Source organism: Amblyomma americanum, chromosome 1 (assembly GCF_052857255.1).
Source record: "Amblyomma americanum isolate KBUSLIRL-KWMA chromosome 1, ASM5285725v1, whole genome shotgun sequence".
NCBI classification, from domain to species: domain Eukaryota; kingdom Metazoa; phylum Arthropoda; class Arachnida; order Ixodida; family Ixodidae; genus Amblyomma; species Amblyomma americanum.
Window position 1 is genome coordinate 194628146 of NC_135497.1, and position 288358 is coordinate 194916503.

The following is a 288358-nucleotide window of genomic DNA, read 5'->3' on the forward strand; positions in this document are numbered from 1 at the left end:
AGCGTTGGCACTCACGGCTGAAAGAGCTCACCCGTCGCTGGTGCATGGGCGGTACATGTCGACGCCCACTCGGCGCAGCTTTTGCTCGGTCCGGCTCAGACGGCCGAGCACGGAGTTAGACGGGTAGAAATGGGCACTCGTGGCCAGGTGTCGTGCAAAGTCCTCGCAAGTCCATTCATGAGAGTTCGCAGGCTGTGAATGCAGAAGAAAAGGGAGAAGACACGTCGTAATTGTAGCTAATTCATTGGTGTATTGATCGCGTTTATTGGCTGAACTTTGTGTAAGGCAAAACGCGCCATGCACATACGCGAAATTAGCCCGAGATTATACACATAGTTGCTGGTTTGGATTGGTTTATGGCGGTATAGCGTCCCACAGCGACGCAGGCTATGAAGGACGCCGTAGTGGAGGACCCCAATTAATTTCGACAACCTGGGGTTCTTTAACGTGCACTGACATCGCACAATACACGGGTCTAGAATTTCGCCTCCGTCAAAATTCGACCGCCGCGTCCAGGATCGAACCCGCGTCGCAGGCACTGTAGGGCCACGTATTTTTTTTTTACTTTGACTGCCACGCTAGAGTTATTCTGCTTTACCAAACAATCTTAAAAAGTAAACCTTGTATAGTTCGCACCCATAGATATTCTGCACAACGCGAAATTACAGCTTTTAAACATCTATACATCGCCCGGAGAATACGGCTATATATATGTATTTTTTGATGGAGCAGGCAAATACATCCATGTGCGTTGTCCGCCTGCTACACGATGTTTATACTAATTTTAATGCACACGTAGTAGCAGTCTTGAGAAATAAGCATTAATCATCCAATGAATTTTGAAGCGCTCAATACATACCCGACAACCTGCGCTATTTAAGTCAGCAGAGAGTCCTGACGCAGCATTGCTCTAGTTTATGCAGTTTGCGGTGCTGAAAGTACGACAGAGTCGAAAAGGGAACTGTTTTTTGAAGACCTAAAGACCTGAAATAAAATTGGCAGCCGATTACCACAGTCGGTAAAGCGAAATTCGAGCGCAGCTCTTCACACGCCACCTGCCACCGCTGGCAGGTGGCGTGTTACTTGGCCGGCCACCCTCCGGGATATTCCCGTGGCAGCCGCCTCCCAAGTGACGTTGGACAACCGGTTACGCCGACAACGACTACGACGGGGAACGCAGGAAAGGGCGCCTAAGAGCTGCGCTGTCAAAAAGAACAATAGCAACTTAGCAGCGGTTAAAGACACAGGCCGAGTGAGAAATCAATCCTCATAAACGGAACATGTGCGACCTGTACCGGTTTCCAATTGTGTTGTCGTCGTGCTATATGGCAGTTTTAAAACTGGTGATAGATACGACGACATTGTGCGCGTAACGCGAGACCCATGGAAACAGCTTCTAGTCATCCGTTAGTGATAACTCGGCCTTGCGCCGTATCTCTTCAGATGCGTCGTGATAGCGTGTATTATAGCTTTGTCGTAGGAACCACGATGCGTTATCAGCGCTTTAGAAGCCAGTTTTCCCGTTGCGCCTGACCAAACGTGCGTGAACAAAAGTGCGCGTGAGCGCAGGAAACGGTTGGATAGGAAACATGTCACCCCTTATTCTTATTGTCCCCCGTTTATAGCAACTTGCGCAATCGTCGACTTTTATGCGTTCGCGAAATTGTGATCTGACCTTTTCGATATGGGTTGCAGAACTGTTAGAGGACGGCTATACTGGGCAGAACTTTCTTCGATTTTACGGATTATCCCGTTATTCGAGTAGAAACCGGGCGCTGGGGCCGCGAATCTATATACAATGTCGCTGGTCTGTGCATGCAGGCTCCACGTGTAATGTTCTCATACGCACCTTTCTCTTCCTTGAACGCTATCACTCTGGTGATTCGGCACTTAAAGAGCTAAAGAAGGAAAGTTAATTCGGCATCTCGTAAGTAAAATGCTGCTGTGAGGTGAGAGTAAACTAAATCCTTTTGAAATGAATACTTCTTTTCGCCAGGTGAACAATACCGCTACTTCTATCGCTGTGAACCATGCAGGATCAGTTTCTTGTTACGAGTGTGAAGAGCGATGGCGCGTTTTAATCTCGTGACATAAAATGTGCTTCCGCATATTGTCACGTGCTTGCCCAACGCCGTATTACCGAGTTCGAATGAGGACAGGCAAGCAAGTCCCGAGAGAAGTTCAGAGAATTTACTTGATAACGTTTAATGTTAGTCTCTGCACATCACTGTTCTGAGGAAAGGTTCGTACTGCACAGTCAGCTCACGTTGATCTGCAGTGATCCACGCACTGCCACGTTACTAAACTGGCAGCCACCTGCCAGTTGTTGGTGCAATAAATTGGTAAAGGAGCGCAAGTTTATGACTTGTACATGAGCGACAGAGACTGCACTTGAGGAGTTTAGTGATTATTCACAATGTAACCATATTTTGCACTATCTGCGGCTAAAAATAAACTCAAAACACTATCACTGAAAACGTGTGCGACTTTGCGACGAAGTGCAGTCGCTATATACTAGATTTGGCTTCCAGCAGCAATGTAAGCTGGGATAGTCCCAAGAAGTTCATGAAAACTTCTTTCAGGGCTAAGAAAAACGCTAAACAAACACTGAAGAACATCTATACTGGCGCTGCTATATGTGCGAGTTTTATATGTGGACCTTGGTGCTTTTTCGCGCTGAACGAAGTTTTCATCACGAAATGAATTCCAACTTTTTCGGACTAACCTTGCAAGGTGACAGAAAAAGGAACAATTCTGTTTTCCTGTGTAGGTATTGCTGCATCCCCGAACTTCCAGTGCTGAATTCAACGCATTTAATGCGTGTCGAGGAAAAGCAAAACAAAAAAGGCTGCGGCTAGAGGTCCTCCAATTTGCGCTAGAGTTCCGTCCAGACGAAACTCCAATTTGCGCAAGGAATTAGTTTGTTTGGCATGGTTAGCATGTTAAAAAAAAACAAGCAATAACTTTCACTAGTCTTAAATGGTTGAGCTATAGTTTACAACTTTACATCTCACTTTGCTGATTGCTGCTTTTTGAACTTTTTTAATAGTTTCAACTACGTAACAGCGCCTTAATTATTCCTCTCATTCGGCTTCGCTGGATTGTTTGCTGGCTTCGCTGACAACGACTTCGACATCGGGACATCGGCTTGAACGTAACATAAAGGACACCGGCACATCGGGACGCCGGCTTGAACGTAGCGTAAAGGAACATAGCATAAAGGAACATAAAGGAGTAACATAAAGGAACTCTAGCTGCAGTAAATATTTCCGTCTGGACGGAAATGCAGCAGCAGCAAATGTTCCGTCTTCACGGAACACTAGACACTGCCCCCCCCCCCCCCCAAAAAAAAAGTCTTACTATGGGCGGGCTTGTCGGGTGAACCTCGTCGACGGCCTCTTCCGACGCGCTCGTGTCCTCCTCCGGGGCGTTAGTTGTGCTCGGTAGAAGAGCGCACCAGCAATTTAAGTCCCTCTTGTCGTCCTGCACAAAGACCGCTCTCTCACACGCACAGCAGCCAGTCGGGTCGTACGGAGGGCTTGCGGTTGTTGGGTTGCGGCTTGTCCCCTCCGTGACACGGCATACGGGAGCGATCCGCTGAGACGGCTGGATTCGACCATTCCCTGACGTGGTCCTGCTCTCCTCGGCTGTCGCACTGCTGGAAGGGCCACTAATGGCCTGTGTAGAGACGTGATACGACACTGCTTCTTGCCGGGCCAGCCTTATGCGCGTCCTGGTCACGGCGCTCTTTCTGCTGGTGGTCCGGCGGCTGCACTCGGCTCCCATGCTCCCGGGCGGCGACAGCTGCGCAAGCGGACGAAAAGTCTTCACGATGCAAAGCGCTACTTGTATCTCTTTCTCTCTCTTCTTTGACGCGGACGCACTTCAGGCGGTTCTCACTTTGCGGGATGCGAGTAGTCAGTCCAGCACAGCGGTTGAGTGCGGCACCTTGTCCCGCTTACAGTGCTGGGTGTTCCGCGCTGTCCGATCCAGTCCTTCGGTGGCCTCCTAAACTGCCGCAGAGCAAGCGATCGGCCGAATGGGGTGTCGAGGTTCCATTAACTGGTTCCTTTACATGAGCCAAAAATCATGGTTTAGCCACTGTGGCTATGCGGCACGCATTGCTGCCATCATTCATTTGAAGAAAGGCGTGCTTAACGTCCTCTTGCAGCAAAGCCGTTGAAGGGAACGAAGAGAAGGACAGATATGTCACTTGGGCTCATGTAAACACTGATACAGGCGTCGCTGGCGACATGTAGTGATAACAGGCGGAACGAAGCAGGGATGATTCCGCTGCTGTTTGCAAATACCCGGGGAAAACTCTGCAGCCTTTCGTAAACCATTTTTTTTACAGTAAGGTCACGTGCCAAACGCTTCCGTCTATGCGTAATTAATTCAAGTTCTTTCATTACTGCAGGCGCTTTGGAAAGTGTGCAGCGTCCTTGAGTCAAACAGCTAAGAAAACTTCGATAAATTATTTGTTTTCTTTCTTTTCACGATAATTTTCTTCAGTATAAATTGTAGTAGCTAGAAAATGAAGTTCTAAGCTGCTTCGACGACCTACCCCCAAAACTTGCGTTGTGTTAACGCCCATTGTTAACGCTGGGAGTCCTCATGCCCCTCCTGGAGCAGTGGTGCAGCGGTTAAGCGATGCGCCACTGCGCTGCTATGGCAGGTGCTGCCACCGGGAGGGCCTTGTGCGACCCAGGTTGCTCTTCCCGAGCAACCTCTCACGACCAATCGTTAATTTAAGTGCCACCTGCCACGGTGGCCAGTCTGCTCACAATCCGGTGGGCAAGTTGTGATGACGCCACTAGGTCACGTGATCTAGGAGCACACCTGTCTCCTAGGCTGCTTCTTTGGGGACTTTAGTGGATTTTTTGCTCACGGTCAATGACGCCGGATTTTTTGCGACACGAGCTCCTTAACGCTATCGCGTTAACATGATCCACGCGCGCGCCAAACTAAGATGCGGGCCAACATTTAGTTTTGCGACAAAAATTAGTCTCCCCCAAACTTTATCAGCAAACAAGATAGTGCACGTATGCAATCGTATCTAATCGAAACAATCGTGGGGCTCAACCGCCTGTCTATCCCTTAGTGTGTATTGGCTAGAGGGGCGTTTTCGACAAGCCGAGTTTATGCCCGGATAAGCCTTTGCAAGCACTTACACTTCTTGCATGGTCGCTGGCTTAAAGACCTTTCCAAATTTATTCTTGGGGGCACAGCCATATTTCTGCTGGGCTGTGGCAGTAGCGTTTAAATGGCGCATTCCATACAGGCACCTTATGGCACAAGCGCGGAACAGTCCAAAGCGCACGTGCGCTCAGCCAAGCTGTAAACAGTGAGAGAGATATACATAAAACTTTATAGGCTTTTATAATCTTGGGCGAGTCAGGTGGACCGACTTGGTGGTTCAGGACTCCTGTGGCTTGCGCTGATGTCTGCAACACACACACACACACACACACACACACACACACACACACACACACACACACACACACACACACACACACACACACACACACACACACACACACACACACACACACACACACACACACACACACACACACACACACACACACACACACACACACACGCGCACGCACGCACGCACGCATATATATATATATATATATATTGTGACATTTAATAGGGAGTTTTGAATAGAAGTATGAACGAAAGAGGTTTGAAGAAGACGACGAGGATGGCAATAAGAATTGACGTGTATTAACCGAAGAAGAGAGAAGAAGTATTTGGTGAGGGGAAGAGATGAGTGGTGGAGAAGAGAAGAAGAGGATGACGACACGGATGACGTGTACCGACGCCAAGGTTTAAAAGCGCGACGGAGAGCGTGGCACGGGGGGGGGGGGGGGCAGAGAAGCGGAGGTTCCGGCGGTTCAGGAACACCTCGGATGGAAGAGAGCAACGCCGGCTACTGCTCCGGTGATCTGAGGTTCTACGGCGTCGCACCGTGGACTTCCTGCCGTTCCTGAGCCTGTTCCGGGGAGTCAACGGATGACGCAACCACCTGCTACGGCCAGGGGTGCCTCCAGCGCTGTTGTCACCCATCCGGGTGGGGCCCCCGACGCCAAGATCACCAGCATCACCTCCACGGGCACTTAGACCGGGAGCTCGTACGACGTTGCAAACGACGCTGCCAGCGACGCCAGCCTGAGCACTTCGATCGCCACCTCGCCGCCGGCTCCTGGACCCATGCAACGCTGCATCATGCACCGAACCATGAGCACGAACGCTAGTAGTAGACACTGGTATTAGTGTTCCCGGGTGGTGTGTATTGGTAGCCTTTGTGTTTCGTGTTAGTTTTGTTAGTTAGATTTGTGTGCTATTGTTTGTGTCACGTAGGGTGTATAAATGTGCGTGTGTGTGGGTACATCTGTCGCCTAGTTCATTTTAAAGCGAAAGCTTTATTGGCCGCAAACCCGTGATTTCGCCGTTGCGGTACTCCATCAAGGCACGTAACGTCACAACGTGCGCCTTGCCGCGGAAGGTTACTGTGCTTCACGCGCTCGCCGCGCCATCTGGAATGACGTCACACCGCGCCGCTCGCCGCCGTCGCCGTTTGGTAGGACGTGACACCGCGTTCCTCGTCATTGCGCTCGCCTCCGCTCGCTTCGACAGCTGCGTCGCATGCGTGATGTCAGAGGATTGAAAAGGAGAGATGGCGTGCGCCGCAACCACAGTTGAGACGACAGTATGGACGGCGACAATTCTGTTAAGGTGGAGGAGGCCTGGAATCGACAGCGGAACGAGATGAAGAGGAAACGAATCGCCCAGGAAACAGACGAACAGCGCGCCGAACGACTGGCTAAACGCCGCCGTGAAAAATGGCAGTGGCTTAGCTCGGCTTTGCCAGGATATATGTAGCGAAAGCAAGTGTGAAACTCCCCGGTTGGCCTTGTTCACATATTCCACAACGTATGAAGCACAGGCATGAACGTCCAGTATGACCTGTAGGTCCATGTTTGATTTCAACACCGAGGCTATCCAAGGATGGAAGGGGTCGTGTCACTCTTACGCCTATTCTCTAGGCTAACGGCACGTTGTTCTTCGGTTTCTTGAGCCCGCCGCTGAAGTCTCTTGGTTGCATTCCATCGTTCATCACGGGCCGTCTTCAGTGAAGCAGGACTCAGGTGGCTCCTCCGGCTGCTGCTAGCGGTCGAGACACTGGACGTTAAAAGGGCTGTGAAGGGGGCTTTAATAAAGTTGCGGCATGCATGGGATATTGAAGAACGCCGCTTCACGAATATTGTCCAGCAAGGATTTTTTAAATGCGCTTTGTAGAAGCTGGGTTATCTGTAGGTAAAATTTGAATTTCAGCGTCTTTGCGCCTTTCTCTCTCCTCTCGTCACTTTTTGCACGCTGGAAGGTAGGCGCTCCTTCGCCGACCCCCCTCAGTGAGCGGAGCTTCCCGACCCGCCGGAGCTACGCCGCTTATTGGCCGCGGCCACGGTAGCTGCCTGACGTCTGAAAGAATCTAACCAATGGCCACCTTGTCTACGCAGATGCGGGGGACGGAGGAGGGTGCGAGCATGAAAAAGTGGCCGGGAAGGGCTCGCCAACTTTGACGCGTGATTGTGGGCCGTCTGCTGCGTGTCGAAGAGTATTACTTGGCTCTGGTTTTCATGGCAACACAGTGCAGTGATTAAGTCAGTTAATGTGCTCTCCTCGGAAGGCGTTTCAGAGCCCCTTTAAACGTGCCTGTCTCGCGGCTGCATATTCACGGCGGCGTTTAGCCAGTCGTTCGGCGCGCTGTTCGTCTGTTTCTTGGGCGATTCGTTTCCTCTTCATCTCGTTTCGCTGTCGAATCCAGGCCTCCTCCAGCTGATCAAGATTGTTGGCGTCCATACTGTCGTCTCAACTGTGGTTGCGGCGCACGTCAGCTCTCCTTTTCAATCCTGCGACATCTTATCACGCATGCGACGCAGCTGTCGAAGCGAGCGAAGGCGAGCGCAACGACGAGGAACGCGGTGTCACCGTCCAATCATACGGCGGCGGCGCGGTGTGACGTCATGCGAGATGGCTCGGTGAGCGCGGGAAGCGCAGGAACCTTCCGCGGTGAGGCGCGCGTTGTGACGTCACGTGCCTCGATGGAGTACCGCCACGGCGAAATCGTGAGTTTACGGTCAATAAGCTTTCCCTTTAAAACTCTTGAGAGAGGGGGCCCCTTGTCGCATTCAATAGGGAGTTTGGAATAGAAGTATGAACGAAAGAGGTTTGAAGAAGACGACGAGGATGGCGATAAGAATTGACATGTATTAACCGAAGAATAGAGAAGAAGTATTTGGTGAGGTGGGAGGAGTTGATTGGTGGAGAAGAGAACAAGATGATGACGACAAGGATGACGGGTACCGACGCCAAGGTTATAAAAGCGCGAGGGAGAGCATGGCACGGGGAAGAAGAACAGAGAAGCGGAGGTTCCGGCGGTTCAGGAACCCCTCGGATGGAAGAGAGCAACGCCGGCTACTGCTCCGGTGATCTCAGGTGTATACGGCGTCGCACCGTGGACTTCCTGCCATTCCTGAGCCTGTTCCGGGAAGTTAACTGAGGACGCTACCACCTGCTACGACCAGGGGTGTCTCCAGCGCTGTTGCACCCATCCGGGTGGTGCCCCCGACGCCAACGTCACCAGCATCACCTCCACGGGCACTGAAACCGGGAGCTCGTACGACGCCGTCAGCGACGCTAGCCTGAGCACTTCGATCGCCACCTCGACGCCGGCTGCTGGACTCATGCAACGCTCCATCAGCACCGAACCGTGAACACGAACGCCGAACGCTAGTAGTAGAACGTTAGTAGTAAACGCTGGTAGTAGTGTTCGCGGGTCGTGTGTATTGCTAGTCTTTGTTTCGTGTTAGTTTTGCTGGTTAGTTTTGTGTGCTAGTGTTTGTGTCACGTAGGGTGTATTAAATGTGCGTCTGTGTGGGTACACCTGTCGCCGAGTTCATTCTTTCGCCCCGAGTGTTCTCTGGGGATTCGTGACATATATATATATATATATATATATATATATATATATATATATATATATATATATATATATATATATATATATATATATTGTTACAGGTTCTATTTACAAATAATATTTACAAGGCAGGTCGAGAGGAGCCTGGTGCGCCGGCGGCAGGGTACTTGACTTTCTCTTCTACTTCCAGCCGCCGCACGTCTTCTTTATTCCTCAGAGCCCATGCGCAGCACGTGACATTTCCCCGTTCGCAGACGAAGCCCTCTGGGCCAGTCAATCAATCGGGGTCCCGAGAGTGGAATGGCTTCAGCCGTGCGACATGCACGACCTGGGTTGTCCTTGAGCGGCGTCCTTGCGTTGATTGGGGAGAGATGACATAGTTGAGGTCATTGAGGCGAGCAACAACGATGAACGGGCCTGTGTAGTGGGATAGCAGCTTTTCTGATAAGCCACGCTTGCGTAGGGGCGTCCACAACCATACAACGTCACCGGGCAGGTAGGAGACATCCTTGCGCCGGCGGTCATAACGCGTCTTAGAACGATGCTGTGATGCCAAGGTGCGTATCCGGGCAATCCGACGGGCTTCTTCAGCGCGACATAGAGTGTTGGCAATAGAAGGCTCGGTGTCGAGAGAGAAAGGTAAGATGCTGTCGAGGGAGCTTCGAGGCGGACGGGCATAAAGAAGGAAGAATGGGCTGTAACCAGTTATTTCATGCCTCGACGTATTATAGGCGTATGTAATGAAGGGAAGCACGTCGTCCCAGTTCTTATGGCGGGAATCGACATACATGGCCAGCATGGTCGTGAGTGTCCGATTGGTACGTTCAACCACTCCATTAGTCTGGGGGTGGTACGGCGTCGAGTGGCGAAAATGGCATGAACTAAGACGCAGAAGCTCTTCCACAACGTCTGCCGTAAACTGGCGACCGCGGTCACTGATAACAACTCGAGGAGGTCCATGCCGGAGGATGACAGCACGAAGAAGGAAGAGCGAGACCTCAGCAGCGGTGGCGCAAGGTAGGGCGGCGGTCTCACAGTAACGGGTGTGGTGATCAACGCACACTATAATCCAGCGGTTACCGTTGGACGAGCGGGGAAACGGGCCGAGCAGATCGAGTCCAACTTGTTCATATGGCGTGCTTGGAGGTGGCAAAGGATGCAGGCGTCCAGGCCGAGAAGTCGTGGGAAGCTTGAACCGCTGACACTGCACGCAGGTGGCCACGTATAGCGCTGAACCATGTGACGCATTTTTGGCCAGTAAAAACGTTCTTTGATGCGGTTAAGGGTCCTGGCAAACCCCAAGTGCCCAGCCGTGACGTCATCGTGCATTGCCTGCAGAACAGAGGAGTACAGAGTAGCCGGAACGACGAGGAGAAAGCGCGCACCTCCAGGCGAGTAATTCGTTCTGTAGAGTAAACCGTCGCGAACGCAGAAAGGGCTTGCGGATGTCGGGTCACGGGCTTCGGCAAAAAGCGGCGCCAAGTGCTGATCCTTGCGCTGTTCCACCTGGAAAGTGCCAAGATCTGGAAACTCTTGGGAAACGGCAGCGAGATAGTCATCGAAGTTTTCATCATCGGAAGTAGTAACCGTGAGCGGCAGCCGCGAGAGGCAATCTGCGTCGGCGTGTTGGCGGCCACTTTTGTAGGACACTTTGAAGTTAAACTCTTGGAGGCGTAACGCCCAGCGGGCCAACCAACCGCAGGGGTCGCGTAGATTGACCAGCCAGCACAGAGAGTGATGGTCTGTGACGACTGTAAAAGCACGTCCATAAAGGTACGAACGAAACCGTTGTACGCCGAAAACAACGGCGAGACACTCTTGCTCTGTTACAGTGTAATTGCGTTCCGACTTGCTGAGGGTGCGACTTGCATAAGCGACAACGTGTTGATTGCCCTCATGGCGTTGGATAAGCACAGCACCCACGCCGATGCCGCTGGCGTCAGTGGGAGTTCAGTCGGTGCTGTCGGGCAGAAATGACGCAATATTGGCCGCGAGGTGAGGAGAAACTTGAGCTGCCGAAACGCGGAGTCGCATTCGGGAGTCCAGTGGAAAGGGGTGTCTTTCTGCAGGAGACTTGTAAGCGGGTAGGCTAAATCAGAAAACTTGGGAACGAAACGCCGAAAATATGAGCAAAGTCCTAGGAAACTCCTGAGCTCTTTCACTGATTTGGGTTCTTTGACACTGCTTACAGCTTCAACCTTCTGCGGGTCGGGTCTGAGGCCATCCTTGTCAACGAGATGACCAAGCACAGTAATTTGGCGTTCACCGAAGCGACACTTCTTCGAGTTCAGCACGAGGCCCGCTCTCTCTATGCAGTCTAGGACAATGGCTAAGCGGCTGTTATGTTCGGCGAAGGTCCTACCAAAAATAACAACATCGTCCAGATAACACATGCAAACTTGCCACTTCAGGCCACGTAAAAGCGTATCCATAAATCGTTCAAAAGTGGCAGGAGCGTTGCAAAGGCCGAAAGGCATAACAATAAATTCATACAACCCGTCAGGTGTCACGAATGCTGTCTTCTCTTTGTCTTGCGGGTGCATCGGGATCTGCCAGTACCCGGACCGTAGATCCACCGAGGAAAAGTAGGAGGCTGAGTGGAGGCAGTCAATGGCATCATCAACGCGCGGGAGCGGGTAAACATCCTTCTTTGTGACAGTGTTAAGCCGGCGGTAGTCGACACAAAATCGCCAAGTGCCATCTTTCTTTTTGACAAGGATCACTGGAGCAGCCCACGGGCTTGAAGATTCCTGAATGATGCCGCGATGCAACATGTCACGGACTTGTTCATCGATTATCTGACGTTCGGAAGGCGAAACGCGCCCTGATACATACAGGGCACTATCATTCAATATCTGTTTGTTTTTTTTCGCTCCTATACAGGCTCCAGCTAGCGCTGCCTTACGATATATACTGCTGGTGGCATTTGGTATGACATAAATTATTTAATAATCCGTCTTTTATTTCGCAAAACATTTGTTAACGAATTGCAACGAGCGCAGCTATGAAAACCGAGTGGAATTAATGCGCCCCGTGTAGAACCAGTGACAAAATGAGCACGGAGCAGACATCCCACGTGCGCTGAGCCTGCTGTGCACTATCCATCTCAGCAAACATGTGCTCCCGCCTTTGAGTTTTCACATGGTCTTCTGACGTGAATTCAACTGCTTTTTTGTTCGGACACTGCTGGCACTGCTTTATGCTTTAATATAAGAGTTAAGTGAGGCCCAAAACGAGTATTCAAGTCAATGTCTAGCGCAAAAGCTGCAAATGCAACAGTAGCTTAAATCCATTGGCTGTTTTCTTGCAGGAAGACATTCGCAAGGCCGCTTGCAGGAAGTAAACGGCGCATCTATAGTGAGTACGTAATAATAGAGGGAGTTTTTTTTTAGCATATGGTCTGTGCAGGTCCAAAAGACCAGTGTGACTACGGCTGTAGACCACAGCACCGAGAAAACGATGAACGTCGACATTTTTTGCGAGCTCTTGAGCGCCATATCTTCTGAACGAGGAGAGAAGCACAACTTCCGGGCTTCCACACGAGGCGACACAACACAGACCGCATATACGGTAGCAGAGGTCAGTCGGCACTTCGTAAACGCTGCAGGCCACCGTAATTATGGACATGATTTGCGGTGATCAAGATTACTTGTTCTGCGACTCTTAGCGAGGCCGTTGTGTCCATCGGCGATGCATTTTGCAGGCCCTTCGTTCAATATCGGGGCGGTTGCCTCCGGTGAGTGCAAAAACTTCGCATGCGAATTTTCTCAAACAACGTGCTGTTAGAAGTGCGCGAGACGATGAGGTAAGCTTCAGCAATGCAGCGAGCATTGCTAGAAACTGCTCATCTGCATGCCTGCTCTTTGTGCGATAATGCGGGAATACCGGCATTGATAGCTGTTCTGATATGGTTTCTTCAAGCTACGATCTCAAAGGTTCCGAGGCTGGCACTTGTTGCGAGCCACGAAGCCTTGGCGGATCGCCCCATTCGATCAAATTCATTGGCTTCTATTGGTCATACTTCAAGCCACCGCGCTTTTCAGCACGACCACATAGAACGATGCCTCTAACGTGTAAACAGTAAATACAGCAAACCAGCTCTGTTGCTGCCGGCGGCACTTGTCTTTCTAGTAAAGCTGAGAAGCAGCATCGGTGCAGGGTTTCGCTAGGAAAGTGTTACGGTTGCTACGGTGTGCACAGGCCACCAGCCACCGTGGGTTCGAGCTTCGCGCGAGCCGGAGGCTTCGACCAGCCTTCACCATACGCACACTGGGGCGCCACTGTGGCGCACCCAACCTGCGCAGAGAGGAGAGCGGCACGCCGCAAGGCCTCCAAGACAACAAAGGCGAAATTAGCTCACGCCGTTTCCCAGCAACACGCACTCTCAGGCACCATGTCCCGAATGCTGTGAGCATACCTGCATGATCCCATAACACGGAAACCGAATGCTTAACGTATTGCGATGGCCGCGCAGTTAGGCCGACCGTTTCAAACACGGTACTGTTGGTACTTGGCGCCTAATGCTTTCTGTGCATCGCAGCAATTCGTTTTTGCCGTATGTCTGCATTTTTAACGCCTGATGGGGAAAATATGCAGGCTGAACACTCCGCAGCAGCAGAGCTCTCGACCCACGTCATGCACGTTGCGCGCAACTGCTTCTTTTCCTGTGGTGGCTAATGCGTCCGTAGAGAACGCAGTGGTGCCCAGACGACTTCTTGTACTTGCAGGAGGATGACACAGGCATGTTTAGGCATTCACAGAAGTTACAGATCTCGCTTGTTATGCACGGCGCAAAGGCACTTCGCAGCGTTTCGGCAGCCCGGGTAAAGATGACACCTGCTGTCTTGGGTTTTAGAGCACACCTGAGCCGGTCTCACTGTAAGAATATCGCATTCTTGTCTATACATGTTCAGTCTCGTATCATTGCCTACTTTATATTAAATCCACGACTGTATCCTTTCGATGTGTTTCAGTCCAGCGTACAGTCCCATAGCCGGAACACAGCAGCATATAAATATCAAGCGTGCTGCCTGAAGATCTGAAGTAGAACGAGCCAGATGTAAGCAGATAAAAAAAAGTTAAACAAACTGCGTACTCTGCATGATGCTACGAAGGCACCATAAAAGCCCGCACTTTCCACACAGAAAAGACAAGTACAAACAAAAAATCACCTGCGTTTCGCCTAATTCAGCGTTATTCGCCTAAGATATTCCTTATTTTAGTAGAAACAATGAGTCCACTCAAATTTTATGGAACGTAAAACCAAGTTAACTACTTAGTACGAACCTGGGAAGTTTAAATCTTGCTCTTGGGTCCAAACCGTGTTTTTTTTTATTTCAGACTGCGCCGCACATCTCCTCTAGGCGCCAGTAGTTTGGTACAGCGCCCGAAGTTCGTATGCATACCGCGCTCAGTATGAGCTACACCACGCGAGAGCGTGGCCGAGTGCTCTGCAAGGTTGTACACAGTGGTGCCGAACGTGCCGTGTTTTCGAGTTATCTGGAGAGAGTGTAGCTGTTCTTGCATGTGCGCATCACCGCCACTTGCTTGCTTTCGCCAGTCTTCTTGTGATATCCGTTTCGCAAATGATAACGGTAACCGTCGATTGACGCCCGAACTTCGTGCTCGGGCCCATCTCGATTCACACAACCGGTGATATTTAGTACGCTACTTTGCGCTTTATCATTTTACTGAACGGGGAATGCTGGACTGAAGCGCCGCAAATTGATATGCGTGAAAGTGACTGCTTTTAGTGACCAGAATAAAGAGCAATACGTTCGTCAGTTTGCAGCATGTCCCGGTTGCCCAATAGTGAGCGAATGCGGATAATTGAACTGTCTTGAAAGCAATACACCCAACGCCAAATAGCTGATATGAATGGGAGGTCAAATAAGACTGTCAACCGCATCATCCAGACTTATAGGGATGAAGGCCGCATCTGTGACGCTCCTCATAAACGGCGCTCTCGAGCAACGACTGGAGCTCAGGACAAGATATTTGACGCCACGCGGTCGAGCCGCTTCAGCGCTGCCAAGGAAATGGGTGCTGCCGCTGGTGTGTCTGCGAACGTGTCAACAATAAAACTACGGCTGGCGGAAGTAAACCTCAAAATCCACGTGGAGGCGTAGAAGCCGCTCCTGTCAGACGAAAACTAGACGGCCCAACTTAAATTCGCCAATGAGCACGATGACTGGACCACGGACGACTGTAAAAGTGTAATAATTTTCGACGAGTCCACCTTCACAACACGCTGAGATCAAAAGCAACGAGTGTGGCGCTCTGTCAACACCCGCCACGACCCCTTCTACGTGCAGGAAGTGGCATCGAATGACCGCACTGCTGTCAATGTGTGGGGAGCTGTGTCCCGAGATGGACTTTGTGTCTTTCACCGTATTAGAGGACACCTGACATCGGTAAGGTATTATGACATTCTAGATTATGTCATGATTCCTTACGCTTTGGACAGCCCTTTTTCTGACGGAGATTTCCTTTTCCTATACGGCCTGTCACCCGTCCAGACAGCAGAGGTTGTTGAGGAGCTCCTAAACGAACGAGGGGTGGGGTGCCTCCACTGGGTGCCCAATGGAGCGCACCTCAACATCACTGAGAATGTGTGGGGAAGAATAAAAATCAGGCTTTGCAAAAGAGGATTGCACAGTTCACCCGATTATGAGCTGTGAAGCATGCTAGAAGAAGTATGGATGCGCCTCCAAAATGAAGCAGGTTTCATAGAAAATCTGTACGCGTCACTTCTGTCGGGGATGCAGAACGTCCCCGCCGTCCAAGGAGCCATGACCCGCTACTAAGGACTGGCGACCGCTCTTTTTTTTCTCAGTTTTGGGTTATCGTGTTTTTGTCCTTTTTGATTTCCTGTCATTTTGCAAATGCAGCTATCGAAGTCAATATCTTGTATTATATTTCCTTCTCTGCTTTCTAGACGTGTTGCACTTCCAATTGATTTGCTTCCAATCTTATGTATTTACTTACAGATAGTTACCTTTTATTTTCACGCACAATTTGTGCGTTCCTTGATGCCTTTCATGTTGATTTAATGAAAGTATCATGCATTATTCCCACGGTGTTCTATATTTACTTTGGCGAGGGCTTGTATCCTAGTTTGATTTGTATATCAATGAGGAAATATTACAGTTGTCGTTGTTGTCTTTCTTAATTTTGTTTGACGGCGAAAGAGAGGCTTCTCTTCGCCATCTCTCACTACACTTGAAAAATTCTATCGCGCAAAGCATAAAAGTAAAAGAGTGACGCAACTTTTACCTTCAATGAAATATCGAAAATCAATTTTGACGTGAAAGTTTTATATGCTCCATTAGCAAAGGCAGCCGTCGGCGGCGGCGGGGGTGTCCAGGGAAAAGTGCTCCCGATAAGTTTGCGCGACGTCATCGGGAGTCACGTGGTCGCAGTGGGCCTGTTGATAGTCATTGCAGTATATACATGTGAACACTACTTATCCACCTTAATCCACCTCTCATTCCAAATTAATCCACTCCCTGTTTCATCTCAGGCTTTCGCATTCACAGCACGCAAGCTGTCTTAGTGCCATGAATAACTTTTTTTCGTTCGAGCTGAGTTCGTCTCTCAAAGATCACACGACTTTTAGGAAAGCCTGTTAAGTACCATAATCAAGAGTATCCTGCATATGCGCTTGCTTGACGTATCCAAGAAAAGTATTTTTTGGTGGTCCTATGAATGAGCCGGCTGGGGACTGCGTTTTGGTAATACAGGCAAAGATCGACGAAATCCGGGTTTGGGGACTTTAGTGGTAGTGCACTACAAAATTTTGGGACCACTTAACGCATCTTAAAAAGGCATTTTGGTAGCGGCGTGTTCTGGCGCAAATGCTCACGGGGGGGAAGTTGATGAAGACGACGACATGCACTGTCAGAGGTGTTGCTGTAAATGAGCAAAGTAGGCTGCTACGGCCATATGCGAAACGCTGCGACCGAGCCCGGCTGCGGTAGCCGTGGGACGTGTTGCTGCATTAGCAGTGTGGCTGTGCTAACACCCTGTTGAAAACACTGCATGGCCCACGTCGTGGCTGTGTCTGCCTCCGAGCTGGAGGTGAACGCACTCCGTCAGTGCTGAAATCATGTCTAGAGCAATCGCATAACCGTTTTGCACGACCCGCTCATTCCTTGGATAAGTTTCGCACGCCATGTCTGGTCGGTGGTAAAAATGCTGTGTCATCTTGCAGTTTCTTCTTCAGCGAAAACAAAATGAGCAAGAAAAGAATGACAGCAATATCCTTCAGATAAACGGGGCCAAGGGGTTCCAGCGCGCTTTCTGGAACAGCCAAACTCTCTCCCGATAACTCGGAAGCACGTCATTATCCGAGCGCCCCTGTACAACTTTGCAGAGCGCTTGGCCACGCGCTCGCAGGGTGTAGCTCATACTGAGCGCGATAGTACACATGGGATGCAACGTTCTAGCGCGCTTGGGCGAAGCCGATTCTGTCGGCCTCTCTGTCAAAGACTGTGCAGTATTTGCGCATGAAGACTTGGCCCAGAATCCACAATGGCTTCTTGGTACCGTAGTCGTCAGTGGTTCCGAACCCAGTGTAGCAGCGCCACAAATTGTCGGATCCCAGCAGCTGCATCGAGGCAACAAATGACGCTGAGACGATTGACGAATGACGATGCATGCAATGTGGATAAAAACAGTATTTCTTCGGTCCTGTGCTGCTGGGCCCTTATATATGCACAGTGTAGTTAATGAACCATCCGCTCTCAGCGAGGCTAAGTATTTTGTGAAAAATTCCCGTAAAGAAATGAAAGAATATGAGCACAAGAGTACATTGCTGCTATAGGTACAGCGGCAGTATTGTAAATAAATATAAAAACAGTTGTGAAAGAAGTAAGCTGATTGCACGTACTGTGAGGCAACCTCGGGAACTGAGTTTGGTCAATGCAATTATCTGCAGCAACAGTAGCGAAACAAAGCAAAAAAGAAAACTTGTTAAAATCATTTAAATTTAAATATGACCGTTAGACCTCATTGCCACAGGAGCATATATTCTTCTGTTATCCACGTTAATTCTGTTTCATTAACGCGTATGTCTTCTCTGTCATTGCCTGTCTTAGGCGACAGAGTCGACATATCGAGGAACTGTTTATTTCACGGAGGGGAGAAGCGAAATGACCCATTTGCGCTGACGTTTCGGTACGGGTCGAGGACTGGGCTGATGAAATAACGGCTACCGAGTCTAGGCCGAGGGCTTACCTTGACTATGTAGACCGCTCCTCGAAGCGCGTACTTTTGGCCACCGGTAACAAAGATGGGCTTCGGCAACTGGCTTACTTCCTCGCAGTCCACACGGTACTGCATATTTTCTGATCATTTTGTAGAGTCTGCCGGTCGCTATCCCTCCTACGAAGGAGATAGCAAAAATAAGGCAGCACACGCTGTCAATTTTCACAAGAACATCACCCGCAGAAAACTCGCGTGCACCCGACGGGCAAGGGCAACACGTATGGCGAGGCGATCGATCGCTTAGATGAAGCCCCTGGGTTAGAAGAACGAAATGCAGAAGCTGCGCTATATGCTAATATATCAGTGTACTCAGCAAAGAGCTTGAATAAGGCGTATTTAATACGAGGTGTTCCCTTGTGGCAAACATTTTTGGTCATGTGTTTCCTGGGGACATCAGGCGCGACAGTCCGAATTTTGGTTTTCGTTAGGCTGCAATATTAGAGGTTCGCAAATCGGGAAAAATCTTGGTTGGAAGTCGCTGTCCTCACGCAATATATTTAGGCTAAAGTTTTTACATAACATTAAAAGTGATACCATAGGAAGTGACAAAAACATATTTAAAACCCCCTCACTATCGGTAAAAGAGACGAGACAATTGCAAAAAAAATCAAGCCATACCAAACTCGTATAAATGCATTTAAAGTTTCATTATTTCCACGAACTGAGTTTTTGCAGCCACTAGGCTTCACTTTTGTTCGACTTGTCGAGAATTCAACACGCGACGGTAATATTTTAGACCTTATTATAACGTCTTGGCAGGTCACGTTTATTTCCCAAGTAGGATTCCACGCGGTTACACGTCCGGTCACAAAGTTGTCAACCTCGACATACACACACCGCGCACACCCAACACGTCCCGCTTACCGCCTTCAACTCCTCTGCGCACACACCATGCCTCCTTGCGGCGGTCCCCTCCAACCCTTGTCCCAAGACCTGTGCCAGTCCCTTACGGTCTTGTCCGAAAAGCGTCAGCGGCATATCTTATAATAAAACGTTCAGCGCTCGTCATCTTCAGTTATCTATTACTGCCCCTTTTTTATTGACGCCGTGGTCAACCAAAACAAATTCTAGATTGTATATTGGCGGACTTTAACGTTATTAATCGTGGTCGCGAGCGTTTACGTGAATGGTGTGTATGTGATTTCTCGTCTCGGGCTGTTAACAAAAACTGGACTTAAAAAAAAAAGATGATGCAAATTGCGTGAACATACACTTCTTAAATACCTTTTCGTGTTAACATGTCTAAGCCTTGCATTATAAGTCCCTTCGAGCGCTAAAAAATCATTTTCAGAGCTGTGAAGCGATTGCGTGCAAATCAATGTAAGCGCAAAATAAAGTGTGTGAAAAATTGCATTGCCATTCCATCCGAAAGGCCAGACATAAATTCCTATCGCAAGACTTACAATCGCTCATAAAAAATAACCCCACAATATTTTGAAACACAATCTCCCTTTCATGCACGTCCGAAAATGTTTCATTGTTTGATAATAAGGGGTGTGAGCTATTGCTCAGGAGAGCTGTCTTGCCATGTTTAACGATTACTTCACATCTGTATTCACTGAAGAAGACTATTTCAACTACGTACGTCAACCACAAGAACTAAATTACCCATTCAAGAGTGCAAAAGATATCGCAGTAGAAGGCATTGCATCACTAATTAAAACTCTCAGATTATCAACTTCCTCAAGTGTACACTGAATAAATACCAACATTTTCAAACACACTGTACTTATCTGCCATATTTTCAAGCAATCATTAGCAGCTGGCGAAATTCCGTATGATTAGAAAATTGGTAAAGGAACTCCTCTCTATAAATCTGGTGATAAAAACGCAGTTAGTAACTACCGCCCCATCACTAACAAGTATACCATGTAAGTTACTAGAATATATAAATGCATCTAACAACGCCTGCCATCTGGACAACAACGGTTTTTTTCCCGACGCCAACATGAGTTCAGAAAAGGGTTCTCCTGTGGCATAAAACTAATTACCTTTACTACTGATCTATTCAAGAACATGGACGAAAACTACCAGACTGGCTGCATATTTGTTCATTTTTCCAGAGCATTTGATGGCGTCACCCTTTGTCGCCTCATAGCTAAATAGTCGTTAGGGAACAAACGCAGGTTAATGACATCCTAGTCGAAATAAAGAGGAAGAAATGAGCTTGGGCAGGGCATGTAATGATAAGGCAAGATAACAGCTGGTCCTTAAGTGTAACGGAGTGGATTCCAAGAAAAAGCAAGCGTAGCCGGGGGCGGCAGAAGGTTAGGTGGGCGGACGAGATTAAGATTTTTGCGGGGATACAGTGGGCGCAGCTGGCAAAGGACCGGGTTAATTGGAGAGGCATGGGAGAGGCCTCTGCCCTGCAGTGGGCGCAGTCAGTCGCATAATGAGGATGATCGTGATGGTGAATTTAGACTCCCTCGTTATCTCCTGGATCCGGAATTTTATATCATTTCCGGAGTAGTCCACGGTTCTCAACTTTTCACAACCCCTTAGTGACGTCACATCTGGCGTTGCTCATGGAAGTGTTCGCTGTCCTTTATTATTTTCAATATACGTTAATGACTTGCCATCTGTAATTAGTCGATCAGCCAAACTGTTCACTGATGACTGCATAATTTATCGTCTAATTTGTTCAATCCCTGTGCATGTTTAACATCTCTGTGCATGTTCAGTCCCTGGTTGTTTAACATGCATTGACATTGTACAGTACACGGGCACCTAACATTTCGCCTCCGTCGAAATGTGACCGCCGCTGCCGAGATTGAACCCGCGTCTTTCGGGGCAGCAGCCGAGCACCATAAGCACCATAAGTGTTGGAAAAGTCTTCTGGGGTGCATTGCTAACACACCTGACCCGTTAAGTTTTAAAAATGAATTCAGCATCTCCTTTCAGTCATAATATCTCATTGCATAATGCGTTCACCATGTGCAAGCTGACTCTGTGCATTGCTGCTAAGTATTGTATACGGTAATTATTTCTTGGTATGCCAATGTAATACGTTTTTATTCCTTGCTTTATTAATTGCTTGCAGTCCAAAATGTACAGTCAGGGCAAAAGTCTCTGGACCATCTACTCCACAAACGAAGCCCATAGCTATATTATTAGCCGCTAATAACAGAGCTATGGGCTTAGTTAGCGGAGCACGTGGTCCTGAGACTTTTGTCTCCGACTGTACATTATTGTTTATTTTTGTATTTTTACACCATGTACCATTTCTTGTCTCCAAATTACTGTAACCCTTCACCCTCACGCAATGCTTCAAGCTTGGAACCTGTGAAGTACTTGAATAAATAAAATTGCAGAATGGAATTTACTCCAGGATGAGATTTCCATCTGCCATAAAAAGCACCGGATGGATCTGTTTTAGACCATACTTCCACTGTACTGTTTTAGACATTGTGTAACAATTTTTGTGATTGGATGCTTTATGCTTGCTATTCAATGGGCTGTCTTCCACTTTAGGTACGGTAAGAGTTGTTTGTATCGTTTCGTATTATAGCTGGTTTGATGCTTTTGTTTGCATCTTTCTACATTTATGCTTGCAAATACCTCCCTCGCCCTTACGATAATGCCCAAAAGACGCTGAACGAATTAGAAATAAATAAAAATAAACAAAATACGAGAGTGCTTGGATGCTGCCGAGTCCTTTTAACAGGGACGCACTTACACCAGTCAATATAGACTGGCGCGAACATGCTCCAACTGTGCGCTTTGGTGATGAAAAGGTGGCACATTTTGAGGCAATACCGTCATTTTTGAGCCCGTAAGCTCGAATAACAGCATACTTTGACTGTAGCTTGTTGCCGGTGACTGTTGCCTTCCTTCATATGTATGTCATAACGAACCCCTCTTTTCCGTACCCTTGTCTGCCCAGTGGCTTAGGAGAGGGACTCAGTTCTGGCAATATTGATGCCATAGGTACCATAAGAAGGTTCTCACACAGCTTCCGCCCTCACTGTTCGACCACATTCCATGTGTCACTTACGGTAATACAGGACGTTGTACGTATGCTGCAATGGACGAGGGTGGCGCTGGTGAACACTCTGAAGATTAGGTTACACGGAACGTAAATACGTAAAAAGGCCGTCTAAATTGATGCGCAGCCCTCCACTACAGCGTCCCCGCCGCCCCCATGCGTCGTTTCGGGACGTTAAAGCCTACGTACAAATACAGAGCTATTGCAGGCACCTCGTGGGATTGGTACAACAGTACAGCACGTACGCGGCCTAGTTGCGTCTTCTGAGCGCCAATAATGGTGTGGATCGTATCTCCTCGCTAGGTCCTTCGATTAACGACGAACCCGTATCGACGACCGTCCAGCAGCCACCCACGCAGAAACGCTTGTCACTTGCAGCTTGAACCCCGGAAGGAAAAAATTGTATTGAGTTTCAAGGCGCATAGGCAATTAAGGCCATCATGCGCCAAACGCAAGGTTTAATGAGTTTGTTTAGTGGGTAGGAAATTTACAGTTTTTAAGGAATTTTAGTTTGGTTAGGATCCTTGCTTCTTTAAGGAAGCCAAGAACAGATGAAATTTAAACAGGTGCAGTCTCTCCTAGACGCAAGCTTTAGTGGAAAGAGATGTGTCCATTGTTGAATAGTGTAAAATAATTTTGTCTCAGCTGTTCGAGTTTTGTGCATGAGAATAAAGTGTGGTTTACTTTGAGCTCATGTCGACATTTCTCACATAAATGTTTGTCTTATTTTGTTAGTAATAAATTGTAGAGTCAACTGTGTGTCCAAAAGCGAAGACGGCTCAAAATCACTTCAATGAAACGTTGTTGTGCGTGCATGACTTACATTCTCCTATCATATGGGTTTACCAGTTGCAGCTTAATTATCACAGCGTAGCTCTTGAGCGCCCGTTCGTGGTTTGAGCCACGTCGCCGCCGTCGGTGTAAGCGAGCCAAGTCATTAATAAATAAATGAAAGTAAGCATTTCCTCATCTGGGATTCGAAGCCGCGGCGCCGCAAACAGATCAGCTTCGCTGGCCGCTGCACGAGACGTTGTCACCGCAGCCGATCATACCTCGTGTTAAACTGCAACACACTCTCGCGCTGTGCGTTGCATGTCGTCTTCTTTAACTAATACTGCTATTTGACTAATAAACACATTCTCGCGCGCTGTGCATTGCACATTGTCGTCTTCATCATTTGATACTACTACTGAACTGATATCTACAGACATACCGACGACCCAGAAAAGCCAAACATTGAGCCTACAGAGTCTGAGACACCTACTGAGCTGCGCTGAAATTTCGCACTAGGAAGTATCGTAATCGTCCTGATAATTTTTTGGGGAAAAATGATCGCCTTCTACGCAGCATTTAGGGATCCACCACCGATGTGCTCGCTTTGAAAGCACTGCGATATGGCGCCGGTGCTAAACATAATATCTAAGAGCACTTAGCGAAGCTGCTATAGCGTTTGTTTTCATCTGATTACCGCGCTAGCAATAAGACATAATATATATAAAAAACATCGCAATCAGACGTAACTTTTAAAATATCCAGTGGTAACTTTTCGAACTCGAACCTTCTGCTATACAGGTAATATTTTCGGTGTAATGTATGCTGTAACCTTTGTCACTCGGGCTCCTTGGTTGAAAACCAAAACAAAATGCTAGTAATTAAAAAAAATTTAACAAATTTAAGAAAATGCTACGTTGAGACCTCGCTCGCTTTCGTTATACATTTAGTGACTGACATTATTTCTGAGGGGCTAACAAACCTGCAAAAATTACCCACCTTGGTGGCTTTGGCGTTTCACCACCGATATCGCCACATTAAACAGAAAGGGTGACAAAACGGAGCCCTGCGGCATGCCCATTTCAACAGCACGAGACGCGGAGAGAGCCCCTGAAACGCGAACATGCACTGTGCGCCCGCTCCAAAAGCACTGGCTATAGCGCAACAGGCGCCCGATCCCCTGTGGCTACTAAGCCCAAAGCCGTGGGATCAAATGCTGACCGCGGTGACCTCATTTTGACGGAAGCGGAATGCCAAAGCATTCCCGCGGTGTTCAATGTCAGTTCACGTGAAAGAACCTCGGATGACCCGGATAATCCGGATCCCTTCGCTACGCCATCCTTCACAGTCCATGCGCGGTTTCGGGATGTTACACCTCAAATATATGTCGACCATTTTTCCTGTGCTAAAGAATATTGGACAATTAACACATAGAAAAAAAGAACAAAACGAAATCACTATACTTCCGGAGTATTATTAATCATCTGCAACCAAAACTACTGCAAGCAAGTAGGTATACTATGAAGTTTCATGCTTCAGTAAATTTACTTTTCGAGCTGGGGAGCAGCGTCAGGTACCATTCGCAGAATCATGCACAGGTGTCGTAGTGAAGCCTATGTTAGTAAAATCGCAAGGAGATCCGCACGTTGTAAAGATAATGTAGCTGTCTAATAGAGCGCACAGGAATGAGCCAGAAGCTCAACATGCCACGACACAGTACAAGACAGAGATACTACATAGGCAGCTTAAAACGCAGACATCCCGTAGCAACCAATGAAGCTTGCCATACCAGTGAAGGTTTAGGAGTTCTCAACAATGCTTAACAGCGTAACGCTGTTCATGCATGAAAGAAACCCGGGGCAGTGATAGACTAAAATTGTTTACCTCCATACAACAGTCTCTTTCGTGATATTTAGCCATGGGTCGGTTGCGAGTCCCGTCGTAAACAAGACAGCGCGCCAGAATTGCGCATGAAATAAAATCTTGAATTCCAAAGCTTAACCTGACTCTGATAATAGCATGCTTGTCCGATTATCACTTGAATCCTAAAGCCTGCGTATGGTGGCACATATAGTTTCTGAGAGCGACGGGCAAGCAAATGGCCAGCGAACAGCAGCAACAAGCCAGCGGGAGCAGCCCCGTCACTGCTTCGCAAGAGCGACGACAGGCTGCGCAGCCAGCGCTGGGCTCAAAGTAAATAAAAAGGATAGAAAAGCAGCTCAAAAATTCTGGAAACATCTAAATGCAATGAGTAATAAGACTAGGCTAGAGCAAAGGTTTATTGTTACATATCATGGTATTCGACTAGAAGGGGATGAAACAATGAAACACATAGGAACAAGGATGACAGAAAAATTTAAAGAAAGAAATGTTGCACATAATTTATCGAAGGAGGATAGACCGGTTACTGCAATTTCTTCACTTGAGCAAAGAGAGTGGGAAAGGGCAGAGAAGAAGGTTCCTAGTGGCACGTCAACAGCACCAGATGGTATTCCGATTATGTTAATAAAGAAGCTAGGACCAAAATCTAAGCAAACATTAATACAGGTAGTGAATAAAATGATAGTGGACGGCAAAGTCTCCGATGATTGGCGATTAAGTAGAATGAACATGATATATAAGGGAAAGGGGGACAAGGCTGACGTAAGCAACTACCGTCCCATAACAGTGACATCTGTGGTTTACAGAGTGGTGATGCAGATTATAAAGGACAGGCTGCAGGCTTGGGGGGAGAACGAGGGGGTGCTACAAAATGGGCTCCGGAAACAAAGGTGGTTGGAGGACAATTTGTTTTCATTGACGCAGTGTATAGAGATTGCTGAAAAGAAACACAGGCCCCTATGGCTAGCATTTCTGGATATTAGGGGAGCCTACGACAACGTTATTCAAGAGTATCTGTGGGACATACTGGGCACATTGGATGTGGACGATTGAGTAAATAATCTATTAAAAGATTTATATAAAGGTAGCAGGGTGCTTATAAAATGAAAAAAAAAATGTCTCAGGGCCTATAGAGATACAGCGGGGTCTTAGGCAAGGATGTCCTCTGTCTCCTTTGTTGTTCATGTTGTACCTGCAAGGGTTAGAGACCAAGCTAGAGAGGAGCGGACTAGGCTTCAACCTCTCTTTTTTCAAGCAAGGGGAATGGATTAAACAGTCATTATCGGGACTAATATACGCGGATGATATAGTGCTCATGGCTGACAACAATGAAGATTTGCAGAAGTTGATAGACATATGTGGTAGAAAGATAGATAGATTAGGTTTCAAGTTTAGTAAGGAAAAATCTGCAGTCCTGATATTTAATGATGAGGGCTGCGAACATAGAATACACGAGTTCACACTAGAAGTAGTGGATCAGTACAAGTATCTTGGGGTGTGGATAAATAACGGTTCTGAGTATCTGACAGAGCATGAAGAATATGTAATGAATAAAGCTAGTATGATTGAAGCTGAAGTGAAAAAATACACACTAAACAAATTCTCACCCTTAAGGGTGTAAATCAGCTGTCCCCAGACGAACACCCCTTTGAGTGCTAAAAAGGGTACAAAGATCAGCACCCTTCAGGAAGGGTGCAAAACATGAAAGTTTCGATGGCGCGCACCAATCCAAGGCTTTTGCTTCATGGGTGAGTCAATGTGGAGCACCCTTCAAACATGCATTCGTAGAGGTGTTATGGAAAAATAGTACCCTTTAATGAGGGTGCAACTATTACATCCTCTAAAGCATCATTAAGTACACCCTTCATTAAGGGAGCTGATCTCTGCACCCTTTTTTAGCACCGAACAATTGGAAAAGGGTGTTCGTCTGGGGACAGCTGATTTACACCCTAAAGGGTGAGAAATTGTTTAGTGTGTAGGGCACTGTGGAATTACAATAGGTATGAAGTGGTAAGAGGTATCTGGAAAGGGGTGATGGTTCCTAGCCTGACTTTCCTGTGCATGAGACCAGATGTTCAAGCAAGGTTAGAAATCAAACAACGCGATGCAGGGAGGCTAGCTTTGGGAGCACATGGCAGTACACCAAATCAAGGGGTACAGTGTGATATGGGATGGGCGTCGTTCGAGAGCAGAGAAGCTAGCAGTAGCATAGCATTTGAGGAGCGATTGATAAAAATGGGGAAAAGCAGTGGGCTAGGAAAGTTTTCAGATACCTGTTCATAAGGAATGTTGACACGAAATGGAGAAAGAGAACCAGAAAATTGACAATCTGGACAACAGTCGGGGGCAAATCAGCAATTATCGGTTTAAAAAAAGGTTAAAGAAACAGAGAGAGCTCTGTGGAAAACAGGGATGCTGACGAAATCGGCACTGGGAACATGCAGGATCTTTAAGCAGGAAATTGCCAAAGAAAATATCTATGATAATTTTAGGGGAAGCTCTGTTTTTTGAGACCAGGACGGGAGTTTTGCGTACTAAGACATATAGCGTCAGGTACCACGAGATAGACACGTTGTGCGTTGCGTGCGGAGAGGAGGAGGAAACGGCTGAACACTTGATACTTTTCTGTAAAGGGTTTCACCCTACAGTGGAAAGCAGCGGGGCTGATTTATCCAAGGCATTGGGGTTTAAGGACAGTGAAGGGAAAGTAGATTTAAAGTGGGTAGAAGTAACCAATCGAAGGTTATCTGATTGGTGGCTAAAATCAAGACGAGTAAAATTTCATAAGTCATGGCTAGGTGGCTTGAGCCACCGCCCGATCTTTACGGTTCAGCCTTATCCATCCATCATGGCGTATACTTGTGTGAATGCTAGGGGTTGCCAAGAGGGATTCTGAATGGGAGTAGATGCCATTTAGCTTATGAACCTGCTCCCGCATTTTTTTTTCATGTGTTTGAGCTCTTTATTGATGATGCATAATTTTGCCAGGATGTATTTACACCACTGTGAAAGACATACCGTACTTTTGCTGAAGCTTTATTTTAACTTTAAAAGGTTCTCCACAGTAGGGTATCTGCGAAAGACACCTGACTTTTTGTTTTTTCTTTGCCTCCTTACATTCGTTCGTCCGCCACACTTCGTGGTTCTGTTGCACTTTTTCTGACGATTGAGGGATAGCTAGGCGGGCAGCAGCCAGCATACAAGTTGTGAATAGTTCGTCTAGTTCATCGACGCTGATATTTTCTTAAAATATTTCGTGCAGACTGGCTTTCTCTCTAGACAATACCCAGTCGGCTGAATGCAGCTTCTACTGCTGCGGTTTGGTGGGGATGACTGCAGGTGAGGATAGTAAGCTGATAAAAACTGGCAGCGGTACACTTCCATGGGGGTTGTCTAAAACATGCCGGTGCTAAAGGAGGGCTCCGGGCGGACGGACGGAAACTGGACGGACAAAATCTTCGCACAAAGAGAGGCCAGCACTTAGGCCGTCGTCCCCCAGAAGTACGCGGAGCTACCGCACCCAGACAGGACCTCGGGTCCAGACCGTCCTCGGTGGTCCTGCTGTTGTTCCTGAGTCCCGGCGCCGCGCGTCCAGCCGTGGTGTCCAGGGCAACCGGGCCACTGATCTTCCGCCTCCTGTTCAGCGACCAACGAAAGCTCAAAGCTTTCAGTTTACTTTTCCGGAGCCTGTTCCGGCGGACGACTTTACCGATTCCCTTGAGGCGGTCGTTGGTAACGGGGGGAGGGAGGGGGGCGGGTCTACATTAACTGCAGCACTTCGGCGGAACTAAGTTCCTCGCAGCCTTCTCGTCGATGACGCAAGCAATAAAAATGGTAGCAGCGGGCACGATTTTAGTCGCGGTAAAGCAAGTGCCACTGGTGCGAATTGGTGCCTCAGCGGATTTTGTGACAGTTTTCCGTCTCCCGCCCCGTGTGAGCGACGACTCCTTCGTCGCCACTTTGAGCCTGCACACAAGGTCCGCAGTGACCGAGCACGTTGCCACCGTTGCGCTGCGTACGGGCACGACGTGTAGTCGTGCCAGGCAGCGTGGAAGCGGTGCGGCTGTGACCACGTGATCTCGGACTCCGTGCTGCGTTCATACGCGGCCGCTGCTGGCGCGTTGTCCCGCAAGTTGAGCGACGGCGTCGGGGAGACTAGCGACGATCCCTTTGCACTCCCCAGTGAGCCCAAAGCTCCCAACAAGGAAGACTAAGAGGAGAAGGCGTCCACCACGACCCTGGCGGCGGAGTGACCTCGTCTTCGACGACGATGCGTCCCGCGCTTCTACATCAACAGAGGACTCGGACGCGCTGCTGCCCCAAATGGCTTTAGTGCTGGAGCCCCCAAACTTGGAGGCTTCGCTTTTCGAGGCGCCGCCCACTGCGGCGCGACGCACGCATGCCTAGTCACATTCCCAGACGCCCGTATCTCCTTTCCCGCACGCTGCTCTGTACACGCTGGTGAAGGGCGTCAGCCAGGGTAACGCACAAGTGGGAACGACAGGCCTTCTTCTTGGGAACCTCCCGGCTGCCTTGCCCTCAGGCACCGCGCGCGTCGTCGCTGCGACCAGGAGTGCACAAGGCGCTGCAACTTGATGGCGCCTACGAAACAAAACGGTAGCATTCATCCTCATAGAGCAGCGCAGCGTCATCCGCGCCTCCGGCTCCGAACAAGAAACCGAAGACTGGGGTACGACGACGAGGCCGCGGTGGGCGTCTACCACAAGGGCTCCCAGTTTCAAGGCGCTCTGGCTTATGGCCTCCTCTCCCTCCTTCCCCTTCTCCCTTGCACTGCGGCGGCCGGGGCGCCGCTTGCTCGGCACTCGCTGCCAGCCATCGCTATCGCTTCGCGCTTACTGGCGGAACGGTTCCACCGGCACGGCGGGCGAACGGTGAATTATGCAGCGTGCCGGTGTGCGTGTGTGACTGCGGTTTTAACTGGGCAGCCGCTCACATCGCTCGAACTTTTGCACAGCCCGATCATCGCAACGCACCGTCGCCTTCCCGCCACAGTGCGGCTGTCAGTTCGAGCGCAAACGCGGGCCTTGGACGCCCCTTCAAGCACCTTGCCATCGCCGGAGTGCGCCTTCACCCACAGGCTTTGCCAGCAGAACTCTGCCGTGAGTCCGTCGCAGTTAAATTTGTTTACTTGTTTCCTGGTTTCGTTTTGTTTTCTATTGGATTCCTTTTTGTTCTGGCTGAATTTCGTTCGCTTTTAACGTTCAAGGATTCCGTAATCCCGACTAGCAGCGAGAACTGCTACACCTCGCACGTTCGTCTCGTGCTGATAGTTTGTTTTTACAGCAGTGCAACTTACGCACTCCTAGCGATACTATTTCTTTCCGTTCCTGTTTAAATGTCGATGCTTTTTTTTTTCCTTGACGGACTGGCGGTCTGGCTGTTGCTATCTTGACGCTGGAGTTTCGCCCGGGTGCGCATTGAGCTTTTGGGCATGGTGGTCGGATGACAGTGGTGGCCCTCTTCCTCGACGGGCGGAGGACTCGTTTGCCGGCATGTACCGTCTTTGCCAAAAGTAACCAGACAGGCACGAACGGCCCAGGAGCGGGAGAGCGGTCGGGAGGTGGCATTGAATTCGCCGGCGCTTGCTGGCGAGAGCTTGCTCCGATATTGCCCTTCACCCGCCGCGGTGGCTCAGTGGTTGCGCCCTGTCGTTGCTTTGCGCCCTCACTGTCGCTGCGTGGAGGGTAAAAAGTTGTAGAGTAATATGTGCGGCCGCCACTTTCGTGCGATAAAAAAATGAATGAATGAGGTTGGACTCGGACCACCCGCATGCGTTGCGTAGAATGGTTGTCAACGAAATGCCGAGGCCCTTAATCTGCCAGTGGCACTGAGCGAAGAATTGGGTGGTCAAATGCAAAAGTGTATCTTGGTTCGGACACCATGAGCTCAGTTCATTTTCTTTGGGTATGAATGCGAGACCGCGTTGTCGAGATATAAAATGTGGTTGTTAATCAGCAAGTAGTTTGGCGTGTTTTAATTGCTGAGCGCGAGCACCTTGATTTTTAAACAAAAACTTAACCTCCAAGCTAACGCAAGAAAACATTACAATGAAGCATTTACAAACTTTAAAAGCCGTAGTCTAGGAGCAAGCAGCTGCATCACACACACACAAAAAAAACAGCAAGAAGGTTGAAAGGTGTTCAAACAATCCGCATGTTTTCGTACTCGAAGAGCATAACGCTGGATGGGACGTAAGGCACTGCGAAAAAAAAGGTTCTTTGAATTCTAGATTCGCGGACCTGTTACGATGCGCTGACTCTTGAAACGCGAAGGAAAGCGCTGTTTTGTGTACCTATTTCGCGAGTGGGGTATCAAACCAAAGCGCTCGTTATGATTATGAAGCGAAAAAATTGCCGACGATTACGTTACTTCCTCATGCGAAATTTCAGAGCAGCTCATCAGCTGTTTCAGCTTTTCGATAGAGGCAAATAATTCGAGCACACACTTCCAAACGGATTATCTCTAAATTGCCACCGGAAAGTCTTTGTTGCACCCTCTTTCTTTGCAAGCATTTCTTTGCGTTTGGCCTCGGCCGCGCGAACAGTAGTCTTCTCGGCGTTCGGCGGCGCGAATGGCAGGGTCCTTTCGGAGGCGACGTCTAGCTTCTGCTAGGTAGCGTTTGCTAGGGGGGTACACGCAGTGGCGAACGGCGGCGGCTATGCGTTTCGGCTTGGGCGTGCGGGAGAAATGGCACCAGGAGCGCGCGCAGCTGCGGAGCTGGTTACGAGGGACGACGGCGTCGCCGCGATACGCAGGAACGGGCGCCAAAGAGCCGCGCTCTAAAATCTGTGCGAGCTTCACGAGGCTTGTCCGAAAGGAGCCAAGATCACCTTTGCTGCGCTCAGCGTCCTCGCCTAGTTCTACCGCGCCCCGACCGCACAAAAGCGCCGGCCGCACATATTACGCGCCAAGTTTTTATCATCCACGCAGCGAGCGTGAGGACGCAAAGCAACGTCATCAGCGGTAATCTCGAAGCTAGCGCCTGCGAACGCAATGCCACTTCACGACCGCGCTCCCGATCCCGGGCCGTTCGCGCCTGCCTGTTTACTTTTGACAGAGACGGTACACGCCGGTACAGTGGTACGCTGGTACCACGGCGCGTGGTACCAGCAGGGCAGGGCGCATCTGATAGCCATGCTCAGAAACTCGGCGGATCGGTTCGGCAGATGCAGCACTAGGAAGCTTGAGTTTAGATGCGCGGTGATCTTTTCACGGCAACTCGCGCAACGGGCTGGATTGCGAATAAAATACACCGCGTCTACCTCCCATCCGATTTTGGCTCAAGCTCGGTGTCGTCTGACATGATCCCGTTTCCGACAGGTGTCCATGACCCTGACGACCACCTCTTCGTTTTGGTCACAGGGGGAGCGCGCGAAGCTATATTTACACACCCGAGGCTTGGTGCATGGATGTGCCTTTGTTACACGATGTGTGCAGTGTTCTCGATATTCTTAGTGCCGGCCGAGTGCGTTGCTGTTGTTGACATTTTTACTCCCGACTTGCGGGACGCCCTTACGGTTCATCCTCATGCGCGTCGGTAGAGAGAAGCGTCCGGCACACCACCGTGCTTTATGAAGTTTTGCGCAGAATGCGCATTGTCGAAAAAGGTGGGAACCTTACCTTTCCCATGCGGAAATACCTATACTCGGGGAGGAGGAGGAGGAGGAGGAGGAGGAGGAGGAGGAGGAAAGGCAGGGAGGTTAACCGGAAGAATCATATACTCGGGGACAGCTTTCTGTGGCTCTACTGTGAAAGCTGCGAGGCACGAGGCTTCCACAAGGACGCTCTTATCACGCGCTCAAGAGGGAGAGAAGCGTTTAAGCTGGCGGCGCGCTCTTAGCTTTCCCTGCGTAGCTGCAGAAAACTATCCCCGAGTAGAGAAACTCTTTGCGTCTGTTATAACCGCATTCCTGAGCGGGTGTCACATTCTTCACAGGTAATCAGTGCCCGTGTGCACGAGCTAACATACTACACTCTCTATCGCGGACAATTGCAGAACGCCAGGGAAAACACGAAATATTGTAGCGTGAGCTACACTGGCCGAGGTTGAGCAGATTCGTGTGGCTCCTGGAGAGCCGTGCTGCGCATGCGCGAGGAGCAGTGACGTCACACGGTGCACAGCTGGCGCGCCGGAGCCGCCGCCGCCGCTCACGCCTCGTCGGTCTGCGCATTCCAGAGGAGTGACGTGATAGCTGCGGCAGACGCACTGGCGCCGGCGCGTGCCTAGCTGTGCGCCTCCGTTGCGCAGTAGCCAAGTCTGACGCTGCGCCGGAGCCGCTTGATAGCGCCTCTCATTTTGGGCGCATGCGTAGAGGTATCAGTGGGGGTATACAAATAGCGGGGGGTTTGCCAGTGTGGTATAGCCATAGAGAAGGAGAGCGAAATTGCTGCTCACGCTACGTATATCCTGGCATAGCCGAGCTAAGCCACTGTTAATTTTTTGTAGCTTCCCACGATGAAATAAAGAAACCATTTTGAACACAACTGATCTGTCACAAACTGCATTGGAACAGGCGTATCGCTGAACAATCTTCGGACACTTAATAGTTGCTCAGGCCGACGGGAGAGTTCACACACGCAGGCTACTTCCCTCTCTGGTTTCCGCCTCGCGATACCACTATAGACCACCAGCAGTTATTTGTTCTCTACTATCAGTACTATCAGTAATAGCAGTACTATCCGGTGTATTTATGAAATTATGGATGATATACTACACTCATATCTTGAATAGTTCCGTGCTTACATAGTCTCCCTCAGCGTAATTCTGTCATGTCGGGAAATTGGGCGAGATTCACAGGACGGTTACGGGCGTCTAACGCGAATGTTTGCTTTTGCACCATAGCTAACGCTCAAAGAACTTTCCAGAAGTATGCAGGCCGTGCCGCTGGTGGCTCTTTGGCGTCTTGGCGCCCTGCCAAATTCGGCGGGCAAGCCGTCGTTGCCGGAGCTCCCGTCAAAACAAACACGCTGCGTCACTACTCGCATCGCAGGAACTTAGCGCGCTGCCAAGGTCTGTGCCGTGGACAGCGCCGACACCGACGCAAAACTGAGGAACGAGCAAAGGAGAGCCAATGCTCCAAAACATGTTGAAGTTGTCACAATTTTCTGCACTAACACCGTTCTGAGTTGAAATTGATGATGATTATGGATTTTTATCGCGCAAGGGCATCTATGACATCTGAGTTGAAACTAATGCCCTGTACAGAAAGATTAATTTTGAGATCAAGATTAGCTGTTTTTCTAACACCTTTATAATGGAAGTTCACATTAAGACATGCAAGCGGGTATAGATCCTGCACTAAATGAGATGCTACCAGATAAACGGTATTCAGTATCATGAGCAACAGTTTATCATATTTCATTTGCGGAACTTCGTGCGATATACCTGCCATTTGAAATACATTTTCGCGTCCACTCACCTCGGTCGCATGCCTGCCCATAAGAGCACCGGCACTTATGGAGTTGGTTGGACTGAAAAAGCAAATCGAGGCTTTTTTTTTTTTGCCGCGGGCACGTTCATCAGAAACAATCAGTGTAGGTTCTTCTCAGTCATCAAATAATTTGTGAAAAATTTCGTAGCTGGGCTAATTTAATTTGGGAGCCAATTGACCTCAAAAATTCTTGCTTCATGACCTCAGTCGGGGCGCTTTCTGCGGGCAACATTGCATGTGTGACGTCACGAGTTGCACCGGTTGCACACCCATTGATATTCGCGCCTAGTTTGCTGAAGAAAAAAATTCCAGCTTGCTTTCAATCGTTTCAGACAAATAATGGCTGAAGCTATGGTTTGCATTCGCCAGTTTAACTTCGCGATTCGCGGTATCCATGGCGTCCTTTGTTTTTGGTCTCAAGTGACATTTATTGGTCGAAAGGCACTTTCAGTTTTGTCGGTTTCGGTTTTGGCTTGTGTCTTTTTCTGTTTTATCGTTGTTTTGCTGATTATTCTGAAAATCTTTTAATCAGAAATAAGAGAGGCAGGTCCAGGAAATATAACGACCGTTAACTCAGCGTGTTCGAAACTCTTCTGAAGTTGCCCTTTAAGGCAGAATAAACATGCTGAAGAAACACGTTCAAGTGGAGGAGCATGCGGAGCATTCGTGGGAAAAAAAAAAGCATGCCTTATCGCCAGTAGCGGAAGCAGTATCCGTTCCCTGCAGTGCGCCTTCCATGTCGCCCATGCGCTCTGTGCACGATAACACAAAACGCATTTCTGCTCTTCTTCCACTCTAACCTCGCAAGCCAGCGCCGAAAAGGGTGACACGAGGGCGCTTCGAAGCAAGAACTCCGAAAGCACGCTTGCGAAGTAGTAGCAAGTGGTCATGCGATAATGAAGAGGAAAGAGCTCTGTCATAGACACGAAACTGATAAATTTCCAGCAGAAATGAGACGTATATGCCTTGTGACTGTATTCAGCAATTGCGTGGCCTAGACAGGCGAAAATGCATTTGTAGGGTTCGGCGCGCTGTCGCATCTTTTTGTACATGCGTTGCGAATATTCCGCGAGAGGGCAGTGACCTAGGCTGCGCGTCCGGTTTTGTTTCATTTTGTTTTGCTTTGGTGCACGCCGTTAGAAGAGGACTCATGCCTTTTTGGTTAGTCTCCCCATTCGTCCTTGCGGTTTCCTTCGCCGCTCCGGACGGCGGGGCTATCTGCCGGCCTCGACCCTGGACCCCTGTCCCCTTGGCGGATTGCGAGACCACCTGGGAGCAACTCGTGGGTAAGGGAAAAACGCTGACATCAGTTCTGAGCTTTCCTATTCGTCAAAACTGATGAGCCGCAATTAGCAGTTAATTTTTACGTGTGGAAAGGGGCGCGGGCATCTTCGGGGTGGACCCGTGAAGGGGGCCGCGCCCGTGTGCTTGGGTCTCTAGCGACTCCTAGCTGGCAGGCGCTCGGTCTGGCCGAGTGCGGAGGGAGTGACCGTTGAGAGCTGGTGCGAGGCGCGCCAGTGTGACTGTTGGGACGCGGTGTCCCTCGCCTCTGTGCAGGCGGTCGGCTAGGCCGGCCGCGGATAGCTGTGGCCGTATACTGACTTTTGTTTGTACCCATCTGTAAATAGCCTGTATAAAAGTTCGTTTCTCACTAAATCGCTTCGCCTGCAAGTCATATAATCGAGAAGCCTTCAAGCAGTGCATCCAGTTTCTGGAAATCACCGGACCAACACCACCGGCAAACCTTTTACTGCATTCTTTCGGAATAAGGCTGTGACGTCGCAAAATTGTCTTTGGCCATTATAGTTCATTTATCGTCACTCTAGACGGTGAAGCTTAGCATCGAGGCACCCAACTTCCAAGGTGGATTTAAATTGAAGGGGCCGCGGTGGCTCAGTGGCCTTGACCTTCGGCTGTTGATCCCAAGGCGGCGGCCCTATTTCAATGGAGACGGAAAACAAAACACCCGTGTGCTGTGCAATGTCAAAGCGCGTTAAAAAAATACGGTCTAGTCTGTGCTACGCCTAGACTACCCCACTGCAGGAAGGCGTGTTCACTGCGCTATGTTATGTTGTCGTCATGCCTGTACAGCGGGAGTTATGCTTAAACGAGCCTCTCTGCACCCGTTCTGTTGCGCTTGTGTTTGGCGCCGTTGCCCAGAACGGCGACCAAGTGGTCATCATAATCTTCTACAACCGAAACTTCGTTCACCGATAATGCTTCCTCCGCCGCTAAGTGGCCAAGGGCTTCGTTAACGTCTCCGTGCAGTCCATGCTAAAGACGCCGCTGTATATAAAATAATGGCCTCTTTGTAGCAGCAGAAGGGCCCTTACGCTTTCCTTTTTTTCGTGCTACCCCATTCTTACGGTTATGTGATATGCCCTGCGTATTTCCGATTGCGTGTGTTCTTCCCACCATGCCGGAAAGATTCGGTGAAGTTACTGTGACCGGCTTGCGGTAACGGTTAGGATTACGTCTCATAGCAATACATGAATAAGAAGTTTTCAAAGCAGTTTTCTGATTTAAAATTCCACATATGAGGTCGTGCTTTATTAAACGAAATCATAGTACATCCTAGAACCGAATATGAAAGTATGAAACGTCATTTCAAAGGCGATACTTTATTTTTTAAAACATCGCGGTACATGCGTGAGGTAGTCACCCCTGGCAGGGAGTACTGGGCAGGAGCGGAACCTACAGAAACACATGTGAACGAAACTGTTCGGATTATTTTTCTCATTTCGCAGGGTGCCCATGAAGGTGAGCGTTCTTCAAAACTCAACCGACTGCAGCGCCGCATGGAATATCTCAGATGCTAGGCTCTATGGCGCAATGACATTAACACATTGTTAATTAATGTCTGGTGGAAACGCCGAATCGGTGTTCGCTATTATCCATGATGCTGCTATAGGCGCAATCTTTTAATCGGTCTGTAATGTTGTATGCGTGCTTAGCGAGACATTCGTCTCTTTACAGCGTAAACGTTCTGAGTGTCATTGGGCGAAATTTCGGGCGTGTCCCTCGGCGTGGTCGCTGAATGAAGACTCCGGTGATTGCGAGAACCGCCCACGACTAGTAACGAAAAACGCAGAAGGCGAACGCGTGTCATCGTCTGATCCAACTAGGCACGCCAAGTAAGGCGAAATATGTGCAGCGCAACGAATGTAAGCGCATAAACTAATCTTTAGCGCGCTATAAGATCGAGCTAAAGTAAAGCGAAATTAACTGGTGCAACTTTCAGACAACCAGCTTTCGGCAAAGAAAAAGCACCAAATGGAGAAGCACCAAATAGAAAGGCTACAAATAGAACAACATCCTTAATGCGCGTTTTACTTAAGCAGTTCATCGTATCAGACCTTCTGAGTGTCCATTTTTTTCTTTGTCGTTAGCGACGTGTTCGGCTGGCTTTTCGCGTTCTCGTCAAGCCGCGTGAAGCAGCCGTTACTGTTCATTCGAGCTCTTCTGTGCTCCGGCGTACAGATTTTGGAGTCGCTATAACTGGCTTTCGAATCGCCATGTCCCATCAACCAGGGCAGCAGTACTGTCGCCGAGCATGAGTTATTTGTACCAGGCATACTGGTAACGATGATAGTGACCTAATCCCTTCCCCTTCCTATCAGTGCGGCGCGTGTCGCCACCTGTACTTCGTGCACGCAGTCACTGTCAATGCCCTTAAGCCACTCCCCCGTGTTAGCAGTGCGACAACTTACTCTTCTTCGAGGGGTTCGAGCTATGCAGCGCAATCTATTCCGGCCATTTAAACTCTAACAAGTGCGAGTCATGAATGAAAACACCTGTTAGAAACAGATGCGTTGATCCTTGCGGCTACAGCTGAGTAGCGTAAGGCGTAATTTGAGCCAGCTATGGGTTCGCTTTAGCAGGGGTTTCGATCCAGCTAGGTTGCTTAGCGCTAATTTTTTTTTTGCCCCTCGCCTTTCATAGAGAAATTGGTCAGTTTTGGCTTCAGTTTCGTCGCGATTTTTTTAGGTTGGTTGACTAGACTGCCGACCATGGGAGCTGTAAGCATATCATGGCTAAAAAAACGGTAGAGTTCCCGAAAGTAATTCTGCTAGTGTAACGTAAATTCGTTATTTTATTGTCCCTTATTGTTTCCATCTAGCGTCCCTTCAGAAAAGTCATTACTGTCTACTGTACTCGATTAACCGACATTTAATTGTCCCGATTCTACTGTTTTTTTATCACGTTCTCTTATCTCCAACTGGCCCAACTACGCACTCTTGTCGCAACCTTGCTTGTCCCCGTGCAAGCCACCGCCAAGTTTAGATGTATTAATGCCATAAAATCCAACTGCGGCGTATCGCCGATAGCTAAGTGTAGGCACGCTGGCATTTAACATGTTTTCCTTCCTCAGTTTACTTGAACAAAGACACAGTGTCCCGGAGTGAAACACTACCGTAGCCGCAACATGTCTCACCGGTCATCTGGAACTACCAGTGCCTCTTCCTCGTGAGCGGCACGTAGTGCAGGCAGCCCTTGAAGCGCTCGTCGTTGATGCCTCCGAGAACGAGCTCTCCTGCTGGCCGCGTTTGCGACTGGGGACCCAGGTAGAAGGAGAACACGGACCTGGGCAGGAGTTTCTGCTCATGATGGTGTCGAAGGTAGGCGTCACCTTCAGGGCCGAAATCTTAGGCTAGGCCAGCCCGATGATGCCGTCGAACGGCACGTCCCGCGTGGCCCACCCGTCGAAGGGCTCGGGCCGGAAGATGCCCGAAGGACGCGTACGTGATCTCGGCGAACGGCTGGGAACGCACGGTGCCCTCGCCCAGATGCAGCGCTTTGGAGGCGAGCACTCCGCGCACTTCGCCGCTGCCGTACTTGATCGACACCTGCTTGTTGCCCGGGGCGTGGGAGCGGGACCGCGAGGCGTCGTACTTTTTACGGTCCTCTGCGCGCGAAGAACCGCCGCGTGGGACGCGTGAAATAACTACTCAATAAGCACGAAAACGACGTTCACAACTAGCAAACCTCGTGGTACTTGATAACAAAACCGTTGCAAAGTTGCTCATGAGCAGCAGGTTTTTCCTTCTTTATATTTACCGGCAAGGCAGTTCATAGCACATACAGTTCTGATATAGTAGTAACTCTCGAGACCCATTTCAGACCGCTTCTACTGAGAGTGAATAGGCTGTTCTTTGTTTTCATTCTTTCTTTTTCCATGCCAACCGTGCCAGATGCTGAAAGAATAAGCTAAAGCGATGTGACTTTAATGTTGCGCTTTATTATTTATACATAAACCGAAGAACCATGATCATTCTTAACAGGCGGTTAGTATACTTCGCACAGAAATAAAACGTTTTGCCGTGGTCGTCGAGTGACCGCATGCATAATACAGGTGACGATTGCGGTGCCAGTTACCTCACCGGTTTTCGCGGTTTTCGTGGATTTCGAATCATCGATGTTAATTTAGTAACGCGGTAGTTTCAAGCTCATGTGCTGTGCAGTTTGGTTGTAGCCTAGCTAGTTAGAAATTCCGTAATCTCCTCATGCGATGAGGCCGAGAAAGTAAAAAAAAGATTGTCTCCAACGAAAAAACGAACTACTCTCGAGCCTCTGAAAGCACGCTTAACACCTTCTATAGCGTAGCCAGTTAGCGCACGGCGCTAATAGCAATCACGAAGATGCTGCGCCCGTTGTATTTCTCCGCTGTCTGCAACATTTAAGGTGCGGGCTAGTTGGTTACCGCTCCTGTGGCCTGAGCCGCGCCCATGATCGATGTTTCGATATAATCTGTGCTGTACTCGCAAAACTTGTCCTGCACGTAAGAGCTGTCAACGACTCGCCCGCACCTTCATCGCTGGCTATTGTAACTGTCCAGAATGTTACGCAGCTCTCTTGCCAGATCCTCGTCGCAAGCAATGCCAGTTATCCAAAGGTCATGATATCTGTGCCATACACTTGAACTCCCGCGACAACCGCGGAGATAGCCGAAAAGTGCCAGATGCCGCTTACGTACTTGGGGCTCGAATGCCAGCCCAGCCATTCTGTTCTGGACAACCGTTGGCTGTGACGGTCCCTACCACTCCAAGCAAGTTTTTTTTTGTTTTCGGACAAAAGTTCCCCACTTGCTTTGGATTTCACTGCGACTTAACTATGCGCATTAACTATCCTTGCGTGACTGCGTAAAGCTGAGAAGAAGCAAGATGCTTTTCCAAAACACTCGGCGGGCTATAGATAGCAATTTCCACCTAGGGATGCACCACTTCGCTATATTTTCTTCCTGGTCTCTGGATCAAAAACTGCAAAGGATAACGTAATTCTATTTTACACAAAGTCGTGCATCTCGAAAGTACCCACACTCGTGTTGCAGGGCCGCTACTAACTTTTGTTTCACTGTTTTATTTGCAGTGTGAACTCACTTTTACGTATGCATGCTGGATGGAGGCACGACATTTTGAAGAGCTTGGGATTAGTGCTGACCGCTTCAGACTTAATGGGAGGCCTTCCTGTCGTTCACCAGCGTTAGAGAAATTCTCTATACCAGATTTTACGGGAGTGAATGCGCAAGTCGGTACGTATTGATATGAGTTGTTAGAGGGAAACCTACCGATATATGTCACTTGCTGAAACTGCCATCTCCCACAAGAAAGCAAATGACGGAGGCTGCAACGTGTTTGGACCGAAACCAATATTTGTGCAATGCTTGACCCTTACCAGAGCTTATTTCTCAGTGCGTCACGCTGACAGGATTCAGTAGCGATTCGTGCAAGCGGCATCAAGAGTGAACGGAACTTGGTTCCGGCACAAAAATGTGCCGTGAGTGTGACTTTGTATTACTTGGGAAGCGTAATATGCGTGAGCACTTCGGTTCCGCATTTGCGCGCGAGCACCTCGCGCTCAGCGGCTTAGTTGCCAACGGAGGTCAACGTAGTTAGTAAACAGAACGGTATTCCAGTTACTTCTAACGCGAGGAGTGCACACTCATACGGTTATAGCAGTCTACAGCGCTCTTTCCCTACCCCCCCCCCCCTTTTAAAATTTTGCCCGATGTTTTCGGAGGCTCGTGCTCTTTTAGGTACGGATAACGACACTTACTAAAAATTTAAGAATACCTGCGAAGTACTGTTTTATTTATTCAGATTTTCAAATGGGGCTTTAATCACTGTGCCAAGCTACTCACCGCAACCCTCCGAGCAACGAGCGAACGGTACCCAGAAGTCTGCAGAGCAGGTGTCAAAGATTATGCGGAATGCCTGGCCCGGCGTCCCCAGCTTCATTTCCCCGATGTAGTCCATCTGCAGCCAAAATGACGAAATGATGTATTGTGCACAGAAAGGGAATGTTTCTTCTAGTGCCACTAAAGAGACGTTGCGAAAGTTAAAATCACCTTAGCTTCAAGAGCTGGATTATATGATGTGGGCTAGAAAGCGCCGCACGTGTGGGGAACTATTGGATCGTGCTCCCAATAGTCCCCTTTCCCATTGCTTGTCACTATGCACGCTGCAGTACATCTCTGCTGTTCGGTATACCAGTCCACATTCTGATTTGTTCATCATAAAAGAATGCTGTGCTTGGAGAAGTGAGTGCCAGTTTCTTTTCTTTGTTGTTTCACAGATTTTGCGATAACACATACTCGATCCCACTGCTCAACACCGGCGGCGAACGACAACTCGTTGTTCACATTCGATAGCCCGCCATGTTGGTTTTTCGTTTGGACTCGTAACAGCTTTTGCTAGTTTCAGTTGTTGATTCTTTTCAATCTCATTTTAAAACTATAACTGTTTAATGTGAGCTTTACGCCGAGTTTTGGAATGTGATAGCGTTTACAATAAGGCATTCGCTTATTATCATGCACAGACGTTTCTCAAGTAGCACGGTTTTCATCGTCAGCGCGATCATTCGCGAGTGAAGCGGTTAAAGTGACTGCGCTGGAGTGATGGGAAACTGGAGGCGACAAAGCGGCGCCTCAAACAATTGTGGCGTTATGAAGCGGTGCACCGGATTTGAAAAAAATTGACAGGACACAAGGCTAAGACAAATTTTTGTGCTGCCATCAGAACATTTTAGTTTTTTTTTTTGTTTTTGGCTCGGCCTCGCAGTTAATTCAGTGGCGACCCAATCCAAATGTACCAGGTGTTTCACGGAAGGTGATCACTAATTTGAAAAGAAGTATGAGTTTTGAGGTAAAGCGAAACTTTTTGCGCCACAATAATGCCAGTGTTGGCGGACGTCAGAAAACAGGCTTATCATGTTAACTAGTAAGGTGAATAACTAAATTCTAATAGTTAACTTTTGAACTATTACGGATAGTCACCTCACTGCCGTTGGAGATTTGTAGCCAGCCTTTAGTAATAGCCATACCAGTAAATAGTATTCCGAAAACGCGATTATCTTCGGCGCTGTGGCTTGACAAAATTTGGCTCACTTTCACTCGCTCTGACTCGTTCTCACTCTTACTCACTCGCTATTGCTCTTACACTCACTCTCACTCACTCTTACACTCGCTCTCACTCACTCACTCACTCACTCTGATATATAAGGCCCTTCCGTAGGCTAGCGGAGGGGGACATTTTGTTGGAGTGCACGCACCTCTCCTGTTCCCCTTTTTTGATCACCCAGCCGCTGCTAATGCCCTTTCGCTTCGGACTTCCCCTCTCCTCCAAGCACAAGCCTTTGTCCAAGGTGCATGCTCCGCAGAATTAGGTGCGCAGATCCGTTTGTAGTCGACTCTAGGAAGTATGTGTGAAATTATACTCCCGTCCATGTAATTATCTAGGTGTTCATATATCGCCGCTCTACCAAACGAGGAAGAACGGTTCGTCTGGACAAGGAACAGTGGTACGCTGGAAAACGGCGTGAAAATGATTATTTCGCGTCGGCAGCTTATGAAAACGGTGCTTTGTTTGTATTTTTTGTCCTGCAATACAATAACACTTATCCCCCCACCCAGATAGTAGCACTTCCGAACAGTATAACGAATGTTCGGAAAAAGGCAATGAAATTTTACGCACTACGCTATGAAACGCACCGCAGTAGAGTGCGCCAGATTGGTTTCGAGCACCAGGGGTTCTTTAACGTGCGGTGGCACCACATAGCACACAGGCAGCTTTGCATTTTGCCTCCTCCAAAATGCAGCCGCCGGTTCCAGGATTAGATATCGCATCATCGGACTAAGCAGGCGAACGCCATAACCACCGAACCAATTTCAGTGGGATCGACTGGTTTATTATGAAGGAGGAACGAGTAATCCATTTATTGTAGCGTTAATAGAATTTAGCGTTCAGCACGAGCTTAACATTTCGCCCTCGATTTCACGCGATAGGCACCGCGCTGATCACTTGAAACCATGATCATACACGAGAGGTTAGAATTCGAGCCCACTGGAAATTTACCTGAACTGGCACGAGACAATGCCGATGACGCATAACGGTGCAATCAGTGCGAGCTGGGTGCTCGTCATCATGCAAGTCTTCAGCACCAGGCCTTTTGGAAAGAGCTTTGAGCTTCTGTACCGTTTTGTGTGGAGCCACTGCGTTATATGGCCACGTGCCTTGCTATGTTTGCGACATCTTACCTCCGAGCTCCGTCAGCCTGCTCAAACACGAAGACATAGTGAAAAAACCTTGCCATTTGCATTCTCCCGCCACTCGGCCTTTGTGCTTGCCGAAAGCACTTGGGAGTTGCAAGCCCTTAATTGCTCTCGATAACGGGCCAAAAGGGCTGCCTCGTGCCGTGCTCCAAGTGCTTATCGTGGCAGTCTACGTGAAATGATCCTGTTCGCCACAAAACGACAACGTTGGACTGCTTTAACAGCGGTTGCTCTGGTAAACCAACAACGTCTGCCGCGAGCCTTGGCACGAGTACTGCGAATTAATAACCCAGCGCAGAAGTAAACAACACTGCGTGAAAGCCGTGGAATCTATCCACAAAGGGATTATCGAGCGAAATTTGTTGATTTGGTGGCGCACTGTTTTCACATGTTTTGTCTACTTCTGGTTTTTATGTAGGAGTGCATATAACGACTTCATTGACGGTTTTCCAAGTCGATGACAGCTGCGGTTATCAGTGCGAGCACAAGTTTTCCGAGGCCCTGATTGCCTGCCGTAAAGAGCACCTAGACTGAATTGCGAGCAGTCTCTTTATACGGCTACACTGTGGATCACTTGTGCACTTTATTCTTCCCTGTATCTATGTTGATTTTTTTTGTTTTTTTAGATTATTCACCATTGTACTCTCAAGTTCTGTCACTCAGCGTTTTCGAGAACAACAATCACCCCAATTTTTTTTTCTAGCAGAAAATATCAATGATAAGTGGTGTGGTATGATGACACCCAAGCCCACAAAAAGGTAATAAATATGAAATAAACAACTCGTAGTTGCAAAAATTGGCCTGAACATGCTCAATAAAGAGAAAGAATGTGCCTTGGTGGCTCAGTCGCTACAGCATTATGCTCGCGGCGGTCGCATTTCAATGGAGGCGAAATGCTACAGGCCCGCGTACTGTGCGATATCAGTGCACGTTAAAGAATCCCACGTGGTCGAAATTTCTAGAGCTGTTCACTACGGCGTCCCTCATAGCCTGAGCCGCTTTGGGACATTAAACCCCCATAAGCCAAACCAAACCGAGGTTGCAGGTTCGATCTCATTAGCAGCATGTGCATTTGTGGAGCCGAAATGCATAAGCGCTGAAATGTACTGAGATTTTGGTGCGTGTTGAAAACCCCCAGGCACTGCTGCTTTGTCACATAAAAGTCAATCAATATTCAATAGTCAAGCAATCACAAAAAAAAAACATTTGCGATGACCAGCGATGTGACTCTACATAGCAAAGAGCAAATTTTATTGATGAAGACAGGGAATAGCGACACTTCGGTAAAATACGCTACCAGCGTGCTTTACAAGGGAAGGCGAACATAGCAGGGAGTGGGACAAGGCCATGTGGGCGGATGAGATTGGGCAACTTGCAGGCATAGGTTGGCCGCGGCTTGCGCAGGGAAGGGCGAATCGGAGATCAGTGGTGAAAACGTAGTTGGCCTCATGATGGTGGCGATGACGATGCGTTAAAACGCTTAAGCGGTTCTTGATCAGTCCTGCAGGCGCGGGTTTGCCAGCGTAAGTGCCTGAACTAGCAGCAGTGTCGGAGAAAATGCATTTAGACGTTCTAGATGTTTGGCTGGTTCTTATAGCAAACTAGCTTGTATTTCGCGTCACCTCCGGCCATCTAATCCCCCAGTTCTGTAACCACAGAAATTGTTTATCTGTAGCTCAAAATATGCAACTAAAATATAGCGTAAACTAACAAATATTAGATAATCTCTGTAAATAAATGTAGACATAAGCAATAGCATGAGTAACATTTAAAAAGAAGTATAGATTTAAAAGATTCTTGCCAAACAAGCCATATACACAGGTGATGGGTTAGTAGGAAGTTAAAGCAGAAAAGTTACCTGCGCAGGAGACTAAATACCTCCTTTACGCACTGTAATGTGCAAAAATGCCGGTGTCTTCTGTGTGAAGTCTCAGCGAGTGAATCCTCACCCAAGATATTTAAAAGCGTTGAGCTCACCCTCCAGAAGATCCACCCACCACCAATCCACTTACTAGAAACACACGCAGCAGTGGAACGAAAAAAAAGCGACGGCGAAAATGAATTGAAAGAGGCCGCGGAGCAACCACGCCGCCACCGTAGATCCACCTCTCCACCCTCCAAGAGCGCCACCACCCGCCCACCTTCACCCTCCAGAAAAATCCAAAGCCTCGGCTTAGAATAAAACCATCCGTTAGAACAAAATCATCAACGCAATAATCAAGAGTAAATCCAACTACTATCGCCGCTTTCTCGCATTAAGTTTCATGATCGTCCTGTCAATTTCTTGAAGAGCTCGTAGTCACTAGTTTACCACCCCTGCGGTTCTTACGACCTGCGCTGGAACACAAGATGTATTAAAGGAATTAGGCATAACGACTGAAAGGCAAGTTTCTTGCAAAATCACACCTTAGTTATGTCTAGAAAGATCGCTACGTGACTTTCCCTGGTTAGTTACTTTAACTAACAAGGGAGGGCGCCACGGACGGCATGATTGCTGCGCGCGCGCGGGACACAGCCATTACCCTCTGAACAGCTTTCAGGCCTGCGCGTCACGTGACACGACGTCAACGACGTCACTGCGCGCCGGCTGAGAGCCGCGAGCGATTGCCGCGCGCGCGCCTCGCGGGAACTGAGGCCACAGACAGGCTCGTCGACCGCCAGGTCAGCGCGATTTATCAGGGCAAAGACAAATAATTAAGATTACGGACAGAATTATACATATTTATTTATCACAGCAGACTCTGTCTCTATGCATATTTACAGATATTTACGACTACACATCGGTCGCGGCCAAAATGCACGACAGACAGAAAACTATTTTGCGCTGTAATGTAGACGGATGTTGCCTTTTATACTGCGTGCTATAAAATCATAAACAACTGACAGCCGAAACAAGTTGTTGCACCGATAAGAGATACACGCAGTTACAATACCGATCTGTATAGTATATTAAAGTAGGCCCTGTGGCACGGTACGAGTTTCAGATGAATGAGAGGAAGCAGAACATAACACATTGCAATGCCAAGAGGTAGAAAACGAAAACCATACTCGCATCTTAACTGCAGGTTAGAAGAAAATATTATTTCATCCATTTTACAGAGTAGGTGGCCGCCCTTCAATGGCGTAAAACACAACATATTACTTTGTGGAGTCGAAGACATGCAAAGAAACCACAATACATTAAACACACTTGTGACTAAACTGTGGACTAGGCTATAATAAATAAGTGACACAAAGGACCACTTATTTGACTGCTGCAGGTACAGGAATGCACAAGGAATCCACTGCACAAACTGCATTGCACAATAATATAAACTAATACAATAATACATAATAGACACTACAACAATAGTACAATAATAGACCCTGCACAAGAAGAGCACATACAGACAAAAGGTGTGACAAATAAGTCCTTCACCTACCACAGCAGGCACTGTCTGAGGTTCAGCTCAGTAAAAGAAAAACAACATTGCACTTATTTGCCAAAATACTTTAAAATTTCAGATTAAAAACAAAACTGTCATTAAAATCTGGGCTAGAAAGCATGCATGACGCAAACAAAAGAGCCCCGCAGGGGGGCGCCTGCAGTTTGCAGGCGTCGCGACGGTGAGTGGCGACACCGCGGGTTCCCGAGCATCCGCAGGGACATATCCGCAAGGGGATGATGGTGAACTGTGCATCACCACGGACCCGAGCACCCGCGCCTCGCCGTGCGTGGCATCGCCGTGTCCGGGGAAAAGGGGATCCTGGTGGTTGAGCCGATGCCGAGCGTTTGGACCCTTAAGGCCCCTTGGCGGAAGCAACACACCACTTTGGCCCCAGCTTCCTGCAGACGGCACCTCCGGCCTGACCCGACCGGGGGGAATCGGCAGTCGCCTTTTCCTATCCTCCTCTTCATCTTTAACTTTCCTATCTCTGTCTCACAACTCTCCTGTATCCTACTCACTTCTTGGTTATTCCTTTTTTCCTGGCGGCGAGGGTTAACCTTGTGTGACCAACTACCCTGAGTTGCGTCATATTTGGTTATAGTTGAGGTGTACAGCTGGCGTGGGCAGGACTTGCTATCAAGTTCCTGTCCCGTCCCCTTGTTGGACTCCGTGGTGGGTGGCTGGCACCATGACCGAAAAACAGTTTTTTTATGGCTCCCCAACTTTCAAAACCCGATCGCACTCTCAAAAGAGGGCGGAACGAGGCAGACAACTTCTTTCAAAAAAGAAAAGTAACTTTCCCCAAATATCATGTGATCCACAGTGAACAACAAGATAAACAGGCAAGAATAATATCCCCCTTCCTTGTGTCAAAGTGCTTGACTGAAACCCTAGGCATTGGCTATAAGCTGTCAAAGATGGCCAGCGGCGACTTATTGCTCGAACTGTGTGACAATGTCCAACATTCTAAGCTCTCCAACCTAACGTCCATAGGGGGAAATCCCGGTCTCCGTGACTCCTCATCGCTCACTAAACACTGTCCGAGGCGTAATATCGGAAAATAATTTTCTTCACATAACTGAAAAAGAAATGCTCGAAGGGCTCATCGACCAAGACGTCATAGATGTCCACCGAATCAAAATCCGGAAGGACAACAAGGAAATAGACACAAAACACATGATCCTGACGTTCAACACCAGCACCCTGCCCGACACAATCGACGTGGGATATTTGAAAATCAATGTACGACCATACATACCAAACCCCCGCAGGTGTTTTAACTGCCAAAGGTTCGGCCACGGCTCACAGAGCTGCCGCGGTCGTAAAACTTGCGCAAAATGTGCCTCTAAGGATCACCAGTCTGATGTATGTGACGCAGCCCTGTGCTGTCCAAACTGTGAAGGAGAACATGCTGCATACTCCAGGGCGTGTCCGTCCTGGAAGAAAGAAAAAGAAATTATCACCATAAAGACCAAAGAAAACATTTCTTTTAAAGAAGCGAGAAGGCGTTTTGCGCTTACAAACACATTCTCCTTCACAGCAAAACAAAACTTCGCTGATGTGGTGCGCAGGGGCGTAGCACCGCACAGCACTCCGGCACCTGCCAAGGCCGCTCCCACCGAGCCTATGGCAGGGCCATCCACGCCCCAGGCAGGGTCAGCGAAAGCTGCCCTGTCACTGCCAAAGCAGGGACCGCCGGTCCATGGGTCGGCATCCCGCAGGACCTCCCCCCGTCGGGAGAGGCCTGAAACTAACACAACCGCGGCTGCGCGGTCCTCCAGCACCTCTGTTGAGGTGATGGATACAACACCCACTCCGCCTCCATTACAGCGGCGGAACAGCTCTCTTGAGCGAAAAAAAGACAGGCCCCTCATAACGGGCCCACCTCATAAGTAAATCTCCTTTCATTTTCTTTTAAAAACACAAGCATGTCTTTTTTAATTCAATGGAATTGTAGAGGACTTATGCGGAATTATAGTGACATAACACATATTTTAGGGTCAATGTTACCCATAGTTTTATGTCTTCAGGAGACCAATCTTGGTCCACAACATGTGCATATCCTGAAACATTATCAAACTTTTAGACGCGATCGCGAGCAGGCAAATCGACTCTCAGGAGGTGTCGCAATTGTCGTCCAAAGCGGCGTCCCTGCTCGAGAAATAAAGCTCAATACAAAACTAGAGGCGGTTGCAGTCAGCATCGTCAGCTATAAAACACTAACAATCTGTTCCGTATACATTCCTCCACATTTTACATTAACAGTCCATGATCTAGAAGAATTGATAGATGAACTTCCAGAGCCATATCTGGTAGTTGGGGATTTTAACGCTCACTCCCCTTTTTGGGGAAGCGAGCGCTGCGACTCTAGGGGGCAAACAATCGAAGATTTTATCCTCTCAAATAACATCTGTCTTTTAAATACAGGAAAAGCAACTTATTGTTGCCCAAGCTCGGCAAAAATGAGCTTTCTCGATTTAGCTTTCGCATCACCATCGCTTTTTACAGATTTTAAATGGGATGTTCTAAATGACCCTCTGGGAAGTGATCACCTACCTATTATCATCAGCCTCTCATCGTCTACTGCAGTCATCCCCACAAGACCACGGCGCTGGAAACTTCACCTCGCCGACTGGTCACTTTTTACAGCAAGTGCCACACTAGAAAAAGAATTTTGTGAAGATCTCAGCATAGACGAAATTAATGGAAAATTTACTACATGCATAATATCGGCCGCTACACTAGCCATACCACAAACAACCGGACTCTTACACAAAAAACATAAAGTATGGTGGACACAAGAATGCACATTGGCAAAAAAAAAACAAAATAAAGCTTGGGGCTCTCTGCGTCGGTATCCCACAGCGGAGAACTTGATTGCCTTTAAGAGGGCCAAGGCCAGAGCGCGATTCGTTCGGAGAAATGCCGAGAAATCCTCGTGGCAGAAATATGTGTCCTCTATAAACAGCACAATAACCTCAAAAAAAATGTGGGAAAAAGTTCGAAGATTCAGTAGTGACCATACCCCTTTCACACTTCCTCTGTTGACTACACCCGGGACACAAACATCATTAGAAGAACAGGCCAACATACTAGGTGAGCATTTTGCTGAAGTTTCCAGTTCGTCCAATTACACAAACACGTTCCAGAAGTACAAAGCAATAGCAGAAAAACAAAAACTTCCATTTGCAGCAGGTATGCACGAGGACTACAATCAACCCATCACACTCCAGGAATTGATCAGGGCATTATCTTGTGGTAAAAAGACAGCAACAGGCCCAGATAATGTGCATTACGCTATGCTCGCCCATCTCTCTGAGGCTGCCGTGCAGGCATTGTTGAACTTCTTTAACAAAATATGGACAACTGGGAATATACCTGAGGAGTGGAAGAAAGCAATAATAGTACCTTTTCTGAAACCCGGAAAACAACCAACAAGTCCTAACAATTACAGACCGATAGCCCTCACCAGCTGCATCGCTAAATCTTTCGAAAGCATAGTAAACATTAGACTGACCTTCACACTTGAATCTCGTCGACTCTTAGATTTACATCAATGTGGATTTAAGAAAGCATGCTCGACCACTGATCACCTTGTCCGCCTAGAAAACACCATCCGAGAGGCGTTCATCCACAAACAGCACTGTATCGGTGTCTTCTTCGATTTGGAGAAGGCATATGATACCGCGTGGAAGTTCGGCATCCTCCATGACCTAGCAGATCTAGGGATCCGCGGCAGGATGCTGAACTGCTTGAACGACTTCCTGACTAACCGCACATTCAGAGTCCGTCTGGGAGCAACTCTATCAACGACATTCGCCCAAGAGAATGGCGTACCCCAGGGATGCATTTTAAGTACGACACTCTATAGTAAAAATGAATTCCTTGGCCAAAGTAATACCTAAGTCCGTAATGTATTCAGTTTATGTAGATGACATACAGATAGCATACACTTCTTCCAACATACTGTCCTGCGAGAGACAAATACAAATCACACTAAATAAACTGGCTGTTTGGGCAGAGAAAAATGGATTCAAGTTCTCCCCTCAAAAAAACAGTAGCTGTTTTATTCTCATTACGACGAGGCCTACAGGTCGATCCCAATCTGTGCTTGAATCAAACCACACTGCCAGTCAAACAGGAACATAAATTTTTAGGCGTCACTTTTGACAAGAAACTTACATTTCTGTCACACATTAACAACCTGAAAAAGAAAGCATCCCAAGCCCTCAATGTATTAAAGGTACTCTCGCGAAAACGGTGGGGGTCCGATAGAGCATGCCTATTGCAAATATATCGCTCTTTGGTGCGCTCCAAGCTGGACTACGGGTGTGTGGTATATGGTTCGGCAAGAACATCCTACTTGAAACGACTGGACCCTGTTCATAATCTTGGTTTGCGCCTATCAACTGGAGCTTATAGAACATCCCCGGTAAAGAGTCTTTACGTTGAAACTAATGAGCCCACACTAGAGGATAGAAGAGTCACACTAACATGCACGTACATCCTAAAAACCCGTTCTCTCCCTAAACATCTCTGCTATCCCATTGTTACCAAGTGCCCATCTAGGAGATTATTCAATAATAAACCACATTTTATCAGGCCACTAATAATGCGCTTTGAAGATAAATGTGAAGACTTAGCAGTGCTGGACGCCCTACCTAATATTGCACAAAGACATGAATATCTACCACCATGGTACAGCCTTCCTTCAGTGTGTGACTTCACATTGACACACTTAAACAAAGAGAAAATACCACACGAGCACATACTGCAAGAGTTCTTTGCACTACAAGAAAAATATGACACTTACACCGAATTTTACACTGATGGCTCAAAAACAGAAAGTCATGTCGGAAGTGCAGTAATTCAAGGAACAAATGAAAAAATGATACGATTGCCACAGTATGCATCGGTATTTACTGCGGAGTGTTATGCCATCTTTGTAGCTGTAGAACAAATAGTAAAACAAAACATAAAAAATAGCATCATTTACACCGATTCACTCAGTATGCTAAAAGCGCTGCATTCTACAAACGCTGCTGAACCCATAATAGGAAAAATCATACATAATATAGTTAAAATTACAAAGCAAAAACATAACATTATATTCTGCTGGGTCCCTAGCCATGTTGGAATTTTAGGTAATGAGAGAGCAGATGCTTGCGCAGCACAAGCTAGAATTGGCCATATAAAACAAGTTAACATACCACAGAGGGATTTTTCTAAATTACTGCACAGTAAACTCAGGAATAAGTGGCAGATTGCATGGGATGAACAAACAAACAACAAACTACATTCTATAAAACCTGTTTTGGGAGAATGGAGATCATGTACACATCAGGAGCGTTTCATAGAAGTTATTTTGTGTCGACTACGCATTGGACACACACACCTTACTCACAACTTCTTACTGACAAAAAAAGGCAAACCTCTCTGCGAAATGTGTGGCGATGAACTCACGGTAAACCACATTTTAATTGTATGCAAAAAACTGGAACAACTGAGGAAAAAATATTTCACAACATTGTACAATGAATACATCCCACTACACCCCAGGTTACTTTTAGGAGATCAAGCACTGGTTGATTTTTCTAGCATTTTTAAATTTCTCAGAGAAGCCAATGTTTTATACAAACTTTAGATATAAAAAGCGTAACCTTTAACAAAAGCTCTAACCGTGTGTTTGGCGCATCATAGCCTAAGTTGCTTTTGCGCCATTAAAATCAATATAACTACAACAACTAGCAAACAAAAGAAGGCTCATTGCACTACAACAGGCAGAAGTTCGCCAAAGAAATCACATGAGGAAACTGCAATAAAATACCTGCAGTGCAATTTAAAGTAATTAAATGGGCGCTGTACAAGTTATGAAAAATTACACTTCAAGAAAGATTTGGGCTTTTGTTTTTTGCCTTCTGTTCTTTTATAATATGAAGTTGATCATTCCTTTGTTTACATTAGTTGTTAAGCATTGTTTGCTGCACAGTTTGCAACAAGTGTGACAGGGAGCTCGTAAGCATGCCCATTTTCACATGTATATATGTCCTCAAGCCTCGGTAGAGAGTTGAGCGTCAGTTGCCGAACGACATTCCTTTGGTTGGGCCCATGGAGAAATTGTGTGCAGGCACTTTGTGTCACAAGCTTTTTAACTACAACCTCCGTGTACATGACTATTGTAATCACAAGGGCAGAGGGAAACTTGAGTCCACCTCGGTTCAGTTGTGCGATTAAGGAATGGGTGTATTCTTCCATTTCCGTCTCACTTCCGGTAACAACCAAGTGTCCTCGGCAACTTTCGCACTTTAAAACTTTCATTGTAGCATGCGCACAATACCCGCCAACATAACCAATAACTGGCATTCGTTCTCTGAGTGCATCAAGGTCAGCGTCTACAACTTGAACACTAAAGGAGGTTTCTACATCTCTGACACTGTTTGTCTCTTCGATGTTTCTGAAGTAATCAGTGCTCATCTTTGGCAGGGCATTTTGAAGGCGAATCGTGCCCTCTGTCTCACAAAGCTGTCGAACAGATATGTGGTACTGCCCACCAGCGATTTGCCGGTACTGTCCAAAACAACTCTCGAGAGGATCCGTTGGAACTTTCCCTAGTAGGACGTACTTAAAATGAAGTTCACTTATGCAGTACTTTGCCAATGCCAGTAAGGATTGAGCAGATAGCCTTAGGGCACTCAATGTGCCCTGGGTAAGGACCCCAGTGTCATGCCCATAAAATTCCCAGACATCAAGCCAGGTAATGAAACCATTCAGAAAAGCTACTTTTGGGTCATCTGTACTGCAAGATAGGGTTATTCGTAAACACTACGATGATGGAAGCCTTTATTTGGCGTTTTTACGTTGACAATACTCCACCAGCAAAGAATGATTTTGATGAAATTTGCTGTTGCTGCCGCATGTTGAAAATCAGCTTCACCACTGCGAGCTGCCAGGGCTGTGGCTACGTGCGGATTGTGTGCGGCGGTATTGTGTGGAGAATGCATGAAAACACCATTACCTGTGTGCTGTACTGAATACGCTCTGCAGAGAGCAGCGTTAGCTGTTCCTTTAAAAATTTCACAGCCCCTTTCTTGTTTTCATTAATGCTTGCTTCCAATTTGTCTAGAAGGGAATTTACTGCAAGCGACAGGTGGCGAGAACTACAACACTCGCCAGACTCGTCAGACAGCATGCACAAGTTGTTCAAAATTTCCAACAAGAAGCTTACTTTGCAAACCGAGTCTGGTACAACAGCGCTACCAGGATTCTTGATCGCGGATCCTTGGTAGCAGGCTGAGACTTGGAGGTTTTCGAACACTGTCAATGACGCCTTCAACCAAGGTTCACGATCGTTGGTGATGTTCAAAAACATCGTACACTTTTCTTTATGAATCACAGTCCACTGCACTGACACTGAGGCCACTTGCAGGCGCGCCTTTAGTTCTTCGAGTGGCGAAAATTGGTCTCTCTCCTGCTCCGCTTCATATGACGCCAGTGATCCTTTGACCGCACGGGCGAGTTGGGAAGCTTCTAGTCGGCTCCTCTTAGCACCAGGTGCTTCTCTCTTGCTGTTGTCTGGTGCTGAAAGGTACGAAGGGCAGTTGGGAAATACGGTAGCACCGATCCACGGCGCAACCGCGGTACTTGCCATCGAACTGTAAGAACATTTCCTGTTCTTTGCTCCGTGTACGATGCCGTCGTCTAGATGCATGAAGCGCCGAAATGATCGGCGCAAACCTGCACAAACGTACAAATGTTTCCTAAACATCAGAATCCACTTATTAAAATAGCGTAATGCTAGCCCCTTTGTCTATAAGCTTGTTTTCAGCAAAGAAACGTGGGCACAATCAATCTATCTGGGCTTCGGAAGTATTACAATAAACGTGCTGATTAAGTAAAATCAACCAGGAGCACATAACGGTACCATAAACATTACTTACTTTAGTGTACGAAGTCGGCACGAAGTCCTTCCTTGGTATGGCGCATAACCACTTCTTGAAAGTGTCGTCGCCTTTTGGGAAAGAAAACACTTGTATCTTCCTGCCCGTATCGTAATTATCGGTGCACCCCGGCACACAACACTCGCTCGGCATTTTAGTATCCACTGCACATCGCGCACGGAAACAAAATTGCCGCAAAACAACGACGAGAGACGACAAACGCGACCACGCCGCTGCAACCAACCGGCACGCGCGGCGCAGGGAGCGTGAAAGAAAGGACAGCAGGGACTAAAATCATGTCGCTGGCGATGTGGCTTCTGCACGTGTCAGCCTGCCGGATGTGACGTCAAAATTTTGGGCGCAGGCCTGAAAGCTGTTCAGGAGGTAATGACACAGCCCACTGCATCTCTATTCGGCTGGGATCGCGGACGTGTCGCCCGCGGCTCCGCTCTTCGCCAGCGGGGCGAGGGAGTGGCGGGGAGACTTGCTCCTGTATCTCGTCCCGCCCGGCTTCGTAGTATCCCCTGCCCTAGCGTGGGCGAACATGCGCTCGTAACCTTGCTGGTGAGTCGGACGATCTCGTTTCCTTAACTTGTTTTTTTTTTGCTAGCTGGCGTTATTGTTGCTGTAGCAATAAATGCCTGTCTGTGTCAGCCAATGTGTAGTTCCTTAGCTCCCTCAGAGCAAGGCCCGCCGTGGTCGGCGTGCGCTCGGTAGCGTACGCGATCACGCGGTGGGGTCAGGCGGTTTCGAACCGTGTCAGCCGCGGTTAAAGGGGGAAAAACGTGTTTATCTCCCTAATTAAAACCCCCACAAAATCTATAAGTGTAGATATTGCGGAGCGATAACTCCAATGAAATTTTTTAAACCCTCCGTGAATAATGTCGCAATACAGAGGTAGCAACAGTTTTTTTTTTTAGCACATCTGACTGGGAAGATACTTTGAGCCCTTTTTTTGGTTTTGACCAATCGTATGACGCACTTTGAGGGCGAGGAAGAAGCCCGACGCTTCTGGGTTTAGAGCACACCATTTCGACATCCGTATTACAAGCATCGCCGCGAGCGACACTGCCAGGAACGTTGACGGCAGGCTGCACCTGAGCCGCATCAAAAGACAAGCTCCAACAACGCCTGAGAAAGGCCGCTAAGCGTGTGCTCGACCACCATTTAATTTCTCTTGCCATTGTTGCCACCATCGAGGTTGTCAAAACGCCCTCATAAGCAACAGAAGTGCGCACGAGGCCGGCGTAATAGCATTTTTGCGGTTATGTAGCACATGCGCGTCTGCTCCGGAGCAACGGTTCTGTTGGATGATGCCTAACAAGCTTTGCTGTTCGTCTCGTTTCAAACAACTGGCGTCATCTTCGGAGTGGTCGCTTTTGCAAAGGTAAACAGCTGGTAGGGTTATCCGAGGCGTAGCTGTTCAAAGAATGGCCCTCGCCATGAACACTGCAGCGTGTCGCCGACTTGCACGCTCTGCAACTATACCCGAACCGCCAGCAGTTATTACACTGTAGGGGCCGAGATATAGGGGGTACATCCGTTATGCAGCTCTGAAGGGCCGGATGATCCAGAAAAAGTTATCACTGACTCCACAACGCGCAGGACACCCGCCTCCCTGCTGCAGTGGTGCACTGAAAGTACCCCAGCTCCCGCGTCTTGAATTTCCTCCAACACTTCTTGAGGAGAAGATGACAATTCAGGCCCCAACTGGCAGTGATGAAAATTGTTTGCGTTTTAACAAGTAAGACACACAATCTAAGTCTGAGGACTTACAAGCGAATCTTGTACTCGCGAAATGTCGCACCTCAGGGGTCTAAAATAGTGGTTGCTAAAAATCTGTGAGTTGCTGTTGTATTCTCTCGGGGTTTTTAGTTTTGGTTGCTCATCTCCAATCGGAACGAGCGCCGCGGGAATGATGTCTATTCTGTTTTACCGCAAATATTCAAGAGGTAAGCTTTAGACCGGAATTCTAGCGAACAAAGCTGCCCATTCCTACGTCCGGGGTGGTCCAAGATCAGCCTCGGGAAACGCCGAACCCAAATTCACATCAACCGTGCCTGAAAAACTAGCCGGAAACATTGTCGAATCGCTTGACCGTGCAACGGCCTCACCATGGACCAACAAGCAGGCACCACTAGGAAGTAGCAAGAAGAGCAGGTCAGAGGAAAGCCAAGGCAGCTGCACTGTAAAGTTACTGTAATTTTCGCGCAAAATTAGTAATAAGTAATACAGTCATTGGTAATCCAGGACTTGGGGTGTGCGGTTCTTGTTACCTTAGTGGCATGGCACATACCCACGACGGGGGACAGGCCAGGGTTCAGTGAGGAAAGGTGTGTGGTGGTTGTTTCCTCTTGGTGTGTCAACCCTAGAGGGCACCAAGCAACAATTCAGGGGACGTTGGAGGACCTGAATGCGCCACTTAGCAAATTCTGCGAATGTGGTCGAATAACCATGATGCTGTGGGCGTGGAGCCTTGTGATTGGTGGTCGTTCGCTGTCTCAATAAAAGTGTGGGAAACAGGCGCGAGCCCGACTTTTTCCCGCTAGGAACGCAGAAGTGTCGTTCCTTAGTGGCCCTGTCCGGTGAAAAGGGCTTCGTCTGGCCGACTTGGAAGGTGTACACCACACCATACTTATGAAGCGATGGCACATACGGTGGGGATTGACCATGGTTTGTTCTGTTTTTTTTTTATTCGAGAAGTGTGTCATGAGGCATAAGTTGAAAAAAAGTAAGGGGGGGGGGGAATGCAGGGGATTGAAAGTTAAAAAAAGGACTGAAGATCCGTTGCGCTGAGGCAGTCGCCGAGGTTGCTGATGAAACGCTTGTTCATAGTCCACTTCACGTAGTCAGTTTCGCGGTTCCACCGCAGGCCTACCTCCCTGAGGAGCCGTTTTCTTATAGCAGCCGTCGCTGGGCACGTCCACAAGTGCCGCACATCACAAATGTCCGGTGCAGCGCTACAGTGAGGGCACATGTCAGGTGCTGGCAGATCTTTGGCACGCCACCGATGACGGACAGATGGTGTCAGACACCCCTGCCCGAATCTGGTGCACGGATACCTCCTCTTGCCGAGTAAGACTACGGGGGAGAGGGTGCGAACACGGAGGAATTAGAGCGCGTGTTCGCTGGCGCAGAACTTCGGAATCGGAAACAGGAACGGATCTGGGGGAAGAGGGGAAGGTGGCGGATCGTCTGATGTATGAAGATGAGTCATAGCATCCTCTTGAATGTTATGTGGATCCTGAGCATGGCCGTGAATCCAGTGTATGCGCACAGGACATGGATACTTTGCGCAGAGCACATGAATTGATTGTGAAATCTGGAATGTCCGTCGAACAGCCTTAAGCTGTTTAAGGGTGGCGCGGGAGTCGGTGTAAATATTAACTGTATTGAATGTTGGAACGAGCGGAAGGGAAACAATGGCATTATAAATGGCTTGAAGTTCCAGTGCCAGGTGAGTGAACGTATCCGCAGTATACGTCGCGCGAGAGTTCAGATGCGGATGAGATGGACTATACACAGCAGTAACTCCCCTCTCTGCAGAATGTGATGCATCCGTGTATAATATGCACCCTTCAGGCAGATACGCTGCTGAAACCGACGGGGAAACAGTGATGCGATTATCAGTGAGCTGACAATATGACCAAGGAGGAAGTGTCTTTAAACGATGAAGTTGAAGAGACTGTTTTTGAGCTCTATTTTCCACCCGTTGGTCGATGAGTTCACTGAGTTTATTAAGTTTGGCGAACTCCTGTAGCACAGGTATGGGTGTTAAACGAGGCAGATATGTTATGACGCGCATAGCCTCACGATTGATAGTTTCAAAGGAGTCCCACTGTCCGCGGGTGAGACGTTGAAATTGTGCCTGATATACTATCCGTGGCTGAAGGATAGAGCGCACAAGCTGGCGGGCCGTATGAGCACGTGTGCCACCAGAGCGCATAGCTATGCGACGAATCAGACCTAGAGTAGCGTGAGCCGATTTACGAGTGGCTGTCAGCCACGGGTGCTAGTCCCAGATGTATGAAGGAGAAGACCAAAAATACGAGCAGTTTCTACCTGAGGAATCGGAGAATTATGTACCGTAAAATTTAAAGGGGGAGCTTTCCGTAAGCCGGCTTTATTTTCAATGCGAATGAAACATGATTTAGTAGGATAGAATGTTAGACCCAGAGGTGGGAGGCGAGATGCCAATACATCCAGCGCGTGCTGAAGGAGCAACTGATGAATAGACGCATCTGGATGACAGCACCACAAGGTTATATCATCGGCATACGCAAGCACGCGGATAGAAGGGATGGTCTGTAGGGCTCGAACAAGAGGAATTAAAGCCACATTAAATAATGTGGGGGCGAGAACGGAGCCCTGGGACACTCCTCTATTGGAAGTGAAGTTACCAAAGGGCTTTTCGTGGACACGCACGCTGAAGGTTCGATTTGCTAAAAAGGCGTGAATGGAGAGGAGGAACCGGTGAGGGTGACCAAGAGTTTGAATGGAGGTAAGAATGGCAGAGTGAAGTTATCATATGCCTTTGTTACGTCTGTAGCGATTACGGTTCGTACAAGGTGACTCTGTGGAGAGTGGTCAAGCACGTCAGCAACCAAAGTAGCAAAGCCGTCCTCCGTTCCAATTTGTGGGCGGAAAACAATTTGGGAATCTGGGTAACAATCATGGGATTCCAGCCACCACGACAAGCGTGCGGCTAGAATGCTTTCATAAAGCTTGCAGATGGCAGGCGTAAGGGAAATTGGACGAAGGGCCGAGAGAGATACTGGAGGCTGACCTGACTTGGGTATTGGAACCCCAATAGAATGCTTCCAGTCTCCCGGCATGACGCCAGAAAGCCACACTTCGTTTAAAGTATCAGCTAGGGTTTGCAAAGCCCTCCCTTCCAAGTTACGGAATAGGGTGTTAGGTATGCCGTCGTGCCCGGGAGTAGTAGTAGTTTTTAAACGTTCAATGGAGGCCAGCAGCCCTGCCATGGTGAGGTCAGAAGGAATCCCATCGGAGGGCTCTGTAACCGATAAGTCAGGTGGAGACGTAGCGGTGCAGTCATGGTTTGGAAAAAATTGACGGGCCGCTTGTTGTGCAAATGTGTCCTCATCCACATATAGCGCGGGGCGAATGCTCTCTGTGTAATCTGCAACCTGAGAAGGGCGCTCCATGGCGTGAAACAGTCTCCAAAGATGTCGATTGCCCTGCGTAGAGGACAGGCGGGCACACCATGCACCCCAGCGTTGCCTGCCTAGCCGCTTCGCATAGCGCCGCGCCCGTGGGGTAGCGCGGTGAAGAGTAGGAAGAGCCGATGGGTCATCGGGGTGACGAGTAGCGTAAAGATCCGCCTGGCGACGAAGAGCCCACAGATTCAAGAGATATATGTCCGGGTTTAGGTCGTCTTCATTTACACTAGAGGTAGTAGTGTGAATAGCGAGAACAGCAGAGAGAGTAGACAGTGCTGAAGAGGGGTTGAATGTAGATAAATGATTGTCTGCGCGTACAGAGTCCCATGATGTTATTCGTACAGTGCGGCGTATTTTCCGTAGACGCGTAGGCGTGAGGGAGATAAAAATAGGGCTGTTATCGCTGCTCCAAGTATCGGAATCAACAGCCCAACGAGAGTTACCAGGGCCTAACCACCAAGTCAAATAAGGTGAATACGGGCCACCTCGTGGGCGGGTAGAAGTATTCGGGTGGTTTAAAAGTTGAAAGGAATGATCCGAAAAGCTCCCTTGGATGTGTGCGCCCTTTGAAGAATCAGATAGATAACCCCACGCAGTGTGTGCGCCGTTGAAGTCACCACCAACTAGAATAGGGATACCCGAGTTTGTAGAACGTAGAAAACGAACCCATCCCAGATTGGGAGATCCGGAGCCAGGACGACTATAAAAAGAAACTAGGACAACGGGTGTGCGTGCAGGTTTTACGAGAAGGGCGACAACCTCTTGACTTGTGTTGCACCACCGTGAAAGGTCGAGCGGTGTGTGCGGAACTGAACTGTGAATATAAATTGCAGATTTACCTGGGCTCAGGTAGGAGGCGTTACAACGGCGATCAGGGATAGAGGGTGAGTGGTATGCGCAGAAACCTGAAAGGCGTGGAAGTGAATTATGCTCTTGCAGTAGGAAACGCCCATGCCTTCAGCTTTCCGTAGTGAAGGCGGATGTTCACTTCAGAGGCCTTATTAGCGAATCCTCGACAGTTCCACTGCACCACCACCGATGATGATGCGCTATCCATGACGAGGCCGAAGAGCTTCCACGATGAGGGTTGTCACCTGCTTCATCAGCGCTAATATCTTATCCACTGTCGGGGTAGTCACGGCGGCTAACAGGTGGTCGGAACCTGATTGTGGCCCAGTTCTTACTCGAGGTGATTCCTCTGATGATTGCTCCCGAGTTATGAGAATTCTTCGAGAGGATTGAGAACGACGCTGTTCCCGTAGCTGGGTGAGTTCGTCTAGTCGGCGGCGAACCTCCGCGATTGCATTATCTAAAGCTGTCTTCATCTGTGGTATCCACATGTGATAGATGCACTGGACGTTTTGGCGTACCATTTGGTCCGGGAAGGTGAGCCACTTGTGCATATGTACGCTGGTGAGGAGACGGATGGTGAGCAGCGGGCTCAGATAAAGGAAGTTCAGGGAAGTCGTTGTCGTCACATGGGAGAGCTGCAAAGCGATTACTTGTAGGAACATCCATTTTTGCCGGCGACTTGTGAAACTTCTTCGCTTGCTTCTTCTTTGGACAAGCGGGGGAGCGAATGTCATGGTCCGGCGATTTGCACAGGGCACAAGGAACTGTTGGTTCATTCATGTCGGCCGCAGCTGCTGGATTAGGACAGGTATTTTGCATATGTCCTTCTTTGTGGCAGTGATAAGAAAAAATATGACGAGGTCAGAAGGTCTGATGATCGCACCGTAGTAGGTAAGGTACTTCGGGAGAGTCAACGGGCTTTGCAGGATGAGCAGGTATGAGCCCCGGCGCCCCATAGGCCGTGCTTGCAGTACTACGTGAGTTGAGCAGCGAATATTTGCGCGCACCTCCTCGGGAGGGCTCGTGCTGTCGACATGATAAACCATGCAGCGGAGGGTGTCAGGACCAGACGCAAAATATATTTGCACCGGGACATGCTTGCTATCATCCAGGGGGATCCGCGTAACTGCGCAAAGTTTCTGGGCGTCCATCAAGGATGACAAGTTTACCGTGATGGTGTTCGATGGGCGATGGACGACAAGCCCGCAGTAGTTCGAAGAGCCAAGAGCGTGCTCAATTGTGGCTTGAACATTCCGGGCAGGGATGGCAGTCATATCAAAGCGCAATGTAGGCTTGATGACAACGCGGAACGAGTTCGCAGCAGGCGGAAGAGAGCCTTGACTCACGGGAGGCATCTGTGGAGGTGGCAGGCGCTCAGACGTTGGTGACGGCCCTTGGTGGGAATACTGAACTGGCGCGACGGGCACAGTTTCTTGAGGGAGTGTCACGGGCACGGAGGCGGTGGAGCAGTCCATGTCACAGGCCAGAGTCGTAGCATCGGAAGACGTCGCAGGCTGGAGGCCCAGAGGCGCTGACGATTGCGTGGACGTGGAGGCTGCGTCAGGTGGCAACACAGCGGGCATCCGCGTAGCTGTCGTCGACAACGCATAATCCATGCAGACGCGTAGCGCGGCCTCGCTCGGCAGCGCCGAGCTAAGTCTAGCTTGCCACTGAGGGTTCCGGTTGGGTTTTCTCACTTGAGAATGCGCCCACCGTGCCGGGAATTTCTCCGCAGGGGCGTCGTCAGCATTCGGTCTCACGGAGGGCACTGTCCGACCCACGCCACACGCGAGAAGACAGCGAAAAGCGAAAACACAAAGCTAGAAGCAGACACGTATCCACCCACTAGGTCTTCGTCTTCTTCTTCGTGGTTATTCTGAATGTTGTTTTGATCTTCTTTTTCCCTTCAGATGAAAATTCGAACAGCCCCTTTATCATAGGAAGCGCCATGGTTAGAAGAGTATCATCATTATTACCACTAGCAACACAGCCATCGCCGATACGCAGCAACGTATACCCGTTACCTTCAATGTGCCGCGGTCCTCCTCAGCTCTGCGATATGCGCTGATTGTGTACTCTGCTGAGCTTAATCGCAGTGAGGTCTGCGGTTGCACCGACGTCCTATAGTACTCGCTAACAGCAGCCTATGAAGCCATGGATGATTATTGTTAGTGCTTTTCTCTTTAACCAGTGCATGCACACCAAAAAGTGCCCGCTTCTTGCCGCTGGCAGCAGGGGCTCCAGTTCAGGTACATACCACCTTTCTCTGCTTTTCAGATGCTATGTTCGCGATTTCGCTGGGGTCCGGGGAAAATTACATTACAAGCCTAAATGGTATTTTGGCCTGCACAGAATTGGTGAGTACCGTCACGAACCGCATCTTGCATGTCGGCGACATGGGTGCGTAGCTGGGCTATTGTACTGCTCTCTCTCGCACGGATGGCCAAGTGAGGAGCACTCTATCACAATGTTAGTTTTTGTCACCCGCCTTTGGGGTTCTGCTCCCAATCCCAGAGTCGCCGGATCAAATCCCGGGCCATGGCTGCCGAATTTAGATGGAAGCGGAATGTGCCCGTGTGCTCTGCGATCCCAGTGCATGTTAAAGAACACTAGGTAGCGTAAATTAAACCGGAGCCCTCATTTTTGACGTCCCTCGTAGCCTTTGTGTCGCTTCGGGACGTTAAACCCCACAATTTACAATTCCACTGCCGCAGCCTGTGCGATTACAGTGGGTCGGAAATTTTTGTGCAGAAGCTGAATGTTCTGCGACAAACATAACACGCCGCACTGATATGCACGCAGCCATCGCTCCTATTTCCGTTGGAAATCTCAACACAAGATGGTCCAATCTAGTCAGACCTCGGAAGCAAAATTAACAGTCGCTAACAGTAAGGGGTGAGTGCGATATCTTCAGGGTATGGCAGCTGCATGTAGACATCACTACTACATACGGGGTTGTAGTTTCCGCCTCTTTGACCACATGATTGTGGACTCTAACAGTGCGCACTAAGCAACCTAAAGTGCGTTGAAAAAGGCAGAAGGTACAAGGTAAATATCCCATACCAAGCTACTATCCTGTGACTAATCCTGGAACACATGAAACTAAATCTGTATGAAACAGCTTGACTGTTGTTCAAGCGAATTTACTTCCCCCTCCCTTTTTCTAATACTACTCGTATTAGCGGTATGTGGTTCTGTAAAGTTCCACCCTAGCATAAAAGCATTGGGCCCCACTAGCAGAACCTGCGAGAGCACTAGGGGATGTGTGTGCCATTGCTTATACGACGCATCGGAGAATGTGCTTACATGTCATCTCTGAAAAGGCGGGTACACGACGGTAAACCTTCGTGCTACGACTCACACTTTTATCCTTTCGTTGCTGCAGGTATTGGCTATCTTCGTCTTCTTCGGCATGTTCGCAAGGCGAAAACTAAATTTTCCTCAAAAGTTTCTACTCGCCACGGGCCTCTCTTACGGCCTCAACGATCTGAACGTTGTGTTCTCGTCATGGTTCTCCAGCAACACAGCGGACCTTTTGCCCAGCGTTTTTTATGTAAGATGCCCGAGTCTCCCACCACCGCCTTGCTGACGCTGCATGGAATCATCGTTTTTGCCCCTTCTTCAACATGGGGGACATCCCTTTCCACTTCTGAGAGTTATTCGTGCTTGTGGCCAGCAAACCGCGTCTTCTTCGCCAGTGCGAAGTTTTTAAGCTGGGGATTGTACGCAGTAGAGGAAGTGATGTTGGCCACAACCAATTTACTTCTTATGCGCTCCAAAATGCATCATAAAAGAAACATTTGTAGGGGGGGGGGGGGGACAGATCGGGAGCACTAATATTTTTGTCACTTAACGGTAATGCTACTGTATGTCCTACTCGACGGTATCCCCGATTTTCCTCGTCTAATTTTCTGTACAAACTGGAGGGGACATTGTGTTAATGCGTCAGCACTTACTACAAAGGCGAAAGCTGTTCTGGGTGCCACCTTCTGGAATATGGACCGTCGAGTTCACTCGTGTTAGACGCATTGGGAATCCAGTGTTTCAGCGTACACGTTGTGATTTCCCTCATTTCCCCCAACACATAGATCAAGCTAATTTGTTTCACTTCGGCCAGTCTTCCTGCTTTGATCAGACACTTTTCGGGCCTGCCTTTGAGTTGGACAACCCGTATATCTCGCGGGATGTCGAATATTTCTATATTATAAATAACATTCCACGTGAAACGAAATCACGGAAATTCTGATGTGTACGTTTATGGCAATGCATGTATTTTTCATCGCTCCTATGTTCGCTAGACATCGTAAACCCCAAAAAAGTGTTGTAGGCGGACTTATTCTTTTGAAATTCCATGAGCCATGGCTTGTCATAGTTGCTGTTTATTGATCCTTGAGGTTGAATGATAACATCTTCTAGTTTGAGAGTTTTAGAAAGTTCAGTGAACTCGTTGAAAAGGAAGCTGAAACCGACGTTTGAACTGTAGCTGGGTGCCGCTTTGCGTTTGAATGAGAAGCCAGACGAGCATATGCACTACGTCATTGCTTAAGTTACTTTTTTTGGCAAAAGGTTATAAGCGATAAAAATTTTTGTTGATGGAAGCCCTGCAATGACGAAGAGAAATTTGTCCTGCTTAAACACTAATACCTTATTGCATGTACAACTGAGTTTTTTCCGCTCTGTGATATCGTGAATTTCAGCATTAAAGGAGTAGGAAAGTATATGAAGGAACGAGAAACTGTGATTCCCTTTTACTTTTAAACTGTGATTCCCTTTTACTTTTATTCACTGTTTAAATCAAATACGAAAGGCACTTACTGTTCAAAATGCGTTCTTATTTTCTTGTTTGTTCACGAGTAAGGACCCTTGCACTTTACATGTCAAGGTCGTTCGACGGGCATTCTTTTTTCTTTCTCTTTTTCGATCTTGAGTTAAAAATTCAGGTTTCCGAAACTGGAATTCATTGCCATGGAGTACATCCGCTACTCAGGGCACAATAAAAGAAGCAGTAGTTTTTCTGACGTCACAATCAGTGGCGGGATATGGCATCAATGCTAGTAATGACGGAAACATGCTGCTGACATTAATCTTTTTTTTTTTGGAAGGTTTTAATTTCACTCGTGTTCCTACCACTGGAGTCGCTCTCAGATGTTTTCTGATTAAAAAAAGTAAATCTATAAAGATAAAGGCTAAACCCCCTGAAGGCATTATATTCAACCCTAGTCTAGAACTAAAGGCTGTAGCGTGCGTGTGTGGTCAGATACATTGCCTTGAAAAAACTCTTTACTACTGCAGGCTTACGATAGAAACAGGACCTGAATAGTTGAATGTTTCCCTCGGAGGGGCTACAAAGTGACCGTACCAGTTTTCATGTTTGAGGATTTCGTGGTCTTAGTAGCATTTTGAAAAACACAGCAATTGTAGATTTTTTTTATTGCCATAGCCCTCACGGGACCCAAGAAGGTACTGTTGTCTTCATGAGTGACTAGATAGAGTCCTGAGAGACCATCGCGAACAACATGAGAGGGAAAGAGCGATATCGTATGTGACAGCACACAAGTAGCGAGAAGGCTACATGGAGGTATTTGCGCAGAGCCGCAGCGGTGACTCGGTGGTAATGGTGCTCGACTGCTGACCCGAAGGACGCGGGTTCGATCCCGGCCGCGGCGGTTGAATTTCGATGGAGGCGAAGTTCTAGAGGCCCGCGTACTGTGCGATGTCAGTGCACGTTAAAGAACCCTAGGTGGCCGAAATTAATTGGAGTCCTCCACTACGGCATCCTTAATAGCCTGAGTCGCTTTGGGTTGTTAAACCCTCATAAAAGCGAAGGTCTTTGCACAGACAGGCTGGCATGACAGCTGGGCGCGCACGAGGCGGCACAACAACGTGCATCGCACGCACGATTTAGAACTGTCTGTTCGGGAAGATGGTTTAGCCAGCCGATGCATGTTAAGGAAAAGACTGGTGCAAAGATGCGTCGTACGCACGCTCTGCACAGAAAACTTTCCGAGATTTCTTTACGGAGTGCGTGCCCACATTTGCGCCAGAACCTTTTTCTTCAGCTGGCTCTACTCGGAGTCGTCAGAGTATCTAGCGAGGACAAAAAAAAAAAAGGCCGCCCATTACTCACGGTTTACCTGACGTAGTCAATATTCCCGTGCTATTTCTCTAACAATTACAAAAATGATTCAGCTCACCAGATGACTTAAAAAAATGTTTCTGAATAGTGCGTCGAGAAAAAAAGAAAATAAAACCGAAAGATTGTGTGCGCCGCCACATGCGGTTTTCAATAGGAAACTGAAATGGCGTCAGGTGTTATGTTGCCGATCTTTGAGGCTAGAACGAACTGGCATCCATTTCAAGGCAGTTGTCACGGAGTCCTTAATGAGGTCTGCGTGATCATTAAAGTCACCAGTTTTAATCGATTAATTGGAAGAACTTTTTCATTTATAACTCCAATTTTCTCGGGAGTAAATATGTTTTGCTGGCCAACGTCAACACAGCCGCAAATAGTCATGGAATCGAATTTCGCTCAGAACAAAGATTGCACGGAGTGCCCCTTCAAGTAGCTGAAAGATTACAATTATGCTTTGTTTGTGTACTTATGCCAACAAGAAATCGTGTTTTTGTTTGTCGGCGTATTTAGTTCGAAATAATTTCAACATACGCTATGTAGCAGAAGAATCGGTGCTCTCGAGGAATTTGAATTCGAGCGATTCTATGCTATACCCGGTTCTCGGTTGACGTAGAATGCAGAGCTTAAGGGGCTTTATGGCACGGTAATCTTTGTCCCGCTGAACTCCCTCGCATAAACTTCTGCTTGCAGCAGTACCTGATGTACCAGTTCACAGCGATGATCTCCTTCACTCTTGGCAGCATGCTAGCGTTTGTTGTTCCCGGATACAGCCGGCCAACCCTACAGGCGGTAAGTTGAGCCTCGTCAAGGAGAGGCGCTCTTAATAAGCAGCAAAGGCTTGCGAAGTACATCTTAACGTATCAGTATTTATTTTTATTTTTGCTCCAAACAACTTGTACCGACTGCACTCTTTGAAACCTCGACGTAATCCCATGTTAGTGCAAACTGCCCCTGAAATTTCGTTCACCTAAGCTGCGCGCTTTGTTTCTGCAGCTTCCATTTGATTTACCTCTCTAAGCATCCCTAGTACACCGCAAGGCTTAGACAAGTCCCATGCACTTTGTGCAGCGCTCCCTATGCTCTAAAGGCTGGGAAATCTCAAGACATGAAAGAAGAGAAGGAACAATGAGGACAGCTTGAATTCTGCCCATATCCATACATGTTCTAGTCATAGACTACTCTCACTACTGGCAAACGGAGCTGTTACAAGCTAGAAAAGGTCAGAAATCGAATACAGTATCTCGACCCCCGCCCCCCCCCCCCCCTTTTTTTTTATACTAGGATGAGGACGCCACTAAACCCAGCATAACCCGACATAAGAGATCTCATGGAAAATGCACTACCCGAAGAAAAATGCACCAGAATAAAAGGTGTCGGTGAAAACTGCCGGGAAGTGTCGTACAAAGTGATAGTAGTTGTATTTGCTGAGAGGGAGCAGTTCACCAACATCAGACTATTTCGGCGACAAGCACTCACAACGGGTAATTCATGCACACTGCTTGTTCTATTGGGTTTCCTTGCGATCGACGTGCGTGCGCGTTCGTCACGTCAGTTATTTTTTTAAAGCTGTATACCATGGCCTTCGAGAATACCTTTTTGTTTTTGTTTTCTATTGAGAACAAACGCCAAAAGCGTGTCCGACAACGTCGGCTTTGTGGAGGACAGCCGCAAGCTTTTCTCGTTAGATTGTTGAGCTTCACTCGAGCACTAATTGCCAAATGCTCCGCGTTTTCCGTAAAAGTCGCATCGTTTATGTAGTTTAATCAAACTCAAATGTCACCAGCATGCCAGAATGCATGATAGAATTTTTTTCGCTCTTGAACTGAACTGGTTACGATCATTTTGCTTCCGCATTTCAGGCTTTGGGTCTGCTGTGCGGAGTGGTCCACATCGGTCATTTTACATACCTACTCGTGAGCTGACACCCACGCTGTGGAGAACAAGCGCGAATAAATCGTGGCGGACACTTGATGAAATTACTTGCTATCAACTATGTAGCTGCCTTCATTAAGAAGTTCACTAGTCTCTGGGGTCGCGGCTGAAGGCTGCGAGCTCACGTGGCTAGCACTGAAAGCAGGTTCGTACTCCATAGGTAGGTCAGCAAAACGCATCACATGAATGCAGGATGATTGTGGTTGTGCGAATAGTGCTTTTTTTGAAACCGAGTCGAGTAAGAATAGTGTAGTTTATTTATTTTTTATTGATACTGTCAGCCGTAGGCCGTTACAGGGTGAAAACAGATACATATGTAAGTTATGTAAGTTAAAATTCTAATTGAATAAGAATCGAATATATGTGCTATTATTCGCAACTTATGCGATATATTCGTTCAAAGCGAATATTGATGCGAAACAGCGAAGCGCTAGCGGCGTTATGAGTCGTGGGTATGCAGCTGTACCTGTCTTAAGAAGCAAGACTCATCTTTACAAGTGTACACGCACACGAAGTCAGTATAATACACAGGAAAACTACATTTTGCTACAGATCACAAAAGCGAACAAGCTAGCGAAAAATCTCAATTGATGAGAGTGACGAGAGTTGGAGCCATGGCCTCAGATATCGAGCATGAAGGCAGGGTTTGCTATACCTGGCTGAACCCTGTCCCGTTGCGCAATGTTGTAGGCCATATGCACGAGCATCAGGAACGCCGCCACCTAAAGAGACCGCGTCTCGGCGTTGAGCCCTCTTTCCCCGCACAGACAGATCCCGGTCGCATGCTGTGCGGCTTCTGAGTAGGCCCCGTTTTTGAAATAATCGTCAAAGAAAACTGCGGCGTGCCCTAATTGATCTTGGTGCCATTTATTCGAAAACTATTGAAAACTTGACAACGCATTCAATTTGTTGCGACTAATTTTGTACATGCACTATTTGATTCGTTCAGTGAATCTAATAAACGAATATTTGATTCGGCATTTGAATATTTTGAGTACTCGCACGCCCCTATCGGCATGATACATGAAACATGTAAACAAAGAACACACAGCCTAGCTCAAACCATCATTGTATATTCAGAATTTGTGGCTGTAATGCTAGACTGGCAAGGAACTTGACTACTCAAATTGAACATCGTCGAATTGAACATCACAACATAGTCACGGACAGAAGAATATGGACCACGCCTCGGCGGTCAGTCTTCTGAAGAGCTGCCTATCGAAAAGTAATGGACGTTTGATGCATTTGCAATATTTATTTTCGCCTTTGCACATAAATGCAGCAAACATATTTCCGTTACGCAACGCGAAAGAAGAGTTTGAACGCGGAAGCGTAGTCCGTATTTGAGGCCTTTAGAATACCGGAGACGTATTAGCATAGACTTATACCGATTTACCGAACTCTCGCAGCTGGCGTCTGGCGTATACGGTAAACGGGTGTACGTCTACGTTAATACGCCCGCAGTATCCTAAATGTCTGTTATTCTGTCCACGACTGCACGTCTTAGAGGCGAAGTCTTTGTCAAAAATATACAACCAAGAGGTTTGCTTTCAAGCCGTGTAGCGGTGCCCTTTAGTATATTTGACAGTTCCAGGCTTGGATGTGTTGAGGACTTAAGTTCCTCCTGCCTTCGTATAAGATTAGGGTCCCTGAGTCAGCGAGAGTAGCCGGGCTGCAGGGCTCGGAAGCAGACCCCATGGTTTGTATACTTTTGACAAAGATTGTACATAAAAAAAAAGAAGCCGCACATACAGGGAAAAGTCGAAGCCAAACAAAAATAAGAACTCTCTACTGTAAGAAGTCGGAATGCATGCTATTATTAAGGGTTGGGCTATTCCGTTTTTACTTTTGAAAATTCGGCGGTCTTTTTCGCTTTTTATTTCAGAATACAATATTCAGTATTTTCTGGAAAATTTTCTTTTCGACGAATCAAATAGTGGCTCTCCTGGTCATTTAATGTAGCAGTTCTGTGTGGTCAAAAGTCTTCTAAAGTCTATATCAGTGTTTTTGATATCCTGAGCTATTTATTTACGAGTAATTAACTTCCAAATGGTACTACTTAGAGCTGTGCTTGTAGAAGAAATTAATATCGCCATTAAAAGAATAACTCAGGTTAAATGAGCTAGCCGGCCGCCAAAAACGACAGTAGAAGTTTACTCTAAAAACTAGGTTGACATGTTATTGTTGGGTTGTCGCGCTGGGTCACAAATGGCGGCAGCGGTGGGATTGCTGTGACGGTTCTGCCTACCGGGAACTGTAAAGGAATTGCCCATACCTACCGCAAGAAAAGATAGCTGAAGAGTCCAGCTTGAGAAAAAGGACACTTGAGGTGTCCAGGATATCAATTACACGTCAGATGTAAAGTGGAAATAAAATAAAGATAAATAAAAGGCAAACTTTGGAGCATGCTGTGCATTACTGATATGTGTTGAAACGAGGAACTATCATAAAATGAATGGCTTCATAAACTTCGATATACTTCATAACCTATACCCAGCATATATTGAAAAGAACACCAGCAATTGAGATTTCATAAAAAAACATTTTGTGAACTAACAAGCTGCGTAAATATTCTTTACCTGCGGCGACTCACCGTACACTTTTTTGCACTCTGGATGTGGTCAACACTGCGCCGAATAAGTTGACGGGTAAGCTTCTTTAGTTGTTAGTACGAAAGAAAATTGATCACAGCATGATAGAACAAGATGTAATACGGCTTCCGGCAGTTTAATTGGTCTGTGGTTAGAATTACATGTGGAACACTGAGTCCAAGAAGCATGGAGCTACATCAATAAAGCTCCTCAGCATCGCCACAGCACACTTTTCTCGATCCTTGGCTGACCTCCAATGCGAGTTCGTGGCATTCGCCATCTGGACAAGAACAAAAGCGTTGATTGGCTCCTATCTAGCGGTCTGCACTTAGCGTTACATTAAGTCAGAACCCGGGCATTCGCGATGAGGTGCAACCTGGAAGCTTTTGCGCGCATACGTCACCGTGCCCTGCTCCCCGCCGTACATGGCCCTTAAGGTATAGATTGTCGACCTGCATCGCATGACGGCTCTTTTTGGCACTGCCCATTCAACAGCCCATTTTCTTTTCGAGCCCGCTATGTAAGGTTAATCCTATTCTAGTACAGGTTTTCTCCCTTCAACTGGCGCAGGTTGTCCATTGCCTTCGCTGTGGCTTTTACCGCAGTCGTAACAGTAGAAGTCTCGTATAGGTTTATTTTTCAACAGGGAAAGTCCTTAAGGCGCATATGCGCAGAGGGTACAGTAATTCAGTGGTCTTACGTGTAAACCAAAACAACGAATCAGTTGCATGAATGATCCGGGCGTCCACACTTGCGGCACATAAGTTAGGGCGAAGTGCGAGATGCGGACTGGATGCGGCCAAAGAAGAGTTGCGTAGTTCCCCACAAATGATCAGTCGCCGTCCATGCCGCCGGCGAGTAGAGCGCGAGAATCGTACGCGCCGTAAATATGAGTGTCGTTGGGTCTCCGTAAGATGGCGATGGCTTGGCCGTACCATTCGAAGTATTCAACCTTGTGCCCACGAGCTAGCAGTCCGTGGAGGATGTCCTGCACGGCAGACGCAAGCGTAGGCGAGATGCAGTTTCTTTGTAGGGGGCTACACCCCTAAGAGAACGCGGAGCATGACCCTGAATGTTAATCCTGCTTCACCTGAATGTCGCGTGCCACTCTAACGGGGGAACTGTCAGTTTTGAAAACAGAATGCGTAAACGCGTAGTCAGTGTGCTTTTTTGACAAAACATGCACCTGTGCGGCACTAGCTAACGTGTTTAGCGTTTTGTCCTCGTCTTACTGAAGGCCAGTGACGCTATTTTTGGAGCAAAGCGCAACGAGGCGAAGCGTACTTAACGAATCATGGTTTTATGGTCTTTATTCGAAGCGCTGCAGAGGCAGGCTGAATATTTGAGCTTAAAAATTGCTTGTAGGCCGAAGCTGTTCGATCTTTTATGCGCTCCCCCTTTATTTCGCGTCAGTGATATCCCTAATACCTGTAAGCATCGGCGGGATTTTGACGGTTTTGAAAAAGCTTCTCATTCGTCTTTTTTTTTATTGTAGTCGCGACCACATTTCGACTACTGCGAGATCATCGATCACTTCTTCCCCCCTGTGAAAGGTAGGGCGGAGGAAGGGAGGGGGGGATTAAACTTTAATTCCGCGTAAGGTACCTCTTCCGTGCGTCTTGCGGAATGTTTACGGTTCTCCCAGCTATTCCTTGGCATGCCCGGCTCATTAATAGTTGCCTGCTGAGCAACGACATGGCACAGCAGAAGCGAATTCTCTTCTCTTCCTCTCTCCCACCCCCAACGCTCATCTGAGATGCAGCTTTCTCATGCACTTAACGTCCTGCACTGGCTTGTCACTAGCCGCGCTGCCTAGCTACCTGTACCGCACACTCAGCAGGCTTTCCCATCGTGCACACATACCATTCCTCTTATCTTGAGACCTCTACCCTTCCTGTCTTCTTTTCGGCGACAATATTGTTTCCCTTCACTGAACTTAAAGTATGTCTTTTGCTAGCCTGCTATACATAGTGGCGCGGACTGAGGCAACTTTCTTTTCGTTCTGTTTAGGGCCTCACCATATACTTGTCCTTTTGTTGGTGTGGGCCGGGCGATTTTAATCATTTGTTTGCTTGAGGGCACCTACTTAACACATTTCTTGGGTCCCAGTATATTATGCGGATATTTTACCTCCCTTTCTCGTGCCTAGGATGCAGGACAGCTTAGGTTCCCGCCGTATATAGTCATGAGCTTACGGTTCTCGTTACCTTTTCACCTTTCTAGTTAGCTGTAATCTTTTTTCCTCTTTTTGCACAGTCATGCACACATGTGCACATTTGCTATGTTTGTTTTGCCGTAGGCCGTATGCCAGCTTGCAGCATGCTCTGAGCATGCGTTTCTTTGGAGGCGATTCTTTTGTAATTGGGAAAGTAAGAGTTGACAATCGATCTGATTTCCTATCTTAACCATGCTGCGCTTACGAAGTCTCGTTCAGGATAGAGCATCGAGATGCCATCCTAGGAAAAAAAAAAAGATAATACCGCTGTCAGGTGGCAACTTCGATCCGACCCCGATCGAGACCGATCCCGGTTGAAGTTCTGCGCGCATTCGGTATGCAGCGCTGCTACACCAGCTACACGTTCTCATTCGTTCCCATCCAACGAGTTGGCCTTCTAAATACCAGATAGCACTCCATGCGCACGTAGTTATAAAAATGATGTCAAGCTACGGTATATGTAAAAAATAGATGATAAAATACTTACAGCAGTTTTAAACACAAAAGCACGCAAAACACCTTACTGCCGGCCATTGCGCGTGAGTGCTGCATTTTTTTGCACTACTTTTCAAGCAGGTGCGTAGTGTTGAGCGTTAACGTAATTAGAGCCGCACTGAGTAAATAACGTGTTAGTATTAAAAGGATCAGTGCAAGCCGAAATGGCGAGCGCCGTCTGTGAGAAGCCAGTGGCAAGTGGTAACCTACCCATCGGGCTGCGGACAAACTTAGTATGCTACCTATGCGAACTCAGCATACCACTTCCGAAACAACGACATTTTGTAAGTCTACCTCGGACATAACGAGCCATAGTTTTCCAACTGGATATGAGGAAATTTAGTGTACTGATCTTGGATATACCGAACCCAAATATGCCACCTCTGACATAACGAACTTTCGCGTGCGAACGTCGGATGTAACGAACGTTTGGCAGCTAACGGGTTTAAACAATCCACTGAGGATCACCTAAAAGTTATTTTAATGTTATGAATTTTATAGAATCGTTTTCAGTACGTTTTATTTTTTTTTGTGCACTTCACTGCATCCTGACGACGAGGATAGCAGCCCTTAACCACGGTTTAAGAATGGCTTTAGGTCGAGCCGGATCGGGCTCGAACGCGATTAATTTAAACTGGCCGTGTAGCACCGCCGGATCCGCAATAAATTCTATCAGTGCGCGTATATACGCGGACTTTTCATTGGGACTAAGGTTGGGTGGCTTAGTGCGTCTATTTACGTGAGCATAGCTCGGGTAACTCGGATGGGCCGCTTTGCGCCTGTCAACGCAAAAGGAACGTTTTTATGCCCTCCACCGCAATGGCAATGCCCTTTCTCACATGAGCATGATTCCGAAAACAAAAGCCAACAGCGCAGCGGCCCGACTGGATGGAAATTGCACTACCTGTGGCCAGTGGACGCAGTCGCTCGGACGCCTTCGCAGGAATAAACCTCAACAAGGCGCTCTTCTTTAATCATTATCAAACATCGGGATAAAGAGGAATGAATCTCACGTGTTCGAGAGTTCGACACTGCGTTCTGTTAATAAAAATTCCACAGTTATGCGCAGAAAAAAACAAACAAACTGAAGCTTAAATTTTGGTACTGGTATACCTCTCTTACCTCGCCGCAAATGGACGGCTGCCTGCACTAGCTCGAGCCGCGTTGGAAGCCACGGGAACTATCCGACGCTCCGAGGGCCCGCATTTGGTTCTTGCGTTGCACGGTACACTAGAGGGCGATTACTACAGGCGTGACGGTTTACAGGCGCGATCCATCGCCAAACCATCCAAACTATGGATCCATCGCGATCCATCGCGGAAGTTGTGCGAAGGGACACTGCAGCGCCCTTCCGTGAGTCCTCGCATGCATGAGCTCGGTCTCCTAAAAGAAGTACTTCTTTTTTTTTAAGCGTACCCATTTGCATGAAGTCTACTATAGTCGCATACAACTCAAGAACAGAGCAGCAGATGCCCCTCAAAGGTGATTATCAAACCTGTGCCGTCGACGCATTGTCATGACGTCGAGGTGAATCGTGCTTCTGCTAGCCACCTGCAAAGCCATGCTAGCGAGCGAAAGACGCGTGACCGCGACGTCATGAGAACAGGTTCGTGTCATTGGTTTGAAAAGGTTTTGGGAGGCATTTACCTCTTCGTCCTTGAGTTGTACCGGCCACAATGGTTCAGAGGCTGTGGCATTCGGCTGCTGATCCCATTGTAGTGGGATCGAATCCCGGCCGCAGTGGCTGCATTTCGATGGACGCGAAATGTAAAAACACCCGTGTGTTGTGCGATCTGAGCTTACGTTAAAGAACTCCAGGGGGTCTAAATTAATGCGCAGCCCTCCACTACGGCATACCTGTTCGGGACGTCAGAGCCGACGTATGCCACATTCTTCAGTTGTATTGTACTGTAAGCCTGAAGGATTCGCTAATCGTCGGTAAAACAATGCGCTTATCTGACGGTAATAGAAGTTAGCTTTAAGCCGCGCTAAGTTAGCATGATTTTGTGAACGTGTTGCCAAAACACTTACATGGTCGACTGACTTCTCGGCTTGCACTGCGGAAGGGTACATCTGATGGTGCACCCGTGGTGCATCAATGGCCTCTTTAATAGTGTGGTTCATCCATAACGCTCGCATTACCACCTGCACAAAGCAGTCACCAGCACTGTCCACTCGTTTCTGCGTTGGGTTCCACAGCAGTTGTGAATCAGCCATTTTCGCCATTTTTACTATAGCTGGCGCTGCCATAATGGCAGAAGCGTGCTATTAGGGGGAAAGCAACTCCACAGTATTCGTTCCGGAAGCCCGTTTCTGTTCGTTGCTCGCAAGCAGTCACTTGAGGCTCAAAAATCGTGCTCATTAAAGAAAGAGCGTTTTGCTCAAAAGCTCAGACAAAGGCGGCGCCAAAAACATGGATAGATAAAAGAACTTGCACAGCCAAGATGCACAGGAACATTTGTGCATCAGCCGGTACACCTGGAAGTAATCAATGGGGTCTCTTGTGCTGTGGAATTTATAATTTTAGAACTTGAGCCTAACGCATAAAACCGGTGGGATATTAGAGAAAACAGTTCTTCCTATCCATTAAAATAACACATGTTGTCGCAGCAATCCGTCTTTAACTTTGCCGATATACGACAAACCAAATACGCTCGACTGTTATAACGGGCATGTTACCTAAATGCATCCCATAGCAGACGAACATGTAGCTGAAAGGGTGAAGGTGATAAAAGGTGAATGACGTTAACACAACACCCTAGGAGCATAGCCATAATCGGCATTATCACCACCAACAGCACGGTTACATCCACCGCCGAAAAAAAGCCCCTTTCATTGGTCTTGTATATTAACCTGCCATATGGCAGTCATGGCCACCCACGTTTGCTAAACGCATCTCCCCACGTCTTACGCTGCGCCGCTTCCTTCTATATGTTTGCCTTCCCAAGGAATCTACCCAGTTACCACCTCTTCGCATTACGTGCCCCGCCCAAGACAATTCCCTCTTCTTGGTTACAGCTGCAGTATTAACCCGCGCTTTTCTCTTCATGTCTCTCGAAATAGCCCTTATCATTATTGCCTGAGTCGCTTTGAGACGTTAAACACCCATAAACCATAAACCTTATCATTATCTTTTTGTGATGTCCTCATTTTCCTTTCAAGGCTTTACGTCACACAAGTTCTTGTCTCAAATGAGCTCTGGCAGGATACAACAACCTCACGCTTTTCTCTTGAAGGGTGCTGGTAAGCCGCTGCTCATAACTTGAGACGGCCTACCAAATGCACACCAGCCCATTATTATTCTCCTAGCTATTTTTTCTTCACGGTTAGTCTGCAGTCACTATACCGCGGCCTAGATAGATGCATTCGGTAACTACTAATACTTCACAGCCTATCTTAAACTCGTGTTCCTAACCCAGAGTGTTGAACATTACTATATTGATTTCGTAATAATTCTAAGCCCAGTGTTGTACTTTGCATGTTTAGGTCTTCAATCATGCGCTGCAATCATTTGACTAAGGTATTTTCGCAGCCGGACAGTTCGTCAGCAAAAGAGTAATTTGAGATTGGCGGGTTCTCCGTTAACTCTGGTGTGTATATATATATATATATATATATATATATATATATATATATATATATATATATATATATATATATATATATATAATTTCTGTTCCAGCCCCGCTGAATACCTTTATTAAATACGTGTATTTGCAGTGCTGCAGATTCCAGCGCCGAGATTGTCACTTTGCGTGCTACCTTTTCTGAATGCAAGCCGCCGCGGTGGCTCAGTGGTTATGGCGCTCGGCTGCTGGCCCGAAAGACGCGGGTTAGATCCTGGCCGCGGCGGTCGAATTTCGATGGAGGCAAAATTCTAGAGGCCCGTGTGCTGTGCGATGTCAGTGCACGTTAAAGAACCCGAGGTGGTCGAAATTTCCGGAGCTCTTCAGTACGGCGTCTCTCATAGCCTGAGTCGCTTTGGGACGTTAAACCCCCATAAACCAACCAAACCAAACCTTTTCTGAATGCCGTCCTTGTAGAAGTGTAGCGAATTGGGTTTGTTGGTAAATATTCATACTTAAATCATTGCGAAGGATTGAGACACGAAGATGCAGGCAGTACAAGCACTGCAGATATTTGCATCCTTGTCAGTATTTTCTGGCACGTTTTAAATGTTTCCTCCACGTCCTGATTACGCAGCGCCTACAGCAAGACTGCTCATTTTTCAACTCAACCAAATGGTTTTTTTTCATCATATATAACGGCGAGACACCGACGTTCGTTTTATTGTGGACATTTATCTATAACCTCAACGGAAATATGAATAATATTTTGTGCTGTCTAGTGTGGTTCAGGAAACAAAAAGAAATGAAGGTAGTAAACTGCGGAAAGAAAAAACAAGATGCCTTTGAAATTTTGGATGATTATATCACGCCCGTACTCGCAAGCTGTATGCGCCATTCACCCCGACGTCTCATTTTCCGAGCCGGAAATAAGCGGGCATCAGGCTGATCACTTGAGTAGCAACTGGAACTGCTTACCGAAGCATACCATCTATGTCATATTTCATCAATACGTTCGTAAGCATGCTTGAAAAGCAGCGGAACGCATCCGCGGAATTCAGCGGAACGCATCAGCAACACGGCCCAACCGCGGTCACCATGCCGTACTGTGCAAGGCATATATGGATATGCATCAGCAGTTTCCCTCGGCGCGCCCATTGTGAAGAGGCTGCGCTCTCGATTTCCGAACGATGCAGCCACAAGATCGAGGTAGCGACTCACAACGGTAGCTGCGCCCACCGCAATGGCGGCGCCTGCAGTGTCCGAGTCAGAGCTGAAGGGGAATGACTGGAGAAGTCAAGCGGAATGGTAAAGTGCACCTGTGGTGCACTAGCTGGCACTTAAATATGGGCCTTGACCGGCGCACTGTGCATATGATTCCTTATTGCCGCGCGCAGCAAGGAAAGAACATCGCACCTGGGCCAAGCCAGTGCAGATGCTGAAGGCGCCGCTGGCGGACGCGACCATCATGGCATTCCCGTCGGAGTGGGCTACGATGAGCGGTGACATGGATGACGTGGGCCTCTTTCTGGGACGGATGTAGTTGGTGGGGCTGGGCAGCATGCCGTACGAATTGCGAGTGCCAGGAGTCGCGAAGTCGTCCATCTGGTTGTTCAACAATACGCCCGTCGACTGGGACATGGCCAGAGCACCGAACCTGAAAAAAACGGCCGCGTGAACGGTTTCATTGTGCCACCTGTTGTTTGTGGTTGCAGAGGCTTCTGCTGCGCGTCACTTTGAGCAGGGCCGCGACAGTGCAAACGTGCTGGCGCACGCCATTTATTATCTGAAAGGTTTTAGCATATACCGTTTAGCGAATTACGGTTAACTTTGCCATTTACTGGCGACCCAAATACGCATACACGCCGCTGCACACGGTGAAAACCTGGCGCAGCAATGTTTTAGCATACCACGAAATCAGGGCCATTCATTTCATTTTACTGTTTTCCGTTTTTCCAAGTTCGGGGTTAAAATAGGGCGTCATTCTTTCGTTACAGTAGCATAGAAATCTTGGCACTTGGTATCCTCAGCTGCCTAGTGCCGCAAAACCCAACACAACACAGCAGCATAGAAGGCAGTTTTTTCTTGAAACTTTTCAGCGGTAGTGTTTTAATTAGTTTTGCGATGAAGGGTATTAATTACGAACAGTCGCTTTGTTGTAGTACAAAGATCTTGCTTTCCGAGAAAACAACATATAAAAGCTAGGCTTTAACAAAAATATTATTACGAAATCACAGGGTGCTGTTTTTTTTCGAGAACTTTTTCCGCCTTCATTTTGATCCAGATTTGTTTCCTTTTTGCGCACTTCCTAAACCTTCGGGTCTCTGTAGGCAACCTAACTACAAAAAAAAAAATTCTGTGTTCTGTGCCAATTTGCGAACGCACAACAGCTTTACAGGAGAGCAGGCAAGTGGGGGTAGCATTTCATTCAAGATGCCAGCCTGCATTTTTTGTTCTAGCTTTTACCGGGCGCTCTTCGAACTCTTCTGCAGAAAGACCTTTCGTTTATTGACCAAGTCTGAAAGAGGATTACAGGAGAGTTGCCAATAAGGGTTATAACATCAACAGTTAATGATGGAGTCCTTTATAAAATTGGTCCCTGGTTGCTCCTTCTTTACGGTATTTTAGTTCCGGCTTCGAGAAGCAAAAAAAATCATATCAGAAGCACAGTTTGAGGCAGAAAATTTCCTAATATTCTCTCGGGGTGTGGCAATTAGGAAATATTGGGTTTTAGCCGAAGACGTGTATCCCTACCTAAATACAGGAAAATGCGGTATACGGACTTAAACGTGCTTGCTACTGTTGGAAGCTGGAAACAGAAATAATATACAATGCAGCGTCTCATAACGCAAAATACCAGGTGCTTCAGGGATGACTTTCAAAAATTTTCAAAAATAGGCTTGTTGGGGAATAATATGACTTTTCAGGAGTAGTATTACCAGTCTTGGCGGACATCGGAAAGCCGTTGAATTGCTTGAGCAGTAAGCTGGTTAACTAAGTTCTGAAAGCTAACCTTTTAACTATCACAGATAGGCAACTGGTTGCCATAAGAGTTTTGTAGCAAGTCGTTAGAAATAGCCATATCAGTTTCAAGTGTTTAGAATTTTGAAAACGCGATTACCCTCGCCTCTGTGCCTCGACAAAATTTCGCTTTTTCGACTAGTTACGTGCACTGGAGGGGTTGCTTTGCCTGCATGCTTTCGAAAGCGCATGTATTTTCGCACGATGCAGCCAACTTTTCGCGTTTTTGAAATTCTAAAAAAACTGATATGACTATTACTAACGACCGGGTACAAACCTCTAATTGCAACTATGCGCCTAATTCAAGTAGTTACAGTTAATTCTTAAAAATTAGTTAACCAGCTAACAACCTTAACTACAAGCAATATATATATATATATATATATATATATATATATATATATATATATATATATATATATATATATATCCTTCATTGATTACGAGAGAGCATTTATTTCAGTGGAAACCTCAGCAGTCATGCAGGCAATGCGGATTCAGGGTGTAGACGAGCGTTATGTGAAAATACTAGATGCCTATATCAGCTGCGCAGCCACGATAGTCCTTCATGAAGTCAGCAATAAAATTCCAATAAGGAAGGGTGTCAGGCAGAGAGACACAATCTCGCCAATGCTATTCACCGCCTGTTTACAGGAGGTGTTCGGAGGCCTGGATTGGGAACAGTTGGGGATAAGAGTTAATGGAGAATATCTAAATAATCTGCAATTCGCTGATGACATTGCAGCTCATCTACTGAGTGACATAGTAAGGCAAAGCATGAACAATGAGTTACAGGCAGAGCAGAAATGTAGGTCTTAAAATGAACATGCAGAAAACCAAAGTAATACTCAACAGTATCGCAAGGGGACAGCAGTTCCCAATTGGTAGCGAGGTTTTTTTTTTTTTTTTGGCTTCCGCCAGCGCTGGTAGTACTATGCCGCAAAAGCCAGATTTTTAGCCCGAAAAGCCTATTTCGAAAATTTGACTGTTCGCTGAAACAGCTTTTGTAATATCTACTCAAACTCGGTTGTTCGTGACAAATTACTTGATATCTCGGATCTATAGGCCCGTAAACAGACCAAACAGCCACGAAGGTGCGACAACTCGCCATCAGAAGATTCACTCTGACGGGGGTTTCCGTTTGGTGTGTTTCCAGCAGCCATGGGACGCTGAAGTCCACTTTTGGCTTCAATGCGCACGGCCTCTGCGCGTTCGTGGTCACACATGGCTTCTCTTTGGCCGTAAAGGCCGCTGTACGGTCACTTTTTTTCCGCATGCGCACGCGTCGTTGCGACAGTGCGCAAGTGCTGCGCAAGGGCAGAACAATGGAGCGCATGAACGCATCCGCCTGTGCGCACAACTTCAAGTTTTTTTCCGCACGAGCGGATGGTCGCATCACGCTATTGGCTGCTGTCCCGTGACGTAGCAGCGCAGTGGTGCCAGGCCGCGCCTCCTCAGCAAGATGGCCGCCCGCGAAGCGGAGTGAAAAACCAGGCTTAGTAGGTGGTAGCTGTGCCGAGAAACACATAATATTGGCCGCATGTGACTATTACGAGTGTTGACAGCGACTACGAGCTTCACTGTGTGCAACTGCGGCAAGCGGCAGTTTCCCCCAAGTTGTTTTGTCGTCGTCTACACTGAGTTCACCGAGCGGCTACGCTACACGTAACAGTGCCGATGTCGCGATGTGTTTATTTGGAGCCGTTTGTGATGGCTTCAAGTGCTGTTTTTTATTCGCGCGACGATCTTCACGAACAGCAGCGGGAAGGAGCTCCCCAGGGTGAATTTCCTGTGCATACAGCAAGCTTCACAGCGCAGTGACAAGCGTCCGTGTAGCGAAAGTGATTGCAGTCGGAACGAGTGCTTTTGCGTCAGCCAGTGATATCGCCTGCAAGTATAATTACGTTCGAAAAGCTTACTACGCACGCCTCGTTTTACGAATGCTGAAATGAACTTAACAGCAGATCCTGGTTCGGGTTCACGCGTGTGTACTGAGTGAGAACTGCCGTGAGTGCGACGTGACGAAATGAACTTCGAGCTCTGCAGCGAGTCGCATTCGTTGCAGCGGTTGCAGTGATCGCGAGCAGAAGTCGTTGCGCTGCGGCGTAGCCATCACCGATATCGATCGTAGTTCGTGTGTACTGTGTTGGACAACCGCCGTGAGTGCGACGAGACCATTCTGAAAGTTGTGTTTTGCGTATGCGAAACGACCTCGGCTGCACGGCCGTTGAGCTATTTTCTGTCCGGACTACTGCAGCGTCGCCGGAATTCTGTGGCATTGTGCTCCATAAAGTGCAATTTGCGACTATGAGTGGCCGTATTACGATGGTATGTGGGCGGCACTGTGAAATCTGTGTGAAAACATCGGTGTGCATGGCAGCTCTCACATCTGGAGTATCTTTTTTTATTTCCTGATTCCTGCCGGTCTATGGGGGTCTATATCTGCAATAAAATTTGCACGACAAATTGAATGAATCCAATCTTCGCTGCATGTGATCATGGTCTGAACCAAAGCATTAGTGTTAAGTTTGGGTTGTAATTTCGTTATGACCAGATCACGAAGACTTATGTACGAACAAAAACCATTGTCGCAAGTCGTTCACCGGTGTTTCACAATGCAGAAGCCTCTAATATGGGCCCAGTAGTGCGGCTGTTGTTCATGAGCATTTCAGTTTATCTGATGCAAAAAAAAAGACCACAGCAGGTGCTTATGCTTCTCAAATCAAGCAACCCATATACAATTCTGCTGTGTTAATATGAACACTTTGGTTCCAGATCAGAACTGTACATACAGAGTTTTCCATGATAGCGAATCGTGATTAAAAATAGAAAACCTTTTTCTGTAAACTGCTGTGATTATAATTTATTTTTTGCTTAGCAGCGTGGAGTGAAGTTGGATTTTAGACAAATACTTGCAATATTAAGTGCATTATCATGGCTGCCCTGCCTACTGGGAAAATGCAGCGATCTCGAAGTGCTCCGTGAGCCATGACAATCGGGATAGAAACAGTACTCTTTGAATCAGCACCTGATCTCATATTTATTGTTGCTTTCACTACACTTTTGTTGCGGAGGTGCTCAACAGCTTGGCTTTATTGGTGTCGAGCAGTTGTTAACTAGAGCTTCCCAAGTAAGCTGTACCAGCTTGTGTGAGACATTCTCGAAGCCTTTAGAAGCATATGCCATCAATGCACATGCACACATGCATATGCTGCGTTCATTTACCTGTGTCTGTCTGCAATGAACATTATTTGCCTGCTGGATGAAGGTGATAGTGGGCCTATGAGAATGTATTTTTCAGAAATGTAGAATGCCTCCTAGATTTCCTTCAACTTCTTTGCATTTGCTGCATTTCTAAATTTGTTTGCTTGAATGTAGATGCTTGTTTGCACCTTCCACCGCGCTCAGCTATAGGTTTCTGGGAACATGCATCTGTTCACATCTGTCGCATGGTCGTGGCAAAGCCATATTTGTGCACATTGCCAAAACTACGTTAACAAGGTTTATTTTGATTTCTCAAAATGTGCTTTGCGCTAATGTGCTGTGGTTGGTCCTGCAATGCCGACGTTGTTCCGTTCCTGAAAGTCCTGCAGTGCCGGTGCAGCCATCAACGCGTCGAGGCTGAAACCACATTAAATTTAAACCCATTTTCTTACTGCTTGAATTGTATTTGCAGATTCCCTACTTTGCACCTGTGCTCAGTTCTCCTCGTGCCCGTGCCGTGTGCTCTGTTTAAAAAAAAAACATTAAATTAGTATTGCAAGTAAACATCTGTTAGATTATAACAAAAATGTTGTACAGTCAGCGAGTGGCTTAATTAATTAATAAAGTGCGGCAGTAAATGAGTCGCCGAGCCTTTCAGTGCCAATGGTTTTGACACCAGAAAGAGAAGTGCTTTGTCAGTCAGAAACTGCAAGCGGAGAGAGTCGGCCTGCCTGGCAGTTCAAGGTTTAACAAAAACTGCACGCTATGCTCCGAGTGGTATTAGGGCAATTCCAGGGTGCAACAGCCATATTATTCAGTCTTTATTTGTCGCCAAACACTTCTAACAGTCCTTGCACTATGTTATAGTATCTGGTTACCACAGTCCATACGTTCGCATTGAAGTCCGTATTACACGACAAAAATATGCGGGTCCCAATTGGCTTTGTGCATTTAAACCCTGTCACTTGTGCAAACAGCAAGTTTCCATGTTAAGGCATGCATGCTTTGATAAAGTTCCATCCCCAGAAAAACTGTCCATAATTCAAATCATATTATTACAGGGTGGATATTAACGAGGCATTGCTGCATACAGCAGAATGTGGTAAAGTTCTTAGTTATGATAATATCACGAGCACCAAATCATTACACCATTTCTAGAACTAGCATGGGCTCCTAAGAGTGAAAAACAGTACGAACTCTCACGCTGATAAGTTGTTCTGACCCATTAAATTGTTCCTTCCAAATCGGTGCGCTTTTTGAAAAGCATTCCTATGATAGCCAACTTTTCGTTCTTCGTGACATACACTTGCACCTTAGTCTCTTTGAGAAAGCCTGCGATAAAATCGTTTATAGAATATTGCCTTGCATCATACAGCTCTGAGCGGGATTTAAGTGATCCTAGCCAGCTAACAGCAGTTCGCCCATGCTAACTCTTGCTCATCCTGCCTTTCTTTTTTGGAATCTCGGGCAACCCCAAAGGTATCGTACTTGGCCCTTCCATTTTTTACTCATTAATGACCTTCCTTTCACTGCTTCATTTAAATAGTCTTCATTGATTGCTATATGGTACGCATCCCACTATCAATGTCAACATTCCTACCCTCCAGAACAACCGTCTGCATGCTTGAGAATGGCCTATTTGCCAATGTTAATAGTTTTCACTGTCAGCCATACCCGCCTCCATTACGAGCTGATATGTGTCAGCATTTCCTTTGTGCTTGTATCCTACCCTGTTTCAAGCGAAGCAACACTGAGAGTTCCATTATGCGATGTGGTTAAAATGCTAGGTTCGTATGTTTACGCATGTGACTTTTAAGTGCATGTGTCATTTTATCCTTTATCCTCATCTGAAATGGCCAGCCAGGTATGTTATGGGGCCAGCATTTACAGTATTTATAAAAGGGTGCCTCCTTCTCCTCTATAATAAAGCTAAATTTCACATACAGTTCTGTCGTCATCAATGGAGTCAGATTACATCTGCTGCCAATTTTGTGTGTGAATGTGATTTTCTTACATTGACGGCAGTGGAACACATGGAAAAGCACGAACCTGAACTCAATATTAATTTATTCATAGAGTTGCTGTTTTCCTTAAATTAGTAACACGAGTTTTTGTATAAGGCCCTGAGGAGGATTACCATTTTGGTGCGTTCAAAAGGAGGCCACAAAGCAAGACATTTGTTTGCTTAACACGTGCAGCCCTTCTAGGACTGCTTAAATTCACATACACTTCCTGTATGAAGCCGAAAAATAGGCATAGCCTAAGCAAAGATTTTCAAGCAGTTAAGTTAACTAAGTCATTTTAACATAAGGTATGCCTAAAGGGAACTTTGGCAGCTTGAAAACCAAACCGGCAATGAAATAAGCTTTACTTTGCAGAAGATGTTGCTAATAACAACAGCTAGCACATGCCAAAATTTTATACATAACAAGTGGTGCAGACAATGCTCACTTTTATCTGCTGTCTTGGGAACCAGAATCACTGTTACGATCCCTCATTTCTTTTCTGGCCAGAAAAAATCCTTAAATGTTACTGCAAAGCATATGAGATGATATACGCATGTATACCCTACACACACTTCCATGCTTATTGTTTATTTCATTGTATTTTGTAACAACACAGCTTTCACCTTGTAAACATATTTCTACAAATTCTGCTTGAGATAACCACTATGCATGGTCAGTGCATTCTGTTTCCCTGAATATATGAAGTATTCTTTCCCAGCCTCAACCAGGAGCCGTCCAGATGTAAGCCAGTTTACCAACTCTCTCATCATGTTATGTTTACACTGAAGGTAAAAGGCATGTATGGCCTTTTACTAAGTACTAAGCAACCACTTTGTTTTCATTCACATGGACACTTTCAGAATTTTTTTGAGTTCTACAGACAACATGCCAGCTTGTTTCTGCATGTGTCACCATTGACTGGCTCTGAGCGCTCCTCCAGGCTTGTTTACACTGCTCCATTCCAGCTTGTACAATTCTCATTGCTATATGACCTAAGGAGTGACTGCTAAAATAAAACTTGTCGCCTGCTGTCACTGTGAGATAGGGGGCTTGGCCCCTTTGTCACCACAATGTGTTATTTCTATTTTGGCTTTTCTAACGGACCGAATAACATTACAGAAAGAAATCAGTACTGTTGCACGGTCACTCTTCTGTGAAATGCACAACTGCTGCACAACGGATTTTACATATTCCAAATTACTGGGAATGTCATAATTTTGTAGTGCATTTTGGTTCGAATTCGACAGCAGTGTGCTAAAATATGGAATATTTAATACATGCACAATTCAGCACACACTTTTTATATCGATGAATAAATACGTCTTTTGCAATAACGGTTAAGTGGGCAGACAGCAAGGAGTCCTCTTTACTTGACAATGGCAACCAACGTTTATAGATGACAACTAAAGTGTGCATGAAATAATGAAAAAGCTACATAATAAAGGCAATTATGATACATGTAAAGAGACTGCAGTGTACTAGTTTGAGTAACTGATGATTTAACCAGTGCCTGTTCTCAGCTTTGTGAATTTCCCTGTTATAACTACAAACGATAGAACATTTACTGCTAACCTATAGCTTAATTGTTCTAGTCCCGTATCCTTGGGTCCGAGAATTCGCAACACGAATCACGCCGTCGTTCTGAAATCGTTATTGCATGTTAGGGTATAGCGTAACTTTCAATGGGGGCACTCTTCAAATACTCGGGGAAAAAATCTTGGACCGTAGTGAACGGTTGCATGGTAGGCCGCATATATGGGTGGTCTTCAGCGGAGTCTAGCCGACTAGCGGTCGAACGAGTTGTGCCATGATCGCGGTGTGATGCCTTTTTTAACTTTCTGACGTAGAAATAGCGCAAACGTTAATCGTTTCCCGCGACGCTGTTTCAGATCCTCGCCTGCGGTGTTGCAAAGTTTGTTGCGACTTCGTTCACGGACGTCAGAATCGGCCGCGCCGAGATCCATGGCTATCACAGCCGATCGCGTTTTTACCTGCTACGAAAAATCTTACAGCTAAACATGTATCGGGTGGTGAGCCACACTATCAATGTGTGTGTATTCGCACATCAAGATATCTTCGTGTTTTGCTACGGCATATGCCTGGGCTGCCGCACGGGCGGCACTCACGAGCGCGCCAAGCAGAACGCCGGAGTCGTCCGCTCGGTCGCATGCAGCAAACGTGATTGTACAGCACCTCATCCGCAACGCGCCCTCACGCGCCCGTGCGCATGGTCGCAAGGACGCGTGCGCATGCGAAAAATGAAACGATCGTATAGCGGCCTTAAACGCTCCGAGGCGTGTAGCCAGCGCAGCGGACGCCTAGTGGTACCGCATCAGCCTAATAATCTTGAGGTGCTGTGTTCATGCTCCGGTGGGGACCCCCAGGTTCTTTGCAACGGGTGCAACCTTCTCCTGACCCGGTGCTCAATTTTTAAAAGAGAAGCGCTTGAAAAGGTCCTTCATAGACGCCCTTCATCATTACTTGGTCCTTTCCTCTTTTCCCTTCGCAGCCTTCTTTTCCTTCCACAGGGCCAATATATGGCCAATCGGAATTCTCTTCCAGTTAACCTCCCAGCGTTGTGTGCAATGCGTTGCCTGTCGGCGTTGTCGGGTATGGTAAGGCCGTGGACGTCATCCTCGTCAATACATTGAATATGAACGATGCCGCAATCAAACTCTCCAGCCACTGAAAGCGGTGGTGTATATATTCGCAAGAGGAGTGGCGAGTTAATCTGAAACAGGCGCTGCGTGCTTGTAGTCTACTCACTCCTTGTTGAGCGTGCTCATCAAAGCAAGCGCGTCGCCGTTCGGCATGAGCACGACGAACTGGCTCGAGCCCTTGCTCTCTCTGCCCTGGTAGCGCAGGCCGTAGTAGCTGTGACTCGAGTACGGTGAGCCCTTTATCTTGGACCGCACTTCGGACAGGAACGACGAGGAAGACAGGTTGCGCAACGCCTGACGAGAGCACGGGGAAATGAAGGCACGGTCAGGCTATGAGCAAGAAAATTTAAGAGCTGCTCACGTGTGTAGGCAGAGTACTCATATTCGCAAGAACTTTTTTTTTCATCCGTGAGGGAAAAAATAGCTCTACAATGAGGCTTGACGTCGTGTGCACCCTTGTTTGAAAATTGAGTTCGTACCTTCATAATTGCATGCAATCTAGCTCAGTATGACTTGCAAGATGCCAGATGTGATTGGACCTTCCATCACAAAGCAATGAGATCTTGGTTGTGCACACAATTTGCGCATCTGTCTAGCAGTAAAGTAGGCAGATATTTCAGGCGTTGAGTGTCACGGCGCATTATGTGTGTGAGAAACAAGTCGCTCTACAGTCGGCGCGGGTGCTTTGTAGGTTTCACTGAGCGGCAGTGTTTATCGAATGGTGGTTACCTGCGCGGCTTAGGCTTCGCGGTAACATTGACAATGCAGCACATTTTATGTGCTAGTGATAGCTGCATAATGAACTTTCTCTCGCGTTAAGAGCGTCGGCGTAAGATTTCGCAACCAAAACTTCTCTGTGCCTTATGTCCGATGATTGATATCCGGGAGGCAATGAGCCAAAGATGTGGACACAGGAGGCGGGGGCTTTCGACAATGCGCCATCTATAATCGTGTGTTATAGGTAGGCCTAGGTGTCGATGCACTCAGGTAGAAAATGAGGGGGGGGGGGGGGGGCGGAGTACGACGACTTTGTCACTGGGAAAAGCAATAAGTTCGGTGCAGCAAGAATTTCACGTTTCAGTCACGTTTTCACGTTTCACGTTTCATCTGAATGGGATGAAATAAGGCTAACTGGTATCCTTAGTCATCGCTAAGAACTGCGGCTGACGTCTGTTTGCAGTTAATATCATAACGAAGCAATGATTGCCTTCTGAGGGACTAGTGGTTGTAGCAGCGCAGTTAGCCCCCATGGACCACTACCCGTGCCACGTGCGCATAAGAAGTGACAGTAACTGTTTACTACCTAAATCTTGTTAATCCTATAATTTTCGGGGTTGGCACTACACGTTCAATATTACTGTCGTTATACGTACAGTCATGAACAGAAGTTTGCGGGGTGCAGATTTACGGGAAAAAAAATTCTGCGTTGCCTCGATGGCCAGTCAGCAGGTACTCTTATACCAGATAGAACACGCACGTCTCCTAACGCATTTGTTTTTCATTGACCTGGTGTGCCTAACTGCTCCGCAATATTTTTTTCCGCGAATCTGCATGCCGCAAATTTGTGTCCATGACTGTAGGTCACGATAACATCTGCACGTCAGTCGAAAATTTTACCTGATTATAAACGGTGCTCATAAGCATAAAATCTTGCTGGCGTCTAAGTGCGTTATTAAAATAACCTTCTAACCAATTGCAGCCGTAACAACTCGTAACAAGCCGTAAGCTTAACAAGCCGTAAACTCGCTTGCCAGCCCACCGTCACCGTCAGCACACCGCGTGTCATCCGAGAATCAGTCGTAAGCGCCGGCGAGAATGGTGCCGTTCGCAATGAAAATGTAGTATGGTGCTTCATCTGACTAAAGGTTTTGCCACTTGATGGTACTTTAATTCTAACGAACTTGCATACTCTTCGTCGTGAGGAATAGGAAAGATAATAGGCACTTCTCGGGGCGAATGAGTTGCTGCAAAGTATAGATTGCGAATGGCAGCAAAGGTTATGCCCTTAAATTCGTGCGTGTGGCAGCGCGCGGATGGCGTGAAAACTAGAAGCATTAACCACTTAATAGAATGAAAATTGTCCGTGTGGCACGGGTATTAATCCTGCAGCACTTAGTTATTTCTAACGTAGAGTGCGGGCTTACGGCGGTGATGTCGATGTGGTTCGGGTCTCCCATTTCCATACGCATGGCGAAAGCAAATTTGGAAAGTTCTATAAGCCGGTGGATTGTGGTGTCGTCGTCCACCAGACTGTTCTCGGCTGGCGCAGAGGGGTCGCGGTAGCTGTCCATGACGGCGATCATGAATTCTGTCAGGATGCCGCCTGCGGGTGGCGGTGGGGCCAGCACTGAGACATTGTCGCGTAGCACGCGCCGTAAAGCGGGCTCCACCGCCACGCTGTAAGTGGTGAGGTCCGGGAGGGAAATCATGCCACCTGGGAAGAACAATGCTTGTGAACTCCAAGAGACAACACATCGAGCTGGCGGGCACTTTCTCTGGTTAAATACCAAAGCTGATGGCTTCGAATCAACATCTCGGATGTACGCGGCGTACGCCCTTGCATATGCGAAGCATATGAAAGCATACACGCCTGACTATACGTACAGGGTGGGTCAAAAGCTCCCAGACCACAGGGTATGCTTTCGAGCGCTATAGTCGGCTAGTTACGACACTACCGAAGCCCAAAATATCTATAGTGGATAGGAGAAGTATCATTCTCACATCTGTGAACCTTGATAGCTCCACTGCTGTCATAAGTGGCAGAATATGCCGCTGAAAATCAGACGCTATGGCCTGGAACTTTTGACCAACTCTGTACATATGGGGAAATGCTTATGTTGGGCCTTGATATGAGAAACATATAAAAGTCAAGAATGTCTCGCCACAGGCTGGATGTAAGGATACGATGAGACACTCATCGTTATAAAACAAGGACGTTTTCAGACTTCTTTTGTGAGCGAGAAAGGCTCTGACAACCTACAGGTTGTCAATACAATACGAACGTGACAAGCTGGACTTGCTTTCTCACTCCAGAATATTCCCATGCACAGGGCACACTATTTTCTGATAACCAACCCTACATCACACTACACCACGTAACACGTCATCTCTCCATCAAGGCCTTGCCTCAGAAATACCTTACATGGTTGTGGCCGGTAGACATGGCGGCATCTTATTGTGGGCAGAATATACGACGCTGTTGGCATTTGTCCGAGCCCGCATTCTGGCCGATCACGAGAGCCGACGATAGGAAAACGGTCTCGCCCGTGAACATTCCCGGGAATTCAGTTCCCGGGCAGCTGGCGCCACATCTCACAACGCAGTTTTTTTTCTAGGGGGGGGGGGGGGGGGAGGAAGTGGGGCGCCAGAGTGCAACCGATCTGGCGCCCGAAGGGTCACATCACGGCGCTCTTAATTAGGTATTTTATAAGGAACAACGAGGCATAATAGGGCACAAGAATACGGACTTGCTATGATGCTACCGGAATAAAAAAACTCCCCAGAGTTCTTCCGAGAGGAGTAGCTGCATTGCCGGTCAGCCTCCCGCAGGCACCTCACATGCGACCGACAATTTCTGGCCTATTTTAGAGAGCACTCCTGTCCACGCGTCCTTTTTTAACTCGTGGCTCATCTGGGCACATTGTCCCGGGCCACCAGATGACAGCCAGAGTTTTCGGTGACGGCATATACGACTCTGACGCCGCTTTCTCTGGAGGGACTTCCCTCAACAGCTGTCACAGTAAAACTGCCCCAGCGTGTTGAAGACGGCGTGCCTGTTGGGACAGTACACTTGAAGGTCTTGCTGTCAATGCTCATTTTCTACACTAGTGCAAGGCATTTTTCGTTGCTCCCCCACAGTCAGAAAGTTAGGCCGCGTCTTTTCTTGTCTTGTTTTCTGTTCGGGCCAGCGTCATGGGAACGTTTCCCGGCATTCTTAGTATAATTGTTATTTAAACAACTGTAATCCAAGCAACTAGGAACTGATTCATGCAGAGATCGAGCGGTACAAGATAGGAACAAGCCGCGGCAGTTACCAGCGGTTCGGGCGTGCGTTCCCGTGACTCACATCCGGGGCTTGGGAAGGAGGGGGCTGTACAGAGGAAATAGAGAAGAAACAGGCGCTGCGACGACGACAGTGAGCAGGCGGGGAGAACCCAAGGCACGGACAAGGAAAACTTAAGAAGCAGACATACTAAAGGCATGCGGAAAACATTGCCGCGGCGACAGCGAAGAGCCGGGGTGAGGACGGCGCGCCGTGATAGGCAGGTCGCCGCTGCGTTCGTTTACGTTCCTTTTCACCGTGCACTAGCCAGGGCTGGGCACGATACTTGAAAAAAGTATCTTCGATACCGATACCCAATACCTTCAAAAATTGTATTTCCGATACGGATACAAGATAGCGAACCAAAGTTGATTTCTTATACAGATATTCGATACTTTATAGCCTTGTATACATGAGCCTGACGTTGCGGGTCGAATGGGGGTCGAGTTGAGCAAGGTCAACCGAACTCATGACTCTGTTTACATGAACTCGATACTAGCGAGTGGACTCTCGCGGCACGCCCTGCGAGGCGCGACCGCACGAGTAGTCAGCCGGCCCCCGCTTCTGTTCTCCCCTGCAGAAAATGTTTTCCCCAAGCGTGAAAGAGGATTAAGTGTAATTTGCTGAGGGGGGCTGCAGTCAACCCACCCTCTGCCGTCGGGTTGACCTAGCCCGACTCGACGGTCGCTTAGCTCGACCCCCTAGAGTACACATGAGCCCGACAGCCTACTCAACCCGACTTTCTGTCGAGCTCATGTAAACGCCCAGTGTATGCATGATCGATACTTGGATACCCCACTGAAATCGCCAATATCAATAAAGCTGGTAGTATGGTTTGCTAAGCTAATAAATTTCTGCGTGATTTTTTAACGAATCCGGCCGTACGGATTTCTTCAATTTAAGCTTCATGGTCGGCGAAGCTGATTTTGTTACAACTTCGGCATTGCAATGAAGCCCTGGTGATGTTGAAACGATCACTTCCAAAAGCAGGCTAGCAAAATCTTTTTGAAAGCTGATGTTCCTCATGCGAACCGACCTCTGAGCGCTTGACGACATACGAATGCATTTTAAACTGTTTCTCTTGTTCTTCGTTTGTTACTGCAGTATTTACCGGTTGCCTTTGCTCTGTGCTGAAAGGTGCAAATTTCGCGCGCTTGGGAAAGCCGAACAGTTATTTCCTCAACACTATGTTTAACACACATTTGAAGTTTGAACGTTTGAAGATTCTTCGCTAAAGGCTAAAATGAAAAGAACAAAAGCTAGAAGTTTTTATTATGCAAACCATATTTTGCTTACGCAATACTAGTCAGGTGATTATTTACAACACTGCAGCACTCTTAGCTGGCAGTGAATATTCCGACTTTTTTCAGTTGTTACGTTTCGAAACAGCAATACAATTTCATCCTCGCAGTCTCTATCCTTCAGCACAAGATGGATTTTTAAACGTTTGTTCGACTTCGTAAAAGGGAGGCATTGTGAAAAATAAAAATAAATAAAAAATAATAAAGTAAACACATAACAAAATAAACAAATGTGTCGGTGTCCGTGTCTACCAAGTCATATGCAAAGAAGACCCCAGGCCGCTGAAGGGACCCATTGATGCTACTGCGTCATACTGTTAAGGCGGAGCTCAAGTGCCTCCAGAATTTTTATCCACGGATGAGAGTGAAGCATAGCTATGTCGACTCGAGGACCCAGGAGACATAGTTTAGGAAGGAAGTTTCACTAGCGCGTCTTGAGAACTACGGCTTGTTGTAGCGCTGCTCCTCCCATTGAAAGGAATGCGTCAGCTGTTGCATTTGACGTCGCCGCTGATAACCTCATTGACCCGCGTGTGGAAGAGTGCGTGACGTTTATCGCGCTTACGAAGTAAACAACAAATGTTTTGACTTATTATGAAGGCGAAAGTATTCCATTTCTGCCGTCGCGGTGGTTCACTGGTTATGGCGCTCGGCTGCTGACCCGAAGGACGCGGATTCGATCCCGGCCACGGCGGTCGCATCTCGACGGAGGCGAAATGGTAGAGGCCCGTGTACTGTGTGATGTCAGTGTACGTTAAAAACGCTAGGTGGTCGAAATTTCCGGAGCCTTTCACTACGGCGTCTCTCATAGCCTGAGTCGCTTTGGGACGTTAAACCCCCATGAACTAAACTAAACTTCCATTTCTATTGGCAACCACCGCAACTTGTATTAGACGTGTTGTTTCTACCATGGCGATGAGCCCGTCTCCTTGTCTCTTCTGTCACTGAGTGTGCAGATAGATGGCTGACAGTTCCAACAGAATTGAAACTGTCTGTTCTTAATCCTTCTCATTTTTTCAGTGCGCTACCTGCTGAGCGAGCGCCACCAGCCCAAAGTCTGACTCGCACCAGCCTCAGAATCGCGGCACACTTCTGAATCTGAGTATTGAGTATAGTTAATATACGATGCACTGAATTTTTTTTCAATACTTATACTCCGATACTTCCATTTTTGGCAAGCGATACATAAAATCTATCGAAAGATACATGTCTTCGATACTGCTCATTCCTGGCACTGGATTTCTCCAGACCGGTGATATAAAGTTGGTCCGGTTGACTCACCGATTACACTTAGAGAGAGGCATAACAATTGTATTTTTTGTTTTTTACCTTTACGCTGTATGTCATCGACGAGCATCTGGCCAACAGAGCCACCATAGAAAGACTCCGATCCTTCTCGAGCAATGATGGCAAGAGTGTGGGCGAGCACTGGATTGCGGAGGGTTTCGTTGACGGTCATAGTTGATCTGTTCTCTCCGCGTTTGTGACTGCAGAACACGTTGCTGGTGCAGAGAAGAACACACGAGGTTAGAATGAATTATTTTTATATGTTGACTAACCAGCGCATGAATTCTGGATCCGGCTCTGATAAAGAACCGCGATTGAATTCGCGTTGGATCGCTCGCTTTGGCGGCATGTGCAAAGCGTGCTGTGCGGCTTGCTTGTGCACGATGCTGCCGAGATTTCAAGGGCAACTAAGAGAAACGCGAGACACAAAAGAAGACAGTTGGACAACGAGCTGATAGAATCGTGTTTTTTTAATATTTTTGTCCTTTTTCCGATTTGTGCTTGAAATTTTGAAAGCGAAATCGGAAACTTTACGTTATGACTAGTTTCGTAACTTTCTGCTGGCCAGCACCTTTTCTGTTGCTACTGCCAGGCGGACCAGCGGATAAAGCGTAGTTGTGTTCTGCTATGCTGTAGCGCACATTTTCTTTCTTGGATTACCACTTTGTTCTGGTGGCATAATGCAACACTTTTTTTTCATTTTACTCTACTCTATTTTTATCCTCCATGCTGCCGACTTGCTGTTCGAGCCGATGGCGACCGGTGCAGCAGTGTTCACGCCAAAGAAGAATGGCAGAAGGTGCCAAATAGCAAACTAGGCCTTAACTGTATTCTGACCTTTATTTCGCTGCATTATAGGGACGGAGATTACCGGACGAATACACTAAAGGTACCCGTCTTGCGGGCGAGGGCACTGGATAATACAACCTGCGTTTCTTATCCTTGGTACTATGCAAAATTCAATTCGAGCATGTCAGCAGTTTGCGAGGCCAGCTTTTTTATATAAAAGGGGAGACAAAAGGAAGGCGCCTTCTAGAAACCGCTGGGGCGGTGTTCTCCTGGCGATGTGACGACGCGTCGTCGGGCGAAAAAGCGCCTCTCAAACTTTTTTGGTGATAGACGGGACGACCCGGCATGACTGGCGATTTAAAGAAAGTATGAACACGCAAAATAGAATAGCATGTCGCAGGGCAACGGTAAAAAGGCGGCAAGACAGACAAAAAATCGGCGTCACCATGAACGCGACCACTAGGAAGTGGCGTAAGCCTTACCCATAAAGCTCGAGGTTTCGCAGTGACACTGTCTCCGCCGTTCCTTAAAGATGGGAAAACTATTTTAGCGTGATTTTCTGTAAAGCAGGGGATTACAGAAAGCGAGAGAGAGACAATGCGAGGAGAGGAATACAGCCGGCTGTGGTAACGCTGGCTTGAGGCGCTTCCTCGTGAGACATTTAGTTCTTCGCTTTTTGTTAAGGGGAACAAACAGACTGAACAAAAAAATTATGTATATCTTTTCTTTCGTTAGCCTGCCGAAGTGTACCTGAAGACCAGCTGTCCTCGCACTTTGTCTTTTTCCTCTCCCTTTCGGGGAAGCAGCTTCATTCGAAGCGCGCGCCGATATTTTTTTTTTACGCCAGCGGTAAGCTCTTTTGGAGTTGAAATATCGTGAAGCAATGCACATAGCAAGAAGCTTCGCACGTTAGTACTACTTCAATAAATCCGAGCAGTTGTTTGAGTTAGAGAGCTGACCTCTGCTGATCGGACGCAGATTACATTAGGCTGTTTGCATGTAAGAGCTCGCTATAAATAAATGGCGCCTTTTTGGCAATCTTTTCTGTGCACCTCATGAAGGACGCGCGGGAACACTGACTATTCTGATTTGCTCAAGATCCTAATTTGCAAGATTCTAATTTGCTCAAGAGAAGCTGACGCCAGCTTCCGTTTCCACCAAGCTGTTAGTTTTCTGTAGGGGCAGAACGTATACAGTACACGTCACGAGACAAAGCACTGACGCTCAAACTCACCAAGTCAACAAAAATAGCAAAAAAAGGATTGACTCGGCCCGAGCCATCCCGTATTCTAGTGACAGGAGTTCGTCATTATGCGCATATCTTCAATCTAATAAATGAGCCAGCGAGCAGAGTTCTCTCGTTCTGCATCGTTTCAATGGCAGATATCAAGTAAAGCAATATGTAATAAACGAATTTTTACAGTGGCAAGAAAACTGAAAACTAGATGGCACTACTTAGTAAACGTGTAGCAAATGTGCACAGCCAAATCTTGCGCGTTTTCAAATGTCTAGCTAAACTGCCACTTCGGCAGCACCCATCACGGGCGAAGTAATCTCTCCTTTAGGACTTGAGCGCCTCTTACAAAGTGCCTTATTTTTTTATTAGCTTAGGCTTGTTTTAGTCCTATGCAGGTAATGAGAAAGGTCTTAGTTTAAAATGTTTCAGTGAGTATCATTCTTGACAGTGTCTAAGTTCAGTTTCTTCTTTCGCTATAATGCATTTGAATAAAGCAAAATACTCTGTTCTTAAAACATGTATGTTTAACGACTGCAGTTCAGAAAGAGTTGCTTTAGTGTTCCTAGTTGTCCAGTGGCACTGCTGTACCGCCGTCACGCTTAACACGAACGCTCGAGCGCGTGTATTCCAGACATTAGCGCAGCTGGGCGTCGGCCGCTGGGTCTGAGACAATACTAGGGTGGAAGCAGGGTACGAGCTGGGTCGGACTCAGCGTCCAGCGTTGAGGGACTGCAATATCGGTGCAGGACACGCAATCGGGTGTTCGTATTAAGCGTGCTGACGGCGGCATTCCTTGTCCCGATGACGTTACGCTCCCGCCTGGCGCAGCGACCTTAGGGCATTGCACGCCGACTATTAGTACTTAACGTTATTTGATTGCTTCATGCGTAATTCCTAACAGTCACAAACACGAAACATTCATGGGCACTAGTTCAGCGCTTGAAATAAATCACTAGGAACAGGCAAACCAAACGGAAAGTAGCACAGGGAGGAAGCTTTGACTACGACGCAGACGTTACCAGAGCACATCGTCCGAGATGATTTGAGGTTCGTTTTTCTTGAGCATTTTTTCGAGCTCTGGAGAGACGGGAAAGCCGTCACGAGCCAGTCTTTCAGCGTCCTTGAACAGTTCCGCCCAAGGCACGTTCGTGCCAATGTGGTCCAGCATGCGACGGTAGCCCATCAGTTCGCCGGGCACCCCGCACGCTAGAAAGCCTGCATCCACAGCAGCACGGCGACGCAGCGCCGAGATGACCATTCGTAAGAACAACGAAATACGAGGAAGAAGCCATTTTCTTCTATAGACACCACTTGCAGTCGGGCCTTATTAAACATGACCGCAGCTGTCATTCGGTGCTGTCATAATAGCAAGTGTCAAAGGTGACATCAAGCCGAGGCCTGAACGCCATGAAGAACACGCAGTGTGAAGGATTGCTATGTTCCGTTGTGCAGGATTCGCGAACTTTTTTAACGGGAATTTACAAAGTTTGCCCAGATTGTCTCGTCCAGTGCGGAGACGCTGATATTCATGTGTTTTGGGATCTTTTTGAGGGGGAGCGATAAAAGAACCGTTGGATCGAGACCTAAACTGACGCATCACCCCCTAGACCTATAGTCTGTTCTCCACACTCAGTCTCATCTCAGCGCTGCACTAAAGTACGGAGCTCACCGGAGGACGAGAGCGTGCGGTTGGCAATGTACATGTTGGTCCACGCGGCCTGCGGCGCCCATTCGCGGGCGTTGAAGGCGACCGCCGACTGGTTGGCGCGGTTGTAGTAGACAGCGAACGAGCCCCCACCGAGGCCGCATTTTTGGGGCATCGTCACACACTGGCACAGCATAGTGGCCACCGTCACGTCGGCGATTGTGCCGTTCATCTCCAATATGCGCCTGCGCGCCAGCAATGAAAAATGCGATGCTTATTGCACTATAGGAAAAAGGGAATGACTGCTTTAATCTAAGCTAGCTAGTTCACTCTTGGCTTACATGACGACAAAAGTAATCCATCAGGATGACTCTGTTAACAGCGTGCTTAAGTCTGGTACCGAGCGTTCAGTGGCATTTAACCATCTCTAAAGCACGTTGTACGGAGGCATAATCGGCTGCCAGTCGGCAGTTAACCCTACGAACTAAGCATTGTGCTGTGGCGAACGCTGTTCGCACTGTCGCAAGTTGTTCTATGTGGCGTATATAACTTGGGTACCAAAATGTGCAGACAGCTTTGGAAAACTGTACCGAAGTTTGCATAACTTGCCTTTTGTTGGGGTATTTGGTGTTAGTCAACCTTACTGTCACTCCTTGTCCTTGTGCGAACAATTACACGATGCCAGTACTGCCCGTAGCCTCGCTCACAAAATCGGCTACTTCGGTAATACGGCTTCGTATTTAGCCGGTGCCTTGGCTAACATTTTATTGACCTGCCTAGATTGATGAACGCGCGGGCCAGTCACATTACCTCTCTTGGTTACCATCGAACCAGGTTCTCCTAATTGGCCAGCCATGGATGGCGGCCAATCACAATCCGCTCTAATGTATACGGAGGATTGCCACCAGCTTCGCGAACGCGCCCACTGACCCGAGAGTCGCATTTCCCTGTATACCGCACCAGACACAGGCGCACGGAGATGTGCCAAAACCTGGGTGTGTTGGTGCAGTGCTCGGCGCCGGAGATGGCCACCCACGAGGTGAAGACGCCCATGGGCGACGGCGAAATGGAACGTGGTTGCCGCTTGACCTTCGAGTTTTCGACGTAGGAAAAGAACCACAAGCCGACCGCCAACGCCACCGCCAGTGAAGCCAGGAGCAGCCAAACCAGGATCATGCGCCTGCGGAGGGCAATGTGGGGGCGCACAGAGAGCGTAAGGCTTGCAGGCTCACGTGGCCGGCATTGTTAGTCAAGGGAGAGAGAGTCGGCTGACGCAATGTATCGCACATTTAGTTCTACGTTCTGGTCCCCTGTATTTTTTTGCCGTTAAAAAGGAGCGCTTCCAATACGGCTACAGTAGCAGCATCTCGATGTCGTGATGAAATCACATTACCAGAAGAATCTTCGTTTCAAGCCTATCTGATTATGGTAGTAGAAGCACGCGACCGAGCTTGTGAACTTGTGTACAGTTACAGCACGCGTCAAACACTTACACTGAGATATGAGTTGCTGGTAGTTTGTCGAAACGGCGTACAAGAGCGCCTGCATCAGCTAGTGAAGCTGCGAACAGCTGACGCAGGTCGCCGTCCCGCGAATACTGAGACGCAGAAACAACATTGCACGTCGCCCTTCGCTGTCACCAGCGCGCGCACAGTGCGCTGCGCTGGCCTTGTGGGAGTGCGAGCACGTCTTTCCGCTAAGTCGTAATTTGCTGGAAGCATCTCATCGGCGTCTCTCTAAATCGGCTGTTCCTGGCCAGAGAAGGATTGATTCGACTGTCAAAAGGAAGCATCTCATGCAGCCTTGAGCTCGATCATTTCCTTTTTTTTTTAGAAAACCTTCCAACGCAGCAGTTAAAGTATAATAAAGCGCACTGGCAAGACTTGTCCCACGTGCTTCATCCATCTCGGTGTTTGTCTTGTCAGTGCGCTTTACTAAACTTTCCGAAACCATCAGCCAAGCAGCCCGTCGACAAGTTTTGTTGAGGCAGGAGTTAAGGTTAAGTCATTCTGACGCTGTGATCTTCCTCGGTCACGAGGATATGTGTCTCGACTGAGCAAATAGGGAAACAGGCGGTGCATATATAGCCGACGTGTCCCGCAGAGCATAAAAATGGCTTGAAGCCTTTGCGCTGGCTTTCAAAGCTACTTTTTCGGCGTGGCCCGTGACCATTTGATGTCCAACGCACCATTGCGACTTGCGCGCTCACTAGCTGGCCCGACGCATCGCCTCAACTACCATAAAAACGTGCGGACAAAACCACAAACGCATTTGCACGAAGTACACTTTCTCGGTACCCTTATCTCATAGGGGCCCTTCCGACGGCAAGCTGAAGTGCCAAAGTACTAGCATCAACGGGCTTTTTTCGTTCTGGGCCCATGACGTTGAAATGACACCTCGTCTATCGTGTAAAATCGATCGAGCGTCAGATGCTTGGCGTCTGTCTGGCATTGGCAGCGCGCTTGCTAAATCTGATTTTTGCTTCGTTTACGGGAGCAAACTGCATCGCTAGGCTCATTATGCAAGCATGCTTGTAACCTAGATGACCTCAGAATTAAGGCGAAGCTTTTGCCGACCAACTTAGAGGTATACACATTTTATTGCGCACAGTGGTGTCACAAGACAGGTTTGCGAATGTACTGACAAGTGCACTCGCCAGACTAGAGAAGAAGGGTTGAGGCAGAAGCACTGACGATCTACGAATCTGCGAGGGCCGAGCAACCTCCTTACCGCCAGAAATGCTTCATTTACAACGTAGTCGCTGTGATCCAGGGACACGGTTTGTCGACAGCAGCAGAGATGCGCCAGCTACTGACGGTTGGTTATGCTGATGTTGTTATTCAGGCGTCCAATGGCTCGCACCCACACCAGAGGATAGACCGAGAATCAGGATGCGTTTGACGACTAATCAGCAGGATGTGATGTTGCCAGGAACTGAAAGAAGGATGAAGACAAACGCTGCTGAGAATGGCCAGTTGCTGTGAATCTGGTAACAAGACAATGGAAAGGAATAAAGGTTTTAGCATGGGAGAAAATGCGATTCTGGTGAGAAAAATATTTTGTAGTTGACGAGAGACCAGTTGGACCTTTTTGCACGCTAGTGAGAAAATAAGCATTCACTAATATAAAAATAACGTTCAGGGGCAATAAAATCAGGGGCCAACAGCTCACATTCAGGTGCTATTAAAGGAGTGTAAACGCTACATTTATCCATGTATTTTGTTCTTTCGAATCGTGCATGAGAATGGTGCATACCAGCCGTGATGTGAAATTCGCCTAAGCCAGCTGAATAATAATTGAATAATTTTCTCGTGTTTCGGTTTCACCAGCTTTGGGGTGGTTATGACGTAAGAACTGTTGTCACCTGGGGCATGAAAGAACTGATGGCGATCAGATAGGTACGATCGTATCCATGTTAATATCTGTTTATTATTTATAACAATACTGAGTTTATGAAGTAGTTTCTTGTGCGAAACCTTATCGAAAGCTTTTCGAAAGTTCATGAAGATAACGTCTGTTTGTTTTCCTTTGTTGATTGCTGCCGCAAAATCGTGGATTGTTTCGACCAGCTGAGTGGATGTTGAGTACCCTCGTCTGAACCCATGTTGAACAACTGCCAGTACATTATGCTCGTCGAGAAAATTAGTTAGCTGCATATGAATGATGTGTTCTAATAATTTGCACGTTGTCGAAGTTAATGAAATAGGGCAATAATTTTTAATACACGTCCTCTCTTCACTTTTATACAAAGGCTTAATTCTAGCAGTTTTTCAATCACACGGTAGAATATCATCATCATTAGCCTTACTACACCCACTGCAGGGCAAGGGCCTCTCCCGTGTCTCTCCAATTAACTCTGTCCTTTGCCAGCTGCATCCACCCTTTGCCTGCAAACTTCTTAATCTCATCCGCCCACCTAACCTTCTGCCGCCCCCTGCTACGCTTACTTTCTCTTGGAATCCACTCCGATACCCTTCAGGACCAGCGGTTATCTTGCCTTCGCATTACATGCCCTGCCCAAGCCCATTTCTTTCTCTTGATTTCGACTAGGATGTCGTTAACCCGTGTTTGTTCCCTCACCCACTCTGCCCGCTTCCGATCTTAACCTTGACCGACGCGTATTCGACAAAACATATTCACTTGAAACCTTTGTAAAACAACTGGAACTGTGTTGTATTGACTGATTATCCCATTCCCACCTTGCAACAGCCCGCAAGGGCTAACAATATTTGGAAATAAAAAAATATTAAATAAATTAACTTTAGTGGATGTTGGAGCAAGTCTCACTAACCATTCTTCAGGCTAAGGTGGAGCAAGACCGGAAGGCTGCGAGAGAAGAGGGGCTTGGACGATGAAGGAGGCGTAGTAGGGGCCTGCATAATCTGAGCTAACTGAGCCTCACTGGCATGAGAAATTCATTATGCGACGCTTGTTACTGACTCTCGACAACATTAGACATAGATGCTTGTACTGAAGCCGCAATAGGTTGAGAAAAGGCCGAATCGAGAGTAACACCTTGACTAACTGTCACCCTGGTGAAGCCATAATTTCTTCCTTTAACTTGCACAACGGTCTGCTGACGGGAACAACGCCGTTCGTCGATAATTTCAAAAATTAGAGATTACTCAGCCCTCGCAGGGCACTTGAAATAAACCTTTGCGTGGGTCCTCCCGCAAAGGCAGTAGCTCTTCTTGTGAGCCGTCACTTGGTTGGCGACCTTCTTTACAGATGAAGCGATGTAAGATGTACTTGCAGCTCCCCGTGATGCGGACAAAATGCCAACTGTTAGTAGATATCAGAAGTGTTCATGCTTTTATCACCGAATGACATGCGCCAGCAAAGGATACTCAGTTGGTATCCTCCCGCTGTCAACCACGCGGCTACAACAATAGACTGCGATAGCACAATCTGCAAAAACTTCTTCCAGAGTCTCGGGAGGAGCTGGCGGGAGTCAACGCGGCGATGAGGGACGTTAGGGCAGTCAAGATGGGGCGGAATGAGGAAGGAGCGCTATGGTAGTGCAGCTAAGCAGTTATGTAAGACAGAACTGGTCCGGAGATCTAGACACATCGGATACCATCGCGTCGAGCCTGATGAAACTCCCTGATGCTTTTGGAATGGGGAGTAGCCACATGGAGCCTCGGTTTGAAGAGGACCGAAAATGTTCCTCCTTACAAAGCCTCCATAATTGTGATGTTGCTAACCCGGTTACCAGAAAATAATAGCGGCAGCTATTCAAGGAAGGAGCTCGCGGGGCCAGAAGACTTCGCAGGCATAAACCCAGTTTGACCAACATAGCCCAGAGCATTAATCAAGTAATGTCAGGACAGCGCAAGTAACTATTAATAAAAATAGCAACAAAGATCACTAGCTGAAATCGTAGCGCATCGCATGGCTCAATAAGCCATTCGATATGGTGGTGGTGGTGTTAAAATGGCACATACCCACGATGACAGCCTGAGCCCACCTCCTTCATCTTCATCTTCGTCGAGAAACAGAGAGCATGAGAGGACTAAGCACAGATGGTTTCGCTTTCCTTTTTTATCAAGAGCGGCCAGGATACAAGCTTGGACGACAGGACCTGAAAGAATTTAGCAAATGCTGATACGAAAGAATTCTTTGCACGCATAGCTTTCAAGAAGAATAAACGCTAGGCTAAAAGATAGATCCGGTTGATAGAGGGCGTTGTGCTCTCAGCATACGTTCGAGCACCAACGTGTAAAATTAAACGTCAACGCATTCGATACGTTGTCCTTCTGTTCATGGTATGATATCGTCTGATAGCTAGCTGCTTAGCTGCCAGCTGCTTATCACATGGTAGGCATGGTTTAACTCTCCACAGCACGAATCATGCCAGCTTGCGCGACAGTCAAGCTTGAAAAAGCTTAAGAGTGCAAGCTTTTGTTCTTGTATAATGCACCCTGGCCAATTCCTCGCCATGGGTATGTGCCATTACGTCAAAGGATATCATCGTCATCATCGTCACATCCTTGTAAGAAATGTTCCCTGCGCGCCGCTATTTTTGGCTTGCTGGACTGTTATGCGCACGAGACGGCTTGCAAAAAAGAAATTTTAGCGCGAACGTTGTGCGGTTTCTCCAGAGAGACCGGAGAATACGCGATTTGACTCCTCACTGTGATAAATTGAATGGTCAGCGTGCTACTAGGCAGAGATGAAAGTAAAGCGTAGCGGAAGTGTCTAGAAGTGAGCTACCTTTAAGTACACGGAACTTTGCCACAGCGCGTATACCTTATGTTGTAAGGGCAAGTAAGCATTCCTGAAACTAAAACTCACTCACAAGCGCCTGAAAGAGAAAATTTAGTAAGCAGATGGCGGTCTGCATACCTGCCTGAAAATACGCCAAACGCATTCAATAATGTCACTGAAACTAGTCCGTCAGTTTTTTAAAGTTAATAGAGAAATGCACTTCAATACAGTATATCGCACTCTTGGTGCTTTGATGAAGTTTACAGCTCGAACGCAATGGATAACAAAAGACAGAGAAGAAGGCATTCATAAGAGCCTAGAGATGCTTTTACACTAAGCGTACTAGAGCCAACTGGTTGACATGAGCCGCCGATGCCAGCAACACCTGTCAGTGGGTTTAAACGGTAAAGGTTGCTGGGAACGAGAAGGGCTGTGGGGGAAGCAAACAGGATATGTTCTCCGCGTTTGCGCATTGCACGAGGCAACTCGGACAAGAGCGGTCAAAGGGGGAACGAAACCCGAAAAAAAAACAGGTATCGCATCAAAAACAGTTGGTCCGATCACTGATGAGCAGTGTGTCAGCACATGTGGCCCTACACGGGGTGTTTCGCCGAAAACTTTATGCAATTTTTAAAAATAAGCTTTTTGACTTAGAAGAGCTCTTTCTTCGGCACATCACTGCCAACGGTGTAATGCGTCAGAGTACAAATAAGACATGCTAATTAGCAGGCTGGTCAACTAATATTGAGTAGTTATCTTAACTGACTATCAGGCTCTTCAATTACTGAGAGGCGTGTAGCCCAACGTAAGTAATATCAATACCAGTTTTTAGAATTTTAAAACGCGGTTATCCTTAGCGCTGAGGCCCAACAAATTTTGGCTACATTGCCTTAAGATGCGTGCGCTTTCGAAAAGCTTGCAGGCAAAGCGACCTGTTCAGTGCGCGCAACTCGTCGAAATAGCCAAAATTTGTTGGGCCACAGCAGCGAGTGTAACCGCGTTTTCGCAATTCTAAAAACTGATATGGATATTACTTACGGTGAGCTAGACACCTCACAGTCATTAAGGACCCTAACAGTAATAGTTAGCTTTCAATGTTAGTTAACCAGCCTGCAAGTAAACACGACTTAGCTGTATTCTGATGTACGAAAAGCGCTGACATTAGCTATGCCGGAAAGAGCGCTCTTCTAACTCAAAAATGGCTACTTTTAAAAATCGCAGAAAGTCTTAAGTGAAGCACCCTGTATATGTGACACGTACATCATCTTTGGTTCTTTGCGATAAATGCGCGGGAGTTTCTAATAACATACAGTCGTGTTTCAACGAAAAAGCCGTGGTATGTGTATCTGCGCGGAGCCTCCACCTTCTGCACCCCTAGCGCATCGGGGCAGCTTCTGGGCACTTTCCTTTTTTAAAGCACCCTGGCATACCTGCCCTCCTCCACTTTCCAGAAGTCACCCCTCATCCGATGTTCACGCAACAGGGGAACGAAGAAGAGACGGCGAAATCAAATCCAAAGACGCAGTTGGTAGGCGATCAGTGGAAAAGCGAAATATATAGCGTCAGTATGGCTAACGAGATTTGTCACATATTGTATAATCCCCAGTGCATTTTTGTCCCTTCGTTCTTTCACTGTTGCAGTATTGTAAATAATGCACCAACCAGCTTCACCCTAATGGTGAGCGTACGTGTTAAGCTTTACGACTAAACTTGTGAGTCTTAAGTGGCAAGCTGGAAGAGTGGTGAGAGTAGCGTCTGTATCGAGTGTCGGAAATGTGTGCAGTGTTGCTTCATGGTGCTCTTGCAAAAAGAGTGCTCGTCCGCCATCTGTGGGGAATGCCAGGGGACCGTAAAGACCTACACATACTCGGGGCTTACGTGATCATAACTGGTACTTGTGCGATAGCCACAGGTTGCTCACAATCACTTGTTCATCTGCCCTCCCTGCACCTTTCGCTCATCCTTTGTCATCAGTTTAAGGCAACGCATCTCTTATTGCAGGAAATTAGCGCTATTGTTTCCATTTTTTTGTTGCTATGGTTGGCGTTGAATGGCGTTTCTTGAGATGCGTTAAAACAAGCGCTTTCAGTTTACCCGTCTAACCGAGAGGGCGGGGAGGATAGGCGATAAATTTATCAGCCTTGCTTGGTGGTATGGCCCAGCCTCATGCTAGCTAGAGGTTCCATAGACGATGTGCAGTGGAAGATGATGTCGTGTAACGTTCATCATCGAAACGCTGACGGAACGCCCGGAACATAGCCGCGATGGTGAAGTAGCGAACCAAGACAGCGATTTCGAGCACACACGCAAAGCCTGCAGCCACTTGATTCTTCGCTGGAGCGAATAATCATCGCTGCACTGCTTGCCCGCACTCCTCGCACCATGAGTGCCCGCTGCAAGGATGGGTCCACTCCGTATCTCATGTGACAGTGATTGTCACTATCCACAGAGGGGTAATTCTTGAGTTTTTGGCTACGTAATACTACGGTGTTCAGATGCCAACGCCGTTTACTGCGCAAGGAGTCACTTGTAATGATACCACTGCGAATTTCAACGAATTACTGCATTTCGTCTTGCTGTCCTGTTTAGTCTTTGTGCTTGGCCTACAACTTCTTGCACTCGTGGAAACCATCAGCTCACGTGATTCACATGTCCGCCAAACTAGGAATCCTACTACATAAAATAAAAAAGAAAGAATCGCTGTTTTTCATGGCTACAGAAGAAATATCTATAGAATATTGGCATATTTTAGCCTGAAACTTCTTTCACAGCGCGTCTAAAGTAAAAGGAACAGAAGCGTTGCCCACAGCGCATCATGCGAGTAGGTGAGACTGCGTCTAGAACACGGACCGGTGGCATGAATTAGGCGCTCAAATTTGTCGTTCCAATGTAGTTGAGTTGAGCTGAGTGGTTGCAAACTACCGGTGGGATTAGCCTTGCAGTTGCTGCCGGCAATTGCTCCACCGTAGCGACACTTAAATAGAAATCGCAGAAACACTGTCCGCAAAAACCCAAATAGACACTCCTGAGGTTACCATGTGGAGGCCAAATCCGTGTCCTGCAGGCGAAGTAGAAGGCGAGAAGCATCCCTTCTGCTCGACTGGCTCCCGCGCGGGAAAACAATGTCCTGAAGAGAACTGTGAGGAACTCCTGCCTTCTTGAGGGATCCGAATAACACAGCCCGTTCCCCGTTGTACAAAGTACAGCACAAGAGGTAATGTTCTATGTCACCACACACACCATACGTTGAACACAATGGTGACAACGCTAGGCCAGTCTTATACATCCACGCCGGCGTACGAGCAGAATCCGTGCGAACGCGGTGTAGCAAACTGGCTTGGTACCTTTTGAGACCCTTGGTCACACATGGCTGATGAGGAGAGCTCCACAAAGAACTGAAGTGGCACAACACCACATCTCTGAACATTTGCTTGACTTCATGAGGGACTCCATGTGCTGGAATCCCTGAGAGAGCTGTATGGGCGAGGTTGTCTGCTATCTCGTTGCCTGAGACACCTATGTGCGAGGGCACCCATTGAAAACGTATAGAGAAGCCTTTGCTATGTAGATTCTGCACCAAACGTTGGGATCTAAGACTCAAGGCATTAGTGGGGAACCCGTACTCTAACTTTTGAAGGGCAGATTTTGAATCCGTAATTATGACAGTAGGTTGAAGTGTACAACACCGTAGCTTCTTTAGAGCTGCCTCAATGGCAACACTTTCGGCCATTGTGGAGGACACGACTTTAGTAAAACGAACAGACCAATCATACTTCAAAGACGGAATATGCAAAGCAGCTGCACTAGATCCTCTGACCTTGTCCACAGAGCCGTCTGTAAAAATTTGAAGATGGCTGGCATATTCGGTCTCAAGATGTTCTAGTACGAGCGAACGCATTGCCGCTAAAGGAGAATTCCGCTTAGCGCGAACGTGGGGAATTGTCAAGGAACAATCGAGGCTCGGAAAGGACCAAGGTGGCTTCAACTTCTTAGGTCGATCTCGAAGGTCGAGACCCAGAGAACGAAGAGTATTTAAAGCCAAGTACGCCAGGGACTCAGATCTCTTTCGAAGGCGCTGTAGAAGCGCTCTCCCGGCAACAGTCTCTCTGAGGCGGCCAATTTGCAGCAAAAGTCTTTGTGAAGCGGCTAGCCGAAGAGGTTTCGATTGAGACTCATGGAGTACTGCATTGTTTGGAGCAGCCTGCGGAACGCCGAGAGCCCTCCTTAGTCCCATTCTGTGCAAAACCTCAAGGCGTTCCAGCTGCGATACCGAGGGGGAAATTAAAGGGAGCTGGCACATTATGCGACTTGTCACCAGGGCATCGTGAAGCCTGATCATTGAAGCAGGATGGTTTCCCCATTGCTCACTAGCAACTCTACGAAGCACATTGAGACGCGAACATAGTGAAGCCACAATCGAGTCCACAGCTCGTCGCCACTGTAGACGTGAGTCAATAGTGACGCCCAAAAACCGTATGTGGTTAACCTGACGAAGGCAAGACTGATCACGGTCTATGCTCAGCCGCGCATACCGTCGTCCCCTACCTGGAAACAGGACGAAGCCAGATTTTTCCACCGAGAGAGTCAACCCAACACCTTGAAGGTAACTTTCAACTGAAAGCACGGCCTGTCGCGCTAATAGAGCTAAGCGTTTCTGTTGATATCCGGTTAACCAAAGACAAATGTCGTCTGCATATATCGACATATGGACATGCCTACAATGTTTTTGCACTTTTTCGGGAAGACCAGCCATGACAACATAAAAGAGCGTTGGGGACAGGGCACTACCCTGAGGTACCCCTCGCGATACCGCCCTTTCGGAGCTCATTGTGCTGCCTAACGGCACTCGAAATTTGCGATCACTGAGAAATGAGTGAATGAATCGCAGAAGATAGCCCTGTACGCCTATGACCTGCAGGCTATTCAGTATTGAGCTCTGGAGGACGCTATCATAAGCCTTTGATACGTCTAGGAAAATAGCTAGTGTTGAAAGTCCAAAAGCACTCTGATGTTCAATGTGGCTTATCAAGTCCAGGACGCTATCTTGCGCGCATAAACCTGTGCGGAATCCAGTCATGCATGTTGGTAGTGCCCTTCTATCCTCAAGCCACCAAGACAAACGCTTACTTGCCATCTTCTCCATGAGCTTAGCCACACACGACGTCAGCGATACAGGACGATACGAGGCCGCGTCTGTCATCTCTTTGCTGGCCTTCAGCAGTGGCACTACACAAGCCACCTTCCATGAAGGGGGAACGTCACCAGACTCCCACACTCGATTGAGATAGGTTAGGAGCATCTTCCGGTGTTCCAGAGGCAGGTTCTGCAACATTTGATTGGTAATGCCATCAGGACCTGGTGCACAGCGACGCCGCAGGCTGCGGAGCGCTGTCTGTAGTTCTCGAAGTGTGAACGGGGCGTCCATAACAGACGGAGACGTACCAGGCAGAGCGCAGGGATGAATGCCTGGTCTGTAATTTACAAATGCATCCGCAAATTCCTCTGCCACTTTCTGCGTGCGCAATGCAAGCGCCTCGAAAGGTTTACTCGGACGAGAGCCACCAGCAAGACTGCCAACGACACGCCAAGTTCTCGTTATCGGTGAGAAAACAGTCAAACTAGCGCAAAAGGATGCCCACTGGAACCTACAGAGCTTGTTCGCATGCCGTCTAATGGCAGAGTTGAGCCTGTTGAAAGTTGTCTTCAAGGCTCTGTCGTCGTTCTTCCGCAACAGTTGTCGCTCCGCCCTTCTGCGCGCTGCGCAGAGGTTCCTGAGTTTTAAATCCGGAGTCGGAAAATGATCAGGTAGCTTGAGCGCCGTGGTAGCAGCCATCTTAGAATAAATCATTTTTTCTGTCACATCACCGGAAACACAGGCTAAGTGCTCCCTGTATTTGTCCCAATTAACAACATGGCAAATTTTAGGACCACGCAGATGGAAGTCGGCAGTAAACACAAATATCGGGTAGTGATCACTTCCCATTAGGTCAGCTCTAGTTGACCACTGCACACGGACGTCAGGACTAGAATGGAACGAACATCTATAGACCTAACCTTACATTCGTTCCATTGTAGTCCCCACTTGCGCCTGCTGTGCTACCTTTATGAGCTGTTGCTTTCGTGACGACTCTCGCCGCCTCTGCCTGTCAATTCGTGTCGGTTACTACGAACTGTTCTATTATGCAGCTCTCTTCCTGCCGCATGGTATATGTTGCAGCAGGTACCGGAAACTCGCGGCAGCATAGCATATGGCGGGAACGGCTGTGACGAGTCGCGGCATGTGCACCGTTCCTGGCACATTTTTTTTTTGTAAAACCTGACGGCGTGTCCTGCACAGGAAGTGGAAACCCCGGTGCTCCAGTGCTGTGCTAGCCGCCGAACCAACACAGGCTCTGAGACTGGACGGGAAACACGGATAGAAGCAATGCAACGAAAGTCGACTAAAGCAGCCTCTGAAAGAGTTTAACCTGAACCATGAAACAATCCGTCCCTTCCCCCCCCCCCCTCCACAAAAAATTAAAACCTTCATATTGTCACGAAGTGGTGACTGCACTCCGGAGAGCAGAAAGGCTGCGAAAATGGTGTCTAAACAAAAATTTTTATTTGGGCTGACTTGCGCTCGCAATGGACTGAATCACTCGGCGGCGGCGTAGCACCAAGCGTGCTCGGCGGTCGTCGAAGAGAATGCCCGCCGCTGTCGGCCGTGCTCAATTTAAAGCTGATAGCGAACTTTCGAGATAAAGCGTGCAAAGTTACTAGAACATTCCGGAACAACGTAGAATCAGCCGTGCCTGGCTGCGATCAATCGAGATAAATCTAGTCGCGTCTTGCGTCGCAAACAAAGCGACAAAATTAAATGGCGGCTGATTTGAAGAAGAAACAAACACTGCAAAGATTTGCGGCAATATTTAGCACGTTCTGCATCTTCTCAGAAACACCACATCAGAGATCTACGCTCACATAAACGTGAGCGGTTTATTTTGGGAATCACAGTCTGTCCTATTTGCTGAATGCACACTTGAGATCAATAAAATGCACATTTCTGTAAAAATCAAGCCTTTAGGAAAAAATGCAACGACATGGAATCATTTTATAACTCGGCCTTTGTGCTGTTTCAAAGGATTAACCTATGCATTTTACGTGCCTGGGCTCTGAAGGAAGACGTTCGTAATAATGACTCGAGGTTAGTCTAGACTACATGAAGTTTTGAGTTGCTGCAAGATTTCAATACGGAGATGTTCTCGTTTTTCGCCTTCATTGAAATGCGGCTGCCGGGGCCGGGAGTGGAGCCCGTGAACTCTGCCTGCAGCAAAACCTCTCACCTGTCTGAGCCACCACGGTGGGTCTATGTGGTCTTCCCCTCCACCCACTTGAAGAAAAGAAAGGCTGGATAAACTGGAGGATCCACCGTGGTAACATTTAGTGTTTCTGTTAATCACTACATTTTGTCCTTTTAGTCATGACCTTCTTCTGCTACTGTCCATGCCAAAACTACTCGCAGATAGTAATTGTGTCGTAATTTCCGAAGAATAACTTGCTATGTCAGGCTATGCGCCGACTCTTTTCAAAGTGGATGAACTATAGCGTCCAGTATACTAGACCAACACCGATCTGTGGCGTAAGCGCCCCCCCCCCCCACACACACATGGTACGAGGCCGCCCCTACAGTGCAAAGGACAGCCCTTGGAGGGCTATCCGCTTCAAGGCGTCGGTGATGATGCGGCGCTGGTCTGTAGCAGCGGAGCTGGCCAGGAAAGTCTCCCAGTATGACTTCCGTCGTAGTTGTGGATGGAGGGTGTGGGAAGGTAGGGCATGTGAGGAGGACGTGAAGTCTCCCGGTTTCCCGCAGAGCTTACGAAAGGAGAGGGATCCGGGTAGCTTGCATGAAGGCGAATAGGGTAGGGAGCTGTAGAGGTCTATAGTCAGCCCCAGTGGGTGACCTGGATTAGGGTTCGGGAGGGAGCCTGCGGTGCGTAAACATGCCGGATAGTTCGGTTTTGGTGCTCCGGTACCACTGACGATGTAAAAGTGCCTCTTAGAAGAGGTATAAAGCAAGGGTATCCGCTGTCCTCTTTTCTTTTTAATCTGGTCTTAAATTCGTTGTTGGACAAGCTTATCTCTTCGGGTGCAGGTGTTCATCTCACCAATTCATCTCTTTCTGCTTTAGCCTTCGCTGACGATCTCCTCCTCATCTCCGATACTTATGAGGGCTTAAAATCCCTCATCGACAGCACTTCAGATTATTTAGGCAATGTTAATCTAGAAATAAACCCACCAAAAACTCAGTATTTCGGCTGGCGCCCGGATCACCAGTCCAAGTGGTTTAAGTATGGCCTTCTCTGAAAGTTCAGAATGTTCCAATTCACAGTAACAAGGCAAATGAGCCAATCAAGTATCTTGGCCTTTGCCTATTTGTAAATAAACCTCCCAAAGTAGTTTCAGAGAGAGATGCTGCGCTGCTTGGGTGGTGGCCCGGGCTTCGCTGAAACCTTTCCAAAAACTTCACTGTTGGCGGCAACTTGTCTTGCCGGCTTTCTTATACGGTTGTTCAAACAGTCTTGCCGCTTGGACCGTATGGTTAGATTAAAGGTAAAAAAAGTTCTCTATCTTCCATCTGGTTTTCCCAACTACCACATTTGGATGCCTTCCAGGTGTGGGAGGTTGGGGTTCCTGCATCTCGAACGTGTGGCGCAAGTTGTGCATTTTAAGTTTTTAACCCGACTGCTCCGACTTAACGAGCCCATCATCTTTGAACTTTTTGACTCGGTTTTAATGCCCCACCATCGGCGCCTCGCTGAGCGATTTGAAGTACCGGAAGGGGTCACCGACTCCAAGAATGTTAGCGCTACATCGAAGCGGGGCTCTGAGAAGTGGTGGCAACAATATTTAACACGCTATACCAATCTTGACTTGTTTGCGCACAGGCGCCAGCCTTACGCAAACACTTGGTTGCGCACAAATTCAAAGCTGCTACGTGATGGGGATCGAATCAGGGCTCTTCGTTTAAGAACTAACCTCTACCCAACACGAGTCCTTACAGAGTACTGACCCAAATTCTCAGCTTTGTCGGTGGTGTGGTCTCCGTCGCGAGACCACCTTTCATATCTTACATGAATGTGAAGCTATTGACCTGCCGCGTACTGAAAGACATAACTTCATTGTGAAGCAAGTCGCTCGACTTGCTCGGGAGAACCTCCCCGGGGTTGAGGTCTCTGAGAAGCCCATCTTCACTACAACCCGTGGGACGCGTTTAAAACCTGATATTGTCATCTAGTCAAGCTCTCAGGTCTTGGTTGTCGACATCGCGATAGTTTGGGATGCTAATGAAGGTACCCTAACCAGTAAAAATGCCGAGAAGGCCAGGAACTACAGCGTGCTCCGGGCGAACTTCCCGCCTGGGAAGAAATTCCAAGTCTTTGGAATGGCCTTCGGTGCCCTGAGCATGCTGTTCCCATCGACCATCAAGGTGGGCATACTTCTTGGTCTGACCTACTCAGACTTATCCTTTCTTGCTTCCAAAGTTTTAATTGGAAGCCTAATCTGTCTAAGTCGTTTCACCAGGAAGGTGATTTTGTAGTTTTTTAATTTTGCTGGGTTGCATTTGAAGGTCCTCGCGTTGGGTTTTTAGATTAAGGGGCTTTGGGGCTGGCTGCTGCTTTTTTCAACTTTTAGGGCGTTGTACACTTTTTTGGTTTTCCATTCTTTCTCCCAGTCAAACATGAACTTGGGAGGCCAAGATGGGCAAGCAGCCAAATGCGGTGGGCTACGGCTCGCTCATTTTGGGCCCGCAACCATGTTTTCCCCTAGCAGCGGCCACGTTCACCCTGGGTAGCGTATTGCTACCCTGGAAAATGCAGGTTTTTAAGCAGACCCTCCTGGGCTGGCGGCGGGGGTCCGACATCGGCCCGGAAAGTGAGGCCTTGGGCGAGGGAGTGGACCTTCTCGTTACCCGGGAAGCCTGCGTGTGCGGGGGTTCAGATGAGGGTTACAGGTTGGGTAGGGTGCCAGAAGCGTAGAAGCCGGGCCGCGGGGCAGGATACCAGGCCTTTGGCGAAACCGGATAGGAAAGATTTCGAGTCGGATGCAAGTTTGGGGACAGAGGTGGAGATGAGAGCGAGCGCAATGGCCGCCTCCTCTGCAATTTCGGATGAGTCTGAGGTGATAGAGCATGATGCGAGTAATTGGGTTTGATAGCGACGGCGAGGACCATGCGGGAACCCGACGAGTACGCTTCCACGTCCAAATAGTCTACCACGGAACTGTCGTCGTATTGCTTGTGCAAGGCTTTGGCGCGGTCTTCCCTGCGTTACACGTCGTGCTCGGGGTGGATGTTCTTGGGGATGGGAAGGATGGTGAGTTGGAAGCGTAGGTCTGGAAGTAGTGACTCCCTCCGTAGGATGGCCGATCGGGGCGATGCCTAGCTGAGAGAGTAGAGTGCGGCCTGCCGCAGTATCCGACAGGTGAGTCAGTTCTGTTAGGGTGGCTTCTGTCAGCTTCTCGAACATGTTGTTGGTATCGAGTTTCAGGAGCCAAGAAATGGAGGTGCTGGGGGGTAGGCGGAGGGCAACCTTCGTACAGCTCCTGAGGAGCGCGTTGATGCGGTCCCGCTCCTTGTGCTTCACGGTGAGGTAGGGGAATACGTGCGCCATGCGGCTCGTTATGTAGACTTGGGTGAGGCGGAGAGTGTTCCGCTCTCGCAGACCCACGCGCCGGTTTCGCCACGCGCCGAATGAGACGGGTGGCTTGCTGGGTTTGAGCCTGGAGAGCTTGGGTGGTGTCGCCGTGCGTGCCGTGAGAATGAAGGACGAAGCCCAGGATGGGAATCTCGGAGACTAGAAGAAGGGGATGGTTCTCTAGCGTGAGTGGGATGGAAGGGTTGGCGGGGGTCGTGCTGCCTGGGGCGGTAGAGGAAGAGTTGTGGTTTGGAAGGGGAGCAGGCTAAGCCACGCACGCGAACCTACGAGTCTATGATCCATTCTTGTTGACAGCGCGTTAAAGCACAGGGACAGAAGAAACACAGAGGACGACGTCCTCTGTGTCCTATTCGAGTCTATGATGTTGAGGGCCGACTGTATGTTGTTTCATGTCGGCATCACCGCCTCGGCTGGCGCAGACAGTGATGTAGCCAGCATAGAAGCTGAACTGGATGTCGGGGACTTAGGCGAATTCGTGGAGGAGTTGGAGAAAGGCTATGTTGAAGAGTATAGGAGAGAGGACGGCACACTGAGGCGTCCCCCGCGCTACCAGTGAGACACTGAGGAGCCGGTGGTCGCCTAGGATGAGTGTGGCTGCGCGTTGAGAGAGGAAGTCGCGGACGTAATTGTACATCCGCGGGCCTACGCCTAGGGAGTGGAGGCCTTCCAGGAAGGCTGCATGGCTTGTGAAGACAAAAGCTTCGGTTAGGTAGACTCAGACACCGGTTGAGCCGGGTCTGGAGAACGTGCTTCGTGAGCTTGCCCACACAGGGCGTAAAGGAGATGGCCCGATGGTTAGCGGAGAGAAGTGGTTCGCCGGATTTGGGAATGAAGACTACCTTGGTGTCCTTCCACTGAGGAGAGAGGGCGCCGCGCGGCCAGCATTCAACTAGTCAATTAGGGCTGTAATGGAGGGGGAATCGAGGTTTCGGAGTGCCTTGTGGACTCCGTCGGGGCTGCAAGCTGAGGACTTGTTCAGGCGCTGAAACTCAGTCCTCACTTCCGCCTGGGTTGGTTGAGGAGGTCGTTGGGTGAGCCTGTATAGTCGGGGCGGTCTGCGGGAGGATAAGCGGGGAAGTAGAGATCATAAAAGTCCTCTAGGAGAACCTGCGGGGAGAACCTGCTGTGTGTTTGAGCTTGGTAAGGTTGTGTCTGTGGTGTCTTGGACTGAGTCGAATCAATGAGATGGCGGGATAGGTTCCAGGTCTGGGGCAGGCTCATGCTGCCGTCCAGTCTGTTAGAGAGGGATTTCCAATATTGGCGAAGGAGAGTCGCAGCATGCGTCTCAATCTCATTGTTGAGCAGGGCCAGCCGGCGTCTAAGTGTTGTATTCCAGCGCTGGCGCCACCACCTCCGTTCGAGACCAGCCTTGGTCTCTCAGATGTGCAGGAGATGGGAATCCGTCGCGTCTGCAGGGCAGTCCTCTGCGCTTCAGTTGGTCGGACCAAGCTATATCTGAGATCGTGTCTAGCAAGATGCGGTGGCGCTGCTGTCTCCGGGTGGGGTTGACGACTAGTAGTACGACCCATAGGAATGCTTGTCAAGAAAAGTTTTCGAAATATATTTCTGATTTCACGGTGAGGTCGCACCTTCGTTAACAAAAGCAGGGTATATCCTAGAAGTAAATGCGAAAGTATGGAAGGTCATTTCAAAGCCGATCTATTTTGAAGACACCACGATATGTTCGTGTAGGAGTTACCCCGGAATGGGTTACTGGACTGTATAGCGCGGCCAACAGAAACAGATGTAAACTAGACATTCCAAATTAAATTTCCTCATTTTACAGTGCACCTGAGAAGGCGGCCGTTCGGTGACAGCTGGTAAGAACATTTAAGAAGAACGTGAAAAAGTATGATTTCGAAGCTTATATCTTTTTAAAACGTCACAATAAATGTATCTTGTGACGCCGGCGATATCCCCGAGAACGTCTGGGCGCTGAGTCAGTTGCGCGTTTCTCCTAATGAGACAAGCTCCTCATGTAGTCCTAGATGCTGCCGCGAGAGCTGTATTTGCTCACCAATAAAGTCGTCCGGAGCCTCCGGGCGACACCCTAGACAGCTCTACTCAAGAGGCGGTTCTCAAACAGCACCACAAGCGAGCCGTGAACCCTAGCAGACGATGGTGCCGCTGATAGCCCCGGCTGCATTCGGCGTACGCGAACGTCCCTTACGTTTGTAAGCTCAGGGTTGTTCTGTAGGCTATAGACTAAAGGCTATGTTTATAGCTTCCACCATATCCGACGATATCTTCATAACTACTTCCGATGGGTACGTCGGAAAACAGGGAAAAGGCATGTCTGAACGAATCGGCGCCAAAATTAGATATCAAACAATCAATCAGTATGGAAATTTGTCCCGGTTGGTGAGTGGCAAGAAAGTACCCTGCGTGGTTTCGTACTTTTTTCAATAATTCAATTAATAAACCAATCAAACAAGCCATGATTTTGTTTTTCTATGTAAAGTTAGGAACAGGAGAGTTCGAAAGAAAAGTGGAAGTAGCCACGTGACAAGCTTTGATCATTTTTACCGTAACTTACAGCGAGTGTATGCAGTACTGTATCTTGTCACTGTTTTGTAGAATAGAAGAAGCGCTATTATGTAATGGTTCCCGATGCCGCGATGACATAAAAGCGAACACGGCAATCACCTGCGACAAAAAAAGTATGCAGTTGTTAGTGTTCTGTATGTGAATTAATTGAAGACGAAGATATTTAGTAAGACCAGAAGTGGCATAATGGGGAATTGGTTCGTTTAACCTGGTGGTATCAAAAATTTCTGCGCCACTAACCTGGGGGGCAAAACATATTTTTAGAAGAAATCTTGTCCACTATAATTTAGTAAAGCGTTGCGGTGAACAAGTCACTGCAACATACTAATTTTGAAGCGGCTGCGCTGTGACTCTACGCGAAAACGGGCACAAGGACGTGGGGCGACGGGAATACGGGAGATACAAGACAGAAACGGACTTGCACCTGAATTTAAAGGAAAAAGCTAAACTAAATAAATAGTGGAGATACGGTCGCAAGGAAGGATTTATCGCTGCAGAACAGCCACACACGATACCTCTTTTCTTTCTTTGTTTCTTTTCTCCTTCTTTCGTTTCTTTGTTTCTTTCTTTCTCGATAAGGGCTGCCGGTGGATCGCTGGCGAACATGGTGTGGTATCCTGCCACCCATGTGGAAGGCTACGATGTTTCGTTCCTGGGGCAAGGAGTGCCAAGAGAGGACGAATTGTCGAACCTGGGAAATCGGCCGGTCACAGCACGTTGTCTTGCCAGCCACAGTGTGTAGAAATTTATTGATTACCAACGGTCACCGCCGCCACGGTAGCTGAGTGGTTACGGCGCTCGGCTGCTGGCCCGAAAGACGCAGGTTCGATCCCGGCCGCGGCGGCCGAATTTCGATGGAGGCAAAATTCTAGAGTGCACGTTAAAGAACGCCAGGTGGTCGAAATTTCCGGAGCCCTTCACTACGGCGTCCCTCATAGCCCGAGTCGCTTTGGGACGTTAAACCCCCATAAACCAACCATAAACCAAACCAAACGGTCACCGACCGCATAAAGAGGAAGCAGTGCTAACTGTTTTAAGGCTGATGTATGGGCAAGGTGGCATACATCTAAAAAAGAAGTGGACGTTGTGTCGTCCACTTCTTTCTAGTCTTGTGATTTGCGTTGTTTTCTATTCGTAAACGGCTTACTGTGTGGCGCAAATTCTTCAGAATACGTTAATTTGAGATCGGGCAGGACGCTGCGGAGTTATTAGGGGGAAGAGCTGACAAGTACAGCAATGATACAGAGGACGCATTTTGGGAGCGTTTTTTCTCGTTTTCTTGGTTACATTTCCGCAGTGAAAATGCGAATGCTTGACACGGTGTCATGAACGCCCGAATACGCAGCTTCGATTCTGAGGAGTGTGCGCGGCAGTGCCTGTCGAAACAACTAGTAAATAAAATTCCAACCGAGCAGGGTTCTATTGAAATTCCGCAACTACAACTTTCAACGCGCTATAGCATCTTTGTTGTTGTTTTTTGTATTTGGGCCACTGGAGGTATATTCTGCGGTGTTGCGAAGACAGCCGCGGAAGGTACCTTATGCTGGCTGGCTTGCTAACTCTATTAGAACAATGGCCAGATGCTGTCTCTGGTCCTCTATGAAAACAGTCGCCGCATGAAGAAAGGGAAGGAAAACTTTCCTGTACGTGCTAGACAGGGCAACCCATCGCTTAGAAGTTCATAAACGGGTAGGATACTGTCAGTATATTTCTGTCTCCTAAATGCGTTCGTGCTAATGATAATAAAGATATGGAATAGCAGACTTCTATTTGGTGCGGGTTGAAAGGCTTTCTCCACATGTGACATATTTGGAAGCCGCTTACTATTTGAAGGCATTTGATGGGTTTCGCTGCTTTCCGAAAAACGTGTTTTATTTCTTGATATATTTCCATGAATTTTATTAGCAAATTGGAAATAACTTTATAACTTTTCTTACAAAATTCAACTGTTTTATATTCACAAAATTTTCTAATATATATTTTCCCTCTGAATCTTGTGAAAAGGCTGCAGAGTTTGTCAAAAAAAAAATGCGGCAGAAGGCTGGTTGAACATTCATTGCGTCCCTACTGGCGCGCTACAGGTCAATAAATTCTTAGAATTTTTTTTTACAAAGCACAAAATCTGGTTTTGAATTTTAGCGATGTCCGAATGCAGAGTGAGAAGAAAATTTCATGCAGGAAATTTAACATCCTTAAAATAAAATTAAAATATCAAAATTAAAATCTCTTCTGCAAGGCAGAAAAACCATACCTGAGAAAAAAGCCCATTGTCAGAGCGTTTCCTCGCAATGTTCACGGAAAATTTTTTTAGAGAACTTCCCAGTCAATTTTAGCAGTGAAACGCAGGAACAGCGTAGATACCTGGCATACTAGCGGATACAACAATATTCGAAGGATAATTTTTTTGCCATTTTTCTTTTGCGATTTCAAAGCTGCTTTCCCCCCCCCCCCCTCCCTCCCCCGTAAATGCAGCCGCTCTTTAATACACGAAAAAGCATTAGAAAAGGTTCGCCTATTTGCCGAGTTTGTAATTCACCAGTGCCAGACTTTACTGCTTCATAAAATTAAGATAGTGATTATCAGGCCGCTATACCGCGCTGACAACACGCAAATGCTTGGATAGCAGATGATCGACGCACTCGCCGCGTTGGTCCAAAAGGAAAAAAAAAACGAAGAGGTAGAAGAGAATCGATGACAAGTTGAAAACGCGAGCCCCTGAACGTGGAGGCAAGTGTACCTACACAAGGAGCGAACAAGGGAAAAAAAAATATAACAAGGGAAGGACAAAGAAACTAGAGGGATGGGTAGGAGCCGAGTTTTGAAGCCTTTCAACAGGCGGCCATGGTGTCGGAAAATTCCTTTCCCCAACACTTCAGGGCTTTCTTAGAAAAAGCAGGGTAGTGACCTTCGACGTGTCGCTCATTACAGCGTTTTGGTGAAAAGTCACCAGAGCGTGAAAAGCTTGTCACCTTTATATATAATACTCCCAGAGGAGGTCAGTTTGCTCCTGTAAAGGTGCTGCTGTGCGAATAGAGCCCACATCGTCGGATTGCAGCGCACGTTGGAAGCGTACCGGTTTTCGCGGGTGCTGGAGTCTCTGCTGCTTCGGAGCATAAAGACGTCCTCAACGGTGCACTGAGGGCCACATAAACGAGGCACCTACCCTTATCGCGTATACGCTCGAAAACAACCGCTACTTAAACTTTCTCGCGGCCACAAAAACAGCTCAAGAATACCGTGCATAAAACGACCCGTTTTGCGGCCTTCAGAACCGGTTGTCCGGTGTCTCATTATCCCGCGGCATCTGCCGCTTCCCTTCGCTTGCCTCCTCGTTACGGCCGGAGGGAAGGGCGCAAAGCCGCGCGAAAGTGACTCGGCTGCGGCAGCCTTTCCTCGCGTAGGGCGGCCGGAGGCAACGCCTTTGTTTTGGTGCGGGAAGCACGGAGTCATCTGGGACGACCGCGCTGGCGCGACGCTCCGCGCTTCGACAACGGGACTTTTGTGTACTTCTCGGAAGCACTATACTGCCAAGAGAACCGGTGAAAGAAGGCTGCCTGCGCACCAGGTGAGTGATGGGGGAATATAAGAAAGTGTGGTCATCAATTGTAGCTCAGCTGTTTACAGTGAACCGTGCCAGTTAAGCATATATTAACTGTACTGAGCCGCCTGTGAAATTACTAAATCCTAAACAGGGACTGAAGCTGAACCTGATGCCAAAGTTTTTGTGACACATAAAAAAAAAGAAATGCCGAAGCGTCATCGAAGCGTTGGCATCCGGCTGAATTTGCACCCTTGTTCGACTTCAGGCAGCATGGAATTGGTGCAATTTCTGCTACCTCCGACTGGTGCACAATAACGTTACGCTGCTTAAAATAATTTTCAATGACTCGTTCACGACGCGATGCAGCAAAGGTTCAGAGAGTTACAATTGTTTTACAGTGCACCTCGTCGGCAAAGACGCGTAATCAAAAATTAGATTCAAGATTGCAGCAAATATAGATAGTCTGGTTGAGAAGGAAGGACTTCAAGGCGAATATTCGCGATTTTGATTTCCTCACTGGCGCTTTTGAATGTCTCTCGCGAGTAACTCAACCTATACTCGCCATTGCTGTCATTATGAGTGTCGCTTGGAAGCTGAGTGGCAGAGCCGTATGCGATTTGCCTTCTGATATAGTTTGTTTTTCTTCGGGCTCTAAGGTAGGTAACAGGGTACTAAGAACAATAACGTGTCTTTTTTGAACGTAACACGAATGCCTCCTTACGTTTCGATCAAATTTGAACACACGGTAGTTGAATTAGGTCCAGACAGGTGCAGTCATCATCATCATCAGCCTGACCACACCCACTGCGGGACAAAGGCCTGTCCCACATGTCTCCAATTCACCCTGTCCAATGCCAGCCGCGGCCCCCTTATCCCCGCAAACTTAAGGTCTCCTCGATTTGGCTGCACTTTCTGCACCAGTTCAGGAAGTGCGGCACTCTCGCCCTCGATTTGACAGTGCAGCTAGTGCCACCTGCACTTCGGCACTCCATTTGGCCTCGTGCTGCACGAGTTCTTCTGCACTGCTGCACTAGCCTCCCGGCGAGTTCTCTTCTCGTGCAAGTAGTGCAAGGTGCTTGGCGCGCTCCTAGCAGACGGCTCCGCGGCCATGCTTGTTTTGTGAGCGGCGTTGAGACCATGCTTGAGAGGGCCGCGTACCCGTGAAAGACGCGGCATCTGCGCCGGGCCCTCAACAAACTGCTGAAATGACAGTGCGCGTATACGTGTGTGTATGCGCGCGCGTGTGCGCGTGTCTGTTTACGCGCGTAAGCGACTGGCTGGCATGGCGCACGTACGGAAGTACGTAGTGCGTATGGGTCCGCATCTTTCTGTCCAGCCTCGCACGTCGTTGCTTACACCATTTCTCTTTTTGTGTGCAGTTATTATTATAGACGCAGCACGATGGAGCGCTTCCATAAGAGGCAGATTGTGAGATGTTTTATAATACGTGGGCGATCGCAACGTTTGTGGCTCGCTGCGACATCAGTACCTCCGCTTACGACAGCGACTGGGCTTGAGGTCGCCGTCAGCCCACACCTTCGCCTGCCACTTAGCCTCTGACAGTCACGTCGCCGTCACCGTCCGCCGAAAGTGAACGCGATTGAGTTCAAATATAGATCAGGCAACTCTTGGCGGAAAACCCCGGTCACTTTTCGATAGGACGGAAGCAGCCTGAATCACGCGTATGGACTGTAAAAGGTCTTATCGAGCGGTAGTCTGAATAACCAGTCTAATTAATTGTTGCCTCTTCCAAGTACCCGTTGAATCAGTGACGGTCGACCGGCCTGCGCCCCTTTAAACAACGCAACGGAATGAACGGTGTCAAATTCTTCACCACTTTTGGAATTAACAAAGTTCATAGCCGCTCCACGAGATGTGCCACTTGGAGCAAATACACAGCGTGCAATGCAGCTAGCACAATCTCGCGCATATGTGAAAACACGCGACAATCACCAACACGTACATGGCCGCAGCAGGCGAAAGTTTCTGCCCTTTTGCACTCGATTTGGCCGCTGCACCGACAGCACTAGTGTCGGGCTACACTCGCGCCGGAAGAACTGTCACTGCACTGACACGGCACTTTTGTGAACTAGTGCGGAAAGTGCAGCCAAATCGAGGAGACCTTTAATTTCATCCGCCCACATAACTATCTGGCGCCCCCTGCTACGCTTGTATAATGCAGCGGCACAAAAGAAGGGAGGCAAGTAGGAAGGAAACAAGCAGGAGAGAGCTCTGGCCTGTTCCTTTCCTTCCTGCGTCCCTCGAATCGTTTGGGCGGGGTCATTACAGATTCAGATTCCGCCCTTCCTTGTTAAATATGCTACGTTTTCCTTCTCTAGGAATCCAGTCTGTTGCCGTTAACGATCATCGGTTATCCTGTCATCGCATTACATACCCTGCTCAAGCCTATTTCTCCTTGACTTCGACTAGGATGTCATTAACTCGCGTTTGTTCCCTCACCCACTCTGCTATCTCACCATCCAAACCTATTTTGAACAGAGGCCCTGGATCTACAAGGTGCTTTATTTGAAAATGTAGAAAAAAAACTTGAAATGATAACACTCTACTATGGCTGTAACTGCAATGAATATGTGAAAAGGGGCTTTTTCTGCTCCTCTTCGGCCTGTGCGCTTGACGCAACAACACCATCTCGAAGACCGTGAAGTGAATCCCGGATGTCATCCCATAGCAGCAGCAGACGTCAGACAGCCGTAAACAAGAAAAGAAGTTCGCTGTCAGAAATTGTGACGGCACCATCGGTAACTTTGCAGCCTAATTCTTTCCCGGTGCGCTGTTTGTTGCCAATTACACCTGGCACAGCGCAACCTCTCGCACGCACTGAGTCTGACGGGGTGGGACGGCGCAGTGTTATTAGAGTTTTTGAATAGGGGAACCAAACTGAGGGGCCCCGTGTTAAATCTGCACACGGCGGCCTTGGGGTGTGTCCTCGCGAGAGCTTTAGAATAGATGGCCAGCCGCATCTGGATCCCTTAAGCGCTGGCAGCATACTTTCGGCTGAAAATTCAAATGGCTATTTGTACATTTCGCAAATAATTTCTATTTGCACTTCTGTTTGCATCAGGACAAGCAAGGAGTAGTAATAAATAATAAAAACAGTGTATTGCGTGAAATTACATTGCTTGTAAAGCGTTTCGTTAATGAAAAACGCCAACCTGTCCGAACATCAACGCACTCTCTGACGTCATGCACCATTCATTTTGCGCGAGCGGCAGACACACTGAAGCGGCGATGATGAATTGGTGTTATAAGGCGAGCGGCACCCGCCCAACACCCTCTGGATAATTTGAGAAGGCTTGAGTACTCCCGTGAAGTCACTATAAGCGGCCCAGAGTAGCCACCACTTACGGCGGAGTTGCTGGAATCGCGGCTGGGACCACCTAGCAGCAATGTGCTTCCTTTGACCAATCCACACTTTTCTTCAGCTAGACACTAGAATAAAGAGCAGTCACATAACGGGGCATTTATTTAGAGGCAATAGCCATTAACCAGCTTTGTAAATGTTGTATGTAGGTACTAATGGCAGCAACTCTGTCGCGTTGCGCGTTCTCGTCTTTCTCAGTAAACGTTTATATTTGTACATTACTTTAAACAAGGTTACCTATGTTTTAAACCTTTACCTTCCTTATTTATGTACAATACCTACAATTTTGTGGAGCGCAGCTATGACGAGAAATGAAACACACTCGATTAGCTTCACAGATGCGTATGTACAGTTTTATTGGGGACACATGTATTTGTCATAATTTTGCTCTCTAGACAAATATACACACTTCTGCCGTCCGCCTAATTACAGCGTAGCAAGCAGATGTCTTCGTTTGCGGATATGGGACTTCGACTGAGGTCGACGCAGCTGTTCTCAATGCTCACAAGTAGCTTCACCCCCGATTTCTTGCTGTTTTGCTATGTATTGAATGGAGGAATTGCTGCCGATTTTTGTTATCGGCGTCTTCACAAAGAAAACTGTCATGATGAAGTCAGCTTTTACTGCAACTGGATACTTGGTGCCTGGTGCTTGGTCTTCAATATGTGCAGTAAATAAAGCGTTGATTTCCTTAGACATTATGCCGGAATGTAGACTTCTTGCTGATGTCTATTCCGTCAAGTCAGGTTTAGAATCTTATCCACTTCCTGCTCTTTACGGAATTCTTCGGCAGACTCTTCAAGCGCTCTCTTCAAAACAGCCGACTGAAGACCCGCTCGCTTCCAGTCTGAGACATACCTTGAAGTGCATGACTTAGAAAGATCAGACGGGCATTCTGGAAACATTGATGGGATTGCGCCTGTGCGAAAGCGGTGCAATTGGGCTGCTCTCTGTAAGCGTCGATGTGGGAAGCCTTTCGCATGATGTCGGCCTCAATAAAGTGAAGTTCGCAAACCTAGAAGGCAATTGAATTTTTTTTTAGTAGCAGCTGTAACTTGGCAAGAGAGCTATCTCTTGAAATCGTGCATTCGCTGCTTACAATTGTAGCAGGCTTCCTGGTTTAAAGACACCTTTTATATTATGCAGTGCCAAGTCTATCCTATTTTTCAGAAATGACTTTTGTTGAAGACTTTCTAGATATCTTACCTTGGAGTGCGGTGATACAACGAAATTCACTCGTGGTATAGCCCCAATCCAGGCGTTCTGTTCTTCACCCCGGGGAAACTTGAAAACTTGGTTTTTGGGCCCCGATTTTTAATTAGCCCGGCAAGTGAGCACGCAGCACTTGTTAGGCATATCCTGGCAGAAGCGTAATTCACAATCCGCTCCAGTGAAGGCACTAGCGCATCACCTCGACGGACACACAACCGCAAGCGCAGCACAAGGCGTAGACTCTGCGTGCACGTCAACGTAAAGAAAAAAAGAGTGCGTTCAGAAGCATGTCGCGACGTGCCACTCCTTTGCTTGCCCCAAGGCAATCAAAGGAGTGTCACGTGTTTGCGGAACCCATCGCAATGTGGTCGCCGTCATTCGCCACTCCGACTTCTCTGAATAGGTGGGGTTAACCGTGCATCGCTCGTAGCTTCGAAACGTTCTGCACGCAACTTCTATGTAGTCCTCTTTTGGGTGACGTAGCTCAGGGGGAAAAAGCACAGCCAGCATGCCTTAAGTTCTTTACAGGGTGTTTCCCCGCCCCGGCGGACGCCGTCATGTTGCCTGAGCCTACCCGGCGTTAGGGGGCCGAGTTATTTCGCCGGTTTTGAGTTAGCGTCGCCCGCGCTAACCCAAGAGACTTTTGCGTTTTGCGCGTGCGCACTGGCGCCCAGTTATTTCATTTATTTCCCTAACCGATAGGATCACCCTATTGTGAAGCTCTGTATTGCGCCGAAGGCAAAACCGTGCTTCTTGTACGCAGCTCGCGGGATCCTGCACTGGAAATTACTCGGAACATAAGGAACAGAAAGGATTACGTAAAGCCAGTTGAAATAAGGTGAAAAATGTAGAGTTAGAAAAGTGAGACGACCGAGAGACAGCAGGGAATAGATTTAGTGCAGCCGAACTGCCATGCACAGGCGCTTGGTGCGTGAGCGTTAATGCTGCACTCGCTGGTTTAATAGGGTTTTAGAGGCTGGGAAGCGAACATGGAGAGCGGCACGACCTCGCTTTCTCACGTCCTCACACACTTCAGCCTCGTTTCCGTTGGAGGCCATGTGGGGAGAGAACAAGACAGATGGGACATGTGGGCAGAAACATAAATAGCAAGAAGTCGGATGCAACATGTGGGACTTAAATCCCAGCCGTTTAAAAACAAAATACAAAGAAGCAAGGACATCAGAAATGAGAACATTGCTTGCCAGCCCGTGCGCATCAAGCTACAGGCAGAGTGCCAGCAGCTTTCAGACGCAGCATATTACAGTGTCGAATTAAGAACCAGTGTTTAATTGAAGCAGCCGTACAAGAGGCCAGTAAAGGTAAGACAATATTTCATTCGAGAAGCATGCACAATGCGGTTTTCAAAGGCTGTTGAATGTATCTATCCACCGACTTGCACGTATCTGTGACGATAAAGAATGCGTAGAAGTACTGAAAAGTTTCTACAAATTTGTTGGCTTCAGATTGATAGTTTCTCTTCCACTCTGTCCACCGTTGTGCACAGATTAGACGCGAAAGCTTCTCCCGCTGATTTTCCGAACACAAGGAGTTACGGCATTATACTTCACCGCGATGATACAATGACTGATACTGCGCACCACCTGTCCTGTATACATTAGTTTGTCATGTTTTTTTTCTTTTTTATTACTTGCTTCTAACTTCATTTTCCACTTGCAATATAGTACAGCAGTCGTCTGCTGACTAAACATATTTTTCCGCTATTTTGTAGATTCGTCAAGCAGCTAGTCATTGTGATGACCTTATTTCCAGCAAATTCCTCTTTTTCCGCCAGTATTCCTGAAATGTTTGATTTAGACGGCGCGAGTTCGTCAACGTGATATAGGTTAAATGCTTAAATTATATATCTGATAGGTGATTTCGGTGCTTTGAAGCCTGATTGACGGTTTTCAAACATACGTCGCTGAATGGTGCTTAGGTAATGCGCTATAGTTACGGGCCTGAACGCATTCTCTGCCCCTGTCGCGAAACTGCTGTTCAAAGCAAATTCGTGTACGCATGAGCGGGCTTCCTTTCGAACGTCTCTCCCGCAAAGGATCCTCGCGAGCTTAAAGCACGACCGCGCTCCGCGAACACAAGCTTTACTCCGATATGCATGAAAGCTGACACAGCAAGTGCGCAGGCCCGTGGTGGCGGGTCGCGGTTTGCACGAGTATGAACACAGACAGGCGAGTCCTCATTCACGGGAGGAGCTGGAAGGGCATCGGGGGTGCGTGGCTCGCGGGTTCTTCGAAACGTCGGGTCACCGTTGTTGCAGCATTAACGCTTAATACGGCTGGCCTCTCTCGCTGAATGAATGCTGCATATTGCAGAAGGCGGCCGGTCAATATGAGCCTTTTACTATGCCGTTTCCGCAGTACTGCTCTTACCGCAATCGCGTCAGACATTTCAACCAGACATGGCCTTTAGCTCTTGAGATATACGTCGGAAAGGGCACATCTAAAGCGCCGTTAACCTGAAAAGCCTCCTATAACCACCATCATCATTTATTATACGCTTAAAATCCCAGAGGGCATTGCAAAAGGTTGACGATGTAAAACACGGGCGATGATACACGAACGTCACCCATACTCACACAGTTGTTAGCACGCAAATATGAGAAATGTAGGGAGAAAAACGACAATCACAAAGGTTCAAGAAGATATTTCACCGCAGACAGTATGGCAGTAACAACAGACCACAAACATGGTAATTAAGACTTAAATAATTTAGTGGCCACAGAGAGAAATTTTTCATTATTAATTATGGGAACAGCTGAGTCAGGGAGCTTGTTCCATGATGTATTAACTCCAAGCAACAGTAATAAAGGAAAACTTTGCAAGAATTATCGGTTCTAGCATAAATGTGGGTCAACAGCAAATACGTAATGGCTGGCTTGTTAGTTGTTCATACTTAAGACTACGGCGCAGTGAAACACGGACTAGACAAGGGCGCAAACACAGGCGCTTTTGGTGAGACATAAAATATTTAGTGAAAAAGTATTACACATTGAGTATTACGTTTCTCAGCAGGATCGTAAAGAGATAAGGTTCTCTTGATGTCAGACACGCTAGATGTTCGGTTGTACTCGGATAGAATATAACGGACTGCTTTATTATGTAGCGACTAGAGACGATTAGTCACAGCTTGAGAACGAAGGCTCGAAATTAGAGGCATGTTCTAGTTTAGGCCAATCGAGGGCTGTGTAGGCAGTGAGCTTAGAGTTTGTGCTTGAAGGACGTAAAGACCGGCGGAGAAAATTCAAGGTACGGCTAGCTGTCGATACCTGTCGATGTGCACGTCCCATAATAGAGTGTAAGTTACGTGCACCCCCAAAGACTTAATTGAGACACTGTCCTTAGGCGCTCACCGGCGACAGTATAGTTGCATGCAACAGGAATTGCACCAGTCGAAAAGATCAAGTGTATACTCTTAAGTATTAATATTCATCAACCATTCACAACACTATAGAGAAACTTATCGAGACGTTTTGGCTACCCTTGCAATCTCATGAACTTTTCATTCTTATATAAGACACGATCATCAGCAAGAAGGCGTACTGTTGGGGGAAGCTAGGAGGGCAAGTCAATAGTTTAAGTAAGGAATAGTAGGGACCCAAGTGCGCTTCACTGAAGGACGCCTGAACGAAATAAAACAACGAACTGCGCCCGCCGCCATGGACGAGGGTGGCGCTGGTGAATTCTCTCAAGGTTCGCTTCCACGCAAAACATGAATACCCACGAGAGCAGCAGATTGGACTGCCGTCGCCGTAGCTGAGTTGGTAGAGCACCGGACGCGAAATTTGGAGGTCACGGGTTCGCTCTAAAACAGTTGAGGATTAGCAGTCGTCTATTTTAACGTGCCAATATCTGGTCGAAAACAAAATTTCTGTCAAGATGATATTTAAGACTTGTATTGAGTGCTCTGAGTCTAAGGAGCAAGCGGCAGTGAGGTACCTTATCGGATACTTTCTTAAAATCAAGACGGCATGGGTCTCTTCAAATGAGTACAGATTAGAGTGAATGTCAGTAATAAATTATAATAATTGAGTCTCACAAGATCAATTCCTGTTGAATCCATGCTGGTTTAGAAACATAGCATCATTATAATCAATGTGATTAATAACGTTTGAATAAATAATGTATTCCATAACCCTACTAATTATACTTTTTAGAGCGATAGGACGGTAGTCGGGTACTGAATCAGGGTACGCATTTTTAAACATATGAACCACTGTGGCGATTTGCTAGTTTTCTGGAAGACTCGTGAATAAGTGATTGATTAAACTGTTTTGTCAGAATAAGTCCTAACGAGTGCACAGCTATCTTCAGTAAGTGCACAGGGATTCGGTAATGCCGAGGGGCTGATGAGCAGGACAGCTTCTCAATCACTGAGGGAACACCTTCAGGCGAGTCTTCAGTTGGATTCATGACATGTATGGGGTTATGAAGAGTCTGGAAGGGGGGGGGGGGGGGGGGGGGGGGCAATTTTCATTGGGAAGAGTAGTGCCGAAAAATAAATTGAATCGGTTTGCAAGAATAGCATGCCCTAAGGGCTAGCCGGATCGTCCACAAAGCAGGAAAATGTACTTTTAAGGGAGGGGCTATTGAACCTCAGAATTTCTTAGGATTTTTCTTTATGAGGTTGATATATGTTTCTCAGAGTAACATGGTTTAGCTAGCCTAATATGTTTTTTGGTTGGTATCTTTAGCACAGGCATAATCTCTACCCGATGCTTTAACCCGATTTATTGAAACTGTGGTAGAGTTGCTTCCTCTTATTAATTAATCTTTTCGTATTAGAGCCCAACCACGTATGGCTCACGTGTTTTTATTTTAATCTTCGGCACAAAAGCCTCAGTCAGTTCGTGAATCTTTTCCTTGAGAACTTCCTAGTTTTGTTCAACTGAGCGGTCGTGGAAATTTTCAAGGCATGAAGGCAAAAATGCTTCTCTGGACGTGTTTATCTGATCGCAGTTTGCCCTTCAGAAACCAGAAATGCGTTTAGATGTGAGAGGAACACGTTGAATTCTGAGAGAACGCTATTTAATAACCATCTTATGATTGTTTTTGGTTCTAAGAAATTAACAGAAGAAAGTCTTGGGGACATTTGCGAAGCAGATGTCAAGAATTGAGTTACCTCGGGTGGGTTTTTGGATATATTCAGAGAGGGGCGGCACACTAACTGCTTCGTAGAAACGGGAAGGTTCAGATGGCTATTTGCTTACAGTTTGCTTACAGAACATAGGAAACAGTTTGCTTACAGAACATAGGCAAATAAAGTCGCCGCCGAGAAACACATGAGAATCAGGAAATTTCGTCTGGACATGTTCCACACAAAATAGAACAAGCGATCGCACAAATCAGCACTACAGTCCGCAGGCCTGTAATAACATCCCACAATAACTAATGTATGTGTGTAATTTATATTCGCCCACAGTTTTTCCAGCTCATCTTGGATGGAACATTCTGCAGAGGCCATTGTTTTGTTTATAGCTACAAGTGTGCTGCCACCCTTCCTGTTGTTTGTCTTTCCGATAAATGGCGTAGTCTTTTAAACGGCTATTTCATTGATTGGGATATTTGAAGACGGCCACGTCTCAGTAATTGGAACAATGTCTGCTTGTATTGCGCGAGATGTAGTCAAGAGGTAATCTTGCTTCGGGATCGGGCTTTGTGAATTGCGTAATAGTAAACAAAAACAGGGCAATGCGGCCTAGCGATCGGCATTGCCTTTGAACGATGCTTGGCGGGTCAGTGGGCTGGATGATTTTCTGTCATGTTCAACAATACGATATCATAATGCGCGCTATCAAACACATTGGTTTCGTTGATTTTTAGCGTATCTTATGAAAGCTAAGTCTGAACTCCCTCCTCTCTAAAGCGTTTTACGAAATTACAAAGGCGCCTTCTGCACGTCTCGACTCTAGGCGAGACATCTTCCTCTAGCCAGAAGTTTGTTTAATTATTCGATTTAAGTTTGTAGGCAGATTTTCGGACATTTGATTTTTCCTGATGACTGAAAAACGTCACGGTGGTAGTCTTGTGTGAGTCGGGACGGAAGGGACCAGGTAGCCTTTGCGTCCTTGCATTTGCACCAAGATCGACCCCAGACCCCAAGCTTGCTGCGCATAAAGTCCTGCCTCCGTTTTCTTTCTTGTGATTTTATTTTATTGCGCGTCCCTATGTTGTGCCCTTCCCCTGCTATTACGCTTCGGAGCTGCATGGTGCACTGTAAATAAATAAGCCAGAAATAACGGCTGCTATATCATCCCAGTTCTCAATGGGTTGTTCTGGTAGTCCTTTGAGCAGTAAATTACTGCTTCGCAATCTGTTGCTCAGGTCGATCATTTCGCGAGACAATGAGGAAATATCGGTCTGCGTAGAAAGAATATGCTGGCGAAGACGATCATTATGCGATAAACGATTTGTTGCTGCTTCTCCGAGGCTGGCTACGCGAGTTCTTAGGGTTTCGCTTCCTTCCGGAGTGTTACCCAGCGACGATGTGGTTGCGCTTTGAAAGGCGGTACTTTGAGCAATAAGAGTCGAGACATGATTGCGGTTTATCAACTGTGTTGGGTTCCACGTTCATCTCTATGTAGCCAGCCAAGAGGAGAAGGTTAACAGCGAAGAGAACATTGAAATGCCGGTATTTGCTGCTCCGCGTTTCCTTGGCCCATGTTGGGAAAAGCAGCCAGTTCTCGCCCAATACACGTTTGTGCAGCCAGTTCGGCATACAGTGACTAGATATGCTCCATTACATAACAGGACGAATCTAGCGCAAATTACGCGATCTGCTGTCATGCGGAGTGAATTGGTGCCGTGAATACCTACCGGTATTTGTCTGGGCTAGTCGGTACGTGGTTCAAACTGAAGGCACAGCGCGCGAAGGACGGGACTAAGAAATAGACAAACACAGCGCTGTGTTTGTCTCTTTCTTAGTCCCGTCCTTCGTGCGCTGTGCCTTCAGTGAATACCGACGATTAACCTGCAATCTGTGCACGCTGTGTGCAAAGCACCGCAGATCAAACGATCTCTCGATGCACTTGCATATAGTTTCCGCATTATAGTTCACAGCCTGTAACTTGACCGTGCGCGAGACTAATAGTGGCATTTTGTTAACGACAATACCGATAAAATCATTAAACCAGCGAGCGTGGGTTGTACAACCGACGCCGCTTCCTGCCTATTGCAGCAATTCTAATGCAAAAAAAAAAACAAAAAACACGCGAAACATATAATTCGCTTTCCCATCGTCCTTGCCAGAATTTATAGTGGACATTGTCGGACCGTATGCCCACATTGGCGCGGTCACATTTCCTCCCAGTATATAGAAGTAAGGCTTTCGTGTGGATTCAGCGTGCCGAAACAGACACTCATGAAAATTCGCGGTTTTGTCAGGTGGATTCATTCGCTTTCTCCTTGTGTGCTTTTTGTGCGTTGTTTTGGTGTCTGGCCCAAGCGTATAGAGTTACCTCCACTGCATGCCGGATAGAAATAAGCGGGAAATCGGCGTTTGAGGCTGTCCGCTTTTTGCTTCGTCTCCGCTTTGTTCGCGCGCAGCATCTCCATTAAAGTTGGCCGTCATGTATGGATGCAAAGCAGCTGAATGTTGTTCGCAGCCTAATCTTGTAAAAACGCCGCCACTTCATCACCAATCCATGTTTCTCGTCTAGGCTCGAAGGCGACGGCGTAATTCACCTACCGTTGCCTCTAGTCGCCGAACGCCATGCGGCAGCTGTAATGATGCGTGAGCAGCGGATGTGATAGGGCGTCATGTAGCACGTGGGCTCGTGGCGCTAATTGCCCCTAGAAGCAGCCAAATCACCGTTTTCAAATGAACTTTGTCAACCCTCGTTGTATCTTAAGTGCACAGGTCGCTAGGTTGAAGTATAGTGAAGGGAGAGCGTGTTACACGCCTCTCAACGACATTGGAGAGAGTTTTATTTCTATGTCGAAGCGAATTCGAACCCGTGGAAGCCGCCAAGAGAAACTAGCAGTGGAAAAGCGCTGAGTGGTCGATCGGAGACCGTTTGACAACGATGACAGCCAGAACAAGTCGGTGACGAGCCTTTTTGGCTCTTCCTACGTAAACCTACAACCGGCATGAGGTGTATATATACCGGACGCCGACAGAGATAGGCAGCCGGCGGAGACGGAGGTGGAAAACCAACGTCACAGCACGCACTACCAGCCACGAAAAGGGGCTTCTGTAAAACTCGCCGAATCGTCATTCGGCAGACTGCCGGCAGCAGTAAAGGCTGCATGAGCAACTTCGCGGACGTTGTTTTATGTTGCGGCTCTGAGCGTCTTCAGACTCCCACCGGCCTGCCCCGAAAGGAAGCGCCGAGAAAGGTAATTGCTCCTGCACGAATTCGTCACAGCGCGTACACGCAAGGTTTCATCGCTTCCTTGGCGCGAACAATGCGCTTTATTTTAAAATCTCACAAAGCACAGTCATTATGCTAGTGTGGTGAGCCTCAGGGGGAGCTTCTCGTTGTTTTTTTTTTTTTCCTTGGAAAGCACTGAAAGCGTCCACTATCTGCGGCCATACAGCTGCGCGCCCTCAGTTTCGGTGTTCATTTTAAATCGCTCCCCTCGCATGTTGATATTTAAGATAATGAAGCTGCAGATAGACTTCCTCGTAACGCGCTCACGCTGCGGTCAACGTTGAAAGCGCCGCATAATGCTGCTGCTTTTAAAATAAGCGGTCGTGCACCACTTTCAGTATTTCGGTACCCCAAGGCGTCAGCCGTACGTCACCTAAGGTCTCATCCGAATTGAAACCACCTTGCGCTATTGTATCTGCCTGGGATCGCCACGAACTGCGGTGTGCGCTGCGGAGAGTCTGTTTTTTTGATACAGGCGGCTTCTTGTAAGAGTAACAACGCGTCGAACTGCCAAGCGACTGCCGGAAGAACATGCCTCCAACCTCCTACAGACACTGAGCAGAGGAAATAGGAGAGAATGATGACATCACCTGACATATGCGTGCCTTTTTAGCTGGGGTCATATATTTAATGAGCTTTACACGCGGTACCCAATACATAATACACACGTGCTCTTATACATCAAAAAGCAAACTCGCACATAACTTTCATAAGGGCTCCAAAGAAGGGCATCGGTCTCGCACGCTGTCTCCAACGCATGATACATGTGATCACGCTGACATCACACACTCGCTATTTACACAGCTGTGTGCACAGCGAACTCGTGCCTTTTTCTGAAAGTTGTACTACACCTAGCATTGATCTCTTTGTTTCAGGAGAAAATAGCGTCCTTCATGTCACAAATACGATGTTTCTACCGCGTCATCCGCAGTCATCCGCAATATTCATGCAAATTTTGCCAGCAGTAGCATTATCATTTTCTTGCTAAATTTCAAGCGTGATGTTCATTTTCGAAGCAGAGATTTCAAGGTCCTTCGTGTGTTTATATGGCCAAATTTCCATTTAAGTGTGGCAATTTCCGACCACTGAGACACATCTGCGGAAAGTTTTTGCACATTCCTGTAAAAAGTACCTTTTGTTTTTTTTTGTGTTAAAAACTAACAAAGTGGCTTTCTTGACACCCGTGTATATTATATTTTACTTAGGCGGAAAAATATTTGTTTTGAGTCGAAGTAATAAATGGCTCCTGAAAAGGTTACACTTGGCATAACGAAGGGCGTCAAAGCCTGTCACAAGGACACGGGAGTGGTGTAGTCCCTACGCACCAGGCTTGGTCGACTTACGCCCATGTAGACGCACAGAAGTCCCGTCCCCTAGGACTGGGATCAATTTTTTCTTGTTATTGTAGTCGTTGCTACCAGATAGAACTTACACCACCTATCTTTAAACAACGCAATCAAGCTCTTGATCTCTTTTAATAAAGAGCGTTAAAGCGGAAACCTCCTTCGACAGATTATTAGTTTCTCTTTTTTGATTCTCCTATCGAAGTGTAGCCACAACACTTCTGTTTCGACGCCCTGCTATCACTTTGTTAATCGCGCCAACTGCATTTGCGTTGTGGCATTTATTCGTGACTTTTCATCTTAACGAATGGAATCAAAATTAGCCGCGCGCCAAAAGAAATTCATTTGCATGTCGTTAGAAAAGCATTTAGGCCTGCGCCAAGGCGTGCGAACAGTTATGCACGGTGGTGCGTCTCACTGGAAGGACGCCACACATTACATGACCACGTATGTGTGCTCTCTCTCTGTCTCCGAGCCGCCGCGGTGGCTGAGTGGTTACGGCGCTCGGCTGCCGGCCCGAAATACGCGGGTTCGATCCCGGCCGCGGCGGTCGAATTTCGATGGAGGCGAAATTCTAGAGGCCCGTGTACTGTGCGATGTCAGTGCACGTTAAAGAACCCCAGGTGGTCGAAATTTCCGGAGCCCTTCACTGCGGCGTCTCTCATAGCCTGAGTCACTTTGGGACGTTAAACCCCCATAAACCATTCCAAACTAATCTCTCTCCCCCCCCCCCTCTCTCTCTCTCTAACTTTACGGCTTCGTTTCAAAATAACGTGAAACTGAACGGAGAAAATGCATAAGGAAGCAAGCGCTGCCTCTCGCTTCGCCGATCTACATTTCATTTCCGAGTGAGTGAGCACATCTGCGCCCTTTTAATTAAGTGAACCCATGTTTGGTCCTTGCCTAAGAAAGCACGTATAGCCGAGATATGGGTTTACAAAAAGGAAGTTGAGAAGACTGTGTCAGAACACCGGCGTCGTGACGGAAGCTGCTGACTGAGGAAGCACATGATCTGGGGCGGAAGACGAAACTCATCCGAGCTCCTACGGGTGCACCGGAAGGGTGAAAGTGAAGACAGATGGAGCGAGAAAGACAAGAAGCAGGCACGCGCTCCATATCTTTCTCCAGACCCCACGTCTACTGCCTGCTATTTCAAGATCGCGGCGTCGCTTACCGGAGACGCCGGGAAAGTGCGGCTGGCGTTTTTTTTTCTTTGGAGCAAAGTTCCGCGCCCTCAGAAGCCACCACCGGTTCGTACGCCAGGCCGCTGGCCACCGGTCACCACTCGGCGTCAATGTGTGCTTTAGGACTTCACCTGAAGTTGCTCCCGTCTGCGGATGCCTTGCAGCTAACAGAGTAAGCTTCTGTCTTCATGAGGCATGGGTGTAGCTTCTAGGCGGGTGCATGAAATGCGTGCATCACCTTACGGAATTGGGTATCTTGCACCTGTACTCGATCTCGCGATTCGCTGGCGCTCAAGCGGGTCACAGCTACCGCCAGCAAATCGGACAGCTATGAAAGAATGTCGTACGCAAAAACGCTGGCGACTTGCTCGCGCTCGGCACTTAGGCTACGTGTTAGTCCGGTGTGTTAGTACGTGTAAGTACGATGGCAGAAGTGTCGAACAACCGCACATCGTCGGAACGTACGAAATCCTCTCGTGATTCGGCGCTTGATTATCTGGATTAAGCTGTATAGCTTGCACATCAGGGACGATAAATCACGAGAGAGAGATAATAGAGGGGGGGGGGGGGGGGGTTATTTTAAACATGAAATAATATCAGCAACCATTCTCAGCAAATTAAGGCTGAAGTTGTCCGGAAACCGCGGAGAACGTGAAAAATCGAGCATGAGGGCGAACCTGAAGTCGAACTTATCGGAGATACTAGAAATGATGAAGATTAATTACTCAGTAGCATCCACCTGAGCGTAGCCGCACGGTTACGAAGGGGAGCAGTTGCCTGTCTCCGTGCCAACTGAAAGCTGCCCCGGTCGCAGTGTCTGCTCAGTTCTCTGCATTCGACCCGTCTTAGATGCGCCGTCTTTTTCGCGTTCGCACGTTTACCCACTAGCTCAACAACGTACTCTGTTGCAGTAACCAACATTTGGTATCGTACAAAAAATACAGGCGCTGACTAATGTATTCCAAACCACACGTGCTTCCCAAATGTGGGATAAAAAGGCTGAGCAAATTTCTATAACCTGCTCCGAGCTACCACTGGCACGGGTGGGTGATTTTATGGCTGATGGCTCGTGTGTTATCCTTCGTCCAGACAGCGATGCGACTTGCGTGTGACATCAAGGTCGCGTGATGAGGCGCCATTCTCCGTGCCTGTGGTGTGGGTGAGGCCTAACGCAGCTTTCTAAATAATTCTCGCCGCAAATTGTTCAACAATTACGCATGCATAAACTAGGCACACAAAGTATACCACTTAGTCTATGATTGGGTACACCCGAAAACGCCTCTTCTGTCGCTGAATTCCACGGAATTCCAGGCTGCCCTACACTCTAGCAGGTTCGCGTCGCTGACTTCCACTGGCAATTACCCTGTGTGAAGAGCGAGGCAAAGGCCATGATGCTATGCCGGAAAAGTATACCTCGCCATAATGCAAGAGAACGATGAGAGCGAAAGGAAATCGACACCATTGTGACGCAGGTTGGCCCGAGACGTAACGTTGCGTGCACGGGGCAGAACGAATTAGCTTTTAATCATTGGTCCTGCGCTAGCGATGTGAGGCATTGTTCTTCGTCATCCATAGTGCCGGCCCACTTCCAGTTCGGTGTCACGCGTGCAGCGCTTCTCGGTGACTTTCCCCATGCGCTTGCCATCGCTTCGCACGCGGTAAGTGTTGCCGCAGCGATGTCAATTACGCGAGTTTTGCAGGGCCTTATCTTTGCTCTTGCGATGATCAAACTCCGGTCGCGGCCCACGCGATGTCTTCCACGCCGGCGCAGGTGGGTTGCCCTGCGCCAGGCCGAACGTCGCGCGCGACCGTTGTCTGCGTGTGGGAGCACCGACTCTCGCACACACGTTCCTTTGGCCGTCGCGTGCCGGCCGCTCAAAGTATATATTTATATGCCGCGCTCTTGCCGTGTCCTAAAACCGCGTAGCTTCAACAGGGATTTCGGTTAATTCAGATTTTCCTTAACGTCTAAGTATAGAATGCTCATAAGCGCAGTCAAACTGGTTTCAATCAAACTCTCGCAGGATAGCTGTGTGACCGTCTCTCAATTAATAAAGCGAAGAAACAAATACTCTTGAGGTCGGGGCAGGAATCGAACCTAAACTCCTGGATACCAAACCAGCCCGCTGTTTACTGAGCCACGAGCCGATCAGTGTCGGTAAGGGCTGGGAGGGGGTAACGTGGAGAGGGGGGGGGGGGGGCGTAACGTGTTATTCGTTAAGAAAAAGGATAATGCTATACGAAATAATTGACCTGAAGCATTGAAACATTGGTGCGAAGAGGAAAAAGAAACGTTCCAGGCAAAAGTTTATTGCCAAGCGTTGATTTCAGTAATTGAATTGTACTTTTTTTTTGCTGTTCGTGAATTGAGGATAAACTTCAACTAATATAACTTTACTGTTAAACCTCTTGCTTTGTTCCATTCACTGATTATATCAGTGTTACTGAAATACTTTTCGAAATCTGTGGTTCTTAACGCTCACCACTAATACTGATGGCACACCCTTACACCTTTCGTAGCGATTATAACAGCATGAGCACGTAGATTTGAGGCAGGTGAATGTATTGGAGTAGCATGTTTATGCTGTCTGGTTATGCTGTCTTCGCGAACCTGTTACTAGCTGAGCACTTCCAGAGTGCTGGCAAGGAGCGGAAGTTGTGCATACTTTGATGATTTCAGGGAAGCTTAAAAGCGTATCGTTGGAGGGTATGTTTCAATAAGGTTAGAATATTTGGCGCACAAGTTGTTTTATTACTTTTTGGCCAAAGAAATAATTTTATGACGTTTTGGTACTCGATAGAACGTCGAGTGCGCTCAGCTGAGTCTCAATCGCCACTCTGCATTGTGTTTCAGTTTACACGCGGTGACCAATTTGTCATGGTAACTCAATAGAAAATGTCAATACCGAGCCAATTTATTATCCAAAGGTTTTATTGAACACGTACAGAAAGATGGCTTCGGCAGTTGTCCTTACTCTCCAAAGCTGCGGAGCTCCGCAAACGCGACTCCACGTGGTCGAAATTAATCCGGAGCCTTCCACTAAGGCTCCTCTTCCGCCTCTTCCCTCTTTCACTTCCTTCTTCAACCGTTCTTTCAATGCGTGCTTCAAGCGCCCACTAAAAGTGATAGTTACTGCAACTTCCCATTCCTCATAACCTATCTCATAAGGCATCCATAACACGGAGAGAAGCCAAAGTTGGGAGCGCGCAGTGGACCGCATATTTTTTAAAATTATTATTTAAGAAAGCGCGCGCCGGACCATGCTTTGGGGGCGGGGGGCGGGGGGGGAGAGAAAAAAGGGGGAAAAAATGAGATTCTTTCGCAATCCCAAAGGAAGCGTTGTACTTTCAGTTGAAAGTTCATGCAACTAATGCGTTGTGAAAACTTGAATCCTCATGCACCGCATGAGTTTTCCTTTTTTTCTGGTTGTTGCTCTAAAATTCGCACGCAGGTCTGCACTTTCTCGCTGCAATGTTGGCTATGCTCGTGGCTAGTGCACAAACAGTTGTCATAAGCGATGAGTTAAAAGGCATGACGTAATTGATCCTTTAGTGCTACACTTTATGGTTTATTTTCGTAGTGCAAAGTTGTAGCCAATAATTATTGAATACGCCTGTTTTCCAAACTCTCTTAACTATTACGTGGGTCGGGACATCTTTCACCGGATTCAGCTTGGGGTCTGCATTACGCCAGCCAGAAGCGCGAAGCGTGCCGCAGAAGACCTCTTAAATTGGACGAGCCGGCGGGCCTGAGAGGTGCTTTCTTTCTCTTTCGATTTATTTTGCTCCCAGATAAACAGCTCGAGGCTCTGCCCCCCACCTCACGAGCGTCGCCTGAAAGTACAAGCATTTTGCTTACAAATTCGTGGCGTGCCGCTTGTAGCAGATAACTACTTTGAATTTGAAGTTGAAGTTTATTTCTCGCTCTTATTGGTACAGGTATCACTGGGATAGAGAGAGGACGCAGGGAAAAAAGCTGCTTGAAAGCAGCTTGAGAGGCACCCCACGCCCACATTTCCGAGGCAGCGTATTGCCTCAGTTTTTCACAAGACAGCTACAAGTGAGGCAGTCGAAAGAAAAACTAAAGTATCAACATGAATTAAATACAACTTTTCAACATTTAGCATCCCAATCAAAACAAAACGCAATGTAAATACTACAAAACAAAAACACTATATCATCCAAGTGTACAACATAAGCAGAATTTACCAGCGTTATAATCTTATTTTCAGTTCAGAGCAAGTTCAAGCTAAATGTCTTCAAAAAGGTACGAAATGGTTTTTAGACTCTTCACTGTGATGTCTCTTAGCGATATGTTGTTATTTTCTATAATGTTCAGGTATTTTGAAAGAATAAAAGACAATGATTGCATACCGTATTTGGTGCGACAAAGAGGCAATGACCAAGGAGAATGAGAGCTGGTATCATACACCGTTGAAAAGCGAGATATTTTTAGAAGGGGGAGAGTGGTTTCATTGTTAGCAATAACCGCAGTTTTGTACATTGATAGCAATCTGAAAGGAAGCAAAGTGATCTTTAGAATGCCAAATTTAATGAAGTATGGATGTGTGTGGGTATTGATATGCTTGGGTATCGGGACCGAGGTCTTCACCGCATGACGATGAACTCTGCAGACGACGGAAGGAAGCCTTCAGGAGGGTTGGTAAACTTGAAGGTTTATTTACATATTTACAACAGAAGCAGGGAGACCAAAAGTCAGAGATGAAGTGCCGTGAAACCAGCCAAATTGCGGCTTAAATACAGTGGATATTCCCTAGGCACCTAGCTAGGGAAACCGGTGGCTGATCAAGCGTCCAATGGGCAGACACGCTCTTCATAGTCTCCGCCCTCACAAACACGTGCACAGGCGATAAGGAATCCTGGCGCCTTGAGGTCCTGGAATGCTGTTTCCGACGGGTTGACCAGGTGCATAAGGTCGTTGGCTTTGCAGGCGGTGATCCCCTCCGTGGGAAAGATGCGTCCTGACGGCCCCGTGAATTCCAGAGTGTAAGATGAATCAGCCGTGTCCGCCCCAGCTTTGTCTGGCCGCGCAGGTGCAAGCGAGCGGGTTGGTTCCGGCGCCTTTGTTCGGGTCTTTCTGCCGATCCACGTGAGGGCGCAGTTCGGGAGAAACGCCGCATTTCATACTCCGGACGAAGGGATTAGAGGCCTTTCGTCACAGCTCGCCGTCGCCAGGCGCCGTTCCTAATCCTCTTCTCAGGACGACAGCACCTTTGGTCAAACATAGTTCGATGGCGCCTGCTGGGCTCGTCTGTTCCCGCCGTCGGGGCCTCCGATCACAACAGTATGCCACGATACGTTTGCTATTAGTCTAATTGCCCGCTTTTGTGCTGTTATTGCTGTTATTTTGTGTTGTGCTGTTATTGCTGTTATTTTGTGCTTGCTTTAAGCAAGCATGTAGAAAGATATGCTTACCTTGAAATTATTTCGCTCTTTTGTTTTTGTTTTCATTTTCGCGTACTACTGGAAAGACGCAAAAACTGTGAAGCAGGAAAGCACCGCCGCAGCGCGAAGAACGACTGGCCAATAGCATGCGCCTTCAGGAGCTGCATGTTCTAAAGAGGAAGCCACGCGACGCATTTTTTAGTTTTCGCAGATGTGCTTCAGCGCTAGGGATGCGGAAACTATTAAGAAGACCCTCCAAGCGAAGTTATTTTCCGTGGAAGAAGCGTTATTCAGAACACATCTTACAATTTTACAACTGCACTTTTCTCGTGTCTCCAGTTGGTGTCAAGATGGCTGAGTTGACGAATATTTTGTGAACACAAATAGAAATAGAAATGTACCCCATTTAGCAGTGCAAGACTGGTCTCCTGTGACTGCAGATAATTTCCCCCTTCGGCCTCTAATGCCGTTGTTGCGCGCCATTCGCAGGGCCCCACCGAGAGCATGTGATGAGCGTGCCCAGGAGGCATCGAGCGGCAGTCGTAACTCTGCTCTCCCTGTCCGCCTTCTCGCTGCTGTCCTACAGCTTCCTGCCCGTCACCCACGACTACCTCTTCTCGTACCTCCGGGGCTCCGACTACATCAGCGTTGCTGGCGGACTGCATCAGTGCGTTCGTTTCTTGTGGGCGTTCGTTTCTTGTGGGTCTTGCGTTGCTTCTGCCGGGAAAGCGCGTCACCTCTGGTTGCTGTGGATTTTAATCCACTGTCTACAGGCGGCGAACGCACTTCGCCGCGCGTTGACGGAGTATGCAACTCAGTAACGAGACACATACACTCGCTTGAGAGTAAGTGGAAGCTCGCAAAGACAGTGCCACTTCTTTGTCGCGATTATCTTGCTAGTAGTTGAGTTGACGCAGTAAAATGCTTGCTTAGTTTATTTATTAATCTATTTTTGTTTCATTTATTTAACTAAGGGTTGATAGGATGCGTTAGCAATGCGTTCCCACTGAAGTTTTCTTACACTTTCAGACGCGCATTATGTTTCACTATCGCGAAAAATGTGCAGATTTGTGCGTGCACATTTGGAACCCCATATTTTCCAAAGATAACATGAATGGCTCAAGAATTTTAGGAATTCATGCGCGCCGCACGTTTTCGCGGTCAAGTAATTCCACAACGAAAACTCGTCCTGTAGTAAAGCATTCCACCGCGTGAGAGAAGAAAAAAGTCGCAGCCCGAGACACCACATCCTAGACACACTGTAAAACTTCGCGACATCCATTTTAATTTATCGTTTTTAAAAGTAATCCTCTTTTGTAGGCACAGAATTGCCCTTCCGTTCTGTCTACCAGTGTTTTCAAATGTACTCGGCATCACTGAGTTTGTGGCAAGCACCTCTAGACGCTTCGAAAAAAAAGTTTGAAAAGTCCCAGAATCGTAGGCGTCATGCCACAAATGGTTGATGCTAAAACTAAGGAAGGAGACACATACTATTCATATTTTAGCAGCCCGCCAAAATATAGAGCCCAAAAGTAACGAGGTATAAAAAAAGAAAAGTCCCGCATAATCATCATGGTTGCCCTGCCCTTGGGGAGGGAAATAAATGAAATAGGGTATAGTAATAAAGTCTAAGCAAATGTCGGGCAGGCAATGATAAAAACAATAAGGCAAAGCAAATCTATCGGGATCCTCTCAAGTTCTATTTCTCATACAGCGAAAAAGTGCTTCCTTCGCCTTGTAGGCCGATGAGAGGTGGAACTAAAATCTCTGGATCATGGCTTGTTTGAGGGCACGAAAGTCCACGAATTTACTCTGGGAGCTAGTACCCGCGTAAAGTGTCTCCGATTTTGTTGTGTATTTAACGCTGCCTTGTGTGGACCGCCCTTGCCAATAACTGAAGTTAGAGACGCTATCGCACCGCTGAGAATGGAAGTGCATGGAATAGCAATGCTAATTTTCTATCTTGCAACGTCACCCACACGCATACATGTATACACTCAAGTGCGCATGTTCTCCCGCACATACACAGACTGCACAAAATTAAAGCTGTTGTACTAGCATCGCTGAGAAAATAAACTAGTGCGCATTTCCGAAACACCTGTGAGCGAGCATATATGACTACACTCCGCGTCGGTCGAAATGTGTCCTGCACAGAGAAGGGTTCACACTGGAGGCGGCAGGGCGCGTTGCATACTGCCCTGGCAATTGTAACTTTCTTGATAACTAACAAGATGTCTCACCTGCCGCACAAGGCTCATCGTATTCTGTCCCTGAAACGGTTAGGTGGCACCAGTTTCGCCCTTCATGTTCCTGGTGGCTGATCGCATTTACCCTAGTGCTTTTAGCAGAACAGAATTTCACTGTTTTGCTTACCCTCATTCTTCATTTGTTTTTGTATCCAGAAACCGCAGTTGGGCGCCGTTCTACACACGGACGGACATCTTTGGGCGGCCCGACAAGCCCCGGATTCTGTTCTGGACGACAGTGTTCGGCGACTGGTACTCGGGCCTAAGCAAGCACGGAACCGCGGAGGTGCGCTACTGGCAGCCAGTCGGAGGTTGCGCCGACCGTTGTTACATCGCCAATGACAGGCGCACCTTGTCCGTTAGTGACGCCGTCGTCTTCTACGCCTGCGACCTGAACGCCTCCGACTTGCCGAGCCAGAGGGCACAGGGCCAGAAGTGGGTGCTCTGGTCCCTCGAGGCGCCAACCAGCTGCGACCTGTCACCTCTGGTCCCCATGCAGAGCGCCATCAACTGGACCATGACCTACAGACGCGACTCGGACGTACTAGACGGATACGCCGAAGTGACGCGGCTCGAGAGACCAGCGTCCTACTCCATGCAGGACCTCAAATGGACCTGGAAGCGCAAGAAGATAATGGCGGTCTGGGCCGTGAGCCACTGCGAAACGTTCGGCAAACGCGAAGATTTCGTCGATGATCTGCGCCGGCATGTCCAAGTAGACGTGTACGGAAAGTGCGGCAACCTCTCGTGTTCCCGTCAAGTGCGCTTTTCGTGCTACCGAAAGTTCGCGCGCGAGTACTTCTTCCTCCTGTCATTCGAAAACACAGTCTGCAGGGACTACGTCACGGAGAAGCTGTACATGGCTCTGCTTTATGACATCATTCCAGTGACGTTTGGCGGCGCTGAGTACGAAACTATGGCGCCCCCAGGCTCTTACATCGACGCCTTGAAATTCAGGACGCCCAAAGACCTCGCTGACTACCTCAAGAAAGTCGCAGGCGACTTTGAGTTGTACAAAAGCTACTTTAGGTGGAAAGGCAAGTACAACGTGGAGCCGTGGGCATATTACACATTCTGCAAACTCTGCGCAAAACTCCACAGTAACAGTTTTCGTGAAAGATCTGTGTACCCGAATATTCTGCGGTGGTGGAATGAGACTTCTTATTGTCGTGCGTGGAATCGAGAGACAAAACAACTTTATAAGTAGTTAGGTTCAGTGAAGGGAAGACGCATGCATTATTTATGGACCAGACATGAAGACGCATCATCAGTCGATGATGAGAAAGGACATTTTATTGATATTATCGAAAGTTTTTACATCGCGTGTTTTATCGTGTAATTTCCGGCCATGAGTGGATGTAGAAGACATACTACACGGCTTTCTTTTCATTGCGAACTCGCAGAATATGCACCAAATGCACTGCTGCTCCGTTCAAGCAGAAGCACACAATGTTTCTCATCAACGCACGAATCGCGTTTTTTTTTCTGGTCGCACTTTTTGCTACTATTTTTTCCCTCTCTTGTCGGCCATGATTACGTCACAGCGCCCCCAATACACTTCTTTTTCCGAAAGTGCTTTACATCAAGTGCCTTGCGAACTTAAGCCACAGCGTATAACGTTTCTTTAGGATAATATACGTCACGCTAATGGCTTAGGGAAAAACGTTTACCCAATGCACCTGACTGACTCACTGTATTCAACCAAACGGTGAACGAACACTCACAGGAATAGTAAATTTTGGTATGGAGCAAATATTAAGTGGTGCACGAAGAGTTACCGGTTAGTTATTGTAAATTGTAAACTATAGGGTTTGATGACTCAAAGGGACACGTGGGTTATGAGGGACGCCGTACTAGAGCGCTCCAGATTAATTTAGACCATCTGGGGTTCTTTAACGTGCGCTAACATTACGCAGCACCTAGGCGCCTTTTGCGTTCCGCCTCCATCAAAAAGCAGCAGCCGCGGTCGGGTTTGAACCCGGGTCCTTCGGCTCTGTAGCCGAGCACCCTGACCACTGAGTGAACGCGGCGGCTTAAAAGCCTAGTTATTACGACAGACGGAGCGAGTAGCTGGTACAGACTGCGACATTTAAGACTACCTACTAGAATGAAGGATTCGTTGCTAGTCACAAGTTCAGGGAGAAAAATTCGTGCATAACTGGCTTCAGGCTGCGTAACCCTTTACACTACCCAGTTTTGCTGCCTTCTTTACAAAGCGCAAGAGACGCTTCTACGGATTGCACGTAGGCAAGCCGAATCGCTTGTTCCGCAATGCTTTGTGTAAGCGTGGGAATGAACTTAGCACGATGGTATAAGAACTCACAAGGTCGCATGAAGTAAAGTGAACTTAAAGCGTGCCTTCGTGAGAAAGTGAATGTTTTGAACGTTAGGCCATTTAACCGCACACTTTGCAAGGTAAGCTGGTGGTGTGCACAGAGCCGTTTTAGAGGATCTGGTCAGCCGTCAATTAGAGTTTCTTTGCACACGAAAGAAAGATTGAGGCCCCATTTAGAGTGCGCTGGAACGCGCAGAAATGCCATCAAAACCAGCATTCATCCCTCAGGAAGTCCTTAGTAGCGCAGCTGCGAATTTTAGGCATTCTAAATACGGGTGCAATCGTTTTATTTTCCGGGTCGTATTTTATTAGAGATGTGATAGTGCGGAACTTCCGGCTGTACGTCTATTCTCGATTCACATGAAAATGTAGTTTGCCTGCTATTCAAAGCGGCGTGTCATAGGAATGCTATTTACTTTGCAGATTTTCGATCACATACAAATTATGTTAAAATAAGAAGCATTCCTTTATTAGGCCAGTTCTGGTCAAGCGAGGTATGGCGTTCCACTCAATCCGATGTTGCTACAGTTAGTAACGTGAAACGCTCGAAAATTCGTTCTCCTAATTTCTGAACACTTGTCCAGAATAGTTTCACAGCAGATAGTTTGTCAAATAGGTAGGCCTCCTCTAGCAGTACCAGTTATAACTAGCACAAAATAGCAACGTAAGTTCTGTAATTTAGAGTAAATTTGCCTGGTTTCTGACGTCAAGACCACAACCTATTCACACCAGGCTTAATTCATTTTCTTGAAAAGAATTCCCCCCCCCCCCCCAGAGTGCAAATGTTTGTATTTTTTTTCGCTGACATTTTAGTGCCCCCTAGTCATTTGCAGTTTTTTTTCCAGCTTGTTTTAAGGCATGCCGTACACTGACTTACTACCGGAACAATGTGCATACCGTGTTTCAAACATTGCTGTACTGTTTTCGATCTGACGACTTTTTGTGCTTTGTGACATTGATCAGCCTTGCACTTATACTTTATTTCTTATGTTTGGAGCTGAACAAGTATTCACTCATGATTTTATTCCTCCATTCATCAGTGCAAGAATTATTACTCATGTACAGTAACGAAAAGTTTCCTGGGAGCACCAGGTCACGAAAAAATGCAAAAGCTACATTATTCTCAGATTACACGTCCTGAGGCTGAAGGATGACAACGTGGCTGGTGTTTTTGCTTCACAGAACAGCCGAGCTCACGTGGGCACACAGATTACCGGTGGTGCGAGGCGACGGTTCAGAAAATGTAATAGGTTGCTAGGCATGAAGGGCTTACAGACGACGACAGCAACGTTTCGCACGTGCTCCCGCTGAATTGTGGTATCATGTGCTCAAATTCAACCATGTCGTGCCTACAGTCGTACTTCTAGCAATTTGAAAGTAAAATATTTTATATGGTGATGCTCTAATGTCCCAGTTGTTTCTGTCTCGGTTTTTATGCGTGTGTTTGTGTGCGTGTAATTGATCTACTGGCAGTCGCCAGAAAGTAAGTAAAATTAAAATCTGGGCGTGCGCCGCACTCAGTGTCGCTGTCGGTATAATCCGCCCACGAGAAGTAAAGCCGGTGACTTCAATTTTTACTGCTTCTTGTTGTGTCCAGCAGTCTGACATGGTTGCGAGACATAATTACGTATTTTCTGCAGAAACGGTCCGAAAAGAATGACTGCATATGACGTTAACAAAAATTATAAATCGATGGGTAACCGTTCATACTTCCCTGGCAGGGTACCGTTAATAGATAGAATCGTCAGCTGACGTTCTTTCCTTGCTGTTCGATGTCGGTGAACCATGCAGGGGCTGACTGAAAAAAAAAGATAGGAACCGGTTGCCGCCTACTCCACCGAGACACTCCGAGGACCAGCGAGGCTATGCTAGTCTTGCTGCAACCAGACTAGAAAAGATCATTGAATGAACGAAAAAAAGCACCGTCTTACCAGAATACGGTTTTGGACAACCTGGTGTAGCAGTTGGTGGCCCCCTGCGTATGACTAGTGCTCAGTCCCCATCGGCCGTGAAGCAGCCGACCTGCAACTCTATCAATGGATGCATTATACAGCGAATAACTGAAGGCATATAGACACGCAAAGTGCAACAGGAGGCGTGAAATTAATATGGATTAAGCGAAACCACTATTGCGCAAATTGGGAAATGAACAATTGGCGCTGCTAACAAGGTGATGGAAGCCTTTGAGGAGTATATCTAATCCAAATAATCACGGCAGATGCATACCACGTGAAATAGATTATCAGATGAACAAGAATGCAGCGAAACACACTGTGCTCTCATTCCCAAATAAGAACAAACACAGCCCCGAAAAGGCAGAAATGTAGCCGATTTATGTTGCCAGTGCTCCCATAGGGTGCCGAAACATGGAGGATAACTGCAATCTGGTTCAGGATTTTGGCTTTTTTCCCCCAACAAGACGCCGGCAGTCACTGCTCAGCTTAACCGTCCGCTTCACTGGAAGCGTTACAGTTCCTGAAGAATTAGTGCACGCACATTGGAGCTGGGGCCAAAATTTTGTACGCACCCTCAGCTTGAAAAAGCTCAGCTCTTGTAACTTGCGAGGAAAACCGCTTCAAAGGCCGGCTCCGACAAAGTCAACAGGTATATCATGGAAAGCATTGATGCCCTTCCTGCTACGGAAGAAGGCCCCACCAGCCTTGACACATGCATGGTGCCAAGGCCGGTGTGAAGGCTCGAACAGGCGAACCTGGGACTTCAGCTGTCAGACAGGAAGGATGGGTTCGCTCTCTTCTCTGCGAAAGACTACAACCTAAAGTTGCAAGAAACAGTTTTTGAGTTTCCGGATCGCGGAAGGTGCAAGACCAACGAAGTTAAAAAGAATGCTATCAAGTTGTGCGATTCTAAAGGTTAGACAAAATTGTTCTCAGCCGTAAAGGACAGCCATGACCTGTGCCTACAAGGCTTTCTTGCAGCGAAGACTTGCAATACGGCTGCCCGTTTAGGACAATCGTCTTGAAACAAAGCGCATGACAGCACCAACTCGGCAGATTCCTGGAGATTTTTTTCCTCTGCAAGTGGATGATCCCTTCCTTGTCAGAAGTCCACAGGTTGTTCCAGAGTTTCTAAAAGAAATCGAGAGTCCCGGAAGGATTCACACCTCTTATGTGGATACCAAGGAGCTGTACTACTCGCTGCCACTACACCTGATCTGTGATATAGTCAGCGATTGCATGGAAGTTCCAGAATTGCTGTTGCATCAGCGTGAGCAGCGTCCTATAAGAACTTGACTTTCTACGTGGGTTCACGCTCTTTAGATTCCACGGAGATGTCTATGTGCAGAGAGGGGGCGTTTGCATTTGATCATGTTTGGTCTCCGTCTTGAGCGATCTCTTCCTGGTCCACTTCGGCCTGATGCTTCAAGTTGCCCTCCAAGATCATCCCATCATCAGAATATTGCATGCGCTTTGTCGGCGGCTTCCTGATTATTCTGAAGCCCTGAAAGCCTGATGTCGCTGCAGAAACCAGGCCTATCCTCGACATTACGGGCCCACGCTCATTGTATTAAGCCTGACTAGCGAGCTTCTCGAAAACAACTTCATTTTTAGTGCGACAGCGCTATTGTGATGGGCAAACCCTCAGAAAGATCTTGCTATGTTCAAGGGTTTGTGCCAAGTGAAATCAATAAAAAATAAATCAATTAAATTTCCGCGACTGGGATTCGAATCCGCGGCTGCACGAGCAGATCAGCTTGGCTGGCCACTGCGCGAGAGCACTAGGCTAAAGTTGCCACAAAACACGCTGTGTGTTAAACTGCAACACACTGTCGCGCTGTGCATCGCACATCTTCTTCTTCATCAACTAATACTACTATCAAACTAATATTCGCGCTTTGAGCTATGTGGCTGTAGTGACAGAGATGTGCGCTGCATGCGTTGATGTGGACAACGTTGTGGCGAAACAAGGCAGTAGAGCAATATGGGTTTGCGTTGACAACACTGCTGCAGAAACACGGCACTGGTGCATAGGCCGCCGGCGTACATTTTGGTAAATTCGCATTTACGATGGTAAATTTTAAGGCGAGACAGTAGACACCTCAATCGCACTTTCGGGTACGTGGCTGTGGCATACAGCAGCAAAAAAAACTGATTTCGCAAAATGTTTGGTTCTTCGCAATGCTAAACCGTCAGCTGTTTATTGACCTAGTCCTGACGATCAAGAAGTCCCATATTTGTTGGATGTACACAGTCTATGTCAAAAGTATACAGCCCAAGGGGTCTGCTTCTGAGCCCTGCAGCACGGTTCCTCTTGCATACTCAAGGACCCTAACCTCACGAAGGCGGGAGGAACTTAAGTCCTAAACCCTTCCAAGCTTGGTACAGTCAAATATGCTTAAGAGCCCCGCTACACGGTTTGGAAGCAGACCCCTTGGGCTGTATATATTTGACAAAGACTGTACATGCCTCGCTTCCCAAAAAATGCTTCCTGCTTTATAACTGTGCCCACTTCAAGTTGGTGAAGCCTGGCTTTGCAACCACTTCTCTAAGAAACGTCCACCGCAGATCCGGCCATCACGAAGTAGCAGCCAGCTTTGAGCCACAGGTACTGCGTCTACGGACGGTGGGATTCCCCGATCACCTTCGGCGCAGCCCATCTGCGACGCTAGTGCTCAAGATGCGCTGCAGTGTGGCAACAAAATATAGAAAGGAGAGAGGCATACACGGAATTTGAGCGCAAGCTCAATGAGATCGGCGGAAGGGCTGCAGTCCTAGGGGTATTTCCGCGCCCAACAAGCTTGCTAGATTACGCAAACAATCAACACTTCCCGCCACAAGAAGACAGGCCGACTCGTGAAGCATGATTCATTTTGTGCAATGCCAAGAGAGCGTATACTGCCGACATTCCGCTCTCATGCGGCGGACGTTCGTATACTCGTCAATACGGCCGGCGTGGTAATGGTCGTCTGAGGGAGCGCGCTGCCTCGTTGAGGTCATCAGCGCTCAAAATCAACCTCATGCTTTTCTGCCATGAGTGCCAAGACAAAGTACAAGCTAAGCCTTTATGAGCGCAATATCTTGAGGCATCGGGAACAGCTCACGTGCGAAAAATATTGTGGCCTTTGCATGTCAGCAAAAAGAGCGCTGTGTTTTTGCTCGCGACGGATACTGCTTACCTAGACAGCTAAAGATAGCTAACCATGACCTTTAATTGATTTTGATTCCGCTGTCTGATATCTTCACCTTCGTTGTTTTTTTGTGTTCTCAACGCTGCCTATTTATTGTTCCGCTTGCTATAAGCCTTTGATTGTTAGTAGCGCTCGTGTTGTAACTTCTGTCGTCCCGTTTCTTGCGCTAACTTCTGTGAGTCAAAGTGTGTGAATGCTAAGTGAAGAAAAATCAAATGGCCCAGTACCGCATGCAGGGATGAGATCAGGAATTTGCCTGAATATCGTAACGTCGACTGGAATAAGAGGAATAATTGGGCGTGATTGGGAGAACTCTTTCTCCTGCACTAGGCTCAGCTTGGGTGCTGCTGATACTGAGATGTAATAATAAGCAAAATCCGCTGCTCGAGGGGTCCTGGGGATGTCCAACACTAAAGCAGTGAGGATAAAATGATGCGGCCCCTAAAAATGAACGCCACATTACTCCACAGCTGACAAGAACACGGACTACGTTCGAGGCGCCTACAGTACAAGTTTCCGATCCAAGCAACGCGCTCCTTTCAGCGGTATGCCGGTGCGTGCAGAGTTGCGGTGGCTATGAATTAGCGTGAACCAGCTGCGGGAAGCTCGCTCCTGGCGCACGCGGCACGCGCAGTACGGAGAAAGTGCGCGAGATAGCGGCACTGCTTCGCAAAACTGCCCGCAAGCGCTAAGATCTTATTTCGACGGTGTGCATTGGTGCAACTAAACATTTTTCAGTATTCCTCGTCGCTTACTTTCCCAGATTGTTAGCGACGATGACGGACTAGTTTATCTATTTAAAGAAGTACATAGAGCGTGACGAAGAAAACCGTCATTATTCATGCCATCTTTTTTCCGTACAAGTGAAAACACCGATGCTTGACCTTATAGCGTCAAGCGCAAGCGTAAATCTTCCTGCTAGTTTTATGGACGGAGATATGCCCGACACCGATTTTCACTCTTCTAAAGTGGCGGTCGAAAACAAAAGTGACCTGATAATGAAGTTACATTTCCATTGCGAACAAGAACCGAAGACATAACTGAACAAATGTGAACTTGCGCGAAAACACGAAGACGAACACACCGAGACAGGACTGGCGCCAGTCCTGTCTTTGTGTTTGTCCTCATGTCGTCGCGCCAGTTCACATTTGTGCAATAATGTCTCGTTACAACCACCCGCTCAAACTAAGGTATTGCAAGTATCAAACGGGCCGCTTTATTGTTTCCACTTATAAAGCTATCGTGATCAAAGAATTGAAGCAATGACTTGCCTAATGCCCCGAAGGCTGTATTGAGGCCCTTGTATTGGAAAACTCGTAAAATTTATATGCATAGAAAGATCGGCTTTAAGCGTGCTCAAGCGGTGGACAGCGCAAAAAGGAGCTGAACAATGCTTGCTGCTTGGAGCGCATTCGTTGCTGCGCTAGCAATTCTTTTTTTTTTTTCCGAGTACGAACAACGAAGAGAGGGCGGAAGTCAATGTCGAGGTGGGGCTCCATATGGATTACAGGCACGTAATCAGGGCGCAAGAGGCGCACATTCTGATATCCAACAGTCGCGCGACGCATCGCCGCCCCAACTTAGGCGGCATAGAGTTCACTCTATTCTCTTCCATATGTGACGTTCCTCGTGACTTGAGCTCTGCTGCAAGACACATGTCGCGTTTCATCAGGTCTGTTAAAATGGTATGGGCGTGTCGCGCCTTCGCTGTCGGCACGATTTACTGTAGGACCTGTTAGTGGTTCCATTTGTCTGGTGCCAACAGCCCAAAATAACTAATTCAATATAGGGGAGTCATTTTCGCGAATGGTCGATCAGCAATCGTTTATCAGAGCGTGCTTTGAACAGATATAGAGATACAAAAAACGGTATCAGTTTCAAAAATGCCGCCCACGAATTCAATTATGCAAAAACGGCCAAGTTTACATGCGCTCTTTGGATGCCTGCTCGGGCTGCTCCTAACAGGTGCCGCAGGTGAAATCACCGCTGACCCAGACACGCATCGCCGATGGAGCGCATTGGCGCGTGAAAAATGGCACACTTGAGTGTGCGTCGTAACACTTTGTGTCATACGCACGGCTCAGCGAGTCGTTGCTAAGTCGCGCGCGCGCACCAGAATCCCGTGCTTGGCCCGTTCCTGTCAATGAAGACGTTTGTAGGAACAACGGGAACATACACGCCGACGCATGTGGTTCTGCACTGTTTTCAGTTCACCCTCATTAGCGAATCTTGATGACCCGCCATGGTGTTCGACTGCGATCCCAATGTCGCTGGATCGAATCCAGGTCACGGTGGCCGCAGTTCGATAGAGGGCGCCCGTGGGCTGTGCGATGTATCAAAGCATAGGTATGAAGTGGTAAGAGGGATCTGGAAAGGGGTGATGGTTCCTAGTCTGATTTTCGGTAATGCGGTTCTGTGCATAAGACCAGATTTTAAAGCAAGGTTAGAAATCAAACAACACGGCGTAGAAAGGCTACCTTTGGGAGCACAAGGCAATACACCAAATCAGGGGGTCCAGGGTGATATGGGATGGGCGTCGTTCGAGAACATAGAAGCTAGCAGTAAGATAGCATTTGAGCAGCGATTGAGAAGAATGGAAGAAAAGCAGTGGGCTAGGACAGTTTTCAGATACCTGTACATAAGGAATGTTGACACGAAATGGTTGATGATTATGGATTTTTATGGCGCAAGGGCAGCTATGGCCAAAGAGCGCCATGTCACAAGGTATTTTTTATTTTTCTCAAGGTGGGGTCAGAGACCCATTTCCCAAGCATTTCACCCTAAATAAGCCGAGCACCAGACCAGGGGAAAGCTTGTACCCATTGTATCACCGGTGGGTACCCGGCGGCACTGGGGATCGAACCCCGCACCTCCCGCATACGAGGCGGATGCTCAACCACTGACACGAAATGGAGAAAGTGAACTAGAAAATTGACAAGCAAATATCTCGAAAGCAGTAGGGGGGCAAATCAGCAATTATTGGTTAAGAAAAAGGTTAAAGAAACAGAGAACTCTGTGGAAAACGGCGATGCTGACAAAATCGGCACTGGTAACATACAGGATTTTTAAGCAGGAAATTGCCAAAGAAAATATCTGCGATAATTGTAGGGGAAGCTCTTTGTTGTTTGAGGCCAGGACGGGAGTTTTGCGGACTAAGACATATAGAGTCAGGTTGCGCATTCTTGCGCTCTCACCATACTCTCCTCTTTCCACGATAATCACCTTCCGGTTACGTCGCTAGCATGCGTGGTGTTTGGCAGCTGGGCTACGCTCCCAGAAACTGCGTTAAATTATTTGTGCGAGTGTGCTGCCTTCGGCGAAGAAAGTCTAAGTGTAGGCCCTGTTGTGTGGTCTGGCGCGAAGATACCCACGGTATTCTCAGGCAGCGTATACAAGCCCCTGTGAGCAGGCATCACGGGTGCGATAGACGCCACACGACGCAAGCGTAGCTGGTCTTGTATGCAAAACATTCGGCTTCTGACGGCACGGAACGCCAGGTGCGACACGTACCGAGTCTGCTCTAATCGCACCACTAATGGGGGGGGAGGGGGGGGACAACACTCGACAAGTGTGCGGATAGCAGACACGCACACCAAGAAAATTTTCAACTCGCGGACTCCCTTCAACATTTCAAGATGTCGCAGTGTGCATTCAGGCACATAGTACAAGTATGCCGAGCTCACCTACAGTGTGACCCCGTTTAGCCACTAATTTTTCTGCGCCACAAATGGTGATAGGTGCCCGTACCGGCTGCGGATGTCACTCCACGTCTCCGTGAAGTCATGTGCACGCTCCAAATTTAGCGTGCATCCCGCCGCTATTAATTGCAAGCATCGCGCACATTTAATCGTGCCAGAAACAGCTGGTTTGAATTTCTCAAAAAGTGCCAGTACCTTGAAATGGTGTCTGCTCAAATATGTTTTCCTCAAGGGTGGTTCACAATTTACGTCAGTCAGATAATTTAACACGGCAGAAATGCGCACTGCAAACAGTCATAGTCTTGGTCATAGGCGGATCTTGCTATCTTGGATTACGAAGAATATTTAAAGCGGCGCGAAAAAATTAGAGCGATTACGAAACACAGAGACAACAGGACAGCAACAGCGCTAGTGGTCGTTTGTTTGTTTCTTCGTCGTATTCGTTTTATCGCGCTGCTTTATCTTTTCATGGTGGCTAAACCTTGATTATCCACTCCTTCCTGAGCTTACAATCTAGAGATAGCATGTGCAGGTTTACCTCGCCCTTCACTGCACAGTTCGAACACAGTGCTAAATAGAACGTGCGACTGCTTTTATGTTTTCTGCCCCTACCTTTTGTTAAGGCTGCTTGAAAAAACGCAAGCGAAACCTAAGTTACAAACTAGAGTACTACTAGGCTGAACCGACTGAACTCAATGCGTAGAAGTTGGGCGGGAGGCACCGCATCAAGCCGGGCGACGTTCGCCGGTATCATCTCAAGGACGGTACCGGAGGAGGCCGCGTGGCGACGGCACCATACGCGAGGCCCAGGGAGCAGGCCCTTAACAACTGTCGCAGTAAAAGCATGCGCCGTATGCACTCTACGGGAATATTGCGCCCAATGGCGTCCACACTAGCACTACGGGAGCAGGTTCTTCTTAGTATTTTGGGTAGTCGACGCGTCAGAAGCCCAGTACAGACTAAATGCAATGAATCCCACTTATAAGCTGTCTGCGGACGAATCCCATGGTCCCAGGCATGGGTTTCAAGATTCGTTCAAGGGTGCTGGAGGGGAAGGAAGGGGGTGGGGCAGTTTTCTCGGCCGATTCGTGTGCCTCCATCTTGCGGAAACCGCTTGCTCTGCGTGTTTCGTCCGCAGCATCAGCTCGCGCCAGGTGGCGGTACAGACACAACGAATTCAAAAATGAGAGATTTAGTAGTTGGCTGCCAGGGGCACTCTGACCCACTTTTATTTCAGGCTTTCTGCCCAGTCATACCCGGTCATGCACTCTTTCGTCAAGTTCGGCGATACAGGAAAGAGGGAGAATAAGCGTTTTGAGAAGAATATTTCAGCAAGTCGGAACAGTAGAGCTGCGGTCGTACACACCGTATTATTCCTATTTTTGGAGCAACGGTGACGCGAATGCGCATGCGTGACTAGTCCAACGAGCGTGTCCATGAAACCGCTGAAAGAGCAATCATAAATGTCATATGCCTGCAGCTGTGGGCGGTAGCTCTGAATGATGAATTATTTGCGTGCCGCTGTCCTGAACAACAAATCAGCACGTGTTTCTGTCGTCACGTGCTGCAGGATTATATGGGGAGTCACATTTCCCGCAGGGCGTCAAGAACGAAGCGAATTGCGTACCCGTGCTCCTTTTTTTTCGCGCGAAGCCCGTCCCAAAACTGCGCAATATCTAGTCATTAACTGAGAGATGCATTACACGTTTTTCACATCAATGAAACTGTTGAAAAGCAATTTGGAACCTAGTAAGATAAACGACGCCCTCGTTCGGTGCTAAAAGACTAAACTGAACAACACTGAACTTTGTATCTCACAACGCGGCTCGATTAGCGAATTTCAATACAGTGATATCATGAAATATCGGGCACCGGTGATTTGTGCTGGGCCACCACAAATAACCTGGGGATGGAGCAGCGAGTATTATTATTATCACTCACCATGTGTATATTTCAAGCAAAGTCCATGAACTTCATCATTTGCACCTTTGCTGAGAACTCCCCATCTTTGCATGGGGCAAGAAAGCCCGCTCTGGTGGTTCTGAGCTTCAAAAGTGGTGGAGGTGCGCATCCTTCATCAAGTCAATACTAAGCCACACTGCAGGAATGACCGTTCTTCCGGAGAGCAGTGGAGCAGCCCGCGCAACGATGAAAGAATGTTGGGAAGTCCGACGCGAAACCCAGAAAGCTTCGAAGTTCTTTGTCTCAATTAGGTGTTGCGTAGGCTTCAAGAGCGCGTTTTTTTCTGGGTCGGGTCGAATGCTATCCTTCCTAAAAAGCTGTCCTAAGTCACTTCCTTGCTGAAGCCGAAACAACAATTGCTGGGTTTCAGCTCGAAGGTGGCGTCTGATAAGGCACTAAGAACACTGCCAAGGCGGCGGATATGCCCATTGATATCATGGCTGTAGGCGACGATGTTGTATAGGTAAGCGAGAGTTACTGGTGACTTCACATGCCCGGATACTGGGTGCTTGAGGCGTTGGAACGGGGATGGCGCGTTGCACAAACCAAATTGGAGGTGGGTGGTAAGGAAGAGGCCTTCTGGTGTGGCGAAGGCAATTTTTTTGGCGCAGCATTGTCTAATGAAACTTGCTGCAGTATACAGCTCTCAAGTCCAACGCATTAAAGATTGGCATCCCTGCATCTTGTCTAGGGCATCGCCTAGTCTTGGTAAAGGATAAACGTCGCTCTTCGTGACGTTGTTCAGCTTCCTATAGTCGACTCAAAAATAGATTGTGACGTCTTTGTTGGCCGCTGACACATAAACAGGAGAAGACCATGGACTTGCCGAACGGACAACAGTGCCTTGCTCCAGCAACGATGAAAGTATGGAGACGGGTCGGCAGTTAGTTTCAAGCTCTTTTCTCCTTTGTTAAACACAGGAATGTTTTTTTTTTCTTTTTGAGATATCTGTAAAAATTCGAGAGCTGAAAATAAGGTTCCAGTAATGCAAGTATATACCTGAGCTTGAATCTGTCGCCTTTGGGGAGGCGATATAAATTAAAGGAGTATGTAGCTCGGTCTGTGGTCACCGCGGTGTTAATTCGGTGATGGACCAAAGGCCCTTCTTTAAACTCAACAGGCGTGAATGGAATACGAGAGCGGTATCGACACACTAGGTGTTCATAGAAGATAGTTGTTCTTGACTGCGTTCTAGGCCAAACCTGAATCGCGACCAGTCGAGAATCTCGGGCTCTTCAGGGGGTAAACAAGGAAAAACAAAGCAGAAACAAGGGACAAGAAGGTACACGAAGACAACTTGCAGACTAGAGACTAGTTTTTATTCCGCCAGAAGCGAAATACATAGCCGGAAAAACATCTCAACAACAAAAACAAAAACCATTATAGATAACCTCGGAACAGACGGTGCAATCATTAGAGGTGCTTTGCACAAGAGAAAAGGAGAGAACTTATTTATTTGTGAAACAGTCTGACGGATGGCTTGCTGACGCAACTCTGACCTCTCCGCTGAATGACTAGCTTTTCGAATATTTCTCTAGTTCTTTTAGTTTTGCATTTCTTTAGGACATGCGTGCCGCCCAGGAAAGGGGTGCATTTTTTGAAATGCAATTCTTTCACTGTACGGCTAGATTCTGTCACATAAAAAAGGGAGTTTGAAAAAGAAGTATGAACGAAAGAGGTTTGGAGATGACGAGGATGGCGATAAGGATGACGTGTATTAACCGAAGAATAAAGAAGATGAAGAAGAAGTATTCAGTGAGGTGGGAAGAGATGATTAGTGGAGAAGAGAAGAAGAGGACGACGACAACGATGACGTGTACCAACGCCAAGGTTATAAAAGCACGAGGGAGAGCGAGGCACGGGGGGGAAGAACAGAGAAGCGGAGGTTCCGGCGGGTCGGGAACTCCTCGGATGGAAGAGAGCAACACCGGCTACTGTTCCGGTGATCTCGATTTCTACGGCGGCGCACCGTGGACTTCCTGTCGTTCCTGAGCCCGTTCCGGAGAGTCAACGGATGACGCAACCACCTGCTACGGCCAGGGGTGCCTCCAGCGCTGTTGCCAGCCATCCGGGTGGTGCCCCCACCGCCAACATTCCCAACATTACCTCCACGGGCACTTCGACCGGGAGCTCGTACGACGCCGCCCACGACGCTGCCAGCGACGCCAGCCTGAACACTTCGACCACCACATCGACACCGGCTACTGGAGCCATGCAACGCTGCATGAGCACCGAACCGTGAGCACGAACACCGAACGCTAGTAGTAGAACGAGAGTAGCAGATGCTGGTAGTAGTGTTCCCGGGTCGTGTGTATTGGTATTCTTTGTGTTTTGTGTTAGGTTTGTTAGTTAGTTTTGTGTGCTGGTGTTTGTGCCACGTAAGGTGTATTAAATGTGCGTCTGTGTGGGTACATCTGTCGCCTAGTCCATTCTTTCGGCCCGAGTGTTTTCCGGGGATCCGTGACAAAGTTAAGTGGCGAGCCCGTGCCAGGATTCATTTCCTTGTTTCTTTTTGCTTTGTCTCGGATCTTTCCGATCTCTCGACGGCAGAAGGTATGGATTTGGCAAAAACGTTAGACCTGGCGCTCAATCTAGGGTTAAGCAAGGAAAAGGCGATGTGTCTCTATGACGAGGAGGCAAAGAGGAAGAGAGAGGAGCAGATAGGCAGAGAGAGAGGAAAGGGCGCAAGCACGCGCAGACGCTCGCGAGGCAGAAGAGCGGGAGGATAAAAGAGCTCGCGAGGCAGAAGAGTGGAAGGCTAGAAGAGCTCGCGAGGCAGAAGAACAGGAGAAAAGAAGGATAGAACGGGAGAAAGAGTTTCTTTTGTGGAAACAGGCGCATATCGCGGGAGGATAGGAGGAGATCACGGACAGTAATCAGCATTGATTAGCGGGTACAGAACCTCCTAGACCGGCCAGAGTTTCTCCAAGTAAGCTGATGGCTCCTTTTGATGACAAAGGAGAAGGTTTGGACGCATATCTGCACCGATTCGTGCGGATGGCTTTGGGGCAAGGCTGGGAGCGCAGTGAATGGGCCACGGCATTGAGCATGTGTTTAGTCGGGGAGGCGCTGAATGTGTTTGGCTGCCCATGAAACACATAACTTCTATAAAACGTCTTCAAACAACTCTAAACATCTAGCAACGTCCAACGCTATATTGAAACGCTTAAAAACCATCTCAGCAATGAAGGCTATGCACAAATGTTTTAAAAACATACTGAGAAAAGGGGTTTATTCACAAACGTTTTATAAACATCCTGATAAAAGAGGTTTATCCAGAAACGTTTTAAAAACCTACTGACAAAAGAGGTGTATTCACAAACGTTTTAAAAACATACTGATAAAAGTGGCTTATTCACAAACGTTTTAAAAACATACTGACAAAGAGGTTTATTCACAAACGATTTAAAAACATAGTAATAAAAGAGGTTTATTCACAAACGTTTTAAAAGCATACTGATAAAAGAGGTTTATTCACAGACGTTTTAAAAACATACTGATAAAAGAGATTTATTCACAAACGTTTCGAAAACTTTTCTAAATATACGTTTTTCACGCAACGTTTCAAAAATTTCTCTGACAAGAAGTCTACTCGAGAACGTATGCAGGTATGCAACTTCTCAGTGTAAGAGAAATATGGAAGGTCGCCCCTGCAAAGCAAGAGTAATTTTTTTGATGGTCCGTTGGTTTCTTCGCAAGGGCGCAGACCCTTCAAAACGTTGTTATTCGGCGGTGATGAAGGGAGATGTGCAGATGACGGTAAAAGCGAGAATATATTTACAGGATGTACAAGGGCAAACTGCGCTAGAAGTTGAGTAACACAGTCGGTCAAGCTGTAACTGACAAAGACAATTCTCAAACAGAGAAACACTCTCTACAAGCCCTTACTCATCGACGCGAGGTTAGAGTCTAGGGTTGTAGAATTACATGCCACTGCACGGAGCGTCTAGCTCAACTAGACAGGAGTGCCCTCCAATGATCTTACATGCAATTTTAAAGCTTTCGCAAACAAAGAAGTTAGGGCGGGCATATTTCGAGGCCCGCCCTAAACTTTGATAACCAATGGAGGTAGTAGCCACAGCCCCTGAAGGTTGGACCCAGCTTCGAGCCCGGGGCTTGGCTAAAAAGAAAAAGAAACACATACAGAAAACATTCTGAAAACACTCTCCCGGGGCGGGGGGGGGGGGGGGGGGAGTTCTCGCCCTTATTGCTTGATGCCTTCCCTTTCCCTGCCGCACCAGCGCGTCGCCTCTCGAATGATGAAAAGTTGTTTTTCAGCTAATTGGCTGGACCACTGATCCACTGGCTCGCCGCAGGAATGTCAGACGGCGGAGAACCGGGACGCTGCGGTGCCATCGAGAATGCAAAAAAACAGGAAGAAAAAAAAGGGGCCCATTGCGGAATGCGAGGTGGTCCGCATTCTGCCGCGGTGGTAATGCTGCCTAAGACCAAGCGGCACCACGTGCTCGTTGTGTGCGCCTCGCATGCTTTCCTGGTGAGCTTAACAAAGCCAGGTGTCTTCGGCCGTCACAGCAATGCTGTCAAGCAGCCAGTGCCTCCTGCGCCTTTGCCACTGCTTGCGGGGGTAGGGGAAGGGGGTAGGCACGCGGGTAGCGGTGGAGCGTAGACCGGAGGCCCGCTGTGACCGCAAGATAAGGGAATAAAAAAAATGTACGCGTTGATGAAGCGCGGTCTTACACGCCCCCCCCCCTCCCCCCCTTAGGGCTTGGAGTCCGCTCATTTACGCAAAACCAAATAAATGCCGCAATAACCCAAGCCTGCAAGCTTGGATTCTCATGCGACAACTTCTTGCCACAGCAGGACACAAATCCGCTGGTGTGGGGATTATAGCCACATACACTAGCAAAAAAAAAGGAATACACAACACTGGAAAATGACGGCATACAATTCCGTACATGGCGCAGAAAGGTCACATCCGAATAACTGACACGTAACACACACACATAAAGAATAACACAATTTGGTAGCGGTGCACAAGTCCGTTAGCAATCGCACAGCACAGTTACACGCAAACCCCCACGCACACGAAGCACACCAAAGTCCACTGTCGTGCAAATGTCTCTACACCAATTTTGGTGGCGCTGAACAGTTCCGCGCACGTCCCCCGTTGGGTGAGCGGGAACATTCACGCCGGCCCAGGCTGGCCTGGCTTTGCTTCGCGATCTGTCCCAAATACGGGTCGCAAGGCTTCCGGTCCTGCGGTACGGCGTGCGCGGCCTACGCGGCAGCTCGCGAGTCGATGCTGCCTGGTAAAGCTGTTTATCATAGTACCCGACAGGGGTTACGTTCTGGCTTTCCCGTGCAAAGCGGCTGCCCGCCGACTTTGCGCACTCACCACGTTTTTCGCGCTGCTGCACAATTGGGTGCTCTGGTGCATGTGGTATCCCGCTGCCGCATTCTTGCCTGATCTGGTTCTGCTCTGATGGAGACGCAGTTGGTAAGATTAGTTCGCCCTCCAACCTTCCCCCTCGCGGCAGCGGGTTGCTAAAGCTGCCCCTTGCGGGCCTACTATCGTAACTGATCAGGGAACTCGCCGCAAATAACTCCCCTTTCCTGGGCTGTAGCCCTGTTCGGCCATAATCCTGCACCGGGTTGTTCGAGTAGGAGCCAATTAAAAGAGCATCGCCTGCGCCTTCTCTGTTACTCCCTTTCTCCCACAGCTGCTCTCCTGGGGTTCTCGCGCGGATCTCAAATAATGGCGCGTCGCACATTCCCTCTGTCTTATCAGCTCGCTGTGCAGGGACATAACCGCCGACAGCGGAGTCTGCGTCGCTGCCGCCAACCTCCGACGGCTGCCCTTCATTGCCAGGTTCTGAGCGACACGCCTGGTGTAAGAGGCTCTCTTCCCCGAGTGCCCGTTTTCGCTCCTGTTTTGTGCTCTTCCGCGCTCACTGCGGTTAGATCAGCGTCGACTGTCGTTGTAAAAGACGACGGCAAATAATAGGTTGGCATCGCTGAAAATAGTTCCGAAACCTCTTTCGGTTCTTCGCGATTTGCCATTTGCGCCACTGTGCTGATTGCGCATTTCAGCTCGTTCTCTAGTGACGCTGGCTGCTCGAGCTGAGCCTGGGGAGCTACGCTGTCAGTCTCTGTGTATCGCTGCAAAGAGCTGGCCGTACTCCGCTCGTCCCGACTTTGTGCATTCGTCGAATTCCGGGAGGGGTCGCTCTCTACCGTACTATAGTGGGATATGCCCTGGGGCCTAGGTCTGACCGCCGCTGCTCCTTAGTTACGGATGCACCGTCGGACTGCCCGCCACCTGCATGCAGTGTCTCGAGTGGTGTCACGGCCTCTATATGTGCTGCACCCCTTGCCACTAACCTCTCCAAATGCGCCTGCAGCCTTGCGCCGCGAGCCGCTGCTCTTCTCTGGGATGAGCTGGTAATGTTCTGTCGACGCTCGTTCTGATCCTCCGTCTGGGAGCAAGACAAATTGCCACCTACGTTAGAGCGCACGGCAACGGGGCCTATAGGTATGGCCTGCGCTGCGCCTTTGAATCGGGCGCAGCGGAAGCCTGCCTGCCGTCCTCCAGCTTCCGCCTGGTTTCCTTCATTATTCTCTCTTCCTCCCGCAAGATCTCGCGTTTCTTCCGCTCGAATTCGAATTCGAGCCGCTGCATTTCAATTTCTTCTAATTCGAGCCGCCGCATTTCAATTTCGAGTGTATCTGCAACAGCATACTGGAAACTCGATCTCGCTGCGGCACGCATCTCGAGATCTTAAACGCGTACACCCTCAAATACCTAACACAAGCCAAGCCTACCTCGACCAGACGCGAGAAATCCCACTCACCCGGCACCAGCGTTGCTGCAGGTTGTAGTTCGGAGCCCGGATGTCACGCCTTGGCTGGTCGTCCTCGAAGGTGGCTCGCACAGCCGTCCTCTGGTTGCTGCTGCCGCCCGAGGTCTTCTTGCTTGCTTTTGGAAGGGTGCCGAATTCTGTCGACTGCGCCAGTAATTTTTTTGATGGTCCGTTGGGTTCTTCGGAAGGGTGCAGACCCTTCCAAATGTTGTTGCTCGGCGGTGATGAAGGGAGACGTGCAGATGAAGCTCAAAGAGAGAATATATTTACAGTATTTACAAGGGCAAACTGCATTACAAGTTGAGTCACACAGACGGTCAAGCTGTAACTGACAAAGACAATTCTCACACAGTGAAACACTCTCTCCAAGCCCTTACTCATCGACGCGAGGTTAGAGTCTAGGGTTGTAGAATTACGTGCCACTGCACGGAGCCTCTAGCTCAACTAGACAGGACTGCCCTCCAATGATTTTACATGCAATTTTAAAGCTTTCGCTAACAAAGAAGTTAGGGCGGGCATATTTCGAGGCCCGCCCTAAGCTTCGATAACCAATGGAGGTAGTAGCCACAGCCCTTGAAGGTTGGACCCAACTTCGAGCCCGGGGCTTGGCTAAAAAGAAAAAGAAACACATACAGAAAACATTTTGAAAACCCTCTCCCCGGGGGGGAGGGAAGGTCTCGCCCTTATTGCTTGATGCCTTCCCCTTCCCTGCCGCACCCGCGCGTCGCCTCTCGAAGGATGAAAAGTTGTTTTTCAGCTAATTGGCTGGACCACTGACCCACTGGCTCGCCGCAGGAATGTCAGACGGCGGAGAACCGGGACGCTTCGGTGCCATCGAGAATGCAAAAAAAGGAAGAAAAAAAAGGGGCCCATCGCGGGATGCGATGTGGTCCGCATTTTGCCGCGGTGGGAATGCTGCTAAGACCAAGCGGCACCATGTGCTTATTGTGTGCGCCTCGCATGCTTTCCTGGTGCGCTTAACAAAGCCAGGTGTCTTCGGCCGTCACAGCGGTGCTGTCAAGCAGCCAGTGCCTCCTGCGCCTTTGCCACTGCTTGCGGGGGTAGGGGAAGGGGGGAGGCACGTGGGTAGGGGGGGGGGGGGAGCGTAGACCGGAGACTCGCAGTGACCGCAAGCGAAGGGAATAAAAAAAAATGTACGGGTTGATGCGCGGCCTTACAGCAAGCATCCTGATACTTCCAGCTTTAATGCCATGCAATTTAGCTATTTTTATTGCACACTTATATAATAAACTATGGCAGAGACTGATGAAGCGGATTTTCTTGCTTCATTTGCATGTGAATTTATGGCGCAAAGAGCAGCTGCCTGCCCTTTGCAGTTTGAGCTATACTGCACATATCTGAGTAAACAAAATCTGCAGCTCTAAAGAAAGCATGAGCACTAAACCTAATGGAATAGCCCCGTAAAAAAACCAGTGGGTCCAGTTGGGCATGCCATTTGGTTCCAATTGGAACCAGTTGGACCCAATTGTTCAGCCAGTTGGGCCCATTAATCCAACCGGGTAGTCCATTTGGTTTCCCTAGTTCCAGTTGGGCATTCCAATTGGTTCTGCGTTTCCAACTGGATTACTCAACTGGTTTGTGAGGTTCCAATTGATTTCGGCACTCCCAGTTGGGTCGCCCAACTGTAACCATTTGAAACCAATTGGGGCTTCCAGTTGGAACCAAGAAAACCAATTGGAAGCTGATCTCCCAACTGGAAGCTCCAGTTGGTTCCAACTGGGCGATCCAGTTGGAAAATCGGTGTGTGAGTGACGTCCTTCATTCTGCATATATATTTAGCTGGCTATAAAACAGAAATTAGGCTCTTGTAAAAGAGATATTACTATTATCTCTTGAATTATTTTTATCACTTCCACCATCACCTCGGGCATTCTTAAATCAGATAACTTCGCTTAATGTTCACTCGCCACTGGCTCGAGCTAGACAGTCTCATCAGTGGGGTAAATAAGTGACTGCAAAAGTGCGCTCTTTGGATATACGTTGGGAACTTGTGTTCGTATAGAGTGTTTGACTGTGTAATGCATGCTTGTTGGTCTCTCTTGGTTTTCCTAATGGCATGTATTTATAATCTCAGTTCCCTTGTAGAACTGTTGGCAACAGTCTCACAGCAGTCATAGAAGAAAGGCCAATTGGTTCCAATGGAATTCTTTTTTTTTTGCTTACCAGTTCAAACTATTTGAGTCAAATACGTATGCCAATTGTGTTCAATTGGTGGGCCATTCAGTCTGGTTGGGTGACCAGTTATTGGTTGGGTGACCAGTCTGGTTGGGTGACCAGTTGGTGGAGCCCAATGGGTGGCGAAAACACAACTGGTTTTCGGGCCATTGGTTTCAACTGGACCTTTCTTTTTTACTGGGATCCCACTGGTTGATTCTAGAGGATTCTAAACATATAGCCTACTGATCTTGAGCCTACAGGCTTCATAAAAGCAGCCATTTTCAAAAAACTAAAAATTTCTAAATATGCTCTTAGCGAGTTTTTACGAAGTTTTCTAGATCTTTTCTGGCGGAGCATTAGCAGGCATATAACACCTCTTTTTGCCTCATTGTCTAGAGAACATCTGAAACTAAATTTCTTCTACACATTACCGTATACTTTTGTAGACGTTTTTTACACGTTGCGTAGCACTTCTTGTGTTTCGAGGGTGCTGTAGGATCCATGGACGACGAGAAATTCAAGAAGGCACTCCTCCAAAGATTCAGGCTTACGGCAGAGGGTTTTCGCGAGAGATTTCGCACCATGAAGCCTGAGCATTCTGAAACCGCTAAGCAGTTTTCCTGCAGGCTGACCAACTATTTCTACAGGCGCACCCACACAGACGCACATTTAATACACCCTACGTGACACAAATACTAGCACACAAAACTAACAAACCAAACACAAAAAGCAAAGACTACCAATACACACGACCCGGGAACACTACTACCAGCGTCTACTACTATCGTTCTACTACTAGCGTTCGGCGTTCGTGCTCACGGTGCGGTGCTGATGGAGCGTTGCATGGGTCCAGTAGCCGGCGTCGAAGTGGCTTTCGAAGTGCTCAGGCTGGCGTCGTTGGCGGCGTCGTACGAGCTCCCGGTTTAAGGGCCCGTTGAGGTGATGCTGGGGATGTTGGCGTTGGGGGCTGTTGGGTCTCAGGTAGCAGCATCCCACCGCTGCCACCAGTTGTGATTCAGGTAGCGTGACTGGGCCGGAGAAGAGACGAGGGCGATCGGAGGAAGAAAACTGGGAAAACTTTATACAAGGACTATTTACATTATGTACAAGCACGGGCAACTGAGAGTGCTTCTCAGTAAAGAGAGCTTCTTAGGAGTCGGGAGTCTCTGGTACGTCTCAAGAAGGGGGCTCCTTCTGGCATCAAACCAGCAGCTCCTTAAATACTCTTCGTATTCCCCAGATCCCTAGCTGGGGAATACAGTTCGAAGAATGATGTCCAATCACACGATGGCACTGATGGTACCACCCACGGCAGGGCGGTCCTGATGTTTCTTCGCAGCTCGGTCGAGGGAAAGGGAACAGGACCCGGTCACGTTGTCATCCCCGCGGCTTCCAGGCGGCCGCGCACGTGCGTCCGGAGGGCACCTGCATGACACAGGAATGCAGGTTGTCTCCCCGCAGGTGTCGAAAGAGCTTGACTGGTGACCGGAACGCGGAGGCTCTGTCGCAGGTGCGGCACTCGGGCAATTGTTCAAATCCAGCGTGACTGAAGGGGACCACACTGATACCGCACTTCGTCCTGGCGAGTACCGGAACGAATACGCTTATGGTCGTCGCTGGCATTCCTGTTGAACGCTATCGTCGCTATGGGGACGCTATCGTCGCTGCTTCCGGCATTCCTGTTCGAACACGTGGGGACGCTATTTCGTCGTCCCCTCTGGCAGCCCAGTAGTCACGTCCACTTCGCCGAATTCTACAGCAGGAAGGAATCGCGAGCACAACAGCACCCCCACCGCCAGATATTGCGCCCGGAAGATGAACTGCTCGCACGTATCTCGGCTGACTGGGCGTGCCAGGAAACAGATGCTCTTTGGGAGTCTTCTGATGACCTTCAGTGCCGAAGCTCGGCATCGCTTCCCCTCGTCAGATGGCCGTCTTGGGAAATTTTCTGCAATGCTAGCCAAAAGGGATCACAGACGCCAAACCACACCTGACAAAAGCAAGCGCCCTCAGAACTCACTCATCCCGCCAGACCAAAACTCAGGGCCAAAACTGCACTTAGCAAAAAAAAAAGACTTCAACTAAAACTTGAAGAGATCAAGTGTTTTGCTTGAATGAACACATGGTGTCTCCCGACGAGTAGTATTGACAGGGCACCTGTCCAAGGCGTATGCTCCCGCTCGAGGCGCACTTGGATAGGAAAAAAAATTCGCTACATGAAATCAGGTTGGTGCTGGGAGGGCACGCGGTACAGGAATAGGTGACTGGATTTGGCTGACGTGGCGTTCAATTTTGCCCGCCCCAATTCCTCAGAGTCAAGGTACGTTACACCCCTCGCTCTTACTTATCCTTTGCCGAAATGAGGAAACGTACTCCTAGGTATGTTACCTGATTATGTACAGCATTACTTCGAAGTGGGAGATATGCGCTCTTTATTAGGAACAGAATATAAAATAAACCTCCAAAACTACAAATTTGGGGGACATCCCCTTTTGTAAAATCTTTACAAGCTAAAAGGCTCGGCTTAGCCCGTCGGCAAGCTTGCCTTTCTTGTAGCGAACCTCGAAGCTGTGGTGCTGGAGTGCCAGGCTCCACCTCAGTAGACGACCACTCTTGGGCGACATATTGTGCAGCCAAGTCAAGGGGCAATGGTCCGTTTCTACTGTGAAACGGGACCCGGAGACGTAGCATGCCAGTTTGTCTATCGCCCAAACGAGGCGTGCGCATTCTCTTTCAGACGTGCTATACGCCTCTTCCCGCGTGCTGAGCTTGCGGCTCAAGTAAAGGACAGGCCGTGTGTGCCTGCCATCGCTTTCCTGGCAAAGAATAGCGCCTAACCCGCGGTCGCTGGCATCACATTGTATGATAAACGTTTTCGAGAAATCTGGCGCAGCCAGTATTGGGCGCTCGCTTAGAGCCGTTTTCAGACTCTGAAATGCCTTCGCTTTCTTTTGGTCCCAAGAAAGATTGGCAGGCTCACTTTTTCTCAGCGCGTCGGTCAGGGGGCTGGCTAGATCAGGGTAGCCCTTTACGTAATGCTGATAATAGCCTGCTGGGCCAAGAAACGCCCTTAGTTCCGATTTTGTGGTTGGGCGGCGGTACTCCACCACGGCAGCCACTTTAAGTTCTGCAAGTCTGCGTTGGCCTCGTCCAACCACGTGCCCAAGATAGTTCACTTCTGCGCACCCCAGTTGGCATTTTCCCGCCCTTACCGTTAAACTAGCCTCAAGCAGTCGGCTCAACACAATACGCAGGTGTTCAGTGTTCTCCTCCAAGTTTTGTGAGAAAACGGCCACGTCGTCAAGGTAGGGAAGAGCGAAATCTGCAAGTCTCCGCAGCACTTGGTCCATTAACTTTGAAAAACAGTACGGAGCATTTTTCAAGCCGAAGCTCAACATTACAGGGCGAAACGTGCCCGCGGGGGACACGAATGCTGCGTACCTGCTGGCGTGCTCAGTGAGTGGCACCTGCCAGTGACCACGAACTAAATCCAGTGTGGATATATATTCTGATTTAGCGACTGTTTCAACCCTCTCTTCGATTTTCGGAATGGGGTAGGTCTGGTCTACTGTGATTGAATTCAGTCTCCGGTAGTCCACGCAAGGTCTGGGATCCTTGCCTGGAACCTCTACAATAATGATTGGTGACGTATTGTCACTTTCACAGGGCACTATGACGTCAAGTTCGCACATACGGCGGATCTCCGTCTCAACGATTTCTTTTTGTCTTGGAGAGACACGGTGCGGTTTGCTCCTGATTGGCTGTTCGCTAGACAGCTGAATGTCGTGTTCGGCGAGGGTTGTTTTTCCTGGCTTGTTTGAAAACACCGCCTCAAAGTCGCGGACGACGTTTTTGATGTCTCCTCGTTGATTTTCTTACAAACGTGGCTCTTTGTCGATTGAATTTAGCAGCTCATTCACTGCCTGCTCGTCCTCATGTATGACATAAGGTATGCCTGAGATCTCTTCCCCTGGCATGTTCAGCGCCATGTTAACCCTAGCCTGACGCTGCACATAGGGCTTCATCAAATTTCTGTGGATTATCCGATTCTTTTTGTTCTTAAATTTGACCTCATAGTTGGCGTCCGAAAGCTTGGACACCACCCTAGCTGGCCCTTCCCATTGCACCTCAAGCATGTTCCTTTTTGACGGACGCAGCAACATCACCTGGTCGCCAGATTGAAAGGTGCGCTTGTGTGCAGATTTGTCAAAGTACACTTTAGACATGACTGCGCTGCTCTGACATTATTGCTTAGAGCTCTTAACGATGGGTCGCTTTTCTGCTCTGCAATGCGTACTTTCCTATCAACCTTAGTCAACTCCTCCCAACAAGTCGAAGCAGGTGTTAATGTAGAGCCCTTCGCGTTGGTTCCTGTTGCCCCATTCTCTACGGAGTCGGCAATTCCTTGGATTTCATGAGCTACCGCTGGTTCGGGAACACCTTCATGGTCATGCTCATGCGGTTCAGATGGATCAGTTTTCTTACAAGAATCCCCCGGCTGGTCGGGAGAATGGTTCGGTGCCTGCTCATTTATCAGAGCGGAGTCGAGTTTCTTTGCGAGCTCTTGCGCTCGAGAATGTGTTAGCGTCATGCAAGCCAAGCCCGAGGTGAAAGAGAGACCTTTCTCTTTCAGCAGCTGCTCGGATTTGTTCGAAAACAGGTAGGGCAAGTGTGTCGGCAAGTTTGCGCTAACTGCCGCTTCTGTGTCTAGCCTGCCAAAATTCCCCTCTATGGTCACCTTCGCTATAGGCAAGCATGCACTCTGTTCTTCGGCGACCTGCTTAATCCAGGCGCATTCGCCGGTGTAGTCCGTGGAGGAAACACAGGGTGGGTGAGCAACATCCATGGTAGTCACTGAATCCCGCAGTGCCCTGAATTTCTTGCCATTTATAATCACGTCCCGCATGTATGGCTCCAGCAATTTAAGGTTTTCCTCCGTGTCTCGCATGCACGCGAACGCCATCTTTTGCTGTTTGCAGGTCACTGAGATGTGACCCTCCTTGTTGCAATTATAGCAGACAATGGGCTTTCGCGCTTCAAACGCGCGAGCTCCAGGTGCCTGCTGTTTCGGCGAATCGGCAGATTTGGGTGACTCCATCTTGTTTTCGCTACCTCCTCCTTTTGATCCCGGTTCCTCTGTTCGGCGATCTCGGCGTGCTGGTGACACCCTTTGGTCGGGGATCCTCTTTAAATAGGTTTCTCCCTTTCCTAACCAGTTAGCGTACCCTGCCTTGCTTTGGAGGTTTCGGCGAACGTAATACTCGTCTGCGAGCTGTGCTGCTTTCTCTAGGTCTATATCTGTTAGCCTATCTTGCAGCCATATCCTCAGATCTTCTGGAATTGCGCTATAGTACTGCTCTAGTGTGATGCACTCCAGAACCTTGTCATGACTTCCGTGCACCTCAGCGGTCTTAAGCCATTCGTTTAGGTTGACTTTAAGCCGGTACGCGAAGTCAGTATGCGACTCTCCGCCTTTCTTTGCCTGCCTGAATCGCTGCCTAAAGGCTTCAGCAGAAAGCCGGTACTTTCTAAGCAGTGCGCTCTTTACCTTCTCGTAGTCATCACACTCTTCCCGTGAGAGGCGAGCCACCACTTAGGCCGCCTGGCACGGAAGGAGAGGAAGTAACTTCTCAGACCAAGCGCTCTTGTCGATGTGCACCTTCCCGCATGCACGTTCGAAATTTACCAAAAAAGAGTGCAATATCGCCTCCTACGTGGTATGGTGAGACGAGATCCTGCAATCTCTGCCTCCCTTGCTCCTCTACCGAAGCTACAGGGCTAAGACGCGCCATATTCCCTCTGTTCGACGCGATTTCGAGCTCCTTCAGTTTTCGAGCATGTTCTCTCGCTTTTTCCTCTGCCTCACGGACCTCCCGTCTCTCTTGAGCCAGCCGAAGCTCTTTTTTTTCTTTCTTGCGTCCAACAATCGTTTCCAAAGCCTGGTCGACATCCTCACTAGTCACCTCCTCCTGCCGCATAACCTAGAGAATTTCTTTTTTTCTTTTCGCAGAACGTAGCGAAATCCCCAGCTCCTGGCAAATTTCGAGCAGCTCCTGCACGTTTAACTTCTCCATCGTGAGTTCCACCATGCGTTAGCAAGCCCACTAAAACAAAAGCCCTAGCTTGAAGTGGACAAAGCAGTTTCCCTAAATCAATTTTCCAGACAACAGGAATCCGCACCTAGCATCTGCCTGTGCTAGTACGGTCTGGCGAAATGAACGGAAAACATTTGGCACTCACCCTGCCAAGGTATAGCTGACGCTTGTCAGTCCCGTAGCTGCCGAGGTCCGTTGTAGCCGGTAACTTCACGTGGACGTCCCACCGCTGCCACCAGTTGTTTGGATTCAGGTAGCGTGACTGGGCCGGAGAAGAGACGAGGACGATCGGAGGAAGGGAACTTGAAAAACTTTATACAAGGACTATTTACATTATGTACAAGCACGGGCAACTGAGAGTGCTTCTCTGTAAGGAGAGCTTCTTAGGAGTCGGGAGTCTCTGATACCTCTCAAGAAGGGGGCTCCTTCTGGCATAGGTCTGTTGCTGCCAGGAAGAAAGAAAAGGAAAGTGAACAGGCCTGCTCACTGGCTCAAGCCGAGCCACAATCGCTACCACGCGCAGATAGTAGGAGAGTTGAAAGATGGGATACAAAGACATGATAGTAAAGACGCGCTAATGACAAGGCCGTTCCCGGAGGTAGTGCAATACCGGGCCAAACGGTGGCGGGAGTGAAGCATCCTTCAAACTCTCCGCCACATTTCCAAAAATAAGTCCAATACCGGACATTCGCGCCTCCTATGGCATCAAACCAGCAGCTCCTTAAATACTCTTCGTATTCCCCAGATCCCTAGCTGGGGAATACAGTTCGAAGAATGATGTCCAATCACACGATGGCACTGATGGTACCACCCACGGCAGGGCGGTCCTGATGTTTCTTCGCAGCTCGGTCGAGGGAAAGGGAACAGGACCCGGTCACGTTGTCGTCCCCGCGGCTTCCAGGCGGCCGCGCACGTGCGTCCGGAGGGCACCTGCATGACACAGGAATGCAGGCTGTCTCCCCGCAGGTGTCGAAAGAGCTTGACTGGTGACCGGAACGCGGAGGCTCTGTCGCAGGTGCGGCACTCGGGCAATTGTTCAAATCCAGCGTGACTGAAGGGGACCACACTGATACCGCACTTCGTCCTGGCGAGTACCGGAACGAATACGCTTATGGTCGTCGCTGGCATTCCTGTTGGACGCTATCGTCGCTATGGGGACGCTATCGTCGCTGCTTCCGGCATTCCTGTTCGAACACGTGGGGACGCTATTGTCGTCGTCCCCTCTGACAGGCCTGCAGTCACGTCCACTTCGCCGAATTTCACAGCAGGAAGGAAGCGCGAGCACAAAAGGGCACCACCCGGATGGGTGGCAACAGCGCTAGAAGTAGCCCTGGTCGTAGCAGGTGGTTCCGTTGACTCCCCGGAACGGGCTCAGGAACGGTAGGAAGTCCACGGTGCAGCGCCGTAGAACTTGAGATCACTGGAGCAGTAGCCGGCGTTGCTCTCTTCCATCCGAGGCGTTCCTGACCCGTCAGAACCTCCGCTTCTCCCCCCCCCCCCCCCGTGCCTCGCTCTCCCTCGCGCTTTTAGAACCTTGGCGTTGGTAAACGTCATCCTTGTCGACGTCCTCTTCTTCTCTTCTCCACCAATCTTCTCTTCCCACCTCACCGAATACTTCTTCATCTTCTTTTTTCTTCGGTTAATCCACGTCATCCTTATCGCATCCTTGTCGTCTTCTTCCAACCTCTTTCGCTCATACTTCTATTTCAAACTCTCTATTATATGTGACAGATTGCTGCCTATGTCTGTTTTTAGCAATCTGGCGTGCTCGATTCGGGAGGTGCAGGGTTCGATCCTTAGTGCCGCCGGGTACCCACCGATTTTCTAATGGGTACAAGGTTTAATTCCCCCGGCATGGTGCTTGGCTCTTCTGGGGTGAGATGCTTGGAAAAAAGGGTCTTTCACACACAATAGTGGCATATCGTACACCACACCGCACTGGTAGTCTGTATAGCGTTCTTGGTGGTCCGTGTCACATGGGCCGCGTAGTGGTTCGTAACTGTTGACACGCCAGCACAAAGCACTGAGCAATTCATCGGAGGGCGGAGTTTCCTGATCCGCTGTAACAATGCGGCTGAGTGGCCGCGGCCATGGTAGCTGCGTGACGTCTGAAAGAACCTAGCAGCCAGATCTCTTAACCAACATACACAGGAGCGTGAAACGCAGGAGGGCGCGCATATCAAAAAGTCGCCGACTAGGAATCACCAACTTTCCCGCGCGATAATGAGTGCTGTGCTGCGTTTGGCTCAGGTATATAATAATAGCAACCTGGGTCGCACAAGCCCCACCAGTGGCAGCACTTTCTATCGCAGGGCATTGGCGCATCGCATGACCGCTTCACCGCAGGCCCCCAGTTACCTATAAATGTAAAATAGAGAATGACTAATTCTGCATATACGGTCTTGAAACCATTACAGTATCGCGTCATGCCCTTAAAGCTTAGCTTTTGCCTGTTTTGCCGCCGTTTTTCCTTTTTAAGAAGCAGGATGTGAAACGAGCTGTTGCAGACAGTTTGGCCTCAGCTTGAGCAGCCCCATCTTGTCTTTTGGCGTCACCATACCTGGGTACAGCCCCAGCACTGCTTTTTTTTCCGCCACGTGAAATTTCCCATTCGAATCACAGTGGCTGCCATGATAATTCTTATAGTATTTCTATTTCTGTCTCTGTTGAATTAATATCACCCCCTATCTCCAACAGCCTCGTCTATACCTCCCATTTCATGGCCAATCCCCCAGTGTGGGTCGGCGTCATTTGTTGTTTGGATCATCGTCAACGTCATCGCCTGCCACCCTCACATTCATGCCATTCTTCCTTTTGCCTAAAACGCAGTCAAGCAAAAAAGGAACTGCGTCGCTGTAATCTTTTACAGTTATCCAGCTGTGGCTTGTCTTCAGTGGAATACGGATTTGAATATCAAAATTTCAAGATCATGCAACGCTGCGCCTTTGGAAAATAGGCGCTATGATTTTAATTATATGCGCAACTCTTTAATAAAAATTGATGCAATCCTGCATCTCACGGCCCCGTTTGTCCGAGAGCCCTTGGCAGGCATGCCTCGCCAGTGACTCTGGCAGCGCCGACAAAGAAGTTTGCAGAGATCGAGAGCACGCGCACCGCCGATCCACGGAGCGCTGACACCGCACTGGAAGCCAGACCGGCGGAGGTGGGGGCGACACCACCTCCGCCGCTGGCGTTCGGTGCGGCGCCACGGTGCGCCTCGGCTGGCCGCCATCGCCAGAGAGAGCAGCGTGGAGTCCGCGGCGCGGGTGCAGGTGAACGTCAACGGCTACCTGAGCCGGCAGTGGATCATCGCGGGGCTCGGCTGTTCACCTACGCTTGCGTGAGCCCGTCCACGCCCGATCGTGCGCCAGCAGCAGCACCCTGATGGAGAACGCCGAGGGAAAGGCAGCTGCATCGCGTCCTGGGGGCAAAGACAGCGCTCACACTCGAAGCATCGACGGCGCCTTCCCCCCTGCGCTGGCCAACGCCCACTCGACTACTATGGAGGCCCTGCTGTCACTGCCCCCGGTCGCGGAGTGGACTCATTGGTGAGCCATGAATTAATACTGGAGCGCGTAACAGATGCGTCGTTTTCGTCACCTTCGCCTCCACTGACCCGTTCTCCGCGTTGTCCAGAGAATAACTGCCACACCAGGAGAGAACAACTACACCCGCACAGCAGCTGGACGCTGGTCAGGGAAGCGGCCGGCAGCGATGGACCAGCCGCTGTGGCCGCACCTTCTGCCAGGTGTGCTGGGATGTTCCAGCGAAAATGTGAGAGGTAAAACGCTTCACAGCACGGCTCCTACGAAGCTGCATGCACGGCGACGTGACTTTGCAACAACGACGAAGCGATGCGCCTTGACTTCTGGATCCAGTTCAACATGCTTTCAGAGCACCTGTGTGTTGAACTGCACTTTGTGCGGTTCGCATGGACCAAAAACTTTTTTCTCCCTCCTCGGACATTGCTGGGGAAGCATGCCGAGGTGGGATTATGTGAAACAATGATCAGGCAGAGTCATATGCACTGTTGTGATAAGCGCGACCTTTTTGCTCAAGACAGCTGGAGGTTGGTGTCAGCAAAGACAATGCCGTGACCGTCAGAATGCAGCCTGTAAGCAAGGCGAAGGGTACAGAGTGTCTCGCCGCACGTTTATTGATCTTTCTCTTGCTTGCCTTTTCCTTCCAGGTGCATTTGTGGCTTCGTTCGCGGTTTTCGGTGACAGCTGCACCACTTCCACGTTCGGTCGCATGAGCTTTTCGTCGCACTTAATGATTTTTGTGGACTTCCACTTGCATCACTTCTATAATACTTTGTGGACATTTTTTTTTCGCTGCACTTCTCTAGTCACGCCTGAGGCATGCAGGCGCAGCTATACAAGCTCTTCCCACATTTTTTTGTCACTGCTTATTGGGGCTGCACGGTGCAGCCACTAGTGTTGTAACAAGCGGACTTTGTGTTTTGGTATTTCTTCCGTGTTTTCTATGATGTATTTTCCTATTTCTGCCAATAAAAGAAGTAGAAACTATGTTGTCTTCCAAGCAGCTTCAGCCCATCAGCCAGTCACCCTCGCATGCACGTAACATTGGTGAGGTGCCAAACGCGTGTTAGAAGAAGCTTCAGCATTAAGAGAGGATCTCAGTCACGGTACAACATCATTTCATTGTTGCTGTCTAAACAAAAAAGTTCACCCAGTCTTGTGTTTTTTTTTGCTTCTCACACTCAATGATTTGTGCTACAAATTTGCAACTGGACGGAACTGTCCTCAGTGTCACTTTAAGAGCAGTTTCTCACCGCGAGTGAAGTAGCGAAGACAGCCCCAAAACAATGTCTTTCCCACTATAGATGTGAAAATTAAAAAGAAAAATAGTTCAGGCATTGTTTTTATTCTTTCTGTTCTTTGGTTCGTAGTGCAAATTTACCTGCTAATATTCTATGCTCCAGGCTCGCATCTGATCTGTCGTCTTCATCACTATCAGCAGCTGAGTTAGGTTGCTGCGCTAGCCGCGGCCGTCTTGGCGCAGCAAAGTTCCTGACCTCATCTCTGCAGCGGACTTTCGCCTGCCCCTGCTACTTCCTCCTCTCCTTGAAATCCCCTCTCTTAACCTAACGGGCCGCCGTTAGTCTCTTCTTATTACATCAGCCGTCCAAGTAGATCTGTGTGACAGTGCGCTGCGCGTCTCCGCAGTGCCGCTATCTCTGGCGGCATCTTCCCATAGCGGGACCCCGGAGGCGCTTGAGCAAGATGCTGTATGGCGCCAGGAATCCTCGGCTGTCGGGAGCCAATGCTAATTAGGGGACCGGAGGCCGACAGCCTGGCCTTCAGCTTTATTCGCACGCCGTCAAGCATTCAACTGGTGAAGCACATCCTGCAAGAGGAACAGGGGAGCCGGCCGGAGGAGAAAAGACCGAAGTCGACGGGAGGTCCGGCGGAAGACGGGGAATCCCGCAGGCGCTGGCACTGAGAGGAGGGCGACTGAGATGCTCCATACTGGAAAATTAACGGGAAAAAGCTAGTTTAGTTAGTGGGGCGACGAGAAAGACCCGAGACGACGCTGAACAAGGTCAAATCCGCACTCCCTTCGTTCCTTCTGACAAAGACTCCGGCGCCAGCGCAGCAGCATGTGAGCTTGGGCACCCCAGCCTCTGCATCATGTACTCGCTTATATGTAAGTGTTGAATATATCTGTTTGGTTCTGAGTGTAGTGTAGTGGTGTCTCTTTGCCTATCCGTCCCGTGTGGACCCGCGCAATATGTGGGCTCGTCACATCTGTTTTTGATTTTAGGTAGAATATCCTTAACTCTTGCTGTCTAGTCCACTCTGCTCTCTTTCTGTCTCTTACTACGTGTGTAATTTTTATTTGCATAAGTCGCTGCTCTGTCTTAGCCTCCCACCGCTGGCACCAGTTGTGATTCAGGTAGCGTGACTGGGCCGGAGAAGAGACGAGGGCGATCGGAGGAAGAAAACTGGGAAAACTTTATACAAGGACTATTTACATTATGTACAAGCACGGGCCACTGAGAGTGCTTCTCAGTAAAGAGAGCTTCTTAGGAGTCGGGAGTCTCTGGTACGTCTCAAGAAGGGGGCTCCTTCTGGCACCAAACCAGCAGCTCCTTAAATACTCTTCGTATTCCCCAGATCCCTAGCTGGGGAATACAGTTCGAAGAATGATGTCCAATCACACGATGGCACTGATGGTACCACCCACGCCAGGGCGGTCCTGATGTTTCTTCGCAGCTCGGTCGAGGGTAAGGGAACACGAACCGGTCGCGTTGTCGTCCCCGTGGCTTCCAGGCGGCCGCGCACGTGCGTCCGGAGGGCACCTGCATGACACAGGAATGCAGGCTGTCTCCCCGGAGGTGTCGAAAGAGCTTGACTGGTGACCGGAACGCGGAGGCTCTGTCGCAGGTGCGGCACTCGGGCAATTGTTCAAATCCAGCGTGACTGAAGGGGACCACACTGATACCGCACTTCGTCCTGGCGAGTACCGGAACGAATACGCTTATGGTTGTCGCTGGCATTCCTGTTGAACGCTATCGTCGCTATGGGGACGCTATCGTCGCTGCTTCCAGCATTCCTGTTCGAACACGTGGGGACGCTATTTAGTCGTCCCCTCTGGCAGCCCAGTAGTCACGTCCACTTCGCCGAATTCCACAGCAGGAAGGAAGCGCGAGCACAACAGCACCCCCACCGCCAGATATTGCGCCCGGAAGATGAACTGCTCGCACGTATCTCGGCTGACTGGGCGTGCCAGGAACCAGATGCTCTTTGGGAGTCTTCTGATGACCTTCAGTGCCGAAGCTCGGCATCGCTTCCCCTCGTCAGATGGCCGTCTTGGGAAATTTTCTGCAATGCTAGCCAAAAGGGATCACAGACGCCAAACCACACCTGGCAAAAGCAAGCGCCCTCAGAACCCACTCATCCCGCCAGACCAAAACTCAGGGCCAAAACTGCACTTAGCAGAAAAAAAAAAGACCAACTAAAGCTTGAAGAGATCAAATGTTTTGCTTGAATGAACACTGGTGTCTCCCGACGAGTAGTATTGACAGGGCACCTGTCCAAGGCGTGTGCTCCCGCTCGAGTCGCACTTGGATAGGAAAAAAAAATTCGCTAAATGAAATCAGGTTGGTGCTGAGAGGGCACGCGGTACAGGAATAGGTGACTGGATTTGGCCGACGTGGCGTTCAATTTTGCCCGCCCCAATTCCTCAGAGTCAAGGTACGTTACACCCCTCGCTCTTACTTATCCTTTGCCGAAATGAGGAAACGTACTCCTAGGTATGTTACCTGATTATGTACAGCATTACTGCGAAGTGGGAGATATGCGCTCTTTATTAGGAACAGAATATAAAATAAACCTCCAAAACTACAAATTTGAGGGACATCCCCTTTTGTAAAATCTTTACTAGCTAAAAGGCTCGGCTTAGCCCGTCGGCAAGCTTGCCTTTCTTTTAGCGAACCTCGAAGCTGTGGTGCTGGAGTGCCAGGCTCCACCTCAGTAGACGACCACTTTTGGGCGACATATTGTGCAGCCAAGTCAAGGGGCAATGGTCCTTTTCTACTGTGAAACGGGACCCGGAGACGTAGCATGCCAGTTTGTCTATCGCCCAAACGAGGCATGCGCATTCTTTTTCAGACGTGCTATACGCCTCTTCCCGCGTGCTGAGCTTGCGGCTCAAGTAAAGGACAGGCCGTGTGTGCCTGCCATCGCTTTCCTGGCAAAGAATAGCGCCTAACCCGCGGTCGCTGGCATCACATTGTATGATAAACGGTTTCGAGAAATCTGGCGCAGCCAGAATTGGGCGCTCGCTTAGGGCCGTTTTCAGACTCTGAAATGCCTTCGCTTTCTTTTGGACCCAAGAAAGATTGGCAGGCTCACTTTTTCTCAGCGCGTCGGTCAGGGGGCTGGCTAGATCAGGGTAGCCCTTTACGTAATGCTGATAATAGCCTGCTGGGCCAAGAAACGCTCTGAGTTCCGATTTTGTGGTTGGGCGACGGTACTCCACCACGGCAGCCACTTTAAGTTCTGCAAGTCTTCGTTGGCCTCGTCCAACCACGTGCCCAAGATAGTTCACTTCTGCGCACCACAGGTGGCATTTTCCCGCCCTTACCGTTGCTTAACCCTGCTCAGCACGGATTTCGCCAAGGTTTGTCTTGCTCTACACAGCTGGTTGAGTTTACTTATGATATCGCAGTTGCTATTGATAAACAGAAAGTTATTGATTGCATTTTTTTGGACTTCCAGAAGGCATTTGATATTGTTGCGCATGATCTCCTTGTTTCTAAATTACGCAGCTACAATTTGAATGAAAGAGTCATTGTATGGATCTCTGAATACCTATCCCTACGGCAGCAGTGTGTAGTTGTTGGTGGTCGTTCCTCAAACTATGGTTCTGTCACTTCAGGCGTCCCCCAGGGCTCTGTTCTGGGGCCACTTCTTTTTTTTTGTATTTAAATGATATTAATGCTGATGTTACTTCTTCGTTCAGAATGTTCGCAGACGACTGCGTGATTTATAGAATTATAGATAGTTCACTTGATGTGCAAAGCCTGCAAAACGACTTAGATAAGATAGCCATGTGGTGTAATGATTGGGACATGACTTTGAATACTAAAAAGTGTGTACACGTCACCTTTTCGAGGAAGCGTTCCTACCCTGCTTATATCTACACTATAAACCATGCGGCCTTGAAAAAAGAACAGAATTTTAAATACTTAGGCGTTTATCTTACTGCTGACCTGAGGTGGTCAAAGCATGCTAATTACGTCGTAAAGAAAGCTGCTGGTATATTAGGTTTGTTAAGAAGAAATTTCAGCCACCTTCCACAGCATCTCAAAGAACAGCTATATTTTACTCGCGTCCGCACAGTACTCGAATATGCATCAGTGTGCTGGGACCCGCACACAAGAACTTATTGACAAATTGGAAAAAATTCAAAATAGGGCAGTCCGCTTTGTACTTGGAAACTATTCCAAGGACACTCAGGACAAACAGGACACTCAGTGTCTCGGAAAGCAAAAGGAATCTTCAGTGGCCAGAACTTAAAACTCGAAGAAGAAACCTGAGATTAAAATTTTTGCATAACATTTTCTATTCCAAGACTGGCATAGACGGATCAAAATATTTGAAGCCGCCTTTCTATGTCTCGAAGCGAAGGGACCACAAATTAAAGCTTCTTGAATTTCCTTTTAAAGGTGACGTACTCTGTTATTCGTTTTTTCTGCGAACAGTTCGCGAATGGAATGCTTTGCCGCCACATATTGTTAATGTTCTACCTAATGATGCCTTTTTTCACGCGTTAAGTGCATGATTTTTTGTTTTTTGAATGTGAAAGTGCCCCCTTGCTGTAATGCTGAAAGGCGATGCAGGTACCAAAAAAAAAAAAACTAGCCTCAAGCAGTCGGCTCAGCACAATACGCAGGTGTTCAGTGTTCTCCTCCAAGTTTGAAAAACAGTACGGAGCATTTTTCAAGCCGAAGCTCAACATTACAGGGCGAAACGTGCCCGCGGGGGAAAACGAATGCTGCGTACCTGCTGGCGTGCTCAGTGAGTGGCACCTGCCAGTGACCACGAACTAAATCCAGTGTGGATATATATTCTGATTTAGCGACTGTTTCAACCCTCTCTTCGATGTTCGGAATGGGGTAGGTCTGGTCTACTGTGATTGAATTCAGTCTCCGGTAGTCCACGCAAGGTCTGGGATCCTTGCCTAGAACCTCTACAATAATGATTGGTGACGTATTGTCACTTTCACAGGGCACTATGACGTCAAGTTCGCACACACGGCGGATCTCCGTCTCAATGATTTCTTTTTGTCTTGGAGAGACACGGTGCGGTTTGCTCCTGATTGGCTGTTCGCTAGACAGCTGAATGTCGTGTTCGGCGAGGGTTGTTTTTCCTGGCTTGTTTGAAAACACCGCCTCAAAGTCGCGGACGACGTTTTTGATGTCTCCTCGTTGATTTTCTGACAAACGTGGCTCTTTGTCGATTGAATTTAGCAGCTCATTCGCTGCCTGCTCGTCCTCATGTATGACATAAGGTATGTCTGAGATCTCTTCCTCTGGCATGTTCAGCGCCATGTTAACCCTAGCCTGACGCTGCACATAGGGCTTCATCAAATTTCTGTGAATTATCCGATTCTTTTTGTTCTTAAATTTGACCTCATAGTTGGTGTCCGAAAGCTTGGACACCACCCTAGCTGGCCCTTCCCATTGCACCTCAAGCTTGTTCCTTTTTGACGGACGCAGCAACATCACCTGGTCGCCAGATTGAAAGGTGCGCTTGTGTGCAGATTTGTCAAAGTACACTTTAGACATGACTGCGCTGCTCTGACGTTATTGCTTAGAGCTCTTAACGATGGGTCGCTTTTCTGCTCTGCAATGCGTACTTTCCTATCAACCTTAGTCAACTCCTCCCAACAAGTCGAAGCAGGTGTTAATGTAGAGCCCTTCGCGTTGGTTCCTGTTGCCCCATTCTCTACGGAGTCGGCAATTCCTTGGATTTCATGAGCTACCGCTGGTTCGGGAACACCTTCATGGTCATGCTCATGCGGTTCAGATGGATCAGTTTTCTTACAAGAATCCCCCGGCTGGTCGGGAGAATGGTTCGGTGCCTGCTCATTTATCAGAGCGGAGTCGAGTTTCTTTGCGAGCTCTTGCGCTCGAGAATGTGTTAGCGTCATGCAAGCCAAGCCCGAGGTGAAAGAGAGACCTTTCTCTTTAGCAGCTGCTCGGATTTGTTCAAAAACAGGTAGGGCAAGTGTGTCGGCAAGTTTGCGCTAACTGCCGCTTCTGTGTCTATCCTGCCAAAATTCCCCTCTATGGTCACCTTCGCTATAGGCAAGCATGCACTCTGTTCTTCGGCGACCTGCTTAATCCAGGCGCATTCGCCGGTGTAGTCCATGGAGGAAACACAGGGCGGGTGAGCAACATCCATGGTAGTCACTGAATCCCGCAGTGCCCTGAATTTCTTGCCATTTATAATCACGTCCCGCATGTATGGCTCCAGCAATTTAAGGTTTTCCTCCGTGTCTCGCATGCACGCGAACGCCATCTTTTGCTGTTTGCAGGTCACTGAGATGTGACCCTCCTTGTTGCAATTATAGCAGACAATGGGCTTTCGCGCTTCAAACGCGCGAGCTCCAGGTGCCTGCTGTTTCGGCGAATCGGCAGATTTGGGTGACTCCATCTTGTTTTCGCTACCTCCTCCTTTTGATCCCGGTTCCTCTGTTCGGCGATCTCGGCGGGCTGGTGACACCCTTTGGTCGGGGATCCTCTTTAAATAGGTTTCTCCCTTTCCTAACCTGTTAGCGTACCCTGCCTTGCTTTGGAGGTTTCGGCGAACGTAATACTCGTCTGCGAGCTGTGCTGCTTTCTCTAGGTCTATATCTGTTAGCCTATCTTGCAGCCATATCCTCAGATCTTCTGGAATCGCGCTATAGTACTGCTCTAGTGTGATGCACTCCAGTACCTTGTCATGACTTCCGTGCACCTCAGCGGTCTTAAGCCATTCGTTTAGGTTGACTTTAAGCCGGTACGCGAAGTCAGTATGTGACTCTCCGCCTTTCTTTGCCTGCCTGAATCGCTGCCTAAAGGCTTCAGCAGAAAGCCGGTACTTTCTAAGTAGTGCGCTCTTTACCTTCTCGTAGTCATCACACTCTTCCCGTGAGAGGCGAGCCACCACTTAGGCCGCCTGGCACGGAAGGAGAGGAAGTAACTTCTCCGACCAAGCGCTCTTGTCGATGTGCACCTTCCCGCATGCACGTTCGAAATTTACCAAAAAGAGTGCAATATCGCCTCCCACGCGGCATGGTGAGATGAGATCCTGCAATCTCTGCTTCCCTTGCTCCTTTACCGAAGCTACAGGGCTAAGACGCGCCAAATTCCCTCTGTTCGACGCGATTTCGAGCTCCTTCAGTTTTCGAGCATGTTCTCTCGCTTTTTCCTCTGCCTCACGGACCTCCCGTCTCTCTTGAGCCAGCCGAAGCTCTTCTTTTTCTTTCTTGCGTCCAACAATCGTTTCCGAAGCCTGGTCGACATCCTCAGTAGTCACCTCCTCCTGCCGCATAACCTAGAGAATTTCTTTTTTTCTTTTCGCAGAACGTAGCGAAATCCCCAGCTCCTGGCAAATTTCGAGCAGCTCCTGCACTTTTAACTTCTCCATCGTGAGTTCCACCATGCGTTAGCAAGCCCACTAAAACAAAAGCCCTAGCTTGAAGTGGACAAAGCAGTTTCCCTAAATCAATTTTTCAGACAACAGGAATCCGCACCTAGCATCTGCCTGTGCTAGTACGGTCTGGCGAAATGAACGGAAAACATTGGGCACTCACCCTGCTAAGGTATAGCTGACGCTTGTCAGTCCCGTAGCTGCCGAGGTCCGTTGTAGCCGTTAACTTCACGTGGACGTCCCACCGCTGCCACCAGTTCTTGGGATTCAGGTAGCGTGACTGGGCCGGAGAAGAGACGAGGACGATCGGAGGAAGGAAACTTGAAAAACTTTATACAAGGACTATTTACATTATGTACAAGCACGGGCAACTGAGAGTGCTTCTCTGTAAGGAGAGCTTCTTAGGAGTCGGGAGTCTGATACCTCTCAAGAAGGGGGCTCCTTCTGGCATAGGTCTGTTGATGCCAGGAAGAAAGAAAAGGAAAGTGAACAGGCCTGCTCACTGGCTCAAGCCGAGCCACAATCGCTACCACGCGCAGATAGTAGGAGAGTTGAAAGATGGGATACAAAGACATGATAGTAAAGACGCGCTAATGACAAGGCCGATCCCGGAGGTAGTGCAATACCGGGCCAAACGATGGCGGGAGTGAAGCATCCTTCAAACTCTCCGCCACATTTCCAAAAATAAGTCCAATACCGGACATTCGCGCCTCCTATGGCATCAAACCAGCAGCTCCTTAGATACTCTTCGTATTCCCCAGATCCCTAGCTGGGGAATAGAGTTCGAAGAATGATGTCCAATCACACGATGGCACTGATGGTACCACCCACGGCAGGGCGGTCCTGATGTTTCTTCACAGCTCGGTCGAGGGAAAGGGAACACGAACCGGTCGTGTTGTCGTCCCCGCGGCTTCCAGGCGGCCGCGCACGTGCGTCCGGAGGGCACCTGCATGACACAGGAATGCAGGCTGTCTCCCCGGAGGTGTCGAAAGAGCTTGACTGGTGACCGGAACGCGGATGCTCTGTCGCAGGTGCGGCACTCGGGCAATTGTTCAAATCCAGCGTGACTGAAGGGGACCACACTGATACCGCACTTCGTCCTGGCGAGTACCGGAACGAATACGCTTATGGTTGTCGCTGGCATTCCTGTTGAACGCTATCGTCGCTATGGGGACGCTATCGTCGCTGCTTCCAGCATTCCTGTTCGAACACGTGGGGACGCTATTTTGTCGTCCCCTCTGGCAGCCCAGTAGTCACGTCCACTTCGCCGAATTCCACAGCAGGAAGGAAGCGCGAGCACAACAGCCCCCCCCCCACCGCCAGATATTGCGCCCGGAAGATGAACTGCTCGCACGTATCTCGGCTGACTGGGCGTGCCAGGAACCAGATGCTCTTTGGGAGTCTTCTGATGACCTTCAGTGCCGAAGCTCGGCATCGCTTCCCCTCGTCAGATGGCCGTCTTGGGAAATTTTCTGCAATGCTAGCCAAAAGGGATCACAGACGCCAAACCACACCTGGCAAAAGCAAGCGCCCTCAGAACCCACTCATCCCGCCAGACCAAAACTCAGGGCCAAAACTGAACTTAGCAAAACAAAAAAAGACCAACTAAAGCTTGAAGAGATCAAATGTTTTGCTTGAATGAACACATGGTTTCTCCCGACAAGTAGTATTGACAGGGCACCTGTCCAAGGCGTGTGCTCCCGCTCGAGGCGCACTTGGATAGGGAAAAAAAATTCGCTAAATGAAATCAGGTTGGTGCTGAGAGGGCACGCGGTACAGGAATAGGTGACTCGATTTGGCCGACGTGGCGTTCAATTTTGCCCGCCCCAATTCCTCAGAGTCAAGGTACGTTACACCCCTCGCTCTTACTTATCCTTTGCCGAAATGAGGAAACGTACTCCTAGGTATGTTACCTGATTATTTACAGCATTACTGCGAAGTGGGAGATATGCGCTCTTTATTAGGAACAGAATATAAAATAAACCTCCAAAACTACAAATTTGGGGGACATCCCCTTTTGTAAAATCTTTACTAGCTAAAAGGCTCGGCTTAGCCCGTCGGCAAGCTTGCCTTTCTTTTAGCGAACCTCGAAGCTGTGGTGCTGGAGTGCCAGGCTCCACCTCAGTAGACGACCACTTTTGGGCGACATATTGTGCAGCCAAGTCAAGGGGCAATGGTCCTTTTCTACTGTGAAACGGGACCCGGAGACGTAGCATGCCAGTTTGTCTATCGCCCAAACGAGGCATGCGCATTCTTTTTCAGACGTGCTATACGCCTCTTCTCGCGTGCTGAGCTTGCGGCTCAAGTAACGGACAGGCCGTGTGTGCCTGCCATCGCTTTCCTGGCAAAGAATAGCGCCTAACCCGCGGTCGCTGGCATCACATTGTATGATAAACGGTTTCGAGAAATCTGGCGCAGCCAGTATTGGGCGCTCGCTTAGGGCCGTTTTCAGACTCTGAAATGCCTTCGCTTTCTTTTGGACCCAAGAAAGATTGGCAGGCTCACTTTTTCTCAGCGCGTCGGTCAGGGGGCTGGCTAGATCAGGGTAGCCCTTTACGTAATGCTGATAATAGCCTGCTGGGCCAAGAAACGCCCTTAGTTCCGATTTTGTGGTTGGGCGGCGGTACTCCACCACGGCAGCCACTTTAAGTTCTGCAAGTCTGCGTTGGCCTCGTCCAACCACGTGCCCAAGATAGTTCACTTCTGCGCACCCCAGGTGGCATTTTCCCGCCCTTACCGTTGCTTAACCCTGCTCAGCACGGATTTCACCAAGGTTTGTCTTGCTCTACACAGCTGGTTGAGTTTACTTATGATATCGCAGTTGCTATTGATAAACAGAAAGTTATTGATTGCATTTTTTTGGACTTCCAGAAGGCATTTGATATTGTTGCGCATGATCTCCTTGTTTCTAAATTACGCAGCTACAATTTTAATGAAAGAGTCATTGTATGGACCTCTGAATACCTATCCCTACGGCAGCAGTGTATAGTTGTTGGTGGTCGTTCCTCAAACTATGGCTCTGTCACTTCAGGCGTCCCCCAGGGCTCTGTTCTGGGGCCACTTCTTTTTTTGTTGTATTTAAATGATATTAATGCTGATGTTACTTCTTCGTTCAGAATGTTCGCAGACGACTGCGTGATTTATAGAATTATAGATAGTTCACTTGATGTGCAAAGCCTGCAAAACGACTTAGATAAGATAGCCATGTGGTGTAATGATTGGGACATGACTTTGAATACTAAAAAGTGTGTACACGTCACCTTTTCGAGGAAGCGTTCCTACCCTGCTTATATCTACACTATAAACCATGCGGCCTTGAAAAAAGAACAGAATTTTAAATACTTAGGCGTTTATCTTACTGCTGACCTGAGGTGGTCAAAGCATGTTAATTACGTCGTAAAGAAAGCTGCTGGTATATTAGGTTTGTTAAGAAGAAATTTCAGCCACCTTCCACAGCATCTCAAAGAACAGCTATATTTTACTCGCGTCCGCACAGTACTCGAATATGCATCAGTGTGCTGGGACCCGCACACACAAGAACTTATTGACAAATTGGAAAAAATTCAAAATAGGGCAGTCCGCTTTGTACTTGGAAACTATTCCAGGACACTCAGTGTCTCGGAAAGCAAAAGGAATCTTCAGTGGCCAGAACTTAAAACTCGAAGAAGAAACCTGAGATTAAAAGTTTTGCATAACATTTTCTATTCCAAGACTGGCATAGACGGATCAAAATATTTGAAGCCGCCTTTCTATGTCTCGAAGCGAAGGGACCACAAATTAAAGCTTCATGAATTTCCTTTTAAAGGTGACGTACTCTGTTATTCGTTTTTTCTGCGAACAGTTCGCGAATGGAATGCTTTGCCGCCACATATTGTTAATGTTCTACCTAATGATGCCTTTTTTCACGCGTTAAGTGCATGATTTTTTGTTTTTTGAATGTGAAAGTGCCCCCCTGCTGTAATGCTGAAAGGCGATGCAGGTACCAAAAAAAAAAAACTAGCCTCAAGCAGTCGGCTCAACACAATACGCAGGTGTTCAGTGTTCTCCTCCAAGTTTGAAAAACAGTACGAGCATTTTTCAAGCCGAAGCTCAACATTACAGGGCGAAACGTGCCCGCGGGGGACACGAATGCTGCGTACCTGCTGGCGTGCTCAGTGAGTGGCACCTGCCAGTGACCACGAACTAAATCCAGTGTGGATATATATTCTGATTTAGCGACTGTTTCAACCCTCTCTTCGATTTTCGGAATGGGGTAGGTCTGGTCTACTGTGATTGAATTCAGTCTCCGGTAGTCCACGCAAGGTCTGGGATCCTTGCCTGGAACCTCTACAATAATGATTGGTGACGTATTGTCACTTTCACAGGGCACTATGACGTCAAGTTCGCACATACGGCGGATCTCCGTCTCAACGATTTCTTTTTGTCTTGGAGAGACACGGTGCGGTTTGCTCCTGATTGGCTGTTCGCTAGACAGCTGAATGCCGTGTTCGGCGAGGGTTGTTTTTCCTGGCTTGTTTGAAAACACCGCCTCAAAGTCGCGGACGACGTTTTTGATGTCTCCTCGTTGATTTTCTGACAAACGTGGCTCTTTGTCGATTTAATTTAGCAGCTCATTCGCTGCCTGCTCGTCCTCATGTAGGACATAAGGTATGTCTGAGATCTCTTCCCCTGGCATGTTCAGCGCCATGTTAACCCTAGCCTGACGCTGCACATAGGGCTTCATCAAATTTATGTGGATTATCCGATTCTTTTTGTTCTTAAATTTGACCTCATAGTTGGTGTCCGAAAGCTTGGACACCACCCTAGCTGGCCCTTCCCATTGCACCTCAAGCTTGTTCCTTTTTGACGGACGCAGCAACATCACCTGGTCGCCAGATTGAAAGGTGCGCTTGTGTGCAGATTTGTCAAAGTACACTTTAGACATGACTGCGCTGCTCTGACGTTATTGCTTAGAGCTCTTAACGATGGGTCGCTTTTCTGCTCTGCAATGCGTACTTTCCTATCAACCTTAGTCAACTCCTCCCAACAAGTCGAAGCAGGTGTTAATGTAGAGCCCTTCGCGTTGGTTCCTGTTGCCCCATTCTCTACGGAGTCGGCAATTCCTTGGATTTCATGAGCTACCGCTGGTTCGGGAACACCTTCATGGTCATGCTCATGCGGTTCAGATGGATCAGTTTTCTTACAAGAATCCCCCGGCTGGTCGGGAGAATGGTTCGGTGCCTGCTCATTTATCAGAGCGGAGTCGAGTTTCTTTGCGAGCTCTTGCGCTCGAGAATGTGTTAGCGTCATGCAAGCCAAGCCCGAGGTGAAAGAGAGACCTTTCTCTTTCAGCAGCTGCTCGGATTTGTTCGAAAACAGGTAGGGCAAGTGTGTCGGCAAGTTTGCGCTAACTGCCGCTTCTGTGTCTATCCTGCCAAAATTCCCCTCTATGGTCACCTTCGCTATAGGCAAGCATGCACTCTGTTCTTCGGCGACCTGCTTAATCCAGGCGCATTCGCCGGTGTAGTCCGTGGAGGAAACACAGGGCGGGTGAGCAACATCCATGGTAGTCACTGAATCCCGCAGTGCCCTGAATTTCTTGCCATTTATAATCACGTCCCGCATGTATGGCTCCAACAATTTAAGGTTTTCCTCCGTGTCTCGCATGCACGCGAACGCCATCTTTTGCTGTTTGCAGGTCACTGAGATGTGACCCTCCTTGTTGCAATTATAGCAGACAATGGGCTTTCGCGCTTCAAACGCGCGAGCTCCAGGTGCCTGCTGTTTCGGCGAATCGGCAGATTTGGGTGACTCCATCTTGTTTTCGCTACCTCCTCCTTTTGATCCCGGTTCCTCTGTTCGGCGATCTCGGCGTGCTGGTGACACCCTTTGGTCGGGGATCCTCTTTAAATAGGTTTCTCCCTTTCCTAACCTGTTAGCGTACCCTGCCTTGCTTTGGAGGTTTCGGCGAACGTAATACTCGTCTGCGAGCTGTGCTGCTTTCTCTAGGTCTATATCTGTTAGCCTATCTTGCAGCCATATCCTCAGATCTTCTGGAATCGCGCTATAGTACTGCTCTAGTGTGATGCACTCCAGTACCTTGTCATGACTTCCGTGCACCTCAGCGGTCTTAAGCCATTCGTTTAGGTTGACTTTAAGCCGGTACGCGAAGTCAGTATGTGACTCTCCGCCTTTCTTTGCCTGCCTGAATCGCTGCCTAAAGGCTTCAGCAGAAAGCCGGTACTTTCTAAGCAGTGCGCGCTTTACCTTCTAGTAGTCATCACACTCTTCCCGTGAGAGGCGAGCCACCACTTAGGCCGCCTGGCACGGAAGGAGAGGAAGTAACTTCTCCGACCAAGCGCTCTTGTCGATGTGCACCTTCCCGCATGCACGTTCGAAATTTACCAAAAAGAGTGCAATATCGCCTCCCACGCGGTATGGTGAGATGAGATCCTGCAATCTCTGCCTCCCTTGCTCCTTTACCGAAGCTACAGGGCTAAGACGCGCCAAATTCCCTCTGTTCGACGCGATTTCGATCTCCTTCAGTTTTCGAGCATGTTCTCTCGCTTTTTCCTCTGCCTCACGGACCTCCCGTCTCTCTTGAGCCAGCCGAAGCTCTTCTTTTTCTTTCTTGCGTCCAACAATCGTTTCCGAAGCCTGGTCGACATCCTCAGTAGTCACCTCCTCCTGCCGCATAACCTAGAGAATTTCTTTTTTTCTTTTCGCAGAACGTAGCGAAATCCCCAGCTCCTGGCAAATTTCGAGCAGCTCCTGCACTTTTAACTTCTCCATCGTGAGTTCCACCATGCGTTAGCAAGCCCACTAAAACAAAAGCCCTAGCTTGAAGTGGACAAAGCAGTTTCCCTAAATCAATTTTCCAGACAACAGGAATCCGCACCTAGCATCTGCCTGTGCTAGTACGGTCTGGCGAAATGAACGGAAAACATTGGGCACTCACCCTGCTAAGGTATAGCTGACGCTTGTCAGTCCCGTAGCTGCCGAGGTCCGTTGTAGCCGGTAACTTCACGTGGACGTCCCACCGCTGCCACCAGTTCTTGGGATTCAGGTAGCGTGACTGGGCCGGAGAAGAGACGAGGACGATCGGAGGAAGGAAACTTGAAAAACTTTATACAAGGACTATTTACATTATGTACAAGCACGGGCAACTGAGAGTGCTTTTCTGTAAGGAGAGTTTCTTAGGAGTCGGGAGTCTCTGATACCTCTCAAGAAGGGGGCTCCTTCTGGCATAGGTCTGTTGCTGCCAGGAAGAAAGAAAAGGAAAGTGAACAGGCCTGCTCACTGGCTCAAGCCGAGCCACAATCGCTACCACGCGCAGATAGTAGGAGAGTTGAAAGATGGGATACAAAGACATGATAGTAAAGACGCGCTAATGACAAGGCCGATCCCGGAGGTAGTGCAATACCGGGCCAAACGGTGGCGGGAGTGAAGCATCCTTCAAACTCTCTGCCACATTTCCAAAAATAAGTCCAATACCGGACATTCGCGCCTCCTATGGCATCAAACCAGCAGCTCCTTAGATACTCTTCGTATTCCCCAGATCCCTAGCTGGGGAATACAGTTCGAAGAATGATGTCCAATCACACGATGGCACTGATGGTACCACCCACGGCAGGGCGGTCCTGATGTTTCTTCGCAGCTAGGTCGAGGAAAGGGAACAGGACCCGGTCACGTCGTCGTCTCCGCGGCTTCCAGGCGGCCGCGCACGTGCGTCCGGAGGGCACCTGCATGACACAGGAATGCAGGCTGTCTCCCCGTAGGTGTCGAAAGAGCTTGACTGGTGACCGGAACGCGGAGGCTCTGTCGCAGGTGCGGCACTCGGGCAATTGTTCAAATCCAGCGTGACTGAAGGGGACCACACTGGTACCGCACTTCGTCCTGGCGAGTACCGGAACGAATACGCTTATGGTCGTCGCTGGCATTCCTGTTGGACGCTATCGTCGCTATGGGGACGCTATCGTCGCTGCTTCCGGCATTCCTGTTCGAACACGTGGGGACGCTATTGTCGTCGTCCCCTCTGGCAGGCCTGCAGTCACGTCTACTTCGCCGAATTTCACAGCAGGAAGGAAGCGCGAGCACAAAAGGGCACCACCCGGATGGGTGGCAACAGCGCTAGAGGTAGCCCTGGTCGTAGCAGGTGGTTCCGTTGACTCCCCGGAACGGGCTCAGGAACGGTAGGAAGTCCACGGTGCAGCGCCGTAGAACTTGAGATCACTGGAGCAGTAGCCGGCGTTGCTCTCTTCCATCCGAGGCGTTCCTGACCCGCCGGAACCTCCCCTTCTCCCCCCCCCCCCCGTGCCTCGCTCTCCCTCGTGCTTTTAGAACCTTGGCGTTGGTAAACGTCATCCTTGTCGACGTCCTCTTCTTCTCTTCTCCACCAATCTTCTCTTCCCACCTCACCGAATACTTCTTCATCTTCTTTTTTCTTCGGTTAATCCACGTCATCCTTATCGCATCCTTGTCGTCTTCTTCCAACCTCTTTCGTTCATACTTCTATTTCAAACTCCCTATTATATGTGACATATTGCTGCCTATGTCTGTTTTTAGCAATCTGGCGTGCTCGATTCGGGAGGTGCAGGGTTCGATCCTCAGTGCCGCCGGGTACCCACCGATTTTCTAATGGGTACAAGGTTTCCTCCGGCCTGGTGCTTGGCTCTTCTGGGGTGAGATGCTTGGAAAAAAGGGTCTTTCACACACGATAGTGGCATATCGTACACCTTGGTGGTCCGTCTTGGTGGTCCGTGTCACATGGGCCGGGTAGTGGTTCGTAACTGTTGACACGCCGGCACAAAGCACTGAGCAATTCATCGGAGGGCGGAGCTTCCTGATCCGCTGTAACAATGCGGCTGAGTGGCCGCGGCCATGGTAGCTGCTTGACGTCTGAAAGAACCTAACAGCCAAATCTCTTAACCAACATACACAGGAGCGTTAAACGCAGGAGGGCGCGCATATCTAAAAGTCGCCGACTAGGAATCACCAACTTTCGCGCGCGATAATGAGTGCTGTGCTGCGTTTGGCTCAGGTATATAATAATAGCAACCTGGGTCGCGCAAGCCCCACCAGTGGCAGCACCTTCTATCGCAGGGCATTGGCGCATCGCATGACCGCTTCACCGCAGGCCCCCAGTTACCTATAAATGTAAAATAGAGAATGACTAATTCTGCATATACGGTCTTGAAACCATTACACTATCGCGTCATGCCTTTAAAGCTTAGCTTTTGCCTGTTTTGCCGCCGTTTTTCCTCTTTAAGAAGCAGGATGTGAAACGAGCTGTTGCAGACAGTTTGGCCTCAGCTTGAGCAGCCCCATCTTGTCTTTTGGCGTCACCATACTTGGGTACAGCCCCAGCACTGCTTTTTTCCGCCACGTGAAATTTCCCATTCGAATCGCAGTGGCTGCCATGATAATTTTTATAGTATTTCTATTTCTGTCTCTGTTGAATTAATATCACCCGCTATCTCCAACATCCTCGTCTATACCTCCCATTTCATGGCCAATCCCCCAGCGTGGGTCGGCGTCATTTGTTGTTTGGATCATCGTCAACGTCATCGCCTGCCACCCTCACATTCATGCCATTCTTCCTTTTGCCTAAAACGCAGTCAAGCAAAAAAGGAACTGCGTCGCTGTAATCTTTTACATTTATCCAGCTGTGGCTTGTCTTCAGTGGAATGCGGATTTGAATATCAAAATTTCAAGATCATGCAACGCTGCGCCTTTGGAAAATAGGCGCTATGATTCTAATTATATGCGCAACTCTTTAATAAAAATTGATGCAATCCTGCATGTCGCGGCCCCGTTTGTCCGAGAGCCCTTGGCAGGCATGCCTCGCCAGTGACTCTGGCAGCGCCGACAAAGAAGTTTGCAGAGATCGAGCGCACGCGCACCGCCGATCCACGGAGCGCTGACACCGCACTGGAAGCCAGACCGGCGGAGGTGGGGGCGACACCACCTCCGCCGCTGGCGTTCGGTGCGGCGCCACGGTGCGCCTCGGCTGGCCGCCATCGCCAGAGAGAGCAGCGTGGAGTCCGCGGCGCGGGTGCAGGTGAACGTCAACGGCTACCTGAGCCGGCAGTGGATCATCGCGGGGCTCGGCTGTTCACCTACGCTTGCGTGAGCCCGTCCACGCCCGATCGTGCGCCAGCAGCAGCACCCTGATGGAGAACGCCGAGGGAAAGGCAGCTGCATCGCGTCCTGGGGGCAAAGACAGCGCTCACACTCGAAGCATCGACGGCGCCTTCCCCCCTGCGCTGGCCAACGCCCACTCGACTACTATGGAGGCCCTGCTGTCACTGCCCCCGGTCGCGGAGTGGACTCATTGGTGAGCCATGAATTAATACTGGAGCGCGTAACAGATGCGTCGTTTTCGTCACCTTCGCCTCCACTGACCCGTTCTCCGCGTTGTCCAGAGAATAACTGCCAGACCAGGAGAGAACAACTACACCCGCGCAGCAGCTGGACGCTGGTCAGGGAAGCGGCCGGCAGCGATGGACCAGCCGCTGTGGCCGCACTTTCTGCCAGGTGTGCTGGGATGTTCCAGCGAAAATGTGAGAGGTAAAACGCTTCACAGCACGGCTCCTACGAAGCTGCATGCACGGCGACATGACTTTGCAACAACGACGAAGCGATGCGCCTTGACTTCTGGATCCAGTTCAACATGCTTTCAGAGCACCTGTGTGTTGAACTGCACTTTGTGCGGTTCGCATGGACCAAAAACTTTTTTCTCCCTCCTCGGACATTGCTGGGGAAGCATGCTGAGGTGGGATTATGTGAAACAATGATCAGGCAGAGTCATATGCACTGTTGTGATAAGCGCGACCTTTTTGCTCAAGACAGCTGGAGGTTGGTGTCAGCAAAGACAATGCCGTGACCGTGAGAATGCAGCCTGTAAGCAAGGCGAAGGGTACAGAGTGTCTCGCCGCACGTTTATTGATCTTTCTCTTGCTTGCCTTTTCCTTCCAGGTGCATTTGTGGTTTCGTTCGTGGTTTTCGGTGACAGCTGCACCACTTCCACGCTCGGTCGCATGAGCTTTTCGTCGCACTTAATGATTTTTGTGGACTTTCACTTGCATCACTTCTATAATACTTTGTGGACATTTTTTTTTTCACTGCACTTCTCTAGTCACGCCTGAGGCATGCAGGCGTAGCTATACAAGCTCTTCCCACATTTTTTTGTCACTGCTTATTGGGGCTGCACGGTGCAGCCACTAGTGTTGTAACAAGCGGACTTTGTGTTTTGGTATTTCTTCCGTGTTTTCTATGATGTATTTTCCTATTTCTGCCAATAAAAGAAGTAGAAACTATGTTGTCTTCCAAGCAGCTTCAGCCCATCAGCCAGTCACCCTCGCATGCACGTAACATTGGTGAGGTGCCAAACGCGTGTTAGAACAAGCTTCAGCATTAAGAGAGGATCTCAGTCACGGTACAACATCATTTCATTGTTGCTGTCTAAATAAAAAAGTTCACCCAGTCTTGTGTATTTTTTTGCTTCTCATACTCATTGATTTGTGCTACAAATTTGCAACTGGACGGAACTGTCCTCAGTGTCACTTTAAGAGCAGTTTCTCACCGCGAGTGAAGTAGCGAAGACAGTCCCAAAACAATGTCTTTCCCACTATAGATGTGAAAATTAAAAAGAAAAATAGTTCAGGCATTGTTTTTATTCTTTCTGTTCTTTGGTTCGCAGTGCAAATTTACCTGCTAATATTCTATGCTCCAGGCTCGCATCTGATCTGTCGTCTTCATCACTATCAGCCGCTGAGTTAGGTTGCTGCGCTAGCCGCGGCCGTCTTGGCGCAGCAAAGTTCCTGACCTCATCTCTGCAGCGGACTTTCGCCTGCCCCTGCTACTTCCTCCTCTCCTTGAAATCCCCTCTCTTAACCTAACGGGCCGCCGTTAGTCTCTTCTTATTACATCAGCCGTCCAAGTAGATCTGTGTGACAGTGCGCTGCGCGTCTCCGCAGTGCCGCTATCTCTGGCGGCATCTTCCCATAGCGGGACCCCGGAGGCGCTTGAGCAAGATGCTGTATGGCGCCAGGAATCCTCGGCTGTCGGGAGCCAATGCTAATTAGGGGACCGGAGGCCGACAGCCTGGCCTTCAGCTTTATTCGCACGCCGTCAAGCATTCAACTGGTGAAGCACATCCTGCAAGAGGGACAGGGGAGTGTTGTGGATCGGGTAGCATGCCGTCGCTCAGCAGGTGTTGTCGGGCAGAACAGGAACGAAGCGGTCCGGAGACGGATTTAAGGTGACCAAAAGGGAGAACTTTATGTACAGTATTTACATTGTCATGGTAGCGTAACAACTTGGTCGGAGACCGACCGGCGGAGCGGCCACTCTACTCGAGAGTCAGAACACACACCACTCCACTCCCTTCTGCTCGGAGTTTCTCTGTCGGCGAGCCGGGTATTCTCCTCGCAGCCGGGACACCCAGGTCCTCCTCTCCACGTCCGCTGCTCGGTCACAGCCTGTGCCAGCGCGCCCAGCTAGCAGCCATTCTGGGAAGGCGGGTTTGGCCCGGAAGCGTCCCCAAAGTCATCCCGCACTCCAGGCCCGCGGGAAGGCCGAACGAGGCAATCAGGACAACAAAGGGAGGGTCCTGCATATGGACGTCCGCGAGCGACGGCGCCTCCCAGTCTCCGCCTGTGGGTCCGTCACGGCCACATCTGCCGTTGATTAGGTCGTCCCAGCCCAAGGATCACAACAGCTCGTCCGCCGCCAGGAAGAGGCCTCGAAAGGGGCTACATCTGCTCGGTGTCCTCTGAAGAGACCGGATCAGCTGGACAGGTCCCTTGTTCTCCGGGTGGTCCTGATGGGGAATGACTGCAGGCCCAGACTCTCTGGTAGGGCATTAGTGATCAAGCCTGCACAATGCCCCAATCCAGCAAGGCAAGAGCACCACCGACCACCCCGAGCCGTGCCAGGCAATCCAGGAACAACGCCTTAAGCTGTTCTGCATGAATACGCCCCGTTTTCCCCACTCCCAGGGCGTCAGGTAGGGTGAGCTGCGTGCATATTAGACATATGTGGGCGATTTCAGAGCCCAGCACCTTACAATTTTGAATGAGATTTCGCGGCATTGTGAAAAGAAACCGAAGCTGCCGCTGCAATCAAGAGACAAACAGCCGATGGATGGGTTACGAGAGCCTAAAGTTGGACACACGGGAGGAGTTCAACATCACATTTATCATTCTCACCTATAAGCTACAACTGAACACAATATCAAATGCGGAAGGGCACTCATAAAAACGAAGGTAAAAGCAAAAAAAACTTTCATTACGCCAGGTACGCTTAGACGAGCGCCTGGAATAGCCAATTTCGCTTAGCGAACAAAGCCTCTGCTGAGGCCATCGGCATTACCATTTTCTTTACCCTTCCGGTAGCGAACTTCAAAATTATGGTCCTGTAGGGCGAGACTCCAGCGGAGCAAGCGTCCGTTTTTCGGAGACATGTTCTGAAGCCAGGTCAACGGACAGTGATCAGTCTCGATGACGAATCGCGAACCGGCCAGGTAACACCGAAGTTTGTGGGTGGCCCACACTAAACAAGTGCACTCCTTCTCCGTGGCACTGTACGCCTCTTCACGGGTCGTCAGTTTTCGGCTTACGAATAACACAGGGTGTTCCTCTCCGTTCTCGTCGCGCTGGCTCAGGACCGCCCCCATCCCCCTCTCACTCGCGTCGCATTGAACAATGAAGGTGCGGTCGTAGGAAGGAGCCTTTAGTACAGGCCGGCTGGTAAGCGCTTTCTTCAACGCGAGAAAAGCCTGCTCTTTGCTGGTATTCCAGTTCACCTTAATCGGCTCCTCCTTCCTTAAGCTATCTGTGAGCGGACTCGCCATTTCCGAGTAGCCTGGAATATAATGCTGATAATAGCCAGCCAACCCTAGAAAGGCGCGTATGTCAGTCTTTGTAGACGGCCTAGGATAATCGCGTATGGCTGCGACCTTAGCGTCCAGCGGCCGGCGGTAGCCCCGTCCGATAACGTGACCAAGGTACTCGACCTCAGCTTTACCAAGCTTGCACTTCTCAGCCCGGACAGCCAATCCCGCGTCTCGCAGTCGGGTCGAAACCTCGCGCAAGTGGCGCAGGTGAGCCTCCCAGTTGTCAGAGAAGACGGCAATGTCGTCCAGGTAAGGAAGCGCGTATGCTTCTGTACCTGTCAGCACCCGATCCATCAGCCGAGAAAAGCAAAACGGCGCGTTTTTGAGCCCGAAGCTCATCACGAGTGGTCGGAAAGTGCCGAGTGGAGAGATAAAGGCCGCGTACTGACTGGCTCTATCCGTCAGGGGAACCTGCCAGTAGCCGCGGGTTAGATCAAGAGTTGAGACGTACTGTGCCTTGCTGACCGTTTCTACCCGCTCCTCCAAATTAGGGATAGGATAAAGTTGGTCTCGTGTGATGGCATTTAGCTTTCGGTAGTCGATGCAGGGCCGTGGTTCCTTCCCGGGTGTTTCTACCAGTATGATAGGTGACGTGTATTCGCTCTTCGTTGGCACAATAACGCCGAGGTCAAGCATGCGGTGAATCTCAGCATTAAGGATCTCCCTTTGCCTCGGAGAGACGCGATACGGTCTGGAGCGAATAGGCTCGTCGGTGGTCACCTGAATATCATGCTCCACTAAGAGTGTCTTTCCCGGCCTGTCAGCGAAAGTGTCCTCGAAATCTGAAAGTAGCTGCTGGAGGTCCTCTTTCTGTTGTTCGGTAAGCTCTGCATCACCCCGTATCCTCTCGAGAACTCCAGTAAAAGAGGGGATGTCACCGCCTGGAAATACAAAATCTGTTTGCACCTCTTCAGGTGCATTCAGCGCCAGCTGGACGATTGCTTCGCGTTGTCGATAGGGCTTCATAAGGTTACAGTGGTAGATCTTTACCTCGTTCCGCCTACCCGGGATCTTTACCGCGTAGTTCGTTTCTGACAGTTTTTCCACAACCTGCGCGGGGCCCTTCCACTGCACGTCCAGCTTGTTTGCCTTCGACGCGGCCAGCAGCATTACCCTGTCTCCCGCCGAAAACGATCGCTGTCGTGCGTTTCGGTCGTAGTAGAGTTTAGCTTTCTGCTGGGCCGACTTCATGTTGGCCTCAGCGAGCTCTCTGCATGACTGAAGCCGTTCCAGAAGCTGAAGTACATATTCAAGGACGGTGGGATCCTCACCTTTGCCCTCCCAAGATTCGCGAAGCATGCGAAGGGGCGACCTGAGCGACCGGCCGTATACCAGTTCTGCTGGACTAAAACCGGTGGCTTCATGTGGCACTGACCGAAGCGCGAACATGGTAGCTGGCAAGCATGCCTCCCAGTCTCGGCGGTGCTCGTAGCACAAGGCCCTGAGGACTCTTTTTAGTACGGAGTGCCACGCCTCGACACTATTGCTCTGAGGGTGTCTGATAGAGCTGTGGATAAGGCGAATGCCGCATTTCTCTAGAAACGTGACCGTAAGTGCGCTCGTAAAAACGCTGCCTTGGTCACTCTGTAACTCGGCGGGGAAACCTATTCTAGAAAAGACCTTTAACAGCCCGTCGACAATTCCCACGGAGTTCAGCTCTTTCAGGGGAATTGCCTCCGGGAACTTCGTCGCTGGGCAGATGAGTGTTAAAATGTAGCGATAGCCTGATGCGGTCACAGGTAGTGGACCTACAACGTCCACCACAAGGCGCCGGAACGGTTCGCTAATTAGTGGCACAAGTTTCAAGGGCGCCTTGCATTTATCGTGGGATTTTCCTACCCTCTGACATGCGTCGCAGGTCTGGACAAATCTTTCAACATCTTTGAAGCCCCCTGGCCAATAAAATTCTCTTAAAAGCCGGGCCTTTGTTTTTTTGATGCCGAGATGGCCGGACCAGCCGCTTCCGTGACACAGCTTTAGAAGGCCTGCCCGATATTTTTGGGGCACCACTAGCTGGTCGTAGTGCACACCTTTTTTGTCTTTGTACTGCCGATAAAGTACTCCTGCGCGCTGCGTCAGAGCGACGTTTTTCTTTCCCAGTCCCTCACCGACATGATCATGCAAATCTCGGAGAGTTGCATCGCTGTCCTGTTCAGCTGCGATGGTCTGTCGGTCTACCTTAATCAACTCGGGAAAGCCGTCCAACTGGGGAGGCAGAACCGAAATTTCCAACTCCTCAATGGCCTCGCCACACGGCGCTGAAGACGTCTCATTTCCGAAAGGAGCGGTCTCTGCGCCATCCTGCACAGTATTTTCGCCCGTTGCATGCCTCTCTGCTTCCCCGGAACGACTCAACTGAGCCGCGATTTCGCGGGCTTTAGAACGCGTAAGCGCGTGCACGGAGCGATCCCCATAGCTCAACCCCCTCGTCTCCAACTGCTCCTCCGAGCGGTTTGAAAAGAGGTAGGGGCACTGCTCTGGCAAGGTCGCCGACACCGCCGCTTCAGTGTGCAATATCCCAAACGGGCCCTCAATGGTGACGCGCGCGACAGGCAGACAGACACTGTCCTCTTGGGCCACCTGCCTGATCCACGCGCACTCGCCCGTGAACTCCTTCGGCGAAACGAGCGCGGGGTGCACCACGTCCATAGTAGCGGCGGAGTCGCGTAGAACGCGGCACTCTCTCCCATTCACTGTCATTTTGCGCATATACGGTGTTAGTAGGCGCATGTTTTCCTCGTCGAGGGTGGTGAGCGAAAAAACAACTTTTGCCTTTCGGCAGCCGCTCGCCAGATGTCCAGGCTCGTTACAGCGGAAACAGACTGGCGGTTTCCTCACCTCGAAGGCTTTCGTCCGCTCTTTTTGCTTCTTTTCTTTGTCCGCGTAGTCTCCCTCGACGGACCCTTTTCCGTGCTCCCCCTCATGTGTCCCTTTATCTCCCTTCGTGGGGGTCGCTCGGTCCTCTCTCCGCCATGGACGATTCACGGAATTCCTGTATGGCTTTGTGACTGCCCGCACGTTATCCTTCCCTCCGTCGCGCCTGGCCTGAAATTCTTCTGCAAGCTCCGCGGCGCGCTCCAAGCTTTTCTTTTCGGGCCTATCTAGAACCCAGAGCCGCGTTTCCTCATTCAAACAGTTGTAGAACTGTTCTAGGCAAATATGTTCTACCACTTTGTCGCGGTCCTCAAACTTCTGCGGCCCTGAGCCATTCGATTAAGTTTGCCTTTAAATTGTACGCAAAATCTGGGTAGGACTCTGTGGGCTGTTTCGCGGAGTTTCTGAACCGCCGACGGAAAGCGTCGGCCGACAATCGGTACTTCTTAAGCAATGTCGCCTTCACTTTGTCATAGCCGTCCGCTTCCTCTTTAGTAAGCCGAGCAAGCACGTCGGCAGCCTCACAAGGAAGAACCGTCAAGAGGTGTTGAGGCCAGGTGATGCGAAGGATTGCATTTTTTTCGCATGTGCGCTCGAAGTTTACAAGGAATAACCCTATGTCCTCGCCCATTTTGAAAGGAGACAAAAGATCTTTCATTTTTGCCGTCTTAGATGACAGGTTATTCCCAACATTGGGCGTAGCCGCTTTTGCCTTTTCCGCCTCAGCTTCAGCTAGCCTCACTTCCAGTCGCTTGCTCTCTAGCTCAAGCTCATATTGCCTTTTTCTTTCCTCCTCCTCAGCTTTATTCTTTATGTCCTCCCAACACTCTACGATCTCCTCATCCTCGAAGCCGCCTTCTTGAATCGCGTCGACAACTTGCCGTTTTGTCATGGATTTACCACAATCAATCCCCAATTCACCACATATCAAGACCATCTCCGTCTTCCGCAGCTTTCTCCAGTCCATGACTGCCCTTTTTTTGTGATCGCTAGTCTCTCAATAGAGTTGGTGCAAAGCAAGGTTCAAATTCAAACAGGCTTCTGCAACCAAATTTTGCCTACCAAGAAGAACAGCACTTATTGTTAAGCCTGGCAGGACTCCAAGGAAAGAAGGCGATGCACTCACCAAACAGGAGCTAGGACATCACGCAGGCCATCCCGCCGCTGCCAACCAGTTGTCGTGGATCGGGTAGCATGCCGTCGCTCAGCAGGTGTTGTCGGGCAGAACAGGAACGAAGCGGTCCGGAGACGGATTTAAGGTGACCAAAAGGGAGAACTTTATGTACAGTGTTTACATTGTCATGGTAGCGTAACAACTTGGTCGGAGACCGACCGGCGGAGCGGCCACTCTACTCGAGAGTCAGAACACACACCACTCCACTCCCTTCTGCTCGGAGTTTCTCTGTCGGCGAGCCGGGTATTCTCCTCGCAGCCGGGACACCCAGGTCCTCCTCTCCACGTCCGCTGCTCGGTCACAGCCTGTGCCAGCGCGCCCAGCTAGCAGCCATTCTGGGAAGGCGGGTTTGGCCCGGAAGCGTCCCCAAAGTCATCCCGCACTCCAGGCCCGCGGGAAGGCCGAACGAGGCAATCAGGACAACAAAGGGAGGGTCCTGCATATGGACGTCCGCGAGCGACGGCGCCTCCCAGTCTCCGCCTGTGGGTCCGTCACGGCCACATCTGCCGTTGATTAGGTCGTCCCAGCCCAAGGATCACAACAGGAGCCGGCCGGAGGAGAAAAGACCGAAGTCGACGGGAGGTCCGGCGGAAGACGGGGAATCCCGCAGGCGCTGGCACTGAGAGGAGGGCGACTGAGATGCTCCATACTGGAAAATTAACGGGAAAAAGCTAGTTTAGTTAGTGGGGCGACGAGAAAGACCCGAGACGACGCTGAACAAGGTCAAATCCGCACTCCCTTCGTTCCTTCTGACAAAGACTCCGGCGCCAGCGCAGCAGCATGTGAGCTTGGGCACCCCAGCCTCTGCATCATGTACTCGCTTATATGTAATTGTTGAATATATCTGTTTGGTTCTGAGTGTAGTGTAGTGGTGTCTCTTTGCCTATCCGTCCCGTGTGGACCCGCGCAATATGTGGGCTCGTCACATCTGTTTTTGATTTTAGGTAGAATATCCTTAACTCTTGCTGTCTAGTCCACTCTGCTCTCTTTCTGTCTCTTACTACGCGTGTAATTTTTATTTGCATAAGTCGCTGCTCTGTCTTAGCCTGCGCTGCGTCTGCTCAGTGGTGCTGACTGCCAGCCAGCGGGATGCTTCCTCCAACAACATAGCAGTAATGGGAGTTGCTTTTTTGGGGTTCCTTCGTTCTTCGAAGACAGCTGTTACAACTCGTAAAGAGCCCACACAGAAGACGGCGTACTGATCATGCAATTAAATAATAGTTAGTCACACTTGAGCGAGACTTGCCCCCAGTTGAAAGAGCGGGAGATCTGTATGTCACATCATCTCTTTTCGTCCATCTAACCTCGTTGACTCGTTGCACGCGTACAGTTGGCACGGCTTCGCACAAAATGCCACAGGTGCACGCTGGGTCACCAGTCGATTCTCAAGATTTGAAGAGGAAGGGCGCATTTTTGCCGTCAGAACTACATTTGTAGTCACTGCGATGACAATCAGGAAGAGGAGAACGCCAGAAAGTGCCATTAAGCCTGAGGACGTCATTATCGTCATCATCACCTCAGAGCGGCGCTAATCCTTCTTAGTGTTCCTTTATACGCTCCTGCAGGTTGCAGAGTTGCGCGAAGGCCTGTCATTACGTTCGAGGATCTGCGGGAAAGCAGCGCTGCCCTTGTGAAAGCGGCTGAGCCGAAATAATGAAGGGGCACTTTGTAGGCACCCCTCCTCGTCTAGGTGGTGGCTATACAATACACCCTCAATCGGATAACAAAGCAGAATTCGCTCAGGATGGGAGCGACTGACCCCCTCTGTTTCATAAGTTTGACGTCAGCGGGATCATGTGATCGCCGGTCCGCGAATAGTGTTGCGAGCGGCGCGGGGAAAACAGTCGCGCAACTCTTCTCCTCGCAGAGAGCGCCATCTGCGGCATAAGAATAAAAAAGTTAGGCAGGGCTTAATTCCGGTTTTACCCACAGTTAGGGCGATAGCATTTCGGCACTGGTCCGGGCCAAATTTGGAGGTCACCTTCGTGTCGGGCACGGTGAATTATGGTTTGACATCGAATTTGGTCCAAATCGGCCAAGGTCAACAACCTTTAAATCAGTCAAAGTCATTCGGTTGCTATGCTGTGGTTTTCAAGGTTAAACCAAGTCAAATCAGGCACGGAATGGTGAGCGACTTTTGAGTCGAGTAGAGCTACCCCTCTAATACTGGGATTCTCGCGCACGGATCGGGCGAGCTGCGGGGTGGCAAGGCATGCACGGCTTGCCGCTGTGATCGCGCATCCCAGAATTCTCACGCGCGTGCAGAGCCCTCGCGCTTTTTCTCCGCGCTGCACAATTTTCCGTTTGAAGCTCAGCTTTTACCCATACATGTACTTCCTGAAACTGAACTTGCTTGAAGGAGAAAAACGGGTCCATCACGTCTGTGTCGAGCAGACGATTGACAGTGATGACGCGCCATTGAACGCGAAATGTCTGTTGCCAGTCAGCTGTTCGCCATGGATCAATAAGCATGCTTTAGCTTTCATTTTGCATCCTACAAACGTTGCCGAGTATAGTCAGAGAAGAAAGTTTACAGTAAGCGGAAAAGTATTCTTCGCATTCGGGAAAACTAGTCTACCGAAGAGGCCTAGAAACGTAGGGGACACGCGTGCGCCATGCGTTGTAACATTAAGTCATGCCTAGAAGTTGAACTTTAAGTGATGTGAAACTACGAAGCCACGCGAAGTGCTCCTACATTAATTTCGTATTTAACTTGGAGCTTACGCTTGAATTTTGTAAGAATATCGGCCTTACAGGCGTAAAGCTCATCGCGCAAATGTGGCGTTTAGTATGAGTGGTGCCAAAACAACCGCGCTTTGCATTAAAACGAACCCTCGACGCATTTGCGTAATATGCGTGGGCGTAAACACACACTCGAGGCGTTCTACTGTCTTATATAATACAATCTTTGAACAAATTCTTTCGCCCTAATTTTATTTCTGTTCAGTCTTCCGGAATATCATACGGCAGAGGCTGAGGTGCAGACCAGAAGTTAGCAGCGAAAACGCACGCCTTATCATATGACACGCTGCTGAGTATTTGTCATTTGGTGTGTCCTGGTGAAAATGCTGCAACCTGTCCGTCTTCCTTTCTCGCCCCACTTACCCAGGAATCGGTACAGCTTCACAGGTGGACCTCGGCCCTTGGTGTTCTGTGTACTGTTGCACACGCTACACCGCTAGAGCGGAAATAAACGCAAAAAGCTATTTTTTAGAAGAAAACGCGTCCCATCGCCTCAGGGCGCCGAGCGAACGCCGCTCTTGCCCGCGATTGGCCGGGACCGTCGTGACGTCATCCATGGGAATCTCCGGCCGGCACCGGCGGCGTTGCTGCGTAGCGCGTTGCTTCAGCTGGCTTTTAAGGACAACGTTTTGGAAATTATGGATAATTCAAGTAGTGTTGAACAGTTTGGACTTTTGCCATACATGTCATACAGCAAACGGCGGAACCAACGACGCCGCGGAGTGCGCCGGCAGCGAAACTCAAGTCGCGAAATTTTCACGGGGTGGAAATGTCGACTGGATGGATGGGCAGATGACAGCTTTTATTTCCACCGGAAATGGAGACCCCTTACTACTCACCGCACCCGGCACGCAGGCCTGGAGGGCGGGGGCCCGAGCCTCCGTGACTAAAGGCTAACAAAGAGATTTTATCTCTTCGCAGCATCAGCCGCCAGGCGGATTGGCTTGTTTCTGCCGAGCGGGTTGTTTCGCTGCGCAGCAGGGCTTCCCAGCTTTCTCTGCTATCAATATCTTCGTCGACTCCGGGGTAGTCGGCGCATTCCCATATTCCCTGCTTCCGGGTAACCATGGAACCGCCGGACTGTCGGAACCTGGACGAGCGCGCGCAAACCTATAAGCCGAAATCGCTGAGAACTACAGATTAAACAGAAAACTGGTGCCACCGTCTAATAAGAAACTAAGTAATAGAGAACCGACCGCATGGCGGCGCCTGCCGGAAATTTCGTCAACCCAGTACGAACCTTTCACGTCCTACCAGGGTAACACGAAAACCAAATCTCGACTGATACGTATGTTTTGCGTAGGTGCCTGCGCGTGCATAAAAGCCTGGCCACCAACTTCTGTAACGCCTGTAAACATCATCTAATTCAGATCACCGGAAGCTTGCATGAGTCGCGCGAGGTAAAGCATTTGTTTGTTGATTTATTTATAGTTACTTGCCTAATTACTCGCGAAGGCCTTTTATAACTACGAAAGGATGCCAAACTGGATGAGTTGGAGTGGGTGCACTGCTGTACTGCAGCGCGAAGAGACGAGGCGACCGGAAGGAAGCTCCCGTGTGCGCTTTCCTTCTGTCGCATATTCGGGCTACTGTTCAACCATGAAACTTCTGCACTTACCCCCGTATGTTGCTTTTTTTGCATGCTGAACACGCTTTTGAACCATAATTATGGCTGCGTTTCGGAGCTCGCAGTGATGCTCATCAAAACTAGTGTGCTGCGAGATATAGTTGCTGCTGTTGCATATCGAGGTAACCGGCAGAATTCCTTGTGGCAGATATATGCGTAACGCGGCTCGACAACTTTTCCGTTCTGACTCAAGGACAAATTTGCATGAATTCTGGCGCCATTGTCGATCGTCAGCCATGACCAAGCGCTCATTAATGCAAATGCTTGCTTTGCTCAAGTATACTAGGTTGATATAATCGGTTTTTTGTTCAGTTAGGTGCAGCTGCATGTGCTGCGCGCTGATGAAGGATTAAGAGAATTGCTTGTGCTGCCATGAGGTGCAAGCAATCAGGAAAAAGCCAAAAGGCACACAGTGCGTAACGAGCTCCAAATAGTTCAAGACTGTGTGGCTCAAAGAGAGTGCTGGAAGTGGCCTTAGCTCAGCATGGATGTGAACCAGCTGGAAAAAGCAAATAGTTTACAAACAGGTAAGAAAGTGACAAAACTAAAAGAGAAATATTGATGCACATATTTTGTGCAGGCAGTTTCGGCATGCTGCGTACCACCAGATTGTCTGGTTAACGTGGAAGAGGCTGAGGGAGAACAAGCGACGGATTCTAGCAAGCTGTGTGCTGTTCGAAAGAAGTACCATGCAAAAACTGGTTAATATACAGGCTTCAAGCATTACAGGGAACGCCCGAACGAGAGAAAGCAAACGTCACTGGCAGAAGATTACGTTGATCTGTGGTTCGCCAAAGCGCGGGCCGCAACGAAGGAAGCGCAGCCGGACGGCCGGCCGACTCTCCGTGAATGGCGTCACTTACGCCAGTTCTCCGTCTCTGCTGTCCCCCCCACCCGGCGCTTCCAGAAGCGACGAGGGCGTGCCGGACTCTTTTCCTCCCCCATTCCCTTCCCATGTGCAGAGTAGCAAAGGTGATCTCTGAAAAATAGAGAAACAGTTGCACGCGCTGCACAGAATTACTTCCAAAACGAAGAACCACACTTGAGGGCGTGCCGGCGGAGGGTTTTTATAGAAGCGACTGCAGCTCTGTTTGCGGATATAATCGGGAAAAAATTTACACACATGATTTTCAGGGTCCTTTCCTCCCAACCACAGCGTTTCATGCGATTTGAAAACCGTTTCAGCTTCCCTTTAAGGAAAAAACGTTTTTGTTTTTAAGACATGCCACCTGATCATGGTGTTCAGGACCGATTCAGTCGTTTGAAGGGGCTCTGAAACACCTTCTGAGGACAGTATATATACTCGCGCAGTCTCTAAAGTGTGTTGTTATGGACACCTGAGCGAAATAAAAGGCTAATATTATAATAATACACGCAGCAGAAAACCCATTATCGCGCGCGAAAGTTGCGGAGTCCTTTCCGGCGACGTTTTCATACTCGCGCCCTCTTCCGTTTCATGCTAGTGCGTATGCTTCTTAAGAGATGGCTGTTGGTTATTATTTAAGAAGCCACGCACTTACCATGGCCGCGGCCAGTCAGCCTCTTCGCTCCGGTGGGTCAAGAAGCTCTGACCCCCCGCGAAGTCTCGCGCATGGCGGCAGCCGGCGGTGGGGCCGAGTGGGTGAGGCTGGCGGATCATGATCTACCTTTCCGCGTGCAAACAGTGACCAGTGGACATGGAAAGGCGCGAAAACGCTGAAATTCAAATTATGGCTATAGATAACTCAGCTGCTGACAAACGCTCTAGAGGGCATTTTGCTGCAGTATCGATAGTCAAAGCGGCGTCCTTTAACATCCTGGGCGTACCGCAACTTTTTGAAAGCCCATTTCAGAGCCCCTTTAAGTAATAAAACTCTCCTCTTTCCTAAATAACAATACCGACCGAACATCTGTGCAAAAAGGCACTGCACAGAAAGTGACAAGGTTCTTTTGTAGACTTCTGGAAACATTCTTTCTATATGCTTTAAAAAGCATCCCTTATCATCGTCATGAAAGACAGTAGTCATTATTTGATCTAGGTAAATTCCAATCGAATGTTTCTTGTTTGAATCCACATTATTTTCATATAGCTTTGGTAAAAATTCTCGGTCGCATTTTCGGTAAAATTCTCGCTCGGTCGCATGAGCTTTTCGTAGCACTTAATGATTTTTGTGGACTTTCACTTGCATCACTTCTATAATACTTTGTGGACATTTTTTTTTTCACTGCACTTCTCTAATTACGCCTGACGCATGCAGGCGTAGCTATACAAGCTCTTCCCACTTTTTATTTTGTCATTGCTCTCTGGGGCTGCACGGTGCAGCAACTAGCGTCGCAACAAGCGGCGGAATTTGTGTTTTGATATTTCTGCTATATTCGCTATGACGTATTTTCACATTTCGTGCCAATAAAAGACAAGTAAAAACTATTCCGTCTTGCAAGCGACTCCTGCACCCCATCATCCAGTTTCCCACGCACGCATGTACCGTTTGTGAGGTGCACAACGTTATGTGTGTTCGCGCAAGCCCCAGCATTAAGAGTAGACTGTTTAAGTGTAGACTGTTTAAGAGCAGCATCAAGAGTAGAAATTGTTTTACAAAGATTTAATCTGTATGCTCTACCTCCCACCCATGTACCGTTTTATGTATTTTGGTTGACCGGGACATGAAGTACTCACGAGAGTACGTAAAATGCCCCTCTCGGCATGTAAAAAAAACATTTTTCCATAAGCTACATAGCGAGACATTGCCTATTAAAACAATGTTAGAAAAAAAAGGGCATTTTTGTGTCCGCGGTAAATTGCCGCCTTTGTGACGCTCCAGAAGAGATTGAGTATTGTTTCATCGATTGCAAAGATGCAATTCACTTTCTGGATATCTTGCAACGGACATTGAAAAAAAAAAGGCTTAAAACACTCCATTCTGCGCGGTATCTCACTGCACTGCCATTTGTTTGTGAACCTTTAGACATGTTCTTCCTGTTTGCACTACATAGACTCTAAAAAACGCGCCCTAGTGGACCAACATAATAACCTGCTGTTTCTACAGGAGACCACTTGAGCAGAATGATTGTTTATCTAAAGGAATTGTATGCGCAGACTGAATTTGGACCAAAGTGGCAACCACTCCTGGCGGTGTGCTCTTCATTTCCTTCTTTCTAGTGCGTCGTTGCTTCGGTGTGTCATATTATGATGTAATAGCTAGTGATGCACCCTGTGTCGCCTCCTTTCTTGGGTTGGTTGTTTATTTGTGTCTTATTATACATTGTGTTGATTTGCGATTGATTTAATCATGGTTTGTACATAGTTCTTGTGCATAGAGCATTGCTTCACTCTAATAAATACAACTAATAAAAAAAACGTTCGTGGCTTATGCGTTGCGTGCCCGCCTAGCACACGGAGGGCCTGGGTGCGAACCGTAATATCGGCGAATTTGTTATTTCGAATTGTCGACAGGCCCCCTGTCGACAGGATTTGTCCACACGCTCTGCCAAAAGGTCGTGTACACGCCTCCCATGAGACAACAAATGCATTTCCATTAAAACGAACTAGACGTCTGAGAGTCAGCGCTGTGCGTTTCCTGTGTGTCCGTTCTGCGTCCGCGCCTTTTGCGCTGTTTAAAAGAAGTAGACGTCTATGTAAGTTTTTGCCAGGACCAAATCTTTAGCATGTCTTCAACGGCAGAGAAAAAGAAGCCGTAGTGTTTTAAATTATAGTATAACCGAGTAGATTTTAGAAAGCATGTGTTTAGCCAGGTTGGCCCATGGTTTTGCTCTGCTGGGCCGTAGGCACGTCTGGCCATGATATTAGTTCGATAGTAGTGAAAGGTGATTTTTTGGGACGTGGTAAGCACCGCAGACGAAAACTCGTGCACACGTGATCGATGAAGCAACGGTGCGAGAGGCAGGGTCACAAGAAGCAGTTCTCCAGCACGAGCGTCAGTCGCCCGCCTCGAGAGCTTCGTCGTCGTTGGCGTCGACACATGATCATCTTCATTCCAGAAGTATTAGTTGATAAATACGATGATAGGCAATGCAACGCGCCAGGGTGCGTATATTAAGTCTATATTGGTAGTAGTTGATGAAAACGACGATGCGTAATGCACAGCGCGAGAGTGTTGCAGGTTGACACAAGGCGTTATCGGCTGCTGCGACGATATCATAGGGCTCTCGTGCAGTGGTCATGTAAAGCTGATCTGGTCACACCACAGCGGGTTCGGATCTATAGTCGCGGCAGTGTTTATTTTACTTATTTATCTGCCGTTTGGCCAACTCAACCTCAAAGTCAAGCTTCACACAAACTCGGTGTCCCGGTTTGATCTCTCAAAGTAGTGCTTTCGCACGAAAAATAGTTCCGGATACCGAATTATCAGATCATGCAGCGCGGGACCTCTAGGAATTCATCACTGTGCTGGCAACAATTTAATGCTAATTCAGCCCGGCATGATATGGTCCCATTTGTTCGAGAGCTCTTAGCAGACATGCGTCACCAGGGACACTGGCAGCGCCGACAACGAAGTTGCCGCAGATTAAGGGCACGAGCCCAACTGAAAAAAACGACCTCGGCCCTATGTTGGGCCAAAGTCGATAGCCAGCCTGGCCGACCTTGGCCCTAGCTTGGCAAACTAGGTTGGGCCGAGGTCGAGATTGGTGATTGGCCTGACACCAGCCGACCTTTGGCTGCCAACATAGAGCCGAGGCCATATGCCGACCTTGCAGTCGCCAGCCAGTGCCCTGCTAGATTGTGAATAAGTGACAAATCGTGGTTACCTTATCTATATGACGTTTGAAAACTAAATTTTGGCCATGAGGAATTCGACCTGTATGCACAGGCATCTTGAGGAGACACAAACAATGAAGACGAACTTGCAGCAATTATTAATGTGTTCCTTTATGCAGACATCAGTATACAGGCAGTTCCACTCGCTGTAATCGCACGCTTACAGTGCAATCTTACAAAAAATAGTGTTATTCTTCTGTGTTCACTGCCTCCCTTGCTCGAGTCGGCTGGCGCCTCACGATCTTGCGGTCCAATCAGCCAGCGCTTTATGACAGCGCTGCTATTTGTCAGGGATGCTTGGTCAGGGTATAGTGTGCTCTCCGGCAGGCTACGATAAAAGAACAGAGCAAAAACAAATGCCACTCTTCAGAAAGCTTCAAACCAGCTCAGCTGTGATATTCCTACCAAATAAGCCAGTGATTTGTAGTCCAGACTCGGATATAACAGTAGTCAGCACTATATTCTATTACCATTGCAATATCTACTTTGAATCCAACATAACATGCAGCAATGAGGGCAAAATGCCATAAACTAGAATATCTGTCCTTTGTAAAATGCATCCATTATGATATATTTGTAGGCAGTCTTCAATGTCTTCACAATAAAATTATAAATGTTTTAGCCAAAATCAGGGCATTTTATACTGAAAAATTTGGCATTGTGTGTACCGTTATAAACAGCACTAAAGAATTATATGCAGTATTAGAAATTCAATTTTTTTCACAACTTCATGACACCTGATGCAGCATAGAGTTTTAATTGTTTTAACAAGTTGCTTTAATGAGGTAATTTAAACCAGCAATTAAACAGCTACATTGCCGCCAACATGCAAATTGACCCTTAAATACAGGTAAATCTTTTACAACCTGCATTTTTTATGTCCACGTCACAGCAGTGCCAAAATAAAGAATGAATACGAAATTTTTTCATGACAAAGTAGGCTGAATAAAGTAGAATTTCGAAGCACTTAAAATTTTTTTCCTAGAAAGACATTGCGGGGTTTAATGTCCCGGAAGCAACACATGGACTATGTGGGACACCTTAGTGGAGGGCTGCGGAGTAATCTAGACCACCTGGGTAACGTGGGCTGAAATCACACAGCACACTAGCACTTTTTCATTTCGCCTCGATCATAAAGCCGCCAGAGCGGCTTGGATCGAACCCGCGACACTGAAATCAGCAGCTGAATGCCAAAGCCATTGAGCCACCACGGTGAGCAAAAAAAACAAAAACTTTCCTTCACAATACCCCGTCCCCACAACATAGATGGGCACCATCAATCGGCTAGTCACATTCTAATTACTGAGACCTACAAATTTACTAAAACCATAATTAATGTCTACACCCATTGCACCTACATTCCTAAAGTTCCTGGGATAACTTAAACAGGAATTCAGTGCACCCTGCTATTATTTTGGAATAAACCACCAGTTAAATTTTTCTTTTGCACTTTTCAAGCAAAATATAACAAGGTGAATATTCAAAACACCATACTAGCAATCAAAAATTCCTTATATGTCGAGGTAAGCTCTTCAGTTACCTCGTCCTTTTTTTAGTACTCATCTAAAAGCAAATAAACCATGTTTGCACCTTTCCACTGCCCACGCAACCAGCATAAAAATCTCCAAGGTAAGCATGCGGCCTGTTTGGGTGACCTAAAAGTCAATTCATACATTTCACTATGTTTGCAATGTCATATACGCTGCATAGATAAAAACAACCTGCTGCATAAATAAAGAACAACAAACAACAACAGAAGTTTGTGAAGGAAAGAATGTTAAAAATGGTAGTTCGATTTTCTGTAATGACAAAGGTGTCAGAAAATTACTATATACCTTCGTATGAAAATGAGATACCTTCTGCAGTTCTAGATTTTCGGACAGTCTACAAATGTGTTTATTTTATTTTTATATGGTTTAACGTCCCAAAGCAACTCAGGCTATGAGGAACGCTGTAGCGGAGGGCTCTGGGAATTTCCGCCACCTGGGAAAATGTATTCTACTGAAGAATCTATGGCTGATAAAATGACCAACCTGTTTAGCACAGCATGACAATTCTTCACCAGTGTAATGAATCACTTACCCAGGATCATGTTATTAATGTTCTTCAGCTCAGCAAATGCGTGCTTACAGCCGTGAGACCCTTTCCAACTGAATCGCAGTGATGCTGCTTTGCTCATCAAGTTTCGCATCAAAATTCGAACAGTGTCTTGAAAATCCGTGCCGCCAAATCTTAAGCAGTAGTTTCTCTGCAGATGCATCATACCACACATTAAAGAAAAGCTGAGGAAGAGCCTAAATACCAAAAATTAGACTTACAAGTACTTCCATGTTTCCTTCCGAGGGAAGATACTCTTCAATTGCTTGGACATCTGCCACTGTTGACGCAGTTAGCTTTGGGCAATCTTGGGGCAAAACTAAAGCCCTTGTTGCTTTGCTTGCAGTTAGCAGTGACCTCTAGCTCTTCAGCTCGAAGATTATTTTCATATGGTTGTCATAAACTTTCTTTTCGAAGACTACAAGCAAAATTAGTGCAACTTTGAGGTAAAATCCAGAAAAAGAGAATTTGACCTCTCCTATGTAGAAAGCCGAGCATCAGCACTCTATGCACTACAGTCGAGTATTTAGAACTTCAAACTTATATCTTATTCCTCTTTACAGGTCCGATGAAACTGGTACATCAACATCTGAAGCATTGTCAAATGCACCGTGCACAATATATTGTTTGGACAGCAAATAAACTGGTACTAAAGAAAAAAGCTGTAGACGCGCTCATACCATTGAACCATTCAGGCAGGCTACCGGCCTCTTTCGGGGCACTTGTGTTTGCAGGAGCTGTGAAAAACATAAAGATATGGTACCTATATTTATACACATTTCCCATAAGGAGCCTCTGATACCTGTGCTATAAGAATTAACAGCCGTGCTGTTACACAGCATTAAGTTGAAATGTTATTGAAGTCGAAAGAGCACCACAGAAACTTTCTAAAGTTTCAAATGCCTTCGAAATGCAAGTTTGTTTGCTCCTGTGCACGGTGTCTTCAAGATACAATTTGTAAAACGAATAGTTACAACTGAATACCTGCTTCTAAGTGAATAAATGTGAGCTGACCGTACACGAAATGCCTTTTTATTTACTGTGAGGAATGCAGCTACTCAATGTGGTGACTTGGTGGTGTGTTTTGGCCTTTACCAGCTCAGTGTTGAAGTCCATGCTCATTACCAGCGCAACACATAAATGGAGTGAAATGACACCATCTAAACATACACAACAAAAAAATGTCGCACGATAAAAGAAAAGCACTCAGCACACAACAAGGCTTTTAGATATAAGTTGCATCCAGCAAACGTTTAAAAGCCCCAAATTCTGTGCAGCACATTTTGTTACTCATAACTATGTATGCTCGCGGAGTCCACCCTCATATGCTTCAAACATTCAACTAAAATTATCAAAACTAAACTAGGCAGCAGCAGCGTCACTGTAGTATGCCAGATGTTGAAGCTTTTGACGGCCTCTGGAAACCATCATGGAGCAATGTACAGTCGACACAAGTCAATAGTATTCGGAATTTTTAATGTTATTCGACTCATTTCAAGGTGTGTGCGGCACGACATAGCACAATAAATTAATGAAAATTGAAAAATAAGGTTCTTAAAAAACGCAGCAGATATCACACCTGCTAGTCAGAACTACTGACCACACTAGGATGTGGTGGCTTTGTCCTGAAGACCTGCAATTTCGTTGCAGGTCTTTTCATTCATTCATTCATTCGTTCATTCATTCATTCATTCATCTTTATTCAACATCTTTACAGAGGCCTGGAGCACAGACAAAAAGCTGAAGACAGCTTGAAGGGGTCTGTGCCCCTTAACAATTCATGTTCGTGCGGACATGTATAAATGATAATTGGCAACGTCCGTTGCAAATTTATAATTCAGGACATAAACAGTCACGACAGATTCTTTGCAGAAACGTACAATTTTTAGATGTAGATGTTTGAGTCTTAAGCAGAATCCATTGCTGAATCTAAGACCCTTGTAAGCAAAAGAGAAATTAGTAGGTTACTGACAGTAATGCAAATCACTACTAAATGACGTACAGCCAGCTTGAAATGAACTACAGACAAAATGAAACACTAAAATATATAGTGATAACTCCATACCAGCACCATGTTTGGCAAATCTCTCTGCTAGGCGAGACATTCCTGGAAGCTGTTTCATGTGCCTGTCGAATGCCGTAGGTGACTTAGAAAGCACCCTTGGAACGAAGCCATCTATAAGTTTTTCAAGACATACTTTGTTTTACTATGCTCTTCGATTTTTGAAATGAAGCAGTTTTAGGTCAATATGGATTAAACGATATGATTATGCCTAACTGCTTTCACATAAAAATATGGCTGCACACAGCAGTGTTACACCTCGAATGTGGACTTGCTCTGAAGAGTTGCGTCTGATGGGAATATGCTCTTGGACGTCTTGGCTCATGCCAGATCCTTTCCCTCCTACATGAAAGAAATATTGCAACCAAACAAAATAACTGCCCCACAGAAGAAAAATCATGTATTCAACAATAGTGCAATTAGGAACATTAACAAACAAGTCACAAAATTGAGCGAAAATGCAACTAGCATTCACTTTTCATCACAGTGCCTGGTGACCCAACCTCGAGGATGTCATCACTTTCACTGTCTGAAAGGACATTGCTTTTCGCGTTCTCTGGCGCTTTTTTTCAACAACTGAGCCTTCTGAGTCCAGGTGTGCTGCCATAAGGGCATGCGGAAGACAGTCTTATGGCGCGCTCATATGTGCCTGGGTCAAGAAACAGTTTTAGAGCACCCGTGAGAAAGATTTCATATTTTACCAACTGCATATAAACAATATTTCATAAGCACCTCCGCGCAGTGTGTAGCGACTTCATACAAAGAGTCTTGTTATGTTACATCATCTTTAAAAGAGCACTGTTTCTGAACACATTCTTCCTAACCTCATACCAAAGAATAAGAATTCGCCTTCTCACCTTCTTGAAAAAAAAAATGTAACAAAACCCCGAAAAAAAAAGATTGGCAGTTCCTTTTTTTTTCAAATAGAAAAACTGGCAGCCGAAAGTTGTAGGTTATGGCTTTACCATTCCAAGGGCTGCCCAGGATATCCTACAGGGGTGGCGTACCTTGAAGGGGGAGTTTATTTTTGGGCATTGTTCCTCTTCAAGACAAAGTCAAAAGAACAAATTGCGGCATTGAGACAGCGATATATTGGTTTCACATAACGCAACGCATTAAGCCGCTTAGGTGCTTGTGAGCGAACAAAATCAATTCCTCCAGTGACAGAAAGGAGCGCCGGGCAAATTTTCGATGTAGCGGCCGCCATCCCATTCCTCCCGTTGGCGCCGTCACTGAAGCACAGTCACTGATTTCACTTTGAAAGGTTAAAAATAATTATTCACAATTATCTAGCGGTGATGCATTAAAAAATGGGATACTTATGTGATAACACCATAAAATAAACGGCGCGACTGCCCTGATGGCCCCTCGTAGCCGCGCACCGCACGTACCGACGACGTGCTGTTTCTGCTCCAGGAGTCTACGCCAGCGCCGCGCCGCGGCAACCGCTTCTAAAGCCTCACGGGGAGAGCGCCGCTTTTGCCACTACAAAACATTCTAGAACACTGTACTCTCGTGTCACGGTCGCGAGAACAGTCGCCGAATGTTGACAGACCAGAAGAGGATCATACGTCTGGAGCAGTTCGAAAGTGGGGCACCACCAGAATAATTTAAAGTGCTTATTTTTATTGCGGCGGTCATAAAGACCAGCTGATTTTTGCACTTGATGTATTCTTCCGAGGTCTTATTAATCTTTAGCCGTTTATTTTTACTTTGTCAGTAACCGCATCACGATAGTCTGCTACCAACTTGAAGGCCGCGAAAATGCGACATATGCGCGGTTCAGTTAGCGGTTTCATTGTGCCATTCTCCCCAATCTGTGTCGATGCCTTGTTAAATATTATTTACGCCCTGAAGCTTATCTAAGGCGACGTACCCTGCAGTCCTGCTGCACAAGGAGCACATCAGCCCAAGCTGGCATACAGTGCATCCAGCGATGTGAGTTCCTTTCTGGTCGTCGTCTGGACGCAGGCTCTTTTCAAGCTGAAAAAAAATTTAGTTGGTTCTCGGGCTCCGTCTTTTTTCTTTACACAGTGCGCCAAGTCATTGGAGACAAAAATGAAGCGCTGTAGGCGCCCTGCAGATGACCTCAGCGAGCGGCAGATTAAGGGAAGTGTAGCCGAGAGTATTCAAGACCATCTTGCACGCATCTTTCCGACCACCTTGTATTCCACTCAAAGGAGCGGAAATGCTAGCGAACAGGCTGAAGACAATAACCTTGACATCGGAGCTCCAAATGCTTTGGATGAGTCAGGAGCCATCGACTCTGTAGAACCTAGCTGCAGCTCAGAGGCTGGAAGAATTAGTGATCACATACTTAGCACAAGTGAAGAACAGCCAAGCTTGGCCAGCGAACTGGCAACATGGACCCGTGATACAAAAGCTTGTGCGTCACATTTTACCTTGGTTCTCAAAGTATTAAAGAGGCATGACCACCCTGAACTGCCTAGTGACGCGAGAACCCTCCTGAGAACGCCAAGGTCTTGCGACGTGAAAGAGATGGGATCTGGATTGTATCACTACTTTGGAATCAAAACAACCTTGCAACAAATTCTCACCAGTGGCAGCATCACTGGAGACTCAATCTCACTTCTGGTCAACATTGACGGGCTCACCATATCGAAGAGTTCAACAAAACAGTTCTGGCCCATATTGGCATCAGTTGCAGAGAATGATAAGCTGAAGCCATTTGTCATAGCTTTGCTTATAGGCAATGCAAAACCCCACAGCGTGCAGGAATATCTTGATGGTTTCATTGCTGAGATGGGTACCCTGCAAACAGAAGGAATAAGTGAACGTGGACAAAAGTGCGCAGTCAAACTGCATGCATTTATTTGTGATGCACCAGCGTGGGCTTTTTTGAAGTGTATCAAATGCCATGGTGGATACTACAGTTGCGAAAAATGTACTCAGGAAGGAACCATTTCCACAAAAGCCAGGAAAGTTATCCTCCCAGAAGTCCGATGTCCACTAAGAACAAACGAATCTTTCCGAAACGAACAGCAGAAAGAACACCATCACCAACAATCTCCACTTTGCAGATTGGCTTGGTGAGTGATTTCCCACTTGAGTACATGCACCTCATCTGTTCAGGTGCAATGCGGAGGCTTCTGCACTACTGAGTGCAGGGAGGTACACACAAGGCAAAGCTGCCAGCACGTCTTCAGACTGCCATTTCCGGAATGCTAATGGAGTTGCGAAAGTATGCACCTCAAGAAATAGCCCGCAAGCCAAGAAGCCTTTGTGAATTGGAAAGATGGAAAGCCACAGAGTTTAGAAACTTCCTCTTCTACTTTGGTCCAGCAGTACTGAAGAACATTGAGAAGTGCTACTGCAATCATTTCATGAATCTTAGTGTAGCACTGTCCATCCTGGCATGTCCCGCACTTTGCCAATGAAAATTAAATGCAGCAGAGCACCTCCTCAGAGAATTTGTTGTGGATGCTGAGAGCCTGTGTGGTGAAGGAATTTATGTATAGTATAACATACATTCTCTAGTGAATCTTCCTGATGTTGTGAAGAAGTATGGACATCGATTGATTTTCTGCATTTCGCGTCAAAAACTTCTTGGGTGAACTGAAGAAGGACCTGAAGTCAGCAAACCGGCCACTGCAACAAATTGTCAAGTGCCTTTATGAACGAAATCAGCTCCCTAGAGCATACCCAGTTAGGCAAGCAAGTTTGCACAAGCCACACGATTCTGGCCCTACACTGCCGAGATTCACTGGTGTACAATTTCGCAAAATTACTCTACTAGATATGGTCGTTGAAATTAATACTGCTGATTCGTGCCTTCTCATGGAAGATGGCAATGTGGTTGTTGCAACAAATGTTCTGTTCCATGACGGAGACATTGAGATCTGTGGCAGATTTTTCACACAGCTCTCCAACTTCCACGAAGGCATTGCAGACACAACTGAACTGCATCATTACAAGGCTTCTGGCCTCTCGCCACGAATTCTGTGTGGCCTGTCTAGCAGGTCAGATCAAAGTGTTGCCGTTTTCCTTGTGGAGATGGTTTTGTGGTCATGCCACTCCTGCACATGACTTATTTTCGTCTCCATCCCCTTTAGGCGATTTATATGCTCTATTGTAACACTACTATCAGACACACGCAGAACTTACAACTTTTTTCGGCGTTAATGCTCCTCACATGCTGCATTACAGTTTCTAAATGCCCAGCTAGGATAACTGCCACATAATGGACCATCCGCCTCCAAATCTACTGGACCGCCTCCTACCTATCCTGCTATTTTAAAGGAAACAGCCTCAAAGGAAATGGTTAGGAGATTTTCCTGCGCGGAATGAAGAAAAATTAGAGGGGTCCTACGCTGCTGAACTGAATGTGGAGCGAAAACTTTGGCTGCGGGTGACCGACCATTGCATTGAACACAACTAGCACTGCGTTGAACTTATCAAAGTTTACCGGCGTTCTATTCAGAACCCACTTTCATGCCCTGCGCATGCAATGCCGGCAGACGCTTCCCTGTTCCATTTGGTCAGCTCTCCGCGGCGGCGTGCGCATGCGCAGTGCAGAAACTATCCTCTTCTCCGCGCTGGTGCGCGCATCTGCTGGGATGTCGCTACACTTCTCGTCCTCCTCTCTGTGGCGAGCACCACGTACCTGACGAGTCATTGGGTGACCCACGAATGATTTGCGCATGCGCAGTGAGGCTGCATAATGAGGCACGTGACGTCACAAGTCGGCGCAGCGGCGGAACATCTGTGGAATGGCGTAGCTGGTTTCCATGGTTACAGCGCATGCGCAGTTGCGGCTCCGGACAGGCACAACGAAACTCGCTTCTACTAGCCTAGTGTAGTTTTCGCTACAAAAAATGAAAGCAGGTATCATGAAAATGATTTCCATGATAGTTCCCAATAGCAGCGCCGGCAGCAGTATTTTGGCTGATGATCCCAGTAATACAAGGACAGCTTCCACACGGGGCCACATGTGTCTAGTATTCGTTGGAGAAAACGACTTCAAAGGCCCATTTTCAAGCTTATCACTCCAAAAAGTTATCACCAGGCCAGGCAGGTTGCTGCAAAAACTGGCGGCTCCTTAGCAAAACTGGGGCCGAACCTCACACCTCTCGCACATAAGATGTGTATGACATTGTGCCATGATGATTACTCAGAAGATGACACTCTCTACAACACAGGTAAACATACTACTTTTCTAAGACCATTCCATGAAACACATTGCCACAACTTCTCAGTGACTTTAGGCCAGGAAAAATACACCGCGCCTTCTGTGTGAAACACTGCATGTGTTAACATGTGGGTGGCTTCCCGCAGATAATTGCAGATTCATTGCTCTCACATCTCAAAATTAGAAAATTACGACACAGAATCTCGGAAAATATAGACCTTAGCCAAATATCATTTCCTCTCTGTGCAGTTGGCCACAGGTACATAAAATCATATTGTAAAATGTCACTGACGATACAAGAAGAGTAGAGCATTTTTACAGCTGAAATGTTGCACAAGGGGCATTACAATTTGTTGTGACTTGTTGCAGTATCCCCGTTTAATGATGCAGTGTGACAACCACTGGAGAACACATTTTTGCAAAGGGATGGCATATATGTTCAGACACTGCTTATGTTAGGTTGCATACTTTCTTTCAATTCAAATAACATGCAGGTTACACAATCTGCATGTTGTTGTGCTCGTCACTTTTTCAGTTACTGACGAAAAAGGAAATTCCACGCCCCCACAGTGGGCCCGTGACCAAGAGGAGCAAAAAGCATTGTATCAGAACAGCACAAATGAAATATAACAAAATACTCGAGAGTACGACACTCAATTGTTTCACTTGACAGCTTTTTCGACAATTATCTAAATTTTACTTTTCAGATTTCCTCAGTAGTACACTTCACAGACTCTAATGACATCGCTGCAATACCATCAGCATGGGTGCATAAAAACAAAGCCTTCTGGCCACCATTCAAGAGTTCGACAAAAGTAAATGCTGCTATCAAGCACCAAAAGCAGCTTGACACAGTGGCAATAGTTTGGTTGGAGGGTACTAACACAGGTAAGTATATAGCACGATAAAAATGTCTTTCATCAAAGATTGCCTTTTTTAGTATCTGAGAATGTAACACTACTAAAAGCTTCCTGGCTTAAGAAGGCAATAAGACTGCACATGCCAAATTATCTTCCTCTTATTTTATGTGCAACCTGGCAGTGACCGGTCAGTGACCTGCTAGAGAGCAGTGCAAAAGTGGCAACATGAAGGCACCCAGCTATAATTTCATTTGAGATTGGACAAGCAAATGCTATGGTGAAATGTGCAAACAGTGCACTAGCACATGTGCCAAGGTGTTTTATCTTGCATCCGACATTACCAGGCCTCAGTAGCGAGAGCTTAAGAATACTGTTTGTGAGCACTTCTTAAAATTATAAAAAGTTTTGAATTTTCACAACTGCGCTCTGAAAAAACTTGGGTGCAAGATAGCCTCAGTTGCTGTTTGAGGCTTGGTGCATGCACGTGTATGTTTTGTTGTGCATGTCTTTAAATCAATTGTCATGGTACTGTATTGCTGCTAGGCCAGGCGATGCATAACGTTTAGTATGGCTAATACTTATCTACTGATCGGAGCTATTCACTATAGAGCCACAAAAATGCACAACACTTTAATAAGCTACCCTTTTACACCTTAGCCGGCGCGGTGGCTAAGTGGTTATGGCGCTCGGCTGGTGGCCCGAAAGACGAGGGTTCGATCCTGGCCGCGGCGGTCGAATTTCGATGGAGGCGAAATTCCAGAGGCCCGTGTGCTGTGCGATGTCAGTGCACGTTAAAGAACCCCAGGTGGTTGAAATTTCCGGAGCCCTTCACTACGGCGTCTCTCATAGCCTGAGTCGCTTTGGGACGTTAAACCCCCATAAACCAAAACAAACCTTTTACACCTGTGTTTTGTTTTCTACCGTGCTTGTTCACCTTACATGCATATGCACCAAAAATGTCAGACAATTTTGCTATATATATACTGCAACTGACTCTCTGTTTGCAGATAGCTATGAAGTCGCACGCAGACGGGCTTTAAGGGCTGAAGATCAATCGGACCTGACATCAGAACCAGTCAAGAGGACACGGCGGCCGCCAAAGCAGCTCGAAGATTTCACTACAGAAAATGACACGCCGAATGAATCTTTTTCATGGTGGCACTCTGCGCATGCGCGCGCAGTGCACTGCGGGAAGCGCGCGACCGCCATGTTTTTTGGCGGTTCGTCGGCCAGTTGAGCGGTTGGAGCGGTGTGGCTGGTTGGGTCGCGCGAGCGGCGCTTCGCTGCTGCGTAGCTGTCGCCAACTCTGCGTTTTGCGTGCCTGCTGAAATCACTGGCGGGGTACCTCACCGATGCGCTGCCGTGGGATGCTTTTATTTTAGCAAAAAGCCAGGAAATGCAAGATTTTTTAGATTCCCTGCGGCATCACTCCATGAAGCCAAAAGAGCAAAGTGGGCGCAGGCAATGTGCCGTGTGAATGTTGATGGATCTCCGTGGCAGCCAACAGCCAACTCGCGTGTCCGCAGCGACGACTTTGTGTCAGGTAAAAACTAATTTTCTTTTTTCTTGCACTCTATTTTCGAAGAAGCTGTAGCGCGAAGCGCAAGGTGCGACGCCTCTGTGGTCCATTTGCTAGCGTATCAGAAGTGGCTGCATGAAAAAATAAGCGGAAAGTGCGCGGGACTGTCTGCTAGCACCCCGGGCATAATAGTAACTTCAGTAGAACTTGTCGGGCTGGTTGGTTCATATAGAAAAGATCTTCGCGAACGAGACACGGACGGCGACGAGGCAAGTACAGCGTTTGTGTGCGTCTTTGGCCTTCGCCGTCCGTGACTCGATAGCGCCGTTCTTTCATTACCTATAATATCAGTGCCGCATCCGAATAGAAGGGAGCCTAAAAGATAGGGTGAAAGGTAGAAAGGAATGTAGTACGCCTACGGGAACGTGCGCGCTCCGTGGCACGGCCGGTCTCGAGGAGAGTGCGCGACCACAATGTTCGCCGGAAAAGACTACGTTGGCTCGAGAATGCCAGATACCTTTCGCTTAGGAGCAACTCTCCTGCGAAAGCAGTCGCCTCGACATATTTTGCTGCAGGAGACTGTGCCCTTTTCAGACCATCTCAGTGGAGGGGCTATGCGAATGCGAGTTGACTTCCTTAGCAGAACTCTCGTGCATTCACTCACCAGCCAGCCGAATACGCCAGTCAGTAAGCGCCTCGGTGCCTCCACAACGCTGTATCATGCTGTGAGATCGTTTGCTCATCATCAACAGCCATGGCGCAGCCTTGTTATCAAACAAAGAGCACGCCCGACTTTGTATCCCGACCGGGCTTTCAATACATTTGCTTCCCGTTTGTTATATTTCTGAAACTGCAGTGATTAGAGTGAAGACAGTGCACAACTCTGAAAATGGTCAAGTTGACGAGCATTCCCCTTACATTTTATTTTTTGCACGGATGCCCTCTCGTTTCTTGGACCATCCGGATTACGTGCCATCGATCTTCGAACTGAAGAATGATAGCCGCGTCGGCGCTGTCGCCCGCTCTCTCCGCACCAACAGCTCGCCCTCGGACGAGTGCTGATGAACGCAACATGCAATGCGGCGAATGTATACCTGCTCTTTGAAAGCCCATTCTTTCCGCAGTTGCCGGTTCGGTGCGCCAAAGTGCCCGTCAAAGGCGACCCAGCACGTCCACCAGATGTCACGTAGTGGTAACGGCAGTCGAAGCAGCGGTGAAGACGGACAAAAGGGTCTTCTAAAACAAAACAGTTTATTGGGCTGACTTGCACCAAAAATGGACCGAATCCCTGGGCGGCGGTGAAGTGACAAGTGTGCTCGGCGGTCGTCGAACAGAATGCCCGCCGCTGTCGGCCGTGCTCAATTTAAAGCTGATAGCGAACTTTCGAGATAAAGCATACAAAGTTACTAGAACATTCCGGAACAACGTAGAATCAGCTTTACCTGGCTGCGATCAATCGGGATAAATCTAGCCGCGTCTTGCGTGGCAAACAAAGCGATAAAGTGGTGTGGCAGCAGATATATATAGCAGAAGGCCATTCTCTATTTTGCATTCATGGATCCCTCTTCACCTTTCGTTGCATTCATTAAATTACTATCTCTCTCGCTCTACATGGATCCCTGCGTGTCCTCATACCCGTCCTGGCGCAGTCGTGCAGCGGTTCAACAATGCGTCAGTGTGCTGCGATGGCATGCAGGTGCCCCCAGCTATGGGCCTTATTCGACCCAGGTTCCTCTTCCCGAGTGACTAATAATTAATTTAACTGCCACCTACCAAGGTGGGCAGTTCGATCACTATGAGGTGGGCAGATTGTGATCACTCAGCAAGGGCACGTGACCTAGGTCGCCCACCTGACTCCTAGCTTGCTCCCTGGGGACCATCTGCCAAAGCGATGCGCATGATTTTTCGCTCAAAACCGCCGACAACGCAAACACCGGACTGTCTGTACAACAGGGCATTTAACACTGTCGCGTTAGAATCAGAACTTATTCCACGTTCCAAGGTCTTATAGCCACTGTTTTTTTATTCCACGAAATAGAGAAAGCACTATGCCTACTGCTTGAGAGATCAGGAGTGGAAACGCGTATCAAGCACGCACCTATTGCGGACTCATGAGTATAACAATCAAACTTCGCACAGTTCTTCGCCCACAATCTTACATGGGGCTGAAATTGCTGTAAAGACAGCTTGTCGAAGCAGCACAAAGATGAATCTGATCGCCTCCCTTTGCTAGCAGTTTAAAGGGCTCCCTCAAAGTTTAACAGTGCGTAAAAGGATTTTTGCAGCTTCTTGATCTAAAAATTCAGCATTTGCCAATGCACACTGAATAACAGGGACACGGCGGCTAAAAATGTCGAATAAGTCTTATTTAGCTGCCTGTATTACCAGCTTCTGTGCTCTATTTTGGGGACCTTCTTTCCCTGAATACGGAAAATCCCAGGCCATCTGCTTCACTCAGCTGTCGTAACACATGACACCCCTCAGCTGACCCCACTTGTCCCACCAACCCAGCATTCATGCAGGTTAACACCGTGTGGCGAAACAAAGAGGTCGGCTTCACGCGCGTACCCCACGCGGCCGGAGAACCACGACTCCCAGAGTGCACTGCGGCAGCGGTGGCGTAGCTGAACTCCTGTCTAAATCGGTCTATTGCAAAAAACATCTCTAACGACCTCTAGCCTCAAACACTCACCGCTGACAGTGTGACCACTGCAGTGGTTCAGTTCCTATGGAGTTGTGCTTCTGAGTCCGAGGGCGCAGAAACGAATCCCGGCCATGGTAGCCGCATTTCGATACAAGTTAAATGTGACAATGTAATGTGCAATAACGGTGTACCTTATATAACCCTAGGTGGTCAAAATTAATCCAGAGCCCTCGATTACAGCCTTTTCGTATCCCCACGTGCAGTGTCACACCCTGGGCGTGCCAGCGAGTGATGGCTAGAAAACAGTCGCTCACTCAATGCCTATAGAATACTGGGTACAGAAAGACTTTTCTTTGTTTTCTTTAGTATTTCACTTACTGAAAGCCACCACCTCATAGGTACCCAGTGGAACAAATCGACAAATATCGCAGGTATTTTTGCTTCCCATCTCTTTCCGCGATATCGCGAACTGCTTCCATGCTAAGCAATGGGTACGTCAACCGAAACCGCATCATTCGGTCATGCTACCAGGGTGCTGAAATAAAAAACCCCTGCGTAGCCACTTTGGAATTAGTGAGTGAAGAGAGTAGGGAAGAAGAAAGGCAAAATAAAAAAAAAACATAGATGCGGCTTAGCTCGGCGAAGCCCTGTTGTGCGATCGAACGCTTTGTTTTGCGTGGTTATGCTGCGTTGCTAATCCAGGTTTGGGCTTGACTCAACCTCTTCGTCCGGCGCCGAAGTCGTGGCGGAGGCAGAATCAGCGGCGGCTGCCTCCAAAGCTCTTCGCAGCCGCCCTTTCGGAATCCCACCGACGGTGAGCCAGTCGACGCCCCCGTTCCTGACCGGCCGCAGCCTATACCTTGGCACGTTTAAGTTCACTACCTCTAAATACTTAGAATGATTGGCAACGTCAGCCGAATTATCAGATTCAGCCCGTCGTCTACGAGACCGTCCCGACAGCGCAGACGCGAGTCTGTTATTATGTGTTTGGATTTTGAATCAGAAGGAGCTAGGGCGATGGCAACCTCTTCAGCTTGTGTTGTGCCTGGGGCTCGAAAAGGGAGCCCATCCACCGGTATTTCTTGATGTATGACCGCGGCCGTGTACCACCCCCCGTGGGTCGGCCCAGCTACATCTACGTAAAAGCCACCATGTTTGTTGCCATAGTGGTGCGCTAAGGCTTGCGCGCTAGCCTGACGAGGACCACTATGATCCTCCTTGTCCATCTTAGTGGGGAGGGGTCGAACTCGGACGACGCGTCTCCAGAGGTCGGGCACTCGGACCCGCTCCTGAATGTGAAAATCATGTTGGAATGCGAGGCAGCCCAAACTGCAAGGCGGCAGCGGCGGCAGTGTGTATGCACACGAGAGCGGCGCCGTCTCCCTTTCAAGCCAACAGCAAGTCACGTGGTTATTCATACGGCCTTCTCATTCGCGGCTGGTCTCCTGGTCTTCATGTCCTTGAGGCACGTCTTGCAGCGGAGGTCACGCCGACAGCGTCCACGCAGACTTCCGCGGTATTCCGAAGGCGGCGTGAAGGTCTCCGCTGGGACGACTCGCATGGCCCGCGGACTACCGTGTCCGCAGGCCCGCGAATCGAAGGCCGGTGGGAAAACTGCAGGCCAGGATTCTGCAGTAGTCGCCAGGGCCGCAGCAGCCGGAGGTGACTGCTGACTGGTCTCGACACAGCTGCCCCGGATGGATGCGGCGAACAGGATACAGGCCGCTCCGTCGCAGCAGGTGGCAGCGAGACGATGTGCACCGGACAGCAAGCCTGGGTGGCTCCACCGAATCTGCAAAATTGCCGAAACGCTCTCGGCGTGCCTTTAACGTAGGTCACGGGAGGGGAAACGGCATCCGCAAGGGCCTCGTGGCACAATGCTTAACTCGCTAGCAAAACGTGTCGGCGGCTGTGCAAACGCAAAGTTCGAGTGAACAAAGCCCTTTCTTGAGTTGAACGAGACTGCTCAGTTCTTGCGAGGTTACAAAAAAAAACGTGCGGACAGCAAAGTGCGCCCCCTCTCAATGACACGGTCCGGTGGTCGTCTCTCTTTTAACGTGGTGCAGGCAGCTCCGAAAAGCCTCAGGCCTAACTTCCACTGACAACGACCGTGACCGCCACAAAGACCCGAAACGGGTTATGTGCGCGCAGCCGCGAGGAGACGTCAGCTTTGTGGGGTGATCCTACCCCGCTCACTGCACAAAACAGCTTCTGAGCGGTCGGCGCCCACCGTATCGGACGGTGTCGGAGCGCCCGGTGCCGAGCTGCAATACCAGCGAGCTCGTAGCGGCACTCGTGGCCCCAGGCCACCCGGCTCCCGGAGCCGCGACTCCCAGAGTCGAAAAAGAGACAGTAGAGAAAATATATACAGAAACTCGGACCACCCACGCGGCTTCCGTACTCACTCGCTTCGGGCTCGGCGACTCCGCGGGCACAAGGCCTCGCGCTCCCTCGATGCGGACCAAGTGATTCTCAAGAAGAAACTCCAGGGAAAAGATGTGCTGAGCATGTCGAAAAAGTTGAAACATGCTGCAGCGCAATACACCTCGCACTCAAGAAAGCATGCCGCAGGTCCTAGCGATCAAAATTCACTCAAGGCCTAGCACTTGTCAAGTCCGGACAAAGAGCGTTCCTCGAACCGAACCGAGAGTCGTCCAATGTTCCAAGAGCAGGCCCCACGTTGGGCGGCCAGATGTGGGGTTTGAATTGGGGAGATAAGTACGTTCTCCCCACTCAATCGCGGCTGACACGGTTCAAAGCCGCTCGGACCCCACCCCGTGATCGCGTACGCTACCGAGCGCTCGCCGACCACGGCGGGCCTTGCTCTGGGGGAACAAAGGAACGACACATTGGCTGACACAAACAGGCATTTATTGCTACAGAAACAATAACGCCAGCTAGCAACAAGGTACGCTAATGAATCAAGGTCGTCCGACTCACCAGCAAGGTTCCGAGCGAATGTTCGCCCGCGCTAGGGCAAGGGATATAAACTCCGCAGGCCGGACGGGACGAGTACGGGAGCCTGTCTCCCCGTCGCTTTGGCGCCCCGCCGACGAAGAGCGGAGCCGCGAGCGATACGTCCGCCCGGTGCCGACGATCAACACCCTCTCAATGCTAAGGCCTCTCCACCGGCCGCGTGACGTCACGCCAAGGGACCGTGCAGGCCCCGCGCTCCGCGATTTCAGCGCGCCGCGCCCGTCTGCACTATTCGGGTACTGCCGTACGTAGCTGCCTTATAAGTGATTCCTTCATTTTCATTTTTGTCGTTGCTGCAGAAAAGAAATTCGCTAGTTTGTGCGCGCCTTAGGCTATCATTTTATCTGCTTTATATATTTTTTTTATTGCAGAACACCTTATTGTCAAGAAAGTTCGAGCTGCTAATACAGTTTTTTATAATAAACAATTTAGCATACGGCCGCCAATTTCGCATTATTGGTCATTATAATAAAAAATTGATTAGTTAATTTCAATTAATCATCTAATTATTAGGTTCTATCACGTACATGATGTCTGCCGTGCGGTAAAATCCATCCGCACAGACCGCACATGCGTATATCTAGTTGTTAAAGTAGAAGTTCGTGAACATTGAAAAAAAAACACCGTCTACTGCGCATTGTGTTAGTTTTATTCTGTATTGTGTTTTGCTTAAAGCTTTCACACACAGCAATAATGACACTCACAATAATGTTGCGCTGTTGAGTATTTGTACAGCTAATCTGACCCTTACAATAAAAAACGACGAGACACCAGCAATGAAGTGTGCGCAAAGCATTTTTATTGCTTGGGAATAAAACTTACTTCTTCTTAAGCGTTGCTGCTTTCCGGGCTGCGGCCTTCTGCTGCGCATTGTCTTGTATGGCATCATTTCTTAGTTTGCAAAAGTTGTTTAGAACAACGTTGGTTGCAACGCGTACTACCAAGCGCAGGAGAGTTTGTGCAGTGTGGCCATTTTCACATGTCTCAATGTCGTGTTCGTCCAGGAGGGAAATCGTCTGTGAAATCACGACACCACGTTGATTTCTACAGGAGAGAAAATCTTCCGCGGTTGCTCCAAAAGACAACTTCTCTGCAACTAGTTTAGTCATCAGTACCATGTGAACTGTGCATGGCTGGGGAAACTTCAGCCCTCCTCTCGACAGGTTAGCTATCATGGCAGTATTTTCCGCTTCGATCTCTCGATTTTCAATCACCAATGTGCTGAAGCAATCAGAACATGAAAGCTTCTTTAAAGCAGCATGAGCAGCGTATCCTGCAATGTAGACAATAGCATCCATGTCAGAGTGGGCGTGTGTAATATCGTCGTCGCTGACAGCCACAGAAAAGTTGCATGGGACAAGATCCTCACTTACGTCTTCAAACTCTGTTTCCTCGCGTGGAAATGTCAAAAGTTTTTGAAGACGAAGCTTCTTCTCACATTCGTAGAGCTGACGCACGGAAATGTGGTACTGTGATCCTGCCAGCTGGCGGTAACGGCCGAACCGGTCTTCTAGCGCATCCGTCTGAAATTTGCCCAGCAGTACGTACTTGAAGTGAAGTTCTTCTAAGCAGTAGCGCGAGAGTTCTACCAGAGAATAGCATGTCAGTCGCAAAGCACTGTGAGTCTCTTTCGTCAGCGAGCCACTGGTGATGTTTATTCTTGCCCAAGCGTCCAACCAGTCCACAACGCCGCTCAGGAAAGCTAACTGTGTGTCATCAACAGACCTTACAGGGTCTTGCATGCTGTCCCTTAGCCTCTGGCCTTTGCAAGGGGTCTTAACATTGACTATTTGCCACCATGTGAGGATAACGTCAATGAAAAGAGCAGTCGACTCAGCTTGAGGAATCTTGAACGCGGAACCATGTGTCCTGAGGGCATTTGAAACAAACTGATTAATGACGTCGAGAGCGAGCTTTACATTTTGCCGCTCCATTGAGGTTGGATTCACGGCTTTTGCGTTCAGTCTGTAAGCAGCCTTCACAAGCGACGTCTTCTCTGAAGAATAAAGCTGCCGCACAGCTGCGAAAGAAGCAGCTTTCATACGAGGAGGCCCTTCGGGCATTGCTCCACTCAAGTCCATTTCAGGGAAATAGAGGCATGTTCCAGGGTTTTTCTGGTTAATCCAATTGTTCCTAATGCACTTCAAGAGATGCACAGGATCGACCACGTAGAAAAGAGGGCGAGCGTTATCGGCTGGATGGGGATAGACAATGCTCACCTGAGGACTTGTAGCAAATAACGACATCATCTTGCGGTTCAGAGCATTGTTGTCCGTTATCACAGCGATAATTTTGAGCCCCATTTTCTCAACATTAATGATTATGTTCTTAGCATGCTCGTGCAAAATTTCTGCGCTCAGTTTGCTCACAGGTAATATGTGAATGACGTCCTTGTTTGCAGAAAGGAGTGATTGTACCATGAACACATGGGCTGTTGTTGCTGGTTCCGTTGAATGAACCGACGATCCTACTATTGTGCCCCCTTTGTAGTCGAAGTATGGTTTTATGTGGATCTCATCGATCATCAGGGTCACTGTCTTCTCGTGGTCTTTCATTGATTTGACTCGTTCTCGGATGTAGGAGAGACAGTGCGGTTGATTTTGCTCCACAAGAGGGTCAGCTTTGTAATTTGAGCAAACACGGCGCAGTGTGGAAGGATGGGGCAGAATGATTCTTGATGCAGCTCTTGTGAAGTGATATGCGTGAGGAGAAATTGAATTCAAAATACTGGCGAATACCAGCAGCTCTGCGCTATACACATGCTGTTTCGCGAGGAGAAGCTCTATCTGCTCAACCAGAAATTTCAGCAAAGAAGACTGTTCTTTCGTCGTATCACTGTCCTCAATGAGGTCTGCAAGCAGTGAACCGACAAACTGCAATACTTTAGTATGTTTCGACTCTTTCGTCACCTCAGGTATATTATGCAAGCCTATCTCGAGTTCTTCTAGCAGCAAGGACAGGCTGGAGGTGTCGCATACTTGAGCTGGCAGAATCCTGCCTGAAGGAAGCGACAGAAGCTTCACTCCATTCAAGAAAACAGAAAGTGACAGATCAGGGAGAACTACCAAGGCGCATTTCACATTAGGTGAAGGATCATTCTCGATGAGAAGGAACCTAACGCACTGCTCATCGACAGAAACGGTCCAGAATTTCGTGTTGCAGATTCCAGGCAACTTAGATTTGAACTCCTCGTAAGATGAAACTTTGTTTCTTTTCTGTTCAAGCTCATTAGACTGAAGTGACTTACTCATAGCCTCCTGCAAAGCAGCGTTTTCCCTTCTTGCTTTTTTCGTCTCTGGCGATTCACTCCGTCCAGGCGTTGAGGACAAGTATTTTGGGCAGTTTGGAAAAACAGAAGGCGCAGCATCAATCTTCAACTGTAGCCTGTCACGCTTCACCTCTATTATTTTCCCTGTCAGTTCATCTTGGTGTGACAACGTCGTAATGAAGTCGCCTGCGTGGAAGTGCAGTTCACACACCTGCACGAGAAAATGAAGCAAGGCCATTCGCCATGACTCTCCATTGCCTAAAACACTAAGTAAAAAGAGTCTGAATAGTGAACAGCTTTTACATATTTACACAGCTTTTACACAAGCCTTATGCACATCCACAGAACTAAATGCTTCCTGGACAATTCATACATAAGTGTAAGAAGTGATATCATTGCCTACAAAGACAGCATGCCTTTCCGGGAGCGACAGCTCACAACTAAGATAATTACCAGCGCCTATTAAGCAATATTTCAGAGTCTTACCCTCGAATGCTCTGTAGGTGTGAAATCCTTCCGTGGAATGGCTCGCAACCAGGCTTTTCTTCGTACTTCGTCTCTTGGGAAGCAATAAACACGTACTTTGGGACCATTCTGGTAGTTCCCGCGGCACCCGGGAACACAGCACCGGCCCATGTTTCACGAAGTTGCACTCGCTACACGGCAGGCAATCAGTTTCCCATTCGTGCGCTAGCACAGGTACGCACGCCACACAAGAAACGGCCACACGAAACAGACACAGCCGTGCGAGGAGCGAACGGAAATGCACCCAACGCCAGGCTGAAAGACTCAAGCAGCAGCTAGACGCTCACTGCAAGACTGCGTTCGTGTCTGTGCTTGCCCGGGCAAGCGCGAGCACATCGAGGGAGACAACCGAGCGGAGCGGAGCCGCGCTTGGTGAGCAGCCTGACCGGACACTTGGCGTGACGTAGCGCGTGTGGAAAGGAGGGCCTGGAGAGGCCTGAAGAAAGTATTTAGAGGGTGTTGCGACGATCCCAGCCGAAGTCCCCCTGCCCCCTCTCCCGCGCGCGGGCTTTGGCAGTCTCCGCGCAGCGATGCTGGCGCCCTCTCTTGCCAGTTAAGGTAACTCACAAGGGAATCCGCTCAGCCTCGAGGTGAGACCGCCGCTGCACGGTGCCTCGCGGGAAAGCAAACTCAGGGGGCTGCAGGGCAGGTCCCCACAACATACAATCATTAACGTAATTATGCGAAACACCGAACGACACCCGTAAAAAACAGCAGAACAATACACATACTACTGTGCAATCAAAATTAAGCGCCGAAAATTTTTAGCCCCGCCAATGTCTTCCGCACGACGGGTGGGGCACAAACAGTGCACATTCACCGTCGGTAGTGGATCATGAAGTGTTAGTTTCCAGCGCGCCTGTCGTGCTCGACGTCCTTAATGGCCCAGTGTTGAGCAGTCGCCGCAGCATCTACGATCACCGACATGACCGACGACAGAGGCATTGTAGGCCGTGATCTTGCCACCACCGTCTTCGGTCGCTATACCCAGCCACCTACACTGGGTCATGTAATGGCGGTTGCACGGCGGCCACGCCCAAGGCAACAACGGAGAACACCACGCAATTCTCGGTCGTGCCCCCGCGAGCTGCTGCTTGGCCAGAACCGTTCTGGCAGTGCCTGGTGCCGTCGCAAACGAGCGCAGTCTTCGGGATGGAGTCGTGGCCAGCACACTCGGCTGTCTGGATGGCCAGCTGGCAAGTCGGAAGTGGGATCACGGCTACTGGCACCTGTGCCGGCTGGCACGAATAGTATGGTGAGGCACTGTCGCTGAGCGGCGGGATGGACCCAGCCTGCGCACGAGCCATGGCGTTCCTCTTGGCCATGGGAGCCTTGACAGCGTATGCCTGGACGGGCGGCTGGCTTACTTGGAGCGCCGCAGACTTCGTAGAAGCAGGACGCACGGGCCTTACTCCTGAATGTTTCCGAAAAGGTCCGCGAAACCGTGAACCTTAACAGCACCATGCTTGCGGAACTTGTTCCTCGTAGTTGGAAGCTGCGACCGTACTCACGATCATGGAAGAAAAAACTAGAAGGGAGCATGACGTCACGCGCTCAGCCTCTGCAAGCTATCCTGCTCTGACGCAGCAGCTGACTCTTGGGAAATAGGCCCTCCACAGTTACCAGACTTCCAACTAGGTTGGATCGCGGTGCTTTTTAGTGAACGTCCGTGCTCTGCAACATAGCGAGAGAGCGAAACCGAAACCGAAATCCGGCTAAGAGCTACCGCTGTTTTGTCACGCGAGGGTTTATTTCTCTTGATGCTTTCCATTACGTTTTTTATGACTAGGCTTCAAGATTATGACGTCACGCTCCCTCCTAGTTTTTTTTTTCTCCATGGTCACGATGAACTTTTTTTTTATTCGAGAAGTGTGCCATGAGGCATAAGTTGAAAAAGGAAAGGGGGGAAGGAATGCACGGGATTGAAAGTTAAAAGAAGGAGTGAAGAACCGTTGCGCTGAGGCAGTCGCAGAGGTTGTTAACGAAACGGTTGTCCATAGTCCACTTCACGTAGTCACTTTCGCTGTTCCACCGCAGGCCCACCTCCCTGAGGAGCCGTTTTCTGATAGCAGCCGTCGCTGGGCACGTCCACAACAAGTGCCGCACATCACAAATGTCCGGTGCAGCGCTACAGGGAGGGCACCTGTGAGGTACTGGCAGATCTTTGGCACGCCACCGATGACGGACAGGTAGTGTCAGAGCCGCCCCTGCCTGAATCCGGCGCACGGATACCTCCTCCTGCCGAGTAAGACTACGGGGGAGTGGGTGCGAACACGGAGGAATTGGAGCGCGTGTTCGCTGGCGCAGAACTTAAGAATCGGAAACATGAGACAGGAACGGATCTGGGGAAAGAGGGGAAAGTGGCGGATCGTCTAATGTATGAAGATGAGTCATAGCATCCGCTTGAATGTTATGCGGATCGTTATCATGGCCGCGAATCCAGTGCATGCGCACAGGACATGGGTACTTTGCACAGAGCACATGAATAGATTGTGAAATCTGGAACGTTCGTCGAACAGCCTTAAGCTGTTTAAGGGCGGCGCGGGAGTCGGTGTAAATATTAACTGTATTGAATGTTGGAACGAGCGGAAGGGAAGCAATGACATTATAAATGGCTTGAATTTTCAATGCCAGGGGAGTGCACGTATCCGCAGTATACGTCGCGCGAGAGTTGAGATGCGGATGAGATGGACTATACACAGCAGTAACACCCCTCTCTGCAGAATGTGATGCATCCGTGTATAATATGCACCCTTCAGACAGATACGCTGCTGATACCGACGGGGAAACAGTGGGGCGATTGTCAGTGAGCTGGCAGTAGGACCACGGTGGAAGTGACTTTAAACGATGAAGTTTGAGAGACTGTTTTCGAGCTCTATTTGCCACCCGTTGGTCGATGATTTCACTGAGTGTATTAAGTTGGGCGAACTCCTGTAGCACTGGTATGGGTGTTAAACGAGGCAGATATGTTATGACGCGCATAGCCTCACGATTGATAGCTTCAAGGGAGTCCCACTGTCTGCCGGTGAGACGTTTAAATTGTGCCTGATATACTATCCGTGGCTGAAGGATAGAGCGCACAAGCTGGCGGGCCGTATGAGCACGTGCGCCACCAGAGCGCATAGCTATGCGACGAATCAGACCTAGAGTAGCGTGAGCCGATTTACAGGTGGCTGTCAGCCACGGGGTGCCAGTCCCAGATGTATGGAGAAGACCAAGAATACGAACAGTTTCTACCTGAGGAATCAGAGAGTTATGTACCGTAAAATTTAAAGGGGGAGCTTTCCGTAAGGCGGCTTTATTTCCAATTCGAATGAAACATGATTTAGTAGGAGAGAGTGTTAGACCCAGATGTGGGAGGCGAGATGTCAATACATCAAGCGCGTGTTGAAGAACCGACTGATGAATAGACGCATCTGGATGACAGCACCACAAGGTGATATCATCGGCATATGCAAGCACGCGGATAGAAGGGATGGTCTCTAGGGCTCGAACAAGAGGAATTAAAGCCACATTAAATAATGTGGGGCGAGAACGGAGCCCTGCGGCACTCCTCTATTGGAAGTGAAATTACCAAAAGGCTTTCCGTGGACACGAACACTGAAGGTTCGATTTGCTAAAAAGGCGTGAATGGAGAGGAGGAACCGGAAAAAGAGACCAAGAGTTTGAAGGGAGGCAAGAATGGCAGAGTGAAGGATGTTATCATATGCCTTTGTTATGGCTGTAGCGATTACGGTTCGTACAAGGTGACTCTGCGGAGAGTGGTCAAGCACGTCAGCAGGCAAAGTAGCAAGGCCGTCCTCCGTTCCAATTTGTGGGCGGAAACCAATTTGGGAATCTGGCTAACAATCATGGGATTCCAGCCACCACGACAAGCGTGCGGCTAGAATGTTTTCATAAAGCTTGCAGATGGTAGGCGTAAGGGAAATTGGACGAAGGGCAGAGAGAGATACTGGAGGCTGACCTGACTTGGGTATTGCAACCACAATAGAATGCTTCCAGTCTCCCGGCATGACGCCAGAAAGCCACACTTCGTTAAAAGTATCAAGTAGGGTTTGCAAAGCCCTCCCTTCCAAGTTACGGAATAAGGAGTTAGGTATGCCGTCGTGCCCGGGAGTAGTAGTAGTATTTAAACGTTCAATGGAGGCCAGCAGCTCTGCCATGGTGAGGTCAGAAGTAATCCCATCGGGGGGCTCTGTTACCGATAAGTCAGGTGGAGACGTAGCGGTGCAGTCATGGTTTGGAAAAAATTGACGGGCCGCTTGTTGTGCAAATGTGTCCTCATCCACATTTAGCGCGAGGCGAATGCTCTCTGTGTAATCTGCCACCTGAGAAGGGCGCTCCATGGCGTGAAACACTCTCCAAAGATGTCGATTGCCCTGCGTAGAGAACAGGCGGGCACACCATGCAGCCCAGCGTTGCCTGCCTAGCCGCCTTGCATAGCGCCGCGCCCGTGCGGTAGCGCGGTGAAGAGTAGGAAGAGCCGAAGGGTCATCGGGGTGACGAGTAGCGTAAATATCCGCCTGGCGACGAAGAGCCCACAGATTCAAGAGATGTATATCCGGGTTTGGGTCGTCTTCATTTACAGTAGTGGTAATAGTGTGAGTAGCGAGAACAGCAGAGAGAGTATAGACAATGCTGAAGAGGGGTTGAATGTAGATAAATGATTGTCTGCCCGTACAGAGTCCCATGACGTTATCCGTACAGTGCGGCGTATTTTCAGCAGACGCGTAGGCGTGAGGGAGATAAAAATAGGGCTATGATCGCTACACCAAGTATCAGAATCAACAGCCCAACGAGGGTTACCGGGGCCTAACCACCAAGTCAAATCAGGTGAATACGGGCCACCTCGTGGGCGGGTAGAAGTATTCCGGTGGTTTAAAAGTTGAAAGGAATGATCCGAAAAGCTCCCATGGATGTGTGCACACCATGAGGAATCCGATGGGTAACCCCACGCAGTGTGTGCGCCGTTGAAGTCACCACCAACTAGAATAGGGATACCCGAGTTGGTAGAACGTAGAAAACGAACCCATCCCAAATTGGGAGATGCGGAGCCACGACGACTATAAAAAGAAACTAGAATAAGGGGTGCGTGCACGTTTTTCGAGAAGGGCGACAACCTCTTGACGTGTGTTGCACCACCGTGAAAGGTCGAGCGGTGTGTGCGGAACTGAACTGTGAATATAAATTGCAGATTTACCTGGACTGAGGGAGGAGGCGGTGCAACGGCGATCAGGGATAGAGGGTGAATGGTATGCGCAGAAACCTGAAAGGCGTGGGTGTGCATTATGCTCTTGCAGTAGGAACGCCCATGCCCTTAGCTTTCCGTCGCGAAGGCGGATGTTCACTTCAGAGGCCTTATTAGCGAATCCTCGAAAGTTCCACTGCACCACCACCGATGATGATGCGCTATCCATGACGAGGCCGAAGAGTTTTTACGATGAGGGATGTCACCTGCTTCATCAGCGCTAATATCTTATCCACTGTCGGTGTAGTCACGGCTAACACGTGGTCGGCACCTGATTGTGGGCCCGTGCTTACTCTAGGGGATTCCTCTGATGATTTCCCCCGAGTTATCAGAATTCTTCGAGAGGATTGAGAACGACGCTGTTCCCGGCGCTGGGTGAGTTCGTCTAGTCGGTGGCGAGCCTCCGCGATTGCATTGTCTAAAGCTGTGTCTTCGTCTGTGGTATCCACATGTGATGGATGCACTGGACGTTTTGGCGTACCATTTGATCCGGGAAGGTGAGCCGCATGTGCATAGGTACGCTGGTGAGGAGACGTATGGTGAGCAGCGGGCTCAGATAAAGGAAGTTCAGGGAAGTCGTTGTCGTCACATGCGAGAGCTGCAAAGCTATTACTTGTAGGAACATCCATTTTTGCAGGCGACTTGTGAAACTTCTTCGCTTGCTTCTTCTTTGGACAAGTGGGGGAGCAAATGTCATGGTCCGGCGATTTGCACAGGGCACAATGAAATGTTGGTTCATTCATGTCGGCCAGAGCTGCTGGATTAGGGCAGGTATTTTGCATATGTCCTTCTTTGTGGCAGTGATAACAAAAAATACGACGAGGTCGAAGGGCTGTGGTTTGACGATCACATCGTAGTAGGTAAGATACTTCGGGAGAGTCAACGGGCCTTGCAAGATGAGCAGGTATGAGACCCGGCGACCCATAGGCCGTGCTTGCAGTACAACATGAGTTGAGCAGCGAATATTTGCGCGCACCTCCTCGGGAGGGCTCGTGCTGTCGACATGATAAACCATGCAGCGGAGCGTGTCAGGACCAGATGCAAAATATATTTGCACCGGGACATGCTTGCTGTCATCCAGGGGGATCCGTGTAACTGCGCAAAGTTTCTGGGCGTCCATCAATGATGACAAGTTTACCGTGATGGTGTTCGATGGGCGATGGACGACAAACCCGCAGTAGTTCGAAGAGCCAAGAGCGTGGTCAATTGTGGCTTGAACATTCCGGGCAGGGATGGAAGTCATATCAAAGCGCAATGTAGGCTTGATGGTAACGCGGAACGAGTTCGCAGCAGGCGGAAGAGAGCCTTGGCTCACGGGAGGCATCTGTGGAGGAGGCTCAAACGCTGGTGACGGCCCTTAGTGGGAATACTGAACTGGCGCGACGGGCACAGTTTCTTGAGGGAGTGCCACGGGCACGGAGGCGGTAGAGCACTCCATGTCACAGTCAAAAGTCGTAGCATCGCAAGACAGCGCAGGCTGGAGGCCCAGAGGCGCTGACGATTGCGTGGACGTGGAGGCTGCGTCAGGTGGCAACACAGCGGGCATCCGCGTAGCTGTCGTCGACAACGCAGAATCCATGCAGACGCGTAGCGCGGCCTCGCTCGGCAGCGCCGAACTAAGCCTAGCTTGCCCCTGAGGGTTCCGGTTGGGTTTTCTCACTTGAGAATGCGCCCACCGTGCCGGGAATTTCTCCGCAGGGGCGTCGTCAGCATTCGGTCTCACGGAGGGCACTGTCCGACCCCCGCCACACGTGAGAAGACAACGAAAAGCGAAAACACAGACCTAGAAGCAGACACGTAGCCACCCACTAAGTCTTCGTCTTCTTCGATGTGCTCAGAACATGTAAAAACCGGCACTTTGCACGCGCATATAAGTTTCTCATAGAAGGACGAGGGTTCTGGCAAGATTCTCATGGCACAAATCATAACCTACTCCGGAGTAGAGTGAACTAGAAGAAAAAAAAGTAAAATCTTCTAGTTTACTCTATCCGGAGCATTGGGAGCGAACTCGCAACAGCAGACGGCGCCAACGAAACGTTTCTTTTTTTTTCCAATGCGATAGCGGAAGCTTCTAAAGTGCGCTAGATTAAGCGACAAAAATTTTTTGAAAGAATATTTTCTCTGAGAAGTGTATTTGTAAAATGAAGGGGAAAAAACTCAATGAGGGGGGGGGGGCGCTCGCTTGGGAGGCACGGTGGAAATGCGTGAGTGGTCGCCTTTACGTACAACGCTCACTGACCGCACACCAGTTTCTTTTTAATATCTGTTTTTTTTTCGTTCGTTCTTGGCGTCTTCGTTTTCGCATCCTTTTAACGCCGTGACATCGGTCATTCTCTGGGAATCCTCTTACTACTCCTGGCGCACTGGTGCAGGGATTAAGCGATGCGCCACTGCCCTGCGATGGCAGGTGCTGCCACCGGTAGGGCTTGTGCGACCCAGGTTGCTGTTCCTGAGCAATTCTCGCGACCAATCATTAACTGCCATCTGCCGCGGTGGTGAGTTTGCTCACAAGCCGGTCGGCAGAGCTTCTCTCGGCTTCACTTCCTCCGCGACATGCCCCTCTAATGCTAACGCATTAAAATTGTTTTCGACGGTTAACTGCATTTGGCGACATGAAGAGGAAGCCTTCTCTCACCATGGGAATATTCGATGCTCGTTTACACCTATCTGCTTTTCTGCTCATTTATTGCAATGTACAGTAAGCATATTTTTATTGCAGGACATACTGATAGCAAAACAGCCTTTCGTTGCAATACTTTTTGCGAAAATTTGTATTTTTGGAGTCGTAGTCATGTTTCAGGGCTAACGCTAGCCAAACTTGGTTTTTTTTTAATTGGTTTTTGGGGGAAAGGAAATGGCGCAGTATCTGTCTCATATATCGTTGGACACCTGAACCGCGCCGTAAGGGAAGGGATAAAGGTGGGAGTGAAAGAAGAAAGGAAGTAGAGGTGCCGTAGTGGAGGGCTCCGGAATAATTTCGACGGTGGCGCCGGCTTTTCCTCTGGGTACGGCTTAGAAACTCTGTTCCCCGCCACGTGCTTGCAGGCGATCCCTGACTGGCGTTCCAAGCACTGAAATCGCATCCGTGGTCGTTATATTATAAGTGATAACTTAAACTTCTATGTTGTTAGCGCAGCTAACTTGCGTTACAATGGGAATGTGCATTCAGAATAAACAGAAAGCGATTATTGTCGTAACTCGTTGAAGCAATACGTTGCGCATGTATGCGGGTCCTAGAGGAAAGCCCAGATGCTCGCCACACTCCGGAGAGTGGTGCTTCTATCAGTCCTGGGGGTGCAAATGTCCTCATAGTATCTGTTACGGGTCCAATTGGACTTATATTTGGAAATGTGGCGGAGAGTTTAAAGGATGCTTCACTCCCGCCACCGGTTGGCCCGGTATTGCACTGCCTCCGGGATCGGATTTGTCTTCAGCGCGTCTTTACTATCCAGTCTTTCTATCCCATCTTTCAACACTCATACTATCTGCACGTGGTAGCGATTGTGGCTCGTCTTGAGCCAGTGAGCAGGCCTGTGCACTTTCCTTTTTTTTTCTTCTTGGCAACAACAGACCAAAGCGAAGCCCACCAGCCTTTCGTAGTGTCAGTGCTGGTTCCTGGGAATAACGTTGAGGCACCCGCCGTACGATCTGGACAGGAGCCTGCGCAGTGCTACGTTTGTCGGCCTCCTTGGGGATCGCCGTGCCGCCCGCCGGCCGCCCGGGAGCCGTTTCCTGATTCGGTGGAGCTGACTGCCGCTGCCCCAGCTGCCATCATGCCTCCTGCCGGTCCTGCTGCTGTTCCGGAGTCCCGGGCGCCTCCACCCAAGGCGCACTGTTTCCTGTTCGTGCTCGGCGCTGACGCAACGGCCGACGACGTTGTCGCTAATGATGTCGATGCTACTGCGGAGACTGCAGGAACATGCGCTTCGGGCGCCCCCAACCAATGGCGCCCATTGAGTTTCCATGAGAGCTGGCGGCGCTGCACTTCATCCGCCATTGACTCGTTAGGTATTAAAAAATATTTTGCGTAGTTGACAAATAAAAACAACGACAACTATCGAAAAAAGTGTCATTGCAGACGACACTGACGATATGCACCGTGGTCTAGTCGAAACAGTCGCCTAAATAGCGATATAGTGATGCAACAAAACATCGTATGAGAAACCGCGGTCCTTCTAGTCCATATAAAAAGGCCGCGCGCGCTTCCCGATACGACACCACCTCTCAGTTGTCTGCTACTGCCTGAGCGCTGCCAGCACAAAATCGTCCTGGCGAGTCTGGCCAGCCCTGGCCAGCCCGAAACCACCCAGCCAGAGAAAAACAAACGCGTTCTGGGCAGCCATCGGAATTGCGCGGAGCATCCCGAGAAAATAGAGCACCTGGCACCGCACTCTGGAACCCCGCGGGCAGCGAGCGGCGGATGATAATAATTGGTTTTTTTGGGGGAAAGGAAATGGCGCAGTATCTGTCTCATATATCGTTGGACACCTGAACCGCGCCGTAAGGGAAGGGTAAAGGAGGGAGTGAAAGAAAAAAGGAAGAAAAATTGGTTTTGAGGAAAGGAAATGACACAGTAACTGTCTCATACATCTCGGTGGACCCCCGAACCGCACCGTAAGGGAAGGGATAAAGGAGGAAGTGAACAAGAAAGATAATCGAAGAGGGCACAAAGTGCAGGGAACGAGCACACGCAGCGGTTTCGCGGCGTCACTGCACATGCATATATCTTGAAAATATACACAAGCGTCCGCGCAAGGCCGTGCAGGGAACACAAGAACAGGGAACGCTCTCGCTTAGGTGCTCGTCTCACGTACTTGGAAATCTACTGTCGCCCTTGACGCGACCCAGTTGTGGATGTCGGCGACTGTTTTTTGTTGGCATAGCACCAATCACTGCGCCGTTACTGCTGTGCACTGCGGCTAATCGACGTACTGCGTTTTTTTACATTTCTCCAAGTGCGTGCTTGTCCATTTTCATTGCCGCATATTCCATAAGCCTTTTTAGAAAAAGAATCAGCAGACGGCCCCTCGCTGTGCAAATAAATGCTCTCGTGGCGCTGCCCTGCTGTAATTGGCTGATTCCTCGTTGCGTCAAACGGTGGTGTCTAATCGTTTCGTCATTTTGACGTCACTGTCAATAACGTTTGACAAAATTTGTGGCAGTTCCGTAATACGGCCCTTGAGAGCGAATTCCTAGGTTTCAATTTGGCCAGTGGTGCTGAGATGAAGGAACACTGAAGGGGAAGTTACGAAGAGAGAGAGAGAGGAAACATTGGCCGGCCCAAGCGATCCAACAAAGCGAGACTGACTTTCGCCGGAACAGAGAAGCCACGTTTCGTGCACTACGACTCGGAGCTTGTACAAGTTAGGCCTTACCAGCGAACCATTCCAGCCTGCCGACATTGCGGTGTGGTCGGCCACCGCGTGGACGCCTGCCCCGGCCAGAGGCTGGACCGGTGCGGCCTGTGCGGACAGCAGGCTCTACTCGTTGAGGGGGAGCGGGCCCCTCACCAGTGCAACCCAAAGTGTTCAGTGTGCGGCGCGGCCCATGCCACGGGGGGCCCAGCGTGTACTGCTAAATATCGCGCTATCCAGCCCACGCAGGCCGAGCGCGGGCGTAAATCGAAGCGAAACCGACGCAAGCGTGGCAAGCGTCGCCCGGACAAGCTGAAGGCCAAGGCTGCCGACCAAGCCATGGACCAGCCTGTGAATTCCTCTACTGGGAGCCAAGGGAAACCTCCAGCTGCGCCACCACCGCCTCAAGCCGGTGCAGCGAAGCCCCTCGGACCTCCACAAAACGGCGGCTCCAAGACGTGGGCAACCATTGTCAAGCAACACTCCCAGGTGAGCGGCGCCGGCAGGGCAGCTTCTCCCTTCGCTCCCCCTTCCCAATCCCAACAACGGCCAATCTCTGCCGAACAAAAAGAAATATCTGCTCTCCGCGAGCAGGTTGCAAATTTTCAAAAGCGCCTCGCAATAGCGGAGGCCCGCCAAAATTCCCCCAACCACACCTCTGCCTCACCCGCAGCAGAGGCAATGGAAAGCGACGCAACCCCTTCAGCACAGGCTGCGCATGCCCTCACGGCACTCGAGGCGAGAGTGAGCGCGCTCGAAACTCAAGTTAACAACAGAATATCCGCATTGGAAACGCAAATCAATGCCACACTTACGGCGGCACTCAACAAAATTAGCCACCTTGCGGCATCTATCCCGAACCTCATAACCGCTCAGTTCGCTCAACTCACCCGCGCTCCCAAGCGCGCTGGCCCGCTCAAAACCTCCGCAGGCCGGCAGCTCAAAGCGTCTAGGCGTCGAATCGCCGGAGAAGAAGAAGAGGTCCCCTGTGCCATCCTCAGTATAGAGAACGCTCCTCTCTTTGGAGCCACTGGCTCTCAAGCCTCCTCTCTCCAAACTCACAACTCTACCCTTGATCATGGCGGGCGCCCCTAGAAATAGGAAGCATCCGCGAAGCAATTCGATCCCTATTCAAATTGTACAGTGGAACTGTCGCGGATTCAAGGCACGCACAAAGCGAGCCGATCTACGCCTTTTCCTTACAACGTTCCCAGAATTACCTGCTGTGGTGGCCCTTCAGGAGCCAGGAAATGGCGCCACCCTTGCCAGTTACACGGTGTACCAGCAGGATGCGCATAGCTGCCTCTGCGTACATAAAAATTACACGGCCTCCCAGGTTGACCTGGATCTTAGCGCTACTTTCTCCTATGTAATGGTGACGATCCTTCCGCTACGCAAACAGGACCCCCCATTGCACATACTCAACATTTACTGTCCCCCAAAGCTACCAAATGTTACATTCGCAGATATCTTCAGCCGGGCTTTGAAGGTCGCGAATCGGGATCTTCTCATAATCGTTGGGGACTTTAATGCTCCCAGCACCTTATGGGGGTACACACGTGAAGAGAAACGCGGACGCAAGTTGGCGGAGCTTGTTTCCACACTGGGCCTTACTCTTCACACGGATCCCGCGCAACCCACTCGTATAGGTAACTCCGTTACACGCGATACGTGTCCGGACCTCACCTTTACGAAAAATATTCGCTATGCAGATTGGAAGAACACCGAGGAATCCCTCGGTAGTGACCACTGCATAATTACCACTACAATCCATACCAAGCCACTCACATGACCACAGGCCAATGCAAAACTACCCGACTGGACCAAATTTAGGAACAGTTACACCAATCCTCAATCGATAATGGACCAAGGATACTCAACGTGGTCCCAACACCTAGTATCCCACTTGAAATCAGTCGAGCAAAATGTTCAACTCTCAGAGGCGAGCCCGGCGGTGGATAACCACCTCCTCCACCTCTGGGAGGCACGACACAGCCTAGTCCGCCGCTGGCGTCGTCAAAAACACAATCGGAAACTCAAAATTCGAATTGCGGATATCACCCAACAGGCGGCACAATACGCGGCCCAACTCGCCGACTCCAATTGGGTGCACCGATGCAACACTGCAGCTCGGCAAATGTCGAGTCGGAGTACGTGGCGCCTCTTCCGCGCTCTTATTGATCCGGCACAAACCCGTACTGAGACACAAAAACAGCTTCAAAGGGCTATACATAACTTCACTGGAGACACGGCCAAACTGGCCGATGCGCTCCGCGACCAATATTTGAGTATACACCAGGATCCCCGTGGTCAGGCGTACTCGTATGCAGGTTCCGAGAACGCGGATTTGGATCAACTGTTCCAGCTCCATGACCTAAAAGCGGCCCTGGCTAAAATGAAGCGAGGTACAGCACCAGGCCGGGACAAGGTGACGGTAAAGCTTATTGCCAACCTCCCAGATCCCGCCTACGAAACTCTCCTCGATTACTTCAACACTATCTGGATTGGAGGCACACCACTCCCCATAGATTGGAAAACGGCACTAGTAACTTTCATTCCCAAGCCAGGTAAAGCCATTAACACCGCCAACCTCCGGCCCATCTCCCTCACTTCGTGTGTGGGGAAGCTGATGGAGACTATGGTCCGCGACAGATTGTCGGCTTTCCTGGAACAACAAAACATTTTCGCAGACACCATGTACGGTTTCCGCCCACACCGGTCCGCACAAGATGTCCTGTTGCAACTTCACAAGGAGATTCTCGACCCCGTCGAGCACCCCAGCAATGATAAAGTAGTCGTCGCACTTGACCTGCGGGGGGCTTTCGACAATGTGACCCACGAGATCATCCTATCCCACTTGTCGCAAACACATTGTGGGCGCAATACTTTAAATTATATCAAACAATTCCTTACAGATCGCCAATCCTATATTCGGCTACAAGACACAGAATATGGCCCATATCAACTTGGTACACGAGGGACCCCACAGGGAGCTGTCCTCTCGCCATTACTATTTAATCTGGCCATGATGAAGCTCCCTACCCAGCTGGCGGAGGTCGCCGGTGTGCAGCACGCTCTGTATGCGGACGACATCACCCTCTGGGCAACACAACAATCGGTTGGAGACATCGAGACCAACCTGCAACAAGCGGCAGCTATAGTGGACGAATACGCTCGTCGCTGTGGTCTTGAATGCTCCCCGAGCAAATCTGAATTTGTGCACATACGCCCCAACTCAAAGTGCACAACCAAAATTGCCCTTTCCCTACTTAGCGGACCGATACCTGAACACGCGGAGATCCGGGTACTGGGGCTTTTCATTCATCATAGGCGCAAGATAGACACTACCCTAAACAAGTTACGTAAGGTGGGGGACCAGGTGGGTCGGATGCTCCGCCGGGTGTCCAATAAAAGGGGGGGACTACGATGCAAAGATGCCCTGCGGCTGGCCAATGCATTCGTGACCAGCCGGATTTTATATTCGGCTCCCTACCTCCACCTACGCAAATGCGATGAGAATGCCTTAGAGGTAGTTCTCCGCAAGATTTATAAGAGAGCGCTCGACCTCCCCATAACGACGTCCAACAAGCGTCTCCTCGGTCTGGGGATGACCAACACCTTTGGGGAGTTACGAGAAGCTCATCTTAACAATCAATACTTGCGCCTAAGCAAAACACCTGCGGGGAGCCGCCTTCTAACCCGCTTACACATTTCCTACGCAACACATACAGAAGAACGGGTCCGCATCCCTGAAGCCTGGCGCTTTGCACTCCAGGTGCGACCCCTTCCGAAGAACATGACTGCAGACACCCATGATGGTCGCCGTCTCGCGCGGGCGGAGGCTATTTCTCAACAATATGGCCACAAGCCAGGTGTCTTCTATGTGGATGCGGCCGGCCCGCACCATGGGGGTTGGTACACGGCGGCCGTCATCCACCAAAACACTACAGTTCAGGGCCTTACTTTCCGTGCCCCAAACATTACATTTGCGGAAGAGATCGCCATTGCACTGGCCGCCGCAGATCCAGAGTCCCGAGTCATTATTACGGACTCCAGGGGCGCCTGCCGCAATATTGAGCAAGGGTACATTCCAGACCGTGCTTTCAAAATTCTCCACGCATGCGATTACACAGGGTTTCCGACCCATCGTACCATCGTGTGGGCTCCGGCTCATGCGGGTCTTGAGGGGAACGAGGCAGCCGACGCTGCCGCCCGCGCGCTTACTCACCGGGCGTCGCCTCATCCGCAGCCTGATCCGGAATTCAATTTCAATCCGGCCATCACCTTTAAAGAGATCACCTCTCTTTATCAAAATTTTCATGGTCTCTATCCCCCTCCCTGTAAAGGCCTCACCAGGGTGGAGGAGCGCTGGCTTCTCCGCCTCTATACCAATACTGTACTGTGCCCGGCAGTACTTAAGCACTTCAATTCTTCTTTCTCGGGCGCGTGCCCACACTGTGAGGAGGAGTTTTCGGACACCTACCACATGGTGTGGGCATGCCCTTCCAATCCTGCCTACCAACCCCACCTCCACCCCACTCGAGAGGCCTGGGAAGCTGCCCTGCGCGGCTGCTCCGAACTCCATGCCCAACAGGCACTGGTAGCTAGAGCCCGAGCCGCTGCGGAAGCTACAGGGATCCCGGACTAGGGCTCCCTCCTAGTGTTTGTAAGGGACGGGCCCTTCCGGCTCGCCCCATCGACCTCTCACTGTAAATAGAAATAAAAGTTTTCCTCCTCCTCCTCCTCCTCCTGAATGGGAAAATCATGTTGGATGTGAAAATCATGTTGGAATGCGAGGCTAGCCAAAACTGCGAGGCGGCAGCGGCGGCAGTGTGTATGCACACGAGAGCGGCGCCGTCTCCCTTTCAAGCCAACAGCAAGTCATGTCACGTGGTTATTCATACGGCCTTCGCATTCGCGGCGGAAGCAGTGCAAGTTTTGAAGCGAAAAGCTTCACTACGCTAGTTAACACCGCGCTTCGCGCGAGCCGGCGAATGTCCGAGCACGAGTGACGTCACGCACGGCGCAGGTGGCCGCTGCCGACTCCGTCGCCTGACCTTTCGCCGCTGCCGCGCGTGACGTCACGCGTGGCACAGGTGGCCACTGCCTCGTGCTATGCGTCATCTTTATTTCTCTCTCTCTCTCTCGCTCCCTAGTCACTACTGCGCATGCGCCACTAGTACACCGAGCCACAGGTGTTCAGCGGTTGCGTAGCACGGCGCTTTTCCTCAAAATACGAATTTTAGTTTTCAGTTTTCTCTTTCCTCTTTCTCTACATCCTTTATCCCTTCGTTTACGGCGTTGCTCGGGATTCCATCGAGATATGTGAGACGGTTACTGTGCCATTTCCTTTCCTCAAAAACCAAACAAAACAAGTGAGCCGCCGGTGTTCATAGAGTTCATTGGCGTTGACAGCTTTGCAAAGACCGTTCATTTTCACGAAAGGAAATGCCCACAACCGGCTCCGTGGGCCCGTGGAGACCTCAGTCTCGCTTTCGCTTTGTATATCCTGGATTAGCTGGGCTAATCCACATTAATATTTTTTCTCCGACTGTTACGCCGCCCGCCGCCGCTAGAGGCGCGACGACCCTACCGCTCCTAACATCAAGGGGCTTTAACCGCTCCAGTGATTCCGTCTCCGTCTGTTTGCCGAATGTATTAAAAGCGTTACCGAAGTCTATTGTATTAACTTTCCCATTTGATTAAAATGACATTGAAGTTGCCAGTAAACGGGATACGACTTGTTATCGAGCTTAATATCGAGGTGATATGACAATTTGTTCTTCATAGCCCACTTTTTACAAGAGGATAGTTGATCAAATCACCTAGCAGCTAAAGATCGCGGACGCTCGGTTAACATAGCTAGGAAATCATTCGTGTAGTAACGTTCTGTTAAGCATAAGGCCTGTCTAGTTTGAGCCGCTTGAGCGGAGACTGTAATTACACACGTCATTGCTGTCAATTCAAGACATGGGTTGCTTCCATATAGAGGTTTTGAGTGCGAGCATCCGGAACGCAAAACGTAAAAATAGAAAGAAATGAATGTCAATTTTTATTCTCCTCAGATGTGGCAGCTCATTATATGCGCACTACTGGAAAGCGAGCCTTATACTGCTAACAAAAGCCACTTAACAACGGCTACATGTTATATTACTGAGACAGACAACCACAGTGGAACCAGGTAGACTGCTGCTGGAGTTGAGATATTTTTTCTAACTCAGAGCGAGAGTTACTACTATGCTTAACACGCATCGCACTTGCTTACGCTCATTGGTTTGTTATTTCAATTTTGTAACCTCCGCATTTTTTTAAGGATTAGCAGCCTCTACGCACGCTACATATTACGCCATAACGTATACAGCTCGACAGGTCGAAAAGCCGTCGGCGTAGCAGTAGTAATACCTTACCGCGCGGTTCGGGTGTCCACTGAGATATGGGAGACAGGTGTCATTCCCTTTCCTTAAAATCAATTTTGAATTCCTTTTGTTGGAAAAAAACTAATAATAATAATTAAAATAATAATAATAATTTCATGTGAGTAGTGGAAAAAAGCTCTCAGGCGTAGTGCACAAATAATGATGCTGCCACATCGGAGCAAAAGAAAATTACGTTCATTTCTTTCTTTTATTTGTTTGTTTCTTTGAAAATTGGAAATTCGAAAGCGAAGGGATAAAAGAGGGAGTGAAAGAAGGAAGGAAGAAAACTGTGCTGTAGTGAAGGGCTCCGCAATGATTTCGACCACCTGGGGATCTTTAACGTGCACTGACATCGCAAGTCATTCGGGCTCCTTAGCCTCCATCGAAACGTGGCCCTTGCGGCGTTTACCGCGCCGCGGTGGTTCAGTGCTTAGGGAGCTCTGCTACTGATAATTAATAATAATAATAATAATAATATTAATTGGTTATTCTGGAAAGGAAATAGCGCAGTAGCTGTCACATATATCGGCGGACACCAGAACCGCGCCGTAAGGGAAGGGATAAAGGAGGGAGTGAAAGCAGAAAGGAAGGAAGAGGTGCCGTAGTGGAGGGCTCCGGAATAATTTCGACCACCTGGGGATCTTTAACGTGCACTGACGTCGCACAGCACACGGGAGCCTTAGCGTTTTTCCCCCATAAAAACGCAGCCGCCGCGGTCGGGTTCTGATCCGGAATTCCCGGGTTTGAACCCGACCGCGGCGGCTGCGTTTCTATGGAGGCGAAACGAGAGAAGCGCCCGTGTGCGGTGTGATGTCAGTGCACGTCAGAAATCCCCAAATGATCCAAATTATTCCAGAGCCCTAGAGTCACTATGACACCTCTTTCTTCCTTTCTTCTTTCACTCCCTCCTTTATCACTTCCCTTACGGGGCGGTTGATGTGTCCGCCGATATTTGACACATACTGCGCCATTTCCTTTCGCCAAAAAAACTGTTTTTCTCTTACGGCGCTGTTCGGGTGGTCACCGAGATATGTCAGACAGGCGTCATTTCCTTTCCCTAAATTGTCCAACGGGCAAGGCGTCGCGCCAAACGGGCGAAGGCGTTCCGTGTACTCCTAGGCAACGCTGCAACACGCTTCCACGTCCCTCTCTTCAAGACGAAGTTTAAGCGTCCTCTAATTTTTGCGCTTGTTCAAACTTCAAAGTGCAGACTGCGCCCGGCAGTGCGACCGTCATGTTCGCAGCTCCTTGTGCTTCTCTTGAACGCGGACTGATGGCGGCACGCAACGGAGGTTTTTTTAAACTGCGAACCGCTGGCTCCACGCCTCTTTCTGCGGCAGCGCGTTGTAGCCCGCTGGTTCATGATGAGCGCAGCACCGAAATCAAAGAAAACCAAATGCAGATACTTAAGCTGAATACCTTCAACACAGTCCACGTGTGCACAAATTCTTCATCACAAATTTTGCTCGAAGAAAACATTTAAAATGAGGAATCATTCTCCCCATTCCTCAGGCTATGTCGAGCCTTTGTGGTTTTAAATCCTTTAGGAAATACAATGATCACCTTCTCTTGTATGTCTCATGGACCGTGAATAAATGACAAGTTAATGCTAAGGGAAGATAATGAAAACTCGGAGAAAAAAAGTGTTGCGCTCGTCCCATAGAAATGTAGCATATCGCCGAGAAAAGTCTCTACTACTCGTGAGCCGTAAATCCGATAGCGCCGCAGCTGGTGGTTTGAGACGATACTAGTTCTAGAGTTGAAAGTGAGACTCATGTACACTAACCTTGAACTGTCAAATAAATTGATTGCTGGGATATATATATATATATATATATATATATATATATATATATATATATATATATATATATATATATATATATATATATATATATATATATATATATATATATATATATATATATAGTGATACGTGCCACTGTGGAAGAAGAAGAAAAAGCGCCTGCATCCGTGGAGAAAGATGTTTCTCTCCAGCTCGCGCGCTCGGACCTCTTAGGGACCGCCACAGTTTTACGTTTCGTCTCCGCAGGTTCTCCTTCGAATTGCTCGTAACATTTGGTGGAGGTGCTGGGTAACGCTTCCCGACTACCGCACTCCGCAGAGCATCACAACGGACCTCACACCTGTCCACCAGCGACCCAGCCGCCGTATCCGCGGAGAGTCGCCTGAATTTGGGCCCCTTCCCCCGCCTAAAAGAACGACGCAGCCTCGGCCACCGAGTCTAACTGACATGGCCACTTACACCGGGTCCTCGGCGCCGACCCAGCCTAGCCCGGTGAGTCCAACTGCCATGGCCACTGACCCTCGGCTCCTGGGGCCGATAATTTGCCACCCACCGCGAACACCGCCATCTTTTCACGGTGACATTTTCGAAGACGCTGAGGATTGGCTGGAGACCTTCGAGCGGGTCGCCCGCTACAACGGCTGGAGCGACGAGCGCAAGCTCCACAACGTATATTTTGCTCTGGAAGAATCTGTCCGGACGTGGTTTGAAAACCACGAGACTACCCTTCCTACCTGGGAGACGTTTTGCCAGAATCTCCTGGCTACATTCCCCAACGCCGACCGCCGGGAGAATTCTGAAGTTGCTCTGCACTCCCGAAACCAGCGCACGAATGAAAGTGTGCGCATGTACATCGAGGACATGGCCCGTCTATTCAAGCGTGCCGATCCCAACATGACTGAGGAGAAAAAGTTTCGCCATCTGATGCGAGGGGTTAAGCAGGAGCTCTTCGCAGGCCTCGTACGCAGCCCACCCCGCACTGTAGCTAAATTTCTCACCGAGGCGACCACCATGGAGACGACGCTCCAACAACGGGCCCACCAGTACAATCGGGACATCAACAGCATTGTGCCCGAAACCTTTTCGCCGTGCCTAGGCGGCAGTAAAGGCACACTGCGCGAACTGATTCGGTCAGTTGTCCGGGAGGAACTCCAACGGTTCCGACTGCCCCAGGTTGCGCCTGGGCCCCTGGCAGCGCTGACAGAAGTCGACAGGGACGAAGTGCGGCAGGTTGCGCAGGCGCCTCCTGTTCCCGAAGCGCCGCCCCAGTTCGATGCCCGACCCACATATGCATCCGTTGTACGTCGCTCGGCTGGTTACGGTCCCGCTACACCGACACCTGTCATGAGCAGCATTGGCACATGTCACGCAACCGCACCTGGCTCCGCTGTTCCCTCGACGTCTGCTGTCAGTAGCACCACCTCATATTGTGCAACTGCCCCTGGTACAGCTCAGCCACGTCCTCGGAAGTCAGATTTGTGGCGTACACCGGACCATAGGCCTCTGTGCTACCACTGTGGGGAGCCCGGTTATCTCTACCGAGCCTGTCCTCCGTAGCGCCAAGTGGGTCTTCGCGGTTTTTTGTCCTGACGCACCTTGTCCTCAGAACGATGAACGACCGCCTGAGATTGCGGAGCATCTCTGGGCGCACCAGAACCGTGTTTACTCTGGAAGGCGCGAGTCAAGTTCGCCCTCGCCTCTCCGCTATCGTGCGTCCAGCCCCGGCCGCCAGACTAGTTCCGCTGGCCGTCGCTCGCCCAGTCCTCGTCGGGAAAACTAACACTAGCGACCTCTGCAGGCAAGGCCGCTGACATCGAGATGTGTCAAGATCCTGCATCACGGAATCATCGAGCCGACGATACCTGGACAGAGAGAGGCAGCGACTGTACCCGATACGCTGCATCCGATTTGCGGGTGACAATTGATGGCACTGAGGTTACCGCGCTGCTCGATACCGGTGCTGATTATTTCGTTATGAGCCATGCCTTTGCTGGAGACCTTAAAAAGGTTCTGACACCGTGGATGGGGACCCCCATGCACACCGCTGGTGGCCACTTAATTTCCCCTGTTGGAAAGTGGACGGCTCGAGTTGGAATTTGTGGCTACACGTACATTGGTGAATTTGTCGTGCTCTCTGTGTGTTCCAAAGACTTGATTCTGGGGATCGACTTTCTGCAGGCGAACGGCGCTGTGAATGACTTTACGGACGCACGTGTCACGTTCTCGACCAAACAGGCTGTGGCCCGCTTTGATTCCCGAGATCCTTGCAGCAACGCTCTGCGCATTGTCCAGAATGACATCACGGTGCCGCCGTGGTGCAGTGTCCTGGTGCTCGTGCGGAACGACCTATTCCACGACTACGAGGGCCTGGCAGATGACCATACTCCACTGCTACTTGATCGGGGCCTTGTTTTCGCCCGAGGTCTCGTCCAACTACGTGACAGCCGTACCAACGTCCTAATGACCAACTTTTCCAACGAATATCAGCACCTCGTCAGAAGCACGGCTATTGCCTTCCTTCACGACGTTGCTGAGGTCCCAGGTTTGTGCACCGTGGGAGGACCCACTCCAGAGAATGCTGGCCCACACCACGCTTTTCAGTCAGTAAAAATAAATCCGGCCTTGCCATGTGTTCAGAAGGATCTTCTGTCGGACCTCTTGGCAGACTTTGCGGACTGTTTCGCTACGTGTTCGAAGGTCGGCCGCCCTCCACTCGCCAAGCACCGTATCATCACTGATGCGACTACGCGACCCGTCTGCCAGCGCCCCTACCATGTTTCGCCGATGGAGCGAGAAGCCATTCAAAATCAAGTTGCCGAAATGCTTGCGGACGATGTCATTCAGCCGTCCACCAGCCCATGGGCATCGCCTGTGGTTCTTGTAAAAAAAAAGGACTATACTCTGCGTTTCTGTGTTGACTACAGGAAACTTAATAACGTGAACAAAAGGGACGTTTACCCACTTCCCAGGATAGCCGACGTGCTCGACCGGTTGCGGGACGCCCGATACTTCTAGTCCTTAGATCTTAAAAGTGGGTACTGGCAGATCGAAGTGGACGAAAGAGACCGGGAGAAGACAGCTTTCGTGACGCCCGACAGCCTCTATGAGTTTAAAGTGCTCCCATTTGGTCTGTGCTCAGCACCGGCCACGGTCCAACGCATGGTGGACACCGTTCTCTCCGGCTTGAAGTGGCAGTCCTGCCTGGTGTACCTGGACGATGTCGTTATATGTTCTACCACGTTTGACCAACACTTGGAGCGGTTGCGCATTGTGCTATAAGCACTCAAATCCGCACAACTCTATCAAAGCCGAGAAATGCAATTTTGGCTTTGAAGAACTTCGCTTTCTTGGTCACGTTGTCAGCGCACAAGGTGTTTGCCCCGACCCTGACAAGACCGCTGCCGTCTCAGGTTTTCCACGCCCAAGTGACAAGAAGGCCGTTCGCCGGTTTTTGGGTCTGTGCTCGTATTATCGGCGCTTTGTTCAAGATTTCTCGCGAATCGCCGAACCGTTAATCTCACTGACTCGAGACCACACGCCCTTCGTTTGTCGAGCTTCGCAACCGTCTACAACGTACTCTGATACTCGCCAATTTCGATGAACACGCTGCCACGGACATCCACACTGATGCCAGCAATGTCGGTCTTTGGTGCGGTACTGATCCAGTGGCAAGACGGTGCAGAACGGGTCATCAGCTATGCCAGCCGAACACTTACGCGTGCCGAGACAAATTATTCTCCGACGGAGAAAGAGTGCCTTGCAGTGATATGGGCCATGAGCAAGTTCCGGCCGTGCCTCTACAGGCGACCCTTCACTGTGTTAAGCGACCCCCACTCCTTATGCTGGCTGGCGAGCCTCAAAGACCCCTCAGGACGCTTGGCTAGATAGAGCTTACGCTTGCAAGAATACGACTTAACAGTCGTCTACAAGTCGGGCCGTAAGCATCAGGATGCGGATTGTTTGTCGCGTGCGCCTATCACAAACGGTCCCGAGGAACCTGCCGATGATTTTCCTTTCCTGGGCGCTATTAGTACCACCCAAATGGCACAGCTTCAGCTGGCGGACTCGGAGTTCGCGCCGCTCATTGATTACCTCGAAGGCGTCGACAATCGCATCCCGCATGTTTTCGTCGTGGGCTCCACACCTTCACTTTACAATCTGGTTTTCTCTACAAGCGCAACTTTTCCAGCAACAGAGAAGCGTTCCTGCTTGTCGTACCATCACAGCTGCGGCCAGAGATTTTGCGTGCCTGTGATGATGCACCCTCCGCCGGCCATCTCGGAGTAAGTCGTACACTCGCGCGCATCAAGCAGAAGTATTATTGGCCCAGCTTACTCCCATCAGTGCGGGCCTACGTAAAAACATGCCGCGACTGCCAACGTCGTAAGTCTCCTCCATTGAAACCAGCCGGATTTCTTCACCCCGTCGAACCACCGAAGACCCATTTTCACCAAGTGGGCATGGACCTCCTTGGCCCTTTTCCGAAGTCTTCATCTGGATAGCGTTGGATCGTCGTTGCCACCGACTACCTGACACGGTAGCTGAGACCACGTCTCTTGTCAAAGGCACTGCTGCTGAAGTGGCGCACAACATTGTCCGTACACAACATTGTCCTGCGTCATGGAGCCCCCACCGTTCTTGTTACTGACCGGGGAACTGCTTTCACTGCCCGCTTAACCCAGTCCGTGCAGACTCTGACGCACACCAGCCATCGACGTGCTACGGCCTATCACCCACAGACAGACGGATTGGTAGAGCGACTCAACCGCACTCTAGCCGACATGCTTTCTATGTATGTTGACGTCGAGCATCGAACTTGGGATACCATTCTTCCGTACGTAACGTTTGCCTACAACACCGCCCTGCAGGAGACAACCCGACTGCCCCCTTTCAGCTTGTCTTTGGTCGGCAAGTGACCACTCCGTTGGATGCTATGTTGCCGGTTGACCCCTACTGCGACTCTGACGCTGACATCGACGCAGACACCTTCGTTCAGCGTGCTGAGCAAGCCCGGCAACTGGCACACCTGCGAATTAACCGCCAACAGGAGACTGACGCCGCTAGGTACAAACTCAGACGCCGCTTCGTCAGTTACGCGCCTGGCGACTTGGTGTGGGTGTGGACACCTGTTCGTCGCCGCGGCCTTTCTGAAAAGTTGCTGCGCAGATACTTCGGCCCTTACGAAGTAGTGCGCCGCATCAGTGATGTGACGTATGCAGTTACTCCCGTCCAAGCGGCTTGCTCATCGCGCCGGTCGCACCGTACTGAAGTCGTGCACATTGTTCGCATGAAGCCTTACCACGACAGACTCCATGACTGAACAGCGGTTCACTGCAGCTGTATTTTGCTGATATGTCCTTCCTAGCCGCATCGTGGCGATGCTGCAGAAGAGCGGCAGTGATACGTGCCACAGTGGAAGAAGAAGAAAAAGCGCCTGCATCCGTGGAGCAAGATGTTGCTCTACCGCTCGCGCGCGCTCGGACCTCTTAGGGACCGCCACAGTTTTACGTATATATATATATATATATATATATATATATATATATATATATATATATATATATATATATATATATATATATATATATATATATATATATATATATATATATATTAAGGAACCCATGTCACCGAAAACAATGTGCAAGGGGAATGTTTCTTTTTTTTAATTTGTAATGACAATCGATTGGTTTAAAGTAAATTACTTATAAAGCAGCAGAAAAACAACCATGCCGCCGGTGGGATCTGAACCCACGACCTCCGAATATCGCGTCCGGTGCTCTTACCATCTGAGCTACGGCGACGGCTGTCCAATCTGCTGCTTTCGTGGGTATTTATGTTTACTGCGTGTACGCCAACCTTGAGAGTGTTCACCAGCGCCACCCTCGACAATAGCGGTGGACGTAGCACGTCCTGTTATACCGCGAGTGTGACGTAAACGTCATCTAACGGCGAGGGCGGAAACAGTGCGACAGCCCTCTTATGCTACCTATGGCAACAAGACTGCCACTCTCAAGGTGAACACTCTCAAGGTTCGCTTACACGCAGTAAACATAAATACCCACGAAAGCAGCTGATTGGACAGCCGTCGCCGTAGCTCAGTTGGTAAGAGCACCGGACGCGATATTCGGAGGTCGTGGGTTCGGATCCCACTGGCGGCATGGTTGTTTTTTCTGCTGCTTTATAAGTAATTTCCTTTAAACCAATTGATTGGCACTACAAATAAAAAAAAGATTAAAAACATTCCCCTATGCCCCATGGTTTCCGTGACTGTTGGCTTCCTTAATATATATATATATATATATATATATATATATATATATACCCCACCTGCGGAATGGTTATTTTTCTGCTGCTTTATAAGTAATTTTTCCTAAGCGATAGATTAATCGAATTAATATTATCTCATTGATCAGCACAACACATTAAAAAAATTAAACATTCCTTATCCACCTCGGTTTCGATGACTGTTGGCTACCTCCATAAGTTTGTCAAACTAGCCCCTCATTTCATTTACATTGTCTGCTACTAGCTTAACGAAGGTCTCGGTTCTGGCAGTCTTGATGGCATAGGCAGCATAAGAGGGCTCTCGCACAGCTTCCGCCCTCGCCGTTAGATGGCGTTCCACGTCACACTCGCGGTATTACAGGATGTGCTACGTCCGCCGCTATGGACGAGGGTGGCTCTGGTGAACACTCTCAAGGTTCGCTTACACCCAATAAGCATGAATACCCACGAGAGCAGCAGATTGGACAGCCGTCGCCGTAGCTCAGTTGGTAGAGCATCGGACGGGATATTCGGAGGTCGTGGGTTCGGACCCCACCGGCGGCATGGTTGTTTCTCTTCATGTGCAAAACTGTCGTAAGCACATTAGGCGTCTAATTTTACAACTTCCTTGTCACCTTTAAATTTTGCAAGACCGAGAGCGACCGTCCTTCTGACCTTAGTTGACCGAACACTTGTTTTATCGCTGCGCCGCTGAACTGCTTTCTGTTTGAGACACGAGTTCGACCAATAAAGTTTTCGAGTTGGACGCAAGCTTTCTTGTCGTCATTCTGGCCTGACTAACGCTACCAGAACGTAACAGAACCAACCAGTACAAGCTGCGTATGCTGCCACAGATACTGACGCATAGTGAGAATTAATAATAATAATAATTGGTTTTTTGGGGAAATGAAATGGCGCAGTATATGTTTCATAAATCGTTGGACACCTGAACCGCGCCGTCAGGGAAGGGATAATGGAGGGAGTGAAAGAAGAAAGGAAGAAATAGGTGCCATAGTGGAAGGGCTCCGGAATAATTTCGACCACCTGGGGATCTTTATCGTGCACTGACATCGCACGTTAAACATCGCCAGGTGGCCGAAATTAATCCGGAGCTCTCTACTGCGGCACCTATCGCAATTTCAGAAATTATGTATGTGCAATGAGGGACTTCACCTACCATAGAGATCGCCATTTTTTGTTGTTCACGTATATTTTCAACCTTCGGCGTGTCCTGAAGCGGCCTAAAATATTTTTTTAATTATTTTCCAAAATGATCTCAGATTATGCAGTGGAATCTCCAGTGCCCTATATTTTCTTAAATTTAGGGACTTTTATTAATGTGTAAGCATCACGAAAACTTACTCTTTAGTTCCTTACATTGTAAGCTTAGCTACCTGGTATAACGCGCATTGCTGTAAGGTTTATTAGTGCAGCCCCGTTAGGTTCAGGAAAACTTCCTTTTCGGAGTGCTGTTTGGTTTCCTGAATGACGTGAGGAAAATTCATGCTCTCGGGAGGTTTATCGAAAGCGATCGCGAGGCTGCAGAAATGCGGGAGAATAATGCAAAGCTGGTAGCCATCGCCTCTCAGGTAGGTCTGTTGGCTCGTGAAGGCCGATTATATTGAGACAGAGTGCAGTTCCGAAATAATTTTGCTTTGTGGCTGTTAGTTCGTGCTTGCAGTTACTGTCAGCAACTGACTTAATCTTTGCGTTGTCATTGACTAGGACGGGCGGTCGTCAGACGCCGCCGAACTTCAAAATGCCTTTCCAAGAGGAGACCTTGGACGTCGCGTGCGTGCAGCGTGCTCTGCTCCTGCGGCAAAGGTTGGGTTCCGTCTATAACCGTTCCTTTCGCGAATGACATGCCGCGTTTTCCCGGGGGCACCATGAATTATTAACGCCGCTGTTGTGCAAAATTAAAGAAACTGCGCTTGAAATTTCAGGAGCTATATATTTACGCTGCAGAATCACTTACTCTTTGAAACTTTCCATCTAAGTGTTCACGTCGCATATCATTCTAAACACTCATTAAGACCTGCCGGAACACGATCACAACCTGATAGGCTTGCTTTTCAGCCAAATATAAGGGTAGAACACGTTGACGTCTGCGCTCGAAGCATACATTCGACAGCATACACAGTCGGGCTAAAGGAGAGAGCGCGCAGACGTTAATCCCTTGTTTCAGACTTCTCCCTTGGCTTTTATGTTTGGAATATGGCCGAGCGCTTGGCTTGAAGCACTCCGGCACGGGTCGGCCCGGTATTGCGCTGCCTCCGGGATCAGCCCGGGCCATATTAGCACGGCGCGTCTTTTCTTTCACTATTTGCTCGCCGATCATTTATTTTATTTTTTTATTTACAGAACCCTTACAGGCCTCCGGAAAGGCATTGTGTAAGGGGGGTCAAATACAGAAGTTTCTGCAAAATAGGTTAGAAGTCAGAAAAACATAGTAAAGTACAGCAAAACACAAAAAAAAACAGGTGAGTTCAGATACGATATCGCAATTCACAAAAAGAGATAACAGTTAAACACAACTATGCGTCATGTAACAAAAATAGGCGAAATGAACAAAAAGTTATACAAAAGCAAAAGAGTATATCAGGCATACATGAAAGCTGCGCATCAACAAAACCAAAGAGGCAATAGTCTCGATCAAGCAGCTGAAGACGAAGATATATGCATCTTGAGTACAAAAATGACGTGCTAGGCGTTATCAATGAAGTGCTTGAGTAGATATTTGCAAAAGGTGTCATGATTGCCCTGCAGGGCGATGCAGTCCGGAAGATCGTTCCAGAGACGGATGGCACGCGGGAGTGATGAGAAGTTAAAAGCATGTGTGTTGCCAAAAATCCGGGCATAGCTGTAGTTATTATGTAATCTACGTGATAAGTAGGAGGGACGCTGTAGTTGTGCTGGCGGTGAATCAGTGGCATGAACGTTTTTGTGAAAGATAGATAAAAGGGCCATGTCAAGACGAATCTGCAACGGATGGAGCGAAATTTCGATCTTTAGTTGGCATACACTGGAATGATAGCTTTAATTTTGCGAAATGAAACCCTCGTATACCCATCGTGTACTTACAGATTTCAACACGGCAGACACTGCATGGGGTTACGGCTACAGCACGACCAAGGGAAGACAACTCGGGCAAGATGCGCAGGAACTCGAATTCACGTTACTTACGGATCCGGCGCACCCGACGAGAATCGGTACCTCCACTACCAGAGACACGACCCCGGACCTGAAGTTCGTCCGAAATGCCGGGACGACGGCTACCACGTGGAAAAACACGTCGACTGACCCGGGGGGTGACCACATCATCGTCGAAATACACGTACAGACTCCGGACAAGCCGCACGACAGTAAGCAAAATTTCAAATGGACCGATTCGGAAGATTTCAGAAATAAACGAAACCAACAAGAGTCTTCAGGAGATACGATCACGGACATCGAAGCCTGGACCCGCTCGCTGGTTGCAGACGCCAAAGCGTCAACCAAGACCGTCGAAACCGAGGTTGAAACTGACAAGATGGACAGCCGCTTGGCGCATCTCATCGAGGTGAATACCTCTGTACTGGCCAGGTGGAAGGGACCGAGACTCAATCGGAGACTCAGAAAGAAAATAGCGGACATCAACCGCAACATCGAGGAGCACAGCCGAACGCTCAACCGCCAGCAATGGGATGAGTTATGCAATGCAGTCGACGGCCAACTACACACCGGGAAATGGTGGAACCTGCTCAGGCATCTGTTGGACGAAACGAAGACCAAGTCCCCCAAGAGGAAGTGCCTCGCACGTCTATTACACAAGGAGCTCGAGAAGCACGGTGAAGATGCAGTGACCGTCCGGTTACGAGCGGAGTACTTGCCGCACACTTCGACCGCACAACACGGCCCATATGAGGGTGATCCGAACGCAGAATTGGATAAGGACTTTAACGTACAAGAGATCAGGACGGCGCTGCACAACCTCCACAGCAGATCAGCGCCGGGCCCCGACGGGGTGTCGAATCGCGCCCTAAAGAATCTCGACGACCGATCCGTGGAACAGTTAACGGCATTCATCAATGAGTGCTGGCAGCGCGGCAGCTTCCCGCAACAGTGGAAAACTCCGAGAATGATACTAATCCTAAAACCCGGAAAACCGCCGAGCCTCGACAACCTTCGCCCCAAATCTCTAACGTCGTGCGTCGGCAAGACCATTGAGCGCGCACTGCTTAACCGCTGGCAAGCCCACTTAGAGCAGAGAGGGGCATACCCACCATCCATAATAGGATTCCGCACCCAATTATCCACGCAAGACGCAATGTTACAACTGAAGCACCAGGTGCTTGACGGCAAGACGAGAGGCACCAGAACAATTCTCGGCCTCGACCTTGAAAGCGCGTTCGATAGAATCGCGCACTGGCGATCTTACACCAAATATCGCGGCAAAACCTAGGTGTACACTCGTACAATTCCGTTAAAGATTTTTTGGCAGACAGGCGAGATTTTTTAGTGGCAGGGGACCTCCAGCTAGAAGAGCAAACGCTGGGAAGCACCGGCACCCCGCAGGGCTCCGTCTTCTCGCCCATGCTCTTCAACCTCGTCATGATCGGGCTAGCAGAAAAGCTGCAAGAACTCGAAGACGTCTGGCACACCATATACGCCGACGACATAACACTCTGGGTGCACGAAGGCAGCGACGGTCACATCGAAACGGCACTGCAACTAGCAATGGAGACAATAGCGGAATACCTTGTGGGTACGGGATTACGATGTTCGCCTACAAAGTCGGAACTCCTACTCTACCGCTCTACGCAGAGGGGCAAACCACCCGGGTGTGGTCAGAATGCGGCAACGACCAGACGAGAATACGAAGAGATCAGACTGCGCACGAGCAACGGAGCAACCATCCCGGTAGTGCACAAAATTAGGGTGCTTGGCATCTTAATCGAAGCCAATGGAGTCAACGGCGAAACAATCACTAAATTACAGCACAAGACTGCTACGCCATGCGAATCCTCAAGAGGGTCACCAGCAGAAGAAACGGAATGAAAGAGGCGAGTCTCCCACGACTCATACACTCTTTCGTCATGAGCCGTATTGCGTACGTTGCGGCATTCCAAAACTGGTACAAGGGAGAAGAAGCCAAGAACAACGTCCTCATCCGCAGGGTGTACAAGATAGCACTGGGTCTACCCGAGTCCTCCAGCACGCAACGCTTGCTCCATCTCGGGCTTCACAACACGCTTGCCGAAATCGCCGAGGCGCAGCGCAATTCACAACTAGAAAGATTAGCGGGCACGAGAGCAGGACGCCAGATCATGAAAAGTGTCGGCATCCGTTACCATGCACAAAAAGGCCAGAAAGTCGCTGTTCCGGACGCGATCAGACAAACCCTAATAGTCGACCCGATTCCGCGGAACGTCCACCCAGAACACAACCGGGGAAGAAGAGTGGCCAGGGCCAGAGCTTTCCTACACAACCACGAAGACGAAACGGGGACAAGGTACGTTGACGCCGCGGAATACGCAGAATGCTCGCGATTCGCGGTTGCGGTCGTCGATTCGAGTGGCGAAACGCGCATAGCGGCAAGTGTAGCGTGCGAGCGCGCAGAAGCGGAGGAAGCGGCGGTGGCCCTCGTCCTCACGGATCCGACGTGCACCACTGTTCTCTGCGACTCGCGACAAACGGTCAAAAACTTTGCCAAAGGATGGATCTCACCGACAGCGGTCCGAATACTGAGCAATCGAAAAGTCCAGTGGGAGGAAGCTTTTCAAACCAAAATCCAGTGGTTCCCGGCGCACATGGGAGCAGTATCGTACACATATCGCAACCGTAACGAGACGGCACACGCCAAGGCGCGCGAGCTCGCGAACCGCGCCGGCGACCGTCGTCCATGGGACAGCACCAAAGACTGTTTGAGCACATACAACGAAATTACCAAGGCCCTCTGCCTGGCCCACCGAACCTTCCCTCTTCCCAACAACAAGCTGGACAGGGCGCACGGGATGGCCCTCAGACAACTGCAGACGCTCACGTACCCCAACCCGGCACAATACCACAGACTCTACCCCGGAACATACCCGACGAATATATGCAAGGTCTGCCACACTGCTATAGCAACTTTACCCCACATGCTGGGACTGTAGCAAAAACCCTGCGCTAACTCCGGAACCCTCCCGCCGCGGTGGGCCGCTGCCTGGCGCAGCCCCAGTCTCGGTGACCAACTCTGGGCCGTCCAGCAGGCCCGCGAGGCAACGGCGAGGCAACACCTCGACGTCCCCACATGGGAGACCTAAGGCCCCGTCGGCGAAAGTTCTGCAGGACTTTTGAATAAAGTTGTTACCAACCAACCAACTTTCAGCACGCGGCAGCGAGCGTGGCTCGGCTTGAGCCAGTAGGCAGGCCCGTGCTCTTTCCTTTCCTTCTTCCTCTCAGTAACACCAGTCAGTAAGTCAGTGGGCCGAAATGGGAACGAGCGTGCGTTCTCCTTCCGCGTGAAGGGCAGTGGAGCAGTGGCGACGCCACCGAGGTGCGGCGGGAGACGGAAACAGACCCTATTGCGAAGGCCGTAAGAAAAGCGCGCGCTCCCCTCGAGACCGGCCGTGGCACAAGAGGCGAGGCGGCGGTCGGCTCAGCGATGGCAATTCACGTGGTACGTTATGTAGCTTTCACACCTCTACTTCAAGGTGAAGTGCACCGCGCCGATGATGACCTTAGCTCGACTTGGCTAGTACAGTTTTTGCTTTAAAAGATGTTTCAGACAGGCTCTCTCTCTCTCTCACACACACACACAAACACACACACACACACGCACGCACACGCACACACACGCACACGCACACCGCTGCAACGAAATTCACGGGGTGCGCGAAAAATTTCGTTCCCGCGAAATCAACCCAAAAAACTAAGATCTGACTGCACTGTTAAGAAATATCGTTTATTTGCAAAAAAACTTGGTCATCTTGGCTTGCGTCCTTTCAGTGGACATGAGCGTCGTGCTGCAAGTTTCACACTCAGCTAACAACTGCATCGCGATGTCGTCGTCATGCGCACAAGTAAAAACACAAATGGTGTCAAATGCGTCCATCACAGGCAATTCAGACGGCAGGGCTGGTGCATCTTCCGCTGCAACATCTCCGCTACAACGTCCACTGCAACATCTCATTTTTTTCCTGCCGCTGGATGTCGCGCTTATAATTCGTGCCTTCTCTTCAAGAGAAAGGAACTTCCGCTTCCTAGACAAAGTCGCGATGCTTGTGTAGATTGAAGAGCACAAGCACGAGTGAAAAAAAAAAACAGCCTAACTAGGGAAAACGCGCTGCTGCTGTTGCCAAGCTGCTGCGGCCTTTCGCGACGGATTGGTTGCCGCTCTGGTTTGGAAAAAAACGGGAGCTTGCACCCGCGCCTTGTCGCAAGGCAGCTAGCCCGATCGTCATCACCGCCAAACAATGGCTGTCTTCATGTGCGTTTGAATGAGCGGATCACTTGGTTCCAGCGAAAGTTTAGTGAAACAAAACAGCGTGGACCTACGGAAGTACACAAATGGGCGGCGATAGTCCTGTTTTATTGTTATATTTTTAAACTCAGCTTCGCATATGTGTGTGTGCGTGCATGCGTGCGTGTGTGTGTGTGTGAGGGGGGGGGGGGGGGCTCCACAGGTGAAGGTAGCCAGTAACGCAGTTCCTGGAAGCGCATAAATGTTTGTGCCCTCGCGGTGTCAGGCACTTATATCGACACAACAGGACAAGTACGAAGGAAAGGCATGACTGGTAGGCATGAGTTTTCTGTAGTGCTGACAAAACGTGTGGTGATCGTAGGTACGATGCTGCTTCAAAAGTGATAAGGGCCGCAACGAACTGGCAAGCCTGTGCGTTGCGAAGTGTCAGTGGGGTGTTTGCTTTTAAGAGCTATACACTGCACGTTTGGCGTCATCGTCCGCCCGCTTACAGGATATGTGTGCAGGTCTGCACGTGCCGGTTTTTAACACTCCGTGGCACGTCCACAACCTGTTCATCCAAGGTGTTCACGGTAGCGCTGCGCAAGTCTCCGGGCTGTGGCCTGGGCCTGGGCATCCTGAAGGACGGCGGAGAAGCCTCCGAGCCCGGTTTCGTGCGCGTCCACGAGCTCTACCCGGAAAAGCCGGCGCAGCTCTGCGGCCGGCTCCGAACGGGCGACGTGATTCTCAAGGTCAATGGTGTCCGACTGCTCGGCAAGAGCACAGCGGTCATTATACAGCTCTGCCTGCGCTGGGAGCACGTGCATGGTTGGCAGAAAAGGAAGTCACCAAAAATCTGCGGCGGGTCACTTCGTGCGGAAAGGAAGACGTTTTGTTTGTCGAAGCAGTTCCAAAATGTCCCATTTCCTACTGTTCCACACATGGGCATAGAGAATTTCAAAAAGTGGAAATAAATTATCGTTTTTAACCTCGGAGGCTTAGTGCTCCGAGTCGGACTCGCTCCCGCTACTCTCTCGCAGAATCTACATGACCCGCTACACCGAGGCAAAAGTCCTACCGAACGGAACAGCAGCAGAAGTCGCCAAATTTTTCGTGGAATGCATTCTTCTTCGACACGGCGCCCCCGATGTGCTCATCACGGACAGAGGAACAGCATTCACGGCGGAACTCACGCAAGGCATACTGAGTTACAGCCAAACCAGCCACCGGAGGACAACTGCATACTATCCGCAGACCAACGGACTGACCGAGCGCTTGAACAAAACCGTCGCTGATATGCTCACCATGTATGTCGACGCCGAACACAAGGCCTGCGACGTCATCGTGCCTTACGTCGTCTTCACCTACAACACCGCTGTGCAGGAAACCACCCAAATGACACCTTTTAGGCTCGTCCACGGCAGGGAGGTCACGACCACCCTAGACGCCATGCTGCCCAACGTTACCGAAGAAGAGAACGTCGACGTCACCGCCTACCTTCAACGCGCAGAAGCAGCTCGAAGACTTGCCTGATTACGGATCACAGACCAACAGCGGACCGTCGCCAGACGCTGCAACCTACGAAGACGCAACGCGGAATACTAGCCAGGAGACCAAGGCTGGGTTTGGACACCCATTCGCCGCCGTGGATTGAGTGAAAAGCTTTAGCGCCGCTATTTCGGCCCGTACAAGGTTCTCCGTCGGCTAGGTGAACTGGATTATGAAGTCATCCCTGACGCAATGACTGCATCCCAGCGTAGCCGTGTACGACGAGAAGTCCGCGTAGTCCGTCTGAAGCCGTATTATGCGCGCTAAAAGACGCTGCACTTCCTCACTCTCTTTTTATTTTCGCACGATCTGTTTTATTTGCTGTTATTCGCATTATTTGTTTAATGCATCGAGTCGATGCTTCTTTAAGAGGGGAGTAATGCCACGAATCTTTGCAGTGTTTGTTCATTCTTCAATTCTTCCGCCATGCCGCTTTATCGCTTTGTTTGCGACGCAAGAGGCAACTGGCAGACAAAGAGGCAAGAGGCAGATTTATCTCGATAGAAGGTGATTATACGTTGTTCCACAATGTTCTAGCAACTCTGCACGTTTTATCTCGAATGTTCGCTATCAGCTTTAAATTGAGCACGGCCGACGGCGGCGGGCGTTCTGTTCGACGACCGCCGAGCACGCTTCTCGCTTCGCCGCCGCCGAGTGATTAAGTCCATTGTGGGCGCGAATCAGCCCAGTAAAGAGTTTTCCTTTAGAAGAACTTTTGTTTGTCTTCTGCTACATATTGTCACGTAATGGTGACGGCAGTCGAAGCAGCGATGAAGACGCACAAAAGAGTCTTCTAAAAGAAAACTGTTTATTGGCTGACTTGCACCCAAAATGGACTGAATCACTCGGCGGCGGCGAAGCGACAAACGTGCTCGGTGGTCGTCGAACAGAATGCCCGCCGCTGTCGGCCGTGTTCAATTTAAAGCTGATAGCAAACTTTCGAGATAAAGCGTGCAAAGTTACTAGAACATTCCGGAACAACGTAGAATCAGCTCTGCCTGGCTGCGATCAATCGAGATATATTTAGTCGCGTCTTGCATCGCCAAGAAAGCCATAAAGTAGTGTGTCGTCAGAATTTAAAAACGAACAAACACTGCAAATATTCGCGGCATTACTCCCCTCTCAAAGAAGCATCGGCCCGATGCATTAAAACAAATAATGCGACTAGTAAGAGAAAAAAAACGGATCTTGCGAAAATAGAGCATGGAAATGCAGTGGGCTTTAGCGCGCATAATACGGCTTCAGACTGAATACATGGACAACTTCTGGTCGTACGCGGCGTCGCTGGGATGCAGTCATTGCGTCAGGGATGACTTCATAATCCAGTTCACCCAGCCGACGAAGAACCTTGTACGGGCCGAAATAGCGGCGCAAAAGCTTTTCACTCAATCCACGGCGGCGAATGGGCGTCCACACATAGACTTGGTCTCCTGGCTTGTATTCCGCGTTGCGTCTTCGTAGGTTGTAGCGTCTGGCGTTGGACCGCTTCTGATCTTTGATCCGTAATCGGGCAAGCCTTCGAGCTGCTTCTGCGCGTTGAAGGTAGGCGACAACGTCGACGTTCTCTTCTTCTGTAACGTTGGGCAGCATGGCGTCTAGCGTGGTCGTGACCTCCCTGCCATGGACTAGCCTAAAAGGCGTCATCTGAGTGGTCTCCTGCACTGCGGTGTTGTAGGCGAAGACGACGTAAGGCAGGATGACATCCCAGGTTTTGTGTTCGGCATCGACATACATGGCGAGCATAACGGCGATGGTTTTGTTCAGGCGCTCGGCCAGTCCGTTGGTCTGCGGATGGTATGCAGTTGTCCTCCGGTGGCTGGTTTGGCTGTGACGCATGATGGCTTGCGTTAGTTCCGCCGTGAATGCTGTTCCTCTGTCCGCGATGAGCATATCGGGAGCGCCGTGCGAAGAAGAATACACTCCACGAAAAATTTGGCGACTTCTGCTGCTGTTCCGTTCATAGGGCTTTCGACTCGGCGTAGCGGGTCAGGTAGTCGGTCGCTACGATGATCCACTTATTTCCAGATGTTGACGTTGGAAAAGGGCCAAGCAAGTCCATGCCGATCTGCTGAAAGGGCCTTGAGGGAGGTTCAATGGGGTTCAGAAATCCTGCTGGTCATGTGGGAGGGGTCTCTCATCGGTTATAATCTCTGCAGGTTTTCACATAATGTGCGACATCGGCAGACAGTCGTGGCCAGTAATACTTGTCTTGAATGCGGCGGAGGGTGCGAGTAAACCCGAGATGTCCAGCTGTCGGCTCGTCGTGTGAAGCCTGTAGAACTTCTTCGCGGAGACAAGCAGGTACAACAAGGAAGTAGGCTGTTTTGCTCGCTGCAACGTTCTTCACGAGGACCTCATTCTGCACACAGAAGGAAGACAGTCCTCGCTTGAATGAAGCGGGGGGGGGGGGGGGGTGAAGAAACCTTGCCTTCCAGGTACTCGATGAGGCGTTTTAGGTCGTGGTCCGAGCGTTGCTGCTGGGGAAAAGAGCTGGGGCTGATGGGTCCAAGGAAGGCGTCCTCATTGTCGTCCGGCGGCGGTGTATCTACAGGGGCTCGTGAGAGGCTATCGGCGTCAGAGTGCTTGCGTCCCGACTTGTAAACGACGGTGACGTCAAACTCCTGGAGACGCAGACTCCATCGAGCGAGTCGGCCAGAGGGGTCCTTCAAATTGGCAAGCCAGCAGAGCGCGTGGTGGTCGCTGACCACCTTGAATGGTCGTCCGTGCAGGTAGGGGCGGAATTTTGACGTGACCCAGATAATGGCAAGGCACTCCTCAGTTGTCGAATAGTTAGCCTCGGTCTTGGAAAGGGAACGGCTAGCGTATGCGATGACCTTCTCCAGCCCGTCGCTTTTTGAACGGCACCTCGGCCCACGGTTCTTGCGTCGGTATGAACTTCAGTATCGGCGTTTTCATCAAAATGCGCGAGGATTGGTGGGGATTGTAAACGACGCTGAAGTTCCTTGAAGGCTTCTGCTTCCGGCGTTTCCCATTAAAACGGCACGTCTGTTTTCGTCAGTTGGGTCAGGGGTTCGGCGATGCGCGAAAAGTTTTTCACATATCGTCGGTAATATGCGCACAGTCCGAAAAATCTGCGCACTGCTTTCTTATCGGCCGGCGGTGGAAACTGTTCAATAGCAGCTGTTTTCTGCACGTCCGGGCGTACTCCCTCCTTGCTAACGATGTGACCTAGAAACAGTAGCTCTTCGTAGGCAAAGTGGCATTTCTCTGCTTTCAAGGTTAGGCCAGACGACTTGATTGCGTCTAGTACTGTTCGAAGTCTTTTGAGGTGCTCTTCAAAGTTCGAGGCGAAGACAACGACGTCATCTAAATATACCAGACAAATCTGCCACTTCAGGCCTGCCAGCACTGTATCCATTACTCGCTGAAACGTCGCTGGTGCGGAACAGACAACAAATGGCATCACCTTGAACTCAAACAGCCCATCCGGAGTGATTAATGCTGTCTTCACGCGATCTTTTTCGTCGACCTCAATTTGCCAGTAGCCGCTCTTGAGGTCCATCGATGAGAAATATTTGGCGTTGCAGAGGCGGTCCAGAGTGTCGTCGATGCAGAGGAGGCAGTAGACGTCCTTCTTTGCTATGTTGTTCAAGCGGCGGTAACCCACGCAGAATCGAAGTGCGCCGTCTTTCTTTCTCACTAGAACAACCGGTGCCTCCCATGGGCTGTTTGAAGGCTGGATGACGTCGTCGCGAAGCATTTCTTCGACTTGGTCCCGGATGGCTTGTTGTTCTCGCGGTGACACACAGTAGGGGCTTTGACGGAGAGGTCGGACGTGTTGGTCCGTTATAAAACGATGCTTGGCAATTGGCGTTTGTCGCACCTTCCGCGATGTCGAAAAACACTCACTGTATAACTTTGAAGCAGATTGCGGATATGGTCTTGTTTGTTCCGGTGCAGGGCTGGGTTCATGTCGAAAGTGGGCGAGTTCTCTTGGTCAGGCGAATCTTCTGCGGAGGGGTCGGAGAGGACGAAGGAGTCTCGTACGTCGGATATTTCGTCGGAAGAAAGCAATCGTCGTTCCTCTCTTAATGTGTCGGTACTCTTCGCTGAAGTTAAGCAGCAGTACTTCGGCCTGGCCATTGCGGAAATGTGCGATGCATCTTGCGATGCTGATTCCTCGGTCTAGAAGCAACTGCATGTTGCCCTTGATGATGGCTTCAGCGGTCATGGCTTTCGTGGCGCATATGGTCACGATAACGCTTGAACGGGGTGGGACGCTCAGTTCTTCCTCCAGGACACTCAGGGCAACGTGATTTTCCCGAGTTTTCATCGAAGCGATGGCTTCGTCCGTCGAAAGCGTGATCAGCTTGAATCGCAGGTCGATGATCACCTGATGCTCATTAAGGAAATCCATACCCAAGATCACTTCGCGGGAGCATTGCGGTAGCACAACAAAGGTCGCATGCAGGATAGGTATGTCCTTTGACAGTCACTCGCGCTGTACTGGGCGGCGGTGAAGCGACAAGTGTGCTCGGCGGTCGTCGAACAGAATGCCCGCCGCTGTCGGCCGTGCACAATTTAAAGCTGATAGCGAACTTTCGAGATAAAGCGTGCAAAGTTACTAGAACATTCCGGAACAACGTAGAATCAGCTTTGCCTGGCTGCGATCAATCGGGATAAATCTAGCCGCGTCTTGCGTCGCAAACAAAGCGATAAAGTGATGTGGCAGCAGATATATATAGCAGAAGGCCATTCTCTATTTTGCATTCATGGATCCCTCTTCAGCTTTCGTTGCATTCATTAAATTACTATCTCTCGCTCTACATGGATCCCTGCGTGTCCTCATACCCCTCCTGGCGCAGTCGTGCAGCGGTTCAACAATGCGTCAGTGTGCTGCGATGGCATGCAGGTGCCCCCAGCTATGGGCCTTATTCGACCCAGGTTCCTCTTCCCGAGTGACTAATAATTAATTTAACTGCCACCTACCAAGGTGGGCAGTTCGCTCACTATGAGGTGGGCAGATTGTGATCACTCAGCAAGGGCACGTGACCTAGGTCGCCCACCTGACTCCTAGCTTGCTCCCTGGGGACCATCTGCCAGAGCGATGCGCATGATTTTTCGCTCAGAACCGCCGACAACGCAAACACCGAAATGTCTGTACAACAGGGCATTTAACGCTGTCGCGTTAGAATCAGAACTTATTCCACGTTCCAAGGTCTTATAGCCACTGTTTTTTTTATTCCACGAACTAGAGAAAGCACTATGCCTACTGCTTGAGAGATCAGGAGTGGAAACGCGTATCAAGCACGCACCTATTGCGGACTCATGAGTATAACAATCAAACTTCGCACAGTTCTTCGCCCACAATCTTACATGGGGCTGAAATTGCTGTAAAGACAGCTTGGCGAAGCAGCACAAAGATGAATCTGATCGCCTCCCTTTGTTAGCAGTTTAAGGGGCTCCCTCAAAGTTTAACAGTGCGTAAAAGGATTTTTGCAGCTTCTTGATCTAAAAATTCAGCATTTGCCAATGCACACTGAATAACAGGGACACGGCGGCTAAAAATGTCGAATAAGTCTTATTTAGCTGCCTGTATTACCAGCTTCTGTGCTCTATTTTGGGGACCTTCTTTCCCTGAATACGGAAAATCCCCGGCCATCTGCTTCACTCAGCTGTCGTAACACATGACACCCCTCAGCTGACCCCACTCGTCCCACCAATCCAGCATTCATGCAGATTAACACCGTGTGGCGAAACAAAGAGGTCTGCTTCACGCGCGTACCCCACGCTGCACCGCGCCCTCGCGGCCGTCGGCCGGAGAACCACGACTCCCAGAGTGCACTGCGGCAGCGGTGGCGTAGCGGAACTCCTGTTGAAATCGGTCTATTGCAAAAAACATCACTAACGACCTCTAGCCTCAAACACTCACCGCTGACAGTGTCACCACTGCAATGGTTCAGTTCCTATAGAGTTGTGCTTCTGAGTCCGAGGGCGCAGAAACGAATCCCGGCCATGGTAGCCGCATTTCGATACAAGTTAAATGTGACAATGTAATGTGCAATAACGGTGTACCTTATAGAACCCTAGGTGGTCAAAATTAATCCAGAGCCCTCGATTACAGCCTTTTCGTATCCCCACGTGCAGTGTCACACCCTGGGCGTGCCAGCGAGTGATGGCTAGAAAACAGTCGCTCACTCAATGCCTATAGAATACTGGGTACAGAAAGACTTTTCTTTGTTTTCTTTAGCATTAACTTACTTAAAGCCACCACCTCATAGGTACCCAGTGGAACAAATCGACAAATATCGCAGGTATTTTTGCTTCCCATCTCTTTCCGCGATATCGCGAACTGCTTCCATGCTAAGGAATAGCTACGTCAACCGAAACCGCGTCATTCAGTCATGCTACCAGGGTGCTGAAATAAAAAACCCCTGCGTAGCCACTTTGAAATTAGTGAGTGAAGAGAGTAGGGAAGAAGAAAGGCAAAATAAAGAAAAAAAAATAGATGCGGCTTAGCTCGGCGAAGCCCGGTTGTGCGACCGAAAGCTCTGTTATGCGCGGTTATGCTGCGTTGCTAATCCAGGTTAGACTCAACCTATTCGTTCGGCGCCGAAGTCGTGGCGGAGGCAGAACCAGCAGCGGCTGCCTCCAAAGCTCTTCGCAGCCGCCCTTTCGGAATCCCACCGACGGTGAGCCAGTCGACGCTCCCGTTCTTGGCCGGTCGCTGCCTATAGCTTGGCACGTTTAAGTTCACTACCTCTAAATACTTAGCAAGATTGGCAACGTCAGCCAGATTACCAGATTCAGCCCGTCGTCTACCAGACCATCCCGACAGAGCAGACGCGAGTCTGTTATGTGTTTGGATTTTGAATCAGAAGCAGCTAGGGCGATGGCAACCTCTTCAGCTTGTGTTGTGCCTGGGGCTCGAAAGGGGATCCCATCCACCGGTATTTCTTGATGTATGACCGCGGCCGTGTACCACCCCCCGTGGGTCGGCCCAGCTACATCTACGTAAAAGCCACCATGTTTGTTGCCATAGTGGTGCGCTAAGGCTTGCGCGCTAGCCTGACGAGGACCACTATGATCCTCCTTGTCCATCTTAGTGGGGAGGGGTCGAACTCGGACGACGCGTCTCCAGAGGTCGGGCACTCGGACCCGCTCCTGAATGTGAAAATCATGTTGGAATGCGAGGCCAGCCCAAACTGCGAGGCGGCAGCGGCGGCAGTGTGTATGCACACGAGAGCGGCGCCGTCTCCCTTTCAAGCCAACAGCAAGTCACGTGGTTATTCATACGGCCTTCGCATTCGCGGCGGAAGCAGTGAGAGTTTTGAAGCGAAAAGCTTCACTACGCTAGTCAACACCGCGCTTCGCGCGAGCCGGCCCGGCGAATGTCCGAGCACGAGTGACGTCACGCACGGCGCAGGTGGCCGCTGCCGACTCCGTCGCCTGACCTTTCGCACAGGTGGCCACTACCGCGCGCTATGCGTCATCTTTCTCTCTCGCTCGCTCCCTAGCCACTACTGCGCATGCGCCATTAGTAGCGCCGAGCCACTGGTGTTCAGTGGTTGCGTAGCACGGCGCTTTTCCCCAAAATGCGAATTTCAATTTTCAGTTTTCTCTTTCCTCTTTCTCTCCATCCTTTATCCCTTCGTTTACGGCGCTGTTCGGGATTAATAATAATAATTGGTTTTTTGGGGAAAGGAAATGGCGCAGTATCTGTCACATATATCGGCGGACACCAGAACCGCGCCGTAAGGAAAGGGATAAAGGAGGGAGTGAAAGCAGAAAGGAAGGAAGAGGTGCCGTAGTGGAGGGCTCCGGAATAATTTCGACCACCTGGGGATCTTTAACGTGCACTGACATCGCACAGCACACGGTCGCCTTGGCGTTTTTCCTCCATAAAAACGCAGCCGCCGCGGTCGGGTTCGAACCTGAGAACTCCGGATCAGTTCGCGATTCCACCGAGATATGTGAGACGGTTACTGTGCCATTTCCTTTCCTCAAAATCCAAACAAAATAAGTGAGCCGTCGGCGTTCATAGAGTTCATTGGCGTTGACAGCTTTGCAAAGACCGTTCATTTTCACGAAAGTAAATGCCCACAACCGGCTCCGTGGGCCCATGGAGACCTCAATCACGCTTTCGCTTTGTATATCCTGGATTAGCTGGGCTAACCCACATTAATTTTTTTTCTCCGGCTGTTACGCTGCCCGCCGCCGCTGGAGGCGCGACGACCCTACCACTCCTAACATCAAGGGGCTTTAACCGCTCCAGCGATTCCGTCTCTGTCTATTTGCCGAATGTATTAGAACCGATACCGAAGTCTATTGTAATAACTTCCCATTTGCATAAAATGACATTGAAGTTGCCAGTAAACGGGATACGGCTTGTTACTGAGCTTAATATCGAGGTGATATGATAATTTGTTCTTTATTGTCCCTTTTTTTACAAGAGGATAGTTTATCAAATCACCTGGCCTCTAAAGATCGCGGGCGCTTGGTTAACATAGCTAGGAAATCATTCGTGTAGTAACGTTCTGTTAAGCATAAGGCCTGTCTAGTTTGAGCCGCTTGAGCGGAGACTGTAATCACACACGTCATTGCTGTCTATCACGTCACCATTCAAGACACGGGTTGCTTCCATATGGAGGTTTTGCGTGCGAGCATGCGGAACGCAAAACGTAAAAATAGAAAGAAATGAATGTCAATTCTCATTCTGCTCAGATGTGGCAGCTCATTATATGCGCTCGTCAGAAATGTAATCCTGCTACTGATAACATGAACACACTTAACGGCTTCTTGTTATCATATTACCGAGACAGACAACCACAGTGGAACCAGGTAGACTGCTCTTGGAGTTGAGATATTTTTTTCTAACTTAGAGCGAGAGTTACTACTGTGCTTAAAACGCTTCGCACTTGCTTACATGATTGCTTTGTTATATCAATTTTGTAACGTCCACATTTTTAAACGGATTAGCAGCCTCTACGCACGCTACATATTACGCCATAACGTATACAGCTTGATCGGTCGAAAAGCCGTCGGCGTCGTTGTAGTATAGTACCTTAAAGCGCGGTTCGGGTGTCCACTGAGATATGGGAGACAGGTGTCATTCCCTTTCCTTAAAATCAATTTTGAATTCGTTTTCTTGGAAAAGAATAATAATAATAATAATAATAATAATAATAATTTCATGAGAGTAGAGGGAAAAGAAGCTCTCGGGCGTAGTGCCCAAATAACGATGCTGCCACATCTGAGCAAAAGAAAATTACATTCATTTCTTTCTTTCACTTTTGTCTTTGAAAAATTGGAAATTGGAAAGCGAAGGGATAAAGGAGGGAGTGAAAGAAGAAATGAAGAAAACTGAGCTGTAATGAAGGGCTCCGCAATGATTTCGACCACCTGGGGATCTTTAACGTGCACTGACATCGCACATCACACGGGCTCCTTAGCCTCCATCGAAACGCAGCCCTTACGGTGTTTACCGCGCCGCGGTGGCTCAGTGCTTAGGGCGCTCGGCTACTGATAATTAATAATAATAATAATAATAATAATAATAATAATTGATTTTTCTGAAAAGCAAATAGCGCAGTATCTGTCACATATACCTGCGGACACCTGAACCGCACCGTAAGGGAAGGGATAAAGGAGGGAGTGAAAGAAGGAAGAAATAGGAGCCGTAGTGGAGGGCTCCGGAATAATTTAGACCACATAGGGGATCTTTAACGTGCTCTAATATCACACAGCACACAGGTGCCTTAGCGTTTTGCCTCCATGAAAACGGAGCCGCCGAGGTCGGGTTCTGATCCGGAATTCCCGGGTTTGAACCCGACCGCGGTGGCTGCGTTTCTATGGAGGCGAAACGCGAGAGGCGCCCGTGTGCGGTGCGATGTCAGTGCACGTCAGAAATCCCCAAATGATCTAAATTATTCCGGAGCCCTAGAGGCACTATGGCACCTCTTTCTTCCTTTCTTCTTTCACTACCTCCTTCATCACTTCCCTTACGGCGCGGTTGATGTGTGCGCCGATATTTGAGGCAGATACTGCGCCATTTCCTTTCGCCAAAAAAACTGTTTTAATTTTCTCTTACGGTGCGGTTCGGGTGGTCACCGAGATATGTCAGACAGGCGTCATTTCCGTTCCCTAAATTGTCCAACGGGCAAGGCGTCGCGCCAAACGGGCGAAGGCGTTCCGTGGACTCCTAGGCAACGCTGCAACACGCTTCCACGTCCCTCTCTTCAAGACGAAGCTTAAGCGTCCTCCAACTTTTGCGCTTGTTCAAGCTTCACCGTGCAGACTGCGCCCGGCAGTGCGACCGTCATGTTCGCAGCTCCTTGTGCTTCTCTTGAACGCGGACTGATGGCGGAACGCAACGGAGGTTTTTTAGACTGCGAACCGCTGGCTCCACGCTTGTTTCTGCGGCGGCGCGTTGTAGCCCGCTGGTTCATGGTGAGCGCAGCACCGAAATCAAAGAAAACCAAATGCAGATAGTTAAGCTGAATACCTTCAACACAGTCCACATGTGCACAAATTCTTCATCACAAATTTTGCTCGAAGAAAACATTTAAAATGAGGAATCATTCTCCCCATTCCTCAGACTATGTCGAGCATTTGTGGTTTTAAATCCAGAAGGAAATACTATGATCACTTTCTCTGGTATGTCTCATGGTCCGTGAATAAATGACAAGTTAATGCTAAGGGAAGATAATGAAAACTCAGAGAACGAAAGTGTTGCGCTCGTCCCATAGAAATGTACCATATCGCCGAGAAAATCCTCTACTACGCGTGAGCCGTAAATCCGTTAGCGCCGCAGCTGGTGGTTTCAGACGATACTAGTTCTAGAGCTGAAAGTGAGACTCATGCACACTAACCTTCAACTGTCAAATAAATTGATTGCTGGGATATATATATATATATATACACTCCACCTGCGGCATGGTTGCTTTTCTGCTGCAGTATAAGTAATTTTTCTTAAGCGATAGATTAATCGATAATATTATCCCACTGATCACCACAACACATAAAAAAAATTAAACATTCCCCTATGCACCTTGGTTTCGGTGACTGTTGGCTCCCTTCATACGTTTCAAACACGGACCAGGCTAACACTGCGAGAATTAGGCCTAGTTTGTTTTTTGGTGCCTGTTTTCGTCTTGTCCCTATAAGGTTAGCTACACTTGCAGCGGCAGAAGAAGCCCCAGAGTCTGCCAAGTTGGCCAGTCTGGACAGATGCAGAAAAGCGCGATCATTCGCTGTTGCTTTAACGCCTGTATCGTTACACTCGTAACAGATGCATGCAGTGCACAAAAGACACAGCAAAACACGATTGCACTTATAATTGATTATTTCATTCATTTTGGTCTAGTGAAATGTGATTCATATTAACTACAATAATAATTCTGTTAGGCGCCGATCATTTAGTGTCAATACATCGATAGCTAGTTCATCATACTATCTGATTAGTTTAGATAGAGTACAACTTGCCCGCTGTCGTCCGTACTCTGTGCGTGAAAATGGCATTTGCCATGGGGGTTGGTGTCTATATGGGTACACGTAGTGGGTGTGTTTGAGGTTGGCATTTGGTAAAAATGAGTCCAGTTTTCTGTGGACTGCACTTTTATAGGATCTTAGAAGTTTTTATTACACACTTCTGCCCCTTTAAGTGTTTCAAGTGTCTGAAAAGATCTTTCCATATGTTCAAGAAAATGTTCACTTTGTATCACTCGTACTGCATTCTTTTATAAAATAGTGAATTTATGCAGGTTTTAGGACGTCGTATTTCCCCGAACTGACACACAGTAACAGAGACGAGAATGGAAAAGAGAATGGTATATTTGTTTTCTTTTTTTATTGCGACAGGAAGTGAATGCCGGGTTCTGTTAAGCACGCCAACTGGTTTGCGAATTTTTGTACACATAGCGTCAATATGTTCATTCCAGGACATGTTTTCTGAGAAAATCCTGGTTGTGACAAGAGCCCTAGAAGTCACCAAACGCCACGGGCTCATGGCCACTTGATGGGGCTGTAACCCCACACCAACTGCTACCTTGGTCAACGAAAATAAAGTTTATCCTCCTCCTCCTCCTCTTAGAAAATTACTCCTAATGTTTTAACTTGTTTTTCGACTGTGATTGAGTAGGGGCCTAATGTAATATTTCCATTCACTTTAATTCGAGACCCTTCTGCACGAAAAAGAACACATTTTGTTTTCGATTCATTTAGTACTAGGTTATCCTTTACGGACAAATATTGAAGGCTACAACACACAGAGCTTTCCTAGTCTTAAAATGCTTCCCAAATCCTTTCCTTCCACGTATATGGTGCAATCGTCTGCATAGATAAAGAACTTACAGGCGTTACTGATTGCTACAATATCATTTATATAATAAAGAAAAAGTATCGGACCCAGGATGCTACCTTGCGGCACACCAGATTTTATCGGTCGCTTACGTGGTTTCTTTTCGTGTATTTGGACAAGCTGACTGCGTCTGCTTAAATAAAATTTAAATAAGTATAATGGCGTCCCACGGAAACCATAGGACTCGAGTTTACAGAGAAGTAGTTTCTGATTTACGCAATCAACGCCTTGCTGAAATCTAAATATATACCTAGCGTCATGGGTTTTCTTTCAAAATTATCTAGCATGATATCTTATTTTATCAAGAGGGCAATTTCAGTAGAGCGTTTTTTTTCTAAATCCATACTGACAGTCTTAAGTAAATGACGTCATGCTTTCGTGAAAAACTCTCTATGCAGATATTATCTTTTTCAGACCTTTCAAAAATATGTGCAATATAGATATTGGTTGACAGTTTGTTAAGCTACTTTTATCGCCTGTTTTATGAATGAGGACGACCTTTGCTATCTGCATCTGTTCCGGAAAAACGCCAGTGGAAAGGGCAGCATTGAAAATATGTGTTAACACAGGCGAATTTACATGTATTGTATAATTCATTGGCCTAATTTCTATGCCATCCGCGTCTTGGCAAAGGCTGTTTTTGAAGCCATTAAAAAATGTACAGACTTCGTGAATGCAAGTGGATGCGAAGAATATTGATTGTTGAAACACTGGAATGCTTGAAACAGTATCTAAGTCATTGTTTCTGTCCCCTAATTCAACAAAAAAGTCATTGAATCTATCTGCCAGTTTTACCCCATTTATTGCTTCCATCGCCTCCGATAGTCAGACTGCCCATATGTCTGCCATAAGATTTTTTATTCAGCATTTTGTTTAATTTCTGCTAGATGACGTCACTTCTTTTTATGCTATCCTTATTGAAAATGCGATGATAGTACTCACTGTTAGCTTTCTGTTTCTTCATGTTTATTTTATTTTGAAGTGTTTTAAAGCCCATCTATTTCTTTGGGTCACGGGTTTGCAGGAAGGACTAATACAGTTTACTTTTTATCTTAATTTGCTTAATAAGGTGCCTTGAGATACACGTTTGCGGGATTTCTTATACCTTCGATACGTTTGGATAGGGAAGGACTGACAAGATATTATGTTCAACCTAGCAAGAAAATTTACGTATGTCTTATTTGCGTCACCGACGGCCATAATGCCCCTCCAATTTGTTTGAGTTATTTCTTTTCTGAAACTTTCTAGCGTACATGGCGTTATTAGACGATACGTATAATTTTCGTTTTCACCAGGCAAGGGCACAAGATGCTGTTGCACAGATAAAGATATCGGCAAATGATCGCTAGTATCAGAGCTAATCGTACCGGATACTGTATCTTCGGTAGACATCTAACGTGCAAGATCCCCAGGTGGTCGAAATTATTCCGGAGCCCTCCACTACGGCACCTCTCTCTTCCTTTCTTCTTTCACTCCCTCCTTTATCCCTTCCCTTACGGCGCGGTTCAGGTGTCCAACGATATATGAGACAGATACTGCGCCATTTCCTTTCCCCCTAAAACCAATTATTATTATTATTATCACGCTTGAAATTCCTTCGGTCAGCTCGAGAAGAACGCGCCAGCACAGGGAGCATGGAGGTGGATGCCTTTTCAAGTTCGACGCCCGTCGCGGCGCGGCGCTGGGCGCGTAGGCGCTCCGCCGTACGCCTAGGGTTTGTGCATCGAGTTGGGGCTTTAGACCCCACAGGCGCGCCGCGCGCTTCCTCGCCGCACGCCGCTCCAGCGCCTCTATTTTTACAATGGCTGCCGAGTACGGCCGATCCGACACCCCAACACCCTCTAATATCCACCTTTCCTGCTCTCCCCCGTCGGCTGGCTTTCGCGCCTGCTCTATGCCTTTGAGGGAGAGTGCCATCTGAGTGGCGCCTGACGATGGACAGCGGACAAAGACAATTTTTTAAACGTTCTCTCTTTCTTCGTGAGGCGGCGCTGTGCATCCCTCATAGTAATCGGGCTGCCTGTCAGGTATTGACACGTCATAGAGCGCGCCATTCGTGGCGCTGCTCACCGCGGAGCCGCTGCAGGCGCTGGTTTTAAAAGGAGCCACAGAGAGTGCGGTGCAGTGGCGTTGGGATTGTAAAGAAAGGCTGTGGCGACTTGTTCGAACCATAGTTGTCGTTTAGCTACAACGCTGAAACATTACGGGAAAGTTACTGAAACTGCTTGGCAGAAATATGAAATCAGAGGGTAAAGGTAGTTAGTAATACGTTTTACTCTATTGATTTTCTATTCAATCATGTTGAGTAAGGAAAATGGAAGAATGAAATAAAGAAGGAACGATATATCTTCGCGAGAAAGCATTTTTCGAAACTGCGAAGTAGCAGTAGCTTTCAAGTCGTAGCTCTACTTTTTGCAGGCTAAGCTGTCATTGTTACGACAACTAAATAAAGATTTTTCTTTGTGCGTGGCAGACTGCAGGTACGATAGTTTTAAGAAGCGAAAAGAACTCCAGTCGCAAACGCACGGCGCAGCAGCTGATGGCGAAATATTTCGGACGTTCTGCCTGGCCTTGACTACTACCAGGCGCTAATAAAACGATGCAAAACTAAAAAAAAGCGCTTGAAGGAAATGAGGCAGATAAAATTGAAACCAAGTCCGCTTGAGCACGTCTTCAGGCGCAGTCACCGCAAAGGCCGAACCACAGGCAGCGTTTCTTCGGCGCAGCATCAGCGTTTATTTTACCGTCGTTGTCGCTTCAGGCCGCAGGGCGTATGAACACACGAGGGCGTATATGGTTGTCCAGACGGCGTTAGGTGTGTTTTGTTTCGTTCACTGTTGTTCCGCTCGCGCACGAGATGCTTTGTCCTCCTCGAGCGTACAAATGTGGGTGCGATACAATGCATATCTCTTATGTCTGTAAATAAGTGCCAATACAAGCAAACACACAAATTCTAGAAATGTAAATGGCTATAAACACCGAGTTACAATGTATATAGCTGCAGACACATGCAAATTATTGTATATGCTATTGCTGTAAAGCGTTGTAAATATATGTAAATAAATGCACGTGAACGTCCCCTTCTTTTTTACAAACGAGCTTAAAATTTCCCACATTTCGCACAAAACTGAAAGCAGCAGCCGTGCTTGCCATAATTAACTGGTGCCATTTTAGTGCTGCTGGGAGGACACCTCGTCAGCATCGCGGACCACACCATTTATCCGCGCAAAACAATCTTCGTTAATCATGGTGCCACGAAACGAACAAACGTAACAGCTTACAACGCTATAATCGTCTGGCAAGGAACGGCATCCTCAAGTGACAGGCGGAGCGAACGCCTGAGCCCACCTCTGCAAGCGGCGAGCAAAGCTGCTGCTCCAGCCGATTGTCGTTGGAAACAGTGCTGCGCAGCGGATGAATCGAGAGCTACGCAAGAAGGGTTACGAAGCAGGAATCGGACAGACGCGTGGTGTAGGTCTGTAGTATAGGAGTAGGAGAGAGAACGCCAGCACCGCGCGACCGTTGGCAAGCATGACGCAAGCAGTCCAACCTAAAGTCACTTTAAGTTGTACTAAAATCAATGGAACGGGAAAAGTACCGCAACCATCGCCGGAGCCGCCATATTTGGTCCAGCGCCGCTGAAGCGCCGGCCGCGCGCTGTGCATTTTAATCAGAATAAAGTAGGTTTTGCGAATTGCGCGTGTTTTAGAGCAGTGAATGAAGCTTACTGTTGTTCACTTGCTAATTAGGCGAAAAAAGGCTGTAATTATTAAGTCGGAAGCCTTTCTAGGCTCATGGAACGAAATCTGCCCGCGGTTGTGTGAATGTGTCAGTCCTACATTAAAAGGCATGTAAGGAGAGAAATTTGACCTTGGCCGCTGTGGACCAAAACCTTTGTCCAACCGAATTTCACTACCGCGGACACAGTGGTGACCTTCAAATTCGGCTGCAGCCGCTCCCACGTTTGGCCCACCCGCCACCGAAATTTGACTTCCACCAATTTCCGCCAAAATCGATGTCCAACCTAATTCGACTGCGGGGAACACGATGGTGACCTCCATATTTGGACTACGCCACTCCCAAATTTGGCCCTCACCCCTTAAAATATGACTTCGGCCGCCTTGGACCAAAATCGATGTCTGACCTAATTTCACTGCGGGGAATACGATGGTTACCTCCAAATTTGGCCTGAGCCACTCCCAAAATTGGCCGTCATCCCCCAAAAAGCTGTGAGAATGAGGCCAAAGCGTCGGCTCTGACAGAGTGGCGACGCTAACAAAGGAAGATGAGGTATGGTGGGAGTGCGCTGGAGGCTTCAGAATAGTGTGAGGTCATTGTGTGAGGTCAACAACAACACCAACAACAACAACTTCAGAATAGTAGTCCAATTAGAAAGGACGCGCTGATACTGCTCCTGCAGGAGGAAGACGAGGGATTGGCTAAGTATTGGGCGGCTGGTCCTGTTTTCCTTTTCCCCCTGTGCCTTTGCACCTTTTGTCTTGAGTGGATAACGCACGCGGTGAATTTGTAAATCTGAGGTAATGTCTACGCAGTCTCCCGGCCAGGGGAGCTCCCCCTGGTCGCCTTCCCTATCACCTCATGAGATGTCTCTGGAAGCTTTTCAACGCTCCGGCGTCCGCAGCATTCCTGTGGCGCTGGTGCAAAAGGATGGTGGTGCTATCAAAATTAACAATCCAGCGCCTGTTCGAGCTGCTCGCCAGGCGGCCACTTCCCTTTATGGGGCAATCACTGACGTAAGGCAGTTTGGACGCGGTGGGATTCTGTGCCGTGCACCAGACCTGTTGTGCGTAAAGAATCTTCTAAACTGCTCTTCTTTTGGGTCTCTTCCTGTAAACAGCTTCATTCCGTCTCATATGGCCTGCACAAAAGGTTTGGTTCGCGGTGTGGACTCTTGCTTGTCTCCAGTTGAGACCCACGACCTTCTCTCTGCAGCGGGTGTTGTTGCGGTGTATCACTGTAGCCGGGAGATGAACAATATGCGGGTGCTAACGGAAACGATTATTGCCACTTTTGCGGGTACTGCCTGCCCCTCAGAAATAAAAACATGGCCCCTAATATTCCGTGTGGACCCCTTCCGTCTAAGCCGCTGCAGTGCAGCAATTGCTGGCGATATGGCCATAGTGCTCGTGGCTGCAAGTCCACATTGCAGTGTTGCAAATGCGGCAATGACCATCCATCAAATTTATGCTCTGATCAAAACGAGAAGTGTTGCCTTTGTGGTGGATCTCCCGTTGCAAATTCCATTGATTGTCTTTCTAGGGATCATGAATTGCAAATTCTAGACATAACCGACCGCAAACGCTGTTCGCAGCGCGAGGCAATATCAGAAATTAGAGAGAGCTCACGGCTATGCAGGTGTGTTAGCCCATTCAGAAGTGACACTAGATTCGTCTATCTCTCAGGCAATAGTGACTGCTGTAGAAGCCTCTATGGCTAAGATGGTTGACAGGATAGTGTCTGTCACAGGGTGCATATCTAATGCTCTAGCAACGCAGATTACCCAGGCCATGCAAATTGGAATGACTTCTGCCATGTCAGCCATGCCTTCGTTAATGACCCAACATTCCTTGCCTGAGCAGTATCGGCCCCAGGAGCAAGTTACTGCTGTTTCTCCACTTCCTCCGTCCACTAATTCAGATAATGTTCAAATTATTCATGATGCAGAGATGGTGGATTCGGATACGCGAATCCTCAAACGCAGCGGGTCCCCCATGACTAACCCTTCTACACATCCTCAGCCAAAATCAAAGAAGCAATAGATTGGCTCTAAGCCAAAAGAAACTATTTTAGGGCAGGCAGTTCCTGCTGCCCGGATTGCTCAACCATAAGGGTGTTAGGTCTCCAGAGGAACTGTCGGTCTTTCCTTTCAGCTTCAACAGACTTACTGTACCTTATATCTCAGCATAATCCAGACATAATTATTTTACAAGAAACTTGGCTTACATCTGATAAACACTCCCACTTGCAAAATTAGTCTTCGTTTCGACAAGATCGACAGTCAAGAGAAGGAGGCTTACTCATACTAGTTTCTTCTAAATTTTATCACAGGGCTAAAATTATTTTTCAGTTTTCAGTCCTCTACTATAGACTGAGTTATTGGCTTTAGACTTTTAAATTTCAGGGTGCTATCCCTTTCATTAGTAAATGTTTATTTTCCTTGCGGTGTGCAGGACACCAGGCTGCTAGATCTCCTGCTCCTTAATTGTCAGAAGTCAGTTCTCTTGGCCGTCGACTTTAATTCTCATCATGTGTCGTGGGGCTTTAAAACTTGCCTTGAAAGATGTTCTTTTAGGCTTTAAGACAGATTTCTGTACTAAATTAAGCGCCTTTGGGATTGGGTTACTGATAACAACCTTCCGTGTGTGAATTTGGGTTCGGCCACATTTCTCCGCGCACAAATCCGATCTGTGTTAGATTTAACTTTCACCAGCCCTTGTGTTCCTGTACTCAATTGGTCGACTGTGGATTGTGGAACATCTATAGCGATCACATACCTATCATTTTTAATGTTAATTGCCGCTTAACTCCGGCGTGCTCTCAGTTGAGATCATATATAAACTATGACCAGTTTCAGTCCACTTTGCGCTCCACTCTTGCTTCAGCGGTTCATTCTGCTGATGAGCATACAGCAAAACGCATATGCTTGGCTATTGAGGAATGGCAAAAGAAGTCCGAATTTTCGGTACGTACATCAAGAGGGAACACTTCATCTAGGTGGTGGAATGCAGATTGCTCGCGGGATTACAGACGCAGAAAGGCTGCATGGAAGAAACTCGTACACAATCAGTGCCCAAAAAATTGGCATATGATTATAAGTTCACTGTGGCTACTTTTAAACGCACAATCACACAAGCAAAAGAAAATTATGAATCCGAGCATTCCGATTTCCTAACAAAATCAGGAAATCGTCGCGCACTTTTCGAATTCTTAAAATCGCGGAAAAAGATTCCGGTTTCAGAAAATGCACCCTCAAGATCAAGGTACTGCAGTCTGATGTCGTTAGCTAACTCGGGGGTGAAGATTAAGCCCTGGGAGGAGGTGTCAAGTATCCCTAGAATGTCAGTCACCACCTCATCAACGTTATCTTCTGGGGAAAAGTTAAGTATAACTAGGTAATCATCAACGTACCGGAAAACACTCAAAACCTTGTCACTGGACAATATTTCTTGAATGCGCTGGTCAACCGCCGACAGGTAAACATCACAGAGGACAGGGGCCACAGATGACCCTATGCAAATTCCATCTTTCTGCAGAAAATGTTTGCCTTTAAACTCAATGACAGTGGAGCTAAAGCCCCAACTCGATGGACACATCCTACGCTGTACGGAGCGCCTACGCGCACGGGCGTACGCTAAAGCATGTCTGCGCATGCACGAGGCGCAGGACTTTTTTTCTTCATGGCTTGAAGCTCTTTCAGGTTCCCCCCACTTTTCTTCGCGGTTTAAGTTGTCCTTTCAGGGTCCCCCAAATCCCCTTTCTTCACGCTTGAAATTTCCGACTCGAGAGGGGGACGAGCCAGCACTGGGAGCATGGAGGCGCATGCTTTTTTTCGACGCCCGTCGTGGCGCGGCGCTAGGCGCTCAGCACATACGCCTCGACTCGATGTGTCCATCGAGTTGGGGCAAAATTTTTACAACTCAAGAGAATGCTCTGTGCTCGCCCCTGCATGCCTTATTCTGAAAACCTATTTCACCACTTTCTTGTACTTTTTGGCGGATTGCATCAAACAGGCCATCATGTGGTACAGAATAAAAAAGTTTTGAAACCAGTAGTGGCTTTTAGCAAGCTTTTGATCCAAGTACGCCACCACTTCACTTGAGCTCCTTGATCTTGC

General features: G+C 48.8%; 2 protein-coding genes, 2 long non-coding RNA genes, 1 other non-coding gene and 3 pseudogenes across 9 annotated transcripts; 5 read left to right on the forward strand and 3 right to left on the reverse strand.

The window, feature by feature from the left end:
* Positions 1-17438: 17438 nt before the first annotated feature.
* LOC144114438 (cathepsin D-like) lies at positions 17439-43769 on the reverse strand (annotated as a pseudogene).
* On the forward strand, positions 29739-149312 carry LOC144114437 (alpha-(1,3)-fucosyltransferase C-like). 5 transcript variants are annotated; one of them, XM_077648181.1, is made up of 4 exons: positions 29739-30019; positions 63576-63655; positions 143814-143991; positions 145727-149312. In XM_077648181.1, exons 3-4 carry the CDS (start codon positions 143834-143836, stop codon positions 146775-146777), a joined length of 1209 nt encoding a protein of 402 aa, XP_077504307.1. In that variant the 5' UTR covers positions 29739-30019; positions 63576-63655; positions 143814-143833; the 3' UTR covers positions 146778-149312. The 5 variants fall into 5 exon arrangements, with proteins under 5 accessions (XP_077504307.1, XP_077504309.1, XP_077504305.1 ...); XM_077648183.1 differs by lacking the exon at positions 63576-63655 and having other exon boundaries at positions 29740-30019; XM_077648179.1 differs by lacking the exons at positions 29739-30019; positions 63576-63655 and adding an exon at positions 122249-122435.
* On the reverse strand, positions 72553-102330 carry LOC144094423 (glutathione hydrolase 1 proenzyme-like). Its single transcript, XM_077628374.1, has 10 exons — positions 102153-102330; positions 100414-100602; positions 99447-99667; positions 98797-98992; positions 95794-95966; positions 91266-91555; positions 89228-89415; positions 79647-79887; positions 76696-76809; positions 72553-72942 (listed from the first exon to the last, which is right to left on the reverse strand). The coding sequence occupies exons 1-10, from the start codon at positions 102167-102169 to the stop codon at positions 72787-72789; spliced, it is 1785 nt and encodes a 594-aa protein (XP_077484500.1). The 5' UTR covers positions 102170-102330; the 3' UTR covers positions 72553-72786.
* Positions 149313-176919: 27607 nt separating the features above from the next.
* On the forward strand, positions 176920-178334 carry LOC144094433 (uncharacterized). The gene is made up of 2 exons (XR_013306499.1): positions 176920-177353; positions 177442-178334. It is a non-coding gene; the product is annotated as an uncharacterized LOC144094433 (long non-coding RNA).
* Positions 178335-186398: 8064 nt separating this feature from the next.
* LOC144115324 (uncharacterized) lies at positions 186399-195371 on the reverse strand (annotated as a pseudogene).
* A 339-nt stretch (positions 195372-195710) lies between these two features.
* On the forward strand, positions 195711-197269 carry LOC144094439 (uncharacterized). Its single transcript, XR_013306500.1, has 2 exons — positions 195711-196287; positions 196376-197269. It is a non-coding gene; the product is annotated as an uncharacterized LOC144094439 (long non-coding RNA).
* A 21969-nt stretch (positions 197270-219238) lies between these two features.
* On the forward strand, positions 219239-221253 carry LOC144115338 (uncharacterized; annotated as a pseudogene).
* Positions 221254-259704: 38451 nt separating this feature from the next.
* Positions 259705-259777, forward strand: TRNAS-GGA (transfer RNA serine (anticodon GGA)). The gene has a single exon. It is a non-coding gene; the product is annotated as a tRNA-Ser (tRNA).
* The last annotated feature ends 28581 nt before the right edge of the window (positions 259778-288358 follow it).

What these genes read in the sequence shown, in the direction of transcription:
- LOC144094423 (XM_077628374.1), bottom strand. An exon ending in CCGCACGCTCTCGTCCTCCG is followed by an intron (nt 98,993 to 99,446) that starts GTGAGCTCCGTA and finishes CTGTGGATGCAG; the next exon opens with GCTTTCTAGCGTGCGGGGTG. An exon ending in ATGAGCACGCTCAACAAGGA is followed by an intron (nt 79,888 to 89,227) that starts GTGAGTAGACTA and finishes CGTTTTTTTCAG; the next exon opens with GTTCGGTGCTCTGGCCATGT.
- LOC144114437 (XM_077648181.1), top strand. Translation starts at nt 143,834, where the DNA reads ATGAGCGTGCCCAGGAGGCATCGAGCGGCAGTCGTAACTCTGCTCTCC. An exon ending in GTTGCTGGCGGACTGCATCA is followed by an intron (nt 143,992 to 145,726) that starts GTGCGTTCGTTT and finishes TTTTGTATCCAG; the next exon opens with AAACCGCAGTTGGGCGCCGT.